Source organism: Salmo salar, chromosome ssa04 (assembly GCF_905237065.1).
Source record: "Salmo salar chromosome ssa04, Ssal_v3.1, whole genome shotgun sequence".
Taxonomy (NCBI): domain Eukaryota; kingdom Metazoa; phylum Chordata; class Actinopteri; order Salmoniformes; family Salmonidae; genus Salmo; species Salmo salar.
The window spans coordinates 85,822,962-86,065,461 of NC_059445.1; the positions used below are offsets into that span (position 1 = coordinate 85,822,962).

Sequence of the window (242,500 nt, forward strand, 5' to 3'; positions counted from 1 at the left end):
TGGCAGCGATTACAGCCTTGAGTCTTCTTGGGTATGATGCTACAAGCTTGGCACACCGGCATTTGGGGAGTTTCTCCCATTCTTCTCTGCAGATCCTCTCAAGCTCTGTCAGGTTGGATGGGGAGCGTTACTGCACAGCTATTTTCATGTCTCTCCAGAGATGTTCGATATTCAGAGACTTGTCCCGACTTGTCTCTCCTGCGTTGTCTTGTCTGTGTGCTTAGGGTTGTTGTCCTGTTGGAAGGTGAACCTTCGCCCCAGTGTGAGGTCCTGAGGTTTTCATCAAGGATCTCTGTACTTTGCTCCTTTCATCTTTGCCTCAATCCTGACTAGTCTCCCAGTCCCTGCCACTGAAAAACATCCCCACAGCAGGATGCTGCCACCACCACGCTTCACCGTAGGGATGGTGCCAGGTTTCCTCCAGATGTTATGCTTGGCATTCAGGCCAAAGATTTCAATCTTGGTTTCATCAGACCAGAGAATCTTGTTTCTCATGGTCTGAGAGTCCTTTAGGTGCCTTTTGGTAAACTCCAAGCGGGCTGTCATGTACCGTTTACTGAGGAGTGGCTTCCGTCTGGCCACTCTACCATAAAGGCCTGATTGGTGGAGTGCTGCAGAGATGGTTGTCCTTCATGATGGTTCTCCGATCTCCACAGAGGACATCTGGAGCTCTGTTAGAGTGACCATTGTCGTGGAAATATTGAATGAAATATTTCTCAGATGCCGGAACTTGTAAATTCAATTAGACTTCACTACAAAAGTAACAGAAGCCAAGCAATTCCATGGAAGAACTGATCTCTCCAGTCTCAGTACTCAGCTTTTATACATTTTCACTCTTGCATAACATACATAGTCACTCCTTTCAATGTAAATGATTAATACCCTTTGGCCTTTCGCCGCCCTTATCTTTCTGTCTCACAGCTGGCTTGTTCACGCCTACATCTGGCTTGTTCACGCCCACATCTGACGTGTTCACGCCCACATCTGGCTTGTTCACGCCCACATCTGACTTGTTCACGCCCACATCTGACTTGTTCACGCCCACATCTGACTTGTTCACGCCCACATCTGGCTTGTTCACGCCCACATCTGACTTGTTCACGCCCACATCTGGCTTGTTCACGCCGACATCTGACTTGTTTATGCTCATTTTAGATTATATTGGTGGCATCACCATAGTATTAATACAAAACATAATAACACATTTATTGCATATATATATATGTTGCTAATATAAGTGCATTTCTAAAAGTACTTGATTATTAATACAACCATGTCTTCCCGGTACATAACATGTCTTCCCGGTAGATAACATGTCTTCCCGGTACGTAACATGTCTTCCCGGTAGATAACATGTCTTCCCGGTACATAACATGTCTTCCCAGTACATAACATGTCTTCCCAGAATGTAACATGTCTTCCCGGTACGTAACATGTCTTCCCGGAATGTAACATGTCTTCCCGGTAGATAACATGTCTTCCCGGTACGTAACATGCTTTCCCGGTACGTAACATGTCTTCCCGGTACGTAACATGTCTTCCCGGTACGTAACATGTCTTCCCGGTACGTAACATGTCTTCCCGGTACGTAACATGTCTTCCCGGTACGTAACATGTCTTCCCGGTACGTAACATGTCTTCCCGGTAGATAACATGTCTTCCCGGTACATAACATGTCCTCCCGGTAGATAACATGTCTTCCCGGTACGTAACATGTCTTCCCGGTACGTAACATGTCCTCCCGGTAGATAACATGTCCTCCCGGTAGATAACATGTCCTCCCGGTAGATAACATGTCTTCCCGGTACGTAACATGTCTTCCCGGTACGTAACATGTCCTCCCGGTACATAACATGTCTTCCCAGAATGTAACATGTCTTCCCGGTACGTAACATGTCTTCCCGGAATGTAACATGTCTTCCCGGTAGATAACATGTCTTCCCGGTACGTAACATGCTTTCCCGGTACGTAACATGTCTTCCCGGTACGTAACATGTCTTCCCGGTACGTAACATGTCTTCCCGGTAGATAACATGTCTTCCCGGTACATAACATGTCCTCCCGGTAGATAACATGTCTTCCCGGTAGATAACATGTCTTCCCGGTACATAACATGTCTTCCCGGTAGATAACATGTCTTCCCGGTACGTAACATGTCTTCCCGGTAGGTAACATGTCTTCCCGTTACGTAACATGTCTTCCCGGTACGTAACATGTCTTCCCGGTAGATAACATGTCTTCCCGGTACATAACATGTCCTCCCGGTAGATAACATGTCTTCCCGGTACGTAACATGTCTTCCCAGTACGTAACATGTCTTCCCGGTAGATAACATGTCCTCCCGGTAGATAACATGTCCTCCCGGTAGATAACATGTCCTCCCGGTAGATAACATGTCTTCCCGGTACGTAACATGTCTTCCCGGTACGTAACATGTCCTCCCGGTAGATAACATGTCTTCCCGGTACATAACATGTCTTCCCGGTACATAACATGTCTTCCCGGTACGTAACATGTCTTCCCGGTACGTAACATGTCTTCCCGGTAGATAACATGTCTTCCCGGTAGATAACATGTCCTCCCGGTAGATAACATGTCCTCCCGGTAGATAACATGTCTTCCCGGTAGATAACATGTCTTCCCGGTAGATAACATGTCTTCCCGGTACGTAACATGTCCTCCCGGTACGTAACATGTCCTCCCGGTACGTAACATGTCTTCCCGGTAGATAACATGTCTTCCCGGTAGATATACAGTACTTGTGGTTCTAGCTTTGATTAACTAAAGTGCATATTCAATGGGCTTCACATGTTCAGGCCTATGTTGCCTATGAATGATTAACCTCTTACATCTAGACGTTCCGCTAGCGGAACACCTGCTCCAATATCCAATGATAGGCGTGGCGCGAATGACAAATTCCTCAAAAATACAAAAACTTCAATTTTTCAAACATATGACTATTTCACAGCATTTTAAAGATAAGACTCTCCTTTATCTAACCACACTGTCCGATTTCAAAAAGGCTTTACAACGAAAGCAAAACATTAGATTATGTCAGCAGAGTACCAAGCCAGAAATAATCAGACACCCATTTTTCAAGCTAGCATATAATGTCACAAAAACCCAGAAGACAGCTAAATGCAGCACTAACCTTTGATGATCTTCATCAGATGACAACCCTAGGACATTATGTTATACAATACATGCATGTTTTGTTCAATCAAGTTCATATTTATATCAAAAACCAGCTTTTTACATTAGCATGTGACGTTCAGAACTAGCATACCCCCCGCAAACTTCTGGCGAATTCACTAAGAATTTACTAAATTACTCACGATAAACGTTCACAAAAAGCATAACAATTATTTTAAGAATTATAGATACAGAACTCCTCTATGCACTCGATATGTCCGATTTTAAAATAGCTTTTTGGTGAAAGCACATTTTGCAATATTCTAAGTACATAGCCCAGGCATCACGGGCTAGCTATTTAGACACCCGGCAAGTTTAGCACTCACCAATATCAGGTTTACTATTATAAAAGTTTGATTACCTTTTGTTGTCTTCGTCAGAATGCACTCCCAGGACTGCTACTTCAATAACAAATGTTGGTTTGGTCCAAAATAATCCATCGTTATATCCGAATAGCGGCGTTTTGTTCGTGCGTCCCAGACACTATCTGAAATGGTAAATCAGGGTCGGCGCGCATGCCGCAATTCGTGACAAAAAAAATCTAAATATTCCATTACCGTACTTCGAAGCATGTCAACCGCTGTTTAAAATCCATTTTTATGCCATTTTTCTCGTAAAAAAGCGATAATATTCTGACCGGGAATCTCCTTTTAGCTAAACAGAGGAAAGTAAACAAAGCTTTCGGTCGACGCGGGCACGAGCCTGAGTCTCACAGTACTGTAACCAGCCACTACCCAAACGCGCTACTTTTTTTCAGCCAGAGCCTGCAAAGCCACGATTCAGCTTTTTACCGCCTTCTGAGACCCTATGGCAGCCGTAGGAAGTGTCACGGGACAGCTAAGATCCTCACTCTTCAATAAACAGAGACAAGAAGAACGACACCTTGTCAGACAGGCCACTTCCTGCCTGAAACCTTGTCAGGTTTTTGCCTGCCAAATGAGTTCTGTTATACTCACAGACACCATTCAAACAGTTTTAGAAACTTTAGGGTGTTTTCTATCCATATGTAATAAGTATATGCATATTCTAGTTACTGGGTAGGAGTGGTAACCAGATTAAATCGGGTACGTTTTTTATCCAGCCGTGAAAATACTGCCCCCTAGCCATAACAGGTTAACCCATATACGTGTCCAGTAGCCTTCGCAAGAGCAGACATGGCCCAGAACGGTCAGGTCAAAGTTGCCTCAACTTGCCACATTCACATAGATTCTGCTTACGTTCTGTTTTTTTTTTTTTACATGTCTAATGGTTTAACTCTATGTTGATCCGACTTTGTACACTTACATGGCCTTCATTCTGCTTTACTCGTGTCTAATAATTAACCCCATATTGATTCTGCTCACTACTTCTGAGAAAACACTATAGGTATTGGAAAATTCCCAAAGTACTGGAAATTCTCCAACACCATCAGGTTCTTGGTCACCTGGTAATCAGGTGTACTACGGTTGTGTCGTCTGCAAACTTGATGATTGATTTGGAGACGTGTTGTGGCCACGCAGTCGTGGGTGAGCAGGGAGTACAGGAAGGGGGCTGAGTACGCACCCTTGTGGGGCCCCTGTGTTGAGGATCAGCGAAGTGGAGGTGTTGTTTCCTACCTTCACCACATGGAGGGGGGCGGCACATCACGGATTCCAGGACCCAGTTGCACAGGGCGCGGTTCAGACCCACGGCCCCGATCTTAATGATGAGCTTGGAGGGTACTATGATGTTGAAGGCTGAGCTATAGTCAATGAACAGCATTCTTACATATGTATTCCTCTTGTCCAGATGGGTTAGGGCAGTGCGATGGTGATTGCGTCGTCTGTGGATCTATTGGGGCTGTACGCAAATTGAAGTGGGTCTAGGGTATCAGTTAGGGTGTAGGTGATATGATCCTTGACTAGTCTCTCAATTTAGTTCAGTTACCTTTTGCTTTCTTGGGTACAGGAATAATGGTGGACATCTTGAAGCAAGTGAGGACAGCCAACTGGGATAGGGAGTGATTGAATATATCCGTAGACACTCCAGCCAGACACATAGATAAAGACACAAAGACACAGACACACAGATAAAGACACATAGATAAAGACACATAGATAAAGACACAGATAAAGACACATAGATAAAGACACACAGATAAAGACACAGATAAAGACACATAGATAAAGACACATAGATAAAGACACAGATAAAGACACAGATAAAGACACACAGATAAAGACACATAGATAAAGACATAGATAAAGACACACAGATAAAGACACAGATAAAGACACAGATAAAGACACATAGATAAAGACACATAGATAAAGACACAGATAAAGACACATAGATAAAGACACATAGATAAAGACACAGATAAAGACACAGATAAAGACACAGATAAAGACACATAGATAAAGACACAGATAAAGACACACAGATAAAGACACATAGATAAAGACACATAGATAAAGACACATAGATAAAGACACAGATAAAGACACAGATAAAGACACACAGATAAAGACACAGATAAAGACACACAGATAAAGACACATAGATAAAGACACATAGATAAAGACACGGATAAAGACACAAAGACACAGATAAAGACACATACAGTATATAAATACACTACGATACAATACACATGTATATATACATTTTACTATTATTTGTATTTTGCATTTATTTACTGTAACCAGGTAAGTCATTGAGAACACATTCTCTTTTACAATAACGATCTGACAATTTATCTGAAAATTATTTATAAAAAAAAAAAAAAAAATGTATTTATTTATTCTGTCATCTGTTTAATAATTACAGGTGGAGGTCCTGCTGTGTCGTTGGCAGAGAAGGTCGACCCTGAAGAAGAACAGGAAGAGCCTGACCTCTACTGTATACATAGAGGACTCACGGAATATATTCAACCAGCCTCCAGCATACCTACCTACTGTACCCCGGATATCACTGACTGATATGGATCCTCGCTATGGGTGAAGGGGGAGGAAGGGCTGAGAGGGAACCCTCGCCATGGGAAAGAGGGAGTGAGAAAGAAGGAGGGAGAGTAGGAATGAGAGAGGAAAAAAAACTGTCGCCCCCATGGCCTATCTACCCAGCATGTCTGATATGGATCCTTCGCTGCCGGTGAGAGAGAACTAGACCGCTGCATATGAATGGCCCGTTAAGACAAGGGCTCTTCTGAAGAGGGCTGTTTCGAGACTAATGGATAGGGTTATTACTACCGCAAATGAAAATGCCCTTTGGCGACATTGACGATTCATTCTCAAAAGCTCCAAGCCCTTCACTGGAGGAAACACCTCTTCCACAGTACAGTACCAATGTCTGTGTCTCAAATACACAGACAAATGTGTAGCCTGTTGGGACCTGTTGGGACCTGGAGGATGAATGGTTGTGTTTTACACATGAACTCTTTGTCAACAAACCTCTCTTTGTTTGTTTGTACATATTCTACTCAATTGTGTGTTGCTTTAACCTTCTAGATCAGTTTATCTCGGTAGTCTTAAAAAAATCTACTTTGAAACAAAAGTATTCGCCTCACACAAATGGTTATGGGCTTTAGAGAAGACAACCCCTGTACCATGTCAGATATAGAGATGAAATGTCTTACATTTTGAGTTTGCATCCCCAGTATTACACTTTATATACATCACAGAAGACTGAAAAAAAAGTATTACACATTTATATACATCACAGAAGACTGAAAAATAACAAAACGGTTTGACATAGAAACATCGGATTTATCGGCGTAAAAAAAAATAATATTTTAATGTTTATTAATTATGCAATTATGAAAAATATTGATAACATTCCACCCATGACGCCACTAGAAGGCGATTTGGTCATTTGACTGCAGGAACTAGTGAACATTCTCCCTTAGCTGCGTACCAAATGGCACCCGGTTTCCTAAGTAGGGCATTACTTTTGACCAGGGCCCACAGTAGTGCACCTTATAGGGAACAGGGTGCTATTCGGGACACGTCCCTGGTTCTCTGTTCCTTTACTGACTCTTACCTGGAATGACCTGTCTGTGTGCTGTACATTTTCAGCTGCAACTCAGCCGTCTATATTGTAACCTTAGCTGACTCTGGGTCGGTGCTGTGTGTGTATTACGTCTCACTTTACATGCGACTGTACATAAGCAGCCTTGTCTGAGGAAGAACGGCTAACAGGTCAGGAGCCTATCCCCTGTTTCTGTAGAGTGAAGCAGCTTCAACGTACATCCTTACAGGAAAATCACATTTACATGTGAAATCATGTGTTTTCGGGAACACTTCACATGATGATATTTCACATTTAGTTTCACGTGGATTTTCAGATAACCTTTCACATGTGGATTAAATTTCTCACATGATATTTCACATGTGGATTACATTTTTTCACGTGAGATTCATAAGCCCTGCAAACAAAGATGAGTCGTTATGATAAACACACAGTGTTTTCAACTTACATATTTGACACATTTTTTCCATGCATGGCTATGTTGTGTATGTTTATTTATACAGTCATTAAAATGTAACATGTCCTCAACTGAGATTTGAACTCACAACCTCTTGGTTCACAGCATTCCAATCTTCCTGCTATGCCACCACGTCTGTGTCAATAACTGATTTCAACTGATTTCAACTGTAATGCTACACTTTGAACTTTAAAGTAAATCTGAGTTCAGTTAACCTCTTACATCTAGACGTTCCGCTAGCGGAACACCTGCTCCAATATCCAATGATAGGCGTGGCGCGAATGACAAATTCCTCAAAAATACAAAACTTCAATTTTTCAAACATATGACTATTTCACAGCATTTTAAAGACAAGACTCTCCTTTATCTAACCACACTGTCCGATTTCAAAAAGGCTTTACAGCGAAAGCAAAACATTAGATTATGTCAGCAGAGTACCCAGCCATAAATAATCAGACACCCATTTTTCAAGCTAGCATATAATGTCACAAAAACCCAGAAGACAGCTAAATGCAGCACTAACCTTTGATGATCTTCATCAGATGACACACCTAGGACATTATGTTATACAATACATGCATGTTTTGTTCAATCAAGTTCATATTTATATAAAAAAACAGCTTTTTACATTAGCATGTGACGTTCACAACTAGCATACCCCTCGCAAACTTCCGGGGAATTTACTAACAATTTACTAAATTACTCACGATAAATGTTCACAAAAAGCATAACAATTATTTTAAGAATTATAGATACAGGACTCCTCTATGCACTCGATATGTCCGATTTTAAAATAGCTTTTTGGTGAAAGCACATATTCTAAGTACATAGCCCAGGCATCACGGGCTAGCTATTTAGACACCCGGCAAGTTTAGCATTCACCATAATCATATTTACTATTACAAAAATGTTATTACCTTTGTTGTCTTCATCAGAATGCACTCCCAGGACTTCTACTTCAATAACAAATGTTGGTTTGGTCCCAAATAATCCATCGTTATATCCGAATAGCGGCGTTTTGTTCGTGCGTTCAAGACACTATCCGAAATGGTAAATCAGGGTCGCACGCATGGCGCAATTCGTGACAAAAAATTTCTAATTATTCCATTACCGTACTTCGAAGCATGTCAACCGCTGTTTAAAATCAATTTTTATGCAATTTATCTCGTAAAAAAGCGATAATATTCCGACCGGGAATCTCCTTTTCGGCAAACAGAGGAAAAATCACAACGACGGGGGTGGCCAGGGCACGTGCCTAAGCCCACAGTCCCTTGATCGGCCACTTGAGAAAGGCGATAATGTGTTTCAGCCTGGGGCTGGGATGACGACATTCTGTTTTTTCCCGGGCTCTGAGAGCCTATGGAAGACGTAGGAAGTGTCACGTTAGAGCAGAGATCCTTTGTAATTGAATGAGATGGCAAAGAAGTTCAAGAAATGGTCAGACAGGCCACTTCCTGTAAAGGAATCTCTCAGGTTTTGATCTGCCATTTGAGTTCTGTTATACTCACAGACACCATTCAAACAGTTTTAGAAACTTTGGAGTGTTTTCTATCCAAAGCCAATAATTATATGCATATTCTAGTTACTGGGCAGGAGTAGTAACCAGATTAAATCGGGTACGTTTTTTATCCAGCCGTGAAAATACTGCCCCCTAGCCATAACAGGTTAATAAAGATCGGTGTCCCGCAAGCGGGACAACTTCCGGTGAAACTGGAATGCGTGCAATTCAAATAAATATTCATAAATATTATGGATTTTAAACATTTATGTACTTATATTGGCTGAAAGCTTAAATTCTTGTTAATCTAACTGCGCTGTCCGATTTACAGTAGCTATTACAGCGAAAACATGCCATGCGATTGTTTGAGGACGGCACCCCACATCAAAATATTTTTCAACCGGCACAGGTTTCATACATTCACATATAACAATAAAATATTCATTTACTTTTTGGAAATCTTCCTCTGATTTGTCATCCAAAAGGTCCAGGCTATAACGTGTAGTGTCGTTTTGTTATATAAGTCTGTTTAGTTGGTGCCATCGATTTGAGTAATCCACTTGTTCAATTTGCAGAGAAAGGATTCTGAAAATCTACCCCTAACCTTTGTTTCAACAAGTCAAAATACATTTCTATTTACTCCTCAGATACCCTAAAATGTAAACAAACTATAATATTTATTTCGGAAAGAAGTATGTTCAATAGGAAACCGATTTTAGCAGGTGCGTAATGTCTTCATGGTGCAAACACGAATTTCCAAGACTGGGTCCCTCTACTAAAACGGTTATTTCTTATTCGTTTTTGAAGTTACAAGCCTGAAACCTTGAACATAGACTGCTGACACCCTGTGGAGGCCATAGGAATTGCATCCAGGGAGCTAATTTTCAATATGACCTTTCTCTTGAATTTCTAAGAGGATGGTCTCGCAAATAAAAAAATTCTGGTTGGTTTTTCTTTGGATTTTCTCCTACCATATCTATTGTGTTATATTCTCCTACCTTATTTTAACATTTCTACAAACGTCAAAAGCGTTTTCTTTCTAATGGTACCAATTATATGCATATCCTGGCTTCATGGCTTGAGCTACAGGCAGTTTACTTTGGGCACATCATTCAGACAAGAAGTGGAGAAAAAAGGGGCCTAGCCCTAAGAAGTTTTAAAAAGTGTATATTCTACAGTCCACATGTCTGTCACTGTATATTCTACAGTCCACATGTCTGTCACTGTATATTCTACAGTCCACATGTCTGTCTGTCTCACTGTATATTCTACAGTCCACATGTCTGTCACTCTATATTCTACAGTCCACATGTCTGTCTGTCTCACTCTATATTCTACAGTCCACATGTCTGTCTGTTACTCTATATTTTACAGTCCACATGTCTGTCTGTCACTGTATATTCCACAGTCCACATGACTGTACAAAATACCCCATAATGACAAAGCAAAAACAGGTTTATTTTTTATTTTGCAAATGTATATATATATATATATGTATTAAAAAAATGAAATATAACATTTACATAAGTATTCAGACCATTTACTCAGTACTTTGTTGAAGCACCTTTGTCAGCGATTACAGCCTTGAGTCTTCTTGGGTATGACACTACAAGCTTAGCACACCGGTATTTGGGGAGTTTCTCCCATTCTTCTCTGCAGATCCTCTCAAGCTCTGTCATGTTGGATGGGGAGCGTTGCTACACAGCTATTTTCAGATCTCTCCAGATATGTTTGATCTCTTTCAAGTCCGGGCTCTGGCTGGGACACTCAAGGACATTTAGCGACTTGTCCCGAAGCCACTCCTGCGTTGCCTTGGAACGTTGTCCTGATGGAAGGTGAACCTTCACCCCAGTCTGAGGTCCTGAGCGCTCTGGAGCAGGTTTTCATCAAGTATCTCTCTGTGCTTTGCTCCGTTCATCTTTCCCTCGATCCTGACTAGTCTCCCTGTCCCTGCTGCAGAAAAACATCCCCACAGCATGATGCTGCCACCACCATGCTTCACCGTAGGCATGGTGCCACGTTTCCTCCAGATGTGACGCTTGGCATTCAGGCCAAAGAGTTCGATCTTGGTTTAATCAGACCAGAGAATCTTGTTTCTCATGGTCTGACAGTCCTTTAGATGCCTTTTGGCAAACTCCAAACGGGCTGTCGTGTGCCTTTTACTGAGGAGTGGCTTCCGTCTGGTGGAGTGCTGCACAGATGGTTGTCCTTCATGATGGTTCTCCCATCCCCACAGAGGAACTCTGGAGCTCTGTCAGAGTGACCATCGGGTTGTTGGTCACCTCCCAAACCAAGGCCCTTCTCCCCCGATTGCTCGATTTAGTTGGGCGGCCAGCTCTAGGAAAAGTCTTGGTGGTTCCAAACTTCTTCCATTAAATAATGACGGAGGCCACTGTGTTCTTTGTGACCTTCAATACTACAGACATGTTTTGGTACCCTTCCCCAGATTTGTGCCTCGACACAATCCTGTCTCGGAGCTCTACGGACAATTCCTTTGACCTCATGGCTTGGTTTTTAGTCTGACATTCGATGTCAAAAGAATTACCTTATATAGACATATGTGTGCCTTTCCAAATAATGTCCAATCACATTACATTTACCACAGGTGGACTCCAAGTTGTAGAAACATTTCAAGGATGATCAATGGAAACAGGATACACCTGAGCTCAATTTCCAGTCTCACAGCAAAGGGTCTGAATACTTATGTAAATAAGAATTTTTATTTTGTATATACACATTTCCCAAATTTCTAAAAAAACCTGTTCTGCTTCATCATTATGGGCTACTGTGTGAACATTGATGAGGAAAAATGTAATTTAATCAATTTTATAATAAAGCTGTAACTTAACAAAATATGGAAAAAGTCAAGGGGTCTGAAAACTTTCTGAATGCTCTGTATTCTACAGTCCACATGACTGTCAGTGTATGTTCTACAGTCTGTTAGGTTCTAAATGACTCTACGGACACTAGAAAAGCTTAACCAAGTTTAATTCTTCCCAGAGGATCAATACAGCTGTATTAGACAACACGTTTCCACCACCACAAGTCGGAAGTTTACATACACTTAGGTTGGAGTCATTAAAACTCGTTTTTCAACCACTCCAAACATTTCTTGTTAACAAACTATAGTTTTGGCAAGTCGGTTAGGACATCTACTTTGTGCCTGACACAAGTCATTTTTCCAACAATTGTTTACAGACAGATTATTTCACTTATAATTCACTGTATCACAATTCCTGTGGGTCAGAAGTTTACATACACTAAGTTGAGCCTTTAAACAGCTTGGAAAATTCCAGAAGATGATGTCATGGCTTTAGAAGCTTCTGGTAGGCTAAATGAATGACAAACTGAGTCAATTGGAGGTGTACCTGTGGATGTATTTCAAGGCCTACCTTCAAACTCAATGCCTCTTTGCTTGACATCATGGGAAAATCAAAAGAAATCAGCCAAGACCTCAGAAAATAAATTGTAGACCTCCACAAGTCTGGTTCATCCTTGGGAGCAATTTCCAAAACGCCTGAAGGTGCCACGTTCATCTGTACAAACAATAGTACGCTAGTATAAACACCATGGGACCACGCAGCCGTCAGAGATGCAGCCTTGTTTAATCTGCTGCCCATGCAGCCTTGTTTAATCAAATCAATCTGTATTTAAAGAGTACATTTCAAACATGGAATGCAACACAATGTCACAGGTGGAAAAATACGAATAAAAAATTATGAAAATGAAAAGTGAAACTACTCGAAAAACATAAAGAGGATGATAAAACAAAATAATAACAATAAAAACTGAACAACTAAAAAGCACCCAGAGGAAAAGCAAAGCTAAAATATGTTTTAAGATCTATTTTAAATATGTCCACAGTTTCAGCCCCATCAGGTTCTCTGGCAGACTATTCCAGAAAATTGGGGCATAGTAACTAAAGGCTGTCTCTCCATGCCTCTTGGTCCCAGGCTGGGGGTATAGTAACTAAAGGCTGTCTCTCAATGCCTCTTGGTCCCAGGCTGGGGGTATAGTAACTAAAGGCTGTCTCTCCATGCCTCTTGGTCCCAGGCTGGGGGCATAGTAACTAAATGCTGTCTCTCCATGCCTCTTGGTCCCAGGCTGGGGGTATAGTAACTAAAGGCTGTCTCTCCATGCCTCTTGGTCCCAGGCTGGGGGTATAGTAACTAAAGGCTGTCTCTCCATGTCTCTTGGTCCCAGGCTGGGGGTATAGTAACTAAAGGCTGTCTCTCCATGCCTCTTGGTCCCAGGCTGGGGGTATAGTAACTAAAGGCTGTCTCTCCATGCCTCTTGGTCCCAGGCTGGGGTTATAGTAACTAAAGGCTGTCTCTCCATGCCTCTTGGTCCCAGGATGATAGATGTAATCTACAGGATGATAGATGTAATCTACGGGATGATAGATGTAATCTACGGGATGATAGATGTAATCTACCGGATGATAGATGTAATCTACCGGATGATAGATGTAATCTACAGGATGATAGATGTAATCTACGGGATGATAGATGTAATGGATGATAGATGTAATCTACAGGATGATAGATGTAATCTACTCCTCCGTTAGGATGTATTATTTAGTTTAACGATGTTCAATCTGAGCGTCATTATTTCTATAATAGCCTACACTTTCTCCTTCTGAACTTCTACCGTGAGTGGCACGGTTGAGGCTTCGTGACAATGATCAAGAGCAGCTTCTCACCGATTTGAAAACTCAGTTTCTCCTCAGACGCCGGCAAAACATCAGAGATGCGGGTGTGAGGCGGCAGGTAGCCTAGGGTGTGAGGCGGCAGGTAGCCTAGGGTGTGTGGCGGCAGGTAACCTAGGGTGTGTGGCGGCAGGTAACCTAGGGTGTGAGGCGGCAGGTAACCTAGGGTGTGAGGCGGCAGGTAACCTAGGGTGTGAGGCGGCAGGTAACCTAGGGTGTGAGGCGGCAGGTAGCCTAGGGTGTGTGGAGGCAGGTAACCTAGGGTGTGAGGCGGCAGTGGGCTAGAGTGTGAGGCGGCAGGTAACCTAGGGTGTGAGGAGGCAGGTAACCTAGGGTGTGAGGCGGCAGGTAACCTAGGGTGTGAGGAGGCAGGTAACCTAGGGTGTAAGGCGGCAGGTAGCCTAGGCGGCAGGTAGACTAGGGTGTGAGGCGGCAGGTAACCTAGGGTGTGAGGAGGCAGGTAACCTAGGGTGTGAGGCGGCAGGTAGCCTAGGCGGCAGGTAGCCTAGGGTGTGAGGCGGCAGGTAACCTAGGGTGTGAGGCCGCAGGTAACCTAGGGTGTGAGGCGGCAGGTAGCCTAGGGTGTGAGGCGGCAGGTAGCCTAGGGTGTATGGCGGCAGGTAGCCTAGGGTGTGAGGCGGCAGGTAGCCTAGGGTGTGTGGAGGCAGGTAACCTAGGGTATGAGGCGGCAGGTAGGCTAGGGTGTGAGGCGGCAGGTAACCTAGGGTATGAGGCGGCAGGTAGGCTAGGGTATGAGGCGGCAGGTAGGCTAGGGTGTGAGGCGGCAGGTAGGCTAGGGTGTGAGGCGGCAGGTAACCTAGGGTATGAGGCGGCAGGTAGGCTAGGGTGTGAGGCGGCAGGTAACCTAGGGTATGAGGCGGCAGGTAGGCTAGGGTGTGAGGCGGCAGGTAACCTAGTGGTTAAGAGCGTCGGGGGAAAAAAACAAAAGGTTGTTGGTTTGAATCTCCGAGCCGACTAGGTTTCAAAATCTGCTAATGTGCCCTTAACTATGGCACTTAAGCCTAATTGCCCCTGTAAGTCTCTCTGTATAAGAGCGTCTGCTAAATGACTAAAATGTGTTGACTATCGCCGGTTAACACTTAGTCTGATTGAATCTCGGCCTTAACCCGAGGAAATTTACCCAAAAGGCTAAGAGGTAATTTAACCCTACAGCACAAATGAGAGAAATTGTCTGATTTTGTTTTGTCAAGAACCCAAGTTCTTTCTTTCTTTTTGAAACGTAACAATAAAAAATATCTAAGGGAAAAGTGGGCACACAACAACGGAGTAGCTAAACACAGAGATGAAGAAAAAACAAGTCCGAAACGGCTTGTTGAAACTTTAGATACTCTTAATCAATACTCTTAAAACGGCTTCAATAAAAGGAAAGAAACTTCTGGAATATCCAAATGGATAGAAAGCGGCTGTACGAAGTAGGAAGAGAGAGATCACCAGTCTCTCTGCGTTTAAACATCCACTTCTGTCTGAACTTGGTGTCATAGAGGACATCTTCATCACAGGCTCATAACCTTCCTTCATCCTCTCGATCCGGTAGCCACGGCGACAAAACCTAAGGAGAGAAAGAAACATAGCGTTATGAAACTCAGTATAAACGTCAGAAACGCAGCGCAGTCACAACGTCAGAAACGCAGTACACACAGGCTCCATACGGACGTAAGGCCACATACAGTGCCTCCACAAAGCACCCACACCCCATTTTGTTGTGTTACAAGGTGGGATTCAAATAGCTTGATAAGTATTCTGATACAGAAAGGCTAGTAGCAGCTACAGGCCTACAGTTCAAAGGGCAAGAACATTTTTTATTTGTTACTGACCTTGAGTCGACGGACCATCTCCTCCTTGGAGATTTTGCTGGAGATCTCCTTGACCCCGGGTGGGTAGGTGATCTTCCCATCGGCCACTCAAAACTTAGAATGAGCCATACTCCCAAGCTCAGTACTCCTACAGAGACAGACACAGAGACAGACAGAGAGACAGACAGACAGACAGAGAGAGAGACAGACAGACAGACAGACAGACAGACAGACAGACAGACAGACAGACAGACAGACAGACAGACAGACAGACAGACAGACAGACAGACAGACAGACAGACAGACAGACAGACAGACAGAAGGAACCATTTTAGGATCCAGCATGGTCTAAAGTAGGAATGGAATGGACATCTTTTCACTATTCTAATAATAATAATATTATTATTATTTTCCCGGATAGTCTTTTATTATAAATAATAATACAATAAAAAAAATGATCGCTCTCTTCATCAATCAGGTTTTAGCATCAAAGAGAAACCTGATTATTATTTTATTCATCTGAACCGATTATGTTACAAAATGGTTTCTGGGGATGACTTTTGCTTTGACCTGTGTCAGTTTTTGTGGAGACGGTTAGGTACACTGTAATTGCTATTTGAAGTGGTGGTGGTGGTGGTGGTGGGGGGGGGGGGTGATAAGAGAATTATCTAATAAAGGTAAATGAATCAATAAACCATTATGAATTATAAGTCATGTAGCATGGTTAATGAATAATCAATGTAAATGAACGATTAGTCCGATTAGTCTCAGAAAGTCTAGTAGAGGCTGAAGAGGGAGAGAAATGTGTGTGAGTATTTAGTGGGCCCACGGGAACAGAGGACAGATGGTAAAGGGAGTAGAAACTTCAAGGGGTTTCTAACCTTGAGGGAAAGGAACAGGCTGAGCTGGATAGTGATAAACAGTGTGGGAAGTCAAAGTGGAGAGGCAGTTCACCAACAGTTTGTGTGTAAATGCATGTGCGTAAGTAACCAAGAAACTATATAATGACTGTTTTATTATCTTGACCGCAGAACGTTCTCATGAATAAAGCCGAATGAACCTTTTGCAGAAAGCTGAGTCCTTGCCTAATTATTTTAACTCATTGTCTTACAAACCATGGGAATTAGTCAAGGCTTATTGATTAAGATATACAATTATTTTAACAGGGGGAAATAGCATACCGATGTCAGGGCAGAACTCAACACACAGACAATATCTACAGGCAATATCTACAGACAATATCTACAGGCAATATCTACAGGCAATATCTACAGACAATATCTACAGACAATATCTACAGGGCCTTCAGAAAGTATTCATACCCCTTGACTTCTTCACACGTTATGTTAAAAAGTGGGATTCAAATTGATTCAATTCTAATTTCTTTGTCAACAATCTACTCAAAATACTCTATAATGTCAAGGTGGAAGAAAAATTTGAACATTTGTTAAAAAATAAACTACTAATATATCTTGATTACATAAGTATACAAATCACTTAAATCAAATTTTATTTGTCACATGCGCCGAATACTACAGGTGTAGACCTTACAGTGAAATGCTTTACTGACGAGCCCTTAACCAACAATGCAGTTTTAAGAAAATACCAACAACAACAAAAAAGTAAGAGATAAGAATAACAAATAATTGAAGAGCAGCACTAAATAACAATGTGGAGGCTATATACAGGGTGTTACGGTACAAAGTCAATGTGGAGGATATATACAGGGTGTTACGGTACAAAGTCAATGTGGAGGATATATACAGGGTGTTACGGTACAGAGTCAATGTGGAGGCTATATACAGGGTGTACCAGTACAGAGTCAATGTGGAGGCTATATACAGGGGGTACCAGTACAGAGTCACTGTGGAGGCTATATACAGGGTGTTACGGTACAGAGTCAATGTGGAGGATATATACAGGGTGTTACGGTACAGAGTCAATGTGGAGGCTATATACAGGGTGTTACGGTACAGAGTCAATGTGGAGGCTATATACAGGGTGTTACGGTACAGAGTCAATGTGGAGGCTATATACAGGGTGTTACGGTACAGAGTCAGTGTGGAGGATATATACAGGGTGTTACGGTACAGAGTCAATGTGGAGGCTATATACAGGGTGTTACGGTACAAAGTCAATGTGGAGGCTATATACAGGGGGTACCGGTACAGAGTCAATGTGGAGGCTATATACAGGGTGTTACGGTACAGAGTCAATGTGGAGGCTATATACAGGGTGTTACGGTACAGAGTCAATGTGGAGGCTATATACAGGGGGGTACCGGTACAGAGTCAATGTGGAGGCTATATACAGGGTGTTACGGTACAGAGTCAATGTGGAGGCTATATACAGGGTGTTACGGTACAGAGTCAATGTGGAGGCTATATACAGGGTGTTACGGTACAGAGTCAATGTGGAGGCTATATACAGGGTGTTACGGTACAGAGTCAATGTGGAGGCTATATACAGGGTGTTACGGTACAGAGTCAATGTGGAGGCTATATACAGGGTGTTACGGTACAGAGTCAATGTGGAGGCTATATACAGGGTGTTACGGTACAGAGTCAATGTGGAGGCTATATACAGGGTGTTACGGTACAGAGTCAATGTGGAGGCTATATACAGGGTGTTACGGTACAGAGTCAATGTGGAGGCTATATACAGGATAATTTTTACATAACAAATTTTTGCTATCATTCTTTTTTTACATCCGTTAATAGACAGTGGCAACGCGGAACACTAATGATTATGAACATGGTCTTTTGCCTGCTAATGCAGTGAAGAAAACGATATGACAACAATAACGTCTAATGTAACTGGGCCCCTCTAACAGTACAACTGGCCCTAGCTTGCCCCCCCCCCCCCTAGTTGAAATGGTCTAGAACCGCCACTGCTTATGGCTTGGGGGATAGAAGCTGTTTAGAAGCCTCTTGGACCTAGACTGTTACGTATTGTGGAGTAACTACAATGTTGTTGACCCATCCTCAGTTTGGTCACTCTGACAGATCTCTAGAGTTCTTCTGTTGAGATGGGAGAACCTTCCAGAAGGACAACCATCTCTGCAGCAATCCACCAATTAGGTCTTTATGGTAGAGTGGCCAGACGGAATCCACTCCACAGTTAAAAGGCACATAACAGCCCGCTTGGAGTTTGCCAAAAGGCACCTAAAGGACTCTCAGACCATGAGAAATAAGGTTCTCTGGTCTGATGAAACCAAGATTTAATGCTTTGGCCTGAATTCCCCTTGTATATTTAAACCTTTTTTCTTTTGACAATGGTACAATTTTTATTTTTATTTTTTTATTATCATCAAGAAAAATGACTTTATCCTCGTCCTGCGATCTGAAAAAGTTGACCTTGCCCGATCTGACTTCCTTGATCCAGGCAGCCCTCTGAAAATGATCAGGTGCCCAATCAGCTTTCTCCTCACCATTTACAGGTCGCTCACCGTTACAACAACTTTGTAATAACAGTTATAACTCATTGTACCTTGGATCCGAGAGCTCCGATGACCGTAGAGTCAAGTAGAGTCACCCAATAGCTACTAACAACTTAACCCACCAGGAAACCAGGAAACCAGGAAACCAGGAAACTCTCCTGTTGCACTAGCGATGATATGATGATGATGATGATGAGAGACAATTTTAAAGCAAATTATTTCAAATTATTTATTGCTGGCAACAAAGCATATTGAAAGCAAAAACACAACATTATAGATGCCAATTTATAGAAAAGTGTAGAAAAAAAAACCTCAAAAAGATTTAAACGTTATTGTTAAAAACGACAAAAATGCAAAAACTTTATGAACGGTCAGAAACGAAGGAACTAACTTTAGACTACTAGGAGTCTGCAGATCTGTTGGACGGTAATAACATAATACGGAAAACATAGTTCTGTACTTCTATCACTTCTGCTTGAATCTAGTAGCCTACAGCACAGTCCTGTTTCTGTAATACTGTATAAAGAAACATATCTCAAGCATACAGTAAAACGATATGTGACCCATGTTGGAATCAAACCCACAACTGTTGTTTCAAGCACCATACAACACGAAAACCATTCGAAAGTGTGACGCCTTGCAATTTATGCGTAGGCTACTGTAGCCTGATCTCAGAGCAGTCTATGCTCTTGCCAACTCCTATGGTCCTACGGTCACACCAATGACCAATAGCAGTTGGCGAGACCGCAACAGATATGGGATCAGGCGATGTAAACATATACATTTGACGTTTAGCAGATGCACTTATCCAGAACGATTTAGGACTCTATTCAATCAGATTTTTTTTTTTTTGTTAAGGTGAAACTGCGTTAGAGCTGTCAAATCCGCAAGTGGCTCCCGAGATTATACCTGAAGTGGACATTGTCATTGGCTGCACAGAGTCACATTGAGACGAAAATCCCATGCAGACTTGTTAACATGTTTGAACACTGGAAATGTGAGATGTAATCTACACCTCGATTAGGATGATAAAAATCCAAAACCCTAATCCTGATATTTTTTTCAATATGAGGACCATTACTTCTATAAATATATATATATATATATATAGCTTACAGTTTCTCGTTCTGAACTTCTAACTCGAGTGGTGCCAAAACAACGATCAACGATATGATATACCAAAAATGCCTCAGACACAACCAAAACAGGCGTCAGTGCAAGAAAGACAAGTACAACAGTAAGGTATGAGTTGTTGTTGGGTTCTAGGGGTTGCTAGGTAACCAATACTCTTTAAAAGTGTAGTTTTGAAAAAAGCTAAAAAAAAAAATATTAAAAACAGTAGTTCACACAAAATGGAGGTACTGGTGTGTCTTCACTAGAGGATCCATTCCTCTCTTTCATACTGCCAGCGGTCTATGGAGGAGCCGTCGTCAAGTACATCCCAGATGTCGTCAGCTTCTTCCCAGTAATTCTCCCAGTACCTGAACTTATGCTTGGGGATCTTACCACGACAGTTTCTGTATAAAGACAACACACCTATTGTTATTGAATTGATTGGTATTTTATTAGGATCCCCATTAGCTGTTGCAAAAGCAGCAGCTACTCTTCCTGGGGTTCCACACAAAACATGACATAACACACAAGAGATTGATAACTGATAGATCTTTTTATAGATAATTAATAATCTACTGATTTAAAAGTGATAAACAAGTATACAGTCCTCCTTTGATGCACATGTACTGTATGTGTTCACTCAAATGTAAGAATGTAGAATATAGAACGTAGGCTGTAGAATTGTCACGTCCTGACCATAGTAAGATGTGATTTTCTATGGTAGATTAGGTCAGGGCTTAACAGGGGGTGTTTTGTGTTTTTCTATGTTTTCTATTTCTATGTCTAAGTTCTATTTGTATTTCTATGTTGTGTTTTGGGTTGATCTCCAATTGGAGGCTGCTGGTCCTCGTTGTCTCTAATTGGAGATCATATTTAAGTAGGGGTTTTCTTCCTGGGTTTTGTGGGTGATTATATTTTGAGCAGTGTTTGTTTCTCTCTGCGTCACGGTTTGTTGTTTTGTTAATTCAGTTATTTGTGTATTGCAAAGTTTCACGGATTTAATAAAATGTGGAACTACAACCACGCTGCACTTTGGTCTGCTCCTTTCGACAGCCGTGACTAGAATGTAGGCTGTAGAATGTAGGCTGTAGAATGTAGGCTGTAGAATATAGAATGTAGGCTGTAGAATGTAGGCTGTAGAATGTAGGCTGTAGAATGTAGGCTGTAGAATGCAGGCTGTAGAATGCAGGCTGTAGAATATAGAATGTAGGCTGTAGAATGTAGGCTGTAGAAAATAGAATGTAGGCTGTAGAATATAGAATGTAGGCTGTAGAATGTAGGCTGTAGAATATAGGCTGTAGAATATAGAATGTAGGCTGTAGAATATAGAATGTAGGCTGTAGAATGTAGGCTGTAGAATGCAGGCTGTAGAATATAGGCTGTCTCCCGAGTGGCACATCTCAGTACTAGAGTAGTGGGCTTGACTACCAACAACGATGAGAGGTGAGGACGCTGGGAGTGTGGTGTCAAGAAAATAACCTCTCACTCAACATTAAAAAAACAACAGAGGGAGCACCCCCTATCCACATCGACGGGACAGCAGTGGAGAAGGTGAAAGTTTTAAGTTCCTATACAATTCTTCTGTATCTTAGTCTACATGTTCTTAATTCCATTGCTTTACTTAGATTTGTGTGCATTGAGTTTATGTTGTGAAATCGTTAGATATTACTTGTTAGATGTTACTGCACTTTTGGAGCTAGAAACACAAGCATTTCGCTACACCAGCAATAACATCTGCTAAACACGTGTATTTGACCAATAACATTTTATTTGAGAGGCGTCACTGCAGACCCTGGTTCGATTCCGGGCTGTATCACAATCGGTCATGATCGGTAGTCCCACAGGGTCGCACACAACTAGCCCAGCGTTGTCAATTATTATTATTTGTTTTAATAATGAGGTTGTCTCCTACCTGAATATAGAATGTAGAATGTCTACGAAGTGGTTGTCTCTTACCTGTACAGCTGGTTGATGGACAAAGCGTTTTTAGGACAACCTTCAGGCAGCTCTATTATAGTGATGTGGTAGTCACGCCAACTCATCCCCTGGGAGGACAAATACTTTTATCAGAGACATAAATTGGTGTTTAAATCCGCCTGCCTCCGCCTGCCTGCCTCCGCCTGCCTGCCTCCGCCTGCCTGCCTCCGCCTGCCTGCCTGCCTCCGCCTGCCTGCCTCCGCCTGCCTGCCTGCCTCCGCCTGCCTGCCTCCGCCTGCCTGCCTGCCTCCGCCTGTCTCCATCCGAAGAAGAGGAAACTCTCCGCCTGGTCTGACTCCACCTCCATGTCACCAACATGTCTGAAGGCGAGCCTACCAGATGAGCTTAATGCCTTTTGTGATCGCTTCGAGGCAAGCAGCACTGAAGCACGCACGAGAGCACCAGCTGTTGTGGATGACTGTGTGATAACGCTCTCGGTAGTCGATGTGAACAAAACCTTTAAACAGGTCAACATTCACAAAGCCGCTGGGCCAGATGGATTACCAGGACGTGTACTGCGAGCATGATCAATAAGCTAAGGACTCTGGGACTAAACACCTCCCTCTGCAACTGGAACCTGGACTTCCTGACGGGCCTCCCCCAGGTGGTAAGGGTAGACAACAACACCTCTGCCACGCTGATCCTTAACACTGGGGTCCCTTGGGTGTGTACTTAGTCCCCTCCTGTACTCCCTGTTCACCCACGACTGCGTGGCCAAACACGACTCCAACACCATCATTAAGTGTGCTGACGACACAACGGTGGTAGGCCTGATCACCGACAACAATGAGACGGTCTATAGGGTGGAGGTCAGAGACCTGGCAGTGTGGTGCCAGGACAACAACCTCTCCCTCAACGTGATCAAGACAAAGGAGCTGATCGTGGACTACAGGAAAAGGCGGGCCAAACAGGCCACCATTAACATCAACGGGACTGCAGTGGAGCAGGTCGAGAGTTTCAAGTTCCTTGGTGTCCACATCACCAACAAACTATCATGGTCCAAACACACCAAGATAGTCGTGAAGAGGGAACGACAAAACCTATTCCCCCTCAGGAGAATTAAATGATTTGGCATGGGTCCCCAGATCCTCAAAAGGTTCTACAGCTGCACCATCGAGAGCATCCTGACCGGTTGCATCACTGCCTGGCACGGCAACTGCTCGGCCTCTGACCGTAAGGCGCTACAGAGGGTAGTGCGTACGGCCCAGTACATCACTGGGGCCAAGCTTCCTGACATCCAGGACCAATATACTAGGTGGTGTCAGAGGAAAGCCCATAAAATTGTCAAAGACTCCAGTCACCCAAGTTATAGGCTGTTTAGGACCAAAAGGCTCCTCAACAGCTTCTACCCCCAAGCCGTTAGACTGCTGAACAATTCATAAAAATCGCCACCGGACAATTTACATTTACCCCCCCACCTTGTACACCGCTGCTACTCGCTGTTTGTTTATTATCTATGCATAGTCACTTCGCCCCCACCTACATGTACAGATTACCTCAACTAGCCTGTACCCCGGTACCGGTGCCCCCTGTATATAGCCTCCACATTGACTCTGTACCGGTACCCCCTGTATATAGCCTCCACATTGACTCTGTACCGTAACACCCTGTATATAGCCTCCACATTGACTCTGTACCGTAACACCCTGTATATAGCCTCCACATTGACTCTGTACCGTAACACCCTGTATATAGCCTCCACATTGACTCTGTACCGGTACCCCCTGTATATAGCCTCCACATTGACTCTGTACCGTAACACCCTGTATATAACCTCCACATTGACTCTGTACCGTAACACCCTGTATATAACCTCCACATTGACTCTGTACCGTAACACCCTGTATATAGCCTCATTTTTGTTATTCTTATTGTGTTGCTTTTTTTATTTTACTCTACTTGGTAAATATTTTCTTCTTCTTGAACTGCGTTGTTGGTTAAGGGCTTGTAAGTAAAGCATTTTTCGGTAAAGTCTACACTTGTTGTATTCGGCGCATGTGACAAATAAAGTTTTGATTTGAACAAGAGGAAAGTATGCGACTGGTCTGACTCCACCTCCACCACCAGCTAGGAAGTGAAACCAGCTTCAACTCAGTCTTGTGGTTTTAGTCAGATGCCAAGTTGTACAAAGGATGTGGCACAAACCCGGTTTCATGAAACTGTTTTTTTTTTTTTAAGTGAGTAAATAAATTGTCGGATAAAATAATGACATGATAAAAATGGTAAACTTTCCACATGTCCACAAAACCAAGATGGGATCTTTTTGTGTCGGTAAAATTAATTATGTGAGAAATTTGGGTGGAAATGCTTTTATGTGCAAATATTGATATAATAACCATCGTATCAAAGTAAACTTGGAGTCACGTGACCCACTACGACTGGGCGGGAAAGCGTGCACTTTATTAGGCTACAGATTAAATCAATTATGTTGAACTTCACAGGTTGAAAGGTCACGCTGATGAACTTGATGCTCTATATAACTATATCACTATGTAACTATGTAACTATATAACTATGTAACTATACAATGCACAATGTTTTGTGAGAAAACCATCTGCAGGGTTGAAAATGCGATGTACCGAATAAGTTAAATTGGTTTTTAGAGGGCATTTAACCGCAAAAGGTATTTTTATGTACACTACGTCAACATTTTATCTACAACAAGTAGATTTGATAGAAAATTATAAAACACACACACACACACACACACACACAGTGGTCCTCACCATGTAGACATAGGGCCACATGTCAGAAAGTAAACAGTGGATGTTGTAAACGATGATCGGATCCACACCTTCCTTCATGGCTCTAAAAACTGTCACACAACAAAAATAAAGCATGTCGGAATACTTTGAAGAATAAAACTGTGTGTGTGTGTGTGTGTGTGTGTGTGTGGTGACACTATAAGCAGAGCAGATATTGTGTCTGTATGCCCGCAGCCACCCAGCAACCCAATACCTACCATCCCGTCTATTCCACTGATGGTTACGTGGGAAGTGGAACTTGTTCCAGTTGAACATAGCATGGTAGTTGGAAGCAGAGTATATCCCTCCAGCCACGTCTGGTCTTCCATATTCATCAAGGAGCTTTCTGGAAAACAGAATAAAATCATTACATCATTGTATCGTTACTGTATATTATTATATAGTATGTATATTATTATATAGTATGTATATTTTTATATAGTATGTGTGTATATATATATAGTATGTGTGTGTGTGTATGTATGTATGTATGTATGTATGTATGTATGTATGTATGTATGTATGTATGTATGTATGTATGTATGTATGTATATATGTATGTATATATATGTATATATATGTATATATATATATTATTATATAGTATATATTATTATATAGTATATATATTATTATATGTGTGTATGTATATATATATAATTACAAATGAAGTGTGTGTATGTATATATGTGTGTGTGTGTGTGTGTGTGTATGTATGTATGTATATATATATATATATATATATATATATATATAAAGTGTGAGTAGATAATCACTTTAGGAAATGAACCACCACCTCAACTCAATACTTGTTTATTCTTGTTATGAATTAATCAAAATCAAATCAAATTTTATGAGTCATATGCGCAGGAATACAACCTTACAGTGAAATGCTTACTTACGAGCCCCTAAACAACAATGCAGTTTAAAAAAAAATAAAAAATACGGATAAGAATAAGAGATATAAGTAACAAGTAATTAAAGAGCAGCAATAATGTACATATAGGTAGAGTTATTAAACGTGACTGCATAGATAGCAGAGAGAGGCAGTAGTGTGGAGAGGGGGGGGGGCAAGGCAAATAGTCTGGGTAGCGTTGTGGAAATATTGAATCAAAATATTTCTCAGATACTGGAACTTGTGAATTCAATTAAGACTTTATTACAAAGTAACAGAGCCGAGCAATTCCATGGAACATCTGACCGTCTTATCACAGAACTGTCTTTATAGTTTTCCTTCCCTTCTATATCTAGTATATATATATATATATTTTTATTTTATATGATTCTATGTGGCTTCCAAGCAGTCTGGTCCATGTTTATCTGACACCACCATGCCTTGATTAGAATCCAGTGCTTCATTCTGTGTTGGACCACTCCTGCACCTCCTAATAATAGTATGGACATTGGAAAATTACCAGGCGACCGAAGACTCTTCAACATGGGTACTTGAAAACCACCAAAGAGCTGGATTTTTCATCCACGGTAGCCATTTGACTAGACTTTCAGGAGTCTTATGGCTTGGGGGGGTAGAAGCTGTTCAGAAGCCTCTTGTACCTGGTCTTGGCGCTCCGGTACCACTTGCCGTGCGGTAGCAGAGAGAACAGTCTATGACTAGGGTGGCTGAGAGACGTTGACATCATGTGTCAACGTTGATGTGAGCCATGACCAGCTTTTCAAAGCACTTCCTGGCTACAGACGTGAGTGCTACGGGGTCGGTAGTCATTTAGGCAGGTTACCTTTTTTAACTGCCATTTTTTTTCCTTCATTATAGACTTACGAAGAAAGTTAGGCAAAGTTGCTATTCCTCAATAAAGTTACTGGAAATGTTCTTTACGTTTTTCCTCAGTTTCTTCTTCCTAAAGAAAAAAGTTAAGAAGAAACGGGATTCTTGAAAATAAATACTTAAGGATTTCTTCTTTGTTAATGTTTTTAACTTGAGGACAACTAAACCCTTGTCTTGAAATGAATGGATATTTTTGTAACCCATTAACGTTTTCTTGCGCCAAGGATAGTTGGCTACCCGGATATTTAAATACAGCAAGAATACAAAATTAAAACACGCATTATTTAGCTAGTTTGTAATTAACAATATATTACAATATTCTAGAAGTGTTAAATAGCTAGCTCTATCTCGTCTATTTGCAGTCGGACCAGTTGTTTTTTCCGGAGTCCCTTGCCATACCCCCGACGGCAGAGACAGACAGGGCCACTACATCCTGTCTTTCTGGTGTCTGCAGTGACCCCGCAGTTATCAGGTCTCCCCAACAGAAACCCTTTTTTCCTGGCTGCTATTTCCTCTACTCTCACTTATAATCTCCTTTCTTGGTTATCCATTTCTGATATAGCCAGTCTGATGGCTATAATATGTGAAAAATAACGGAATAACCAAATCCAATCGTCCCTGTCACATAAACGTATTTATTGGTCACTAATGTCAATGCCATATAAGATATTGACGAAGTTCCTCACAAAACAAGGAATTCCTAAGAACATGTTGAGGAATTGTATTGTTAGGACCCTGGGTTTTATAAGCGCTGATATCGACCCTGCCGTTTCAGTTTGTTTTTGCGGTACAGTCGAAAGCGCGCCGAACTTCGGGCTAGAAGGTCGAGGGTTCGAGACCCGCTCCCTCCCTGTTTCATTACAGTATTTACCAACTTATAAACTTCCTATTTTCTTCCCTTAAGAAACCTCTTACGTTTTTTCGTAAGTAATGTTTTGTGAATCTGACCCCTGATGTCTAGAAGTTATTTTCGGTCATAAGAAATGGTAGCGGCAATATTATGTACAAAATAAGTTACAAACAACGCAAATAAACGAACAAAAAACGTATAACGTCTGCCTGATGTATTTATTTTTATTTTTATTTTTTTGGGGGGGGGATAAAGTATTGGAGTAACCTACCTTGCATGGCTCTTCTTTCCAACTCCGGGCAAACCTCTGATGATGATGAGATTCTTTTTAGGTGGTTTCCGTCCTCTTCCATTCGCCATTTTGTGTTTTGCACCTCCTCACCAACAGCACATCACCAGATGTCCTCTGTGCTTCAGAGAACACGCCCTACCACAGACACCGGGAGAACTATTCTTTTAACTGTCTGGAAAGTCAACTTCTTTTTTTTCTTCTCGGTGCAGCAAATAGTTACTTTAAAGGTGACAAAAAAACGATTTGAATGCAGGTGTCCCCCCCCCCCCCCAAAAAAAAGTACTACTTTTTCTAAACTTTTTGAATACCGATCTCAGAAACTATTGGATTGGCTGCCTTCAAATAATGGCAGGGCTGTAATCTGGTATTGCATGTTGAAGATAGAAATACAATGAATAGAAATACAATGAATAGAAATACAATGAATAGATGATACACAATCTCCTACAGTATTCCAATCCATCTGACAGTCACATTGGATCTACACAATAATGTCTATTTCTATCTGATCATTCAGTTAATATCCATCGTTCCAAGTGTACATCATCAACTCAAACCAATTAACCAATTATATTTTGTGTAGATGATAAGTTTAAATAAAGTTGTGACGGTCAACTACTATATGTCTCTCTACTGTATGTCTCTACTGTATGTCTCTACTGTGTGTCTCTACTGTGTGTCTCTACTGTATGTCTCTCTACTGTATGTCTCTCTACTGTATGTCTCTCTACTGTATGTCTCTACTGTATGTCTCTCTACTGTGCCTCTCTACTGTATGTCTCTACTGTATGTCTCTACTGTATGTCTCTCTACTGTATGTCTCTACTGTATGTCTCTCTACTGTATGTCTCTACTGTGTGTCTCTACTGTATGTCTCTCTACTGTATGTCTCTCTACTGAATGTCTCTCTACTGTATGTCTCTACTGTATGTCTCTACTGTGTGTCTCTACTGTGTGTCTCTCTACTGTATGTCTCTACTGTGTGTCTCTCTACTGTATGTCTCTACTGTATGTCTCTCTACTGTATGTCTCTACTGTCTGTCTCCCTACTGTATGTCTCTACTGTATGTCTCTACTGTATGTCTCTACTGTATGTCTCTACTGTGTGTCTCTCTACTGTATGTCTCTCTACTGTATGTCTCTCTACTGTGTGTCTCTACTGTGTGTCTCTCTACTGTGTGTCTCTACTGTCTGTCTCTCTACTGTATGTCTCTACTGTGTGTCTCTCTACTGTGTGTCTCTACTGTATGTCTCTCTACTGTATGTCTCTACTGTATGCCTCTACTGTATGTCTCTACTGTATGTCTCTACTGTATGTCTCTACTGTATGTCTCTACTGTATGTCTCTACTGTATGTCTCTCTACTGTATGTCTCTACTGTATGTCTCTCTACTGTATGTCTCTACTGTCTGTCTCTACTGTATGTCTCTACTGTGTGTCTCTCTACTGTATGTCTCTACTGTCTGTCTCTACTGTATGTCTCTCTACTGCATGTCTCTCTACTGTATGTCTCTCTACTGTGTGTCTCTACTGTCTGTCTCTACTGTCTGTCTCTCTACTGTGTGTCTCTACTGTATGTCCTTAGTCCCCTCCTGTACTCCCTGTTCACTGACGACTGCGTGGCCAAAAATGACTCCAACACCATCATTAAGTTTGCTGACGACACAACGGTGGTAGGCCTGATCACCGACAACGATGAGACGGTCTATAGGGAGGTCAGAGACCTGGCCGTGTGTTGCCAGGACAACAACCTCTCCCACAATGTGATCAAGACAAAGGAGCTGACCGTTGACTACAGAAAAGGCGGGCCGAACAGGCCCCCATTAACATCAACTGGACTGCAGTGGAGCGGGTTGAGAGTTTCAAGTTCCTTGGTGTCCACATCACCAACAAACTATCATGGTCCAAACACACCAAGACAGTCGTGAAGAGGGCACGACAAAACCTATTCCCTTTCAGGAGACTGAAAAGATTTGGCATGGGTCCTCAGATCCTCAAAAGGTTCTACAGCTGCACCATCGAGAGCATCCTGACGGGTTGCATCACTGCCTGGTATGGCAACTGCTTGGCCTCCGACCGCAAGGCACTACAGAGGGTAGTGCGTACTGCTCAGTACATCACTCGGACCAAGCTTCCTGCCTACCGGAGCGCCAAGTCGAGGTCCAAGAAGCTATAAGACTCCTGAACATCTAATCAAATGCCGCCCCTCTTTTACGCACCTGCTACTCTCGGTTATTATCTATGCATAGTCACTTTAATAACTCTATGTACAAATTACCTCTATTACCTCGACTAACCGGTTCCCCGCACATTGACTCTGTACCGGTACCCCCTGTATATAGCCTCCACATTGACTCTGTACCGTAACACCCTGTATATAGCCTCCATATTGACTCTGTACCGGTACCCCCTGTATATAGCCTCCACATTGACTCTGTACTGGTACCCCCTGTATATAGCCTCCACATTGACTCTGTACCGGTACCCCCTGTATATAGCCTCCACATTTACTCTGTACCGGTACCCCCTGTATATAACCTCCACATTGACTCTGTACCGTAACACCCTGTATATAGCCTCCACATTGACTCTGTACCGGTACCCCCTGTATATAGCCTCCACATTGACTCTGTACCGGTGCCCCCTGTATATAGCCTCCACATTGACTCTGTACCGCTACCCCCTGTATATAGCCTCCACATTGACTCTGTACCGGTACCCCCTGTATATAGCCTCCACATTGACTCTGTACCGGTACCCCCCCTGTATATAGCCTCCACATTGACTCTGTACCGGTACCCCCCCTGTATATAGCCTCCACATTGACTCTGTACCGGTACCCCCTGTATATAGCCTCCACATTGACTCTGTACCGTAACACCCTGTATATAGCCTCCACATTGACTCTGTACCGGTACCCCTTGTATATAGCCTCCACATTGACTCTGTACCATAACACCCTGTATATAGCCTCCACATTGACTCTGTACTGGTACCCCCTGTATATAGCCTCCACATTGACTCTGTACCATAACACCCTGTATATAGCCTCCACATTGACTCTGTACCGTAACACCCTGTATATAGCCTATGCACATGTAGGTAGAGTTAAAGTGACTAATCATGGATAATAAACAGAGAGTAGCAGCAGCGTAAAAATGGGGGTGGGGACAATGCAAGTAGTCAGTCATAGACTGTTCTCTCTACTATTGCATGGCAAGCTGTACCGGAGTGCCAAGTCTTGGACTGTATATAGCCTCTCTACTGTATATAGCCTCTCTACTGTTTATAGCCTCTCTACTGTTTATAGCCTCTCTACTGTTTATAGCCTCTCTACTGTATATAGCCTCTCTACTGTATATAGCCTCTCTACTGTTTATAGCCTCTCTACTGTTTATAGCCTCTCTACTGTTTATAGCCTCTCTACTGTATATAGCCTCACTACTGTATATAGCCTCTCTACTGTATATAGCTTCTCTCCTGTATATAGCCTCTCTACTGTATATAGCCTCACGACTGTATATAGCCTCTCTACTGTATATAACCTCTCTACTGTCTGTAGCCTCTCTACTGTATATAGCCTCTCTACTGTATATAGCCTCTCTACTGTATGTAGCCTCTCTACTGTATATAGCCTCTCTACTGTATATAGCCTCGCTACTGCGTATAGCCTCTCTACTGTATATAGCCTCTCTACTGTATATAGCCTCTCTACTGTATATAGCCTGTCTTTATATGTCATGAGAGTTTTCTATCCCAATGATAATAACTAACAGTCAATAAGCTTTGACTAATCCCCAAGGTTTGTAAGACACTGGGTTAATAATATTTAGGCAAAGACTCAGCTTTCTGCAAAAGGTTCATACAGTTTATTCACGAGAACGTTCTGAAGTCCATTACACAAAGACATTCATTTTATAACTCACTCTCTACTTACGCACATACATACACACGAACAGTAGATATCCTTACGCACATACATACACACGAACAGTAGATATCCTTACGCACATACATACACACGAACAGTAGATATCCTTACGCACATACATACACACGAACAGTAGATATCCTTACGCACATACATACACACAAACAGTAGATATCCTTACGCACATACATACACACGAACAGTAGATATCCTTACGCACATACATACACACAAACAGTAGATATCCTTACGCACATACATACACACGAACAGTAGGTGGGTTGTATCTCTCTCCAGAGTTCTCACCCCTGTATATCACTACCCAGTCGACAGTTCCATTCCCCCTGAGAGATTAGGGAAACCTTGAGGGTTACTCCCTCTCACATGATAAACTCTCAAGAGTTCTAGCTAGACAAACATAGGTCAAACATAGGTTAATGATTCTCTGTGTTTTCTCACACACACACACACACACACACACATTCCTCTCTTATCCTAGTCCAACCTAGTTAGAACTTTATGTTTAACTATTTAAATACTCATTATACATGCTACATAAACTATATCACTAATAGTTAGGTTTCAGGGTAGAATTATTTAATCATTTATCTTTAAACATATAAATACTTTTATCATTATACTGGTGTTTTTATTTCTTTACTTACCTATTGTTCACCTAACACCTTTTTTTGCACTGTTGGTTAGAGCCTGTAAGTAAGCATTTCACTGCAAGGTCTACTACACCTGTTGTATTCAGCATTTCACTGTGAGGTCTACTACACCTGTTGTATTCAGCATTTCACTGTGAGGTCTACTACACCTGTTGTATTCAGCATTTCACTGTGAGGTCTACTACACCTGTTGTATTCAGCATTTCACTGTGAGGTCTACTACACCTGTTGTATTCAGCATTTCACTGTAAGGTCTACTACACCTGTTGTATTCAGCATTTCACTGTGAGGTCTACTACACCTGTTGTATTCAGCATTTCACTGTAAGGTCTACTACACCTGTTGTATTCAGCATTTCACTGTAAGGTCTACTACACCTGTTGTATTCAGCATTTCACTGTAAGGTCTACTACACCTGTTGTATTCAGCATTTCACTGTGAGGTCTACTACACCTGTTGTATTCAGCATTTCACTGTGAGGTCTACACCTGTTGTATTCAGCATTTCACTGTAAGGTCTACTACACCTGTTGTATTCAGCATTTCACTGTAAGGTCTACCTACACCTGTTGTATTCAGCATTTCACTGTGAGGTCTACTACACCTGTTGTATTCAGCATTTCACTGTGAGGTCTACTACACCTGTTGTATTCAGCATTTCACTGTAAGGTCTACTACACCTGTTGTATTCAGCATTTCACTGTAAGGTCTACTACACCTGTTGTATTCAGCATTTCACTGTAAGGTCTACCTACACCTGTTGTATTCAGCATTTCACTGTGAGGTCTACTACACCTGTTGTATTCAGCATTTCACTGTAAGATCTACTACACCTGTTGTATTCAGCATTTCACTGTGAGGTCTACTACACCTGTTGTATTCAGCATTTCACTGTGAGGTCTACTACACCTGTTGTATTCAGCATTTCACTGTGAGGTCTACTACACCTGTTGTATTCAGCATTTCACTGTGAGGTCTACTACACCTGTTGTATTCAGCATTTCACTGTAAGGTCTACTACACCTGTTGTATTCAGCGCAGGTGACAAATAAACTTTGATTTGATTAGCTGTTCAGCAGTCTTATGGCTTGTGGGTGTAGCAGCTGTTCAGAAGCCTTTTGAACCTAGACTTGGCGCTCCAGGTACCGCTTGCCGTGCGGTAGCAGAGAGAACAGTCTAGGGTGGCTGGATTCTTTTGGCAAGTTTTTTGTTTGCTTGGGATTGGCTGGTTGTCCTTTCTGTCAACTCTGTCATTGTGGGTGTACATTGGGCTGTGCACATGCAGTGGTGCAAGGAGCTGTCCTGGCCTGGTGGACGCCGCAGGTGCGAACTGAAACCATCAGACTGACTGTTTGATTTAAACCATCAGACCGTTTGATTTAAAACTAGCATATATAATATATCAACATAGTCCTATCTTGAAATGTGTAGGGTCTACATCATGAAAAGATTGTTCTTGTTTTGTTATAATGTTACATTAAAAGAAAATGCATGAGGATGGGGGAATAAAGACCTCGACCACAAAGTGCTGTACGGAAACTCAGCCTAAAACTCCAAACAGCAAGCAGTGCAGTTGTAGAAGCACGGTGGCTAGGAAAAACTCCCTAGAAAGGCCAGAACCTAGGAAGAAACCTAGAGAGGAACCAGGCTCTGAGGGGTGGCCAGTCCTGAGACATAGATGTTGACCCCCATACTGCGTTCTTCTTTTTGACAGAACCACCTAACTCAACTTTTCACCTGGCCCAGGTGTGTGTTGCTCCAAGCTCAGGGCTTCTGCCTCAGCTTTCACCTGGCCACGGTGTATGTGCCTCCAAGCTCAGGGCTTCTGCCTCAGCTTTCACCTGGCCACGGTGTATGTGCCTCCAAGCTCAGGGCTTCTGCCTCAGCTTTCACCTGGCCCTGGTGTGTGTTGCTCCAAGCTCAGGGCTTCTGCCTCAGCTTTCACCTGGCCCAGGTGTGTGTTGCTCCAAGCTCAGGGCTTCTGCCTCAGCTTTCACCTGGCCACGGTGTATGTGCCTCCAAGCTCAGGGCTTCTGCCTCAGCTTTCACCTGGCCACGGTGTATGTGCCTCCAAGCTCAGGGCTTCTGCCTCAGCTTTCACCTGGCCCTGGTGTGTGTTGCTCCAAGCTCAGGGCTTCTGCCTCAGCTTTCACCTGGCCCTGGTGTGTGTTGCTCCAAGCTCAGGGCTTCTGCCTCAGCTTTCACCTGGCCCTGGTGTGTGTTGCTCCAAGCTCAGGGCTTCTGCCTCAGCTTTTACCTGGCCCAGGTGTGTGTTTCTCCAAGCTCAGGGCTTCTGCCTCAGCTTTTACCTGGCCCAGGTGTGTGTTGCTCCAAGCTCACGGCTTCTGCCTCAGCTTTTACCTGGCCCAGGTGTGTGTTTCTCCAAGCTCAGGGCTTCTGCCTCAGCTTTCACCTGGCCCAGGTGTGTGTTGCTCCAAGCTCAGGGCTTCTGCCTCAGCTTTTACCTGGCCCAGGTGTGTGTTTCTCCAAGCTCAGGGCTTCTGCCTCAGCTTTTACCTGGCCCAGGTGTGTGTTGCTCCAAGCTCACGGCTTCTGCCTCAGCTTTAGTAGCCTGTTTGCTGCAGTCAAATGACCTAGTGGCCCCATGTGTGGAATGTTATTCATCTTTTTCATAATTTCATAATCAGTAAACATTATTTAAAAAAATCCAGTGTTTCTATGTCAAACGGTATTGTTGTATTTCAGTCTTCTGTGATGTATAAAAAGTGTAATATTGGGATGCAAACTCAAAATGGAATACATTTCAACTCTATATGTGACAACAGGGGTCTTCTTGAACATTTACATTTTAGTCATTTAGCAGATGCTCTTATCCAGAGTGACTTACAGTAGTGAATGCATACATTTCATGCCTTATTTATTTATTTATATTTTTTCCTGTATTGGGCCCCCATGGGAATCAAACCCACAACTCTGGCGTTGCACACACCATGCTGGCAGTTGCAAACACCATGCTCTACCAACTGAGCCACAGGGAAGCATGTGTGTGAAGTGGATACTTTTGTTTCAAAGTAGATTTGTTTAAGACTACCAAGAAACACTCTGTGTGACCCTGATTCAGCCCACTGGTCTACTCTGTGTGACCCTGATTCAGCCCACTGGTCTACTCTGTGTGACCCTGATTCAGCCCACTGGTCTACTCTGTGTGACCCTGATTCAGCCCACTGGTCTACTCTGTGGGACCCTGATTCAGCCCACTGGTCTACTCTGTGTGACCCTGATTCAGCCCACTGGTCTACTCTGTGGGACCCTGATTCAGCCCACTGTGGTCTACTCTGTGTGACCCTGATTCAGCCCACTGGTCTACTCTGTGTGACCCTGATTCAGCCCACTGGTCTACTCTGTGTGACCCTGATTCAGCCCACTGGTCTACTCTGTGTGACCCTGATTCAGCCCACTGGTCTACTCTGTGTGACCCTGATTCAGCCCACTGGTCTACTCTGTGTGACCCTGATTCAGCCCACTGGTCTACTCTGTGTGACCCTGATTCAGCCCACTGGTCTACTCTGTGTGACCCTGATTCAGCCCACTGGTCTACTCTGTGTGACCCTGATTCAGCCCACTGGTGTCTGAAGTTTCATTCCTCTCAGCTCCTCTCAGCTTGGCTGATTATTATTGTTGTTAGTTGGCGAGTTGATTGAGATGCAAGAAAAGTCGATTGCCATAATTTGTTTTTAACCGCTGTAACTAATTCGAAATGTGGTTTTCGTTTGGCTTTCGAGTCAGCAAGATGTGTACAAATACAAATGTGTCAATGTAGTTCTTTGCCAAATTGCTAGCTAACTAATATCTTTGCAATCCTCCTTTTGTGAACACACGGCATATTTTGTTGCCCTCCTGAAACCTTTCAAAACTATTTGCTACGGTGTCTTGCTGACACACGACCCTGTTAGGTGTAACAGTCTGTCTCTTTATAATGCATGATGCCTGGCTGCTTCTTCTTCCAGAAAGCTCTGCAGATATCCACATTGACTTCACTCACTTGCGTCAGTAAGTTGCCAACTCTCCCACCTTTCTCAGCCTCTCTTTCGTTCCTATTCTTTCTTTCCAGAATTACAGTTCTTCAACAATATGTACATGTCTTATTTCCTGTCCTGTGTGTGTGTGTGATTTCAAACCTCTCTGCGTGCATACGTGGTAACCGTGGTTACCAGGTTTCAAGGGTCAAATTTCAGCCTTGGTTAGCACTGAGGTGCATGATTGTTTATTCAGTACCGTTTGCTCCTCATAGGAGAAGAGAGAGAGAGAGAGAGACGGAGGGGAGAGGTGGAGAACTTAGATTAAATTAGGATACGGTGCAATAGTGTGCACATCCAACCGGTTTTGTAGCTGCAAGCAAGGTATGTACACTGAACAAAAAAATGTAAACACGACATGTGAAGTTTTGGTCCCATGTTCGGAGAAAAAAAAAAAATCCCAAAAATGTTCCACTTGCACAAAAAGCTTATTTTTCTCTCAACTGTTGTGTACAAATGTGTTTACATCCCTGTTAGTGAGCATTTCTCCTTTGCCAAGATAATTCATCCACCTGACAGGTGTGGCATATCAAGAAGCTGATTAAACAGCATGCTCATTACACAGGTGCACCTTGTGCTTTGGACAATAAAAGCCCACTTTAAAAATGTACAGTTTTGTCACAGAACACAATGTCACATATGTCTCAGGTTTTGAGGGAGCGTGCAATTGGCACGCTGACTGCATGAATGTCCACCAGAGCTGTTGCCAGAGAATTGAATGTTCATTTCTCTACCATAAGCCTCCAACGTCGTTTTTAGAGAATTTGGCCGTACGTCCAACCGGCCTCACAATACATTTGTTGCATGTTGCTTTTTATATTTTTGTTCAGTATATGTTAATACGTTAACTTCATGTCTCTCTATCATAATCCGTTTAAAGGTTATTGGACTTTTCACATTTACATTTAAGTCATTTAGCAGACGCTCTTATCCAGAGCGACTTACAAATTGGTGCATTCACCTTATGATATCCAGTGGAACAACCACTTTACAATAGTGCATCTAAATCTTTTAAGGGGGGGTTAGAAGGATTACTTTATCCTATCCCAGGTATTCCTTAAAGAGGTGGGGTTTCAGGTGTCTCCGGAAGGTGGTGATTGACTCCGCTGTCCTGGCGTCGTGAGGGAGCTTGTTCCACCATTGGGGTGCCAGAGCAGCGAACAGTTTTGACTGGGCTGAGCGGGAATTGTGCTTCCGCAGAGGTAGGGAGGCGAGCAGGCCAGAGGTGGATGAACGCAGTGCCCTTGTTTGGGTGTAGGGCCTGATCAGAGCCTGAAGGTACGGAGGTGCCGTTCCCCTCACAGCTCCGTAGGCAAGCACCATGGTCTTGTAGCAGATGCGAGCTTCAACTGGAAGCCAGTGGAGAGAGCGGAGGAGCGGGGTGACGTGAGAGAACTTGGGAAGGTTGAACACCAGACGGGCTGCGGCGTTCTGGATGATTTGTAGGGGTTTAATGGCACAGGCAGGGAGCCCAGCCAACAGCGAGTTGCAGTAATCCAGACGGGAGATGACAAGTGCCTGGATTAGGACCTGCGCCACTTCCTGTGTGAGGCAGGGTCGTACTCTGCGAATGTTGTAGAGCATGAACCTACAGGATCGGGTCACCGCCTTGATGTTAGTGGAGAACGACAGGGTGTTGTCCAGGACCACGCCAAGGTTCTTAGCACTCTGGGAGGAGGACACAAGGGAGTTGTCAACCGTGATGGCGAGATCATGGAACGGGCAGTCCTTCCCCGGGAGGAAGAGCAGCTCCGTCTTGCCGAGGTTCAGCTTGAGCTGGTGATCCGTCATCCACACTGATATGTCTGACAGACATGCAGAGATGCGATTCGCCGCCTGGTTATCAGAAGGGGGAAAGGAGAAGATTAATTGTGTGTCGTCTGCATAGCAATGATAGGAGAGACCATGTGAGGATATGACAGAGCCAAGTGACTTGGTGTATAGCGAGAATAGGAGAGGGCCTAGAACAGAGCCCTGGGGGACACCAGTGGTGAGAGCGCATGGTGCGGAGACAGATTCTCGCCACGCCACCTGGTAGGAGCGACCTGTCAGGTAGGACGCAATCCAAGCGTGGGCCGCGCCGGAGATGCCCAGCTCGGAGAGGGTGGAGAGGAGGATCTGATGGTTCACAGTATCAAAGGCAGCAGATAGATTTTACCATAGTAGGATGGTCAGAATTAGGGTGACTAAAATCAACAGAGGCCAGAGAAACAAAAAGGGGTCAGAAATCATGAAAATGCCACAACATGGCGTCAGCTAGGCAAGATGCTGTCTGAGAATGGAAGGCTACCTGACAGGATCACTTTTCCCCTTGAACTCATCTTTTCTTTCCAATCCGCAGGACATAAAACCATATAGAAGCAAGATAGATATCGGTTTTGAGACAGTCCAAAAAAGTGAATTTTTTTTTCCTGTGTTTTTTTTTTTTAATATACACTGAGTGTACAAAACTTTAAGAACACTTTCCTAATATTTATGAATTCTTTTTCTATGATTTAAATAATACCCAGCATTCAAGAGTGCTGTTTCTCAACACAAACATAGGGTCTAAAAGTATTGTAAGTGTTTTCCCATAAGCACCGGCTGTCGGCTGAAAAAAAACAATAACAGGCTCATTGTCACCGGGTACATTTTCCACTTCATAAATTAACCCCCCAAGGTGGATGTCCCCCCCGTAGAAATTAAATTACCATAGTGAAAAAATAAATAATAATACGAATACTAATGCATGTACATTTGTGCGTGCTTGATTATCTATGTTCTCAACAACAACAAAAATGAATGGTAGTTAGTTAAATGAAGAAATTGTGTTACAATGTATTGTTAACTAGCTAGCTAATTACAATGTATTGTTAACTAGCTAGCTAATTGCAATGTATTGTTAACTAGCTAGCTAATTACAATGTATTGTTAACTAGCTAGCTAATTACAATGAATTGTTAACTAGCTAGCTAATTACAATGTATTGTTAACTAGCTAGCTAGTATATATAGTACATTCCAGGAGCGTAAAGCTCTTAGAGATATACCCAGAAAGACTCACAGCTGTAGACGCTACCAAAGGTGATTCTAACATGTATTGACTCAGGGGGTTGAATTCTTATCAAGCTAAATTATTGTATTTTTTTAAAATGTTTTTATTTTTCTTCCAATTTCACACTATACAGTATTTTGTGTAGATCATTGACCATAGAAACGACAATTGAATCAATTTGAATCCCACTTTTTAACATAACGTGGAAGAAGTCAAGGGGTATGAATACTTTCTGAAGGCCCTGTAGATATTGTCTGTAGATATTGTCTGTAGATATTGTCTGTAGATATTGTCTGTGTGCTCAGTTCTGGCCTGACATCGGTATGCTATTTCCCCCCCTACTTCAAATAGCAATTACAGCAGCATACCTAACGGTCTACACAAGAACTCACACAGGTCAATGCAAAACTCCGCCCAAAAACATTGTTAACTACCCTAGTCACTGTTACCTACCCTAGTCACTGTTACCTACCCTAGTCACTGTTACCTACCCTAGTCACTGTTACCTACCCCAGTCACTGTTACCTACCCCAGTCACTGTTACCTGCCCTAGTCAATGTTACCTCCCCCTACCCTAGTCACTGTTACCTACCCTAGTCACTGTTACCTATCCCTACCCTAGTCACTGTTACCTACCCCTACCCTAGTCACTGTTACCCTGCCCTACCCTAGTCACTGTTACCTACCCCTACCCTAGTCACTGTTACCTACCCTAGTCACTGTTACCTATCCCTACCCTAGTCACTATTACCTTCTTTAGTCACTGTTACCTACCCCTACCCTAGTCACTGTTACCTACCCTAGTCACTGTTACCTGCCCTAGTCACTGTTACCTACCCTAGTCACTGTTACCTTCCCCTACCCTAGTCACTGTTACCTACCCTAGTCACTGTTACCTACCCCTACCCTAGTCACTGTTACCTACCCCTACCCTAGTCACTGTTACCTACCCCTACCCTAGTCACTGTTACCTACCCCTACCCTAGTCACTATTACCTCCCCCTACCCTAGTCACTGTTACCTACCCTAGTCACTGTTACCTGCCCTAGTCACTGTTACCTGCCCTAGTCACTGTTACCTACCCTAGCCACTATTACCTACCCTAGTCACTGTTACCTACCCTAGTCACTGTTACCTACCCCTACCCTAGTCACTGTTACCTACCCTAGTCACTGTTACCTACCCTAGTCACTGTTACCTACCCTAGTCACTGTTACCTACCCCTGCCCTAGTCACTGTTACCTACCCTAGTCACTGTTACCTACCCCTACCCTAGTCACTGTTACCTACCCCTACCCTAGTCACTGTTACCTACCCCTACCCTAGTCACTGTTACCTACCCCTACCCTAGTCACTGTTACCTACCCCTACCCTAGTCACTGTTACCTACCCCTACCCTAGTCACTGTTACCTACCCCTATCCTAGTCACTGTTACCTACCCTAGTCACTGTTACCTACCCCTACCCTAGTCACTGTTACCTACCCCTACCCTAGTCACTGTTACCTACCCCTACCCTAGTCACTATTACCTACCCCTACCCTAGTCACTGTTACCTACCCCTACCCTAGTCACTGTTACCTACCCTAGTCACTGTTACCTACCCCTACCCTAGTCACTGTTACCTACCCCTACCCTAGTCACTGTTACCTACCCTAGTCACTGTTACCTACCCCTACCCTAGTCACTGTTACCTACCCTAGTCACTGTTACCTACCCCTACCCTAGTCACTGTTATCAGCCCTACTCACTGCCACAGTCATACTCCGGACCTAGGTTTGTCCCTTTGAAAAAATGTTGTGGATCTTAATGTTTTTCCTCTTAATCCTGGACTATCGGACCACCATTTTATTACTTTTGCAATCGCAACAAATAATCTGCTCAGACCCCAACCAAGGATCATCAAAAGCCGTGCTATAAATTCTCAGACAACCCAAAGATTCCTAGATGCCCTTCCAGACTCCCTCCACCTACCCAAGGACGTCAGAGTACAAAATCAGTTAACCACCTAACTGATTAACTCAATTTAACCTTGCGTAATACCCTAGATGCAGTCGCACCCCTAAAAACAATAAACATTTGTCATAAGAAACTAGCTCCCTGGTATACAGAAAATACCCGAGCCCTGAAGCAAGCTTCCAGAAAATTGGATCGGAAATGGCGCCACACCAATCTGGAAGTCTTCTGACTAGCTTGGAAAGACAGTACCGTGCAGTATCGAAGAGCCCTCACTGCTGCTCGATCATCCTATTTTTCCAACTTAATTGAGGAAAATAAGAACAATCCAAATGTTATTTTTGATACTGTCGCAAAGCAAACTAAAAAGCGGCATTCCCCAAGAGAGGATGGCTTTCACTTCAGCAGTGATAAATTCATGAGCTTCTTTGAGGAAAAGATCATGATCATTAGAAAGCAAATTATGGACTCCTCTTTAAATCTGCGTATTCCTCCAAAGCTCAGTTGTCCTGAGTCTGCACAACTCTGCCAGGACCTAGGATCAAGGGAGACACTCAAGTTCTTTAAAACTATATCTCTTGACACATTGGTGAAAATAATCATGGCCTCTAAACCTTCAAGCTGCATACTGGACCCTATTCCAACTAAACTACTGAAAGAGCTGCTTCCTGTGCTTGGCCCTCCTATGTTGAACATAATAAATGCCTCCCTACCCACCGGATGTGTACCAAACTCACTAAAAGCGGCAGTAATAAAGCCTCTCTTGAAAAAGCCAAACCTTGACCCAGAAAATATAAAAAAACTATTGCCCTTTATCGAATCTCCCATTCCACTCAAAGAATTTTGAAAAAGCTGTTGCACAGCAACTCACTGCCTTACTGAAGACAAACAATGTCTAGTGGCAGTAATAAAGCCTCTCTTGAAAAAGCCAAACCTTGACCCAGACAATATAAAAAACTATCGGCCTATATCAAATCTCCAATTCCTCTCCAAAAAATGTTTAAAAGCTGTTGTGCAGCAACTCACAGCCTTCCTGAAGACAATGTAAACAAAATGCTTCAGTTTGGTTTTAGACCCCATCATAGCACTGAGACTGCACTTGTGAAGGTGGTAAATGACCTTTTAATGGAGTCAGACCGAGGCTCTGCATCTGTCCTCGTGCTCCTTGACCTTAGTGTTGCTTTTCATACCATCGATCACCACATTCTTTTGGAGAGATTGGAAACCGAAATTGGTCTACACGGACAAGTTCTGGCCTGGTTTAGATCTTATCTGTCGGAAAGATATCAGTTTGTCTCTGTGGATGGTTTGTCCTCTGACAAATCAACTGTACATTTCGGTGTTCCTCAAGGCTCCGTTTTAGGACCACTATTGTTTTCACTATATATTTTACCTCTTGGGGATGTCATTCGAAAACATAATGTTAAATTTCACTGCTATGCGGACGACACACAGCTGTACATTTCAATGAAACATGGTGAAGCCCCAAAATTGCCCTTCCTGGAAGCCTGTGTTTCAGACATAAGGAAGTGGATGGAGGCAAATGTTCTACTTTTAAACTTGGACAAAACAGAGATGCTAGTTCTAGGTCCCAAGAAACAAAGAGATCTTCTGTTGAATCTGACAATTAATCTTGATGGTTGTACAGTCGTCTCAAATAAAACTGTGAAGGACCTCTGCGTTACTCTGGACCCTGATCTCTCTTTTGAAGAACATATCAAGACTGTTTCAAGGACAGCTTTTTTCCATCTACGTAACATTTCAAAAATCTGAAACTTTCTGTCCAAAAATGCAGAAAAATTAATCCATGCTTTTGTCACTTCTAGATTAGACTACTGCAATGCTCTACTTTTCGGCTACCCGGATAAAGCAGTAAATAAACTTCAGTTAGTGCTAAACACGGCTGCTAGAATCTTGATTATAAACAAAAAAATGTAATGTAGTCAGTGTGATGCAGCAGTCCTCTATAATCTAGTGAATAGTTAGTATGTGATGTAGTCAGTGTGATACAGAAGCCTCTCCTCCCTGCTCCATGAATGACTGGTTAGTAAATCAACCTGCTAGTATCTGAATGGTTTCTTCATGTCTGTCTCCTCTCTTCCCTGCTCCCCCCAGTGTTCTGCTGTCTGTACTGCAGACCAAAGCTAAGAGAGAACCCCCTTGGCAGAGGCCAAGTATCAACTGTATCCATGTTCATGTTCTCACACGGAGACACACACTTGGCTCAGATCTTGGAGGTGAGCACCAGTCTGTTATCTTACGGGCTGTTATCTTTTTCCTGTGATTCTTTTTTCACTTTTGTTTTGATTTCTGTTGTCATTTATAAAATATATATATATTTTTTATGCATCTCACTAACTTAACTCTTGACAAGCCCATGTGGATTTTTCCATGTCTAGCAGTGACTGATTTAAAACTGAATGTCCTGTGTAAATTCATCAACTAAAGCTAGATGGCTATATAAACCAGAACTAAATGCTTCTCTCTCTCTCTCTCTCTCTCTCGTGTGTGTCTCTCTCCATTTGTCTGTCTTTCTCTCTCATCGCTCCCTATATCTCCGCTGTGTGTGTTAATTCCCTTCTCTCTCTCCCTCCCAGCTGCTGATAACTCCTCTCACCACTCTGGGTCACCTGGCTCTGCTGGCCCCAGAATAGTTTTCTGCTCCGCTCAAATCACTGGTGGCCGACGTCATAGTCAAGGACCTGCTCATGAACGAAAGGGTGGATAGTGTTGCAAGCAGACAGACAGACAGGCAGACAGACAGGCAGGCAGGCAGACAGACAGGCAGGCAGACAGGCAGACAGACAGGCAGGCAGACAGACAGGCAGGCAGACAGACAGACAGACAGACAGACAGACAGACAGACAGACAGACAGACAGACAGACAGACAGACAGACAGACAGACAGACAGAAGGATGTGCTTGTACACTGAGTGTACAAAACATTAAGAACAACTGCTCTTTCTATGACATGGACTGACCAGGTGAATCCAGGTTAAAGCCATGATCCCTTATTGATGTCACTTGTTAAATCCACTGCAATCAGTGTAGATGAAGGGGAGGAGACAGGTTAAAGAAGGATTTTTAAACTTTCAGACAATTGAGACATGGATTGTGTATGTGTGCCGTTCAGAGGGTGAATGGGCAAGACAAAACATTTAAGTTCCTTTGAACGGGGTATGGTAGTAGGTGCCAGGCACACCGGTTTGTTTCAAGAACTGCAACGCTGCTGGGGTTTCCTGCTCAACAGTTTCCTGTGTGTATCAAGAATGGTCCACCACCCAAAGGACATCCAGACAACTTAACACAACTGTGGGAAGCTTTGTAGTCAACATGGGCCAGTATCCCTGTGAAACGCTTTCAACACCTTGTAGTCCGTGACCTGACTGTTCTTCGAGCAAAAGGGGTGTAACTCAACATTAGGAAGGTGTTCTCTCCTTTTGTATAATGTTTAACTGTCAGTTTCTAGACAGTTTCAAATGGGATGAGGTATGACGTGGTTTCCTGTGTAGATCCCAGGATCAGAAGACCACCAAGCTATGGGTTCCTGATGAGGAGGTGTCTTCTGAAACCCTGGCTAAGGTTGGTACACAACTTCCCAGACCTTAACCTCTCCTCACTTATTCCATCCTCTCTGTACAACTTCCCAGAACTTAACCTCTCCTCACTTATTACATCCTCTCTGTACAACTTCCCAGAACTTAACCTCTCCTCACTTATTACATCCTCTCTGTACAACTTCCCAGAACTTAACCTCTCCTCACTTATTACATCCTCTCTGTACAACTTCCCAGACCTTAACCTCTCCTCACTTATTACATCCTCTCTGTCTCTGTACAACTTCCCAGACCTTAACCTCTCCTCACTTATTACATCCTCTCTGTACAACTTCCCAGACCTTAACCTCTCCTCACTTATTACATCCTCTCTGTACAACTTCCCAGAACTTAACCTCTCCTCACTTATTACATCCTCTCTGTACAACTTCCCAGACCTTAACCTCTCCTCACTTATTACATCCTCTCTGTACAACTTCCCAGACCTTAACCTCTCCTCACTTATTACGTCCTCTCTGTCTCTGTACAACTTCCCAGACCTTAACCTCTCCTCACTGTGAGCGGAACAAGTATTTTGCTCTAAAGCAGAAAAGTGGATAAACGAGTCAGGAGTAGGTTTTCTTAACTGAACAAAGTTCTCGATTGGAGGTAATTCTTTCTTCTCAAAACACTCCAACACAATCTAGGATGATCTCCCAAGGAAAACACAAATCTTCTTCTTCACAAGAATAAGGAACACAAGGTGAGTAGATTTAAACTATGACATAAATCACGGGTGTGTCACCACCTTTAACGGTCCGTTCCTTTAGAGAAGCAAACTCTCTTTTCTTTCTCCCCCTCTCTGCCGGTTCCCTCCTCTCTCTTGTAGGGGAAAGAGATTAGAGCTCGTTAGTACCGTCAGCTGTGCTTAATTTCCTCTGATCACCTTGACTCACATGCTGGGCTGGGATAGCCTGCCCTCTGGTGGTCCTTCCACATTACTTATTACCCTCTCTCTCTCTCTCTCTCTCTCTCTCTCTCTCTCTCTCTCTCTCTCTCTCTCTCTCTCCTATTCAATTCAATTCATTGGCATGACGTAACAATGTACATATTGCCAAAGCTTATTTTGGATATTTACAATATAAAAATGAGAATCAAAATTCTTCCACATTATTCCACATTACTTATTACCCCCTCTCTGTCTCCCTACAACTTCCCAGACCTTAAGCCTCTCCTTACTTATTACCTTCTCTCTCTCTCTCTCTCTCTCTCTCTCTCTCTCCTATTCAATTCAATTCATTGGCATAACGTAACAATGTACATATTGCCAAACGCTTATTTTGGATATTTACAATATAAAAATGAGAATGAAAATTTGTCAACGGGACAACAATAACCAAGGGTCAAAATAACCATACATTCAACAATAACAATAGCCATACTGTAGAGTACATGTAGTCTCTCTCTCTCTCTCTCTCTAGATCCAGGGTATCAAGTTGATGGTGAGGTGGTTGTTGGGAGTGAAGAACACCCTGTCTAAGTCTGGTAACTCCACTCTGAGGATGCTGACTGCTATATGACACAGTGGAGACCTGACAGAGCAGTGCAAGACGGGGGTAACACACCACACACAGAGAAACGTGAAGCTGGCATAGGAACCCTGCTACCATGAGATCATCACCCTAGAGCAGTACCAACTCTATGCCCTGGTAATCAACGTAAGTACACACACACACACACACACACTTGATCAGAGCAGCTAACCGATCGCTGCAGCTGTAACACAGCCCATCTGTAAATAGCCCATCCAACTATCTACCTCATCCCCAAATTGTTTTTACTTACTTTTCTGCTCTTTTGCACACCAGTATTTCTACTTGCACATTATCATCTGCTCATCATCATCTGCTCATCTATAACTCAAGTGTTAATTTGCTAAATTGTAATTACTTCGCTACTATGGCCTATTTATTGCCTTACCTCCTCATGCCATTTTCACACACTGTATATAGACTTTAAAAAAACTATTGTGTTATTGACTGTACGCTTGTTTATTCTAGGGCATGTTGTTTGTGTCACACTGCTTTGCTTTATCTTGGCCAGGTCGCAGTTGTAAATGAGAACTTGTTCTCAACTAGCCTACCCTGGTTAAATAAAGGTGAAATAAAATAAACAATAAAAACACACTCTCTCTCTGTCTCTCTCTCTCTCTCTCTCTGTCTCTCTCTCTCTCTCTGTCATTCTCTGTCTCTCTGTCATTCTCTCTCTCTCTCTCTCTCTCTCTGTATCTCTCTCTCTGTCTCTCTCTCTCTCTTTGTCATTCTCTGTCTCTCTCTCTTTCTGTCTCTCTCTGTCTCTCTCACTCAATCACTCTCTCTCTCTGTCTCTCTGTCTCTCTCTCTCTCGCTCTCTGATATAGGATAAGTGTTACCAGGTGCGCCAGGGCTTTGCCCAGAAGCTCCATAACGGTCTGCTTGTCATCAGTACATAAAAAAAACATTATTTTTCTAGAGTACTGTCTTCATCCTCTTGTGTTAATCAGGGCTAACCATGGTCCTGTGACGACTATAGTCATAACGTGTTAATCAGGGTGTCACGTCTGCTCCCGCTCTTCCCTTCCCCTGGCGCTTGAGGGCGCCAGACTACCCTGCGTCACACGCTCCTGCCATCCCTCGTCACTCGCATCAGCGTTATTGGACTCACCTGGACTCACTTATCACCTGTTATTTCCTCCCCTATAGTTGTCAGTTCCCTAGCTCTGTTCCCTGCTGCTTCATTGATTGTCTTTGGTCTTTGTATTTGTTTCTGACGCTGTGTCAGTTGTTTTTTAAATGTTTACTCCCCGTACCTGCATCGTCCCTCCAGCGTAATTCCGCGTGACACAGGGCTAACCATGGTCCTGGGATGCTATAGTCATAACATCAGGGCTAACCATGATCCTGTGATGCTATAGTCATAACGTCAGGGCTAACCATGGTCCTGTGACGACTATAGTCATAACATCAGGGCTAACCATGGTCCTGTGATGCTATAGTCATAACATCAGGGCTAACCATGATCCTGTGATGCTATAGTCATAACGTCAGGGCTAACCATGGTCCTGTGATGCTATAGTCATAACGTCAGGGCTAACCATGGTCCTGTGATGCTATAGTCATAACATCAGGGCTAACCATGGTCCTGGGATGCTATAGTCATAACATCAGGGCTAACCATGGTCCTGTGATGCTATAGTCATAACGTGTTAATCAGGGCTAACCATGGTGCTGTGATGCTATAGTCATAACGTGTTAATCAAGGCTAACCATGGTCCTGTGATGCTATAGTCATAACGTCAGGGCTAACCATGGTCCTGTGATGCTATAGTTATAACATCAGGGCTAACCATGGTCCTGTGATGTCTAGGGTCATAACATCAGGGCTAACCATGGTCCTGTGATGCCAAACTGAGCCAAACTGAGCAATCGGGGGAGAAGGGCCTTGGTCAGGGAGGTGACCAAGAACCTGATGGTCACTGACAGAGCTCCAGAGTTCCTCTGTGGAGATGGGAGAACCTTCCAGAAGGACAACCATCTCTGCAGCAATCCACCAATCAGGCCTTTATGGTAGAGTGGCTAGACAGAAGCCACTCCTCAGTAAAAGCACATCACAGCCCGCTTGGAGTTTGTCAAAAGGCACCTAAAGGACTCCCAGACCATGAGAAACAAGATTCGCTGGCCTGAATGCCAAGCGTCGCAGCGATCACAGAGGTCATAGGTCACTTGTTGTTTTGTTATTTGTTTGTTGTGCTCTTCATAAATTATGTCTTTTCCTAATGAATCCAATCTGCTTCTGTTCTGTTAGACATTTATTCCATTTTTTTAGTCATCTGTTTATTATTTCAAATAGACACACATTAACTGCAATGTTGAAAGAGTCTTAAATTCAGAGAGACATTTATTGTCAACAATAGTAATAATGAATACAATGTAAATCATGTCTGGCGGGTCTGAGTACACCCCAGTGAAGAAGAGAGGACGGCCAGCCAAGGCAGCAAGTGTGCCTGCCAAGTGTGTGTGTGTGTCATGTGTGTCTGAATCCCTCTCTCCTCTAGGCGTGGTAGCAGCTAAAGACGAGGAGATAAAGCCCGAGGACGAAGAGGAGGAGGAACAGATCGCCCCTAAAGTATGGGAACTTCAACTGATCCTTAACCTTTACCCTAACCCACCCCCCCAACCCTTTATACTCTGAATAGCATATGCAGAAACTCAACCCTTTGGTTTCTTACCAGATTTATTCATAATTTTCCCAAAATGTTTCATAAATAAAATGTAAAAAAATATAGAAACTTGCTGCTGGTTATAATTTATATATATATATATATATATGATATCATGTAAGATAGATTCCAGGAGAGTTTAAAGGTGACAGACACGAGTCCTAACCAACAGTAACTCACTGACTGGATGTGGTTCCACAGTAACTCACTGACTGACTGGATGTGGTTCCACAGTAACTCACTGACTGGATGTGGTTCCACAGTAACTCACTGACTGACTGGATGTGGTTCCACAGTAACTCACTGACTGACTGGATGTGGTTCCACAGTAACTCACTGACTGGATGTGGTTCCACAGTAACTCACTGACTGACTGGATGTGGTTCCACAGTAACTCACTGACTGTCTGACTGGATGTGGTTCCACAGTAACTCACTGACTGACTGGATGTGGTTCCACAGTAACTCACTGACTGTCTGACTGGATGTGGTTCCACAGTAACTCACTGTCTGACTGGATGTGGTTCCACAGTAACTCACTGACTGACTGACTGGATGTGGTTCCACAGTAACTCACTGTCTGACTGGATGTGGTTCCACAGTAACTCACTGACTGACTGGATGTGGTTCCACAGTAACTCACTGACTGGATGTGGTTCCACAGTAACTCACTGACTGACTGGATGTGGTTCCACAGTAACTCACTGACTGACTGGATGTGGTTCCACAGTAACTCACTGACTGACTGGATGTGGTTCCACAGTAACTCACTGACTGACTGGATGTGGTTCCACATTAACTCACTGACTGACTGGATGTGGTTCCACAGTAACTCACTGACTGACTGACTGGATGTGGTTCCACAGTAACTCACTGACTGACTGACTGGATGTGGTTCCACAGTAACTCACTGACTGACTGGATGTGGTTCCACAGTAACTCACTGACTGACTGGATGTGGTTCCACAGTAACTCACTGACTGACTGACTGGATGTGGTTCCACAGTAACTCACTGACTGACTGACTGGATGTGGTTCCACAGTAACTCACTGACTGACTGGATGTGGTTCCACAGTAACTCACTGTCTGACTGGATGTGGTTCCACAGTAACTCACTGACTGGCTGGATGTGGTTCCACAGTAACTGACTGTCTGACTGGATGTGGTTCCACAGTAACTCACTGTCTGACTGGATGTGGTTCCACAGTAACTCACTGACTGTCTGACTGGATGTGGTTCCACAGTAACTCACTGACTGACTGACTGGATGTGGTTCCACAGTAACTCACTGACTGACTGGATGTGGTTCCACAGTAACTCACTGACTGTCTGACTGGATGTGGTTCCACAGTAACTCACTCACTGACTGGATGTGGTTCCACAGTAACTCACTGACTGACTGACTGGATGTGGTTCCACAGTAACTCACTGACTGACTGACTGGATGTGGTTCCACAGTAACTCACTGTCTGACTGGATGTGGTTCCACAGTAACTCACTGTCTGACTGGATGTGGTTCCACAGTAACTCACTGATTGACTGACTGGATGTGGTTCCACAGTAACTCACTCACTGTCTGACTGGATGTGGTTCCACAGTAACTCACTGACTGACTGACTGGATGTGGTTCCACAGTAACTCACTCACTGTCTGACTGGATGTGGTTCCACAGTAACTCACTCACTGTCTGACTGGATGTGGTTCCACAGTAACTCACTGACTGACTGGATGTGGTTCCACAGTAACTCACTGTCTGACTGGATGTGGTTCCACAGTAACTCACTGACTGACTGGATGTGGTTCCACAGTAACTCACTGTCTGACTGGATGTGGTTCCACAGTAACTCACTGACTGACTGGATGTGGTTCCACAGTAACTCACTGACTGACTGACTGGATGTGGTTCCACAGTAACTCACTGTCTGACTGGATGTGGTTCCACAGTAACTCACTGACTGTCTGACTGGATGTGGTTCCACAGTAACTCACTGACTGACTGGATGTGGTTCCACAGTAACTGATTGACTGACTGGATGTGGTTCCACAGTAACTCACTGTCTGACTGACTGGATGTGGTTCCACAGTAACTCACTGACTGACTGGACGTGGTTCCACAGTAACTCACTGACTGACTGACTGGATGTGGTTCCACAGTAACTCACTGACTGACTGACTGGATGTGGTTCCACAGTAACTCACTGACTGACTGGATGTGGTTCCACAGTAACTCACTGACTGACTGGATGTGGTTCCACAGTAACTCACTGACTGACTGACTGGATGTGGTTCCACAGTAACTCACTCACTGACTGACTGGATGTGATTCCACAGTAACTCACTGTCTGACTGGATGTGGTTCCACAGTAACTCACTGACTGACTGGATGTGGTTCCCCAGTAACTCACTGACTGACTGACTGGATGTGGTTCCACAGTAACTCACTGACTGTCTGACTGGATGTGGTTCCACAGTAACTCACTGACTGACTGGATGTGGTTCCACAGTAACTGACTGACTGACTGGATGTGGTTCCACAGTAACTCACTGTCTGACTGACTGGATGTGGTTCCACACTAACTCACTGACTGACTGGACGTGGTTCCACAGTAACTCACTGACTGACTGACTGGATGTGGTTCCACAGTAACTCACTGACTGACTGACTGGATGTGGTTCCACAGTAACTCACTGACTGACTGGATGTGGTTCCACAGTAACTCACTGACTGACTGGATGTGGTTCCACAGTAACTCACTGACTGACTGACTGGATGTGGTTCCACAGTAACTCACTGACTGACTGACTGGATGTGGTTCCACAGTAACTCACTGACTGACTGACTGGATGTGGTTCCACAGTAACTCACTGACTGACTGGATGTGGTTCCACAGTAACTCACTGACTGACTGACTGGATGTGGTTCCACAGTAACTCACTGACTGACTGACTGACTGGATGTGGTTCCACAGTAACTCACTCACTGACTGGATGTGGTTCCACAGTAACTGACTCACTGACTGGATGTGGTTCCACAGTAACTCACTGTCTGACTGGATGTGGTTCCACAGTAACTCACTGACTGACTGGATGTGGTTCCACAGTAACTCACTGTCTGACTGGATGTGGTTCCACAGTAACTCACTGACTGACTGGATGTGGTTCCACAGTAACTCACTGACTGACTGACTGGATGTGGTTCCACAGTAACTCACTGTCTGACTGGATGTGGTTCCACAGTAACTCACTGACTGTCTGACTGGATGTGGTTCCACAGTAACTCACTGACTGACTGGATGTGGTTCCACAGTAACTGATTGACTGACTGGATGTGGTTCCACAGTAACTCACTGTCTGACTGACTGGATGTGGTTCCACAGTAACTCACTGACTGACTGGACGTGGTTCCACAGTAACTCACTGACTGACTGACTGGATGTGGTTCCACAGTAACTCACTGACTGACTGACTGGATGTGGTTCCACAGTAACTCACTGACTGACTGGATGTGGTTCCACAGTAACTCACTGACTGACTGGATGTGGTTCCACAGTAACTCACTGACTGACTGACTGGATGTGGTTCCACAGTAACTCACTCACTGACTGACTGGATGTGATTCCACAGTAACTCACTGTCTGACTGGATGTGGTTCCACAGTAACTCACTGACTGACTGGATGTGGTTCCCCAGTAACTCACTGACTGACTGACTGGATGTGGTTCCACAGTAACTCACTGACTGTCTGACTGGATGTGGTTCCACAGTAACTCACTGACTGACTGGATGTGGTTCCACAGTAACTGACTGACTGACTGGATGTGGTTCCACAGTAACTCACTGTCTGACTGACTGGATGTGGTTCCACACTAACTCACTGACTGACTGGACGTGGTTCCACAGTAACTCACTGACTGACTGACTGGATGTGGTTCCACAGTAACTCACTGACTGACTGACTGGATGTGGTTCCACAGTAACTCACTGACTGACTGGATGTGGTTCCACAGTAACTCACTGACTGACTGGATGTGGTTCCACAGTAACTCACTGACTGACTGACTGGATGTGGTTCCACAGTAACTCACTGACTGACTGACTGGATGTGGTTACACAGTAACTCACTCACTGACTGACTGGACGTGGTTCCACAGTAACTCACTGACTGACTGGATGTGGTTCCACAGTAACTCACTGACTGACTGACTGGATGTGGTTCCACAGTAACTCACTGACTGACTGACTGGATGTGGTTCCACAGTAACTCACTGACTGACTGGATGTGGTTCCACAGTAACTGACTCACTGACTGACTGGATGTGGTTCCACAGTAACTCACTGACTGACTGACTGGATGTGGTTCCACAGTAACTCACTGACTGACTGGATGTGGTTCCACAGTAACTCACTGACTGACTGACTGGATGTGGTTCCACAGTAACTCACTGACTGACTGGATGTGGTTCCACAGTAACTCACTGACTGACTGACTGGATGTGGTTCCACAGTAACTCACTGACTGACTGGATGTGGTTCCACAGTAACTCACTGACTGACTGGATGTGGTTCAACAGTAACTCACTGACTGACTGACTGGATGTGGTTCCACAGTAACTCACTGACTGACTGGATGTGGTTCCACAGTAACTCACTGACTGACTGGATGTGGTTCCACAGTAACTCACTGACTGACTGGATGTGGTTCCACAGTAACTCACTGACTGACTGGATGTGGTTCCACAGTAACTCACTGACTGACTGACTGGATGTGGTTCCACAGTAACTCACTCACTGACTGACTGGATGTGATTCCACAGTAACTCACTGTCTGACTGGATGTGGTTCCACAGTAACTCACTGACTGACTGGATGTGGTTCCCCAGTAACTCACTGACTGACTGACTGGATGTGGTTCCACAGTAACTCACTGACTGTCTGACTGGATGTGGTTCCACAGTAACTCACTGACTGACTGGATGTGGTTCCACAGTAACTGACTGACTGACTGGATGTGGTTCCACAGTAACTCACTGTCTGACTGACTGGATGTGGTTCCACACTAACTCACTGACTGACTGGACGTGGTTCCACAGTAACTCACTGACTGACTGACTGGATGTGGTTCCACAGTAACTCACTGACTGACTGACTGGATGTGGTTCCACAGTAACTCACTGACTGACTGGATGTGGTTCCACAGTAACTCACTGACTGACTGGATGTGGTTCCACAGTAACTCACTGACTGACTGACTGGATGTGGTTCCACAGTAACTCACTGACTGACTGACTGGATGTGGTTCCACAGTAACTCACTGACTGACTGACTGGATGTGGTTCCACAGTAACTCACTGACTGACTGGATGTGGTTCCACAGTAACTCACTGACTGACTGACTGGATGTGGTTCCACAGTAACTCACTGACTGACTGACTGGATGTGGTTCCACAGTAACTCACTGACTGACTGGATGTGGTTCCACAGTAACTGACTCACTGACTGACTGGATGTGGTTCCACAGTAACTGACTGACTGACTGACTGACTGGATGTGGTTCCACAGTAACTCACTGACTGACTGGATGTGGTTCCACAGTAACTCACTGACTGACTGACTGGATGTGGTTCCACAGTAACTCACTGACTGACTGGATGTGGTTCCACAGTAACTCACTGACTGACTGACTGGATGTGGTTCCACAGTAACTCACTGACTGACTGGATGTGGTTCCACAGTAACTCACTGACTGACTGGATGTGGTTCAACAGTAACTCACTGACTGACTGACTGGATGTGGTTCCACAGTAACTCACTGACTGACTGGATGTGGTTCCACAGTAACTCACTGACTGACTGGATGTGGTTCCACAGTAACTCACTGACTGACTGGATGTGGTTCCACAGTAACTCACTGACTGACTGGATGTGGTTCCACAGTAACTGACTGAATGACTGGATGTGATTCCACAGTAACTCACTGACTGACTGGATGTGGTTCCACAGTAACTGACTGACTGACTGACTGGATGTGGTTCCACAGTAACTCACTGACTGACTGGATGTGGTTCCACAGTAACTCACTGACTGACTGACTGGATGTGGTTCCACAGTAACTCACTGACTGACTGACTGGATGTGGTTCCACAGTAACTCACTGACTGACTGACTGGATGTGGTTACACAGTAACTCACTCACTGACTGACTGGACGTGGTTCCACAGTAACTCACTGACTGACTGGATGTGGTTCCACAGTAACTCACTCACTGACTGGATGTGGTTCCACAGTAACTCACTGACTGACTGACTGGATGTGGTTCCACAGTAACTCACTGACTGACTGGATGTGGTTCCACAGTAACTCACTCACTGACTGGATGTGGTTCCACAGTAACTCACTGACTGACTGACTGGATGTGGTTCCACAGTAACTCACTGACTGACTGACTGGATGTGGTTCCACAGTAACTCACTGACTGACTGGATGTGGTTCCACAGTAACTCACTGACTGACTGGATGTGGTTCCACAGTAACTCACTGACTGACTGGATGTGGTTCCACAGTAACTCACTGACTGACTGGATGTGGTTCCACAGTAACTGACTGACTGACTGGATGTGATTCCACAGTAACTCACTGACTGACTGGATGTGGTTCCACAGTAACTCACTGACTGACTGACTGGATGTGGTTCCACAGTAACTCACTGACTGACTGGATGTGGTTCCACAGTAACTCACTGACTGACTGACTGGATGTGGTTCCACAGTAACTCACTGACTGGATGTGGTTCCACAGTAACTCACTGACTGACTGGATGTGGTTCCACAGTAACTCACTGACTGACTGGATGTGGTTCCACAGTAACTCAACTGACTGGATGTGGTTCCACAGTAACTCACTGACTGACTGGATGTGGTTCCACAGTAACTCACTGACTGTCTGACTGGATGTGGTTCCACAGTAACTCACTGACTGACTGGATGTGGTTCCACAGTAACTCACTGACTGTCTGACTGGATGTGGTTCCACAGTAACTCACTGACTGACTGGATGTGGTTCCACAGTAACTCACTGACTGACTGACTGGATGTGGTTCCACAGTAACTCACTGACTGACTGACTGGATGTGGTTCCACAGTAACTCACTGACTGACTGGATGTGGTTCCACAGTAACTCACTGACTGACTGGATGTGGTTCCACAGTAACTCACTGACTGACTGGATGTGGTTCCACAGTAACTCACTGACTGACTGGATGTGGTTCCACAGTAACTGACTGACTGACTGGATGTGATTCCACAGTAACTCACTGACTGACTGGATGTGGTTCCACAGTAACTGACTGACTGACTGACTGGATGTGGTTCCACAGTAACTCACTGACTGACTGGATGTGGTTCCACAGTAACTCACTGACTGACTGACTGGATGTGGTTCCACAGTAACTCACTGACTGACTGACTGGATGTGGTTCCACAGTAACTCACTGACTGACTGACTGGATGTGGTTCCACAGTAACTCACTCACTGACTGACTGGAGGTGGTTCCACAGTAACTCACTGACTGACTGGATGTGGTTCCACAGTAACTCACTGACTGACTGGATGTGGTTCCACAGTAACTCACTGACTGACTGACTGGATGTGGTTCCACAGTAACTCACTGACTGACTGACTGGATGTGGTTCCACAGTAACTCACTGACTGACTGGATGTGGTTCCACAGTAACTCACTCACTGACTGGATGTGGTTCCACAGTAACTCACTGACTGACTGACTGGATGTGGTTCCACAGTAACTCACTGACTGACTGACTGGATGTGGTTCCACAGTAACTCACTGACTGACTGGATGTGGTTCCACAGTAACTCACTGACTGACTGGATGTGGTTCCACAGTAACTCACTGACTGACTGGATGTGGTTCCACAGTAACTCACTGACTGACTGGATGTGGTTCCACAGTAACTCGACTGACTGACTGGATGTGGTTCCACAGTAACTCACTGACTGACTGGATGTGGTTCCACAGTAACTCACTGACTGACTGACTGGATGTGGTTCCACAGTAACTCACTGACTGACTGGATGTGGTTCCACAGTAACTCACTGACTGACTGACTGGATGTGGTTCCACAGTAACTCACACTGACTGGATGTGGTTCCACAGTAACTCACTGACTGACTGGATGTGGTTCCACAGTAACTCACTGACTGACTGGATGTGGTTCCACAGTAACTCACTGACTGGATGTGGTTCCACAGTAACTCACTGACTGACTGGATGTGGTTCCACAGTAACTCACTGACTGTCTGACTGGATGTGGTTCCACAGTAACTCACTGACTGACTGGATGTGGTTCCACAGTAACTCACTGACTGTCTGACTGGATGTGGTTCCACAGTAACTCACTGTCTGACTGGATGTGGTTCCACAGTAACTCACTGACTGACTGACTGGATGTGGTTCCACAGTAACTCACTGTCTGACTGGATGTGGTTCCACAGTAACTCACTGACTGACTGGATGTGGTTCCACAGTAACTCACTGACTGGATGTGGTTCCACAGTAACTCACTGACTGACTGGATGTGGTTCCACAGTAACTCACTGACTGACTGGATGTGGTTCCACAGTAACTCACTGACTGACTGGATGTGGTTCCACAGTAACTCACTGACTGACTGGATGTGGTTCCACATTAACTCACTGACTGACTGGATGTGGTTCCACAGTAACTCACTGACTGACTGACTGGATGTGGTTCCACAGTAACTCACTGACTGACTGACTGGATGTGGTTCCACAGTAACTCACTGACTGACTGGATGTGGTTCCACAGTAACTCACTGACTGACTGGATGTGGTTCCACAGTAACTCACTGACTGACTGACTGGATGTGGTTCCACAGTAACTCACTGACTGACTGACTGGATGTGGTTCCACAGTAACTCACTGACTGGATGTGGTTCCACAGTAACTCACTGACTGACTGGATGTGGTTCCACAGTAACTCACTGTCTGACTGGATGTGGTTCCACAGTAACTCACTGACTGGCTGGATGTGGTTCCACAGTAACTGACTGTCTGACTGGATGTGGTTCCACAGTAACTCACTGTCTGACTGGATGTGGTTCCACAGTAACTCACTGACTGTCTGACTGGATGTGGTTCCACAGTAACTCACTGACTGACTGACTGGATGTGGTTCCACAGTAACTCACTGACTGACTGGATGTGGTTCCACAGTAACTCACTGACTGACTGACTGGATGTGGTTCCACAGTAACTCACTCACTGACTGGATGTGGTTCCACAGTAACTCACTGACTGACTGACTGGATGTGGTTCCACAGTAACTCACTGACTGACTGACTGGATGTGGTTCCACAGTAACTCACTGTCTGACTGGATGTGGTTCCACAGTAACTCACTGTCTGACTGGATGTGGTTCCACAGTAACTCACTGACTGACTGACTGGATGTGGTTCCACAGTAACTCACTCACTGTCTGACTGGATGTGGTTCCACAGTAACTCACTGACTGACTGACTGGATGTGGTTCCACAGTAACTCACTCACTGTCTGACTGGATGTGGTTCCACAGTAACTCACTGACTGCTGACTGGATGTGGTTCCACAGTAACTCACTGACTGACTGGATGTGGTTCCACAGTAACTCACTGTCTGACTGGATGTGGTTCCACAGTAACTCACTGACTGACTGGATGTGGTTCCACAGTAACTCACTGTCTGACTGGATGTGGTTCCACAGTAACTCACTGACTGACTGGATGTGGTTCCACAGTAACTCACTGACTGACTGACTGGATGTGGTTCCACAGTAACTCACTGTCTGACTGGATGTGGTTCCACAGTAACTCACTGACTGTCTGACTGGATGTGGTTCCACAGTAACTCACTGACTGACTGGATGTGGTTCCACAGTAACTGATTGACTGACTGGATGTGGTTCCACAGTAACTCACTGTCTGACTGACTGGATGTGGTTCCACAGTAACTCACTGACTGACTGGACGTGGTTCCACAGTAACTCACTGACTGACTGACTGGATGTGGTTCCACAGTAACTCACTGACTGACTGACTGGATGTGGTTCCACAGTAACTCACTGACTGACTGGATGTGGTTCCACAGTAACTCACTGACTGACTGGATGTGGTTCCACAGTAACTCACTGACTGACTGACTGGATGTGGTTCCACAGTAACTCACTCACTGACTGACTGGATGTGATTCCACAGTAACTCACTGTCTGACTGGATGTGGTTCCACAGTAACTCACTGACTGACTGGATGTGGTTCCCCAGTAACTCACTGACTGACTGACTGGATGTGGTTCCACAGTAACTCACTGACTGTCTGACTGGATGTGGTTCCACAGTAACTCACTGACTGACTGGATGTGGTTCCACAGTAACTGACTGACTGACTGGATGTGGTTCCACAGTAACTCACTGTCTGACTGACTGGATGTGGTTCCACACTAACTCACTGACTGACTGGACGTGGTTCCACAGTAACTCACTGACTGACTGACTGGATGTGGTTCCACAGTAACTCACTGACTGACTGACTGGATGTGGTTCCACAGTAACTCACTGACTGACTGGATGTGGTTCCACAGTAACTCACTGACAGACTGGATGTGGTTCCACAGTAACTCACTGACTGACTGGATGTGGTTCCACAGTAACTCACTGACTGACTGACTGGATGTGGTTCCACAGTAACTCACTGACTGACTGACTGGATGTGGTTCCACAGTAACTCACTCACTGACTGGATGTGGTTCCACAGTAACTGACTCACTGACTGGATGTGGTTCCACAGTAACTCACTGTCTGACTGGATGTGGTTCCACAGTAACTCACTGACTGACTGGATGTGGTTCCACAGTAACTCACTGTCTGACTGGATGTGGTTCCACAGTAACTCACTGACTGACTGGATGTGGTTCCACAGTAACTCACTGACTGACTGACTGGATGTGGTTCCACAGTAACTCACTGTCTGACTGGATGTGGTTCCACAGTAACTCACTGACTGTCTGACTGGATGTGGTTCCACAGTAACTCACTGACTGACTGGATGTGGTTCCACAGTAACTGATTGACTGACTGGATGTGGTTCCACAGTAACTCACTGTCTGACTGACTGGATGTGGTTCCACAGTAACTCACTGACTGACTGGATGTGGTTCCACAGTAACTCACTGACTGACTGACTGGATGTGGTTCCACAGTAACTCACTGACTGACTGACTGGATGTGGTTCCACAGTAACTCACTGACTGACTGGATGTGGTTCCACAGTAACTCACTGACTGACTGGATGTGGTTCCACAGTAACTCACTGACTGACTGACTGGATGTGGTTCCACAGTAACTCACTCACTGACTGACTGGATGTGATTCCACAGTAACTCACTGTCTGACTGGATGTGGTTCCACAGTAACTCACTGACTGACTGGATGTGGTTCCCCAGTAACTCACTGACTGACTGACTGGATGTGGTTCCACAGTAACTCACTGACTGACTGGATGTGGTTCCACAGTAACTGACTCACTGACTGACTGGATGTGGTTCCACAGTAACTGACTGACTGACTGACTGACTGGATGTGGTTCCACAGTAACTCACTGACTGACTGGATGTGGTTCCACAGTAACTCACTGACTGACTGACTGGATGTGGTTCCACAGTAACTCACTGACTGACTGGATGTGGTTCCACAGTAACTCACTGACTGACTGACTGGATGTGGTTCCACAGTAACTCACTGACTGACTGGATGTGGTTCCACAGTAACTCACTGACTGACTGGATGTGGTTCAACAGTAACTCACTGACTGACTGACTGGATGTGGTTCCACAGTAACTCACTGACTGACTGGATGTGGTTCCACAGTAACTCACTGACTGACTGGATGTGGTTCCACAGTAACTCACTGACTGACTGGATGTGGTTCCACAGTAACTCACTGACTGACTGGATGTGGTTCCACAGTAACTCACTGACTGACTGACTGGATGTGATTCCACAGTAACTCACTGTCTGACTGGATGTGGTTCCACAGTAACTCACTGACTGACTGGATGTGGTTCCGCAGTAACTCACTGACTGACTGACTGGATGTGGTTCCACAGTAACTCACTGACTGTCTGACTGGATGTGGTTCCACAGTAACTCACTGACTGACTGGATGTGGTTCCACAGTAACTGACTGACTGACTGGATGTGGTTCCACAGTAACTCACTGTCTGACTGACTGGATGTGGTTCCACACTAACTCACTGACTGACTGGACGTGGTTCCACAGTAACTCACTGACTGACTGACTGGATGTGGTTCCACAGTAACTCACTGACTGACTGACTGGATGTGGTTCCACAGTAACTCACTGACTGACTGGATGTGGTTCCACAGTAACTCACTGACTGACTGGATGTGGTTCCACAGTAACTCACTGACTGACTGACTGGATGTGGTTCCACAGTAACTCACTGACTGACTGACTGGATGTGGTTCCACAGTAACTCACTGACTGACTGACTGGATGTGGTTCCACAGTAACTCACTGACTGACTGGATGTGGTTCCACAGTAACTCACTGACTGACTGACTGGATGTGGTTCCACAGTAACTCACTGACTGACTGACTGGATGTGGTTCCACAGTAACTCACTGACTGACTGGATGTGGTTCCACAGTAACTGACTCACTGACTGACTGGATGTGGTTCCACAGTAACTACACTGACTGACTGACTGGATGTGGTTCCACAGTAACTCACTGACTGACTGGATGTGGTTCCACAGTAACTCACTGACTGACTGACTGGATGTGGTTCCACAGTAACTCACTGACTGACTGGATGTGGTTCCACAGTAACTCACTGACTGACTGACTGGATGTGGTTCCACAGTAACTCACTGACTGACTGGATGTGGTTCCACAGTAACTCACTGACTGACTGGATGTGGTTCAACAGTAACTCACTGACTGACTGACTGGATGTGGTTCCACAGTAACTCACTGACTGACTGGATGTGGTTCCACAGTAACTCACTGACTGACTGGATGTGGTTCCACAGTAACTCACTGACTGACTGGATGTGGTTCCACAGTAACTCACTGACTGACTGGATGTGGTTCCACAGTAACTGACTGACTGACTGGATGTGATTCCACAGTAACTCACTGACTGACTGGATGTGGTTCCACAGTAACTGACGACTGACTGACTGGATGTGGTTCCACAGTAACTCACTGACTGACTGGATGTGGTTCCACAGTAACTCACTGACTGACTGACTGGATGTGGTTCCACAGTAACTCACTGACTGACTGACTGGATGTGGTTCCACAGTAACTCACTGACTGACTGACTGGATGTGGTTACACAGTAACTCACTCACTGACTGACTGGACGTGGTTCCACAGTAACTCACTGACTGACTGGATGTGGTTCCACAGTAACTCACTGACTGACTGGATGTGGTTCCACAGTAACTCACTGACTGACTGACTGGATGTGGTTCCACAGTAACTCACTGACTGACTGGATGTGGTTCCACAGTAACTCACTCACTGACTGGATGTGGTTCCACAGTAACTCACTGACTGACTGACTGGATGTGGTTCCACAGTAACTCACTGACTGACTGACTGGATGTGGTTCCACAGTAACTCACTGACTGACTGGATGTGGTTCCACAGTAACTCACTGACTGACTGGATGTGGTTCCACAGTAACTCACTGACTGACTGGATGTGGTTCCACAGTAACTCACTGACTGACTGGATGTGGTTCCACAGTAACTGACTGACTGACTGGATGTGGTTCCACAGTAACTCACTGACTGACTGGATGTGGTTCCACAGTAACTCACTGACTGACTGACTGGATGTGGTTCCACAGTAACTCACTGACTGACTGGATGTGGTTCCACAGTAACTCACTGACTGACTGACTGGATGTGGTTCCACAGTAACTCACTGACTGACTGGATGTGGTTCCACAGTAACTCACTGACTGACTGGATGTGGTTCCACAGTAACTCACTGACTGACTGGATGTGGTTCCACAGTAACTCACTGACTGACTGGATGTGGTTCCACAGTAACTCACTGACTGACTGGATGTGGTTCCACAGTAACTCACTGACTGTCTGACTGGATGTGGTTCCACAGTAACTCACTGACTGACTGGATGTGGTTCCACAGTAACTCACTGACTGTCTGACTGGATGTGGTTCCACAGTAACTCACTGTCTGACTGGATGTGGTTCCACAGTAACTCACTGACTGACTGACTGGATGTGGTTCCACAGTAACTCACTGTCTGACTGGATGTGGTTCCACAGTAACTCACTGACTGACTGGATGTGGTTCCACAGTAACTCACTGACTGGATGTGGTTCCACAGTAACTCACTGACTGACTGGATGTGGTTCCACAGTAACTGACTCACTGACTGACTGGATGTGGTTCCACAGTAACTTGACTGACTGACTGACTGGATGTGGTTCCACAGTAACTCACTGACTGACTGGATGTGGTTCCACAGTAACTCACTGACTGACTGACTGGATGTGGTTCCACAGTAACTCACTGACTGACTGGATGTGGTTCCACAGTAACTCACTGACTGACTGACTGGATGTGGTTCCACAGTAACTCACTGACTGACTGGATGTGGTTCCACAGTAACTCACTGACTGACTGGATGTGGTTCAACAGTAACTCACTGACTGACTGACTGGATGTGGTTCCACAGTAACTCACTGACTGACTGGATGTGGTTCCACAGTAACTCACTGACTGACTGGATGTGGTTCCACAGTAACTCACTGACTGACTGGATGTGGTTCCACAGTAACTCACTGACTGACTGGATGTGGTTCCACAGTAACTGACTGACTGACTGGATGTGGTTCCACAGTAACTCACTGACTGACTGGATGTGGTTCCACAGTAACTCACTGACTGACTGGATGTGGTTCCACAGTAACTCGACTGACTGACTGGATGTGGTTCCACAGTAACTCACTGACTGACTGACTGGATGTGGTTCCACAGTAACTCACTGACTGACTGACTGGATGTGGTTCCACAGTAACTCACTGACTGACTGACTGGATGTGGTTCCACAGTAACTCACTGACTGACTGGATGTGGTTCCACAGTAACTCACTCACTGACTGGATGTGGTTCCACAGTAACTCACTGACTGACTGACTGGATGTGGTTCCACAGTAACTCACTGACTGACTGACTGGATGTGGTTCCACAGTAACTCACTGACTGACTGGATGTGGTTCCACAGTAACTCACTCACTGACTGGATGTGGTTCCACAGTAACTCACTGACTGACTGACTGGATGTGGTTCCACAGTAACTCACTGACTGACTGACTGGATGTGGTTCCACAGTAACTCACTGACTGACTGGATGTGGTTCCACAGTAACTCACTGACTGACTGGATGTGGTTCCACAGTAACTCACTGACTGACTGGATGTGGTTCCACAGTAACTCACTGACTGACTGGATGTGGTTCCACAGTAACTGACTGACTGACTGGATGTGATTCCACAGTAACTCACTGACTGACTGGATGTGGTTCCACAGTAACTCACTGACTGACTGACTGGATGTGGTTCCACAGTAACTCACTGACTGACTGGATGTGGTTCCACAGTAACTCACTGACTGACTGACTGGATGTGGTTCCACAGTAACTCACTGACTGGATGTGGTTCCACAGTAACTCACTGACTGACTGGATGTGGTTCCACAGTAACTCACTGACTGACTGGATGTGGTTCCACAGTAACTCACTGACTGGATGTGGTTCCACAGTAACTCACTGACTGACTGGATGTGGTTCCACAGTAACTCACTGACTGTCTGACTGGATGTGGTTCCACAGTAACTCACTGACTGACTGGATGTGGTTCCACAGTAACTCACTGACTGTCTGACTGGATGTGGTTCCACAGTAACTCACTGTCTGACTGGATGTGGTTCCACAGTAACTCACTGACTGACTGACTGGATGTGGTTCCACAGTAACTCACTGTCTGACTGGATGTGGTTCCACAGTAACTCACTGACTGACTGGATGTGGTTCCACAGTAACTCACTGACTGGATGTGGTTCCACAGTAACTCACTGACTGACTGGATGTGGTTCCACAGTAACTCACTGACTGACTGGATGTGGTTCCACAGTAACTCACTGACTGACTGACTGGATGTGGTTCCACAGTAACTCACTGACTGACTGACTGGATGTGGTTCCACAGTAACTCACTGACTGACTGGATGTGGTTCCACAGTAACTCACTGACTGACTGGATGTGGTTCCACAGTAACTCACTGACTGACTGACTGGATGTGGTTCCACAGTAACTCACTGACTGACTGACTGGATGTGGTTCCACAGTAACTCACTGACTGACTGACTGGATGTGGTTCCACAGTAACTCACTGACTGACTGGATGTGGTTCCACAGTAACTCACTGACTGACTGGATGTGGTTCCACAGTAACTCACTGTCTGACTGGATGTGGTTCCACAGTAACTCACTCACTGACTGACTGGATGTGGTTCCACAGTAACTCACTGTCTGACTGGATGTGGTTCCACAGTAACTCACTGACTGACTGGATGTGGTTCCACAGTAACTCACTGTCTGACTGGATGTGGTTCCACAGTAACTCACTGACTGACTGGATGTGGTTCCACAGTAACTGACTGTCTGACTGGATGTGGTTCCACAGTAACTCACTGTCTGACTGGATGTGGTTCCACAGTAACTCACTGACTGTCTGACTGGATGTGGTTCCACAGTAACTCACTGACTGACTGACTGGATGTGGTTCCACAGTAACTCACTGACTGGATGTGGTTCCACAGTAACTCACTGACTGACTGGATGTGGTTCCACAGTAACTCACTGACTGACTGACTGGATGTGGTTCCACAGTAACTCACTGACTGACTGGATGTGGTTCCACAGTAACTCACTGACTGCTGACTGGATGTGGTTCCACAGTAACTCACTGAGCTGACTGGATGTGGTTCCACAGTAACTCACTGACTGTCTGACTGGATGTGGTTCCACAGTAACTCACTGACTGTCTGACTGGATGTGGTTCCACAGTAACTCACTGACTGACTGGATGTGGTTCCACAGTAACTCAGACTGACTGACTGGATGTGGTTCCACAGTAACTCACTGACTGACTGGATGTGGTTCCACAGTAACTCACTGACTGACGGATGTGGTTCCACAGTAACTCACTGACTGACTGGATGTGGTTCCACAGTAACTCACTGACTGACTGGATGTGGTTCCACAGTAACTCACTGACTGACTGGATGTGGTTCCACAGTAACTCACACTGACTGACTGGATGTGGTTCCACAGTAACTCACTGACTGACTGGATGTGGTTCCACAGTAACTCACTGACTGACTGACTGGATGTGGTTCCACAGTAACTCACTGACTGACTGACTGGATGTGGTTCCACAGTAACTCACTGACTGACTGGATGTGGTTCCACAGTAACTCACTGACTGACTGGATGTGGTTCCACAGTAACTCACTGACTGACTGACTGGATGTGGTTCCACAGTAACTCACTGACTGACTGACTGGATGTGGTTCCACAGTAACTCACTGACTGACTGACTGGATGTGGTTCCACAGTAACTCACTGACTGACTGGATGTGGTTCCACAGTAACTCACTGACTGACTGGATGTGGTTCCACAGTAACTCACTGACTGACTGGATGTGGTTCCACAGTAACTCACTCACTGACTGACTGGATGTGGTTCCACAGTAACTCACTGTCTGACTGGATGTGGTTCCACAGTAACTCACTGACTGACTGGATGTGGTTCCACAGTAACTCACTGTCTGACTGGATGTGGTTCCACAGTAACTCACTGACTGACTGGATGTGGTTCCACAGTAACTGACTGACTGACTGGATGTGGTTCCACAGTAACTCACTGTCTGACTGGATGTGGTTCCACAGTAACTCACTGACTGTCTGACTGGATGTGGTTCCACAGTAACTCACTGACTGACTGACTGGATGTGGTTCCACAGTAACTCACTGACTGACTGGATGTGGTTCCACAGTAACTCACTGACTGTCTGACTGGATGTGGTTCCACAGTAACTCACTGACTGACTGGATGTGGTTCCACAGTAACTCACTGACTGACTGACTGGATGTGGTTCCACAGTAACTCACTGACTGACTGACTGGATGTGGTTCCACAGTAACTCACTGACTGACTGGATGTGGTTCCACAGTAACTCACTGTCTGACTGGATGTGGTTCCACAGTAACTCACTGACTGACTGACTGGATGTGGTTCCACAGTAACTCACTCACTGTCTGACTGGATGTGGTTCCACAGTAACTCACTGACTGACTGACTGGATGTGGTTCCACAGTAACTCACTCACTGTCTGACTGGATGTGGTTCCACAGTAACTCACTCACTGTCTGACTGGATGTGGTTCCACAGTAACTCACTGACTGACTGGATGTGGTTCCACAGTAACTCACTGACTGACTGGATGTGGTTCCACAGTAACTCACTGTCTGACTGGATGTGGTTCCACAGTAACTCACTGACTGACTGGATGTGGTTCCACAGTAACTCACTGACTGACTGACTGGATGTGGTTCCACAGTAACTCACTGTCTGACTGGATGTGGTTCCACAGTAACTCACTGACTGTCTGACTGGATGTGGTTCCACAGTAACTCACTGACTGACTGGATGTGGTTCCACAGTAACTGACTGACTGACTGGATGTGGTTCCACAGTAACTCACTGTCTGACTGACTGGATGTGGTTCCACAGTAACTCACTGACTGACTGGACGTGGTTCCACAGTAACTCACTGACTGACTGACTGGATGTGGTTCCACAGTAACTCACTGACTGACTGACTGGATGTGGTTCCACAGTAACTCACTGACTGACTGGATGTGGTTCCACAGTAACTCACTGACTGACTGACTGGATGTGGTTCCACAGTAACTCACTGACTGACTGGATGTGGTTCCACAGTAACTCACTGACTGACTGGATGTGGTTCCACAGTAACTCACTGACTGACTGGATGTGGTTCCACAGTAACTCACTGACTGACTGGATGTGGTTCCACAGTAACTCACTGACTGACTGGATGTGGTTCCACAGTAACTCACTGACTGACTGGATGTGGTTCCACAGTAACTCACTGACTGACTGACTGGATGTGGTTCCACAGTAACTCACTGACTGACTGGATGTGGTTCCACAGTAACTCACTGACTGACTGACTGGATGTGGTTCCACAGTAACTCACTGACTGACTGACTGGATGTGGTTCCACAGTAACTCACTGACTGACTGACTGGATGTGGTTCCACAGTAACTCACTGACTGACTGGATGTGGTTCCACAGTAACTCACTGACTGACTGGATGTGGTTCCACAGTAACTCACCTGACTGACTGGATGTGGTTCCACAGTAACTCACTGACTGACTGGATGTGGTTCCACAGTAACTCACTGACTGACTGACTGGATGTGGTTCCACAGTAACTCACTGACTGACTGGATGTGGTTCCACAGTAACTCACTGACTGACTGACTGGATGTGGTTCCACAGTAACTCACTGACTGACTGGATGTGGTTCCACAGTAACTCACTGACTGACTGACTGGATGTGGTTCCACAGTAACTCACTGACTGACTGACTGGATGTGGTTCCACAGTAACTCACTGACTGACTGACTGGATGTGGTTCCACAGTAACTCACTGACTGACTGACTGGATGTGGTTCCACAGTAACTCACTGACTGACTGGATGTGGTTCCACAGTAACTCACTGACTGACTGACTGGATGTGGTTCCACAGTAACTCACTGACTGACTGACTGGATGTGGTTCCACAGTAACTCACTGACTGACTGGATGTGGTTCCACAGTAACTCACTGACTGACTGGATGTGGTTCCACAGTAACTCACTGACTGACTGGATGTGGTTCCACAGTAACTCACTGACTGACTGACTGGATGTGGTTCCACAGTAACTCACTGACTGACTGACTGGATGTGGTTCCACAGTAACTCACTGACTGACTGGATGTGGTTCCACAGTAACTCACTGACTGACTGGATGTGGTTCCACAGTAACTCACTGACTGACTGGATGTGGTTCCACAGTAACTCACTGACTGACTGACTGGATGTGGTTCCACAGTAACTCACTGACTGACTGGATGTGGTTCCACAGTAACTCACTGACTGACTGGATGTGGTTCCACAGTAACTCACTGACTGACTGGATGTGGTTCCACAGTAACTCACTGACTGACTGGATGTGGTTCCACAGTAACTCACTGACTGACTGACTGGATGTGGTTCCACAGTAACTCACTGACTGACTGGATGTGGTTCCACAGTAACTCACTGACTGACTGGATGTGGTTCCACAGTAACTCACTGACTGACTGACTGGATGTGGTTCCACAGTAACTCACTGACTGACTGGATGTGGTTCCACAGTAACTCACTGACTGACTGGATGTGGTTCCACAGTAACTCACTGACTGACTGGATGTGGTTCCACAGTAACTCACTGACTGACTGGATGTGGTTCCACAGTAACTCACTGACTGACTGGATGTGGTTCCACAGTAACTCACTGACTGACTGGATGTGGTTCCACAGTAACTCACTGACTGACTGGATGTGGTTCCACAGTAACTCACTGACTGACTGACTGGATGTGGTTCCACAGTAACTCACTGACTGACTGGATGTGGTTCCACAGTAACTCACTGACTGACTGACTGGATGTGGTTCCACAGTAACTCACTGACTGACTGGATGTGGTTCCACAGTAACTCACTGACTGACTGGATGTGGTTCCACAGTAACTCACTGACTGACTGGATGTGGTTCCACAGTAACTCACTGACTGACTGGATGTGGTTCCACAGTAACTCACTGACTGACTGACTGGATGTGGTTCCACAGTAACTCACTGACTGACTGGATGTGGTTCCACAGTAACTCACTGACTGACTGGATGTGGTTCCACAGTAACTCACTGACTGACTGGATGTGGTTCCACAGTAACTCACTGACTGACTGACTGGATGTGGTTCCACAGTAACTCACTGACTGACTGACTGGATGTGGTTCCACAGTAACTCACTGACTGACTGGATGTGGTTCCACAGTAACTCACTGACTGACTGGATGTGGTTCCACAGTAACTCACTGACTGACTGACTGGATGTGGTTCCACAGTAACTCACTGACTGACTGACTGGATGTGGTTCCACAGTAACTCACTGACTGACTGACTGGATGTGGTTCCACAGTAACTCACTGACTGACTGGATGTGGTTCCACAGTAACTCACTGACTGACTGGATGTGGTTCCACAGTAACTCGACTGACTGACTGGATGTGGTTCCACAGTAACTCACTGACTGACTGACTGGATGTGGTTCCACAGTAACTCACTGACTGACTGGATGTGGTTCCACAGTAACTCACTGACTGACTGGATGTGGTTCCACAGTAACTCACTGACTGACTGGATGTGGTTCCACAGTAACTCACTGACTGACTGGATGTGGTTCCACAGTAACTCACTGACTGACTGACTGGATGTGGTTCCACAGTAACTCACTGACTGACTGGATGTGGTTCCACAGTAACTCACTGACTGACTGACTGGATGTGGTTCCACAGTAACTCACTGACTGACTGACTGGATGTGGTTCCACAGTAACTCACTGACTGACTGGATGTGGTTCCACAGTAACTCACTGACTGACTGACTGGATGTGGTTCCACAGTAACTCACTGACTGACTGGATGTGGTTCCACAGTAACTCACTGACTGACTGACTGGATGTGGTTCCACAGTAACTCACCGACTGACTGACTGGATGTGGTTCCACAGTAACTCACTGTCTGACTGGATGTGGTTCCACAGTAACTCACTGACTGACTGGATGTGGTTCCACAGTAACTCACTGACTGACTGACTGGATGTGGTTCCACAGTAACTCACTGACTGACTGGATGTGGTTCCACAGTAACTCACTGACTGACTGACTGGATGTGGTTCCACAGTAACTCACTGACTGACTGACTGGATGTGGTTCCACAGTAACTCACTGACTGACTGACTGGATGTGGTTCCACAGTAACTCACTGACTGACTGGATGTGGTTCCACAGTAACTCACTGTCTGACTGGATGTGGTTCCACAGTAACTCACTGACTGACTGGATGTGGTTCCACAGTAACTCACTGACTGACTGGATGTGGTTCCACAGTAACTCACTGACTGACTGGATGTGGTTCCACAGTAACTCACTGACTGACTGACTGGATGTGGTTCCACAGTAACTCACTGACTGACTGGATGTGGTTCCACAGTAACTCACTGACTGACTGACTGGATGTGGTTCCACAGTAACTCACTGACTGACTGGATGTGGTTCCACAGTAACTCACTGACTGACTGGATGTGGTTCCACAGTAACTCACTGACTGACTGGATGTGGTTCCACAGTAACTCACTGACTGACTGGATGTGGTTCCACAGTAACTCACTGACTGACTGACTGGATGTGGTTCCACAGTAACTCACTGACTGACTGGATGTGGTTCCACAGTAACTCACTGACTGACGACTGGATGTGGTTCCACAGTAACTCACTGACTGACTGACTGGATGTGGTTCCACAGTAACTCACTGACTGACTGGATGTGGTTCCACAGTAACTCACTGACTGACTGACTGGATGTGGTTCCACAGTAACTCACTGACTGACTGACTGGATGTGGTTCCACAGTAACTCACTGACTGACTGGATGTGGTTCCACAGTAACTCACTGACTGACTGGATGTGGTTCCACAGTAACTCACTGACTGACTGACTGGATGTGGTTCCACAGTAACTCACTGACTGACTGGATGTGGTTCCACAGTAACTCACTGACTGACTGACTGGATGTGGTTCCACAGTAACTCACTGACTGACTGACTGGATGTGGTTCCACAGTAACTCACTGACTGACTGACTGGATGTGGTTCCACAGTAACTCACTGACTGACTGGATGTGGTTCCACAGTAACTCACTGACTGACTGGATGTGGTTCCACAGTAACTCACTGACTGACTGACTGGATGTGGTTCCACAGTAACTCACTGACTGACTGACTGGATGTGGTTCCACAGTAACTCACTGACTGACTGGATGTGGTTCCACAGTAACTCACTGACTGACTGGATGTGGTTCCACAGTAACTCACTGACTGACTGACTGGATGTGGTTCCACAGTAACTCACTGACTGACTGACTGGATGTGGTTCCACAGTAACTCACTGACTGACTGACTGGATGTGGTTCCACAGTAACTCACTGACTGACTGACTGGATGTGGTTCCACAGTAACTCACTGACTGACTGGATGTGGTTCCACAGTAACTCACTGACTGACTGACTGGATGTGGTTCCACAGTAACTCACTGACTGACTGGATGTGGTTCCACAGTAACTCACTGACTGACTGGATGTGGTTCCACAGTAACTCACTGACTGACTGGATGTGGTTCCACAGTAACTCACTGACTGACTGGATGTGGTTCCACAGTAACTCACTGACTGACTGACTGGATGTGGTTCCACAGTAACTCTGACTGACTGACTGGATGTGGTTCCACAGTAACTCACTGACTGACTGGATGTGGTTCCACAGTAACTCACTGACTGACTGGATGTGGTTCCACAGTAACTCACTGACTGACTGGATGTGGTTCCACAGTAACTCCTGACTGACTGACTGGATGTGGTTCCACAGTAACTCACTGACTGACTGGATGTGGTTCCACAGTAACTCACCGACTGACTGACTGGATGTGGTTCCACAGTAACTCACTGACTGACTGGATGTGGTTCCACAGTAACTCACTGACTGACTGACTGGATGTGGTTCCACAGTAACTCACTGACTGACTGACTGGATGTGGTTCCACAGTAACTCACTGACTGACTGACTGGATGTGGTTCCACAGTAACTCACTGACTGACTGGATGTGGTTCCACAGTAACTCACTGACTGACTGGATGTGGTTCCACAGTAACTCACTGACTGACTGGATGTGGTTCCACAGTAACTCACTGACTGACTGACTGGATGTGGTTCCACAGTAACTCACTGACTGACTGACTGGATGTGGTTCCACAGTAACTCACTGACTGACTGGATGTGGTTCCACAGTAACTCACTGACTGACTGGATGTGGTTCCACAGTAACTCACTGACTGACTGACTGGATGTGGTTCCACAGTAACTCACTGACTGACTGACTGGATGTGGTTCCACAGTAACTCGACTGACTGACTGGATGTGGTTCCACAGTAACTCACTGACTGACTGGATGTGGTTCCACAGTAACTCACTGACTGACTGACTGGATGTGGTTCCACAGTAACTCACTGACTGACTGGACGTGGTTCCACAGTAACTCACTGACTGACTGACTGGATGTGGTTCCACAGTAACTCACTGACTGACTGGATGTGGTTCCACAGTAACTCACTGACTGACTGGATGTGGTTCCACAGTAACTCACTGACTGACTGACTGGATGTGGTTCCACAGTAACTCACTGACTGACTGGATGTGGTTCCACAGTAACTCACTGACTGACTGGATGTGGTTCCACAGTAACTCACTGACTGACTGGATGTGGTTCCACAGTAACTCACTGACTGACTGGATGTGGTTCCACAGTAACTCACTGACTGACTGACTGGATGTGGTTCCACAGTAACTCACTGACTGACTGGATGTGGTTCCACAGTAACTCACTGACTGACTGACTGGATGTGGTTCCACAGTAACTCACTGACTGACTGGATGTGGTTCCACAGTAACTCACTGACTGACTGGATGTGGTTCCACAGTAACTCACTGACTGACTGACTGGATGTGGTTCCACAGTAACTCACTGACTGACTGACTGGATGTGGTTCCACAGTAACTCACTGACTGACTGGATGTGGTTCCACAGTAACTCACTGACTGACTGGATGTGGTTCCACAGTAACTCACTGACTGACTGACTGGATGTGGTTCCACAGTAACTCACTGACTGACTGACTGGATGTGGTTCCACAGTAACTCACTGACTGACTGGATGTGGTTCCACAGTAACTCACTGACTGACTGACTGGATGTGGTTCCACAGTAACTCACTGACTGACTGACTGGATGTGGTTCCACAGTAACTCACTGACTGACTGACTGGATGTGGTTCCACAGTAACTCACTCACTGACTGACTGGATGTGGTTCCACAGTAACTCACTGACTGACTGGATGTGGTTCCACAGTAACTCACTGACTGACTGGATGTGGTTCCACAGTAACTCACTGACTGACTGACTGGATGTGGTTCCACAGTAACTCACTGACTGACTGACTGGATGTGGTTCCACAGTAACTCACTGACTGACTGGATGTGGTTCCACAGTAACTCACTGACTGACTGGATGTGGTTCCACAGTAACTCACTGACTGACTGACTGGATGTGGTTCCACAGTAACTCACTGACTGACTGACTGGATGTGGTTCCACAGTAACTCACTGACTGACTGGATGTGGTTCCACAGTAACTCACTGACTGACTGACTGGATGTGGTTCCACAGTAACTCACTGACTGACTGGATGTGGTTCCACAGTAACTCACTGACTGACTGACTGGATGTGGTTCCACAGTAACTCACTGACTGACTGGATGTGGTTCCACAGTAACTCACTGACTGACTGACTGGATGTGGTTCCACAGTAACTCACTGACTGACTGGATGTGGTTCCACAGTAACTCGACTGACTGACTGGATGTGGTTCCACAGTAACTCACTGACTGACTGACTGGATGTGGTTCCACAGTAACTCGACTGACTGACTGGATGTGGTTCCACAGTAACTCACTGACTGACTGGATGTGGTTCCACAGTAACTCACTGACTGACTGGATGTGGTTCCACAGTAACTCACTGACTGACTGGATGTGGTTCCACAGTAACTCACTGACTGACTGACTGGATGTGGTTCCACAGTAACTCACTGACTGACTGGATGTGGTTCCACAGTAACTCACTGACTGACTGACTGGATGTGGTTCCACAGTAACTCACTGACTGACTGGATGTGGTTCCACAGTAACTCACTGACTGACTGACTGGATGTGGTTCCACAGTAACTCACTGACTGACTGACTGGATGTGGTTCCACAGTAACTCACTGACTGACTGACTGGATGTGGTTCCACAGTAACTCACTGACTGACTGGATGTGGTTCCACAGTAACTCACTGACTGACTGGATGTGGTTCCACAGTAACTCACTGACTGACTGGATGTGGTTCCACAGTAACTCACTGACTGACTGACTGGATGTGGTTCCACAGTAACTCACTGACTGACTGGATGTGGTTCCACAGTAACTCACTGACTGACTGGATGTGGTTCCACAGTAACTCACTCGACTGACTGGATGTGGTTCCACAGTAACTCACTGACTGACTGACTGGATGTGGTTCCACAGTAACTCACTGACTGACTGACTGGATGTGGTTCCACAGTAACTCACTGACTGACTGGATGTGGTTCCACAGTAACTCGACTGACTGACTGGATGTGGTTCCACAGTAACTCACTGACTGACTGGATGTGGTTCCACAGTAACTCACTGACTGACTGACTGGATGTGGTTCCACAGTAACTCACTGACTGACTGGATGTGGTTCCACAGTAACTCACTGACTGACTGACTGGATGTGGTTCCACAGTAACTCACTGACTGACTGGATGTGGTTCCACAGTAACTCACTGACTGACTGGATGTGGTTCCACAGTAACTCACTGACTGACTGACTGGATGTGGTTCCACAGTAACTCACTGACTGACTGGATGTGGTTCCACAGTAACTCACTGACTGACTGGATGTGGTTCCACAGTAACTCACTGACTGACTGGATGTGGTTCCACAGTAACTCACTGACTGACTGGATGTGGTTCCACAGTAACTCACTGACTGACTGGATGTGGTTCCACAGTAACTCACTGACTGACTGGATGTGGTTCCACAGTAACTCACTGACTGACTGACTGGATGTGGTTCCACAGTAACTCACTGACTGACTGGATGTGGTTCCACAGTAACTCACTGACTGACTGACTGGATGTGGTTCCACAGTAACTCACGACTGACTGACTGGATGTGGTTCCACAGTAACTCACTGACTGACTGACTGGATGTGGTTCCACAGTAACTACTCACTGACTGACTGGATGTGGTTCCACAGTAACTCACTGACTGACTGGATGTGGTTCCACAGTAACTCACTGACTGACTGGATGTGGTTCCACAGTAACTCACTGACTGACTGGATGTGGTTCCACAGTAACTCACTGACTGACTGACTGGATGTGGTTCCACAGTAACTCACTGACTGACTGGATGTGGTTCCACAGTAACTCACTGACTGACTGGATGTGGTTCCACAGTAACTCACTGACTGACTGACTGGATGTGGTTCCACAGTAACTCACTGACTGACTGACTGGATGTGGTTCCACAGTAACTCACTGACTGACTGGATGTGGTTCCACAGTAACTCACTGACTGACTGGATGTGGTTCCACAGTAACTCACTGTCTGACTGACTGGATGTGGTTCCACAGTAACTCACTGACTGACTGACTGGATGTGGTTCCACAGTAACTCACTGACTGACTGACTGGATGTGGTTCCACAGTAACTCACTGACTGACTGACTGGATGTGGTTCCACAGTAACTCACTGACTGACTGGATGTGGTTCCACAGTAACTCACTGACTGACTGACTGGATGTGGTTCCACAGTAACTCACTGACTGACTGGATGTGGTTCCACAGTAACTCACTGACTGACTGGATGTGGTTCCACAGTAACTCACTGACTGACTGGATGTGGTTCCACAGTAACTCACTGACTGACTGGATGTGGTTCCACAGTAACTGACTGACTGACTGGATGTGGTTCCACAGTAACTCACTGACTGACTGACTGGATGTGGTTCCACAGTAACTCACTGACTGACTGACTGGATGTGGTTCCACAGTAACTCACTGACTGACTGGATGTGGTTCCACAGTAACTCACTGACTGACTGACTGGATGTGGTTCCACAGTAACTCACTGACTGACTGACTGGATGTGGTTCCACAGTAACTCACTGACTGACTGACTGGATGTGGTTCCACAGTAACTCACTGACTGACTGGACGTGGTTCCACAGTAACTCCGACTGACTGACTGGATGTGGTTCCACAGTAACTCACTGACTGACTGGATGTGGTTCCACAGTAACTCACTGACTGACTGACTGGATGTGGTTCCACAGTAACTCACTGACTGACTGGATGTGGTTCCACAGTAACTCACTGACTGACTGACTGGATGTGGTTCCACAGTAACTCACTGACTGACTGACTGGATGTGGTTCCACAGTAACTCACTGACTGACTGACTGGATGTGGTTCCACAGTAACTCACTCACTGACTGACTGGACGTGGTTCCACAGTAACTCACTGACTGACTGGATGTGGTTCCACAGTAACTCACTCGACTGACTGGATGTGGTTCCACAGTAACTCACTGACTGACTGACTGGATGTGGTTCCACAGTAACTCACTGACTGACTGACTGGATGTGGTTCCACAGTAACTCACTGACTGACTGGATGTGGTTCCACAGTAACTCACTCGACTGACTGGATGTGGTTCCACAGTAACTCACTGACTGACTGACTGGATGTGGTTCCACAGTAACTCACTGACTGACTGACTGGATGTGGTTCCACAGTAACTCACTGACTGACTGACTGGATGTGGTTCCACAGTAACTCTGACTGACTGACTGACTGGATGTGGTTCCACAGTAACTCACTGACTGACTGGATGTGGTTCCACAGTAACTCACTGACTGACTGACTGGATGTGGTTCCACAGTAACTCACTGACTGACTGGATGTGGTTCCACAGTAACTCACTGACTGACTGACTGGATGTGGTTCCACAGTAACTCACTGACTGACTGGATGTGGTTCCACAGTAACTCACTGACTGACTGGATGTGGTTCCACAGTAACTCACTGACTGACTGACTGGATGTGGTTCCACAGTAACTCACTGACTGACTGGATGTGGTTCCACAGTAACTCACTGACTGACTGGATGTGGTTCCACAGTAACTCACACTGACTGACTGGATGTGGTTCCACAGTAACTCACTGACTGACTGGATGTGGTTCCACAGTAACTCACTGACTGACTGGATGTGGTTCCACAGTAACTCACTGACTGACTGGATGTGGTTCCACAGTAACTCACTGACTGACTGACTGGATGTGGTTCCACAGTAACTCACTGACTGACTGGATGTGGTTCCACAGTAACTCACTGACTGACTGACTGGATGTGGTTCCACAGTAACTCACTGACTGACTGACTGGATGTGGTTCCACAGTAACTCACTGACTGACTGACTGGATGTGGTTCCACAGTAACTCACTGACTGACTGACTGGACGTGGTTCCACAGTAACTCACTGACTGACTGGATGTGGTTCCACAGTAACTCACTGACTGACTGGATGTGGTTCCACAGTAACTCACTGACTGACTGACTGGATGTGGTTCCACAGTAACTCACTGACTGACTGACTGGATGTGGTTCCACAGTAACTCACTGACTGACTGGATGTGGTTCCACAGTAACTCACTCGACTGACTGGATGTGGTTCCACAGTAACTCACTGACTGACTGACTGGATGTGGTTCCACAGTAACTCACTGACTGACTGACTGGATGTGGTTCCACAGTAACTCACTGACTGACTGACTGGATGTGGTTCCACAGTAACTCACTGACTGACTGGATGTGGTTCCACAGTAACTCACTGACTGACTGGATGTGGTTCCACAGTAACTCACTGACTGACTGGATGTGGTTCCACAGTAACTCACTGACTGACTGACTGGATGTGGTTCCACAGTAACTCACTGACTGACTGGATGTGGTTCCACAGTAACTCACTGACTGACTGACTGGATGTGGTTCCACAGTAACTCGACTGACTGACTGGATGTGGTTCCACAGTAACTCACTGACTGACTGGATGTGGTTCCACAGTAACTCACTGACTGACTGCTGGATGTGGTTCCACAGTAACTCGACTGACTGACTGGATGTGGTTCCACAGTAACTCACTGACTGACTGACTGGATGTGGTTCCACAGTAACTCACTGACTGACTGGATGTGGTTCCACAGTAACTCACCGACTGACTGACTGGATGTGGTTCCACAGTAACTCACTGACTGACTGGATGTGGTTCCACAGTAACTCACTGACTGACTGACTGGATGTGGTTCCACAGTAACTCACTGACTGACTGACTGGATGTGGTTCCACAGTAACTCACTGACTGACTGGATGTGGTTCCACAGTAACTCACTGACTGACTGGATGTGGTTCCACAGTAACTCACTGACTGACTGACTGGATGTGGTTCCACAGTAACTCACTGAGACTGACTGGATGTGGTTCCACAGTAACTCGACTGACTGACTGGATGTGGTTCCACAGTAACTCACTGACTGACTGGATGTGGTTCCACAGTAACTCACTGACTGACTGACTGGATGTGGTTCCACAGTAACTCACTGACTGACTGGATGTGGTTCCACAGTAACTCACTGACTGACTGACTGGATGTGGTTCCACAGTAACTCACTGACTGACTGGATGTGGTTCCACAGTAACTCACTGACTGACTGACTGGATGTGGTTCCACAGTAACTCACTGACTGACTGACTGGATGTGGTTCCACAGTAACTCACTGACTGACTGGATGTGGTTCCACAGTAACTCACTGACTGACTGGATGTGGTTCCACAGTAACTCACTGACTGACTGGATGTGGTTCCACAGTAACTCACTGACTGACTGGATGTGGTTCCACAGTAACTCACTGACTGACTGGATGTGGTTCCACAGTAACTCACTGACTGACTGGATGTGGTTCCACAGTAACTGACTGACTGACTGACTGGATGTGGTTCCACAGTAACTCACTGACTGACTGGATGTGGTTCCACAGTAACTGACTGACTGACTGACTGGATGTGGTTCCACAGTAACTCACTGACTGACTGGATGTGGTTCCACAGTAACTCACTGACTGACTGGATGTGGTTCCACAGTAAATCACTGACTGACTGACTGGATGTGGTTCCACAGTAACTCACTGACTGACTGACTGGATGTGGTTCCACAGTAACTCACTGACTGACTGACTGGACGTGGTTCCACAGTAACTCACTGACTGACTGGATGTGGTTCCACAGTAACTCACTCACTGACTGGATGTGGTTCCACAGTAACTCACTGACTGACTGACTGGATGTGGTTCCACAGTAACTCACTGACTGACTGACTGGATGTGGTTCCACAGTAACTCACTGACTGACTGGATGTGGTTCCACAGTAACTCACTGACTGACTGACTGGATGTGGTTCCACAGTAACTCACTGACTGACTGACTGGATGTGGTTCCACAGTAACTCACTGACTGACTGGATGTGGTTCCACAGTAACTGACTGACTGACTGGATGTGGTTCCACAGTAACTCACTGTCTGACTGACTGGATGTGGTTCCACAGTAACTCACTGACTGACTGGACGTGGTTCCACAGTAACTCACTGACTGACTGACTGGATGTGGTTCCACAGTAACTCACTGACTGACTGGATGTGGTTCCACAGTAACTCACTGACTGACTGGATGTGGTTCCACAGTAACTCACTGACTGACTGACTGGATGTGGTTCCACAGTAACTCACTGACTGACTGGATGTGGTTCCACAGTAACTCACTGACTGACTGGATGTGGTTCCACAGTAACTCACTGACTGACTGGATGTGGTTCCACAGTAACTCACTGACTGACTGGATGTGGTTCCACAGTAACCACTGACTGACTGACTGGATGTGGTTCCACAGTAACTCACTGACTGACTGGATGTGGTTCCACAGTAACTCACTGACTGACTGACTGGATGTGGTTCCACAGTAACTCACTGACTGACTGGATGTGGTTCCACAGTAACTCACTGACTGACTGACTGGATGTGGTTCCACAGTAACTCCTGACTGACTGACTGGATGTGGTTCCACAGTAACTCACTGACTGACTGACTGGATGTGGTTCCACAGTAACTCACTCACTGACTGACTGGACGTGGTTCCACAGTAACTCACTGACTGACTGGATGTGGTTCCACAGTAACTCACTGACTGACTGACTGGATGTGGTTCCACAGTAACTCACTGACTGACTGACTGGATGTGGTTCCACAGTAACTCTACTGACTGACTGGATGTGGTTCCACAGTAACTCACTGACTGACTGGATGTGGGTCCACAGTAACTCACTGACTGACTGACTGGATGTGGTTCCACAGTAACTCACTGACTGACTGACTGGATGTGGTTCCACAGTAACTCACTGACTGACTGACTGGATGTGGTTCCACAGTAACTCACTGACTGACTGGATGTGGTTCCACAGTAACTCACTGACTGACTGACTGGATGTGGTTCCACAGTAACTCACTGACTGACTGGATGTGGTTCCACAGTAACTCACTGACTGACTGACTGGATGTGGTTCCACAGTAACTCACTGACTGACTGGATGTGGTTCCACAGTAACTCACTGACTGACTGGATGTGGTTCCACAGTAACTCACTGACTGACTGACTGGATGTGGTTCCACAGTAACTCACTGACTGACTGGATGTGGTTCCACAGTAACTCACTGACTGACTGGATGTGGTTCCACAGTAACTCACTGACTGACTGGATGTGGTTCCACAGTAACTCACTGACTGACTGGATGTGGTTCCACAGTAACTGACTGACTGACTGGATGTGGTTCCACAGTAACTCACTGACTGACTGGATGTGGTTCCACAGTAACTGACTGACTGACTGACTGGATGTGGTTCCACAGTAACTCACTGACTGACTGGATGTGGTTCCACAGTAACTCACTGACTGACTGACTGGATGTGGTTCCACAGTAACTCACTGACTGACTGACTGGATGTGGTTCCACAGTAACTCACTGACTGACTGACTGGATGTGGTTACACAGTAACTCACTCACTGACTGACTGGACGTGGTTCCACAGTAACTCACTGACTGACTGGATGTGGTTCCACAGTAACTCACTCGACTGACTGGATGTGGTTCCACAGTAACTCACTGACTGACTGACTGGATGTGGTTCCACAGTAACTCACTGACTGACTGACTGGATGTGGTTCCACAGTAACTCACTGACTGACTGGATGTGGTTCCACAGTAAGTCACTCACTGACTGGATGTGGTTCCACAGTAACTCACTGACTGACTGACTGGATGTGGTTCCACAGTAACTCACTGACTGACTGACTGGATGTGGTTCCACAGTAACTCACTGACTGACTGACTGGATGTGGTTCCACAGTAACTCACTGACTGACTGGATGTGGTTCCACAGTAACTCACTGACTGACTGGATGTGGTTCCACAGTAACTCACTGACTGACTGGATGTGGTTCCACAGTAACTCACTGACTGACTGGATGTGGTTCCACAGTAACTGACTGACTGACTGGATGTGATTCCACAGTAACTCACTGACTGACTGGATGTGGTTCCACAGTAACTCACTGACTGACTGACTGGATGTGGTTCCACAGTAACTCACTGACTGACTGGATGTGGTTCCACAGTAACTCACTGACTGACTGACTGGATGTGGTTCCACAGTAACTCACTGACTGACTGACTGGATGTGGTTCCACAGTAACTCACTGACTGACTGACTGGATGTGGTTACACAGTAACTCACTCACTGACTGACTGGACGTGGTTCCACAGTAACTGACTGACTGACTGGATGTGGTTCCACAGTAACTCACTCACTGACTGGATGTGGTTCCACAGTAACTCACTGACTGACTGACTGGATGTGGTTCCACAGTAACTCACTGACTGACTGACTGGATGTGGTTCCACAGTAACTCACTGACTGACTTGATGTGGTTCCACAGTAACTCACTCACTGACTGGATGTGGTTCCACAGTAACTCACTGACTGACTGACTGGATGTGGTTCCACAGTAACTCACTGACTGACTGACTGGATGTGGTTCCACAGTAACTGACTCACTGACTGACTGGATGTGGTTCCACAGTAACTGACTGACTGACTGACTGACTGGATGTGGTTCCACAGTAACTCACTGACTGACTGGATGTGGTTCCACAGTAACTCACTGACTGACTGACTGGATGTGGTTCCACAGTAACTCACTGACTGACTGGATGTGGTTCCACAGTAACTCACTGACTGACTGACTGGATGTGGTTCCACAGTAACTCACTGACTGACTGGATGTGGTTCCACAGTAACTCACTGACTGACTGGATGTGGTTCCACAGTAACTCACTGACTGACTGACTGGATGTGGTTCCACAGTAACTCACTGACTGACTGGATGTGGTTCCACAGTAACTCACTGACTGACTGGATGTGGTTCCACAGTAACTCACTGACTGACTGGATGTGGTTCCACAGTAACTCACTGACTGACTGGATGTGGTTCCACAGTAACTGACTGACTGACTGGATGTGATTCCACAGTAACTCACTGACTGACTGGATGTGGTTCCACAGTAACTGACTGACTGACTGACTGGATGTGGTTCCACAGTAACTCACTGACTGACTGGATGTGGTTCCACAGTAACTCACTGACTGACTGACTGGATGTGGTTCCACAGTAACTCACTGACTGACTGACTGGATGTGGTTCCACAGTAACTCACTGACTGACTGACTGGATGTGGTTACACAGTAACTCACTCACTGACTGACTGGACGTGGTTCCACAGTAACTCACTGACTGACTGGATGTGGTTCCACAGTAACTCACTCACTGACTGGATGTGGTTCCACAGTAACTCACTGACTGACTGACTGGATGTGGTTCCACAGTAACTCACTGACTGACTGACTGGATGTGGTTCCACAGTAACTCACTGACTGACTGGATGTGGTTCCACAGTAACTCACTCACTGACTGGATGTGGTTCCACAGTAACTCACTGACTGACTGACTGGATGTGGTTCCACAGTAACTCACTGACTGACTGACTGGATGTGGTTCCACAGTAACTCACTGACTGACTGACTGGATGTGGTTCCACAGTAACTCACTGACTGACTGGATGTGGTTCCACAGTAACTCACTGACTGACTGGATGTGGTTCCACAGTAACTCACTGACTGACTGGATGTGGTTCCACAGTAACTCACTGACTGACTGGATGTGGTTCCACAGTAACTGACTGACTGACTGGATGTGATTCCACAGTAACTCACTGACTGACTGGATGTGGTTCCACAGTAACTCACTGACTGACTGACTGGATGTGGTTCCACAGTAACTCACTGACTGACTGGATGTGGTTCCACAGTAACTCACTGACTGACTGACTGGATGTGGTTCCACAGTAACTCACTGACTGACTGACTGGATGTGGTTCCACAGTAACTCACTGACTGACTGACTGGATGTGGTTACACAGTAACTCACTCACTGACTGACTGGACGTGGTTCCACAGTAACTGACTGACTGACTGGATGTGGTTCCACAGTAACTCACTCACTGACTGGATGTGGTTCCACAGTAACTCACTGACTGACTGACTGGATGTGGTTCCACAGTAACTCACTGACTGACTGACTGGATGTGGTTCCACAGTAACTCACTGACTGACTGGATGTGGTTCCACAGTAACTCACTCACTGACTGGATGTGGTTCCACAGTAACTCACTGACTGACTGACTGGATGTGGTTCCACAGTAACTCACTGACTGACTGACTGGATGTGGTTCCACAGTAACTCACTGACTGACTGGATGTGGTTCCACAGTAACTCACTGACTGACTGGATGTGGTTCCACAGTAACTGGACAGTTGTTTTTCCTTCTCTGAAGAGGAGAGAGGAAGCAAAGGATGGATGGAGAGAGGGAGCGAAGGATGGATGGAGAGAGGGAGCGAAGGATGGATGGAGAGAGGGAGCGAAGGATGGATGGAGAAACGGTAATATGGAGAGATGAACTGTCATTCAGTATGCCTATCAATATATGTTCTACCACCCAGCCAGTCAGAATCAACAAAAACAACCAATAACAAAATAACACAGACATGATATAACTTCTACCTCCTGGATGAGTTCCAAATGGCCCTATGGTCCCTGGTCTGAAGTAGTGCACTGCATAGGGAATAGGGAGCCCTATGGTCCCTGGTCTGAAGTAGTGCACTGCATAGGGAATAGGGAGCCCTATGGTCCCTGGTCTGAAGTAGTGCACTACATAGGTAACAGCTCTATGTGTTTTCCCATCAAAATGAAATCTTGACTTTCAGCAACACTGTCTCGTCATGTTCCCCTCCCTCTGTGTCCACATCGACTGAATCAGATTAACCTTACATTAGATTAGATTATCATCAAATACATCAGATTAACTTTACAGTACATTAGATTATCATCAAATACATCAGATTAACCTTACAGTACATTAGATTATCATCAAATACATCAGATTAACCTTACATTAGATTAGATTATCATCAAATACATCAGATTAATTTTCCATTAGATTATCATCAAGTACATCAGATTAACTTTACATTAGATTATCATCAAGTACATCAGACTAACTTTACATTAGATTATCATCAAGTACATCAGATTAATTTTACATTAGATTATCATCAAATACCTCAGATTAACTACATTAGATTATCATCAAGTACATCAGATTAACTTTACATTAGATTATCAAGTACATCAGATTAATTTTACATTAGATTATCATCAAGTACATCAGATTAACTTTACATTAGATGATCATCAAGTACATCAGATTAACTTTACATTAGATTATCATCAAGTACATCAGATTAATTTTACATTAGATTATCATCAAATACCACAGATTAACCTAACAGTACATTAGATTATCATCAAATACCTCAGATTAACCTAACAGTACATTAGATTATCATCAAATATATACATTTTTTTCTGTTTTACACTTTCGTGAACTGAATCATGTAATTTTTCTTTGTTGTTCTTTTGTAATGAAACAGTGAATGACTGTTCACAGCCTTGTATGTTCTACACCTTGTTGTTGTTATTATTCTGTGTTTTAAAAGCCTTCCCTGTAGCTCAGTTGGTAGAGCATGGTGTTTGCAACACCAGGGTTGTGGGTTCGATTCCCACGGGGGGCCAGCACAGAAAAAAAAAATGTATGAAATTGTATGAAATGTATGCATTCACTACTGTAAGTCGCTCTGGATAAGAGTGTCTGCTAAATGACTAAAATGTAAAAAAATGTAAAAGACATCTGAGAGAAAATACCAGAAAACCTGTTGGAATGTGGAATAAAAAAAAAACCAAATCTGTAGTTACATTTGTTTGGCATCTCCTGCTGTGATCAGATGTGGTTTTAGTCTGGATAACACTGGATTAGTGACATGAGTGTCGTATGAATTGGACCAAAACGCAGCGGGAATGTGAATACTCATCTTCTTTAATGAAGGAAACCGTAAACACTTAACAAAACAACAAACATCGACGAGAAACAGTCCTGTCAGGTGCAACAAACACTAAACAGGAAACAACTACCCACAAATCCCATAGAAAAAACAACACCGCTACTAAATAGGACCTTCAATTAGAGGCAACGAGGAACAGCTGCCTCCAATTGAAGGTCAAAACAATAAACTAGACATAGAAATAGAAAAACTAGAAAATAGAACATAGAAATACAAAACATAGAACACAACCCAAAAACCCCGACAACACAAAACAAACGTCCACGTCCTGACCAAACTACAATAACAAATAACCTCTTTTACCGGTCAGGACGTGACAATGGGGCCGCGTCCCAAACGGAACCGTATTTCCTGAATTAGTGACATGGGGCCGCGTCCCAAACGGAACCGTATTACCTGAATTAGTGTCATGGGGCTGCGTCCCAAACGGAACCGTATTACCTGAATTAGTGACATGGGGCCGCGTCCCAAACGGAACCGTGTTACCTGAATTAGTGTCATGGGGCCGCGTCCCAAACGGAACCGTATTACCTGAATTAGTGTCATGGGGCCGCGTCCCAAACGGAACCGTATTACCTGAATTAGTGACATGGGGCCGCGTCCCAAACGGAACCGTATTACCTGAATTAGTGACATGGGGCCGCGTCCCAAACGGAACCGTATTACCTGAATTAGTGACATGGGGCCGCGTCCCAAACGGAACCGTATTACCTGAATTAGTGACATGGGGTCGCGTCCCAAACGGAACCGTATTACCTGAATTAGTGTCATGGGGCCGCGTCCCAAACGGAACCGTATTACCTGAATTAGTGACATGGGGGCCGCGTCCCAAACGGAACCGTATTACCTGAATTAGTGACATGGGGCCGCGTCCCAAACGGAACCGTATTACCTGAATTAGTGACATGGGGCCGCGTCCCAAACGGAACCGTATTACCTGAATTAGTGACATGGGGGCCTCGTCCCAAACGGAACCGTATTACCTGAATTAGTGACATGGGGGCCTCGTCCCAAACGGAATCGTGGAGGGGGGAGGGGGAGATCTCTTGTATTCTACCTCTAGAATGGGAGGGGAGGGGGAGATCTCTTGTATTCTACCTCTAGAATGGGAGGGGGAGATCTCTTGTACTCGCCCTCTAGAATGGGAGGGGAGGGGGAGATCTCTTGTATTCTACCTCTAGAATGGGAGGGGGAGATCTCTTGTATTCTACCTCTAGAATGGGAGGGGGAGGGGGAGATCTCTTGTATTCTACCTCTAGAATGGGAGGGGGAGGGGGAGATCTCTTGTATTCTACCTCTAGAATGGGAGGGGAGATCTCTTGTATTCTACCTCTAGAATGGGAGGGGGAGATCTCTTGTATTCTACCTCTAGAATGGGAGGGGGAGGGGGAGATCTCTTGTATTCTACCTCTAGAATGGGAGGGGGAGATCTCTTGTATTCTACCTCTAGAATGGGAGGGGGAGATCTCTTGTATTCCACCTCTAGAATGGGAGGGGAGGGGGAGATCTCTTGTTTTCTACCTCTAGAATGGGAGGGGAGGGGGGAGATCTCTTGTATTCTACCTCTAGAATGGGAGGGGAGGGGGAGATCTCTTGTATTCTACCTCTAGAATGGGAGGGGGAGGGGGAGATCTCTTGTATTCTACCTCTAGAATGGGAGGGAGGAGATCTCTTATATTCTACCTCTAGAATGGGAGGGGGAGATCTCTTGTATTCTACCTCCAGAATGGGAGGGGAGGGGGGAGATCTCTTGTATTCTACCTCTAGAATGGGAGGGGGAGGGGGGAGATCTCTTGTATTCTACCTCTAGAATGGGAGGGGGAGATCTCTTGTATTCTACCTCTAGAATGGGAGGGGGAGATCTCTTGTATTCTACCTCTAGAATGGGAGGGGGAGATCTATTGTATTCTACCTCTAGAATGGGAGGGGAGGGGGAGATCTCTTGTATTCTACCTCTAGAATGGGAGGGGGAGATCTCTTGTTTTCTACCTCTAGAATGGGAGGGGAGGGGGGAAATCTCTTGTATTCTACCTCTAGAATGGGAGGGGGAGGGGGAGATCTCTTGTACTCTACCTCTAGAATGGGAGGAGGGAGATCTCTTGTATTCTACCTCTAGAATGGGAGGGGGAGGGGGAGATCTCTTGTATTCTACCTCTAGAATGGGAGGGGGAGGGGGAGATCTCTTGTATTCTACCTCTAGAATGGGAGGAGGGAGATCTCTTGTATTCTACCTCTAGAATGGGAGGGGGAGGGGGGAGATCTCTTGTATTCTACCTCTAGAATGGGAGGAGGGAGATCTCTTGTACTCTACCTCTAGAATGGGAGGGGGAGGGGGAGATCTCTTGTATTCTACCTCTAGAATGGGAGGGAGGAGATCTCTTGTATTCTACCTCTAGAATGGGAGGGGAGGGGGAGATCTCTTGTATTCTACCTCTAGAATGGGAGGGGAGATCTCTTGTATTCTACCTCTAGAATGGGAGGGGAGGGGGGAGATCTCTTGTATTCTACCTCTAGAATGGGAGGGGGGAGATCTCTTGTATTCTACCTCTAGAATGGGAGGGGGGAGATCTCTTGTATTCTACCTCTAGAATGGGAGGGGAGGGGGAGATCTCTTGTATTCTACCTCTAGAATGGGAGGGGGAGATCTCTTGTATTCTACCTCTAGAATGGGAGGGGGAGGGGGAGATCTCTTGTATTCTACCTCTAGAATGGGAGGGAGGAGATCTCTTGTATTCTACCTCTAGAATGGGAGGGGGGAGATCTCTTGTATTCTACCTCCAGAATGGGTTGGGGGAGGGGGAGATCTCTTGTATTCTACCTCTAGAATGGGAGGGGGAGATCTCTTGTATTCTATCTCTAGAATGGGAAGGGGAGATCTATTGTATTCTACCTCTAGAATGGGAGGGGAGGGGGGAGATCTATTGTATTCTACCTCTAGAATGGGAGGGGGAGATCTCTTGTTTTCTACCTCTAGAATGGGAGGGGGAGGGGGGAAATCTCTTGTATTCTACCTCTAGAATGGGAGGGGGAGGGGGAGATCTCTTGTACTCTACCTCTAGAATGGGAGGAGGGAGATCTCTTGTATTCTACCTCTAGAATGGGAGGGGGAGGGGGAGATCTCTTGTATTCTACCTCTAGAATGGGAGGGGGGAGATCTCTTGTATTCTACCTCTAGAATGGGAGGGGGAGGGGGAGATCTCTTGTATTCTACCTCTAGAATGGGAGGAGGGAGATCTCTTGTATTCTACCTCTAGAATGGGAGGGGGAGGGGGATATCTCTTGTATTCTACCTCTATAATGGGAGGAGGGAGATCTCTTGTATTCTACCTCTAGAATGGGAGGGGAGGGGGGAGATCTCTTGTATTCTACCTCTAGAATGGGAGGGGAGGGGGAGATCTCTTGTATTCCACCTCTAGAATGGGAGGGGGAGATCTCTTGTATTCCACCTCTAGAATGGGAGGGGGAGGGGGGAGATCTCTTGTATTCTACCTCTAGAATGGGAGGGGGAGGGGGGAGATCTCTTGTATTCTACTTCTAGAATGGGAGGGGGAGGGGGAGATCTCTTGTATTCTACCTCTAGAATGGGAGGGGGAGGGGGGAGATCTCTTGTATTCTACCTCTAGAATGGGAGGGGGAGGGGGGAGATCTCTTGTATTCTACCTCTAGAATGGGAGGGGGGAGAAAATGTTTTGAAATCCTGTTTGCTGATATATTTGTAGAATAATGTTTTCTGGATCATTGCACTCTGTTTTGGCTGATGGCACCTGGTGTTGACTCTAGGCCATTGACCTGATTGGGTTACAATGGACGTGTGGAAGGGCTAGACAAGAACAGGGAGAAATTCACAACGTTACAGATTGACTGTAGCGATTTGGTTCGGGGAAAACAATTGAACTGTTTATATGTGACCTAATATGCTAAATAATCGGAGACTGGCTAAGAAAGTCTTCCACACAGACAGAAGTAACAGCCCCAACACACACACACACACACACACCTAAACCAAGGACAATTTTCCAGCCATTCCTGATCAAGGTGAAAAATCCCTACGCTCCACTGCTCATAATCACATGATCACATGACCTGCCGCCACCATCCATCACAGGAGACTGTTTACCTCTCTAACCACCCCCCCCCACCTCTCCCCGCCCCTCAACTACAGTCTGACTCAGGTAGACCCCCTCCCTCTGTGTCCTTATCTCCAGGCTGTACGTTATGTTTCATTTTACTATAAAAAAAAAGAAGCCATTTTTTTTAATGATTATACAGATAACACAGACAGAACAGGTAGAGGTCAGAACACACATCGATCCCCTACCAAATCAAACACAACCCCCCCCCCCATTCTCTAACAGAGTCCCACCCCAAAAACCAGACTTAAAGCAGGCATGATATACAATTAGTAATATAATCAAATAGTAACAAAAAAAAATACAAAGATATTATAAGACAAACAGTAGAATTTGGTTTGGTTTATGGAGTTGTGAATTTAGCTGGATCCATGTCTTCTAAAAAAGGATAAAAAAGTTTGGTTTATTTAAAAAAAAAATGTATGTCACTTAGTGGGTAGCCTAGTGGTTAGAGTTTTGGGCTAGCAACCGAAAGGTTGCAAGTTTGAATCCCTGAGCTGACAAGGTACAAATCTGTCGTTCTGCCCCTGAACAAGGCAGTTAACCCACTGTTCCTAAGCCATCATTGTGTGTGATGCCACTCCTATAGAACTGTTTAGAGGGGCCTCCTGTGATGCCACTCCTATAGAACTGTTTAGAGGGGCCTCCTGTGGTGCCACTCCATAGAACTGTTTAGAGGGGCCTCCTGTGATGCCACTCCTATAGAACTGTTTAGAGGGGCCTCCTGTGATGCCACTCCTATAGAACTGTTTAGAGGGGCCTCCTGTGATGCCACTCCATAGCCCCCTCTTCTAATGCCTTTGATAGTGGTGTTATTACGTACTGCTATGGCTAAAGGCTCAATTGCAATGGCAAACAGCTGAGGGGATAGAGTACAACCCTGTCTTGTCCCACGTTGGAAATAGGATGAAAGGTTATTACTTATGCGCATTGCAGCCACAGGGGAGGAGTATAAAGGACTTTGATCCAGGACATAAAATTGGCACCGAATCCAAATTGTTTGAGAGTATAAAATAAATAATCCCACTCCATTCGATCAAACGCCTTCTCAGCATCAAGTGATAACAATATCTCTGGAGTGTCAGATGAAGAGAGATTATAAAGTGTATTATAAAGATGTCTGATGATGAAAAAGATAATGACGATTTTTAATAACACCAGTTTGATCTGTAAATATAATGTAAGGAAAGGTTTCTTCTGATAGCAGTAGTGAGTTAGGACACCAAGGGTTTCTTCTGATAGCAGTAGTGAGTTAACCCTTGTTTGGGTCTGTGGGCCCCATTTTCAATGTTTACTAAAAGAAAAATGATACAACAAATTATTTTTTCAACCTGAGACTCATTGGCCTTGGCTCATTTTCTGTGAAGAACATGTAAAATAACACATTTCCATTGAGTGCACACTGTGTTCCCCCCTACACATTTATATTACATATGTGGTGTTCGAGAACACTGGATCCGAGGGTAATAAAAGTGTGTGTGTAGGTGAAAACAAGTAAAAATTAAATAAAATTTGTTGTGTGCCTTCACTCTGTCTTCCTCCTCCCTGGACCTGCTGTTTCAACATAGCACCAAGAACCTTTCTGTCTCCCTGCCTGTCTGCCTGTCTAACGCTTTTCTCGCACTCTTTACCCTTTGTAGTGTGTGAAACTACAAAATGTCTTGCGTGGACCTGCACAATGTTATTACAATACATTATTTCTATACATTATTCGATACATTGTAAAAAATGCAGTATTTTCCCACACTCTACCACAGCCAGGAGCAAATTGGAGGGAGGGACACAACAAATAAATATCTTTGCATATGTGGCTCTTTACCACAATCAATCAGTATGGCAAAAGTAATCTCTGCTCAGAGGGCCTTAGAAAAAAAAAATTGTAGAGAGAGAAGCTAGTATAGAAGGAGCGTCTAGGAGCATCTGACAGAGACATGATCCTCATATTCAGAAAATTATTCATCCACCAAAGTGGAATTGTCTCTGTCAATTCGGAGTCTGACAGTGAGATGGAAGAAGAGGATGAGATTGACCCTCAGCCAGCCCCAGGTCCAGCCCATCAGCAGCCAGCCCCAGGACCAGCCCGTCAGACAGCCAACCCCAGGACCAGCCCGTCAGCAACCAGCCCATCAGCAACCAGCCCCAGGACCAGCCCGTCAGCAACCAGCTCATCAGCCACTTGCAGTAGGAGAAATATGGATATAAAATTTTTTGAAATTTAATGGTCATCTTGCCCAAGGAATGAGCCTCCCAGCATGGCTGCCAATGTGATAAGAATGCAATCAGGGCTGACTCATGCAACCAGGGTTACTCATGTGCAGGACATAAAGTCTTCTTTTCAACTGTTCATCCCAGACACCATCCAGAAAATCATTCTGGACTGAACTAATTTGTAGGGAAGGTGTGTTTTTGGAGAGAGATGGAAGGAGATGGGCCAAACTCATACTTTGGGGTTCTTATCCTTGCTGGTGTTTTCAGATCCAATGGGGAATCCACAGAATCCCTGTGTGATTCAGAAACTGGCAGAAAACTTTTCAGTGCAACAATGTCTCTGGAAAACTTCCACATTATTTCCAGGATTATCCGCTTCGATAAACGAGACACCAGAACAGCTCGGCGGCAGAGAGACGAGCTAGCTGCAATAAGATCCGTGTGGGACAAGTGAGTGGGCCTCCTTCCCCTGTTTTACAACCCTGGTCCCAACGTTACTGTTGATGAACAGCTTATGCCATTTAGGGGCCGCTGCCCCTTCAGGCAGTACATACAGTCTAAACCCACAAAATATGGAATCAAGATCTGGGCTGCCTGTGATGCTGCTTCATCATATGCGTGGAACTTGCAAGTGTATATGGGGAAGTCAGACGGAGAAGCCCCTGAGAAGAACCAAAGGAGGCGGTTTGTCCTGGACGTGACACAGGGACTCCGTTGCCACAACATCCCATTCAATAACTTTTTTACTTCGCACAAGCTGGGACAGGGGCTTCTCAAGAGGATGATGATGATGATGCAAAACACCACACACCATCACACTTCCTCCTCCAAGCTTCACGGTGGGAACCACACTTCATCCGTTCACCTACTCTGCGTCTCACAAAGACACGGCGGTTGGAACCAAAAAATCTCATATTTGGAATCATCAGACCAAAGGACAGATTTACACCGGTCTAATATCCATTGCTTGTGATTTTTGGCCCAAACAAGTCTCTTCTTCTTATTGGTTTCCTTTAGTAGTGGTTTCTTTGCAGCAAATCGACCATGAAGTCCTGATTCACTCACTCTCCTCTGAACAGTTGATGTTTCTGTTACTTGAACTCTGAAGCATTTATTTGCGCTGCAATCTGAGGTGCAGTTAACTCTAATGAACTTATCCTCTGCAGCAGAGATAACTCTGGGTCTTCCTTTCCTGTGGCGGTCCTCTTGAGAGAGAGCTTCATCATAGCGCTTGATGTTTTTTGCGACTGCACTTGAAGAAACTTTCAAAGTTCTTTACATTTTCCTGATTGACTGACCTTCATGTCTTAAAGTAATGATGGACTGTCATTTCTCTTTGCTTATTTGAGCTGTTCTTGCCATAATATAGGACTTGGTCTTTTACCAAATAGGGTTATCTTCTGTATACCACCCCTACCTTGTCACAACACAACTGATTGACTCAAACACATTAAGAAGGAAAGAAATTCCACAAATTCACTTTTAACAAGGCACACCTGTTAATTGAAATGCATTCCAGGTGACTACCTCATGAAGCTGGTTGAGAGAATGCCAAGAGCATGCAAAGCTGTCATCAAGGCAAAGAGCGGCTACTTTGAAGATTCACAAATATAAAATATACTTTGGTTTTTGTAAAAAGAAATGTGGTTATATGATTCCATATGTGTTATTTCATAGGTTTGATTTCTTCACTATTATTCTACAATGCATAAAAATAGTAAAAATTAAGTAAAATCCTGGAATGAGTAGGTGTGTCCAAACTTTTAACTGGTACCATATAAATAACGTAAAGAAAAATGTCTAAAAACCTGTTTTCGGTTTATCATTATTGTGTGTAGATTGATAAAGATCCTTTATTTATTTAATCCATTTTAGAATAAGGCTGTAAGGGGTCTGAATACTTTCCGAAAGCACTGTATATAATACAAATCGAGGACGTTGGAAATGCTTTTCCCGGTTGATTTTATTCTATACTGTGTGCTCTTTTCCCGGTTGGCTGATGGAGAATTGATGATAAAAAGATTATGGGGGGGCCTGTTTTGTTAGACTTCAGTGCGCGGCTTTTGACATTATTGATCGTAGTCTGCTGCTGGAATAAACATACGTGTTATGGCTTTATACCCCCTGCTATAATTGTGGATAAAGAGTTACCTGTCTAACAGAACACAGAGGGTGTTCTTTAACAGTACTTGTACATGTGAGAGATTTTAACATGTTGAAAGCACCGAAAGCACAACTATCTAGCACACAGCACGGACACCCATGCGTACCCCACAAGACATGTCACCGGACGTCTCTTAATTAACATGTCACCTCCTGACCATAGAGAGCTCTTATTTTCTATGGTAGAGTAGATCATGGCGTGACTGGGGGGGGTTATCTAGTTTATTTAGTTCTATGTTTTGGTTCTAGTTTCTGTTTTCTATGTTGGGATTTTGGGATGATCCCCAATTAGAGGGAGCTGGCTTTCGTTGTCTCTAATTGGGGATCATATTTAAGTCGTTGTTTTTTCCCACCTGTGTTTGTGGGAGATTATTTAGAGTTGGTTCATGTTGCACCTCTTTCGTCACGGTTTGTTGTTTGTTTATAGTTTAGTGTTTGTTTGGCTAAGATTCACTTTCTAATAAAAAGATGTGGAACGATATTCACGCTGCGCTTTGGTCCGTTTCATTTACATCATTTAGCAGACGCTCTTATCCAGAGCGACTTACAGTAGTGAATGCAGACATTTCATTTCATGCATTATTTTGTTTTGTTTGTACTGTTAGTCTGTTAGTTTGTACTGTTTCTACACACAGTCGTGACATAACAGTCCCCAAGTCCAGAAGAGACTATGGGGGGAAGACACACAGTACTACGGGTTCCCTTCCATGTCCCTCGGTTCAATACAATATGTTTATTTAGCTGATACCTGTGGATGTATATTTAGTGTCCTGGGCTTTCAGCCACCCAATAAGACAGACTGACGGATGAGTGTTTCCAGGCAACCTGAAAGCAGGAAGAAGAGAGTAATATGATCACTCAGGAACATTGTGTTATCTCCCTCTGTTTGCATATCATTCCCTTCATCTCTCCTTCCCTCCATTCCTCCTTCCCTTCATCCCTCCTTCCCTTCATCCCTCCTTCCCTTCATCCCTCCTTCCCTCCATCCTAAACCTGTGGGATCATCTATAAAATAGACTTTTTTTTTATTTTTTACAAAATTTCAGTAAGGACTCAGGATCCACATCGGTAACATGAAGGCTAAATCACATATTCAGCATTATATTCAGGTTGTCTAGGCAGGAGAGATGACATTATATTCAGCATTATATTCAGGTTGTCTAGGCAGGAGAGATGACATTATATTCAGGTTGTCTTGGCAGGAGAGGTGGCATTATAATCAGGTTGTCTAGGCAGGAGAGGTGACATTATAATCAGCATTATATTCAGGTTGTCTAGGCAGGAGAGATGACATTATATTCAGGTTGTCTAGGCAGGAGAGGTGACATTATAATCAGCATTATAATCAGGTTGTCTAGGCAGGAGAGATGACATTATATTCAGGTTGTCTTGGCAGGAGAGGTGACATTATATTCAGCATTATATTCAGATTGTCTAGGCAGGATAGATGACATTATATTCAGGTTGTCTTGGCAGGAGAGGTGACATTATAATCAGCATTATAATCAGGTTGTCTAGGCAGGAGAGATGACATTATATTCAGGTTGTCTTGGCAGGAGAGGTGACATTATATTCAGGTTGTCTAGGCAGGAGAGGTGACATTATAATCAGCATTATAATCAGGTTGTCTAGGCAGGAGAGGTGACATTATAATCAGCATTATATTCAGGTTGTCTAGGCAGGAGAGATGACATTATATTCAGGTTGTCTTGGCAGGAGAGGTGACATTATAATCAGCATTATAATCAGGTTGTCTAGGCAGGAGAGATGACATTATATTCAGGTTGTCTTGGCAGGAGAGGTGACATTATATTCAGGTTGTCTAGGCAGGAGAGGTGACATTATAATCAGCATTATAATCAGGTTGTCTAGGCAGGAGAGATGACATTATATTCAGGTTGTCTTGGCAGGAGAGGTGACATTATATTCAGGTTGTCTAGGCAGGAGAGGTGACATTATAATCAGGTTGTCTAGGCAGGAGAGATGACATTATATTCAGGTTGTCTTGGCAGGAGAGATGACATTATAATCAGGTTGTCTTGGCAGGAGAGAAGACATTATAATCAGCATTATATTCAGGTTGTCTTGGCAGGAGAGATGACATTATATTCAGGTTGTCTTGGCAGGAGAGGTGACATTGATAAACTGTCCATTATGTCTTTGCTACCATTCATCTCAGGTCAAGATGTATCATGGGTAATATTTTGTATTGTGGGTCATTTGATTATGTATCCCCTGGCAGCTGGGACCATATAATGATGTCATCATGTTGATGACAACAAGACATAGGTGTGTGTGTGTGTGTGTGTGTGTGTGTGTGTGTGTGTGTGTGTGTGTGTGTGTGTGTGTGTGTGTGTTTGTTTTATGCATTTCGTACAGATGTGATATTCCTAAATAATACATTTGCAGCATGGGTGAACACGATTATCTAGTGACACTACAAACAGAAGATTACACACACACACACACACACACACACACACACACACACACACACACACACACACACACACACACACACACACACACACACACACACACACACACACACACACACACACACACCTATGTCTTCATATGGTCCCATTGTAAATATTCTGTAGGCAGAATGAATAGAACAGAAGATTACTGCATTGCATTGTAAACATTCTGTAAACATTCTGTAAACATTCTGTAAACATTCTTTGGTAAATATTATATTAAAATGCATTCCTTGGCAACTACAGACCTACTGTCACTTCCCAAATAACATCCTATTTCCTATATAGTGTACTACTTTTGACCAGAGCCGTAAGGGAGACTGGTCAATAGTGCATTTGAAAGGGAATAGGTTACCATTTAGGACTTAAAGAGATTCATATTGGCCTCTTCCTCTCATGCTGTATAAACAGTGTCATCTGTCTTTCCTGTGCTAATGGCCCTGCCTGGAGAGATATTGGTCATTATTGCCCGGTAACATTGACCGGCTCCGGGAGACCGTCAGTTACGCGTGGAGGGGTTTTTGACTAATCATTGATATATCTGCTGTTGACTGGCGGCCCCGGGGGAAGAGGGAGGGGAAGAGGTGCTGGAGTTGTCGCATCCATTTGCGTTTATAGGCTAGCTAGTAACCGGCTGTTTGCGCTTCAGAGAACACAACAAGTAGGGACAGTATGCCTACTAAAGTAGCCTAGCTACTGGTTTTATGGATTATATAGGATATCGATTTGTATAATTAAGTCTATAATGGTTTATATTACGGTAAATGACCTCACTCAATTTAACGCAGTCGGCGCGATGCAACTCCCTCGTTTCATGACGTTTGTTCTGGTCATTTCTTGTGAGTTGTACCGGGCGGTCGCGGGTCCAGGCGCTGGGTTGAAGACGTGGGAGAGATTTAGTAAATTGGACTATCCCGGTGACAAGGCTTTCCTCTACGACACCTTTCCTGACAACTTTATGTGGGCGGTTGGAACGGCAGCTTACCAGGTGGAGGGTGCGTTTGAGAAAGACGGGAAGGGCCTGTCCATTTGGGACACTTTTACGCGCGGCGGGAACCGGATCGCTACCGGGGACGTTGGCAGCGACAGCTACCATAACATCCAAAGCGACGTCCGCGCATTGAAACAGCTCGGGGTCAGTCATTACCGCTTCTCACTCTCGTGGTCGCGGATATTTCCAAACGGCAGCCGCGGTAGTTACAACGAGATCGGTACCAACTACTACCGGACGTTAATTCGGAAGTTGAAGGAGATCAACGTGCAGCCGGTGATCACGTTATATCACTGGGATTTACCTGACAACCTGCAGAGAACGTTCGGCGGGTGGAGCGACCCAGCGCTCGTGGAGCTTTTCCGTGATTATGCAGATTTCTGTTTCCAAACATTCGGTGATGATGTGAAGTATTGGATCACGATAGACAACCCGTTCCTGGTGGCGTGGAACGGGTACGGGACTGGGAAGGTGGCTCCGGGAATCAAGAATGACCCGGACCTGCCGTTTAGAGTGGGACACAACCTCCTCAAGGTGAGAGAGAGCACTAAATCACAAATTCCGTTCAAAAATAGCACACTATTCCCTATATAGTGCAATGCTTTTGACCAGGTTCAAAATAGTGCACTATGAAGGGAATGTGGATGTAATTTAGGACGTAAACAGACTGCACCTGATCAACTCTGCGTCAGATTCTATTTACTGGAATGCCACTGTATGACATTATAGCTGTCGTCATTAGAGGACCACAATGTAAAAATACTGTCATTTGTTTACAAATATGTTGTGTTAAATATTCTCCATGATTTAAAATTCATTGTGTTGCTTGAATTGAGGTTCAAAATTGTCAAATACATCAAATTAAATCACGGAAAAGTAGAATAATCTCATATGAAATAAATTGTTTTGAATGTAAAAACAAATATGTATTTCCATCCCTCTGTCTCTTTCTCTCCTCTCCTCCTCTCCCCTCCTCTCTCCTCCTCTCTCCTCCTTTCCCCCCCTCTCCTCTCCTCTCCTCCCTCCTCCTCTTTCCTCCTCTCCCCTCCTCTCTCCTCCTCTCTCCTCCTCTCTCCTCCTCTCCCCTCCTCCCTCCTCCTCTCCCCTCCTCTCTCCTCCTCTCTCCTCCTCTCCCCTCCTCTCTCATCCTCTCTCCTCTCTCCTCCTCTCCCCTCCTCCCTCCTCCTCCCTCCTCCTCTCTCCTCCTCTCCCCTCCTCTCTCCTCCTCTCTCCTCTTCTCCCCTCCTCTCCCCTCCTCTCTCCTCCTCTCCCCTCCTCTCTCCTCCTCTCTCCTCCTCTCCCCTCCTCTCCCTCCTCTCCCCTCCTCTCTCCTCCTCTCCCCTCCTCTCCCCTCCTCCCTCCTCCTCTCTCCTCCTCTCTCCTCCTCTCTCTTCCTCTCCTCCCCCCTCTCCCCTCCTCCCCCCTCTCCTCCTCTCCCCTCCTCCTTTCCCCTCCTCCCCCCCTCTCCCCTCCCCTCTCTCCTCCTTTCCCCTCCTCTCCCCTCCTCCCCTCTCCCCTCCTCCCCCTCCTCCCCCTCTCCCCTCCTCCCCCTCTCTCCTCCTCTCCCCTCCTCCCCCCCAGGCTCATGCTGCAGCGTGGCACCTCTACGACCGCCACTACCGGCCCCAGCAGCAAGGGAAAGTTTCAATGGCGCTGGCCTCCCATTGGATCAAGCCCAGCAGGACGCGACGTGAGAGCCTGCAGGCGTGCCAGTGGTCCCTGGACTTCGTGTTGGGCTGGTTCGCCAGACCCCTCTTCACTGATGGAGATTACCCCCCCAGCATGAAGCACAACCTGTCCCACCGTCTGCCCTCCTTCACACAGGCACGTTAGCCCGGGGTTAGCCTAGACCTGAATACTAGTATAGAGACTAGCCCCACTCTACCACCGCCTGCCCTCCTTCACACAGGCACGTTAGCCCGGGGTTAGCCTAGACCTGAATACTAGTATAGAGACTAGCCCCACTCTACCACCGCCTGCCCTCCTTCACACAGGCACGTTAGCCCGGGGTTAGCCTAGACCTGAATACTAGTATAGAGACTAGCCCCACTCTACCACCGCCTGCCCTCCTTCACACAGGCACGTTAGCCTGGGGTTAGCCTAGACCTGAATACTAGTATAGAGACTAGCCCCACTCTACCACCGCCTGCCCTCCTTCACACAGGCACGTTAGCCCGGGGTTAGCCTAGACCTGAATACTAGTATAGAGACTAGCCCCACTCTACCACCGCCTGCCCTCCTTCACACAGGCACGTTAGCCCGGGGTTAGCCTAGACCTGAATACTAGTATAGAGACTAGCCCCACTCTACCACCGCCTGCCCTCCTTCACACAGGCACGTTAGCCCGGGGTTAGCCTAGACCTGAATACTAGTATAGAGACTAGCCCCACTCTACCACCGCCTGCCCTCCTTCACACAGGCACGTTAGCCCGGGGTTAGCCTAGACCTGAATACTAGTATAGAGACTAGCCCCACTCTACCACCGCCTGCCCTCCTTCACACAGGCACGTTAGCCCGGGGTTAGCCTAGACCTGAATACTAGTATAGAGACTAGCCCCACTCTACCACCGCCTGCCCTCCTTCACACAGGCACGTAGAATAGAATAGGCCCTTACTCTCTGTCCCAAATGGCACGCTATTCCCTCTAAAAGTGCACTTGTTTTGATCAGGACCCTGTTCCCTTTAGAAAGTTATATTGTTATTATATTTTGCAACAGATTGAAAGTTATTCTCCTCTCCTCTCATCCCCTCTCCTCTCATCTCATCTCCTCTCCTCTCATCCCCTCTCATCCCCTCTCTTCTCATCTCCTCTCATTCCCTCTCCTTCCCTCTCCTCTCATCTCCTCTCCTCTCCTCTCACATCCTCCCATCTCCTCCCATCTCCTCCCATATCCTCCCATCTCCTCTCATCTCCTTCCATCTCCATCCCCTCCCATCTCCTCTCATCCCCTCCCATCTCCTCCCATCCCCTCCCATCTCCTCTCCTTTCCTCTATCCAGGCAGAGAGGGATGAAGTGAGGGGGACCGCAGACTTCTTTGCTCTGTCCCATGGTCCTTCTCTGAGCTACCAGCTGATCGACGCCAGTCTCAAATTTGGCCAGATTGAAGTTCTGGATCTGAGGATGCTGCTATACTGGATTAGAGCAGAGTACGACAACCCACCCATCTACATAGTAGAGAGTGGCTGGTAGGTTACTGTCGTGCATCGCGTTGTGTCGTGTTATGGAAATATACCACAACTCAGGCTGTGATATGAATGAGAAGCAGCTATGTTATATTATGATATGAACTGTAGTCTATGTTATGTCGTGTTATAATATGTTATGAACTGTACTAATAACTGTTACTACTACATAATGACACAGGGTTGTCCAGGGAGATATCAAGACAGAGGACGTAGAGCTCGCCAGCTTGTAATCCTCTGAAACGGAAATGAGTTGCCTCTGGTTCGTTCAGCCATTCATACGGGGGAAATTAATGGGGAAAGAATGGGGTTTTGGGATTAACGCAAATAAGGTCTGAGGTTAATACAGGTTTAGGATATTTTATAGTTTTTTTTCTATGAGGTAATATCAGTCTGTTGACATGACCTTTAAGAATTATGAAACTATTGTGTGCTTTAAGTGCTTGTTTTGGAAAGTATTCAGACCCCTTGACTTTTTCCACATTTTGTTACGTTTCATCCATTCTAAAAAAAAAAAATCCTCATCAATCTACTGTAACAGTCGTGGCCAAACGTTTTGAGAATGCAAGGAAATACGTGCCGTCATCATTGCTTTGCACAAAAAGGGCTTCACAGGCAAGGATATTGCTGCCAGTAAGATTGCACCTAAATCAACCATTTATCGGATCATCAAGAACTTCAAGGAGAGCGGTTCAATTGTTGTGAAGAAGGCTTCAGGGCGCCCAAGAAAGTCCAGCAAGCGCCAAGACCGTCTCCTAAAGTTGATTCAGCTGCGGGATCGGGGCACCACCAGTACAGAGCTTGCTCAGGAATGGCAGCAGGCAGGTGTGAGTGCATCTGCACGCACAGTGAGGTGAAGATTTTTGGAGGATGGCCTGGTGTCAAGAAGGGCAGCAAAGAAGCCACTTCTCTCCAGGAAAAACATCAGGGACAGACTGATATTCTGCAAAAGGTACAGGGATTGGACTGCTGAGGACTGGGGTAAAGTCATTTTCTCTGATGAATCCCCTTTCCGATTGTTTGGCGCATCCGGAAAAAAGCTTGTCCGGAGAAGACAAGGTGAGCGCTACCATCAGTCCTGTGTCATGCGAACAGTAAAGCATCCTGAGACCATTCATGTGTGGGGTTGCTTCTCAGCCAAGGGAGTGGGCTCACTCACAATTTTGCCTAAGTACACAGCTATGGATAAAGAAATGGTACCAACACATCCTCTGAGAGCAACTTCTCCCAACCATCTAGGAACAGTTTGGTGATGAACAATGCCTTTTCCAGCATGATGGAGCACCTTGCCATTAGGCAAAAGTGATAACTAAGTGGCTCGGGGAACAAAACATCGATATTTTGAGTCCATGGCCAGGAAACTCCCCAGACCTTAATCCCATTGAGAATTTGTGGTCAATCCTCAAGAGGCGGGTGGACAAACAAAAACCCACAAATTCTGACAAACTTCAAGCATTGATTATGCAAGAATGGGCTGCCATCAGTCAGGATGTGGCCCAGAAGTTAATTGACAGCATGCCAGGGCGGATTGCAGAGGTCTTGAAAAAAAAGTGTCAACACTGCAAATATTGACTCTTAGCGTCAACTTCATGTAGTTGTCAATAAAAGCCTTTGACACTTATGAAATGCTTGTAATTATACTTCAGTATTCCACAGTAACATCTGCCAAAAATATCTAAAGACACTGAAGCAGCAAACTTTGTGGAAATTAATATTTGTGTCATTCTCAAAACCTTTGGCCACGACTGTACAATTCAACATAATGACAGAGTGAAAACAGGTTTTTAGAATTTTGTTATTAAAATTAAAACTGAAATATCTTATTTATGTAGGTATTCAGACCCTTTGCTATGAGACTCAAAATTGAGCTCAGGAATCACGGCACAAGTCAAGACCCAGATGCAGACACAGGAGGCAGATGTTTGGAGTCTCACAATGTTTATTAATCCAAAGGGGTAGGCAAGAGAATGGTCGAAAAGGTCAAAACCAGTTCAGAGTCCAATAGGTACTAAAGGGAAGGCAGGATGATCAGGCAGGTGGGAAAGTAGTCCATAGTCAGGCAGTGGTCAAAACAGGGAAGACTAGCAAAATAAAATAGAAAAGGAGTACGGGTAAAAAAAATACATGCTGGTTGACTTGACTAAACATACAAGACGAACTGGCACAGAGAGACAGGAAACACAGGGATAAATACACTGGGGCAGAGAGACAGGAAACACAGGGATAAATACACTGGGGAAAATAAGCTACACCTGGAGGGGGTGGAGACAATAACGAGGAAACTGATCAGGGTGTGACACTCAGATGCATCCTGTTTCCATTGATCATCCTTTTAAAAAAAAAAAAACATTTTTACCTTTAATAACTAGGCAAGTTAGGAACACATTCTTATTTACAATGACGGCCTAGGAACAGTGGGTTAACTGCCTTGTTCAGGGTCAGAACGACAGATTTTTATCTTATCAGCTCGGGGATTTGATCTTGCAACCTTTCAGTTGACAGTTACTAGTCCAACGCTCTAACCACTAGGCTACCTGCCACCTAGTGGTTATGCGGCAGGTATCCTTGACATCCTTGAGATGTTTTACAAGTTGATTGGAGTCCACCTGTGGTACATGGAATTAATTGGACATGATTTGGAAAGGAACACACCTGTCTATATAAGGTCTCACAGTTGACAGTGCATATCAGAGCAAAAACCAAGCCATGAGGTTGAAGGAATTGTCCGTTGAGCTCCGAGACAGGATTGTCTCGAGGCACAGATCTGGGGAAGGGTACCAAAACATTTCTGCAGCATCGAAGGTCCCCAAGAACACGGTGGCCTCCATCAGTCTTAAATGGAAGAAGTTTGGAACCACCAAGACTTCCTAAAGCTGGCCGCCCGGCCAAACTGACCAATCAGGGGAGAAGGGCCTTGGTCAGGGAGGTGACCAAGAACCTGATGGTCACTCTGACAGAGTTTCAGAGTTCCTCTGTGGAGATGGGACAACCTTCCAGAAGGACAACCATCTCTGCAGCATTCCACCAAATCAGGCCTTTATGGTAGAGTGGCCAGACCGGAAGCCACTCCTCAATAAAAGGCACATGACAGCCCGCTTGGAGTTTGCCAAAAGGCACCTAAAGACTCTCAGACCATGAGAAACAAGATTCTCTGGTTTGATGAAACTAAGATTAAACTATTTGGCCTGAATGCCAAGCGTCAAGTCTGGAAGAAACCTGGCACCATCCCTACGGTGAATCATGGTGGTGGCAGCATCATGCTGTGGGGATGTTTTTCAGCGGCAGGGACTGGGAGACTAGTCAGGATCAAGGGAAAGATGAACGGAGCAAAGTACAGAGAGATCCTTAATGAAAACCTGCTCCAGAGCGCTCAGGACCTCAGATTAGGGCGAAGGTTCACCTTCCAACAGGACAACGACCCTAAGCACAGAGCCAAGACAACGCAGGAGTGGCTTCGGGACAAGTTGCTAAATGTCCTTGAGTGACCCAGTCAGAGCCCGGACTTGAACCCGATTGAACATCTCTGGAGAGACCTGAAAATAGCTGTGCAGCGACGCTCTCCATCCAACCTGACAGAGTTTGAGAGGATCTGCAGAGAAGAATGGGAGCAACTCCCCAAATACAGGTGTGCCAAGCTTGTAGTGTCATACCCAAGAAGACTGGAGGCTGTAATGGCTGCCAACGGTGCTTCACCAAAGTACTGAGTAAACGGTCTGAATACTTAAATGTGACATTTCATTATTTATATATATATTTATCTGTATCTGCGAACATTTCTAAAAAACTGTTTTTGCTTGTCATTATGGGCTGTTGTGTGTATATTGATGAGGGAAAGAAAGTATTTAATACATTTTAGAATAAGGTTGTAAACGTAACAAAATATGGAAAAAGTCAAGGGGTCCGAATACTTTCTGAATGCAGTGACGTTAGCTGATGGATATTATAAGATATCCTTAGCCTGTGTTTACCACAAACCTTATTTTCAGCGTTTATCCAAAACCCCTACAAAAACCCCATTCATTTCGCCATAGACTTTGGCCAACAAGCCATGGCAGAGTTAATGCCTACTGAAAGATTATTAGTCTCTATTATGTTATGCTATGCTGTTAATATGCTGTTATTATGCTGTTACTATGCTGTTCATATGCTGTTATTATCCTGTTAATATGCTGTTATTATGCTGTTCATATGCTGTTATTACGCTGTTATTATGCTGTTATTAAGCTGTTCATATGCTGTTATTATTACAGTGCATTCAGAAAGTATTCAGACCTATTGACTGCCTTCATGACTCGTGACTGCCAGTGTGGTGGTAATACAGTCAACGCAACAGCCCTAGTCTATGTTATGAACTGTAGTCTATGTTATGAACTGTAGTCTATGTTATGAACTGTAGTCTGTTATGAACTGTAGTCTGTTATGAACTGTAGTCTGTTATGAACTGTAGTCTATGTTATGAACTGTAGTCTATGTTATGAACTGTAGTCTGTTATGAACTGTAGTCTGTTATGAACTGTAGTCTATGTTATGAACTGTAGTCTGTTATGAACTGTAGTCTATGTTATGAACTGTAGTCTATGTTATGAACTGTAGTCTATGTTATGAACTGAAGTCTGTTATGAACTGTAGTCTGTTATGAACTGTAGTCTGTTATGAACTGTAGTCTATGTTATGAACTGTAGTCTGTTATGAACTGTAGTCTGTTATGAACTGTAGTCTGTTATGAACTGTAGTCTATGTTATGAACTGTAGTCTGTTATGAACTGTAGTCTGTTATGAACTGTAGTCTATGTTATGAACTGTAGTCTATTTATGAACTGTAGTCTGTTATGAAACTGTAGTCTATGTTATGAACTGTAGTCTATGTTATGAACTGTAGTCTGTTATGAACTGTAGTCTGTTATGAACTGTAGTCTATGTTATGAACTGTAGTCTGTTATGAACTGTAGTCTGTTATGAACTGTAGTCTATGTTATGAACTGTAGTCTATTATGAACTGTAGTCTGTTATGAACTGTAGTCTGTTATGAACTGTAGTCTGTTATGAACTGTAGTCTATGTTATGAACTGTAGTCTGTTATGAACTGTAGTCTATGTTATGAACTGTAGTCTATGTTATGAACTGTAGTCTGTTATGAACTGTAGTCTGTTATGAACTGTAGTCTATGTTATGAACTGTAGTCTGTTATGAACTGTAGTCTATGTTATGAACTGTAGTCTATGTTATGAACTGTAGTCTGTTATGAACTGTAGTCTGTTATGAACTGTAGTCTATGTTATGAACTGTAGTCTATGTTATGAACTGTAGTCTGTTATGAACTGTAGTCTATGTTATGAACTGTAGTCTATGTTATGAACTGTAGTCTGTTATGAACTGTAGTCTATGTTATGAACTGTAGTCTATGTTATGAACTGTAGTCTGTTATGAACTGTAGTCTGTTATGAACTGTAGTCTATGTTATGAACTGTAGTCTGTTATGAACTGTAGTCTGTTATGAACTGTAGTCTATGTTATGAACTGTAGTCTATGTTATGAACTGTAGTCTGTTATGAACTGTAGTCTGTTATGAACTGTAGTCTATGTTATGAACTGTAGTCTTGTTATGAACTGTAGTCTGTTATGAACTGTAGTCTATGTTATGAACTGTAGTCTATGTTATGAACTGTAGTCTATGTTATGAACTGTAGTCTGTTATGAACTGTAGTCTGTTATGAACTGTAGTCTATGTTATGAACTGTAGTCTATGTTATGAACTGTAGTCTGTTATGAACTGTAGTCTGTTATGAACTGAAGTCTGTTATGAACTGTAGTCTGTTATGAACTGTAGTCTGTTATGAACTGTAGTCTATTATGAACTGTAGTCTGTTATGAACTGTAGTCTATTATGAACTGTAGTCTATGTTATGAACTGTAGTCTGTTATGAACTGTAGTCTATGTTATGAACTGTAGTCTGTTATGAACTGTAGTCTATGTTATGAGCTGTAGTCTGTTATGAACTGTAGTCTGTTATGAACTGTAGTCTGTTATGAACTGTAGTCTATGTTATGAACTGTAGTCTATGTTATGAACTGTAGTCTGTTATGAACTGTAGTCTATGTTATGAACTGTAGTCTATGTTATGAACTGTAGTCTATGTTATGAACTGTAGTCTATGTTATGAACTGAAGTCTGTTATGAACTGTAGTCTGTTATGAACTGTAGTCTGTTATGAACTGTAGTCTATGTTATGAACTGTAGTCTGTTATGAACTGTAGTCTGATATGAACTGTAGTCTGTTATGAACTGTAGTCTATGTTATGAACTGTAGTCTGTTATGAACTGTAGTCTGTTATGAACTGTAGTCTATGTTATGAACTGTAGTCTATTTTGATGCTGTAGTCTGGTTTGAAAATGTAGTCTGTTATGAACTGTAGTCTATGTTATGAACTGTAGTCTATGTTATGAACTGTAGTCTGTTATGAACTGTAGTCTGTTATGAACTGTAGTCTGTTATGAACTGTAGTCTATGTTATGAACTGTAGTCTGTTATGAACTGTAGTCTGTTATGAACTGTAGTCTGTTATGAACTGTAGTCTATGTTATGAACTGTAGTCTATTATGAACTGTAGTCTGTTATGAACTGTAGTCTGTTATGAACTGTAGTCTATGTTATGAACTGTAGTCTATGTTATGAACTGTAGTCTGTTATGAACTGTAGTCTATGTTATGAACTGTAGTCTATGTTATGAACTGTAGTCTGTTATGAACTGTAGTCTATGTTATGAACTGTAGTCTATGTTATGAACTGTAGTCTGTTATGAACTGTAGTCTGTTATGAACTGTAGTCTATGTTATGAACTGTAGTCTATGTTATGAACTGTAGTCTGTTATGAACTGTAGTCTGTTATGAACTGTAGTCTATGTTATGAACTGTAGTCTGTTATGAACTGTAGTCTGTTATGAACTGTAGTCTATGTTATGAACTGTAGTCTATGTTATGAACTGTAGTCTGTTATGAACTGTAGTCTATGTTATGAACTGTAGTCTATGTTATGAACTGTAGTCTGTTATGAACTGTAGTCTATGTTATGAACTGTAGTCTATGTTATGAACTGTAGTCTGTTATGAACTGTAGTCTATGTTATGAACTGTAGTCTATGTTATGAACTGTAGTCTGTTATGAACTGTAGTCTGTTATGAACTGTAGTCTGTTATGAACTGTAGTCTATTATGAACTGTAGTCTGTTATGAACTGTAGTCTATTATGAACTGTAGTCTATGTTATGAACTGTAGTCTGTTATGAACTGTAGTCTATGTTATGAACTGTAGTCTGTTATGAACTGTAGTCTATGTTATGAGCTGTAGTCTGTTATGAACTGTAGTCTGTTATGAACTGTAGTCTATGTTCTGAACTGTAGTCTGTTATGAACTGTAGTCTGTTATGAACTGTAGTCTATGTTATGAACTGTAGTCTGTTATGAACTGTAGTCTATGTTATGAACTGTTGTCTGTTATGAACTGTAGTCTGTTATGAACTGTAGTCTATGTTATGAACTGTAGTCTGTTATGAACTGTAGTCTATGTTATGAACTGTAGTCTATGTTATGAACTGTAGTCTATGTTATGAACTGTAGTCTGTTGTGAACTGTAGTCTGTTATGAACTGTAGTCTATGGAATTTACTGTAGTCTAAGTTATGAACTGTAGTCTGTTATGAACTGTAGTCTATGTTATGAACTGTAGTCTATGTTATGAGCTGTAGTCTGTTATGAACTGTAGTCTGTTATGAACTGTAGTCTATGTTATGAACTGTAGTCTGTTGTGAACTGTAGTCTGTTATGAACTGTAGTCTATGGAATTTACTGTAGTCTAAGTTATGAACTGTAGTCTGTTATTAACTGTAGTCTGTTATGAACTGTAGTCTATGTTATGAACTGTAGTCTATGTTATGAGCTGTAGTCTGTTATGAACTGTAGTCATTATGAACTGTAGTCTGTTATGAACTGTAGTCTATGTTATGAACTGTAGTCTAAGTTATGAACTGTAGTCATTATGAACTGTAGTCTGTTATGAACTGTAGTCTATTATATGAACTGTAGTCTATGTTATGAACTGTAGTCTAAGTTATGAACTGTAGTCATTATGAACTGTAGTCTGTTTTGAACTGTAGTCTATGTTATGAACTGTAGTCTGTTATGAACTGTAGTCTGTTATGAACTGTAGTCTGTTATGAACTGTAGTCTAAGTTATGAACTGTAGTCATTATGAACTGTAGTCTGTTATGAACTGTAGTCTGTCATGAACTGTAGTCTATGTTATGAACTGTAGTCATTATGAACTGTAGTCTGTTATGAACTGTAGTCTGTTATGAACTGTAGTCTATGTTATGAACTGTAGTCTGTTATTAACTGTAGTCTGTTATGAACTGTAGTCTATGTTATGAACTGTAGTCTATGTTATGAGCTGTAGTCTGTTATGAACTGTAGTCTGTTATGAACTGTAGTCTATGTTATGAACTGTAGTCTGTTATGAACTGTAGTCTGTTATGAACTGTAGTCTATGTTATGAACTGTAGTCTATGTTATGAGTTGTAGTCTATGTTATGAACTGTAGTCTATTATGAACTGTAGTCTATGTTATGAACTGTAGTCTAAGTTATGAACTGTAGTCATTATGAACTGTAGTCTGTTATGAACTGTAGTCTGTTATGAACTGTAGTCTATGTTATGAACTGTAGTCATTATGAACTGTAGTCTGTTATGAACTGTAGTCTGTTATGAACTGTAGTCTATTATGAACTGTAGTCTATGTTATGAACTGTAGTCTAAGTTATGAACTGTAGTCATTATGAACTGTAGTCTGTTATGAACTGTAGTCTATGTTATGAACTGTAGTCTAAGTTATGAACTGTAGTCATTATGAACTGTAGTCTGTTATGAACTGTAGTCTATGTTATGAACTGTAGTCTATGTTATGAACTGTAGTCTATGTTATGAACTGTAGTCTAAGTTATGAACTGTAGTCATTATGAACTGTAGTCTGTTATGAACTGTAGTCTATGTTATGAACTGTAGTCTGTTATGAACTGTAGTCTGTTATGAACTGTAGTCTGTTATGAACTGTAGTCTAAGTTATGAACTGTAGTCATTATGAACTGTAGTCTGTTATGAACCGTAATTTATCATGAACTGTATTCTATGTTATGAACTGTAGTCATTATGAACTGTAGTCTGTTATGAACTGTAGTCTGTTATGAACCTTAGTCTATGTTATGAACTGTAGTCATTATGAACTGTAGTCTGTTATGAACTGTAGTCTGTTATGAGCTGTAGTCTAAGTTATGAACTGTAGTCATTATGAACTGTAGTCTGTTATGAACTGTAGTCTATGTTATGAACTGTAGTCTATGTTATGAACTGTAGTCATTATGAACTGTAGTCTGTTATGAACTGTAGTCTATGTTATGAACTGTAGTCTATGTTATGAACTGTAGTCTAAGTTATGAACTGTAGTCATTATGAACTGTAGTCTGTTATGAACTGTAGTCTATGTTATGAAATGTAGTGTGTTATGAACTGTAGTCTGTTATGAACTGTAGTCTGTTATGAACTGTAGTCTAAGTTATGAACTGTAGTCATTATGAACTGTAGTCTAAGTTATGAACTGTAGTCATTATGAACTGTAGTCTGTTATGAACTGTAGTCTGTTATGAACTGTAGTCTGTTATGAACTGTAGTCTGTTATGAACTGTAGTCTGTTATGAACTGTAGTCTATGTTATGAACTGTAGTCTGTTATGAACTGTAGTCTGTTATGAACTGTAGTCTGTTATGAACTGTAGTCTATGTTATGAACTGTAGTCTATGTTATGAACTGTAGTCTGTTATGAACTGTAGTCTGTTATGAACTGTAGTCTATGTTATGAACTGTAGTCTATGTTATGAACTGTAGTCTATGTTATGAACTGTAGTCTGTTATGAACTGTAGTCATTATGAACTGTAGTGTGTTATGAACTGTAGTCATTATGAACTGTAGTCTGTTATGAACTGTAGTCATTATGAACTGTAGTGTGTTATGAACTGTAGTCATTATGAACTGTAGTGTGTTATGAACTGTAGTCATTATGAACTGTAGTCTATGTTATGAACTGTAGTCTGTTATGAACTGTAGTCATTATGAACTGTAATGTGTTATGAACTGTAGTCATTATGAACTGTAGTCTGTTATGAACTGTAGTAAGAGCTGTAATTCCTACATGTCATCAGGTTTGTCCAGGGAGACATCAAGACAGAGGACTCTAAGAACATGTACTACCTCAAGAGGTTCATCATGGAGACGCTGAAATGTGAGTAGTCATGGTTATTAACACACACACTGTACCTTTTAGATGATTAACACTGTGGTCAGTCTTTATAGTGCACTACTTTAGACCAGGATCCACTCCTTCTCTGCCTCTCTATATCCCACTACTTTAGACCAGGATCCACTCCTTCTCTGCCTCTCTATATCCCACTACTTTAGACCAGGATCCACTCCTTCTCTGCCTCTCTATATCCCACTACTTTAGACCAGGGTCCTCTCCTTCTCTGCCTCTCTATATCCACCCACTACTTTAGACCAGGGTCCTCTCCTTCTCTGCCTCTCTATATCCACCCACTACTTTAGACCAGGGTCTTCTCCTTCTCTGTCCCACTACTTTAGACCAGGGTCCTCTCCTTCTCTGTCCCACTACTTTAGACCAGGGTCCTTCTCCTTCTCTGTCCCACTACTTTAGACCAGGGTCCTCTCCTTCTCTGTCCCACTACTTTAGACCAGGGTCCTCTCCTTCTCTGTCCCACTACTTTAGACCAGGGTCTTCTCCTTCTCTGCCTCTCTATATTCACCCACTACTTTAGACCAGGGTTCACTCGTTCTCTGCCTCTCTATATCCCACTACTTTAGACCAGGGTTCTCTCCTTCTCTGCCTCTCTATATCCACCCACTACTTTAGACCAGGGTTCACTCGTTCTCCTTCTCTGTCCCACTACTTTAGACCAGGGTCCACTCGTTCAGCTTCTCTGCCTTTCTATATCCACCCATCCCTTTCCTCCTCCCCCACCCCCTCTCTCTGAACCCAAACGTTTAACCCCAAAATAACCCCCTTTCTAGATTGTCTAGATCAGTGGTTCTCATATATCTCCTCGGTGACCCCCAGACGTTTCACAATTTAGCCCTGAACTAGCTCACCTAGTTAAGGGCTTGATTGAATACCTGACGAAGTTGAATCAGTCGTTTTAGCTCTGGGGCCGTACCCACAAGGCATCTCAGTGTTGAATCTTGGTCATAAGTGTTGAGAATAGAGACGTTTACTACTCCTACTCTGATGGTAAAAAAAGAAGCTATTCAAGAAACTTCTTTAGTCATAAAAGTACTACCTAACGGGGCGTGTAGGGGCGGTAGTCTAGTGGTTAGAGTGGAGGGGGGGTAGTCTAGTGGTTAGAGTGTAGGGGGGTAGTCTAGTGCTTAGAGTGGAGGGGCGGCAGGTAGCCTAGTGGTTAGAGTGGAGGGGTGGCAGGTAGCCTAGTGGTTAGAGTGTAGGGGGTAGGTAGCCTAGTGGTTAGAGTGTAGGGGGGGGCGGTAGTCTAGTGGTTAGAGTGTAGGGGCGGCAGGTAGTCTAGTGGTTAGAGTGTAGGGGGGTAGGTAGCCTAGTGGTTAGAGTGTAGGGGCGGTAGTCTAGTGGTTAGAGTGTAGGGGCGGCAGGTAGTCTAGTGGTTAGAGTGTAGGGGCGGCAGGTAGTCTAGTGGTTAGAGTGTAGGGGGGGGGGGCGGTAGTCTAGTGGTTAGAGTGTAGGGGCGGCAGGTAGTCTAGTGGTTAGAGTGTAGGGGGGTAGGTAGCCTAGTGGTTAGAGTGTAGGGGCGGCAGGTAGCCTAGTGGTTAGAGTGTAGGGGCGGCAGGTAGTCTAGTGGTTAGAGTGTAGGGGCGGCAGGTAGCCTAGTGGTTAGAGTGTAGGGGGCAGGTAGCCTAGTGGTTAGAGTGTAGGGGCGGCAGGTAGCCTACTGGTTAGAGTGTAGGGGCGGCAGGTAGTCTAGTGGTTAGAGTGTAGGGGGGTAGGTAGTCTAGTGGTTAGAGTGTAGGGGCGGCAGGTAGCCTAGTGGTTAGAGTGTAGGGGCGGCAGGTAGCCTAGTGGTTAGAGTGGAGGGGCGGCAGGTAGTCTAGTGGTTAGAGTGTAGGGGGGGTAGGTAGTCTAGTGGTTAGAGTGTAGGGGCGGCAGGTAGCCTAGTGGTTAGAGTGTAGGGGCGGCAGGTAGCCTAGTGGTTAGAGTGTAGGGGGGCAGGTAGCCTAGTGGTTAGAGTGTAGGGGGGCAGGTAGCCTAGTGGTTAGAGTGTAGGGGCGGCAGGTAGCCTAGTGGTTAGAGTGTAGGGGCGGCAGGTAGCCTAGTGGTTAGAGTGTAGGGGCGGCAGGTAGCCTAGTGGTTAGAGTGTAGGGGCGGCAGGTAGCCTAGTGGTTAGAGTGTAGGGGCGGCAGGTAGCCTAGTGGTTAGAGTGTAGGGGCGGCAGGTAGTCTAGTGGTTAGAGTGTAGGGGCGGCAGGTAGCCTAGTGGTTAGAGTGTAGGGGCGGCAGGTAGCCTAGTGGTTAGTGTGTAGGGGCGGCAGGTAGTCTAGTGGTTAGAGTGTAGGGGGGCAGGTAGTCTAGTGGTTAGAGTGTAGGGGCGGCAGGTAGCCTAGTGGTTAGAGTGTAGGGGGCGGCAGGTAGCCTAGTGGTTAGAGTGTAGGGCGGCAGGTAGCCTAGTGGTTAGAGTGTAGGGGCGGCAGGTAGCCTAGTGGTTAGAGTGTAGGGGCGGCAGGTAGTCTAGTGGTTAGAGTGTAGGGGGGCAGGTAGTCTAGTGGTTAGAGTGTAGGGGGGGTAGGTAGTCTAGTGGTTAGAGTATAGGGGGGCAGGTAGCCTAGTGGTTAGAGTGTAGGGGGGTGGCAGGTAGTCTAGTGGTTAGAGTGTAGGGGGGGCAGGTAGTCTAGTGGTTAGAGTGTAGGGGGGGTAGGTAGTCTAGTGGTTAGAGTGTAGGGGGGTAGGTAGTCTAGTGGTTAGAGTGTAGGGGGGGCAGGTAGTCTAGTGGTTAGAGTGTAGGGGAGGTAGTCTAGTGGTTAGAGTGGAGGGGCGGCAGGTAGCCTAGTGGTCATTTTTACCCATCCCTGCTAGTGACGACCATATACCAGTCAAAGGTTTAGACACACCTACTCATTCAAGGGTTTTTCTTTATTTTTTTTAAACTATTTTCTACATTGTAGAATAATAGTGAAGACATCAAAACTATGAAATAACACATATGGAATTATATAGTAACCAAAAAAAGTGCTAAACAAATCAAAATATATTTTATATTTGAGGTTCTTCAAAGTAGATACCCTTTGCCTTGATGACAGCTTTGCACACTCTTGGCATTTCTCTCAACCAGCTTCATGAGGCAGTCACCGTGCTCACATTCATGAGGAATGCTTTTCCATCAGTCTTGAAGGAGTTCCCACATATGCTGAGCACTTTTTATACTTTTTTGGGGTGGGGGGGGGGTGTTATATATATATATAGGTTAAAGCCTAGTGAATGTATTTCAAATTTACTGATTCTCTCATATGAACTGTAACTCAGTAAAATCTTTGAAATTGTCGCATATTGCGTTTTTTGTTATATATTTTTTTTTGTTCAGTACAATTAACTAGCATCTCATTTCATACTGTTATACGATGATATTTTCTAAACTTGAACTTGTCGCCGTAGCGATCAAGTACGACGGGGTGAACGTGATTGGCTACACCCACTGGTCTCTGCTGGACGGGTTTGAATGGCACAGAGAGTATGATATTCGCAGAGGCCTGTACTACGTCGACTTCAACACACACAACCTCAAGAGGAGGCCCAAGACCTCGGCCAACTTCTACAAGTCAGTTTTGTATTGATCTATTTTTTGTTGTTGTTGTTGTATTGATTGGTTATGACGATGTTGGTGGTGATGATGATGATGATGATGATGGTGCCTATAATGATGATGGTTACAGGAAGTTGATCCAGAAGAATGGTTTTCCCCAGCTGCCTGAGAACAGACCAGCTCAGGGAGTTTTCCCCTGTGACTTCGCCTGGGGGGTATCCGCCAACTCCATACAGGTCTGTGTGCGTGTGCATGAATACATGAGTGCATATGTGTGTTTGTGTGTGTGTGTGTGTGTGTGTGTGTGTGTGTGTGTGTGTGTGTGTGTGTGTGTGTGTGTGTGTGTGTGTGTGTGTGTGTGTGTGCATGAATACATGAGTGCATGTGTGTGTTTGTGTGTGTGTGCGTGTGCATGAATACATGAGTGCATGTTTGTGTGAGTGTGTGTGTGTGTGTTTGTGTGTGTGTGTGTGTGTGTGTGTGTGTGTGTGTGTGTGTGTGTGTGTGTGTGTGTGTGTGTGTGTGTGTGTGTGTGTGTAGGTTTGTTGGGGGGCCAGGGTAGAAAATGCAAAAGTTAGGTTCACCAAGCACCAGTCTAAAGTCCCAAGGTGGAATGTACATGGAGTATTATAATGACAGTAATGAGGGTTGGGGTATTATAATGAGGGTTGGGGTATTATAATGAGGGTTGGGGTATTATAATGAGGGTTGGGGTATTATAATGACAGTACTGAGGGTTGGGGTATTATAATGAGGGTTGGGGTATTATAATGAGGGTTGGGGTATTATAATGAGGGTTGGGGTATTATAATGACAGTACTGAGGGTTGGGGTATTATAATGAGGGTTGGGGTATTATAATGAGGGTTGGGGTATTATAATGAGGGTTGGGGTATTATAATGAGGGTTGGGGTATTATAATGAGGGTTGGGGTATTATAATGAGGGTTGGGGTATTATAATGAGGGTTGGGGTATTATAATGATAGTACTGAGGGTTGGGGTATTATAATGAGGGTTGGGGTATTATAATGAGGGTTGGGGTATTATAATGAGGGTTGGGGTATTATAATGAGGGTTGGGGTATTATAATGACAGTACTGAGTGTTGGGGTATTATAATGAGGGTTGGGGTATTATAATGAGGGTTGGGGTATTATAATGACAGTACTGAGGGTTGGAGTATTATAATGAGGGTTGGGGTATTATAATGAGGGTTGGGGTATTATAATGAGGGTTGGGGTATTATAATGACAGTACTGAGGGTTGGGGTATTATAATGAGGGTTGGGGTATTATAATGAGGGTTGGGGTATTATAATGACAGTACTGAGTTGTTGGGGTATTATAATGAGGGTTGGGGTATTATAATGAGGGTTGGGGTATTATAATGACAGTACTGAGGGTTGGAGTATTATAATGAGGGTTGGGGTATTATAATGAGGGTTGGGGTATTATAATGAGGGTTGGGGTATTATAATGAGGGTTGGGGTATTATAACGACAGTACTGAGTTGTTGGGGTATTTTATAACGACGGTACTCAGGGTTGCATCAGTCTGGGGCGGCAGTACAGCAAACAGCAGCAGACTGTTCCTGGTAAACCTTTAGCTACATATCAACCTCACTGAAGACACGTTCAAGTTCATCCTGGAGTTAATGTTTGCTCAAATAACTAGTTAAATAACTAGTTAAATATGTAGTTAAATATCTATTTATAAAGGGAAACATTGGGGGGGGTTTTTTTATGCTTGCTCATCGCATCTTTTACACATTGAACTTTCTGTTTTAGAAAAACCATGTAACTGTAAAGGTCTGTATGTAAACCTCTCTGCGAATGTAGGCATGACCGGTACATTGCTTTGGAAACATGGTTATTATTAAACATATCAAACATTATTATATTTATTATTATTATATTATATTTAAACACTGGTGATGTTCTACAAATTGTCCATGGTCGTAAGGGGGATTTGAACCTGCGACCCTGTGTTTTATATTTCATCTCTGACCCCACTACCTGCCTAAGGTCAGCAGCGTGGGTGAAAGTAGATGTCATTTCTAACCTCCTGTGTGGACCTCCTGTGTGTAACGTTTATCACCAAACATTTGTACGAGCCTAAAATCATTAGAATTGCAAAATATAAATCCCTATTAAATCAATTGAATCTCTGTGGGTTTAGTTGTAAAAAAAATATTTAAAAAATGTGTCATTTCACTTTTTACACTGTATGACTTTTTATTGTGGTATAATCACAACCGGTCGCGATGTTTTCATCTGACTGTCTCACTTCAAAGGTCTCTTTTACTAGGCTACACCCGTGCACGTATTTCCGTCTTCCAAACAACAGTGAGTTGTAAATAGAAAGAGATATTTTTTTTACACAAGTCTAAGGACATTTGGCCATTGTCATTAGGTCAGAATTTATGCGTCCGATCATCTCTGCCTTGCAAAATGTGTTCTCGTTGAACCACATCGCATTTCACAGCGTGTTTTCAAGTCCATTCGTACATTTTTTTTTTTTTCATGCCTCTGGCATGCGGTAATGATAAATAATGGCGATTAGCCTACAGTTTTCATGACATTTTTGTTTTTTAATTATTGTGATTGGCTCATGTTTTTACCAGTACGAAGTACCCCAACTATTTACTATACCAAGACACCATGCCGGACCATACCACCTTACATTCAACCCTGGTCAGCAGAAGAATACACATAGTATATACACATAATATAATATATCTTAATGATAAATATATAATATAATATATCTTAATAATAAATATATAATATCTTAATAATAAATATATAATATATCTTAATAATAAATATATAATATAATATATCTTAATAATAAATATATAATATATCTTAATAATAAATATATAATATATCTTAATAATAAATATATAATATATCTTAATAATAAATATATAATATATCTTAATAATAAATATATAATATAATATATCTTAATAATAAATATATAAATAATATATCTTAATAATAAATATATAATATAAATCTTAATAATAAATATATAATATAATATATCTTAATAATAAATATATAATATATCTTAATAATAAATATATAATATAATATACTTAATAATAAATATATAATATATCTTAATAATAAATATATAATATAATATATCTTAATAATAAATATATAAAATATATCTTAATAATAAATATATATAATATATCTTAATAATAAATATATAATATATCTTAATAATAAATAAATATAATATATCTTAATAATAAATATATAATATATCTTAATAATAAATATATAATATAATATATCTTAATAATAAATATATAATATATCTTAATAATAAATATATAATAATATATCTTAATAATAAATATATAATATATCTTAATAATAAATATATAATATATATAAATATATCTTAATAATAAATATATAATATATCTTAATAATAAATATATAATATATCTTAATAATAAATATATAATATATCTTAATAATAAATATATAATATATCTTAATAATAAATATATATTAATATATCTTAATAATAAATATATAATATATCTTAATAATAAATATATAATATATCTTAATAATAAATATATAATATATCTTAATAATAAATATATAATATAATATATCTTAATAATAAATATATAATATATCTTAATAATAAATATATAATATATCTTAATAATAAATATATAATATATCTTAATAATAAATATATAATATATCTTAATAATAAATATATAATATATCTTAATAATAAATATATAATATATCTTAATAATAAATATATAATATATCTTAATAATAAAGAGAAAGAGCCACGTGGACACACAGCCTTTGCTCACTAAAGAAAATAACCCCCATCACTACCCATTATTTGTTTTCCCCATTGGCCTCCTCTTGCGTGCTGCTGCTGCTGCTGGTGTGTGACACAGAAGTCACACAGAGTCACAGTTTATATTTGCTTACACACTGATGCAGGGGTAGATGCCAGCTGGGAGTTACCGTGGTGACAGGGTAACCTTTGCCCTTAAGAAAGAACAGATCAGGATGAACCTGGCCAACCGCAGTGTGTGTGTGTGTGTGTGTGTGTGTGTGTGTGTGTGTGTGTGTGTGTGTGTGTGTGTGTGTGTGTGTGTGTGTGTGTGTGTGTGTGTGTGTGTGTGTGTGTGTGTGTGTGTGTGTGTGTGTGTGTGTGTGTGTGAGTGTGTGTGTGTGTGTGTGTGTGTGTGTGTGTGTGTGTGTGTGTGTGTGTGTGTGTGTGTGTGTGTGTGTGTGTGTGTGTGTGTGTGTGTGAGTGTGTGTGTGTGTGTGTGTGTGTGTGTGTGTGTGTGTGTGTGTCCAGGTGGAGAACTCCAACAGTTTGTAGATCCAGTGTGTGTGTGTGTGTGTGTGTGTGTGTGTGTGTGTGTGTGTGTGTGTGGAGACCACCCCCAGTGTGTGTGTGTGTGTGTGTGTGTGTGTGTGTGTGTGTGTGTCCAGGTGGAGACCACCCCCACCCAGTTTGTAGATCCCAGTGTGTACGTGTGGAACATCACAGGCAACGGGGAGCTGAGGAGGTTAGAAGGGTTTCAGGCCCCGCCGCTCCGCAGGCCACAGCACTGTGCCGACTACGCCACCATCCGCCAACAGGTCGGAGATCTTCTCTACGTTTATACACATAAACAAATGACAACGATATGGCGTGAGGGTAATCTCCCCCTCCCCTCCCACTCAGGTGGAAGAGATTCGTCGTGTGGGAGTCAACCACTTCCACTTCTCTCTCAACTGGTCCTCCCTGGTGCCCAGCGGTAACGTGACCCAGCCAAACACCACCTTACTAGGGTACTGGAGTCAGCTTTCCTCTCCTCTGGACCTCTAGCCATTCCATTTATTTGATAATATTACAGAACTGTACTGAACAAAAAAAAATATATATATATATAAATGCAACAAAGTTACAGTTCAATAAAAGGAAATCAGTAATTTGAAATAAATTCATTTAGGTACTAATCTATGGATTACATTACATGACTTGACAGGGACGCAATCAGAATTCGTTTTTTTCACCACAAAAGGGCTTCATTACAGACGTTTCATCAGCTGTCCGGGGGGGGGTCTCAGATGATCCCGCAGGTGAAGAGGCCGGATGTGGAGGTCCTGGGCTGACGTGGTTACATGGTGCTGCCAAATTCCCTAAAACGATGTTGGAGGTGGTTTATGGTAGTTGTCTGCCAACAGCTCTGGTGGGCGTTCCTGCAGTCAGCGTGACAAATGGCACGCTCCCTCTAATCTTGAGACATCTGTGGCATTGTGTTGTGTGACAAAACTGCACATTTTAGAGTGGCCTTTTATTGGCCCCCCGAGCACAAGGTGCACCTGTGTAATGATCCTGCTGTTTAATCAGCTTCTTGATATGCCACACCTGTCAGGTGGATGGATTATCTTGGTAAAGGAGAAATGCTCACTAACAGGGATGTAAACACATTTGTGCACAAACATTTGAGAGAAATAAGCTTAATGTGTTTATGGAACATTTCTGGGATATTTTTTTATTTCAGTTCATGAAACACGGGACCAACACTTTACATGTTGCGTTTATATTTTTGTTCAGTGTAGGATATCTGATTCAACTTGTTAACTAATTATTAAACCTGTAACTAGATTAATCAGGTGTGTTAGTTCAGGATCTAAATTGTAAAATGTCTGTAGGAGAGGTTTGAAAAAGGTCTGATTGATTATTAAACATAACTAAACTGGATGAATTACTGCCTGCCTGGCCTCCATCATTCCAGGTACTGGTGCATGAGTAAAAACCTGGAGTTCTGAGTGTATCGGTTAACAGTGTGATGAGAACGCGGACTGGACTAACAGTAATGTTCACTATGTTCCAGGTACTACCGCTGCTTTACGAGCCAGCTGCACCAGGCTAACATCACGTCCATGGTCACCCTGTGGCACCACACACGCCAACGCTCCAGCCTGCCAGCCCCGATGGAGGCAGCGGGAGGCTGGTTCAACAGGTTGGTACCACACACACACACACACACACACACACACACACACACACACACACACACACACACACACACACACACACACACACCACACCCACACACACACACACACCCCACACACACACACACACACACACACACACACGCCACACACACACCCGCACACACACACACACACCACACACCCGCACACACACACACACACACACACCCCACACACACCACCCCACACACACACACACACACACACACACACACACACACACACACACACACACACACACACACACACACACACACGCCACACACACACCCGCACACACCCCCACACACACACACACACACACACACACACACACACACACACACACACACACACACACACACACACACACACACACACGCCACACACACACACACACACACACACACACACACACACACACACACACACACACACACACACACACACACACGCCACACACACACACACACACACACACACACACACACACACACACACACACACACACACACACACACACACACACACACACACACACACACACACGCCAGCGCTCCAGCCTCCCAGCCCCCTGTGGAGGTTGGTACTACCAGAACCAAATCTCGAGTGAGATGTTAAGCTAGTGGAGGAAACGCGACGGAGCCTCTTTTGTAGCAGACAAGTCGTCATCGTCGTGGATCCAAACTTTGGGTTCTACTCAATCAGATCTGCTTTAGTGGAGGTGGGACTGAATTAGAGCCGTCAAATCTACAAGGTGACTCCCGGCATTATACATTGACTCTCACGGAGTCACATTGAGAGAATTCCCATGCAGCGTTTTTAGTTTGAACACTTGAATGTGGGATGTAATCTACACCTCAATCAGGCTGATAGAAACACTCATTATGTAGTGAAATTATTTTCTATAATAGCTGGAACACTCTTAGAAAAAAAGATGCTCTCTAGAACCTTAAAGGGTTCTTCGGCTGTCCACCAGAGAACCCTTTGAAGAACCCTTTTAGGTTCCAGGTAGAATCCTTTTGGGTTCCATGTAAACCCCCCAAAAAAAGGGTTCTATCTGGAGCCTATGGGGACAACCGAAGAACCCTTTTGGAACCCTTTGAAGAGTGTACACTTCCTCGTTCTGACATTTCTAACTCGACCTGGTGTTGCATTGTGACAATGATCAAGAGCAGCTGCTCAACGATTTGACGGGCTCCAATGCAATTATACCTCCGATACCGCCAAAACATCAGCAATACGTGTAGTAACTTGGTATCCTGATCGTTAGCTCTATAGCCACTTCAGACCGGGGACAAGGGGGTAAAACATTAGCAATACGTGTAGTAACTTGGTATCCAAATCGTTAGTTCTATAGCCACTTCAGACCGGGGACAAGGGGGTAACCACACAGATTCCATAGAAAACAGTTACATATTCTATATATTTCCATTCCCCTTAGTCTACTACACTGTTTAGTGATGATTGCGTTGGGTCCAACAGGTGCGGATAGCGTAGCTGAACACGATGTACAATTAAGTGGATGCGGCCTTACTGAATTACCTCAATGACTTTCAACGTGGTACCCGTCATAGGGTGCCACCTTTCCAACAAGTCAGTTCGTCACATTTTTGTTGCCCTGCTAGAGCTGCCCTGTTGTTGCTCCTGGAAACGTCTAGGAGCAACAACGGCTCAGCCGCGAAGTGGTAGGCCACACAAGCTCAGAGAATGGGATCGCCGAGCGCTGAAGCGATGCGGTCCTTGGTTGCAACACTCACACTGTCGAGTTCCAAACTGTCTCTGGAAGCAACGTCAGCACAAGAAGTGTTCGTCGGGAGCTTCATGAAATGGGTTTCCGTGGCAGAGCAGCCGCACACAAGCCTAAGATCACCATGCGCAATGCCAAGCGTTGGCTGGAGTGGTGTAAAACTCGATGTCATTGGACTCTGGAGCAGTGGAAACGTGTTCTCTGGAGTGATAAATCATGCTTCACCATCTGATGCCAGCAGAACGCTGCCTGCCTTAATGCATTGTGCCAACTGTAAAGTTTGGTGGAGGAGGAATAATGGTCTGGGGCTGTTTTTCATGGTTTGGGCTAGGACCCTTAGCTCCAGTGAAGGGAAATCCTAACGCTACAGCATACAATAACATTCTAGACGATTCTGTGCTTCAGAATTTGTGGCAATTTGAGGAAAGCCCTTTCCTGTTTCAGCAAGACAATTCCCCCGTGCACCCATCAAACACCTTTGGGATGAATTGGAACGCCGACTGCGAGCCAGGACTAATCGACCAAGATCGTGTTCCGACCTCACTAATGCTCTTGTGGCTGAATGGAAGCAAGTCCCCACAGCAATGTTCCAACATCTAGTGGAAAGGCTTCCCAGAAGAGTGGAGGCTGTTATAGCAGCAAAGGGGGGGGATCAACTCCATATTAACACCCTTGATTTTTGGAATGAGATGTTCGACGAGCAGGTGTCCACATACTGTCGGTCTTGTATTGTGTGTGTGTGTGTGTGTGTGTGTGTGTGTGTGTGTGTGTGTGTGTGTGTGTGTGTGTGTGTGTGTGTGTGTGTGTGTGTGTGTGTGTGTGTGTATATATATTTCGTACAAACCAAAATCATATGAAGCTCCAATACATCCAAAATAAATAAAGTGGACCTTAACAAAATGCTTTAAGAATTTAAACATGAATCAAAAGAGTCTGAAAATAAAAAGCGTGATTCCAAAACAAAACGGCCTTCGTTAACAGTATAGTTATCACATCACTCTTACTGTAAAACATGTAGTACCCCATCACTCTTACTGTAAAACATGTAGTACCCCATCACTCTTACTGTATAACACGTAGTACCCCATCACTCTTACTGTATAACATGTAGTACCCCATCACTCTTACTGTATAACATGTAGTACCCCATCACTCTTACTGTATAACACGTAGTACCCCATCACTCTTACTGTATAACATGTAGTACCCCATCACTCTTACTGTATAACATGTAGTACCCCATCACTCTTACTGTATAACATGTAGTACCCCATCACTCTTACTGTATAACATGTAGTACCCATCACTCTTACTGTATAACATGTAGTACCCATCACTCTTACTGTATAACATGTAGTACCCCATCACTCTTACTGTATAACATGTAGTACCCATCACTCTTACTGTATAACATGTAGTACCCATCACTCTTACTGTATAACATGTAGTACCCCATCACTCTTACTGTATAACATGTAGTACCCCATCACTCTTACTGTATAACATGTAGTACCCATCACTCTTACTGTATAACATGTAGTACCCATCACTCTTACTGTATAACATGTAGTACCCCATCACTCTTACTGTATAACATGTAGTACCCCATCACTCTTACTGTATAACATGTAGTACCCCATCACTCTTACTGTATAACATGTAGTACCCCATCACTCTTACTGTATAACATGTAGTACCCATCACTCTTACTGTATAACATGTAGTACCCCATCACTCTTACTGTATAACATGTAGTACCCATCACTCTTACTGTATAACATGTAGTACCCCATCACTCTTACTGTATAACATGTAGTACCCCATCACTCTTACTGTATAACATGTAGTACCCCATCACTCTTACTGTATAACATGTAGTACCCATCACTCTTACTGTATAACATGTAGTACCCCATCACTCTTACTGTATAACATGTAGTACCCATCACTCTTACTGTATAACATGTAGTACCCCATCACTCTTACTGTATAACATGTAGTACCCCATCACTCTTACTGTATAACATGTAGTACCCATCACTCTTACTGTATAACATGTAGTACCCCATCACTCTTACTGTATAACATGTAGTACCCCATCACTCTTACTGTATAACATGTAGTACCCATCACTCTTACTGTATAACATGTAGTACCCCATCACTCTTACTGTATAACATGTAGTACCCCATCACTCTTACTGTATAACATGTAGTACCCCATCACTCTTACTGTATAACATGTAGTACCCCATCACTCTTACTGTATAACATGTAGTACCCCATCACTCTTACTGTATAACATGTAGTACCCCATCACTCTTACTGTATAACATGTAGTACCCCATCACTCTTACTGTATAACATGTAGTACCCATCACTCTTACTGTATAACATGTAGTACCCCATCACTCTTACTGTATAACATGTAGTACCCCATCACTCTTACTGTATAACATGTAGTACCCCATCACTCTTACTGTATAACATGTAGTACCCATCACTCTTACTGTATAACATGTAGTACCCCATCACTCTTACTGTATAACATGTAGTACCCATCACTCTTACTGTATAACATGTAGTACCCCATCACTCTTACTGTATAACATGTAGTACCCCATCACTCTTACTGTATAACATGTAGTACCCATCACTCTTACTGTATAACATGTAGTACCCCATCACTCTTACTGTATAACATGTAGTACCCCATCACTCTTACTGTATAACATGTAGTACCCCATCACTCTTACTGTATAACATGTAGTACCCATCACTCTTACTGTATAACATGTAGTACCCCATCACTCTTACTGTATAACATGTAGTACCCCATCACTCTTACTGTATAACATGTAGTACCCCATCACTCTTACTGTATAACATGTAGTACCCCATCACTCTTACTGTATAACATGTAGTACCCCATCACTCTTACTGTATAACATGTAGTACCCATCACTCTTACTGTATAACATGTAGTACCCCATCACTCTTACTGTATAACATGTAGTACCCCATCACTCTTACTGTATAACATGTAGTACCCATCACTCTTACTGTATAACATGTAGTACCCCATCACTCTTACTGTATAACATGTAGTACCCCATCACTCTTACTGTATAACATGTAGTACCCCATCACTCTTACTGTATAACATGTAGTACCCATCACTCTTACTGTATAACATGTAGTACCCCATCACTCTTACTGTATAACATGTAGTACCCCATCACTCTTACTGTATAACATGTAGTACCCCATCACTCTTACTGTATAACATGTAGTACCCCATCACTCTTACTGTATAACATGTAGTACCCCATCACTCTTACTGTATAACATGTAGTACCCCATCACTCTTACTGTATAACATGTAGTACCCCATCACTCTTACTGTATAACATGTAGTACCCCATCACTCTTACTGTATAACATGTAGTACCCCATCACTCTTACTGTATAACATGTAGTACCCCATCACTCTTACTGTATAACATGTAGTACCCCATCACTCTTACTGTATAACATGTAGTACCCCATCACTCTTACTGTATAACATGTAGTACCCCATCACTCTTACTGTATAACATGTAGTACCCCATCACTCTTACTGTATAACATGTAGTACCCCATCACTCTTACTGTATAACATGTAGTACCCCATCACTCTTACTGTATAACATGTAGTACCCCATCACTCTTACTGTATAACATGTAGTACCCCATCACTCTTACTGTATAACATGTAGTACCCCATCACTCTTACTGTATAACATGTAGTACCCCATCACTCTTACTGTATAACATGTAGTACCCCATCACTCTTACTGTATAACATGTAGTACCCCATCACTCTTACTGTATAACATGTAGTACCCCATCACTCTTACTGTATAACATGTAGTACCCCATCACTCTTACTGTATAACATGTAGTACCCCATCACTCTTACTGTATAACATGTAGTACCCCATCACTCTTACTGTATAACATGTAGTACCCCATCACTCTTACTGTATAACATGTAGTACCCATCACTCTTACTGTATAACATGTAGTACCCCATCACTCTTACTGTATAACATGTGGTACCCCATCACTCTTACTGTATAACATGTAGTACCCCATCACTCTTACTGTATAACATGTAGTACCCCATCACTCTTACTGTATAACATGTAGTACCCCATCACTCTTACTGTATAACATGTAGTACCCCATCACTCTTACTGTATAACATGTAGTACCCCATCACTCTTACTGTATAACATGTAGTACCCCATCACTCTTACTGTATAACATGTAGTACCCCATCACTCTTACTGTATAACATGTAGTACCCCATCACTCTTACTGTATAACATGTAGTACCCCATCACTCTTACTGTATAACATGTAGTACCCCATCACTCTTACTGTATAACATGTAGTACCCCATCACTCTTACTGTATAACATGTAGTACCCCATCACTCTTACTGTATAACATGTAGTACCCCATCACTCTTACTGTATAACATGTAGTACCCCATCACTCTTACTGTATAACATGTAGTACCCCATCACTCTTACTGTATAACATGTAGTACCCCATCACTCTTACTGTATAACATGTAGTACCCCATCACTCTTACTGTATAACATGTAGTACCCCATCACTCTTACTGTATAACATGTAGTACCCCATCACTCTTACTGTATAACATGTAGTACCCCATCACTCTTACTGTATAACATGTAGTACCCCATCACTCTTACTGTATAACATGTAGTACCCCATCACTCTTACTGTATAACATGTAGTACCCCATCACTCTTACTGTATAACATGTAGTACCCCATCACTCTTACTGTATAACATGTAGTACCCCATCACTCTTACTGTATAACATGTAGTACCCCATCACTCTTACTGTATAACATGTAGTACCCCATCACTCTTACTGTATAACATGTAGTACCCCATCACTCTTACTGTATAACATGTAGTACCCCATCACTCTTACTGTATAACATGTAGTACCCCATCACTCTTACTGTATAACATGTAGTACCCCATCACTCTTACTGTATAACATGTAGTACCCCATCACTCTTACTGTATAACATGTGGTACCCCATCACTCTTACTGTATAACATGTAGTACCCCATCACTCTTACTGTATAACATGTAGTACCCCATCACTCTTACTGTATAACATGTAGTACCCCATCACTCTTACTGTATAACATGTAGTACCCCATCACTCTTACTGTATAACATGTAGTACCCCATCACTCTTACTGTATAACATGTAGTACCCCATCACTCTTACTGTATAACATGTAGTACCCCATCACTCTTACTGTATAACATGTAGTACCCCATCACTCTTACTGTATAACATGTAGTACCCCATCACTCTTACTGTATAACATGTAGTACCCCATCACTCTTACTGTATAACATGTAGTACCCCATCACTCTTACTGTATAACATGTAGTACCCCATCACTCTTACTGTATAACATGTAGTACCCCATCACTCTTACTGTATAACATGTAGTACCCCATCACTCTTACTGTATAACATGTAGTACCCCATCACTCTTACTGTATAACATGTAGTACCCCATCACTCTTACTGTATAACATGTAGTACCCCATCACTCTTACTGTATAACATGTAGTACCCCATCACTCTTACTGTATAACATGTAGTACCCCATCACTCTTACTGTATAACATGTAGTACCCCATCACTCTTACTGTATAACATGTAGTACCCCATCACTCTTACTGTATAACATGTAGTACCCCATCACTCTTACTGTATAACATGTAGTACCCCATCACTCTTACTGTATAACATGTAGTACCCCATCACTCTTACTGTATAACATGTAGTACCCCATCACTCTTACTGTATAACATGTAGTACCCCATCACTCTTACTGTATAACATGTAGTACCCCATCACTCTTACTGTATAACATGTAGTACCCCATCACTCTTACTGTATAACATGTAGTACCCCATCACTCTTACTGTATAACATGTAGTACCCCATCACTCTTACTGTATAACATGTAGTACCCCATCACTCTTACTGTATAACATGTAGTACCCCATCACTCTTACTGTATAACATGTAGTACCCCATCACTCTTACTGTATAACATGTAGTACCCCATCACTCTTACTGTATAACATGTAGTACCCCATCACTCTTACTGTATAACATGTAGTACCCCATCACTCTTACTGTATAACATGTAGTACCCCATCACTCTTACTGTATAACATGTAGTACCCCATCACTCTTACTGTATAACATGTAGTACCCCATCACTCTTACTGTATAACATGTAGTACCCCATCACTCTTACTGTATAACATGTAGTACCCCATCACTCTTACTGTATAACATGTAGTACCCCATCACTCTTACTGTATAACATGTAGTACCCCATCACTCTTACTGTATAACATGTAGTACCCCATCACTCTTACTGTATAACATGTAGTACCCCATCACTCTTACTGTATAACATGTGGTACCCCATCACTCTTACTGTATAACATGTAGTACCCCATCACTCTTACTGTATAACATGTAGTACCCCATCACTCTTACTGTATAACATGTAGTACCCCATCACTCTTACTGTATAACATGTAGTACCCCATCACTCTTACTGTATAACATGTAGTACCCCATCACTCTTACTGTATAACATGTAGTACCCCATCACTCTTACTGTATAACATGTAGTACCCCATCACTCTTACTGTATAACATGTAGTACCCCATCACTCTTACTGTATAACATGTAGTACCCCATCACTCTTACTGTATAACATGTAGTACCCCATCACTCTTACTGTATAACATGTAGTACCCCATCACTCTTACTGTATAACATGTAGTACCCCATCACTCTTACTGTATAACATGTAGTACCCCATCACTCTTACTGTATAACATGTAGTACCCCATCACTCTTACTGTATAACATGTAGTACCCCATCACTCTTACTGTATAACATGTAGTACCCCATCACTCTTACTGTATAACATGTAGTACCCCATCACTCTTACTGTATAACATGTAGTACCCCATCACTCTTACTGTATAACATGTAGTACCCCATCACTCTTACTGTATAACATGTAGTACCCCATCACTCTTACTGTATAACATGTAGTACCCCATCACTCTTACTGTATAACATGTAGTACCCCATCACTCTTACTGTATAACATGTAGTACCCCATCACTCTTACTGTATAACATGTGGTACCCCATCACTCTTACTGTATAACATGTAGTACCCCATCACTCTTACTGTATAACATGTAGTACCCCATCACTCTTACTGTATAACATGTAGTACCCCATCACTCTTACTGTATAACATGTAGTACCCCATCACTCTTACTGTATAACATGTAGTACCCCATCACTCTTACTGTATAACATGTAGTACCCCATCACTCTTACTGTATAACATGTAGTACCCCATCACTCTTACTGTATAACATGTAGTACCCCATCACTCTTACTGTATAACATGTAGTACCCCATCACTCTTACTGTATAACATGTAGTACCCCATCACTCTTACTGTATAACATGTAGTACCCCATCACTCTTACTGTATAACATGTAGTACCCCATCACTCTTACTGTATAACATGTAGTACCCCATCACTCTTACTGTATAACATGTAGTACCCCATCACTCTTACTGTATAACATGTAGTACCCCATCACTCTTACTGTATAACATGTGGTACCCCATCACTCTTACTGTATAACATGTAGTACCCCATCACTCTTGCTGTATAACATGTAGTACCCCATCACTCTTACTGTATAACATGTAGTACCCCATCACTCTTACTGTATAACATGTAGTACCCCATCACTCTTACTGTATAACATGTAGTACCCCATCACTCTTACTGTATAACATGTAGTACCCCATCACTCTTACTGTATAACATGTAGTACCCCATCACTCTTACTGTATAACATGTAGTACCCCATCACTCTTACTGTATAACATGTAGTACCCCATCACTCTTACTGTATAACATGTAGTACCCCATCACTCTTACTGTATAACATGTAGTACCCCATCACTCTTACTGTATAACATGTAGTACCCCATCACTCTTACTGTATAACATGTAGTACCCCATCACTCTTACTGTATAACATGTAGTACCCCATCACTCTTACTGTATAACATGTAGTACCCCATCACTCTTACTGTATAACATGTAGTACCCCATCACTCTTACTGTATAACATGTAGTACCCCATCACTCTTACTGTATAACATGTAGTACCCCATCACTCTTACTGTATAACATGTAGTACCCCATCACTCTTACTGTATAACATGTGGTACCCCATCACTCTTACTGTATAACATGTAGTACCCCATCACTCTTACTGTATAACATGTAGTACCCCATCACTCTTACTGTATAACATGTAGTACCCCATCACTCTTACTGTATAACATGTAGTACCCCATCACTCTTACTGTATAACATGTAGTACCCCATCACTCTTACTGTATAACATGTAGTACCCCATCACTCTTACTGTATAACATGTAGTACCCCATCACTCTTACTGTATAACATGTAGTACCCCATCACTCTTACTGTATAACATGTAGTACCCCATCACTCTTACTGTATAACATGTAGTGCCCCATCACTCTTACTGTATAACATGTAGTGCCCCATCACTCTTACTGTATAACATGTAGTACCCCATCACTCTTACTGTATAACATGTAGTACCCCATCACTCTTACTGTATAACATGTAGTACCCCATCACTCTTACTGTATAACATGTAGTACCCCATCACTCTTACTGTATAACATGTAGTGCCCCATCACTCTTACTGTATAACATGTAGTACCCCATCACTCTTGCTGTATAACATGTAGTACCCCATCACTCTTACTGTATAACATGTAGTACCCCATCACTCTTACTGTATAACATGTAGTACCCCATCACTCTTACTGTATAACATGTAGTACCCCATCACTCTTACTGTATAACATGTAGTGCCCCATCACTCTTACTGTATAACATGTAGTGCCCCATCACTCTTACTGTATAACATGTAGTACCCCATCACTCTTACTGTATAACATGTAGTACCCCATCACTCTTACTGTATAACATGTGGTACCCCATCACTCTTACTGTATAACATGTAGTACCCCATCACTCTTACTGTATAACATGTAGTACCCCATCACTCTTACTGTATAACATGTGGTACCCCATCACTCTTACTGTATAACATGTAGTACCCCATCACTCTTACTGTATAACATGTAGTACCCCATCACTCTTACTGTATAACATGTAGTGCCCCATCACTCTTACTGTATAACATGTAGTACCCCATCACTCTTACTGTATAACATGTAGTGCCCCATCACTCTTACTGTATAACATGTGGTGCCCCATCACTCTTACTGTATAACATGTAGTACCCCATCACTCTTACTGTATAACATGTAGTACCCCATCACTCTTACTGTATAACATGTAGTACCCCATCACTCTTACTGTATAACATGTGGTGCCCCATCACTCTTACTGTATAACATGTAGTACCCCATCACTCTTACTGTATAACATGTAGTACCCCATCACTCTTACTGTATAACATGTAGTACCCCATCACTCTTACTGTATAACATGTGGTGCCCCATCACTCTTACTGTATAACATGTAGTGCCCCATCACTCTTACTGTATAACATGTGGTACCCCATCACTCTTACTGTATAACATGTAGTGCCCCATCACTCTTACTGTATAACATGTAGTACCCCATCACTCTTACTGTATAACATGTAGTACCCCATCACTCTTACTGTATAACATGTAGTACCCCATCACTCTTACTGTATAACATGTGGTACCCCATCACTCTTACTGTATAACATGTAGTGCCCCATCACTCTTACTGTATAACATGTAGTACCCCATCACTCTTACTGTATAACATGTGGTGCCCCATCACTCTTACTGTATAACATGTAGTACCCCATCACTCTTACTGTATAACATGTAGTACCCCATCACTCTTACTGTATAACATGTAGTGCCCCATCACTCTTACTGTATAACATGTGGTACCCCATCACTCTTACTGTATAACATGTGGTACCCCATCACTCTTACTGTATAACATGTAGTACCCCATCACTCTTACTGTATAACATGTGGTACCCCATCACTCTTACTGTATAACATGTGGTACCCCATCACTCTTACTGTATAACATGTAGTGCCCCATCACTCTTACTGTGTAACATGTGGTGCCCCATCACTCTTACTGTATAACATGTAGTACCCCATCACTCTTGCTGTATAACATGTAGTGCCCCATCACTCTTACTGTATAACATGTAGTACCCCATCACTCTTACTGTATAACATGTGGTACCCCATCACTCTTGCTGTATGACATGTAGTGCCCCATCACTCTTACTGTATAACATGTAGTGCCCCATCACTCTTACTGTATAACATGTGGTGCCCCATCACTCTTACTGTATAACATGTGGTGCCCCATCACTCTTACTGTATAACATGTAGTGCCCCATCACTCTTGCTGTATAACATGTAGTGCCCCATCACTCTTACTGTATAACATGTAGTACCCCATCACTCTTGCTGTATAACATGTAGTGCCCCATCACTCTTACTGTATAACATGTAGTGCCCCATCACTCTTACTGTATAACGTGTGGTGCCCCATCACTCTTACTGTATAACATGTGGTACCCCATCACTCTTGCTGTATAACATGTAGTGCCCCATCACTCTTGCTGTATAACATGTAGTGCCCCATCACTCTTACTGTATAACATGTGGTGCCCCATCACTCTTACTGTATAACATGTGGTGCCCATCACTCTTACTGTATAACATGTGGTGCCCCATCACTCTTACTGTATAACATGTAGTGCCCCATCACTCTTACTGTATAACATGTAGTGCCCCATCACTCTTACTGTATAACATGTAGTGCCCCATCACTCTTACTGTATAACATGTAGTACCCCATCACTCTTACTGTATAACATGTAGTGCCCCATCACTCTTACTGTATAACATGTGGTGCCCCATCACTCTTACTGTATAACATGTAGTACCCCATCACTCTTACTGTATAACATGTGGTGCCCCATCACTCTTACTGTATAACATGTGGTGCCCATCACTCTTACTGTATAACATGTAGTGCCCCATCACTCTTACTGTATAACATGTGGTGCCCCATCACTCTTACTGTATAACATGTAGTGCCCCATCACTCTTACTGTATAACATGTAGTGCCCCATCACTCTTGCTGTATAACATGTAGTGCCCCATCACTCTTGCTGTATAACATGTAGTGCCCCATCACTCTTACTGTATAACGTGTGGTGCCCCATCACTCTTGCTGTATGACGTGTAGTGCCCCATCACTCTTACTGTATAACATGTGGTGCCCCATCACTCTTACTGTATAACATGTAGTGCCCCATCACTCTTGCTGTATAACATGTAGTGCCCCATCACTCTTGCTGTATAACATGTGGTGCCCCATCACTCTTGCTGTATAACATGTAGTGCCCCATCACTCTTACTGTATAACATGTGGTGCCCCATCACTCTTACTGTGTAACATGTGGTGCCCCATCACTCTTGCTGTATGACATGTGGTGCCCCATCATCTTGCTGTATAACATGTGGTGCCCCATCACTCTTACTGTATAACATGTGGTGCCCCATCACTCTTGCTGTATAACATGTGGTGCCCCATCATCTTGCTGTATAACATGTGGTGCCCCATCACTCTTGCTGTATAACATGTGGTGCCCCATCACTCTTGCTGTATAACATGTAGTGCCCCATCACTCTTGCTGTATAACATGTAGTGCCCCATCACTCTTGCTGTATAACATGTGGTGCCCCATCACTCTTGCTGTATAACATGTGGTGCCCCATCACTCTTGCTGTATAACATGTGGTGCCCCATCACTCTTGCTGTATAACATGTGGTGCCCCATCACTCTTACTGTATAACATGTGGTGCCCCATCACTCTTGCTGTATAACATGTAGTGCCCCATCACTCTTACTGTATAACATGTAGTGCCCCATCACTCTTACTGTATAACATGTGGTGCCCCATCACTCTTACTGTATAACATGTGGTGCCCCATCACTCTTACTGTATAACATGTGGTGCCCCATCACTCTTGCTGTATAACATGTGGTGCCCCATCACTCTTGCTGTATAACATGTGGTGCCCCATCACTCTTACTGTATAACATGTGGTGCCCCATCACTCTTACTGTATAACATGTGGTGCCCCATCACTCTTACTGTATAACATGTGGTGCCCCATCACTCTTACTGTATAGCATGTGGTGCCCCATCACTCTTGCTGTATAACATGTGGTGCCCCATCACTCTTGCTGTATAACATGTAGTGCCCCATCACTCTTGCTGTATAACATGTGGTGCCCCATCACTCTTACTGTATAACGTGTGGTGCCCCCGTCACTCTTGCTGTATGACATGTGGTGCCCCATCACTCTTGCTGTATAACATGTGGTGCCCAATCACTCTTGCTGTATAACATGTGGTGCCCCATCACTCTTGCTGTATAACATGTGGTGCCCCATCACTCTTGCTGTGTAACATGTGGTGCCCCATCACTCTTGCTGTATAGCGTGTGGTGCCCCATCACTCTTGCTGTATAGCGTGTGGTGCCCCATCACTCTTGCTGTATAACATGTAGTGCCCCATCACTCTTGCTGTATAACGTGTGGTGCCCCATCACTCTTGCTGTATGACGTGTGGTGCCCCATCACTCTTGCTGTATAACATGTAGTGCCCCATCACTCTTGCTGTGTAACATGTGGTGCCCCATCACTCTTACTGTATAACATGTGGTGCCCCATCACTCTTGCTGTATAACATGTAGTGCCCCATCACTCTTGCTGTATAACATGTGGTGCCCCATCACTCTTGCTGTATAACATGTAGTGCCCCATCACTCTTACTGTATAACATGTGGTGCCCCATCACTCTTGCTGTATAACATGTGGTGCCCCATCACTCTTACTGTATAACATGTGGTGCCCCATCACTCTTACTGTATAACATGTAGTGCCCCATCACTCTTACTGTATAACGTGTGGTGCCCCATCACTCTTGCTGTATAACATGTGGTGCCCCATCACTCTTACTGTATAACGTGTAGTGCCCCATCACTCTTACTGTATAACGTGTAGTGCCCCATCACTCTTACTGTATAACATGTGGTGCCCCATCACTCTTACTGTATAACATGTAGTGCCCCATCACTCTTGCTGTATAACGTGTAGTGCCCCATCACTCTTACTGTATAACGTGTGGTGCCCCATCACTCTTACTGTATAACATGTGGTGCCCCATCACTCTTACTGTGTAACATGTAGTGCCCCATCACTCTTACTGTATAACGTGTGGTGCCCCATCACTCTTGCTGTATAACATGTAGTGCCCCATCACTCTTGCTGTATAACATGTGGTGCCCCATCACTCTTGCTGTATAACATGTGGTGCCCCATCACTCTTACTGTATAACGTGTGGTGCCCCATCACTCTTGCTGTATAACGTGTGGTGCCCCATCATCTTGCTGTATAACGTGTGGTGCCCCATCACTCTTACTGTATAACATGTGGTGCCCCATCACTCTTGCTGTATAACATGTAGTGCCCCATCACTCTTGCTGTATAACATGTGGTGCCCCATCACTCTTGCTGTATAACATGTGGTGCCCCATCACTCTTGCTGTATAACATGTGGTGCCCCATCACTCTTGCTGTATAACGTGTGGTGCCCCATCACTCTTGCTGTGTAACATGTGGTGCCCCATCACTCTTGCTGTATAACATGTGGTGCCCCATCACTCTTGCTGTATAACGTGTGGTGCCCCATCACTCTTGCTGTATAACATGTGGTGCCCCATCACTCTTGCTGTATAACATGTGGTGCCCCATCACTCTTACTGTATAGCGTGTGGTGCCCCATCACTCTTGCTGTATAACATGTGGTGCCCCATCACTCTTGCTGTATAACGTGTGGTGCCCCATCACTCTTACTGTATAACATGTGGTGCCCCATCACTCTTACTGTATAACATGTGGTGCCCCATCACTCTTGCTGTATAACATGTGGTGCCCCATCACTCTTACTGTATAACATGTGGTGCCCCATCACTCTTGCTGTATAACATGTGGTGCCCCATCACTCTTGCTGTATAACGTGTAGTGCCCCATCACTCTTGCTGTATAACATGTGGTGCCCCATCACTCTTACTGTATAACATGTGGTGCCCCATCACTCTTACTGTATAACGTGTGGTGCCCCATCACTCTTGCTGTATAACATGTGGTGCCCCATCACTCTTGCTGTATAACATGTGGTGCCCCATCACTCTTGCTGTATAACATGTGGTGCCCCATCACTCTTACTGTATAACATGTGGTGCCCCATCACTCTTGCTGTATAACATGTGGTGCCCCATCACTCTTACTGTATAACATGTGGTGCCCCATCACTCTTGCTGTATAACATGTGGTGCCCCATCACTCTTGCTGTATAACGTGTGGTGCCCCATCACTCTTGCTGTATAACGTGTGGTGCCCCATCACTCTTGCTGTATAACGTGTGGTGCCCCATCACTCTTACTGTATAACATGTGGTGCCCCATCACTCTTACTGTATAACGTGTGGTGCCCCATCACTCTTGCTGTATAACATGTGGTGCCCCATCACTCTTGCTGTATAACATGTGGTGCCCCATCACTCTTGCTGTATAACATGTGGTGCCCCATCACTCTTGCTGTATAACATGTGGTGCCCCATCACTCTTGCTGTATAACATGTGGTGCCCCATCACTCTTGCTGTATAACGTGTGGTGCCCCATCACTCTTGCTGTATAACATGTGGTGCCCCATCACTCTTGCTGTATAACATGTGGTGCCCCATCACTCTTGCTGTATAACATGTGGTGCCCCATCACTCTTACTGTATAACATGTGGTGCCCCATCACTCTTGCTGTATAACATGTAGTGCCCCATCACTCTTACTGTATAACATGTAGTGCCCCATCACTCTTGCTGTATAACATGTGGTGCCCCATCACTCTTGCTGTATAACATGTGGTGCCCCATCACTCTTACTGTATAACATGTGGTGCCCCATCACTCTTGCTGTATAACATGTAGTGCCCCATCACTCTTACTGTATAACATGTGGTGCCCCATCACTCTTACTGTATAACATGTGGTGCCCCATCACTCTTGCTGTATAACATGTGGTGCCCCATCACTCTTACTGTATAACATGTGGTGCCCCATCACTCTTGCTGTATAACATGTGGTGCCCCATCACTCTTGCTGTATAACATGTGGTGCCCCATCACTCTTGCTGTATAACATGTGGTGCCCCATCACTCTTGCTGTATAACATGTGGTGCCCCATCACTCTTGCTGTGTAACATGTGGTGCCCCGTCACTCTTGCTGTATAACGTGTGGTGCCCCATCACTCTTACTGTATAACGTGTGGTGCCCCATCACTCTTGCTGTATAACGTGTGGTGCCCCGTCACTCTTGCTGTATAACATGTGGTGCCCCATCACTCTTGCTGTATAACATGTGGTGCCCCATCACTCTTGCTGTATAACGTGTGGTGCCCCATCACTCTTGCTGTATAACGTGTGGTGCCCCATCACTCTTGCTGTATAACATGTGGTGCCCCATCACTCTTGCTGTATAACATGTGGTGCCCATCACTCTTGCTGTGTAACATGTGGTGCCCCATCACTCTTGCTGTATAACGTGTGGTGCCCCATCACTCTTGCTGTATAACATGTGGTGCCCCATCACTCTTGCTGTATAACATGTGGTGCCCCATCACTCTTGCTGTATAACATGTGGTGCCCCATCACTCTTGCTGTATAACATGTGGTGCCCCATCACTCTTACTGTATAACATGTGGTGCCCCATCACTCTTGCTGTATAACGTGTAGTGCCCCATCACTCTTGCTGTATAACGTGTGGTGCCCCATCACTCTTGCTGTATAACATGTGGTGCCCCATCACTCTTACTGTATAACGTGTGGTGCCCCATCACTCTTACTGTATAACGTGTGGTGCCCCATCACTCTTGCTGTATAACGTGTGGTGCCCCATCACTCTTGCTGTATAACATGTGGTGCCCCATCACTCTTACTGTATAACATGTGGTGCCCCATCACTCTTACTGTATAACATGTGGTGCCCCATCACTCTTACTGTGTAACATGTGGTGCCCCATCACTCTTGCTGTATAACATGTGGTGCCCCATCACTCTTGCTGTATAACATGTGGTGCCCCATCACTCTTGCTGTATAACATGTGGTGCCCCATCACTCTTGCTGTATAACATGTGGTGCCCCATCACTCTTGCTGTATAACATGTGGTGCCCCATCACTCTTGCTGTATGACATGTAGTGCCCCATCATCTTGCTGTATAACATGTGGTGCCCCATCACTCTTGCTGTATAACGTGTGGTGCCCCATCACTCTTACTGTATAACATGTGGTGCCCCATCACTCTTACTGTGTAACGTGTGGTGCCCCATCACTCTTGCTGTATAACATGTGGTGCCCCATCACTCTTGCTGTATAACATGTGGTGCCCCATCACTCTTGCTGTATAACATGTGGTGCCCCATCACTCTTGCTGTATGACGTGTGGTGCCCCATCACTCTTGCTGTATAACATGTGGTGCCCCATCACTCTTGCTGTATAACATGTGGTGCCCATCACTCTTGCTGTATAACATGTAGTGCCCCATCACTCTTACTGTATAACATGTGGTGCCCCATCACTCTTGCTGTATAACGTGTGGTGCCCCATCACTCTTGCTGTTATGACATGTGGTGCCCCATCACTCTTGCTGTGTAACGTGTGGTGCCCCATCACTCTTGCTGTATAACGTGTGGTGCCCCATCACTCTTGCTGTATAGCGTGTGGTGCCCCATCACTCTTGCTGTATAACATGTGGTGCCCCATCACTCTTGCTGTGTAACGTGTGGTGCCCCATCACTCTTGCTGTATAACATGTGGTGCCCCATCACTCTTGCTGTGTAACGTGTGGTGCCCCATCACTCTTGCTGTATGACGTGTGGTGCCCCATCACTCTTGCTGTATAACATGTGGTGCCCATCACTCTTACTGTATAACGTGTGGTGCCCCATCATCTTACTGTATAACGTGTAGTGCCCCATCACTCTTGCTGTATAACATGTGGTGCCCCATCACTCTTGCTGTGTAACGTGTGGTGCCCCATCACTCTTGCTGTATAACGTGTGGTGCCCCATCACTCTTGCTGTATAACATGTGGTGCCCATCACTCTTGCTGTATAACGTGTGGTGCCCCATCATCTTGCTGTATGACGTGTGTGCGCCATCATCTTGCTGTGTGACGTGTGGTGCCCCATCACTCTTGCTGTGTAACGTGTGGTGCCCATCACTCTTGCTGTATGACGTGTGGTGCCCCATCACTCTTGCTGTGTGACGTGTGGTGCCCCATCACTCTTGCTGTATAACGTGTGGTGCCCCATCACTCTTGCTGTATGACATGTGGTGCCCCATCACTCTTGCTGTATGACGTGTGGTGCCCCATCACTCTTGCTGTGTGACATGTGGTGCCCCATCATCTTGCTGTATGACGTGTGGTGCCCCATCACTCTTGCTGTATGGCGTGTGGTGCCCCATCACTCTTGCTGTAACGTGGTGCCCCATCACTCTTGCTGTGTGACGTGTGGTGCCCCATCACTCTTGCTGTATAACATGTGGTGCCCCATCACTCTTGCTGTGTAACATGTAGTGCCCCATCACTCTTACTGTATAACATGTAGTGCCCATCACTCTTGCTGTATAACATGTGGTGCCCCATCACTCTTGCTGTATAACATGTGGTGCCCCATCACTCTTGCTGTGTAACATGTGGTGCCCCATCACTCTTACTGTATAACATGTGGTGCCCCATCACTCTTGCTGTATAACATGTGGTGCCCCATCACTCTTGCTGTATAACATGTGGTGCCCCATCACTCTTGCTGTATAACATGTGGTGCCCCATCACTCTTGCTGTGTAACGTGTGGTGCCCCATCACTCTTGCTGTATAACATGTAGTGCCCCATCACTCTTGCTGTATAACGTGTGGTGCCCCATCACTCTTGCTGTATGACGTGTGGTGCCCCATCACTCTTGCTGTATAACATGTGGTGCCCCATCACTCTTGCTGTATAACATGTGGTGCCCCATCACTCTTGCTGTATAACATGTGGTGCCCCATCACTCTTGCTGTATAACGTGTAGTGCCCCATCACTCTTGCTGTATAACATGTGGTGCCCCATCACTCTTGCTGTGTAACATGTGGTGCCCCATCACTCTTGCTGTATAACATGTGGTGCCCCATCACTCTTGCTGTATAACGTGTGGTGCCCCATCACTCTTGCTGTGTAACATGTGGTGCCCCATCACTCTTGCTGTATAACGTGTGGTGCCCCATCACTCTTGCTGTATGACATGTGGTGCCCCATCACTCTTGCTGTGTAACGTGTGGTGCCCCATCACTCTTGCTGTATAACATGTGGTGCCCCATCACTCTTGCTGTATAACATGTGGTGCCCCATCACTCTTGCTGTATAACGTGTGGTGCCCCATCACTCTTGCTGTATAACATGTGGTGCCCCATCACTCTTGCTGTATAACGTGTGGTGCCCCATCACTCTTGCTGTGTAACATGTGGTGCCCCATCACTCTTGCTGTATAACATGTGGTGCCCCATCACTCTTGCTGTATAACATGTGGTGCCCCATCACTCTTGCTGTATGGCGTGTGGTGCCCCATCACTCTTGCTGTGTAACGTGTGGTGCCCCATCACTCTTGCTGTATAACATGTGGTGCCCCATCACTCTTGCTGTATAACGTGTGGTGCCCCATCACTCTTGCTGTATGACGTGTGGTGCCCCATCACTCTTGCTGTATGGCGTGTGGTGCCCCATCACTCTTACTGTATAACATGTGGTGCCCCATCACTCTTGCTGTATAACGTGTGGTGCCCCATCACTCTTGCTGTATGACGTGTGGTGCCCCATCACTCTTGCTGTATAACATGTGGTGCCCCATCACTCTTGCTGTATAACATGTGGTGCCCCATCATCTTGCTGTATAGCGTGTGGTGCCCCATCACTCTTGCTGTATAGCATGTGGTGCCCCATCACTCTTGCTGTGTAACATGTGGTGCCCCATCACTCTTACTGTATAGCATGTGGTGCCCCATCACTCTTGCTGTATAACATGTGGTGCCCCATCACTCTTGCTGTATAACATGTGGTGCCCCATCACTCTTGCTGTGTAACATGTGGTGCCCCATCACTCTTGCTGTATAACGTGTGGTGCCCCATCACTCTTACTGTGTAACATGTGGTGCCCCATCACTCTTGCTGTGTAACGTGTGGTGCCCCATCACTCTTGCTGTATAACATGTGGTGCCCCATCACTCTTGCTGTATGACATGTGGTGCCCCATCACTCTTGCTGTATAAGCATGTGGTGCCCCATCACTCTTGCTGTATAACATGTAGTGCCCCATCACTCTTGCTGTATAACATGTGGTGCCCCATCACTCTTGCTGTATAACGTGTGGTGCCCCATCACTCTTGCTGTATAACGTGTGGTGCCCCATCACTCTTGCTGTATAACATGTGGTGCCCCATCACTCTTACTGTATAACATGTGGTGCCCCATCACTCTTGCTGTGTAACGTGTGGTGCCCCATCACTCTTGCTGTATGACATGTGGTGCCCCATCACTCTTGCTGTATAACGTGTGGTGCCCCATCACTCTTGCTGTATAACATGTGGTGCCCCATCACTCTTGCTGTATAACATGTGGTGCCCCATCACTCTTGCTGTATAACGTGTGGTGCCCCATCACTCTTGCTGTATAACGTGTGGTGCCCCATCACTCTTACTGTATAACATGTAGTGCCCCATCACTCTTACTGTATAACATGTGGTGCCCCATCACTCTTGCTGTATAACATGTAGTGCCCCATCACTCTTGCTGTATAACATGTGGTGCCCCATCACTCTTGCTGTATAACATGTGGTGCCCCATCACTCTTGCTGTATAACGTGTGGTGCCCCATCACTCTTGCTGTGTGACGTGTGGTGCCCCATCACTCTTGCTGTATAACTGTGGTGCCCCGTCACTCTTGCTGTATAACATGTGGTGCCCCATCACTCTTGCTGTATAACATGTGGTGCCCCATCACTCTTGCTGTGTAACGTGTGGTGCCCCATCACTCTTGCTGTATGACATGTGGTGCCCCATCACTCTTGCTGTATAACATGTGGTGCCCCATCATCTTGCTGTATAACATGTGGTGCCCCATCACTCTTACTGTATAACGTGTGGTGCCCCATCACTCTTGCTGTATAACATGTGGTGCCCCATCACTCTTGCTGTATAACATGTGGTGCCCCATCACTCTTACTGTATGACGTGTGGTGCCCCATCACTCTTGCTGTATAACATGTGGTGCCCCATCACTCTTGCTGTATAACATGTGGTGCCCCATCACTCTTGCTGTATAACATGTGGTGCCCCATCACTCTTGCTGTATGACATGTGGTGCCCATCACTCTTGCTGTGTGGCGTGTGGTGCCCCATCATCTTGCTGTATAACGTGTGGTGCCCCATCACTCTTGCTGTATGACGTGTGGTGCCCCATCATCTTGCTGTGTAACATGTGGTGCCCCATCACTCTTGCTGTATGACGTGTGGTGCCCCATCACTCTTGCTGTATGACGTGTGGTGCCCCATCACTCTTGCTGTATGACGTGTGGTGCCCCATCACTCTTGCTGTATAGCGTGTGGTGCCCCATCATCTTGCTGTATGGCATGTGGTGCCCCATCATCTTGCTGTATGGCGTGTGGTGCCCCGTCACTCTTGCTGTATGACGTGTGGTGCCCCATCACTCTTGCTGTATAACATGTGGTGCCCCATCACTCTTGCTGTATAACATGTGGTGCCCCATCACTCTTGCTGTATAACATGTGGTGCCCCATCACTCTTGCTGTATAACGTGTAGTGCCCCATCATCTTGCTGTATAACGTGTGGTGCCCCATCACTCTTGCTGTATAACATGTGGTGCCCCATCACTCTTACTGTGTAACATGTGGTGCCCCATCACTCTTGCTGTATAACATGTGGTGCCCCATCACTCTTGCTGTATAACATGTGGTGCCCCATCATCTTGCTGTGTAACGTGTGGTGCCCCATCACTCTTGCTGTATAACATGTGGTGCCCCATCACTCTTGCTGTATAACATGTGGTGCCCCATCACTCTTACTGTATAACGTGTGGTGCCCCATCACTCTTGCTGTGTAACGTGTGGTGCCCCATCACTCTTGCTGTATAACATGTGGTGCCCCATCACTCTTGCTGTATAACGTGTGGTGCCCCATCACTCTTGCTGTATAACGTGTGGTGCCCCATCACTCTTGCTGTATAACGTGTGGTGCCCCATCATCTTGCTGTATGACATGTGGTGCCCCATCACTCTTGCTGTATAACGTGTGGTGCCCCATCACTCTTGCTGTGTAAGCATGTAGTGCCCCATCACTCTTGCTGTATAACATGTGGGTGCCCCATCACTCTTGCTGTATAACGTGTGGTGCCCCATCACTCTTGCTGTGTAACGTGTGGTGCCCCATCACTCTTACTGTATAACATGTGGTGCCCCATCACTCTTGCTGTATAACGTGTGGTGCCCCATCACTCTTGCTGTGTAACATGTGGTGCCCCATCACTCTTGCTGTATAACATGTGGTGCCCCATCACTCTTGCTGTATAACGTGTGGTGCCCCATCACTCTTGCTGTATAACATGTGGTGCCCCATCACTCTTGCTGTATAACGTGTGGTGCCCCATCACTCTTGCTGTATAACATGTGGTGCCCCATCACTCTTGCTGTATAACATGTAGTGCCCCATCACTCTTGCTGTATAACATGTGGTGCCCCATCACTCTTGCTGTATAACATGTGGTGCCCCATCACTCTTGCTGTATAACGTGTGGTGCCCCATCATCTTGCTGTATAACATGTGGTGCCCCATCACTCTTGCTGTATGACATGTGGTGCCCCATCACTCTTGCTGTATAACATGTGGTGCCCCATCACTCTTGCTGTATAACGTGTGGTGCCCCATCACTCTTGCTGTATAACATGTAGTGCCCCATCACTCTTGCTGTATAACATGTGGTGCCCCATCACTCTTGCTGTATAACGTGTGGTGCCCCATCACTCTTGCTGTATAACGTGTGGTGCCCCATCACTCTTGCTGTATGGCGTGTGGTGCCCCATCACTCTTGCTGTATAACATGTGGTGCCCCATCACTCTTGCTGTATAACATGTGGTGCCCCATCACTCTTGCTGTATAACATGTGGTGCCCCATCACTCTTGCTGTGTAACATGTGGTGCCCCATCACTCTTGCTGTATAACATGTAGTGCCCCATCACTCTTACTGTATAACATGTGGTGCCCCATCACTCTTACTGTATAACGTGTGGTGCCCCATCACTCTTGCTGTATAACGTGTGGTGCCCCATCACTCTTGCTGTATAACGTGTGGTGCCCCATCACTCTTGCTGTATAACATGTGGTGCCCCATCACTCTTGCTGTATAACGTGTGGTGCCCCGTCACTCTTGCTGTATGACGTGTGGTGCCCCATCACTCTTGCTGTATGGCGTGTGGTGCCCCATCACTCTTGCTGTATGCTCATATTAACGTGTAGTGCCCCATCACTCTTGCTGTATAACGTGTGGTGCCCCATCACTCTTGCTGTATAACATGTGGTGCCCCATCACTCTTACTGTATAACATGTGGTGCCCCATCACTCTTACTGTATGAACATGTAGTGCCCCATCACTCTTGCTGTATAACATGTGGTGCCCCATCATCTTACTGTATAACGTGTGGTGCCCCATCACTCTTACTGTATAACATGTGGTGCCCCATCACTCTTACTGTATAACATGTGGTGCCCCATCACTCTTGCTGTATAACATGTGGTGCCCCATCACTCTTGCTGTATAACATGTGGTGCCCCATCACTCTTGCTGTATAGCGTGTGGTGCCCCATCACTCTTACTGTATAACATGTAGTGCCCCATCACTCTTGCTGTATAACATGTAGTGCCCCATCACTCTTGCTGTATAACATGTGGTGCCCCATCACTCTTGCTGTATAACATGTGGTGCCCCATCATCTTGCTGTATAACATGTAGTGCCCCATCACTCTTACTGTATAACATGTGGTGCCCCATCACTCTTACTGTATAACATGTAGTGCCCCATCACTCTTGCTGTATGACATGTGGTGCCCCTCACTCTTGCTGTATAACATGTGGTGCCCCATCACTCTTGCTGTATAACATGTGGTGCCCCATCACTCTTGCTGTATAACGTGTGGTGCCCCATCACTCTTGCTGTATAACATGTGGTGCCCCATCACTCTTGCTGTATGACGTGTGGTGCCCCATCACTCTTGCTGTATAACGTGTGGTGCCCCATCACTCTTGCTGTATAACGTGTGGTGCCCCATCACTCTTACTGTATAACATGTGGTGCCCCATCACTCTTGCTGTATAACATGTAGTGCCCCATCACTCTTGCTGTATGACATGTGGTGCCCCATCACTCTTGCTGTATAACGTGTGGTGCCCCATCACTCTTGCTGTATAACATGTAGTGCCCCATCACTCTTGCTGTATGACGTGTGGTGCCCCATCACTCTTGCTGTATAACATGTGGTGCCCCATCACTCTTGCTGTATAACATGTGGTGCCCCATCACTCTTGCTGTATAACATGTGGTGCCCCATCACTCTTACTGTGTAACATGTGGTGCCCCATCACTCTTGCTGTATAACGTGTGGTGCCCCATCACTCTTGCTGTATAACATGTGGTGCCCCATCACTCTTGCTGTATAACATGTGGTGCCCCATCACTCTTGCTGTATAACATGTGGTGCCCCATCACTCTTACTGTATAACATGTGGTGCCCCATCACTCTTGCTGTATAACATGTGGTGCCCCATCACTCTTGCTGTATAACATGTGGTGCCCCATCACTCTTACTGTATAACATGTGGTGCCCCATCACTCTTACTGTATAACGTGTGGTGCCCCGTCATCTTGCTGTATAACATGTGGTGCCCCATCACTCTTGCTGTATAACGTGTGGTGCCCCATCACTCTTGCTGTATAACATGTGGTCCCCATCACTCTTGCTGTATAACATGTAGTGCCCCATCACTCTTGCTGTATAACATGTAGTGCCCCATCACTCTTGCTGTATAACATGTGGTGCCCCATCACTCTTGCTGTGTATCATGTGGTGCCCCATCACTCTTACTGTATGTAACATGTGGTGCCCCATCACTCTTGCTGTATAACGTGTGGTGCCCCATCACTCTTACTGTATAACGTGTGGTGCCCCATCACTCTTGCTGTATAACATGTGGTGCCCCATCACTCTTGCTGTATGGCATGTGGTGCCCCATCACTCTTGCTGTATAACATGTGGTGCCCCATCACTCTTGCTGTGTAACATGTAGTGCCCCATCACTCTTGCTGTATGACGTGTGGTGCCCCATCACTCTTGCTGTATGACATGTAGTGCCCATCACTCTTACTGTATAACATGTGGTGCCCATCACTCTTACTGTATAACATGTAGTGCCCCATCACTCTTGCTGTATAACATGTAGTGCCCCATCACTCTTACTGTATAACATGTGGTGCCCCATCACTCTTACTGTATAACGTGTGGTGCCCCATCACTCTTGCTGTATAACATGTGGTGCCCCATCACTCTTGCTGTATGAACGTGTGGTGCCCCATCACTCTTGCTGTATAACATGTGGTGCCCCATCACTCTTGCTGTATAACATGTGGTGCCCATCATCTTGCTGTATAACATGTAGTGCCCCATCACTCTTACTGTATAACATGTGGTGCCCCATCACTCTTACTGTATAACATGTGGTGCCCCATCATCTTGCTGTATAACATGTGGTGCCCCATCACTCTTGCTGTATAACATGTGGTGCCCCATCACTCTTGCTGTATAACATGTGGTGCCCCATCACTCTTGCTGTATAACATGTGGTGCCCCATCACTCTTGCTGTATGACGTGTGGTGCCCCATCACTCTTGCTGTATAACATGTGGTGCCCCATCACTCTTGCTGTATAACATGTAGTGCCCCATCACTCTTGCTGTGTGACATGTGGTGCCCCATCACTCTTGCTGTATAACGTGTGGTGCCCCATCACTCTTGCTGTATAACGTGTGGTGCCCCATCACTCTTACTGTATAACATGTGGTGCCCCATCACTCTTGCTGTATAACATGTGGTGCCCCATCACTCTTGCTGTATAACATGTGGTGCCCCATCACTCTTGCTGTATAACATGTGGTGCCCCATCACTCTTACTGTATAACATGTGGTGCCCCATCATCTTGCTGTATAACATGTGGTCCCCCATCACTCTTACTGTATAACATGTAGTGCCCCATCACTCTTGCTGTATAACATGTGGTGCCCCATCACTCTTACTGTATAAGACATGTGGTGCCCCATCACTCTTGCTGTATAACGTGTGGTGCCCCATCACTCTTGCTGTATAACATGTAGTGCCCCATCACTCTTGCTGTATAGCGTGTGGTGCCCCATCACTCTTGCTGTATAACATGTGGTGCCCCATCACTCTTGCTGTATAACATGTGGTGCCCCATCACTCTTGCTGTGTAACGTGTGGTGCCCCATCACTCTTGCTGTATAACATGTGGTGCCCCATCACTCTTGCTGTATAACATGTGGTGCCCCATCACTCTTGCTGTATAACGTGTGGTGCCCCATCACTCTTGCTGTATAACATGTGGTGCCCCATCACTCTTGCTGTATAACATGTGGTGCCCCATCACTCTTGCTGTATAACGTGTGGTGCCCCATCACTCTTGCTGTATAACATGTGGTGCCCCATCACTCTTGCTGTATGACGTGTAGTGCCCCATCACTCTTGCTGTATAACGTGTGGTGCCCCATCACTCTTGCTGTGTAACATGTGGTGCCCCATCACTCTTGCTGTATAACGTGTGGTGCCCCATCACTCTTGCTGTATAACATGTGGTGCCCCATCACTCTTGCTGTATGACGTGTGGTGCCCCATCACTCTTGCTGTATGACATGTGGTGCCCCATCACTCTTGCTGTATAGCATGTGGTGCCCCATCACTCTTACTGTATAACATGTAGTGCCCCATCACTCTTGCTGTATAACGTGTGGTGCCCCATCACTCTTGCTGTATAACATGTGGTGCCCCATCACTCTTGCTGTATGACATGTGGTGCCCCATCACTCTTGCTGTATAACGTGTGGTGCCCCATCACTCTTGCTGTATAACATGTGGTGCCCCATCACTCTTGCTGTATAACGTGTGGTGCCCCATCACTCTTGCTGTATAACGTGTGGTGCCCCATCACTCTTGCTGTATAACATGTGGTGCCCCATCACTCTTGCTGTGTGACGTGTGGTGCCCCATCACTCTTGCTGTATAGCGTGTGGTGCCCCATCATCTTGCTGTATGACGTGTGGTGCCCATCACTCTTGCTGTGTAACGTGTGGTGCCCCATCACTCTTGCTGTATAACGTGTGGTGCCCCATCACTCTTGCTGTATGACATGTGGTGCCCCATCACTCTTGCTGTGTGACGTGTGGTGCCCCATCACTCTTGCTGTATGACGTGTGGTGCCCATCACTCTTGCTGTGTAACGTGTGGTGCCCCATCACTCTTGCTGTATAACATGTGGTGCCCCATCACTCTTGCTGTTATGGCGTGTGGTGCCCCATCATCTTGCTGTATGACGTGTGGTGCCCCATCACTCTTGCTGTATAACGTGTGGTGCCCCGTCACTCTTGCTGTATGACGTGTGGTGCCCCATCACTCTTGCTGTGTAACGTGTGGTGCCCCATCATCTTGCTGTATAACATGTGGTGCCCCATCACTCTTGCTGTATGACGTGTGGTGCCCCATCACTCTTGCTGTATAACGTGTGGTGCCCCATCACTCTTGCTGTGTGACATGTGGTGCCCCATCATCTTGCTGTATGACGTGTGGTGCCCCATCACTCTTGCTGTATGACGTGTGGTGCCCCATCACTCTTGCTGTATAACGTGTGGTGCCCCATCACTCTTGCTGTATAACGTGTGGTGCCCCATCACTCTTGCTGTATAACGTGTGGTGCCCCATCACTCTTGCTGTATGACGTGTGGTGCCCCATCACTCTTGCTGTATGACGTGTGGTGCCCCATCACTCTTGCTGTGTAACGTGTGGTGCCCCATCACTTTGCTGTATGGCGTGTGGTGCCCCATCACTCTTGCTGTATGACATGTGGTGCCCCATCACTCTTGCTGTATGACGTGTGGTGCCCCATCACTCTTGCTGTGTGACATGTGGTGCCCCATCACTCTTGCTGTATAACGTGTGGTGCCCCATCACTCTTGCTGTATGACGTGTGGTGCCCCATCACTCTTGCTGTATGACGTGTGGTGCCCCATCACTCTTGCTGTATGGCGTGTGGTGCCCCGTCACTCTTGCTGTATGACGTGTGGTGCCCCATCACTCTTGCTGTATAACGTGTGGTGCCCCATCACTCTTGCTGTGTAACGTGTGGTGCCCCATCACTCTTGCTGTATGACATGTGGTGCCCCATCACTCTTGCTGTATGGCGTGTGGTGCCCCATCACTCTTGCTGTATAACGTGTGGTGCCCCATCACTCTTGCTGTATGACATGTGGTGCCCCATCACTCTTGCTGTATAACGTGTGGTGCCCCATCATCTTGCTGTGTAACATGTGGTGCCCCATCACTCTTGCTGTATAACGTGTGGTGCCCCATCACTCTTGCTGTATAACGTGTGGTGCCCCGTCACTCTTGCTGTATAGCGTGTGGTGCCCCATCACTCTTGCTGTGTGACATGTGGTGCCCCGTCACTCTTGCTGTATGCATGTGGTGCCCCATCACTCTTGCTGTGTAACGTGTGGTGCCCCATCACTCTTGCTGTATAACATGTGGTGCCCCATCACTCTTGCTGTGTGACGTGTGGTGCCCCATCACTCTTGCTGTATAACGTGTGGTGCCCCATCACTCTTGCTGTACGTGTGGTGCCCCATCACTCTTGCTGTGTAACGTGTGGTGCCCCATCACTCTTGCTGTGTGACGTGTGGTGCCCCATCACTCTTGCTGTATAACGTGTGGTGCCCATCATCTTGCTGTATGACGTGTGGTGCCCCATCACTCTTGCTGTGTAACGTGTGGTGCCCCATCACTCTTGCTGTATAACATGTGGTGCCCCATCACTCTTGCTGTATAACGTGTGGTGCCCCATCATCTTGCTGTATGACGTGTGGTGCCCCATCACTCTTGCTGTGTAACATGTGGTGCCCCATCACTCTTGCTGTGTAACGTGTGGTGCCCCATCACTCTTGCTGTGTAACGTGTGGTGCCCCATCACTCTTGCTGTGTAACGTGTGGTGCCCCATCACTCTTGCTGTGTAACGTGTGGTGCCCCATACTCTTGCTGTATGACGTGTGGTGCCCCATCACTCTTGCTGTATGCATGTGGTGCCCCATCACTCTTGCTGTGTAACGTGTGGTGCCCCATCACTCTTGCTGTATGACATGTGGTGCCCCGTCACTCTTGCTGTATGACGTGTGGTGCCCCATCACTCTTGCTGTATGAGCATGTGGTGCCCCATCACTCTTGCTGTATGACGTGTGGTGCCCCATCACTCTTGCTGTGTGACGTGTGGTGCCCATCACTCTTGCTGTATGACATGTGGTGCCCCATCACTCTTGCTGTATGACGTGTGGTGCCCCATCACTCTTGCTGTGTAGCGTGTGGTGCCCATCACTCTTGCTGTATGGCGTGTGGTGCCCCATCATCTTGCTGTATACGTGTGGTGCCCATCACTCTTGCTGTATGGCGTGTGGTGCCCCATCACTCTTGCTGTGTGACGTGTGGTGCCCCATCACTCTTGCTGTATGACGTGTGGTGCCCATCCACTCTTGCTGTGTAACGTGTGGTGCCCCATCACTCTTGCTGTATGACATGTGGTGCCCCATCACTCTTGCTGTGTAACGTGTGGTGCCCCATCACTCTTGCTGTATAACATGTGGTGCCCCATCACTCTTGCTGTATAACATGTGGTGCCCCATCACTCTTGCTGTATGGCGTGTGGTGCCCCATCACTCTTGCTGTATAACATGTGGTGCCCCATCACTCTTGCTGTGTAACATGTGGTGCCCCATCACTCTTGCTGTGTGCGTGTGGTGCCCCATCACTCTTGCTGTATAACGTGTGGTGCCCCATCACTCTTGCTGTATAACATGTGGTGCCCCATCACTCTTGCTGTATAACATGTGGTGCCCCATCACTCTTGCTGTATAACATGTGGTGCCCCATCACTCTTGCTGTATAACATGTGGTGCCCCATCACTCTTGCTGTATAACGTGTGGTGCCCCATCACTCTTGCTGTATAACGTGTGGTGCCCCATCACTCTTGCTGTATAACATGTGGTGCCCCATCACTCTTGCTGTATAACGTGTGGTGCCCCATCACTCTTGCTGTATAACATGTGGTGCCCATCACTCTTGCTGTATAACATGTGGTGCCCCATCACTCTTGCTGTATAACATGTGGTGCCCCATCACTCTTGCTGTATGAGCATGTGGTGCCCCATCACTCTTGCTGTATGACGTGTGGTGCCCCATCACTCTTGCTGTGTAACGTGTGGTGCCCCATCACTCTTGCTGTATAACATGTGGTGCCCCATCACTCTTGCTGTGTAACGTGTGGTGCCCCATCACTCTTGCTGTGTAACATGTGGTACCCCATCACTCTTGCTGTATAACATGTGGTGCCCCATCACTCTTACTGTATAACATGTGGTGCCCCATCACTCTTGCTGTATAACATGTGGTGCCCCGTCACTCTTGCTGTATAACATGTGGTGCCCCATCACTCTTGCTGTATAACATGTGGTGCCCCATCACTCTTGCTGTATAACATGTGGTGCCCCATCACTCTTGCTGTGTAACATGTGGTGCCCCATCACTCTTGCTGTATAACATGTGGTGCCCCATCACTCTTGCTGTATAACATGTGGTGCCCCATCACTCTTGCTGTATAACATGTGGTGCCCCATCACTCTTGCTGTATAACGTGTGGTGCCCCATCACTCTTGCTGTATAACATGTGGTGCCCCATCACTCTTGCTGTGTAACGTGTGGTGCCCCGTCACTCTTGCTGTGTAACATGTGGTACCCCATCACTCTTGCTGTATAACGTGTGGTGCCCCATCACTCTTGCTGTATGAGTGTGGTGCCCCATCACTCTTGCTGTGTAACGTGTGGTGCCCCATCACTCTTGCTGTATAACATGTGGTGCCCCATCACTCTTGCTGTATAACATGTGGTGCCCCATCACTCTTACTGTATAACATGTGGTACCCCATCACTCTTGCTGTATAACATGTGGTGCCCCATCACTCTTACTGTATAACATGTGGTGCCCCATCACTCTTACTGTATAACATGTGGTGCCCCATCACTCTTACTGTATAACATGTAGTACCCCATCACTCTTACTGTATAACATGTGGTGCCCCATCACTCTTACTGTATAACATGTAGTGCCCCATCACTCTTACTGTATAACATGTAGTGCCCCATCACTCTTACTGTATAACATGTGGTGCCCCATCACTCTTACTGTATAACATGTAGTGCCCCATCACTCTTACTGTATAACATGTAGTACCCCATCACTCTTACTGTATAACATGTAGTACCCCATCACTCTTACTGTATAACATGTAGTACCCCATCACTCTTACTGTATAACATGTAGTGCCCCATCACTCTTACTGTATAACATGTAGTGCCCCATCACTCTTACTGTATAACATGTGGTACCCCATCACTCTTACTGTATAACATGTGGTGCCCCATCACTCTTACTGTATAACATGTAGTACCCCATCACTCTTGCTGTATAACATGTGGTGCCCCATCACTCTTACTGTATAACATGTGGTGCCCCATCACTCTTACTGTATAACGTGTAGTACCCCATCACTCTTACTGTATAACATGTAGTGCCCCATCACTCTTGCTGTATAACATGTAGTCCCCATCACTCTTACTGTATAACATGTAGTGCCCCATCACTCTTGCTGTATAACATGTGGTGCCCCATCACTCTTACTGTATAAACATGTAGTGCCCCATCACTCTTACTGTATAACATGTAGTACCCCATCACTCTTGCTGTATAACATGTGGTGCCCATCACTCTTGCTGTATAACATGTGGTGCCCCATCACTCTTGCTGTATAACATGTAGTGCCCCATCACTCTTGCTGTATAACATGTAGTGCCCCATCACTCTTACTGTATAACATGTAGTACCCCATCACTCTTACTGTATAACATGTGGTGCCCCATCACTCTTACTGTATAACATGTGGTGCCCCATCACTCTTACTGTATAACATGTAGTGCCCCATCACTCTTACTGTATAACATGTAGTGCCCCATCACTCTTACTGTATAACATGTAGTGCCCCATCACTCTTACTGTATAACATGTAGTACCCCATCACTCTTACTGTATAACATGTAGTGCCCCATCACTCTTACTGTATAACATGTAGTGCCCCATCACTCTTACTGTATAACATGTAGTACCCCATACTCTTACTGTATAACATGTAGTACCCCATCACTCTTACTGTATAACATGTAGTACCCCATCACTCTTGCTGTATAACATGTAGTACCCCATCACTCTTACTGTATAACATGTAGTGCCCCATCACTCTTACTGTATAACATGTAGTGCCCCATCACTCTTACTGTATAACCATGTAGTACCCCATCACTCTTACTGTATAACATGTGGTACCCCATCACTCTTACTGTATAACATGTAGTGCCCCATCACTCTTGCTGTATAACATGTAGTACCCCATCACTCTTACTGTATAACATGTAGTGCCCCATCACTCTTACTGTATAACATGTAGTACCCCATCACTCTTACTGTATAACATGTAGTACCCCATCACTCTTACTGTATAACATGTAGTGCCCCATCACTCTTACTGTATAACATGTAGTGCCCCATCACTCTTACTGTATAACATGTAGTACCCCATCACTCTTGCTGTATAACATGTAGTGCCCCATCACTCTTACTGTATAACATGTGGTGCCCCATCACTCTTACTGTTATAACATGTGGTACCCCATCACTCTTACTGTATAACATGTAGTGCCCCATCACTCTTACTGTATAACATGTAGTGCCCCATCACTCTTACTGTATAACATGTAGTGCCCCATCACTCTTGCTGTATAACATGTAGTGCCCCATCACTCTTACTGTATAACATGTGGTACCCCATCACTCTTACTGTATAACATGTAGTACCCCATCACTCTTACTGTATAACATGTGGTCCCCCATCACTCTTACTGTATAACATGTAGTACCCCATCACTCTTACTGTATAACATGTGGTACCCCATCACTCTTACTGTATAACATGTGGTACCCCATCACTCTTGCTGTATAACATGTAGTACCCCATCACTCTTACTGTATAACATGTAGTACCCCATCACTCTTACTGTATAACATGTAGTGCCCCATCACTCTTACTGTATAACATGTAGTGCCCCATCACTCTTACTGTATAACATGTAGTACCCCATCACTCTTACTGTATAACATGTAGTACCCCATCACTCTTACTGTATAACATGTGGTACCCCATCACTCTTACTGTATAACATGTAGTACCCCATCACTCTTACTGTATAACATGTAGTTACCCCATCACTCTTACTGTATAACATGTAGTGCCCCATCACTCTTACTGTATAACATGTAGTACCCCATCACTCTTACTGTATAACATGTGGTGCCCCATCACTCTTGCTGTGTAACATGTAGTACCCCATCACTCTTACTGTATAACATGTAGTACCCCATCACTCTTACTGTATAACATGTAGTGCCCCATCACTCTTACTGTATAACATGTAGTACCCCATCACTCTTACTGTATAACATGTAGTACCCCATCACTCTTACTGTATAACATGTAGTACCCCATCACTCTTACTGTGTAACATGTAGTGCCCCATCACTCTTACTGTATAACATGTAGTGCCCCATCACTCTTACTGTATAACATGTAGTACCCCATCACTCTTACTGTATAACATGTAGTACCCCATCACTCTTACTGTATAACATGTAGTACCCCATCACTCTTACTGTATAACATGTAGTACCCCATCACTCTTACTGTATAACATGTAGTACCCATCACTCTTACTGTATAACATGTAGTACCCCATCACTCTTACTGTATAACATGTAGTGCCCCATCACTCTTACTGTATAACATGTAGTACCCCATCACTCTTACTGTATAACATGTAGTACCCCATCACTCTTACTGTATAACATGTAGTACCCCATCACTCTTACTGTATAACATGTGGTGCCCCATCACTCTTACTGTATAACATGTGGTACCCATCACTCTTACTGTATAACATGTAGTACCCATCACTCTTACTGTATAACATGTAGTACCCCATCACTCTTACTGTATAACATGTAGTACCCCATCACTCTTACTGTATAACATGTAGTACCCCATCACTCTTACTGTATAACATGTGGTACCCATCACTCTTACTGTATAACATGTAGTCCCCATCACTCTTACTGTATAACATGTAGTACCCCATCACTCTTACTGTATAACATGTAGTACCCCATCACTCTTACTGTATAACATGTAGTACCCCATCACTCTTACTGTATAACATGTAGTACCCCATCACTCTTACTGTATAACATGTAGTACCCCATCACTCTTACTGTATAACATGTAGTCCCCCATCACTCTTACTGTATAACATGTAGTACCCCATCACTCTTACTGTATAACATGTAGTACCCATCACTCTTACTGTATAACATGTAGTACCCCATCACTCTTACTGTATAACATGTGGTGCCCCATCACTCTTACTGTATAACATGTAGTACCCCATCACTCTTACTGTATAACATGTAGTACCCCATCACTCTTACTGTATAACATGTAGTACCCCATCACTCTTACTGTATAACATGTAGTACCCCATCACTCTTACTGTATAACATGTAGTACCCCATCACTCTTACTGTATAACATGTAGTACCCCATCACTCTTACTGTATAACATGTAGTACCCCATCACTCTTACTGTATAACATGTAGTACCCCATCACTCTTACTGTATAACATGTAGTACCCCATCACTCTTACTGTATAACATGTAGTACCCCATCACTCTTACTGTATAACATGTAGTACCCCATCACTCTTACTGTATAACATGTAGTGCCCCATCACTCTTACTGTATAACATGTAGTACCCCATCACTCTTACTGTATAACATGTAGTACCCCATCACTCTTACTGTATAACATGTAGTGCCCCATCACTCTTACTGTATAACATGTGGTGCCCCATCACTCTTACTGTATAACATGTGGTGCCCCATCACTCTTACTGTATAACATGTAGTACCCCATCACTCTTACTGTATAACATGTGGTACCCCATCACTCTTACTGTATAACATGTGGTACCCCATCACTCTTACTGTATAACATGTAGTACCCCATCACTCTTACTGTATAACATGTAGTGCCCCATCACTCTTACTGTATAACATGTAGTACCCCATCACTCTTACTGTATAACATGTAGTACCCCATCACTCTTACTGTATAACATGTAGTACCCATCACTCTTACTGTATAACATGTAGTACCCCATCACTCTTACTGTATAACATGTAGTACCCCATCACTCTTACTGTATAACATGTAGTACCCCATCACTCTTACTGTATAACATGTAGTACCCCATCACTCTTACTGTATAACATGTAGTACCCCATCACTCTTACTGTATAACATGTAGTACCCCATCACTCTTACTGTATAACATGTAGTACCCATCACTCTTACTGTATAACATGTAGTGCCCCATCACTCTTACTGTATAACATGTGGTGCCCCATCACTCTTACTGTATAAACATGTAGTACCCCATCACTCTTACTGTATAACATGTGGTACCCCATCACTCTTACTGTATAACATGTAGTACCCCATCACTCTTACTGTATAACATGTAGTACCCCATCACTCTTACTGTATAACATGTAGTACCCCATCACTCTTACTGTATAACATGTAGTACCCCATCACTCTTACTGTATAACATGTAGTGCCCCATCACTCTTACTGTATAACATGTAGTACCCCATCACTCTTACTGTATAACATGTAGTACCCCATCACTCTTACTGTATAACATGTAGTACCCCATCACTCTTACTGTATAACATGTGGTGCCCCATCACTCTTACTGTATAACATGTAGTACCCCATCACTCTTACTGTGTAACATGTAGTACCCCATCACTCTTACTGTATAACATGTAGTACCCCATCACTCTTACTGTATAACATGTAGTGCCCCATCACTCTTACTGTATAACATGTAGTACCCCATCACTCTTACTGTATAACATGTAGTACCCCATCACTCTTACTGTATAACATGTAGTACCCCATCACTCTTACTGTATAACATGTAGTACCCCATCACTCTTACTGTATAACATGTAGTACCCCATCACTCTTACTGTATAACATGTAGTACCCCATCACTCTTGCTGTATAACATGTAGTACCCATCACTCTTACTGTATAACATGTAGTGCCCCATCACTCTTACTGTATAACATGTAGTACCCCATCACTCTTACTGTATAACATGTAGTACCCCATCACTCTTACTGTATAACATGTAGTACCCCATCACTCTTACTGTATAACATGTAGTACCCCATCACTCTTACTGTATAACATGTAGTACCCCATCACTCTTACTGTATAACATGTAGTACCCCATCACTCTTACTGTATAACATGTAGTACCCATCACTCTTACTGTATAACATGTAGTACCCCATCACTCTTACTGTATAACATGTAGTACCCCATCACTCTTACTGTATAACATGTAGTACCCCATCACTCTTACTGTATAACATGTAGTGCCCCATCACTCTTACTGTATAACATGTAGTACCCCATCACTCTTACTGTATAACATGTAGTACCCATCACTCTTACTGTGTAACATGTAGTACCCCATCACTCTTACTGTATAACATGTAGTACCCCATCACTCTTACTGTGTAACATGTAGTACCCCATCACTCTTACTGTATAACATGTAGTACCCCATCACTCTTACTGTATAACATGTAGTACCCCATCACTCTTACTGTATAACATGTAGTACCCCATCACTCTTACTGTATAACATGTAGTACCCCATCACTCTTACTGTATAACATGTAGTACCCATCACTCTTACTGTATAACATGTAGTACCCCATCACTCTTACTGTATAACATGTAGTACCCCATCACTCTTACTGTATAACATGTAGTACCCCATCACTCTTACTGTATAACATGTAGTACCCCATCACTCTTACTGTATAACATGTAGTACCCCATCACTCTTACTGTATAACATGTAGTACCCCATCACTCTTACTGTATAACATGTAGTACCCCATCACTCTTACTGTATAACATGTAGTACCCCATCACTCTTACTGTATAACATGTAGTACCCATCACTCTTACTGTATAACATGTAGTACCCCATCACTCTTACTGTATAACATGTAGTACCCCATCACTCTTACTGTATAACATGTAGTACCCCATCACTCTTACTGTATAACATGTGGTACCCCATCACTCTTACTGTATAACATGTAGTACCCATCACTCTTACTGTATAACATGTAGTACCCCATCACTCTTACTGTATAACATGTAGTGCCCCATCACTCTTGCTGTATAACATGTAGTACCCCATCACTCTTACTGTATAACATGTAGTACCCCATCACTCTTACTGTATAACATGTAGTACCCCATCACTCTTACTGTATAACATGTAGTACCCCATCACTCTTACTGTATAACATGTAGTACCCCATCACTCTTACTGTTATAACATGTAGTACCCCATCACTCTTACTGTATAACATGTAGTACCCCATCACTCTTACTGTATAACATGTAGTACCCCATCACTCTTACTGTATAACATGTAGTACCCCATCACTCTTACTGTATAACATGTAGTACCCCATCACTCTTACTGTATAACATGTGGTACCCCATCACTCTTACTGTATAACATGTAGTACCCCATCACTCTTACTGTATAACATGTAGTACCCCATCACTCTTACTGTATAACATGTAGTACCCCATCACTCTTACTGTATAACATGTAGTACCCCATCACTCTTACTGTATAACATGTAGTACCCCATCACTCTTACTGTATAACATGTAGTACCCATCACTCTTACTGTATAACATGTAGTACCCCATCACTCTTACTGTATAACATGTAGTACCCCATCACTCTTACTGTATAACATGTAGTACCCCATCACTCTTACTGTATAACATGTAGTACCCCATCACTCTTACTGTATAACATGTAGTACCCCATCACTCTTACTGTATAACATGTAGTACCCCATCACTCTTACTGTATAACATGTGGTACCCCATCACTCTTACTGTATAACATGTAGTACCCATCACTCTTACTGTATAACATGTAGTACCCCATCACTCTTACTGTATAACATGTAGTACCCCATCACTCTTACTGTATAACATGTGGTGCCCCATCACTCTTACTGTATAACATGTAGTACCCCATCACTCTTACTGTATAACATGTAGTACCCCATCACTCTTACTGTATAACATGTAGTACCCATCACTCTTACTGTATAACATGTAGTACCCCATCACTCTTACTGTATAACATGTGGTACCCCATCACTCTTACTGTATAACATGTAGTACCCCATCACTCTTACTGTATAACATGTGGTACCCCATCACTCTTACTGTATAACATGTAGTACCCCATCACTCTTACTGTATAACATGTAGTACCCCATCACTCTTACTGTATAACATGTGGTACCCCATCACTCTTACTGTATAACATGTAGTACCCCATCACTCTTACTGTATAACATGTAGTACCCCATCACTCTTACTGTATAACATGTAGTACCCCATCACTCTTACTGTATAACATGTAGTACCCCATCACTCTTACTGTATAACATGTAGTACCCATCACTCTTACTGTATAACATGTAGTACCCCATCACTCTTACTGTATAACATGTAGTACCCCATCACTCTTACTGTATAACATGTAGTACCCCATCACTCTTACTGTATAACATGTAGTACCCCATCACTCTTACTGTATAACATGTGGTACCCATCACTCTTACTGTATAACATGTAGTACCCCATCACTCTTACTGTATAACATGTAGTACCCCATCACTCTTACTGTATAACATGTAGTACCCCATCACTCTTACTGTATAACATGTAGTACCCCATCACTCTTACTGTATAACATGTAGTACCCCATCACTCTTACTGTATAACATGTAGTACCCCATCACTCTTACTGTATAACATGTAGTACCCCATCACTCTTACTGTATAACATGTAGTACCCCATCACTCTTACTGTATAACATGTAGTACCCCATCACTCTTACTGTATAACATGTAGTACCCCATCACTCTTACTGTATAACATGTAGTACCCATCACTCTTACTGTATAACATGTAGTACCCCATCACTCTTACTGTATAACATGTAGTACCCCATCACTCTTACTGTATAACATGTAGTACCCCATCACTCTTACTGTATAACATGTAGTACCCCATCACTCTTACTGTATAACATGTAGTACCCCATCACTCTTACTGTATAAACATGTAGTACCCCATCACTCTTACTGTATAACATGTAGTACCCCATCACTCTTACTGTATAACATGTAGTACCCCATCACTCTTACTGTATAACATGTAGTACCCATCACTCTTACTGTATAACATGTAGTACCCCATCACTCTTACTGTATAACATGTAGTACCCCATCACTCTTACTGTATAACATGTAGTACCCCATCACTCTTACTGTATAACATGTAGTACCCCATCACTCTTACTGTATAACATGTAGTACCCCATCACTCTTACTGTATAACATGTGGTACCCCATCACTCTTACTGTATAACATGTAGTACCCCATCACTCTTACTGTATAACATGTAGTACCCCATCACTCTTACTGTATAACATGTAGTACCCCATCACTCTTACTGTATAACATGTAGTACCCCATCACTCTTACTGTATAACATGTAGTACCCCATCACTCTTACTGTATAACATGTAGTACCCCATCACTCTTACTGTATAACATGTAGTACCCCATCACTCTTACTGTATAACATGTAGTACCCCATCACTCTTACTGTATAACATGTAGTACCCATCACTCTTACTGTATAACATGTAGTACCCCATCACTCTTACTGTATAACATGTAGTACCCCATCACTCTTACTGTATAACATGTAGTACCCCATCACTCTTACTGTATAACATGTAGTACCCCATCACTCTTACTGTATAACATGTAGTACCCCATCACTCTTACTGTATAACATGTAGTACCCCATCACTCTTACTGTATAACATGTAGTACCCCATCACTCTTACTGTATAACATGTAGTACCCCATCACTCTTACTGTATAACATGTAGTACCCCATCACTCTTACTGTATAACATGTAGTACCCATCACTCTTACTGTATAACATGTAGTACCCCATCACTCTTACTGTATAAACATGTAGTACCCCATCACTCTTACTGTATAACATGTAGTACCCCATCACTCTTACTGTATAACATGTAGTACCCCATCACTCTTACTGTATAACATGTAGTACCCCATCACTCTTACTGTATAACATGTAGTACCCATCACTCTTACTGTATAACATGTAGTACCCCATCACTCTTACTGTATAACATGTAGTACCCCATCACTCTTACTGTATAACATGTAGTACCCCATCACTCTTACTGTATAACATGTAGTACCCCATCACTCTTACTGTATAAACATGTAGTACCCCATCACTCTTACTGTATAACATGTAGTACCCATCACTCTTACTGTATAACATGTAGTACCCCATCACTCTTACTGTATAACATGTAGTACCCATCACTCTTACTGTATAACATGTAGTACCCCATCACTCTTACTGTATAACATGTAGTACCCCATCACTCTTACTGTATAACATGTAGTACCCCATCACTCTTACTGTATAACATGTAGTACCCCATCACTCTTACTGTATAACATGTAGTACCCATCACTCTTACTGTATAACATGTAGTACCCCATCACTCTTACTGTATAACATGTAGTACCCCATCACTCTTACTGTATAACATGTAGTACCCATCACTCTTACTGTATAACATGTAGTACCCCATCACTCTTACTGTATAACATGTAGTACCCATCACTCTTACTGTATAACATGTAGTACCCCATCACTCTTACTGTATAACATGTAGTACCCCATCACTCTTACTGTATAACATGTAGTACCCCATCACTCTTACTGTATAACATGTAGTGCCCCATCACTCTTACTGTATAACATGTAGTACCCCATCACTCTTACTGTATAACATGTGGTACCCCATCACTCTTACTGTATAACATGTAGTACCCATCACTCTTACTGTATAACATGTAGTACCCCATCACTCTTACTGTATAACATGTAGTACCCCATCACTCTTACTGTATAACATGTAGTACCCATCACTCTTACTGTATAACATGTAGTACCCCATCACTCTTACTGTATAACATGTAGTACCCCATCACTCTTACTGTATAACATGTAGTACCCCATCACTCTTACTGTATAACATGTAGTACCCCATCACTCTTACTGTATAACATGTAGTACCCCATCACTCTTACTGTATAACATGTAGTACCCCATCACTCTTACTGTATAACATGTAGTACCCCATCACTCTTACTGTATAACATGTAGTACCCCATCACTCTTACTGTATAACATGTAGTACCCCATCACTCTTACTGTATAACATGTAGTACCCCATCACTCTTACTGTATAACATGTAGTACCCCATCACTCTTACTGTATAACATGTAGTACCCCATCACTCTTACTGTATAACATGTAGTACCCCATCACTCTTACTGTATAACATGTAGTACCCCATCACTCTTACTGTATAACATGTAGTACCCCATCACTCTTACTGTATAACATGTAGTACCCCATCACTCTTACTGTATAACATGTAGTACCCCATCACTCTTACTGTATAACATGTAGTACCCCATCACTCTTACTGTATAACATGTAGTACCCCATCACTCTTACTGTATAACATGTAGTACCCCATCACTCTTACTGTATAACATGTAGTACCCCATCACTCTTACTGTATAACATGTAGTACCCCATCACTCTTACTGTATAACATGTAGTACCCCATCACTCTTACTGTATAACATGTAGTACCCCATCACTCTTACTGTATAACATGTAGTACCCCATCACTCTTACTGTATAACATGTAGTACCCCATCACTCTTACTGTATAACATGTAGTACCCCATCACTCTTACTGTATAACATGTAGTACCCCATCACTCTTACTGTATAACATGTAGTACCCCATCACTCTTACTGTATAACATGTAGTACCCCATCACTCTTACTGTATAACATGTAGTACCCATCACTCTTACTGTATAACATGTAGTACCCCATCACTCTTACTGTATAACATGTAGTACCCCATCACTCTTACTGTATAACATGTGGTACCCCATCACTCTTACTGTATAACATGTAGTACCCCATCACTCTTACTGTATAACATGTAGTACCCCATCACTCTTACTGTATAACATGTAGTACCCCATCACTCTTACTGTATAACATGTAGTACCCCATCACTCTTACTGTATAACATGTAGTACCCCATCACTCTTACTGTATAACATGTAGTACCCCATCACTCTTACTGTATAACATGTAGTACCCCATCACTCTTACTGTATAACATGTAGTACCCCATCACTCTTACTGTATAACATGTAGTACCCCATCACTCTTACTGTATAACATGTAGTACCCCATCACTCTTACTGTATAACATGTAGTACCCCATCACTCTTACTGTATAACATGTAGTACCCCATCACTCTTACTGTATAACATGTAGTACCCCATCACTCTTACTGTATAACATGTAGTACCCCATCACTCTTACTGTATAACATGTAGTACCCCATCACTCTTACTGTATAACATGTAGTACCCCATCACTCTTACTGTATAACATGTAGTACCCCATCACTCTTACTGTATAACATGTGGTACCCCATCACTCTTACTGTATAACATGTAGTACCCCATCACTCTTACTGTATAACATGTAGTACCCCATCACTCTTACTGTATAACATGTAGTACCCCATCACTCTTACTGTATAACATGTAGTACCCCATCACTCTTACTGTATAACATGTAGTACCCCATCACTCTTACTGTATAACATGTAGTACCCCATCACTCTTACTGTATAACATGTAGTACCCCATCACTCTTACTGTATAACATGTAGTACCCATCACTCTTACTGTATAACATGTAGTACCCCATCACTCTTACTGTATAACATGTAGTACCCCATCACTCTTACTGTATAACATGTAGTACCCCATCACTCTTACTGTATAACATGTAGTACCCCATCACTCTTACTGTATAACATGTAGTACCCCATCACTCTTACTGTATAACATGTAGTACCCCATCACTCTTACTGTATAACATGTAGTACCCCATCACTCTTACTGTATAACATGTAGTACCCCATCACTCTTACTGTATAACATGTAGTACCCCATCACTCTTACTGTATAACATGTAGTACCCCATCACTCTTACTGTATAACATGTAGTACCCCATCACTCTTACTGTATAACATGTAGTACCCCATCACTCTTACTGTATAACATGTAGTACCCCATCACTCTTACTGTATAACATGTAGTACCCCATCACTCTTACTGTATAACATGTAGTACCCCATCACTCTTACTGTATAACATGTAGTACCCCATCACTCTTACTGTATAACATGTAGTACCCCATCACTCTTACTGTATAACATGTAGTACCCCATCACTCTTACTGTATAACATGTAGTACCCCATCACTCTTACTGTATAACATGTAGTACCCATCACTCTTACTGTATAACATGTAGTACCCCATCACTCTTACTGTATAAACATGTAGTACCCCATCACTCTTACTGTATAACATGTAGTACCCCATCACTCTTACTGTATAACATGTAGTACCCCATCACTCTTACTGTATAACATGTAGTACCCCATCACTCTTACTGTATAACATGTAGTACCCCATCACTCTTACTGTATAACATGTAGTACCCCATCACTCTTACTGTATAACATGTAGTACCCCATCACTCTTACTGTATAACATGTAGTACCCCATCACTCTTACTGTATAACATGTAGTACCCATCACTCTTACTGTATAACATGTAGTACCCCATCACTCTTACTGTATAACATGTAGTACCCCATCACTCTTACTGTATAACATGTAGTACCCCATCACTCTTACTGTATAACATGTAGTACCCCATCACTCTTACTGTATAACATGTAGTACCCCATCACTCTTACTGTATAACATGTAGTACCCCATCACTCTTACTGTATAACATGTAGTACCCCATCACTCTTACTGTATAACATGTAGTACCCCATCACTCTTACTGTATAACATGTAGTACCCCATCACTCTTACTGTATAACATGTAGTACCCCATCACTCTTACTGTATAACATGTAGTACCCCATCACTCTTACTGTATAACATGTAGTACCCCATCACTCTTACTGTATAACATGTAGTACCCCATCACTCTTACTGTATAACATGTAGTACCCCATCACTCTTACTGTATAACATGTAGTACCCCATCACTCTTACTGTATAACATGTAGTACCCCATCACTCTTACTGTATAACATGTAGTACCCCATCACTCTTACTGTATAACATGTAGTACCCCATCACTCTTACTGTATAACATGTAGTACCCCATCACTCTTACTGTATAACATGTAGTACCCCATCACTCTTACTGTATAACATGTAGTACCCCATCACTCTTACTGTATAACATGTAGTACCCCATCACTCTTACTGTATAACATGTAGTACCCCATCACTCTTACTGTATAACATGTAGTACCCCATCACTCTTACTGTATAACATGTAGTACCCCATCACTCTTACTGTATAACATGTAGTACCCCATCACTCTTACTGTATAACATGTAGTACCCCATCACTCTTACTGTATAACATGTAGTACCCCATCACTCTTACTGTATAACATGTAGTACCCCATCACTCTTACTGTATAACATGTAGTACCCCATCACTCTTACTGTATAACATGTAGTACCCCATCACTCTTACTGTATAACATGTAGTACCCCATCACTCTTACTGTATAACATGTAGTACCCCATCACTCTTACTGTATAACATGTAGTACCCCATCACTCTTACTGTATAACATGTAGTACCCCATCACTCTTACTGTATAACATGTAGTACCCCATCACTCTTACTGTATAACATGTAGTACCCCATCACTCTTACTGTATAACATGTAGTACCCCATCACTCTTACTGTATAACATGTAGTACCCATCACTCTTACTGTATAACATGTAGTACCCCATCACTCTTACTGTATAACATGTAGTACCCCATCACTCTTACTGTATAACATGTAGTACCCCATCACTCTTACTGTATAACATGTAGTACCCCATCACTCTTACTGTATAACATGTAGTACCCCATCACTCTTACTGTATAACATGTAGTACCCCATCACTCTTACTGTATAACATGTAGTACCCCATCACTCTTACTGTATAACATGTAGTACCCCATCACTCTTACTGTATAACATGTAGTACCCCATCACTCTTACTGTATAACATGTAGTACCCCATCACTCTTACTGTATAACATGTAGTACCCCATCACTCTTACTGTATAACATGTAGTACCCCATCACTCTTACTGTATAACATGTAGTACCCCATCACTCTTACTGTATAACATGTAGTACCCCATCACTCTTACTGTATAACATGTAGTACCCATCACTCTTACTGTATAACATGTAGTACCCCATCACTCTTACTGTATAACATGTAGTACCCCATCACTCTTACTGTATAACATGTAGTACCCCATCACTCTTACTGTATAACATGTAGTACCCCATCACTCTTACTGTATAACATGTAGTACCCCATCACTCTTACTGTATAACATGTAGTACCCCATCACTCTTACTGTATAACATGTAGTACCCCATCACTCTTACTGTATAACATGTAGTACCCCATCACTCTTACTGTATAACATGTAGTACCCATCACTCTTACTGTATAACATGTAGTACCCCATCACTCTTACTGTATAACATGTAGTACCCCATCACTCTTACTGTATAACATGTAGTACCCCATCACTCTTACTGTATAACATGTAGTACCCCATCACTCTTACTGTATAACATGTAGTACCCCATCACTCTTACTGTATAACATGTAGTACCCCATCACTCTTACTGTATAACATGTAGTACCCCATCACTCTTACTGTATAACATGTAGTACCCATCACTCTTACTGTATAACATGTAGTACCCCATCACTCTTACTGTATAACATGTAGTACCCCATCACTCTTACTGTATAACATGTAGTACCCCATCACTCTTACTGTATAACATGTAGTACCCCATCACTCTTACTGTATAACATGTAGTACCCCATCACTCTTACTGTATAACATGTAGTACCCCATCACTCTTACTGTATAACATGTAGTACCCCATCACTCTTACTGTATAACATGTAGTACCCCATCACTCTTACTGTATAACATGTAGTACCCCATCACTCTTACTGTATAACATGTAGTACCCCATCACTCTTACTGTATAACATGTAGTACCCCATCACTCTTACTGTATAACATGTAGTACCCCATCACTCTTACTGTATAACATGTAGTACCCCATCACTCTTACTGTATAACATGTAGTACCCCATCACTCTTACTGTATAACATGTAGTACCCCATCACTCTTACTGTATAACATGTAGTACCCCATCACTCTTACTGTATAACATGTAGTACCCCATCACTCTTACTGTATAACATGTAGTACCCCATCACTCTTACTGTATAACATGTAGTACCCCATCACTCTTACTGTATAACATGTAGTACCCCATCACTCTTACTGTATAACATGTAGTACCCCATCACTCTTACTGTATAACATGTAGTACCCCATCACTCTTACTGTATAACATGTAGTACCCCATCACTCTTACTGTATAACATGTAGTACCCCATCACTCTTACTGTATAACATGTAGTACCCCATCACTCTTACTGTATAACATGTAGTACCCCATCACTCTTACTGTATAACATGTAGTACCCCATCACTCTTACTGTATAACATGTAGTACCCCATCACTCTTACTGTATAACATGTAGTACCCCATCACTCTTACTGTATAACATGTAGTACCCCATCACTCTTACTGTATAACATGTAGTACCCCATCACTCTTACTGTATAACATGTAGTACCCCATCACTCTTACTGTATAACATGTAGTACCCCATCACTCTTACTGTATAACATGTAGTACCCCATCACTCTTACTGTATAACATGTAGTACCCCATCACTCTTACTGTATAACATGTAGTACCCCATCACTCTTACTGTATAACATGTAGTACCCCATCACTCTTACTGTATAACATGTAGTACCCCATCACTCTTACTGTATAACATGTAGTACCCATCACTCTTACTGTATAACATGTAGTACCCCATCACTCTTACTGTATAACATGTAGTACCCCATCACTCTTACTGTATAACATGTAGTACCCCATCACTCTTACTGTATAACATGTAGTACCCCATCACTCTTACTGTATAACATGTAGTACCCCATCACTCTTACTGTATAACATGTAGTACCCCATCACTCTTACTGTATAACATGTAGTACCCCATCACTCTTACTGTATAACATGTAGTACCCCATCACTCTTACTGTATAACATGTAGTACCCCATCACTCTTACTGTATAACATGTAGTACCCCATCACTCTTACTGTATAACATGTAGTACCCCATCACTCTTACTGTATAACATGTAGTACCCCATCACTCTTACTGTATAACATGTAGTACCCCATCACTCTTACTGTATAACATGTAGTACCCCATCACTCTTACTGTATAACATGTAGTACCCCATCACTCTTACTGTATAACATGTAGTACCCCATCACTCTTACTGTATAACATGTAGTACCCATCACTCTTACTGTATAACATGTAGTACCCCATCACTCTTACTGTATAACATGTAGTACCCCATCACTCTTACTGTATAACATGTAGTACCCCATCACTCTTACTGTATAAACATGTAGTACCCCATCACTCTTACTGTATAACATGTAGTACCCATCACTCTTACTGTATAACATGTAGTACCCCATCACTCTTACTGTATAACATGTAGTACCCCATCACTCTTACTGTATAACATGTAGTACCCCATCACTCTTACTGTATAACATGTAGTACCCCATCACTCTTACTGTATAACATGTAGTACCCATCACTCTTACTGTATAACATGTAGTACCCATCACTCTTACTGTATAACATGTAGTACCCCATCACTCTTACTGTATAACATGTAGTACCCCATCACTCTTACTGTATAACATGTAGTACCCCATCACTCTTACTGTATAACATGTAGTACCCATCACTCTTACTGTATAACATGTAGTACCCCATCACTCTTACTGTATAACATGTAGTACCCCATCACTCTTACTGTATAACATGTAGTACCCCATCACTCTTACTGTATAACATGTAGTACCCCATCACTCTTACTGTATAACATGTAGTACCCCATCACTCTTACTGTATAACATGTAGTACCCATCACTCTTACTGTATAACATGTAGTACCCCATCACTCTTACTGTATAACATGTAGTACCCCATCACTCTTACTGTATAACATGTAGTACCCATCACTCTTACTGTATAACATGTAGTACCCCATCACTCTTACTGTATAACATGTAGTACCCATCACTCTTACTGTATAACATGTAGTACCCCATCACTCTTACTGTATAACATGTAGTACCCATCACTCTTACTGTATAACATGTAGTACCCCATCACTCTTACTGTATAACATGTAGTACCCCATCACTCTTACTGTATAACATGTAGTACCCATCACTCTTACTGTATAACATGTAGTACCCATCACTCTTACTGTATAACATGTAGTACCCCATCACTCTTACTGTATAACATGTAGTACCCCATCACTCTTACTGTATAACATGTAGTACCCCATCACTCTTACTGTATAACATGTAGTACCCCATCACTCTTACTGTATAACATGTAGTACCCCATCACTCTTACTGTATAACATGTAGTACCCATCACTCTTACTGTATAACATGTAGTACCCCATCACTCTTACTGTATAACATGTAGTACCCATCACTCTTACTGTATAACATGTAGTACCCCATCACTCTTACTGTATAACATGTAGTACCCCATCACTCTTACTGTATAACATGTAGTACCCCATCACTCTTACTGTATAACATGTAGTACCCCATCACTCTTACTGTATAACATGTAGTACCCATCACTCTTACTGTATAACATGTAGTACCCCATCACTCTTACTGTATAACATGTAGTACCCATCACTCTTACTGTATAACATGTAGTACCCATCACTCTTACTGTATAACATGTAGTACCCCATCACTCTTACTGTATAACATGTAGTACCCCATCACTCTTACTGTATAACATGTAGTACCCCATCACTCTTACTGTATAACATGTAGTACCCATCACTCTTACTGTATAACATGTAGTACCCATCACTCTTACTGTATAACATGTAGTACCCCATCACTCTTACTGTATAACATGTAGTACCCCATCACTCTTACTGTATAACATGTAGTACCCATCACTCTTACTGTATAACATGTAGTACCCCATCACTCTTACTGTATAACATGTAGTACCCCATCACTCTTACTGTATAACATGTAGTACCCCATCACTCTTACTGTATAACATGTAGTACCCATCACTCTTACTGTATAACATGTAGTACCCCATCACTCTTACTGTATAACATGTAGTACCCCATCACTCTTACTGTATAACATGTAGTACCCATCACTCTTACTGTATAACATGTAGTACCCCATCACTCTTACTGTATAACATGTAGTACCCCATCACTCTTACTGTATAACATGTAGTACCCCATCACTCTTACTGTATAACATGTAGTACCCCATCACTCTTACTGTATAACATGTAGTACCCATCACTCTTACTGTATAACATGTAGTACCCATCACTCTTACTGTATAACATGTAGTACCCATCACTCTTACTGTATAACATGTAGTACCCCATCACTCTTACTGTATAACATGTAGTACCCCATCACTCTTACTGTATAACATGTAGTACCCATCACTCTTACTGTATAACATGTAGTACCCATCACTCTTACTGTATAACATGTAGTACCCCATCACTCTTACTGTATAACATGTAGTACCCATCACTCTTACTGTATAACATGTAGTACCCCATCACTCTTACTGTATAACATGTAGTACCCCATCACTCTTACTGTATAACATGTAGTACCCATCACTCTTACTGTATAACATGTAGTACCCCATCACTCTTACTGTATAACATGTAGTACCCCATCACTCTTACTGTATAACATGTAGTACCCCATCACTCTTACTGTATAACATGTAGTACCCCATCACTCTTACTGTATAACATGTAGTACCCCATCACTCTTACTGTATAACATGTAGTACCCATCACTCTTACTGTATAACATGTAGTACCCCATCACTCTTACTGTATAACATGTAGTACCCATCACTCTTACTGTATAACATGTAGTACCCCATCACTCTTACTGTATAACATGTAGTACCCATCACTCTTACTGTATAACATGTAGTACCCCATCACTCTTACTGTATAACATGTAGTACCCCATCACTCTTACTGTATAACATGTAGTACCCCATCACTCTTACTGTATAACATGTAGTACCCCATCACTCTTACTGTATAACATGTAGTACCCATCACTCTTACTGTATAACATGTAGTACCCATCACTCTTACTGTATAACATGTAGTACCCATCACTCTTACTGTATAACATGTAGTACCCCATCACTCTTACTGTATAACATGTAGTACCCCATCACTCTTACTGTATAACATGTAGTACCCCATCACTCTTACTGTATAACATGTAGTACCCATCACTCTTACTGTATAACATGTAGTACCCCATCACTCTTACTGTATAACATGTAGTACCCCATCACTCTTACTGTATAACATGTAGTACCCCATCACTCTTACTGTATAACATGTAGTACCCCATCACTCTTACTGTATAACATGTAGTACCCCATCACTCTTACTGTATAACATGTAGTACCCCATCACTCTTACTGTATAACATGTAGTACCCCATCACTCTTACTGTATAACATGTAGTACCCCATCACTCTTACTGTATAACATGTAGTACCCCATCACTCTTACTGTATAACATGTAGTACCCATCACTCTTACTGTATAACATGTAGTACCCATCACTCTTACTGTATAACATGTAGTACCCCATCACTCTTACTGTATAACATGTAGTACCCATCACTCTTACTGTATAACATGTAGTACCCCATCACTCTTACTGTATAACATGTAGTACCCATCACTCTTACTGTATAACATGTAGTACCCATCACTCTTACTGTATAACATGTAGTACCCCATCACTCTTACTGTATAACATGTAGTACCCCATCACTCTTACTGTATAACATGTAGTACCCCATCACTCTTACTGTATAACATGTAGTACCCCATCACTCTTACTGTATAACATGTAGTACCCATCACTCTTACTGTATAACATGTAGTACCCCATCACTCTTACTGTATAACATGTAGTACCCCATCACTCTTACTGTATAACATGTAGTACCCCATCACTCTTACTGTATAACATGTAGTACCCCATCACTCTTACTGTATAACATGTAGTACCCCATCACTCTTACTGTATAACATGTAGTACCCCATCACTCTTACTGTATAACATGTAGTACCCCATCACTCTTACTGTGTAACATGTAGTACCCCATCACTCTTACTGTATAACATGTAGTACCCCATCACTCTTACTGTATAACATGTAGTACCCCATCACTCTTACTGTATAACATGTAGTACCCATCACTCTTACTGTATAACATGTAGTACCCCATCACTCTTACTGTATAACATGTAGTACCCCATCACTCTTACTGTATAACATGTAGTACCCCATCACTCTTACTGTATAACATGTAGTACCCCATCACTCTTACTGTATAACATGTAGTACCCCATCACTCTTACTGTATAACATGTAGTACCCATCACTCTTACTGTATAACATGTAGTACCCATCACTCTTACTGTATAACATGTAGTACCCATCACTCGTACTGTATAACATGTAGTACCCCATCACTCTTACTGTATAACATGTAGTACCCCATCACTCTTACTGTATAACATGTAGTACCCATCACTCTTACTGTATAACATATAGTACCCATCACTCTTACTGTATAACATGTAGTACCCCATCACTCTTACTGTATAACATGTAGTACCCATCACTCTTACTGTATAACATGTAGTACCCCATCACTCTTACTGTATAACATGTAGTACCCATCACTCTTACTGTATAACATGTAGTACCCATCACTCTTACTGTATAACATGTAGTACCCATCACTCTTACTGTATAACATGTAGTACCCATCACTCTTACTGTATAACATGTAGTACCCCATCACTCTTACTGTATAACATGTAGTACCCCATCACTCTTACTGTATAACATGTAGTACCCCATCACTCTTACTGTATAACATGTAGTACCCATCACTCTTACTGTATAACACGTAAGTCACTTAACAGGGATATCAACATGTTCTACAACACACCTTCTTAATAACAATATTTTCTTTAAAAAAATGAAGGTAAATATTTTTATTTTATTTTAAACATATTATGTTTCTATCAAAATAGTGAACATGGAGCCGTTTATGAAAGAGTCTAACAATGCAGGTTTTGGGCTTTCGCCAGTTATGTCACGGTTGTCAAAAGGAGAAGCGGACCAAAGTGCAGCGTGTGTGTCGTTCCACATTTGATTTAATCTGTGAAACTATGCAATACATAAATAAACGGAATACACAAAACAACAAACCGTGACACGGAGGTGAAACAAACACTACTCAAAAATAATCTCCCACAAACCCAGATGGAAAAAAAAAAAAACTACTTAAGTATGATCTCCAATTAGAGACAACGATGACCAGCTGCCTCTAATTGGAGATCATCCCAAACAAAACCCCAACATAGAAATACAAAAACTAGAACCTAAGAACATAGAAATAGAAAACATAGAACAAACCCCCCTGTCACGCCCTGACCTGCTCTACCATAGAAAATAACAGCTTACCATGGTCAGGATGTGACAAGTTAACACTTGTTCTCATTGATAATGTATTATATGAATACTTCCTATGAATAATGATATTTGTTTGACAGGGACACAGTGGTGGCGTTTGCGGACTACGCTAGGCTGTGCTACAGAGAGCTGGGTCCCCATGTGAAGATGTGGATCACCTTGAACGAGCCCAACGACGAAGAGGACGTGTCTCCGATGGAGGGCCACCAGCTGCTGAGGGCACACGCCCTGGCGTGGCACGCCTACGACCAGGAGTACAGACACACACAGGGGGGACAGGTCAGTGGTAACACACACACACACACACACACACACACACACACACACACACACACACACACACACACACACACACACACACACACACACACATATACACACACACACACACACACACACACACACACACACACACACACACACACACACATACAAACACTTACACACATATCCACACACACACACACACACACACACACACACACACACACACACACACACACACACACACACACACACACATATACACACACACACACACACACACACACACACACACACACACACACACACACACACACACACACACACACACACACACAGGGGGGACAGGTCAGTGGGATCACACACACACACACACACACACACACACACACACACACACACACACACACACACACACACACACACACACACACACACACACACACAGGGGGGATAGGTCAGTGGGATCACACACTTACACACACATATACACGCTTACACACATATACACAAACTTGCACACACATATGCACATACACACACACACACACACACATACACACAGATACACATACACACAGGGAGACACATGCTCACTCACACACACACACACACACACACACACACACACACACACACACACACACACACACACACACACACACACACACACACACACAGGGAGACACACACACACAAGGAGATACACACACACACAGGGAGACACACACACACACACACACACATACACACAGGGAGACACACACACATGCACGCGCAGAGAAAAAACTCACTTGTCGTACTGCGTTGCAGGTTTCCTTGGCTCTGCACATGGACTGGGTGGAACCGGCGTTCTCCTTCAGCCGCGAGGACGTGGAACCAGCCAACAGGGTTCTAGACTGTCGTGTGGGCTGGTTCTCAGAACCCATCTTTGGCAGTGGAGATTACCCGCCTCGCATGAGGAACTGGTTCCACCAAAGACACTCCCTGGACCTGTTCCAGTAAGCAGGAGCTCTCTTTATTTAGTTTGCAAGTAGAGTTCAAAGTTCAAAAATCTATGGTCCCATTTTTTAATTAGGTCGAACAAAGACAAAAAAACGCATGGATGACAAAAAGAGTTAGGCCAGGATTCAATCCGATCTGCGTAAACAGCCTGATTGAGTCGACATCTGCAGCGTTTATGCAATCTCCTGCGATCGCCGGAGAAAATGCCTGTACAGGATCGGTGTCCCGTCCTCGGGACGGTTGAGCTAACGTAGGCTAATGTGATTAGCATGAGATTGTAAGACACAAAAACAATTCCCAGGACATAGACATATCTGATATGAGCAGAAAGCTTAAATTCTTGTTAAGCTAACTGCACTGTCTGATTTACAGTAGCTATTACAGTGAAAGAATACCATGCTATTGTTTGAGGAGAGTGCACAGTTATGAACTTGAAAATTTATGGATAAACCAAGTAGGCACATTTGGGCAGTCTTGATACAACATTTTGAATAGAAATGCAATAGTTCATTGGATCAGTCTAAAACTTTGCACATACTCTGCCGCCATCTAGTGGCCAACGTCTAAATTGCACCTGGGCAAGAATAATTCATTATGGCCTTTATCTTGCATTTCAAAGATGATGGTACAAAAAAAATACAAAAAAAACGCATGTTTTTTTCTTTGTATTATCTTTTACCAGATCTATTGTGTTATATTCTCCTACATTCATTTCACATTTCCACAAACTTCAAAGTGTTTCCTTTCAAATTGCACTAAAAATATACATATCCTTGCTTCAGGGCCTGAGCTACAGGCAGTCAGATTTGGGTATGTCATTTAAGGTGAAAATTGAAAAAACGGGCGGGTCCTTGCGAGGTTTTAAAAGCTACATTGTCAGGTCCAGAGGGATTGAATCCTGGCCTCAGCTCAAGTACATACTGATCTGTCAAGTAAAATAGTGATGTTGTTGTTTCCATAGTTACCACCTGCCGTTGTTCAGTGATGAGGACAGACAGCTTGTGAGGGGGACGTACGACTTCTTCGCCATCAGTCATTTCAGCACTCAGCTAGTGACCCCCACCATTGAAGAGTAAGACTAATACGACTTTTCTTACTACTAAACTATAGCTACTACAACAACTACTACTATTACTACTGCTACTACTACTACTACTATTACTACTGCTACTACTACTACTACTATTACTACTGCTACTACTACTACTACTATTACTACTGTTACTACTACTGCTACTACTGTTACCACTGCTGCTACTATTACTACTACTATTACTACTATTACTACTACTACTGTTACTACTGTTACTACTACTACTACTGTTACTACTGCTACTACTACTATTACTACTGCTACTACTGTTACTACTGTTACTACTACTACTACTATTACTACTGTTACTACTACTACTACTATTACTACTGTTACTACTGTTACTACCACTACTACTATTACTACTGTTACTACTACTACTACTATTACTACTGTTACTACTGTTACTACTACTACTTCTATTACTACTATTACTATTACTACTGCTACTACTGTTACTACTGTTACTACTACTACTACTACTACTATTACTACTGCTACTACTGTTACTACTGTTACTACTACTACTACTATTACTACTGTTACTACTACAACTACTACCACTACTATAGCTACTACTACTGCTGCTACTATTACTGTTACTATTACTATTACTACTGTTACTACTACTACTATTACTACTACTGCTACTACTACTGCTACTACCACTACTACAGTTATTACTACTATTACTACTGTTACTACTACAACTACTACTAATATTACTACTACTGCTACTACTACTGTTACTACTACTATTACTACTGTTACTACTACAAATACTACTATTACTACTGCTACTACCACTACTATAGCTACTACTACTACTACTACTACTACTACTACTGCTACTACTACTACTACTGCTGCTACTATTACTGTTACTATTACTATTACTACTGTTACTACTACTACTATTACTACTACTATTACTACTGTTACTACTACAACTACTACCACTACTATAGCTACTACTACTGCTGCTACTATTACTGTTACTATTACTATTACTACTGTTACTACTACTACTATTACTACTACTGCTACTACTACTGCTACTACCACTACTACAGTTATTACTACTATTACTACTGTTACTACTACAACTACTACTAATATTACTACTACTGCTACTACTACTGTTACTACTACTATTACTACTGTTACTACTACAAATACTACTATTACTACTGCTACTACCACTACTATAGCTACTACTACTACTACTACTACTACTACTACTGCTACTACTACTACTACTGCTACTACTACTACTACTACTACTACTACTACTACTGCTACTACTAAAACTGTTACTACTACTGTTACTACTGTTACTACTGTTACTACTACTACTACTACTATTACTACTAATACTACTACTGTTACTACTACTACTACTAGTACTACTAATACTACTACTGTTACTACTACTATTACTACTAATACTACTACTGTTACTACTACTATTACTACTAGTACTACTCTTACTACTACTACTACTATTACTACTACAACAACTACTACCACTACTATAGCTACTACTACTGCTGCTACTATTACTGTTACTACTACTATTACTACTACTGCTACTACTATTGCTACTACCACTACTACAGTTATTACTACTATTACTATCACTACTACTCTTACTACTGTTACTACTACTACTACTACTACCACTACTACTGTTACTACTGTTACTACTGTTGCTACTACTACTGTTACTACTGCTACTACTATTACTACTACAGCTATTACTACTGTTACTACTACTACTACTACTGCTACTGCTACTGCTACTACCACTGTTACTACTGTTACTACTGTTACTACTGTTGCTACTACTACTGTTACTACTGCTACTACTACCACTACTACAGTTATTACTACTATTACTATCACTACTACTCTTACTACTGTTACTACTACTACTACTACTACCACTACTACTGTTACTACTGTTACTACTGTTGCTACTACTACTGTTACTACTGTTACTACTGTTGCTACTACTACTGTTACTACTGCTACTACTATTACTACTACAGCTATTACTACTGTTACTACTACTACTACTACTACTACTGCTACTGCTACTACCACTGTTACTACTGTTACTACTACTGAGGTGAATTTTGGAGGAGTGGGTGACCTGGGTGGGAGGGGTCGTAGATGAGTTGTGTAGGACCTTGATGGAGGGCAGGTGGCAGCCGATGACCCTCTCTGGGGTAAACACAGACCCAAACCAGACGGCGATGGAGGAGGTGAGGATGGACTCAACGATTGGTGCGTAAAACCGGATCAAGATGGACTGCCTCAAGTAGTACCTTCACTGGTGCCTTCTGGGTGAACGCTGGGAGCATCACTGATGCTACTATTGCTATGACCACATCTTACAGTAAGCTCTGCTCTGTCTCCACAGAAACAAACTGCCCTCCAGGTTGGGGGTGCAGTACATGGGAGACATCACCTGGATCATGTCCCCTCGGCCCAACGCCCCCGTAGTGCCCTGGGGCCTCAGGAAGGCCCTCAACTGGGTGAGGTGGCACTTTATTGACCCAGAGAGAGAGAGAGAGAGAGAGAGATTTATTTACCCAGAGAGAGAGAGAGATTTATTTACCCAGAGAGAGAGAGAGATTTATTTACACAGAGAGAGAGAGAGATAGATTTATTTGCCCAGAGAGAGAGAGAGATTTATTTACCCAGAGAGAGAGAGATTTATTTACCCAGAGAGAGAGAGATTTATTTACCCAGAGAGAGAGAGATTTATTTACCCAGAGAGAGAGAGAGATTTATTTACCCAGAGAGAGAGAGAGATTTATTTACCCAGAGAGAGAGAGAGATTTATTTACACAGAGAGAGAGAGAGATAGATTTATTTGCCCAGAGAGAGAGAGAGATTTATTTACCCAGAGAGAGAGAGATTTATTTACCCAGAGAGAGAGAGATTTATTTACCCAGAGAGAGAGAGATTTATTTACCCAGAGAGAGAGAGATTTATTTACCCAGAGAGAGAGAGAGATTTATTTACCCAGAGAGAGAGAGAGAGATTTATTTACCCAGAGAGAGAGAGAGAGATTTATTTACCCAGAGAGAGAGAGAGATGTATTTACCCAGAGAGAGAGAGAGATTTATTTACCCAGAGAGAGAGATTTATTTACACACAGAGAGAGAGATTTATTTACCCAGAGAGAGAGAGAGAGATTTATTTGCCCAGAGAGAGAGAGAGATTTATTTACCCAGAGAGAGAGAGATTTATTTACTCAGAGAGAGAGAGAGAGTGTATTTACCCAGAGAGAGAGAGAGAGAGATTTATTTACCCAGAGAGAGAGAGATTTTTTTACCCAGAGAGAGAGAGATTTATTTACCCAGAGAGAGAGAGAGATTTATTTACCCAGAGAGAGAGAGAGATTTATTTACCCAGAGAGAGAGAGAGAGAGGTGTATTTACCCAGAGAGAGAGAGAGAGAGATTGATTTACCCAGAGAGAGAGATATTTTTTTACCCAGAGAGAGAGATGTATTTACCCAGAGAGAGAGAGAGATTTATTTACCCAGAGAGAGAGAGAGATGTATTTACCTAGAGAGAGAGAGAGAGATTTATTTACCCAGAGAGAGAGAGAGAGATTTATTTACCCAGAGAGAGAGAGAGATTTATTTACCCAGAGAGAGAGAGATTTATTTACCCAGAGAGAGAGAGAGATTTATTTACCCAGAGAGAGAGAGAGTGTATTTACCCAGAGAGAGAGAGAGATTTATTTACCCAGAGAGAGAGAGAGATTTATTTACCCAGAGAGAGAGAGAGATTTATTTACCCAGAGAGAGAGAGATTTATTTACCCAGAGAGAGAGAGAGAGATTTATTTACCCAGAGAGAGAGAGAGATTTATTTACCCAGAGAGAGAGAGAGAGAGATTTATTTACCCAGAGAGAGAGAGAGACCGATGGACGTAGAAAGAAAGACATACAGACAGACAGACAGAATGACTGGTTGATTGACTGGTTCATTGATTGGTTGATTGATCGAATGATTGACTGACTGGTGCACTGATATATTGATAACTCTCCACCTCCATTTTTACAGGTGGAGGAGCGCTACAGGGGCGTGGCAGTCTATGTGGTAGCCAATGGGGTGCAGGAAGACCCGGCCCGCTTCGACGACAGTCTGAGAGTCTACTACCTGTACAGCTACATCAACGAAGCTCTCAAAGGTTGGTCTGGACACACACACACACACACACACACACACACACACACATGCACGCACGCACGCACGCACGCACGCACGCACGCACACACACAAACAAACAAACGCACACACAAACACACACACACACAGACACACAAACGCACACACACACACACACACAAATGCACACACACACACACACAGACACACAAACGCACACACACACACACACAAATGCACACACACACACACACACACACACACAGACACACAAATGCACACACACACACATGCACACGTGCAATGGCCCTGATGAGAGGTGAGTCCAGAGCTACTTCAATGAGCCTCTGAATAAAGGGAGGGTCTGTAATATAACAGAGGATTAAACACAAACACAATGGCCCCAATTTAAAGGGAGGGTCTGTAATATAGCAGATTAAACACAACGCCCCAACTTAAAGGGAGGGTCTGTAATATAACAGAGGATTAAACACAAACACAATGGCCCCAACTTAAAGGGAGGGTCTGTAATATAGCAGATTAAACACAACGCCCCAACTTAAAGGGAGGGTCTGTAATATAGCAGATTAAACACAACGCCCCAACTTAAAGGGAGGGTCTGTAATATAGCAGAGGATTAAACACACACACAATGGCCCCAACTTAAAGGGAGGGTCTGTAATATAGCAGAGGATTAAACACACACACAATGCCCCCAACTTAAAGGGAGGGTCTGTAATATAGCAGAGGATTAAACACAAACACAATGGCCCCAATTTAAAGGGAGGGTCTGTAATATAACAGAGGATTAAACACAACGCCCCAACTTAAAGGGAGGGTCTGTAATATAGCAGAGGATTAAACACAACGCCCCAACTTAAAGGGAGGGTCTGTAATATAACAGAGGATTAAACACACACTCAACGCCCCCAACTTAAAGGGAGGGTCTGTAATATGAGTGGTGCAGTGGTCTAAGGCACTGCATCTCAGTGCAAGAGGCGTCACTACAGTCCCTGGTTCGAATCCAGGCTGAATCACATCCGGCCGTGATTGGGAGTCCCATAGGACGGCGCACAACTGGCCCCGCATCGTCCAGATTTGGCCAGGGTAGGCTGACATTGTAAATGAGAATTTGTTCTTAACTGACTTTCCTAGTTAAATAAAGGTTCAAATAAAATATAGTGCAGGATTAAACACACACACACACACACAATGCCCCCAATTTAGTCAGAGTCCCACTCGGCCCCAGACGGAATTTCCTCTTGGTCTAATGGTTAGAGACGTTGGTTTGCCCAGTGAGACCAGCACAGTATGACTCTGACCAGTTAGACAGAACAGACCAGCACAGTATGACTCTGACCAGTTAGACAGAACAGACCAGCACAGTATGACTCTGACCAGTTAGACAGAACAGACCAGCACAGTATGACTCTGACCAGTTAGACAGAACAGACCAGCACAGTATGACTCTGACCAGTTAGACAGAACAGACCAGCACAGTATGACTCTGACCAGTTAGACAGAACAGACCAGCACAGTATGACTCTGACCAGTTACATGACACCTGTTATGGTATTGATTATAATGTTACCGTTATATACAGTAGGAAGTATTTAGTTAAATGTTACCGTTATATACAGCAGGAAGTATTGATGTAGTTAAATGTTACCGTTATATACAGCAGGAAGTATTGATGTAGTTAAATGTTACCGTTATATACAGCAGGAAGTATTGATGTAGTTAAATGTTACCGTTATATACAGCAGGAAGTATTGATGTAGTTAAATGTTACCGTTATATACAGTAGGACGTGTTGATGTAGTTAAATGTTACCGTTATATACAGTAGACCTTATGACGTATTTAAGTCAAATGTTACCAAAGTTTGTCTGCCTTTCATTTCACTTTGTGTACCTCCAGTTCGAGAATGTTATTTCGGTACTTTGAGTTTAATCATTAGACAAACATACCGCTCACTGACCCTAGAGGACAACGACCAGCTGACTGAACACACAGACACACACACACACACACACACACACACACACAGACACAGACACACACACACACACACACACACACACACACACAGACACACACACACACACACACACACACACACACACACACACACACACACACACACACACACACACACACACACACACACACACACACACACACACACACACACACACACACACACACACAGACACACACACACACACTACACTCACACTACACTCACACTTGTCTTTGTGTTACATGTGCTGCATCTTTGTCATTCTCCATATTATTCTATTCCAGTAGATGGCAATAGAGAACCTTCAAACACTTTCTTTTTTTTGTCTCAGAGAAACATCGTGACCTTCAGACTAGATTCTAACATGTACTTTACATTAGAATTTAAGTGTTAAAAACATTATAATACTCTTGTTGGAGACAAATTTGTAATTTCTTTATTTGTGCTATATTTATTTAAGCAATAAGTCCCAAGGGGGGTGCGGCATCAAATCAAACTTAATATGCTACGTAATGTGCTTTACAGGAGAGAAGAAAAAAAATAATTGAAACAATGAAAATAAAAGCTGAGATATTTACTACACAATAAACATAAGATAAAAGACAAACAAATTACAAACTGAACGACTAAAAAGCACCCAGAGGAAAAGCAAAGCTAAAAAGTAGTGTTTTAAGATCTATTTTAAATATGTCCACAGTTTCAGCCTCCATCAGGTTCTCTGGCAGGTTCTCTGGCATAGTAACTAAAGGCTGTCTCTCCATGCCTCTTGGTCCCAGGCTGGGGGTATAGTAACTAAAGGCTGTCTCTCCATGCCTCTTGGTCCCAGGCTGGGGGTATAGTAACTAAAGGCTGTCTCTCCATGCCTCTTGGTCCCAGGCTGGGGGTATAGTAACTAAAGGCTGTCTCTCCATGCCTCTTGGTCCCAGGCTGGGGGTATAGTAACTAAAGGCTGTCTCTCCATGCCTCTTGGTCCCAGGCTGGGGGTATAGTAACTAAAGGCTGTCTCTCCATGCCTCTTGGTCCCAGGCTGGTGGTATAGTAACTAAAGGCTGTCTCTCCATGTCTCTTGGTCCCAGGCTGGGGTATAGTAACTAAAGGCTGTCTCTCCATGCCTCTTGGTCCCAGGCTGGGGGTATAGTAACTATAGGCTGTCTCTCCATGCCTCTTGGTCCCAGGCTGGGGGTATAGTAACTAAAGGCTGTCTCTCCATGCCTCTTGGTCCCAGGCTGGGGTATAGTAACTAAAGGCTGTCTCTCCATGCATCTTGGTCCCAGGCTGGGGGTATAGTAACTAAAGGCTGTCTCTCCATGCCTCTTGGTCCCAGGCTGGGGGTATAGTAACTAAAGGCTGTCTCTCCATGTCTCTTGGTCCCAGGCTGGGGTATAGTAACTAAAGGCTGTCTCTCCATGCCTCTTGGTCCCAGGCTGGGGGTATAGTAACTAAAGGCTGTCTCTCCATGCCTCTTGGTCCCAGGCTGGGGGTATAGTAACTAAAGGCTGTCTCTCCATGCCTCTTGGTCCCAGGCTGGGGGTATAGTAACTAAAGGCTGTCTCTCCATGTCTCTTGGTCCCAGGCTGGGGGTATAGTAACTAAAGGCTGTCTCTCCATGCATCTTGGTCCCAGGCTGGGGGTATAGTAACTAAAGGCTGTCTCTCCATGCCTCTTGGTCCCAGGCTGGGGGTATAGTAACTAAAGGCTGTCTCTCCATGTCTCTTGGTCCCAGGCTGGGGTATAGTAACTAAATGCTGTCTCTCCATGCCTCTTGGTCCCAGGCTGGGGGTATAGTAACTAAAGGCTGTCTCTCCATGCCTCTTGGTCCCAGGCTGGGGGTATAGTAACTAAAGGCTGTCTCTCCATGCCTCTTGGTCCCAGGCTGGGGGTATAGTAACTAAAGGCTGTCTCTCCATGCCTCTTGGTCCCAGGCTGGGGGTATAGTAACTAAAGGCTGTCTCTCCATGCCTCTTGGTCCCAGGCTGGTGGTATAGTAACTAAAGGCTGTCTCTCCATGCCTCTTGGTCCCAGGCTGGGGGTATAGTAACTAAAGGCTGTCTCTCCATGCCTCTTGGTCCCAGGCTGGGGGTATAGTAACTAAAGGCTGTCTCTCCATGCCTCTTGGTCCCAGGCTGGGGGTATAGTAACTAAAGGCTGTCTCTCCATGCCTCTTGGTCCCAGGCTGGGGGTAGAGTAACTAAAGGCTGTCTCTCCATGCCTCTTGGTCCCAGGCTGGGGGTATAGTAACTAAAGGCTGTCTCTCCATGCCTCTTGGTCCCAGGCTGGGGTATAGTAACTAAAGGCTGTCTCTCCATGCCTCTTGGTCCCAGGCTGGGGGTATAGTAACTAAAGGCTGTCTCTCCATGCCTCTTGGTCCCAGGCTGGGGGTATAGTAACTAAAGGCTGTCTCTCCATGCCTCTTGGTCCCAGGCTGGGGGTATAGTAACTAAAGGCTGTCTCTCCATGCCTCTTGGTCCCAGGCTGGGGGTATAGTAACTAAAGGCTGTCTCTCCATGCCTCTTGGTCCCAGGCTGGGGGTATAGTAACTAAAGGCTGTCTCTCCATGCCTCTTGGTCCCAGGCTGGGGTATAGTAACTAAAGGCTGTCTCTCCATGCCTCTTGGTCCCAGGCTGGGGTATAGTAACTAAAGGCTGTCTCTCCATGCCTCTTGGTCCCAGGCTGGGGGTATAGTAACTAAAGGCTGTCTCTCCATGCCTCTTGGTCCCAGGCTGGGGTATAGTAACTAAAGGCTGTCTCTCCATGCCTCTTGGTCCCAGGCTGGGGGTATAGTAACTAAAGGCTGTCTCTCCATGCCTCTTGGTCCCAGGCTGGGGTATAGTAACTAAAGGCTGTCTCTCCATGCCTCTTGGTCCCAGGCTGGGGGTATAGTAACTAAAGGCTGTCTCTCCATGCCTCTTGGTCCCAGGCTGGGGTATAGTAACTAAAGGCTGTCTCTCCATGCCTCTTGGTCCCAGGCTGGGGGTATAGTAACTAAAGGCTGTCTCTCCATGTCTCTTGGTCCCAGGCTGGGGGTATAGTAACTAAAGGCTGTCTCTCCATGCCTCTTGGTCCCAGGCTGGGGGTATAGTAACTAAAGGCTGTCTCTCCATGCCTCTTGGTCCCAGGCTGGGGGTATAGTAACTAAAGGCTGTCTCTCCATGCCTCTTGGTCCCAGGCTGGGGGTATAGTAACTAAAGGCTGTCTCTCCATGCATCTTGGTCCCAGGCTGGGGTATAGTAACTAAAGGCTGTCTCTCCATGCCTCTTGGTCCCAGGCTGGGGGTATAGTAACTAAAGGCTGTCTCTCCATGCCTCTTGGTCCCAGGCTGGTGGTATAGTAACTAAAGGCTGTCTCTCCATGCCTCTTGGTCCCAGGCTGGGGGTATAGTAACTAAAGGCTGTCTCTCCATGTCTCTTGGTCCCAGGCTGGGGGTATAGTAACTAAAGGCTGTCTCTCCATGCCTCTTGGTCCCAGGCTGGGGTATAGTAACTAAAGGCTGTCTCTCCATGCCTCTTGGTCCCAGGCTGGGGGTATAGTAACTAAAGGCTGTCTCTCCATGCCTCTTGGTCCCAGGCTGGGGGTATAGTAACTAAAGGCTGTCTCTCCATGCCTCTTGGTCCCAGGCTGGGGGTATAGTAACTAAAGGCTGTCTCTCCATGCCTCTTGGTCCCAGGCTGGGGGTATAGTAACTAAAGGCTGTCTCTCCATGCCTCTTGGTCCCAGGCTGGGGGTATAGTAACTAAAGGCTGTCTCTCCATGCCTCTTGGTCCCAGGCTGGGGGTTTAGTAACTAAAGGCTGTCTCTCCATGCCTCTTGGTCCCAGGCTGGGGGTATAGTAACTAAAGGCTGTCTCTCCATGCCTCTTGGTCCCAGGCTGGGGGTAGAGTAACTAAAGGCTGTCTCTCCATGCCTCTTGGTCCCAGGCTGGGGGTAGAGTAACTAAAGGCTGTCTCTCCATGCCTCTTGGTCCCAGGCTGGGGGTATAGTAACTAAAGGCTGTCTCTCCATGCCTCTTGGTCCCAGGCTAGGGGCATAGTAACTAAATGCTGTCTCTCCATGCCTCTTGGTCCCAGGCTGGGGGTATAGTAACTAAAGGCTGTCTCTCCATGCCTCTTGGTCCCAGGCTGGGGGTATAGTAACTAAAGGCTGTCTCTCCATGCCTCTTGGTCCCAGGCTGGGGGTATAGTAACTAAAGGCTGTCTCTCCATGCCTCTTGGTCCCAGGCTGGGGGTATAGTAACTAAAGGCTGTCTCTCCATGTCTCTTGGTCCCAGGCTGGGGGTATAGTAACTAAAGGCTGTCTCTCCATGCCTCTTGGTCCCAGGCTGGGGTATAGTAACTAAAGGCTGTCTCTCCATGCCTCTTGGTCCCAGGCTGGGGGCATAGTAACTAAAGGCTGTCTCTCCATGCCTCTTGGTCCCAGGCTGGGGGTATAGTAACTAAAGGCTGTCTCTCCATGCCTCTTGGTCCCAGGCTGGGGGTATAGTAACTAAAGGCTGTCTCTCCATGCCTCTTGGTCCCAGGCTGGGGGTATAGTAACTAAAGGCTGTCTCTCCATGCCTCTTGGTCCCAGGCTGGGGGTATAGTAACTAAAGGCTGTCTCTCCATGCCTCTTGGTCCCAGGCTGGGGTATAGTAACTAAAGGCTGTCTCTCCATGCCTCTTGGTCCCAGGCTGGGGGTATAGTAACTAAAGGCTGTCTCTCCATGCCTCTTGGTCCCAGGCTGGGGGTATAGTAACTAAAGGCTGTCTCTCCATGCCTCTTGGTCCCAGGCTGGGGGTAGAGTAACTAAAGGCTGTCTCTCCATGCCTCTTGGTCCTGGGCTTTAGGATAGTTATAAGGCCAGAGAACATGAGGGACCTACTGGGTACATAACTTAAAAGCATGTATGATATGTATTGCGGTGAACAATGATGGATTGATTTAAAAACCAATAGAAGAATCTTCAAAATTAATTCTAAAACTCACAGGCAGCCGGTGCAGAGACCTCAAAACCGGTGTAATGTGTTCTCTCCGTCTGGTCATGGTCAGTACCTGTGCTGCAGCATTCTGTATGTTTTGCAGTTGACCAATGGCTTTCTTGGATAGACCAGACAGGAGAGCATTACAGTAGTCAAGCCTGCTTGTAATAAAAGCATGGATGAGTCTCTCTGTACCAGCCTGAGAGAGAAACGGCCACACCTGGGCAATGTTCCTCAGGTGGGTAAAAAGCTCTTTTGGTCACATTCCTAATGTGTGATTCTAAATTTAGTTCCTAATCTAAAATAACACCTAGATGGTTTTTTTTTACCTGGTGTTTTATCTTTATTGCCTGTGAATTAAAATGTGCGGCTAGATTCTCTGCGGCTAGATTCTCTCTCTGTTCTTTGGCTCCAACAATAAGTACCTCTTGTCTTGTTTTGACTTAACTGGAGGAAGTTGTGAGCCATCCAAGTATTTACATTTAAATATAGCCAATATATCATTATGAAATATGTTATTATTGATCAATGTGATTATTGATCATGTGATTATGAATGTATTATGAAAGAAAGGAATGATGGACTTGAATTATTTATTGTTATGTGTTGAATTAGCAATATGCACCAGGCACCCTTTCCCTGTGTCATATAGAGGGTTGGCAATATGGGCATGGTAAACACTAGTTACGGCGGACAAACAGTTTTTTGACCGCACCCGTTGTTTGCGCTTTTGTTATCCGATTGTTTTGTTTTTCTGGACTTCATAACCATAAGAGAACATGTCAATCACAGTTTCATTCCCCCCCCCCCCACCCCCCCCACACCCAAAAAAATAAGAATTGATCCGATTTTTTTGTTTGTTGAACAAGCAGAGCTTCAGATTCATTTTGTTGATGCATGCTGAACCGGGAAAGTGTTTAAAACACGTATTTTACCGTGGGCTAAAAGGGTAACTTCGGATTTTGTTAACCGGAACGGATAGGTCTTACAATTGTAATGAAACTTTGCTTCTCTCTCCACTCTCTCCTGCCAGCTTACATCCTAGACGGGGTGAATCTGAAGGGTTACTTCGCCTACTCCCTGAACGACCAGAGAGACCCAGGCTTCGGTCTGTACGGCCATGTCCAGGATGAGGAAATCCTCAAGGCCTCTCTGTCCCAGTACCAGAACATTATCCGTCACAACGGCTTCCCTCTCCAAGGGACCCCTACCTCGGCCCTGCAGTGCCCCAGTCAGCCTCTACCCTGCCCGGGGTGTCTGGTCCTGACCAAGAGGCCTGTGGTGGGGTTCCTGTCTCTGGTGGGGTCAGCGGTCCTGGTCACCCTTGGGCTGATTATATACTACGCTGCCAAGAGACACATAGACAGAGGCCGAGACACAAATGGCACCATATTCTCTAAAATATAGGGCCCTGGTCAAAAGTAGTGTACTCTATAGGGAACAGAGTGCCATAGGGCTCTGGTCAAAAGTAGTGAACTATGTAGGGAATAGGGTGCCATTTGGGATCACGTGGTGATGATTAAGTTTATTTATGAAGCGTAAGTTAAAGGTAGTCCTCCAGGTTCGAGTCACGTGACCTTAACCCTTCAATGTCTGCTGATCTGAAGGAATCAGGAAAAAAGGTCGAAGTAATATGTCAGAATATCCCACCATGTCATCCCTACAATTCTGACACCTATCCAATTCCTTGAGATCTGTGAAAACAAAGTCGTGGGCTAGGGCCAAGGGTTTATTGTAGCACGCCCCCCTCCCCCCTCCACTACCTCCTATTGATATAGACCCATGTGGGCCACATACCTGCTAGTCATTTAGACAGTTACGACACTGTGTCGAGAACATATCAATGATTTAGTTGATGTGGTGTGTCTTTGTGTTCATAGAACTGTATGTCAGGTTTATTTCCACGTCGTTTTATGAAACTCGACCAGCAGGTGTTTGTTTCATGTATTTCAGTCTGAAGATAATTGTATTGTCTTAAAAACAATTGAGATAAATCTGTAACTTGTTTTGATGTGGTATCATAACGAATGATCTCGCGTAGATAATTTTTTCATACGGACTCTTAAATTAATATATTCTCTCCCTTTGTATTAAACTGTGTGTTATTACTAAGTCACACTGTACCAGATAACCTATTGTACCTTGATGTTTACTAGGCAAAACAAAACAAACCAAAAAACTGTCTAGTGAAAGCAAGTCTCCCCATGACCAATAACTCTTAGTCCTCTTTGACCAATACTTTTACTACCACAGGGCCTGTTGTGAAGTAGGTAAAGGATTTGTCCCAAATGGCACCCTATTCCCTATATTGTGCTCTATAGGACTGGGACGATACCAGTATCGTCATTAGTAACTTGGCAAGGAAACAAAACATGAAGCTGATTTAACTTAGCTAACTAGCATGTTATCCAGAGGCACATTTATTAATTTAACAAAACAGTCGGTTTTTAAAGGAACAAATTGTTTGGACTGCTTCATGTTTACATTTATTTTTATATTTTTTGGAAAATATATTGTGATACTGGTATCATCCAGGCCTTAAGAATCACTACTTTTAACCAGAGCCCGCTTGACCTCTCAGTCATATCTCCCAAATCAGCACATGAAGGAGTGGTGGATAGATCATTCATTTATTGCCAAAATGCAATGAAGGGACACAGTATAGATGAATATGGATATTTAACGGTACTCCAACTAACAATTCTTCATAGATCTTCTGTTTAATATTATACTAAGAAAAGACAATCTAAGGGTGTGTTCGTAAATTGCATTTAATTTTTGTCGGAGTAAACTCTGTGCCGTTTGTACCTCACAACGGCAGTCAAGCTGATTGGCTAATTACTTCCAGACACAAATGAGAGACCTCATGTTATTTAGAACGTTAGTGACTAACTGTAGCTGCTGGCAACAATGTAAATGTACATTTAATCGTTTAAATTTTTTACGGACATTTACTGACACCGGCCATATTGAACGGATGTTTCCTGTTTGTAAATGAATCAGTTATTCTGAGCTCTGGCATACAGACGAGGGTGCACTGAAATTGGAGTAGATAGCCAGAATGAATTTACAAATGCACCCTAAATGTCTATATATATATATATATATATATATATATATATTTAAAAAAAAGGTTATTGTGATCATATAGTGGATAAACAATTTTGTAATAATTCCTAAATTCTAATAATAAAAAATAAATACAGTGTTTTGAAAATGTAATCTCATGTCTACAACATAAAATAAATTACAATGATCGATTTTAGTATTCAAAATATATTAACTGAACTTGAAAAGTGACACAATCAGTGTTTCTCAAAATGGATGCTACTGGTACTCCAAGGACTCCAAGGACCAAATACGTGAAATGGAACCTGGGAGGGCACTGACGGAAATGCTTACCCAGTTTGTACATATTTTGAAGAATACATAGATGGAACTACTGGGAGATGGAGACCAGCACACTGTCAACAAAAAAAGGGATTTATTCCAAAACTGACAAACACCTGTCTCTACCTATGTACTGTATGTGGGCACATGGATGAAATACCTAAACCGAGCGGTTCCTCCCACTCAAAATAATCTGTGGCCCAACCTCTTCCAGGTCATAATAATATATTATATAATAATAATAATAATAATATGTTAATTTTGTGCTAAAAGAGAATTAGCATTAGTAACAAGGAAATCCTAAAGTCCAGTTTCCACAGCAACAGGGAACCAGAGAGACATGGAGTTAACCAAACGCCTCTACTTTATTAAAATATTGAAATATAAACTGTGAGTTTATTCTCAATTTCAACATAAATGTCGAGTTTATATATTGCCTCTTTTAAAAAAAAAAGAAGAAAGTATTATCGTAATAAATAAATAAATACCAATAGACAGTTTAGTGGTTGAAGCGTTGCTCTGCAAAGCAGACAAGTAGCCAGTGGCTACAGCTACGTATGGACAATGTTTGAGAATTTGTGTGCAGTGTCACGATCACTGTCTTCACGACTCCCTGTCATAAATGAGCCAAGGCGCAACGTGCATGTAATTCCACATCCTTTAATGGAAGTGAAACCTTTCACAAAAAAACCCAGGTAAACAGAAATCAAACGTAACATGACGCAACTGTGGCGTACACACAAACACTCACAGAAAATAAATAATTACCCACAAACACATGTGGGGAAAAAGGGCTGCCTAAGTATGATCCCCAATCAGAGACAACGATAAACAGCTGCCTCTGATTGGGAACCATACTAGGCCAACAAAGAAATAGAAACATAGATATGCCCACCCAAGTCACACCCTGACCTAACCAAAATAGAGAATAAAACAGACTCTCTAAGGTCAGGGCGTGACAATAGGCCTATATTATGTTCGAGGAAAAGCCAATGGCAAAACAGATTAGGTCCTATTAAATTCAAAACGGTCTGTTTACAGGTCCACATCAATTTGCAATATCTTCAGAAACCTTTTCTATCAGATAGCCTACAGCAAATGTCAATGCAAAAGTTGAACATTCTGTCATCACCTCCAAAAGACATTGGAACAAGTTCGCCACGCTATCTGCTTTGAACTGCCTTGGCCTAATTCTAATACTTACAAAGTATACAGCAAATAAGGGCTTTATTGTCACCATAGAAGTTGATTATGGGTGTTTTTCAGGCGGAGTATAACGCTGGGTTGCAGGCATTGGGTCACTGCTGGGATACTGGGTTATTGATGCTGGGTTATTGATGCTGGGTTATTGACGCTGGGTTATTGATGCTGGGTTATTGGTACTGGGTTATTGGTACTGGGTTATTGGTACTGGGTTATTGATGCTTGATGCTGGGTTATTGATGCTGGGTGATGGATGCTGGGTTATTGATGCTGGGTTATTGATGCTGGGTTATTGATGCTGGGTTATTGGTGCTGGGTTATTGGTGCTGGGTTATTGATGCTGGGTTATTGGTGCTGGGTTATTGATGCTGGGTTATTGATGCTGGGTTATTGGTGCTGGGTTATTGATGCTGGGTTATTGATGCTGGGTTATTGGTGCTGGGTTATTGGTGCTGGGTTATTGATGCTGGGTTATGGATGCTGGGTTATGGATGCTGGGTTATTGATGCTGGGTTATTGATGCTTGATGCTGGGTTATTGATGGTGGGTTATTGATGCTGGGTTATTGATGCTGGGTTATTGATGCTGGGTTATGGATGCTGGGTTATTGATGCTGGGTTATTGGTGCTGGGTTATTGATGCAGGGTTATTGATACTGGGTTATGGATGCTGGGTTATTCATGCTGGGTTATTGAGATATGACCCAGTGGGGCAGATCAGAAGACTGGAGGCGTGGCTAAATAGGGGCTTAGGCTTTCATACAGATATTTTTTGGCCACCCGTGGGAGTAGATGTCTTGTCCTGTTTATCTGTTATGTTGTATAGTTATCTCAAGTTAAGATAGGGCACTTTTATAGCATTAATGAGGCTTACACCAGTGTATGAGTTCCTCAAGAGCCTATGCACATCCCTGAAACCTGAAAATGAAAAAGGACCCAGCTACTGGGTCAACCCAATTGATGGTTAAATTAACCCATGTTTTGGGTAATCCCAACATGTTGGGTTATTCACACAACCCAACTGGCTAGGTCAAAAATAATAAAATAAAAAATTGAGTGCAGTTTCAGGACGAGTCTTCGGACGAGTTTCAGGACGAGTCATCACTATCTTTGTTAAAATCGCTACGGCACCGAGGTCACTGGGTCAGTTCATCACCTGGATAAGTGGGCTCTGGAGTCTTTCCAACAATGCATTGATGGCAGTTCACATGATTCACAATGTCACCCTCCAATCCCAGTCTGAAATAATCGTCGTCTTGCTAAGGATAGTGTTCTAGAGCGCCCCTTGGTGACCAGCTGTATCACGGAGTCCATGGAGAACTTGCCGCTTCAGAGAATCAGGTACAACTTATTGGAAGAGCTTTTTGTTCACGTCTCTCTTGTCCTTGTACAGTATTCCATCTGGAATGGTGAGCTTGTTCAGGTGTTTCAGTAGTTTGATCACACTGCAGGGCTCTGATTGGTTGGTCTTTGATGTTGTTGTTGCAGTCGCCCTTTAAATCTTATCATTAATAAAAAAAAATTAAAAAAAATTGTTTTTAAATGACCCTCGAATTGAGTTAAGTTTTCCCTGTTTCCAGTCAAAAGCACTTTCGTTGGTTGAAATCATCTCATTGTAAAAAAAACAGATACACAAAACAATCTGAAGCACTCTACCACTTACAATATCTGCAGCCAGAAGTAAAAATGAAGTTGTACTTCCTGGGGTTACGGCTGTAAGGGGGGGGCAGGCTACATAGTATGCCTGTATTGTTTCTGAGAGGTCAGCCATATATCATTGCATCGTCAATTTCTGTACATTGACAAAATCTTCTGAAAAGACACACATTAGATTTTGATCTTAAGGATACTGTTTCCGTTCCCCTCAGTTGTGTTTTTTGGCGGAGCTTCCTGTATTCTGTAGTCCAAGTCCATGCAGACGTTGTAAAAATGAAAGTGTTGCTACGCATGACTGTGGACAGAGATGCACGAGAGGTCGTTTCTGATAATCTCATTAACACGGTACCTCCGGTCCAGTTCCCGTGAGTCCTGGTGATCTCATTAACACGGTACCTCCGGTCCAGTTCCCGTGAGTCCTGGTGATCTCATTAACACGGTACCTCCGGTCCAGTTCCCGTGAGTCCTGGTGATCTCATTAACACGGTACCTCCGGTCCAGTTCCCGTGAGTCCTGGTGATCTCATTAACACGGTACCTCCGGTCCAGTTCCCGTGAGTCCTGGTGATCTCATTAACACGGTACCTCCGGTCCAGTTCCAGTGAGTCCTGGTGATCTCATTAACACGGTACCTCCGGTCCAGTTCCCGTGAGTCCTGGTGATCTCATTAACAAGGTACCTCCGGTCCAGTTCCCGTGAGTCCTGGTGATCTCATTAACAAGGTACCTCCGGTCCAGTTCCAGTGAGTCCTGTGTGATGTTAATGGTGAAGGGGGAAAACCTAGTCAGTTGTCCAACTGAATGTATTCAACTGAAATGTATCTTCCGCATTTACCCCAACCCCTCTGAATCAGAGAGGTGGGGGGGGCTGCCTTAATCGACGTCCATGTCTTCAGCGCCCGGGGAACAGTGGGTTAACTGCCTTGCTCAAGAGGCAGAATGACAGATTTTTACCTTGTCAGCTCGGGGATTCGATCTAGCAACCTTCCGGTTACTAGTCCAACAATCTAACCACTCGGCTACCTGACCCCCTACACTCTAACCACTAGGCTACCTGCCCCCCTACACTCTAACCTCTAGGCTACCTGCCGCCCTACACTCTAACCACTAGGCTACCTACCCCCCCTACACTCTAACCACTAGGCTACCTGCCGCCCCCCCTACACTCTAACCACTAGGCTACCTACCCCCCTACACTCTAACCACTAGGCTACCTACCCCACTACACTCTAAGCACTAGGCTACCTGCCCCCCCTACACTAACCACTAGTCTACCTGCCCCCCCTACACTCTAACCACTAGGCTACCTGCCACCCCTCCACTCTAACCACTAGGCTACCTGCCCCCCCTACACTCTAACCACTAGACTACCTGCCACCCCTACACTCTAACCACTAGGCTACCTGCCCCCCTACACTCTAACCACTAGGCTACCTACCCCCCCCTACACTCTAACCACTAGGCTACCTGCCCCCCCTACACTCTAACCACTAGGCTACCTACCCCCCCTACACTCTAACCACTAGGCTACCCTGCCTCCAGAGTGGGGCTTGACGAGCTGCTGCCTTTCACTGGCATTTTGGGAAGCTGTTGGGTCACTGAAGGGCTGGGGAGCCGCCACTGAAGGGCTGGGGAGCTGTCAGGCAGTGGGTGGGGGAGAACGGGGTCTCCAGGCCGCTGGTACCAGGGGTGGAGGGCTCCAAGCCTGGGGAGGACGAGACACTACTGGGTGGGTAGAGGACAGATTGTGGCTGGTAGAGCCCAGGAGTCTCCTGGATGATGGAGACTGGGATGGACCTAAATGACAGGCACTTGGAGAAGGGTGTGGGTATAGGGTCATGCAGTTTGGGACTGGTGCTGGGGGAGGATGAGGACAGTGAGGAAGGCTTCCCTCTCAGTCTCTGTTGGCAGGCAGAGTAGGTGCCCCCCCCACCGACGACCGTAGTTCTGTGGGTATAATGGAGGTCATGACCTGTGGGTATGGCAGGGCTTGGGGTGTAGCGCTAACCCAGGGGCCCACTGGGGTCATGACCTGTGGGTATGGCAGGGCTTGGGGTGTAGCGCTAACCCAGGGGCCCACTGGGGTCATGACCTGTGGGGTGGAGCGCCAGGTACGAGGCATGGGTCCCAGGAGGTGCACAACAAATTCAAAACGGGCCATTGGCTGCCCCATTGAGACAGACGGAAAACAGACAATATGGAGGTGGTGGTGGTGGTGGTATCTACCAGGTAATATCAATCAATAGACAGTTTACTTTAAGACATTTTGTACGAAAGTCAACTTTATTTTACAGCATGGGTTCAATAAGACGGTACATAAGAGATGTTTCACTATCCAAATTAATCAATTATTGATATCAACCAAAGACTGGGCCTCTGAACCCCTCATATATTACAAGGTATATATATATATGAGAGAGAGTTAGATAAACATCAAGGCATCCAGAAGGATGTTGAAGATGAAGGATGATGAAGAGGGGGGAGAAAGAGCAAGTCGAGTTAGATCAGAACGTCATGGAGACAGGAAAGAGAGATTTAGAGATGAGGAGAGAGATGAGGAGAGAGATGAGAACGACATGGAGACAGGAAAGAGAGATTTAGAGATGAGGAGAGAGATGAGGAGAGAGATGAGGAGAGCGATGAGGAGAGCGATGAGGAGAGCGATGAGGAGAGCGATGAGGAGAGCGATGAGGAGAGCGATGAGAACGACATGGAGACAGGAAAGAGAGATTTAGAGATGAGGAGAAAGCCAGATAAGAACGACATGGAGACAGGAAAGAGAGATTTAGAGATGAGGAGAGAGATGAGGAGGAGAGAGATGAGGAGGAGAGAGATGAGGAGGAGAGAGATGAGGAGGAGAGAGATGAGGAGGAGAGAGATGAGGAGGAGAGAGATGAGGAGGAGAGCGATGAGGAGGAGAGCGATGAGGAGGAGAGCGATGAGGAGGAGAGCGATGAGGAGGAGAGCGATGAGGAGGAGAGCGATGAGGAGGAGAGCGATGAGGAGGAGAGCGATGAGGAGGAGAGAGATGAGGAGAGAGATGAGGAGAGCGATGAGGAGAGCGATGAGGAGAGCGATGAGGAGAGCGATGAGGAGAGCGATGAGGAGAGCGATGAGGAGAGCGATGAGGAGAGAGATGAGGAGAGCGATGAGGAGGAGAGAGATGAGGAGGAGAGAGATGAGGAGGAGAGAGATGAGGAGAGAGATGAGGAGAGCGATGAGGAGAGAGATGAGGAGAGCGATGAGGAGAGAGATGAGGAGAGAGCCAGATCAGAACGACATGGCGTCCAGCCCGTCCTCCATGAACTTCTTGTAGATGGCCATGAACCTGGCGGTGAATGCCTCTAGATGGTAGACGGCCTTATTGCCCTGCTGCAGTCGGTGTTCGTAGTGGGCTGCCATGTGAGTCACCTCTGCCTTCAGCTGTCCGTCACAGTTACCTAGCAGCTCTGTTACCAGGCCCTACACAGACAGACACAGCACCTTAACACGCCACAGAGTTAACAGCATGCACACACACACACACACCCCTCCCCATAGTCGGTGCTCAGTGTTTGTGAGGCGTACCTTCATGATGATCTCAGGAGGAATACAGTGAGTCAGCAACTCATACAGTCTCCCCCTCACCTCTAACAACCTGGGAGAGAGAGAGGGAGGTAGGGGAGAGAGAGAGGGAGGTAGGGGAGAGAGAGAGGGAGGTAGGGGAGAGAGAGAGAAAAACCTTTTAGTTCAGAAACCATTTTAATAGGGATGTTTGTTCAATGTTTTTTTTTTATTCCAGTCCTTCTCACTCCCCTCTCACCTCTGAGGACTCTGCTGACTGACGATGGCATTGGCCGTCTCTCTCAGGTAAACCTCCCAGTCGGTCTCCGGGATGTCCTGGTCTGCTGAGAACGGGTACCTGGAGAACAGGGGTCAAAGGTTATCAAACGGCAACAAGACTTACCCGTCGCAGCATCTCACACAGCGACAAGACTTACTGTTGCACTCTGCACGCCTCACACATCAGCAGTGCTTTGCGGAGGTTGCGTCCAGACTTCTCCGAGATCCGTTTGGACAACTCAGTGGGGAGAAGCAGACCCTCCTTCCTACACACTGTAGACAGAACATTACACACCTGAGAGAGAGAGAAAGAGGAGAGAGAGAGAGAGAGAAAGAAAGAGAGAGAGAGAGAGAAAGAAAGAGAGAAAGAGAGAAAGAAAGAGAGAGAGAGAGAGAAAGAAAGAGAGAAAGAGAGAAAGAGAGAGAGAGGGAAAGAGAGAGGGAAAGAGAGAGGGAAAGAGAGAGGGAAAGAGAGAGGGAAAGAGAGAGGGAAAGAGAGAGGGAAAGAGAGAGGGAAAGAGAGAGGGAAAGAGAGAGGGAAAGAGAGAGGGAAAGAGAGAGGGAAAGAGAGAGGGAAAGAGAGAGGGAAAGAGAGAGGGAAAGAGAGAGGGCGAGAGAGGGAAAGAGAGGGAAAGAGAGGAGAGAGAAGAGAGAAAGAGAAGAGAGAAAGAGAGAGAGAGAAGAGAGAAAGAGAGAGAGAGAAGAGAGAAAGAGAGGAGAGAGAAGAGAGAAAGAGAGAGAGAGAAGAGAGAAAGAGAGAGAAGAGAGAGAGAGAAAGAAAGAGAGAAAGAGAGAAGAGAGAAGAGAGGAGAGAGAAAAGAGATGACAGAAGGTGAGAATTCAAAGAGTCACATTTGATGGTAGTTGAAATAATCTACCTTGCACTCACTAAACATCCTTCCCTCTCCATCCCATAACGCCCTACCTCCTCTGTACTGGGCAGGGGCACCCTGATGGCCAGACACCTGCTCCTGATTGGTCCAATGACTTTGGAGGTGGAGTTACAGCAGAGGATGATCCGGCAGGTGGACATGTACTTCTCCATGGTACGACGCAATGCATGCTGGGCATCCTTAGTGAGGCGGTCCACCTCTGTCAACAGGACCACTAGGTGTGAGAGAGAGTGTGAGAGAGAGGTTGTTTTATTAAAATGGTGTCAGAACGTGAACATCCTAACAGAACAGTACGCAGCGCGTGTGTTTGTGTGTGCGTGTGAGTGTCTGACCTTTGAACTCCCTCTGGGTGCTGGTCTGGATCTGTTGAGCCTGGGCCATAGTCTTGATCAGCTCCTGGATGACCACACGGTCACTGTTACCAGCATCACTGTTAAAATCAGAGAGATGTTCAATATGACCACACGGCCACTGTTACCAGCATCACTGTTACCAGCATCACTGTTACCAGCATCACTGTTACCAGCATCACTGTTAAAATCAGAGAGATGTTCAATATGACCACACTGTTACCAGCATCACTGACCAGCACTCACAGTTACAAAACAGAGATGTACACTGTTAGCAGCAACACTGTTAAAATCAGAGAGAGCAATATGACCAACTCGGCTCACTGATTACCAGGCATCACTGTTGAGAGATGTTCAATACTACGTCACTGTTTACCTGGGACATCACTGAGTTACTAGCTATGGTGTTGATGTGTACCAGTACTACTGTTTACCTGGATCACTCGTGTAGATACTGGCTATGGTGGATGTTCAATACTACTACCTGTTTACCTAGCGTACTGACCACACACACGGTCCTTACAAAACACACTGTCACTGTTAGCAGCAACACTCTGATGAGGAAAATCTCTCCAACTCAGATCGTTGAGTCCCAGGCTATGGTGTTGATGTGTACCAATACTACTTCCTGTTTACCTTGGGTTGACCTCCACGTGGTAGTTACTGGCTATGGTGTTGATGTGTACCAATACTACTTCCTGTTTACCTTGGGTTGACCTCCAGGTGGTAGTTACTGGCTATGGTGTTGATGTGTACCAATACTACTTCCTGTTTACCTTGGGTTGACCTCCAGGTGGTAGTTACTGGCTATGGTGTTGATGTGTACCAATACTACTTCCTGTTTACCTTGGGTTGACCTCCAGGTGGTAGTTACTGGCTATGGTGTTGATGTGTACCAATACTACTTCCTGTTTACCTTGGGTTGACCTCCAGGTGGTAGTTACTGGCTATGGTGTTGATGTGTACCAATACTACTTCCTGTTTACCTTGGGTTGACCTCCAGGTGGTAGTTACTGGCTATGGTGTTGATGTGTACCAATACTACTTCCTGTTTACCTTGGGTTGACCTCCAGGTGGTAGTTACTGGCTATGGTGTTGATGTGTACCAATACTACTTCCTGTTTACCTTGGGTTGACCTCCAGGTGGTAGTTACTGGCTATGGTGTTGATGTTACCAATACTACTTCCTGTTTACCTTGGGTTGACCTCCAGGTGGTAGTTACTGGCTATGGTGTTGATGTGTACCAATACTACTTCCTGTTTACCTTGGGTTGACCTCCAGGTGGTAGTTACTGGCTATGGTGTTGATGTGTACCAATACTACTTCCTGTTTACCTTGGGTTGACCTCCAGGTGGTAGTTACTGGCTATGGTGTTGATGTGTACCAATACTACTTCCTGTTTACCTTGGGTTGACCTCCAGGTGGTAGTTACTGGCTATGGTGTTGATGTGTACCAATACTACTTCCTGTTTACCTTGGGTTGACCTCCAGGTGGTAGTTACTGGCTATGGTGTTGATGTTACCAATACTACTTCCTGTTTACCTTGGGTTGACCTCCAGGTGGTAGTTACTGGCTATGGTGTTGATCTCAATCTTCTTCTTAGAAGGAGCCTGAACAGAGAAGAGGACACGTACGCAGAATGAATCAGATGGTAGTATTGAGATGTGTCTGTGTAGTTTCTCCACCTCGGATCTGTGCAGTGTGTGTGTGTGTGTGTGTGTGTGTAGTGTGTGTGTGCAGTGTGTTAGGGTTGGGCGATATTACGATAGCATCGTCTAGCGACAATGATTGACTGACACCCCCCCAATAAATACAACTTTTGTGGGGAGGTGATATGGGGGGAAAAAAGTGATCAATATTTTTCTAAATAAGAATAAAATGGCAATGAGCAAAAAAATATATTTCCATGGATAGTTACTTTATGTTAGCAGCAGCAGGGCTCTAGTCAGTCAAATGAGATGATCCATCTATCTAACCTGGCCAGGGACTGACTGGTCAGTGAGCTGTATCTATCTAACATGGCCAGGGACTGACTGGTCAGTGAGCTGTATCTAACACGGCCAGGGACTGACTGGTCAGTGAGCTGTATCTATCTAACACGGCCAGGGACTGACTGGTCAGTGAGCTGTATCTATCTAACACGGCCAGGGACTGACTGGTCAGTGAGCTGTATCTATCTAACACGGCCAGGGACTGACTGGTCAGTGAGCTGTATCTATCTAACACGGCCAGGGACTGACTGGTCAGTGAGCTGTATCTATCTAACATGGCCAGGGACTGACTGGTCAGTGAGCTGTATCTATCTAACATGGCCAGGGACTGACTGGTCAGTGAGCTGTTATCTAACACGGCCAGGGACTGACTGGTCAGTGAGCTGTATCTATCTAACACGGCCAGGGACTGACTGGTCAGTGAGCTGTATCTATCTAACATGGCCAGGGACTGACTGGTCAGTGAGCTGTATCTATCTAACATGGCCAGGGACTGACTGGTCAGTGAGCTGTATCTATCTAACACGGCCAGGGACTGACTGGTCAGTGAGCTGTATCTATCTAACATGGCCAGGGACTGACTGGTCAGTGAGCTGTATCTATCTAACATGGCCAGGGACTGACTGGTCAGTGAGCTGTATCTATCTAACATGGCCAGGGACTGACTGGTCAGTGAGCTGTATCTATCTAACACGGCCAGGGACTGACTGGTCAGTGAGCTGTATCTATCTAACATGGCCAGGGACTGACTGGTCAGTGAGCTGTATCTATCTAACATGGCCAGGGACTGACTGGTCAGTGAGCTGTATCTATCTAACATGGCCAGGGACTGACTGGTCAGTGAGCTGTATCTATCTAACATGGCCAGGGACTGACTGGTCAGTGAGCTGTATCTATCTAACACGGCCAGGGACTGACTGGTCAGTGAGCTGTATCTATCTAACACGGCCAGGGACTGACTGGTCAGTGAGCTGTATCTATCTAACATGGCCAGGGACTGACTGGTCAGTGAGCTGTATCTATCTAACACGGCCAGGGACTGACTGGTCAGTGAGCTGTATCTATCTAACACGGCCAGGGACTGACTGGTCAGTGAGCTGTATCTATCTAACACGGCCAGGGACTGACTGGTCAGTGAGCTGTATCTATCTAACATGGCCAGGGACTGACTGGTCAGTGAGCTGTATCTATCTAACACGGCCAGGGACTGACTGGTCAGTGAGCTGTATCTATCTAACACGGCCAGGGACTGACTGGTCAGTGAGCTGTATCTATCTAACATGGCCAGGGACTGACTGGTCAGTGAGCTGTATCTATCTAACATGGCCAGGGACTGACTGGTCAGTGAGCTGTATCTATCTAACATGGCCAGGGACTGACTGGTCAGTGAGCTGTATCTATCTAACATGGCCAGGGACTGACTGGTCAGTGAGCTGTATCTATCTAACATGGCCAGGGACTGACTGGTCAGTGAGCTGTATCTATCTAACACGGCCAGGGACTGACTGGTCAGTGAGCTGTATCTATCTAACACGGCCAGGGACTGACTGGTCAGTGAGCTGTATCTATCTAACATGGCCAGGGACTGACTGGTCAGTGAGCTGTATCTATCTAACATGGCCAGGGACTGACTGGTCAGTGAGCTGTATCTATCTAACATGGCCAGGGACTGACTGGTCAGTGAGCTGTATCTATCTAACATGGCCAGGGACTGACTGGTCAGTGAGCTGTATCTATCTAACACGGCCAGGGACTGACTGGTCAGTGAGCTGTATCTATCTAACATGGCCAGGGACTGACTGGTCAGTGAGCTGTATCTATCTAACATGGCCAGGGACTGACTGGTCAGTGAGCTGTATCTATCTAACATGGCCAGGGACTGACTGGTCAGTGAGCTGTATCTATCTAACATGGCCAGGGACTGACTGGTCAGTGAGCTGTATCTATCTAACATGGCCAGGGACTGACTGGTCAGTGAGCTGTATCTATCTAACATGGCCAGGGACTGACTGGTCAGTGAGCTGTATCTATCTAACATGGCCAGGGACTGACTGGTCAGTGAGCTGTATCTATCTAACATGGCCAGGGACTGACTGGTCAGTGAGCTGTATCTATCTAACACGGCCAGGGACTGACTGGTCAGTGAGCTGTATCTATCTAACATGGCCAGGGACTGACTGGTCAGTGAGCTGTATCTATCTAACATGGCCAGGGAATGCATGAGTGATATTTTGATGTGCAGCCTGTCAAAAGAATCCAAAATTATAACATTTATTTATTTTTCGGCTCTTCGGAGTATTTGCCGACATATGTGCATATTGGACTACATACTCAAAACATGATATCGCTAAATGTAGGCCAATTGATTCATGTAGCTCTAAATGTAGGGCAATTGATTCATGTAGCTCTAAATGTAGGCCAATTGATTCATGTAGCGCTAAATGTAGGCCAATTGATTCATGTAGCGCTAAATGGAGGCCAATTGATTCATGTAGCTCTAAATGGAGGCCAATTGATTCATGTAGCTCTAAATGGAGGCCAATTGATTCATGTAGCTCTAAATGGAGGCCAATTGATTCATGTAGCTCTAAATGGAGGCCAATTGATTCATGTAGCTCTAAATGGAGGCCAATTGATTCATGTAGCTCTAAATGGAGGCCAATTGATTCATGTAGCTCTAAATGGAGGCCAATTGATTCATGTAGCTCTAAATGTAGGCTAATTGATGTAGGCTAATTGATTAATGTAGCGCTAAATGTAGGCTAACATCCTATATAAACTTCCCAGTGCTAGGCTTAAGCTACTTGCTATACAACAAGAGCTCACGGTTTGATGTGAGATTAACGCTTAGACAAACACACTTCAAAGTGTTTGACACCCTGGATCGTCTTATGGCCAATAGGGGGCGATACCATCATATATCCCTCTCCTCACCGTGATGTGTGTGTGTGTGTGTGTGTGTGTGTGTGTGTGTGTGTGTGTGGTTAACCCTTTCCTCACCGTGATGGGGAGAGTATGTGTGACGTTAACCTTCTACTCATCGTTATGGTGTGTGTAACCCTCTCCTCACCGTAACGGTCTGGTGTTCTATGCGTAGTTTCTCCACCCCAGCTCCGTACAGTTCTCTCAGCAGACACATGATACGGGTCTTCTTCCCTGCTCCGGACGGCCCGTACACCAACAGATGAGGGAAGTCCCCACATTGGACCTGGAGAACACACAGGTTATAGAAGACAGCCCCGTACACCAACAGATGAGGAAGCAGCCGAGCGGTCAGGAGCCGTCGGACCAGTAGCCTAAAGGCCGCTGGTTCAAATCCCAAAGCCGACAAGGTGGAAAAAAACCCGATTGATTTGCCCTTGAGCAAAGTACTTAATCCTAATTTATCCAGGGTAGCAATCAATAATGGCTGATCCCTGGCTCAGAGCCGACTCTCGGGGGAAGTAACAAATATCCAATTTACACATGCGCATGTGTGAAATAGGACAAAATGTAAGCACCCACCTGATTATCTTACTACTATCTAAGTCGCCACACTGGATGTGGAACAGGAAGTTGTTCATTAGGCACTAGACACGGAGGGAGGAACTACCTGGAGTTGTCCAGTAAGAAATGCCTGTTTAAGTTTACTGCAGAAAAACGTTTTGCTACGATGAGCCCTAATCAAACTAGCCAGCAGATCTGACCCGCTTGCCTACAGCTACATTAGGGTTGGACATGCTTCCTGTCTGTGTATATTAAAGACACCGTGGAGTTAGCGAGAGATATGGGTCGGGAAAGCGTACCTCACTTAATGCAGGGATGATTAATGCGTTGTACTCCGAATTATCCCCCGAATTGTCCCATTATCCAAAACTGTTACACCGAGAACACTGAACGACTTTAATAAAAACCGACCCGAGGTTAAACCCCGCAGTGTTCCTGTCCTGGAGACTCACAAGGTGTGCACTGTGCAGGGTTTTGTTCCAGCGCGGCAGTGATTCATGCACAGCCTGTACAGTCATTTAGCTACCCTACTACAGGGTTATGGTTACACTGATACGTGTTATGTCAAAGTAACGTCAAAAGTTGTATGTTTGGGGATAACTTACGTTAAATTTTAGCTAACGTTAAGACGTACTTAACCCTCACTACAGAACAGAGCCATGTTGATATGTGGCTAGTAGATTACTGTATCTGGCTAGCAACACTCTACTGGAAACCTTCTAGCTAATGTTAGCTGACTAGCTGACAAAGTACGACAAAACTACTGCAATAGTTAGCTGGCTAAGTTAGTTAGCAAGCTGTTACCATACCAAAGACATACCAATAGTTAGCTAAGTTAGTTAGGAAGCTGCTACCTTACCAAAGACATACCAATAGTTAGCAAGCTGCTACCATACCAGACATACCAATAGTTAGCTGGCTAAGTTAGTTAGCAAGCTGCTACCATAAAGACATACCAATAGTTAGCTGGCTAAGTTAGTTAGGAAGCTGCTACCTTACCAAAGACATACCAATAGTTAGCAAGCTGCTACCATACCAAAGACATACCAATAGTTAGCTGGCTAAGTTAGTTAGCAAGCTGCTACCATAAAGACATACCAATAGTTAGCTGGCTAAGTTAGTTACCAAGCTGCTACCATACCAGACATACCAATAGTTAGCTGGCTAAGTTAGTTAGCAAACTGCTACCATACCAAAGACATACCAATAGTTAGCTGGCTAAGTTAGTTAGCAAGTTGCTACCATACCAAAGACACTGTGATAATACGCTCCCTAAACAGAGAATCTAGCTAGCTAACGTTAGCCGGCCATGTTGATAAACTGGTTTAAATCTTACCAGGTTTTTCAGTTGATTAGCTTGCTCTTTGTGGTAGTCCAATTTCCCCAGAGAGGTAGGTCTGTATTTGTCCACCCACAAACTCATTTTTTTTTTTTGTAATGTTATTTCACAGTCTTCTATTCACTGTTTTTGTTTGAGCTGCTTCGTGTCGATTCTTCTGATTTTAATTCCCGCGAATTATTATTATTTTTTTTTTAAGGCGCGCTGTCAAATGTCTCTACAGAGAGTCATGAGGGACAAACCTCCTAGTTGGCGTTTTGGAAAATACAGCCGCCGCTGCTGCCACCAGGTGGTGACTTGAGGTCATTTCTGGACTGAGTTTTGACAAAAACTTGCTTAGATGTAGCAAAGATCCTAAACCAAGGGGTCTCCAACAGCTAACTCGCAAAGTCATTTTAAAAGTACATGGATTTTTTGTTGTTGTTGTTGTTGTTGATTTTTTTTCTCCATCACAAACTGTCATAAACAGGTTACGAGCCAAATCAACGCCACAGTGATCACGTTTACATGCACGCAGCTCAAATTCCGTTTTATTAGTTCTTGTTCGGGGATAAACTGTTTACATGCACCTTGGACATCCCGTTCACGAATATTCCTGTATCCATAAATAAACAGAATATTCCTTATTTAAGTTCCTATGGGTTAAATGGAATAGCAACTGAAATATGGACAGTGACTGTAGGCCTATAAACTCTCACATGTAGCGTAATATAATATTAACTCCTGCAGAATTATGCATTTCTTGCAATAAAATTATACAACAATAAACTTTGATTTGATTTTCAATTGAGGAAATGAATTAAAGTGCACTTAGACTAGACTACTCATAACGGAGGGAGGGGGGGGGTGTTGTTTAAATTGGGAGTAACAGGAATTATCCGTTTTGGGAGGAAAAAACAGCCTTTTGTGATGTTATAGCAATACCTTTTTCCCTGTTTGAAAAACTTAGACAATACTCGCGTCTTTCACGCGGGTCGTACTGTAACTCCGTTCGGTGCAGTGTCTGATACAGATCCAGGTTTGAAGACGAGGCCATTGCTCATCTTGAGCCGCTGGCAAATCAAATTTAACGAACGGTGAATTTAAATTTAACACATTTTCTCCCCTCATCTGCAATGGCATTTCCAACTATTCTCGAGTAAAACCCTGTTTTGAAGTTTTATGTAAAGTTTTGATTAGATAGTCATTTGAAGAAGAAAAAAAGTGGGTAAGAGATGGTGAGTGGACCTACCTTGGCTCAAACCACCACGGGACCTGGATGAGGTGGACCTGGACCATAGGCCTACTGCCCCCTCCCTCCCTGTGTGCTGTGATCCAGACCCCACCGAGAGTGGACCGATTCTGGGTGAGACCTGGGACATGTGCCCTGAGACATCCAGGCACGTGGATGAGGTACACATGGAGCAGATCTCCTCTGTGAGCTGTACTACTGAGGTGGAGACATTATACAGAGTCTGGTGTTGTCTCAGGTGTGAAGGAACACTCTGGCCAACAGCATCCTGTTAGAGTAGATGAGGCAGAGAGACCTAGGGATCCCATCTCTACCCTCCTCCTTCTACACCTCTCTCTTCTCCCCTCTCACTACCCCTCTCTCTTCTCCCCTCTCACTACCCCTCTCTCTTCTCCCCTCTCACTACCCCTCTCTTCTCCCCTTTTTTCAGTCCTCTCTCCAGTCATCTCTCCAGTCATCTCTCCAGTCATCTCTCCAGTCCTCTCTCCAGTCATCTCTCCTCCAGTCCTCTCTCCTCCAGTCCTCTCTTCCAGTCCTCTCTCCAGTCATCTCTCCTCCAGTCCTCTCTCCAGTCCTCTCTCCAGTCATCTCTCCTCCAGTCCTCTCTCCAGTCATCTCTCCAGTCATCTCTCCTCCAGTCCTCTCTCCAGTCCTCTCTCCATCCCTCTTTCCAAGCCAGACTGGGCCTTATTGCCTTTGATACCCCCCAGTCTGTAGGCGCCCCAGGGCCAGGTGATGGTAGTCCAATTGACCTGCTCCGTATCATAAAAAACAAACATAGCGTTATATTCTTCAATGACAATGTCAGCCCACCTAGAGCCTCCGTCACCCAGAGCTCCAATGGTGAGGAGTCTTCCTCAGCCGATGAGGAAGAGGGACACAGTGAGGATGAGGAGGAGCAGGTCTCAGATCTGCCGCAGTATAAGGAGTTCCAGGTCAGCAGTCGCCGTAGAAAACTGAGCAGGAACAGGAAGGGGCTGAGGAAAAGACAGGAAGTCCCACCCACCGGCTCTATGATTGGCCTAAGTGCCACCAATAAGACCAGCCCAAAGGCCAAGAAGGATGAGGATGAGGATGAGGATGAAGAGGACAAAAGGTAACAGGTGAGGAAGATTTGATGTACTACACCATGTGCGCCACTAGAGTGCGCCATTGTTGCATTTGTTTTGCTCAGACTGTGACAATCCTGTGACAATACTGTGACAAATTTTCCCCAGATCTCCAACTCTGACTGAAATAACTGTCTTTCTAGATTTCCACAAGTCTGAACTGATTTAATCATTTCACAATTTTCATTCAACTGATTTGAATGACTTTAAACGTGTGTGTGTGTGTATGTGTGCATGTGTGTGTGTGTGTGTGTGTGTGTGTGTGTGTGTGTGTGTGTGTGTGTGTGTGTGTGTGTGTGTGTGTGTGTGTGTGTGAGTGAGTGAGAGAGGTTTGGCAGGCATGCTCGAATTCCGTTCATTTTTCTCTGGTCGGCCCTGGCATCCCAAGCTCCCAGCATGCATTGTACCGTGAGCGTGCTCCTGACCACATTCTCACACCTGTCAGCGAGGCCCGGCCAGTGGTTCCTGGCACATTCCCCTAACGTTCCACTGGAAGGTTCTCCTGAAACGGTTTTCTTCTGGCCCGTCAAACAGGGTTATTTAGTTCTATGGTGTGTATGGTATAGTAGAGCAGAAGGCTAGAGGTCTCTGTGTGGGTATAGTAGAGCAGAAGGCTAGAGGTCTCTGTGTGGGTATAGTAGAGCAGAAGGCTGGAGGTCTCTGTGTGGGTATAGTAGAGCAGAAGGCTGGAGGTCTCTGTGTGGGTATAGTAGAGCAGAAGGCTGGAGGTCTCTGTGTGGGTATAGTAGAGCAGAAGGCTGGAGGTCTCTGTGTGGGTATAGTAGAGCAGAAGGCTGGAGGTCTCTGTGTGGGTATAGTAGAGCAGAAGGCTAGAGGTCTCTGTGTGGGTATAGTAGAGCAGAAGGCTGGAGGTCTCTGTGTGGGTATAGTAGAGCAGAAGGCTGGAGGTCTCTGTGTGGGTATAGTAGAGCAGAAGGCTGGAGGTCTCTGGGTAGTGGGTATAGTAGAGCAGAAGGCTACAGGTCTCTGTGTGGGTATAGTAGAGCAGAAGGCTAGAGGTCTCTGTGTGGGTATAGTAGAGCAGAAGGCTGGAGGTCTCTGTGTGGGTATAGTAGAGCAGAAGGCTAGAGGTCTCTGTGTGGGTATAGTAGAGCAGAAGGCTGGAGGTCTCTGTGTGGGTATAGTAGAGCAGAAGGCTAGAGGTCTCTGTGTGGGTATAGTAGAGCAGAAGGCTGGAGGACTCTGTGTGGGTATAGTAGAGCAGAAGGCTGGAGGTCTCTGTGTGGGTATAGTAGAGCAGAAGGCTGGAGGTCTCTGGGTAGTGGGTATAGTAGAGCAGAAGGCTAGAGGTCTCTGTGTGGGTATAGTAGAGCAGAAGGCTAGAGGTCTCTGTGTGGGTATAGTAGAGCAGAAGGCTAGAGGTCTCTGTGTGGGTATAGTAGAGCAGAAGGCTGGAGGTCTCTGTGTGGGTATAGTAGAGCAGAAGGCTGGAGGTCTCTGTGTGGGTATAGTAGAGCAGAAGGCTGGAGGTCTCTGTGTGGGTATAGTAAAGCAGAAGGCTGGAGGTCTCTGTGTGGGTATAGTAGAGCAGAAGGCTAGAGGTCTCTGTGTGGGTATAGTAGAGCAGAAGGCTAGAGGTCTCTGTGTGGGTATAGTAGAGCAGAAGGCTAGAGGTCTCTGTGTGGGTATAGTAGAGCAGAAGGCTAGAGGTCTCTGTGTGGGTATAGTAGAGCAGAAGGCTGGAGGTCTCTGTGTGGGTATAGTAGAGCAGAAGGCTAGAGGTCTCTGTGTGGGTATAGTAGAGCAGAAGGCTAGAGGTCTCTGTGTGGGTATAGTAGAGCAGAAGGCTGGAGGACTCTGTGTGGGTATAGTAGAGCAGAAGGCTAGAGGTCTCTGTGTGGGTATAGTAGAGCAGAAGGCTGGAGGTCTCTGTGTGGGTATAGTAGAGCAGAAGGCTGGAGGTCTCTGTGTGGGTATAGTAGAGCAGAAGGCTAGAGGTCTCTGTGTGGGTATAGTAGAGCAGAAGGCTGGAGGACTCTGTGTGGGTATAGTAGAGCAGAAGGCTGGAGGTCTCTGTGTGGGTATAGTAGAGCAGAAGGCTGGAGGTCTCTGGGTAGTGGGTATAGTAGAGCAGAAGGCTAGAGGTCTCTGTGTGGGTATAGTAGAGCAGAAGGCTAGAGGTCTCTGTGTGGGTATAGTAGAGCAGAAGGCTAGAGGTCTCTGTGTGGGTATAGTAGAGCAGAAGGCTGGAGGTCTCTGTGTGGGTATAGTAGAGCAGAAGGCTGGAGGTCTCTGTGTGGGTATAGTAGAGCAGAAGGCTAGAGGTCTCTGTGTGGGTATAGTAGAGCAGAAGGCTGGAGGTCTCTGTGTGGGTATAGTAGAGCAGAAGGCTACAGGTCTCTGTGTGGGTATAGTAGAGCAGAAGGCTAGAGGTCTCTGTGTGGGTATAGTAGAGCAGAAGGCTGGAGGTCTCTGTGTGGGTATAGTAGAGCAGAAGGCTACAGGTCTCTGTGTGGGTATAGTAGAGCAGAAGGCTGGAGGTCTCTGTGTGGGTATAGTAGAGCAGAAGGCTGGAGGTCTCTGTGTGGGTATAGTAGAGCAGAAGGCTAGAGGTCTCTGTGTGGGTATAGTAGAGCAGAAGGCTAGAGGTCTCCGTGTGGGTATAGTAGAGCAGAAGGCTAGAGGTCTCTGTGTGGGTATAGTAGAGCAGAAGGCTGGACAACTGATCTAACAGTCAATCTGGATATTGTCTTGTTTCCCCCTCAGTCCCCCTCTCCCTCCCTCCCTTCCCTCTCTCTCTCCCTTTCTTTCCCTCACTCCCTCTCCTTCCCTCATCCCCTTTCCCCCTCCCTCTCTCTCCCCTCCCTCTTTCCCTCACTCCCACTCCCCTCCCTCTCTTTCCCTCACCCCCCCTCCCCCTCCCTCCCTCTCCCTCTCTCCCTCTCCCTCCTCTCCCCCTCCCTCTCCCTCTCTCCCTCTCCCTCTCTCTCCCTCACTCCCTCTCCCCTCCCTCTCCTTCCCTCACCCCCTTTCCCCCTCCTCCTCCTTCTCTCTCCCTCTCCAGGAGAAGTAAACAGGACTAGTTCTCGACATTTAGAGTGTTATTTGCCCCCAGGGGTCAGTGACACAACATTTCCACTCTCTGAAAGTTTGTAGGACCCCCTTTCCCCACACCTCGTGTTTCCTCCTTCCCCGCCTCCCAACGTTCTCTAGTCACCCCCTAGCTACAACCAATGTCCCCTCCCGGTGCTCAAGACCCCTAGCAGCAGAGCCAGGGGACATTGTGTACCCTTCTGAGGCAGAGGGTGAAGGGGACAAGCCCGGAATGGGAGGATTGTGGGAGGGAAAGAGAGAGGTCTTTCATGTGGTGTAGAGGAACAGAGAGAGAAAGAGAGGAACAGAGACAGAGAGAGAGACAGAGACAGAGAGAGAGACAGAGACAGAGAGAGAGACAGAGAGAGAGACAGAGAGAGACAGAGAGAGAGACAGAGAGAGAGAGACAGAGAGAGACAGAGAGAGAGACAGAGAGAGAGAGACAGAGAGAGACAGAGAGAGACAGAGAGAGACAGAGAGAGAGAGACAGAGAGAGACAGAGAGAGACAGAGAGAGAGAGTGAGAGACAGAGAGAGAGAGAGATTTTAGCCCAACATTATTACCTTTTGAACAGTGATGTGGATGATTTGATTTGTTCTGATCTCTCTCTCTCTCTCTCAATTCAATTCAATTCAAGGGGCTTTATAAGCATGGAAAACATGTGTTAACATCGCCAAAGCAAGTGAAATAGATAATATACAAAAATGAAATAAACAATAAAAATTAACAGTAAACATTTAACATACAGAAGTTTCAAAAGAATAATGACATTACAAATGTCATACAGTGTTGTAACGATGTACAAATGGTTAATGTATCTCACTCTCTGTCTCTCTGTAAGGTTTAACTGGCGGCAGAGAAGTCAGACGCAGGAGAGCAATAACTGTGTTTCCAACGGCACAGTTTATTAACAAAACCCACCGGAAAACAGAATAATAAAATCAATGGGTACATAACCCAACGCACACCAGGACAGACGTGCACAAGCACTTACAATAAATAAAATGATCACCGACAAGGACATGGGGGGGAAGCAGAGGGTTAAATACACAACATGTAATTGATGGGATTGGAACCAGGTGTGAAGGAAGACAAGACAAAACCAAAGGAACATTTACATTTACATTTTAGTCATTTAGCAGACGCTCTTATCCAGAGCGACTTACAAATTGGTGCATTCACCTTATAATATCCAGTGGAACAACCACTTTACAATAGTACATCTATATATTTTTTTTGGGGGGGGGGGGTAGAATGATTACTTTATCCTATCCTAGGTATTCCTTAAAGAGGTGGGGTTTCAGGTGTCTCCGGAAGGTGGTGATTGACTCCGCTGTCCTGGCGTCGTGAGGGAGCTTGTTCCACCATTGGGGTGCCAGAGCAGCGAACAGAGCAGCGATGGCTAGAAGGTTGGTGACTTCGACCGCCGAATGAACAAGGAGAGGGACCGACTTCGGAGGAAGTCATGACACTCTCAGTCTCTCTCTCAGTCTCTCAGTCTCTCCATCTCTCTCTGTCTCAGTCTCTCCGTCTCTCCATCTCTCTCTCTCTCCCTCAGTCTCAGTCTCTCCATCTCTCCATCTCTCATCTCTCCATCTCTCCCTCAGTCTCTCCATCTCTCCGTCTCTCTCTCTGTCTCTCCATCTCTCTCTCAGTCTCTTCATCTCTCCCTCAATCTCCCTCAGTCTCTCCATCTCTCTCTCAGTCTCTCCATCTCTCCCTCAATCTCCCTCAGTCTCTCTGTCTCTCCATCTCTCTCTCAGTCTCTCCATCTCTCCCTCAGTCTCTCCATCTCTCTCTCTGTCTCTGTCTCTCCATGTCTCTCTGTCTCTGTCTCTCCATGTCTCTCCCTCTCTGTCTCTCTCTCCTCTTCCTCTCCTCTTCCTCTCTCTCTCTCTCCTCTTCCTCTCCTCTTCCTCTCTCTCTCTCCTCTTCCTCTCTCTCTAGGAAGTGAACAAACTGCTTTGTTTTAATCCCAGAGTTCTAAGGGAGTAGATAGCAGCACATAGGGTCTCTTTGAGGAGCTGGTACACACATAGTCCCCCACACCATTACCCTCTACCTTCATCCCTACTCTGTGAAATATCTTCATTTATGGTTTGGCAGTCAAGCGACTTCCTGTGAGCTTACAACCCCAGATCTCCAGATTCCTACAGAGACAAAGAAGACTGGCTGTGCACCCTAGCCTGGAAGCTATTTATAACCTGCTAAGGGGGAGGGTGGGGGAGGGAGGGAGGGAGAGAGAGAGAATGTGTGTGGGAGAGGAAGGGAGGGAGGGTGAGAGGGAGAAGGAGAGAGAAGAGAGAGGTTGAGGGAGAGAGGGGAGAAGACGAGTAGGGGAATTTCATTGGCTATGAATGGCAACAAACACACACACACACACACACACAGAACACACACACACACACACACACACACACACACACACACACACACACACACACACACACACACACACACACACACACACAGTACTGCTCTTTCATGGTTTATGAAATGTTCATGTGTGCTCCTCCAACCTCAGTTTATCCACAGAGGGCTCTATGTACATCAGTGTGTTTCAACTGCAGTTTATCCACAGAGGGCTCTGCCAGTCTCCTCTACCAGCCTCCTCTACCAGCCTCCACTACCAGCCTCCTCTGCCAGCCTCCTCTGCCAGCCTCCTCTGCCAGCCTCCTCTGCCAGCCTCCTCTGCCAGCCTCCTCTACCAGCCTCCTCTACCAGCCTCCTCTATCAGCCTCCTCTGCCAGCCTCCTCTGCCAGCCTCCTCTACCAGCCTCCTCTGCCAGCCTCCTCTGCCAGCCTCCTCTGCCAGCCTCCTCTTTTTACATTTGTAGGTCCCGCTTGTGTTTGTGTGGGCAATGAGTGCCAGGCAAGTGGCAGTCTTTTTTGGGGTGTCTAATCCCATCACATTATAACGTGTGTGCCTGTGTGTGTATAACCTGTGTGTCCGTCCCAGTCCCCGTGGCGTGACTCAGCTGATGAGGAAGTCGGATCAGCTCAACCTGGACATTCAGGTAGCACTCAGTGCCGATAGCTCCTCCCACTCTGACACGCCCCCCCCCGACAACAACCAAGAACAACCACATCACCTACGACAACCACAACCACAACAGCCTGAATCCCAACCGGTAAATCAGATTGACTGTAAACATACAAGTGGCGGTAGAATTTCATAGAATGGCCAAATCTGAAGAGAAAATGGCACACATCTGGAGAAGTGCAGTTGGTATAGGGATGTTGTGGGGGAGAGTCCAACAATGGGGCTATGAGTCAGAGGATATTTCACTATGGAAGCTAGTTTTATAATGTAACAGGAGACAAACGGCGGAGAGACGTGGGTTTAACTCTGGACACATGAAAGGCGAGGATGTATACGAAGGGTACGAGGCAACAGAAGACGAACAGCAGAGGGGCTACTGGCTTTGGAGAAAACGGGAAACGGGCCGATAAACCCGTAAGAGAGTTTGCGGGATTCCACCCAGAGGGGCGGATCCTGGGTGGACAGCCATACCTTCTGACCTAGCCGATACCGGAGATACCGGTGGCAATCTGCTTGTCGTCGATACTTGGAGGTGGTCTTGAGGAAGGTCGACCGGGCTCTCCTCCAGGCACGAAAACAGAGGCGGATAAACATCTGGGCAGAAGGTATGCCGACCTCATCTTCCTGCTCAGGGAAGAGCAGGGGCTGATACCCCAGGGAACACTCAAAAGGTGATAGGTCCGTGGCCGAGCAGGGAAGGGTGTTGCGGGCGTATTCGACCCACAAAAGCTGCTGGCTCCAGGTGGTGGGGTTTGCGGAGACCAGGCAGTGCAGAGTAGTCTCAAGGTCCTGGTTGGCTCGCTCCGACTGGCCGTTGGACTGGGGGTGGAACCCGGAGGAAAGGCTGGCCGACAACCCAATGAGGGTACAGAACGCCTTCCAGAACTGGGATGAGAGCTGAGGACCCCGGTCGGAGACCATGTCTACTGGTAGACCATGGATCTGGAAGAAGTGCTGCACTATGAGCTGGGCCATCTCTTTGGCAGAGGCTAGTTTGGGGAGAGGAATGAAGTGGGTGGCTTTGAAAAACTGATCCACCACGGTCAGGTTGGCAGTGTTGCCATCAGACGAGGGAAAGACCCGTGACAAGGTCCAGGGAGATTTGAGACCAGGGCTGGTGAGGGACAGGCAAAGGTTGGAGGAGACCAGCCAGAGTCTTGATATGTGCACAAACCGTGCAAGCGGTGACGAATGCGGACATGGTAGGCCAAAAAAAGTGTTGTCGCACAAAAGCCAGGGTCCGACCGGAGCCCGGAGGAGTGGGCCAAATATCCGAGTGGTCAGTAATCCAGATAGGTGGGGTAAAGGTACAGAACAGCAGGCAGTCTCAGGGTCAGGGCAGGCAGAAGTAATCCAGAAGGGGGAAGGACAGAACAGCAGGCATAGTAGGGCAGGCAGAGGCTGGCGCAGAATGGTCAACACCGGGAAGACTAGGAATACTAGGAAAAAGGAACAATCGAGAGACAGGAGCAGAGGGAAAACCGCTGGTAGGCTTGACGAAACAAAACGAACTGGCAACAGACAAACAGAGAACACGGGTATAAATACACTGGGGATAATGGGGAAGATGGGCAACACCTGGAGGGAGGTGGAGACAATCACAAAGACAGGTGAAACAGATCAGGGTTGGACAATGAGAGAATATTTCACTATGGAAGCTAGTGTTATTTAATGTACAGTAATGGGGTTCAGAGTGAGAGAATATTTCACTATGGAAGCTTGTGTTATTTACTGTACAGTAATGGGGTTCAGAGTGAGAGAATATTTCACTATGGAAGCTAGTGTTATTTAATGTACAGTAATGGGGTTCAGAGTGAGAGTATATTTCACTATGGAAGCTAGTGTTATTTAATGTACAGTAATGGGGTTCAGAGTGAGAGAATATTTCACTATGGAAGCTAGTGTTATAATCTACAGTAATGGGGTTCAGAGTGAGAGTATATTTCACTATGGAAGCTAGTGTTATTTAATGAACAGTAATGGGGTTCAGAGTGAGAGAATATTTCACTATGGAAGCTAGTGTTATTTAATGTACAGTAATGGGGTTCAGAGTGAGAGTATATTTCACTATGGAAGCTAGTGTTATTTAATGTACAGTAATGGGGTTCAGAGTGAGAGAATATTTCACTATGGAAGCTAGTGTTATTTAATGTACAGTAATGGGGTTCAGAGTGAGAGTATATTTCACTATGGAAGCTAGTGTTATTTAATGAACAGTAATGGGGTTCAGAGTGAGAGTATATTTCACTATGGAAGCTTGTGTTATTTAATGTACAGTAATGGGGTTCAGAGTGAGAGAATATTTCACTATGGAAGCTAGTGTTATTTAATGTACAGTAATGGGGTTCAGAGTGAGAGAATATTTCACTATGGAAGCTTGTGTTATTTACTGTACAGTAATGGGGTTCAGAGTGAGAGAATATTTCACTATGGAAGCTAGTGTTATTTAATGTACAGTAATGGGGTTCAGAGTGAGAGTATATTTCACTATGGAAGCTAGTGTTATTTAATGAACAGTAATGGGGTTCAGAGTGAGAGTATATTTCACTATGGAAGCTAGTGTTATTTAATGTACAGTAATGGGGTTCAGAGTGAGAGTATATTTCACTATGGAAGCTAGTGTTATTTAATGTACAGTAATGGGGTTCAGAGTGAGAGAATATTTCACTATGGAAGCTAGTGTTATTTAATGTACAGTAATGGGGTTCAGAGTGAGAGAATATTTCACTATGGAAGCTTGTGTTATTTACTGTAGAGTAATGGGGTTCAGAGTGAGAGAATATTTCACTATGGAAGCTAGTGTTATAATGTACAGTAATGGGGTTCAGAGTGAGAGAATATTTCACTATGGAAGCTAGTGTTATAATGTACAGTATGTCAACACAGGATGTTAGGTATTGGGCGATGGCCACTGTTTTGTAATCCCCCCCCACACACACTGTTCTGTTGACACACGCACACACACACACAGACAGACAGACAGACAAACAGACAGACAGACAGACAGACAGACAGACAGACAGACAGACAGACAGACAGACAGACAGACAGACAGACAGACAGACAGACAGACAGACAGACAGACAGACAGACAGACAGACAGACAGACAGACAGACAGACAGACAGACAGACAGGCCTCAGCCACCCAGCAGTTATAACGTGTTGCCATGTGTGCAGACATCTATTTAATCTGGGGTTGAATTAATGAACAGTAATTGTTTTGGATCAAACCCAAACCTGTTGTTTTTCCATCATTAAATATTTGTATAAATCAGGCTGTGTGGTGGTGGTGGTGGCGGTAGGGACAAGGAGGTATTCAGTGTGTGTGTGTTCTGCTTTCGACTGGTATACAGCTGTAAGCATTAATCCCTTAAAGAGAGGAACTCCTAACTCGCACCCTCATGCAATCTGGCAACCCTGTCCAGTACAGTCCCAGCCTACAGTTATTGTAACACTAAAACCTAGTTTGACATCACATTTAGGGTAGATAACACTAGGGCTTCACGAGCGGCTCAGTGGTCTAAGGTACTGCATCTCAGTGCTAGCTGTGCCACTAGAGATTCTGGGTTCGAGTCCAGGCTCTGTTGCAGCCGGCCGCGACCGGGAGACCCATTGGGCGGTGCACAATTGGCCCAGCGTCGTCCGGGTTAGGGGAGGGTTTGGCCGGCAGGGATGTCCTTGTCCCATGGCGCACTAGCGATTCCTGTGGCGGGCCGGGCGCAGTGCAGGCTGACACGGTCGCCAGGTGTACGGTGTTTCCTCTGACACATTGGTGCGGCTGGCTTCCCGGGTTAAGCAGGGCATTGTGTCAAGAAGCAGTGCGGCTTGGCTGAGTTGTGTTTCAGAGGACGCACGGCTCTCTCGACCTTCGCCTCTCCCGAGTCTGTATGGGAGTTGCAGCGATGAGGCAAGACTGTAACTACCAATTGGATAGAAAAAGGGGTAAAAGTAAAATTTTTTTTATTGTTATAAAAAATAAAAGGATAGTTAACACTGACTAAACAAGATGGCTCCTGTCCTGTGATGTTTAGGCTCTGTGTTTTTACTTGTCCTTTAAAACCTGTTGGGGCTACAGGTTAGCAATGAACCCCGAGTCGGGATTGCTAACAAGGCTGGAAATTCAAAACATCAAAAATCTAATAATTTCAATTTCTCAAACAATCAACTATTTTACACAATTTAAAAGATAAACATCTCCTTAATCTAACCACATTGTTCGATTTTCAAAGAGGCTTTACGGCAAAAGCATAAAGTTAGATTATGTTAGGACAGTACATAGCCACAAAAGTACAAACATCCATTTTCAATTCAAGGTCAGGCGTCACCAAAAGCAGAAACCAGCTAGAATTATGCACTAACCTTTGTCAATCTCCATCAGATGACACTCCTAGGACATTATGTTATACAATACATGCATTTTTTGTTCCATCAAGTTCATATTTATATCCAAAAACAGCATTTTACAGTAGCGTGAAATTCAGATTTTTTTCTTCTCTGAAATGCTTCCGGTGAACATAACATAATTACTATTCGAAAACATTGGTAAATTATAATATTGTCATTCAAAGAATAATATATTATCATCTCGTAATTGCTACCGAATGGCCAGATCTCAAAATAACTTTACTGGGAAATCACATTTCGCAATAAACGGGGTGCTATGCTAAGAACAATAAGCTATACAGTTAGCATCATCTAATATCGATAATAACATTGTAAATATCCCCTTACCTTTGATTATCTCCATCAGAAGACAGGCATCCCAGGTCCGGAAGGCATCCCAGGTCCGGAACAAATGTGGTTTCTTTTGACAAAGTTCATAATTTATGTCCAAATAACACCAAGTAGTTAGCGTTCATTATGCTCCCACAAAACGTGGTGGGGGGGGGGTGTAAAATCACGCCGAAAAGCTAAAAAAACCTAGTAAATAATCTATTTACGTTCGTTCAAACATGTCAAACGTTGTTTAGCATTAATCTTTTGGTCCATTTTTAACGTTAAACATCAGTAATATTTTCACACAACCTATCCTATGTCTAGATAAACAATTATGACAAACTCACGCTTCTCAGATTTATGCGCAGGCGCAAAAAAATGAAGTGACGACATGTCAACTTCCTTGCATTCTAATTTGCTCTCTGTTTATCATAGACGCTTCAAACAACTTTATAAAGATCGTTGACATCTAGTGGAAGCCGTAGGAGTTGCGAAATGAATCCTTTCTCACTATGGTATCTATAAAACAATGACACTAAATAGTACAGTCACAAAATTCAATTTTTTTTGGATCTATTTTTCACAGGTTTTTGCCTGCAATATGAGTTTTGTTATACTTACAGACACCATTCAAACTGTTTTAGAAAATTCAGAGTGTTTTCTATCCGAATGTGTTAATAATATGCATATCCTAGCTTCTGAGTTGGTGTAGGAGGCAGTTAAAAATGGGCACATATTTTTTTCAAAATTTCTCAATACTGCCCCCTAGCCCCAACAGGTTAAAGCTAATACCAGCAACCTCTTAACCTTTAATTTCCCTTAGTTCCAATCTGGCAACCGGAGTTAACCCACCAATCAATAGTAACCAGTCTCTGACATCGTTAATTCTTATTGGGTGACAGGATCACCTCTAAAATGAACCAATCTTTATCAAGTGCCAATCTGGGAACTCGGCACCCTAGCAACAATGCAAATCAGGAATCCTGAGTATTGTATTTCCGGTTCTCCCTTAATAAATACACTCATCCGTAAAGATGGCCAACCTGGCAACCTGTCTGGCAGACAGGCACTAGATAAACCTTAGAAATACTCAACTGTGTCTGCTTTGCTTTTGGCAGGTTAGATTTACTGAAGTTAATCAATTATTTGAAATTGATTAGTTTAACACTTTATACAAATGCATTTTTTTTCTCAAGGTGGCCAGAGCCAACCCCCCCCTCCCCCATTGAGTTAACAGAGGTCATGCTATAGCATAGCCCCCCCCCCTGAACCTCTTCATCCAAGTCTTCATCAGTATTACATAGAGATCTGTGTCCTCTACCCTCCTCACAAAGGACAGTCCTGTCAGCTATCTAATACAGATCTCTCTCTTATTTATAAATCTATATATATATATATGGAATGAACAGGAGTCCTCTGAAAGCGTTTTTCCCTAAAGTCAGGCTTTTCCCAGCACTCTTCCTGATTCTAATCAGGGTTGTAATGAAGAGTTATGATAATGGTTTAACTGAAGTACTGAAGTGGGACGCTGTCTGTCTGTCCTCATTTACTTGTGGTGAATAGGTGTGTCTCTCTCTCTGTCTGTGGGTGTGTGTGTGTGTGTGTGTGTGTGTGTGTGTGTGTGTGTGTGTGTGTGTGTGTGTGTGTGTGTGTGTATATGTCTTAATGTGCCCCAACTATAATCTGCCCCAACTATAATATGCTCCAACTATAATCTGCTCCAACTATATAATCTGCTCCAACTATAATCTGCCCCAACTATAATCTGCCCCAACTATAATCTGCTCCAACTATAATCTGCTCCAACTGTAACCTGAGAGAGTAACTATAATCTGCCCCAACTATAATCTGCCCCAACTATAATCTGCTCCAACTATAATCTGCCCCAACTATAATGTGCCCCAACTATAATCTGCTCCAACTATAATCTGCCCCAACTGTAATCTGCCCCAACTATAATCTGCCCCAACTATAATCTGAGAGAGTAACTATAATCTGCTATGGACTCAGTGATGCCTCTATCCTATCTGGGCATGCCCAGTGGTGGAGGTTCCAGCAGAGAACATTCCTTCAGGATGGAAGGACGGAGTCCTGGAGACAGATGGCTATTGTGAGGATGGGTGAGGAGGGATGATGAGGGGCATGGTCTGGTAGTGGGCCAGGGGCCTTAGGGTCATCAAGACTGGAAAACATGCTGTTTACTGGAATCACTGCCACTCCTTCCATTGACACACAGTGCATCATAAGGTCAATGAATGGCCTGGGGGGGAGGGGGGAGTGGGAACAACACATGAACAGTCAAGTGACGCAGGGGGTTATACAGTGATGGACTTTCCACTAGCATCACTGAGGAGAAGGAAGGAAGGAAAGAGAGAGAGACAGAGAGAGAGAGAGAGAGAGAGAGAGAGAGAGAGAGAGAGGCGGAGAGAGCGAGAGCAAGAGAGAGAGAGAGAGGCGGAGAGAGAGAGAGAGAGAGAGAGAGAGAGAGAGAGGCGGAGAGAGCGAGAGCGAGAGAGAGAGAGAGAGAGAGAGAGAGAGAGAGAGAGGCGGAGAGAGCGAGAGCAAGAGAGAGAGAGAGAGAGAGAGAGAGAGAGAGAGAGAGAGAGAGAGAGAGAGAGGCGGAGAGAGCGAGAGCAAGAGAGAGAGAGAGAGAGAGCGAGAGAGAGATAAAGAGAGGAAGAGACAGAGAAGGAGGGAAAGGGAGACCAATGATGGTTTCCATTTAGCTGGATACCATACACTTTAAACTCTACAGCAGCAACTCATTCATCTACACTTTAAACTCTACAGTAGCAACAGAAGCCAGTCAGATAGAGGTACAGTATGGCGATCTGCTATAAAGAGACTGGAGAGAGGGAGAGATAGTGATGGAGGACAGAGGGAGAGAGATGAGACTGATGGAGGACAGAGAGAGAGAGATGAGACTGATGGAGGACAGAGGGAGAGAGATGAGAGACTGATGGAGGACAGAGGGAGAGAGATGAGAGACTGATGGAGGACAGAGAGAGAGAGATGAGACTGATGGAGGACAGAGGGAGAGAGATGAGATACTGATGGAGGACAGAGGGAGAGAGGGAGAGATACTGATGGAGGACAGAGGGAGAGAGATGAGAGACTGGTGGATTACAGAGGGAGAGAGATGAGAGACTGGTGGAGGACAGAGAGAGAGATGAGAGACTGATGGAGGACAGAGGGAGAGAGATGAGAGACTGATGGAGGACAGAGGGAGAGAGATGAGAGACTGATGGAGGACAGAGGGAGAGAGATGAGACTGGTGGAGGACAGAGGGAGAGAGATGAGAGACTGATGGAGGACAGAGGGAGAGAGATGAGAGACTGATGGAGGACAGAGAGAGAGAGATGAGAGACTGATGGAGGACAGAGGGAGAGAGATGAGACTGATGGAGGACAGAGATGAGACTGATGGAGGACAGAGGGAGAGAGATGAGAGACTGATGGAGGACAGAGGGAGAGAGATGAGAGACTGGTGGAGGACAGAGGGAGAGAGATGAGATACTGATGGAGGACAGAGAGAGAGAGATGAGAGACTGATGGAGGACAGAGGGAGAGAGATGAGACTGATGGAGGACAGAGATGAGACTGATGGAGGACAGAGGGAGAGAGATGAGACTGATGGAGGACAGAGATGAGACTGGTGGAGGACAGAGATGAGACTGGTGGAGGGAGAGATGAAGAGAGGAGAGAGACTGATGGTGGAGAGAGGCAGAGGAGGGAGACTGATGGAGGGAGAGAGAGTGGAGGAGGGAGACTGATGGAGGAAGAGAGGCAGAGATGGACCCTGAATGTCAAACAAATAAGGGGCAGGATTTAGAGTTTTTGAACTTGTTTATTTTGAGTGTTCTTATGGTACATCCTCCATGGACGTACCCCCCGTCTCACGTCTCTCCCTGCCCCCACAGAGTGCTCCTGTCGTGGGAAGGATGGCGAGCAGAGGCTTGGTGCAGGACCACAGTACCTCCAGACCTCCAGACAGACTGCCAAAGATCACACTGTCCAGGCCCAGACAACAATCTCACCCCCTGTTCGGCAGCGGACCCCTTACCCACTCTTCCCTCCACACCCCTACACACCTCAGCTACAGACGGAGCAAGGTAAGACATGATACTCTGTTAAACTGTGTGTGTGTGAGAGAGATGTTTGTGATGCCAGTGGGTTTTCCCTGATCAATGCCACCAGCTCTATGCCTGATATGAGAGAGAGAGAGAGAGAGAGAGAGAGAGAGAGAGAGAGAGAGAGAGAGAGAGAGAGAGAGAGAGAGAGAGAGAGAGAGAGAGAGAGAGAGAGAGAGAGAGAGAGAGAGAGAGAGAGAGAGAGAGAGAGAGAGAGACAGAGAGAGAGAGAGAGAGAGAGAGAGAGAGAGAGAGAGAGAGAGAGAGAGAGAGAGAGAGAGGATCTCTTTAGTAGCTAAACATAGTCAGGGGCCCAGTGAGAGCGTCTACCTTGCTTCCTCTGATCGTGTGTGTGTTCATGTGTACAGCATGTGGGTTGATGGTTCCGTCCAGCTCCAGTTTTCAACAAGAGCTCACAGTGTCCATGCAGTATTAGACGTTCCTCCTCTTTCTCCAAATGTCCAATTTCGAAGTTTTTTGTTGTTGTTGCTCCTGATGCTCTGTATCGTTCCATTTCGTCAAATTTTCGAGAGTTAAGGGTAAAGTTTAGGCACTCACTCTGAATGGTTAAAGTAAAAGGTTTAAAGGTTTGGGATAGAGATAAAACCCCAATTATAAAACCATTATCCACAACTGAGATCCAGCACACAACCATCTGATCCAGAGTCATGGGATTACAGCCATCCACCACCCCCTGTCCACAACACCCTACCTAAACCCAAGACTACTTGAACTTTCGGTTATCAGTGCGACGGTAACTCACCCGCATTTCGATTAGAGAAAACATTCCGTAGCTGCAGGCGGGTCATTTAGATTAGAGAAAACATTCCGTAGCTGCAGGCGGGTCATTTAGATTAGAGAAAACATTCTGTAGCTGCAGGCGGGTCATTTAGATTAGAGAAAACATTCCGTAGCTGCAGGCGGGTCATTTAGATTAGAGAAAACATTCCGTAGCTGCAGGCGGGTCATTTAGATTAGAGAAAACATTCAGTAGCTGCAGGCGGGTCATTTAGATTAGAGAAAACATTCAGTAGCTGCAGGCGGGTCATTTAGATTAGAGAAAACATTCAGTAGCTGCAGGCGGGTCATTTAGATTAGAGAAAACATTCCGTAGCTGCAGGCGGGTCATTTAGATTAGAGAAAACATTCAGTAGCTGCAGGCGGGTCATTTAGATTAGAGAAAACATTCCACAGCTGCAAGTGGCATCAAACCGCCAACCTTGGCTTTTATACTTATTCAAACAACACCCTCCAGGTGGCAGTATGCCCCCCTCCCTCAGGTTGTTTACCAACTCATACAGGTAGTAGAAGAAGAAAATGCACCAGGCCATGCTCTCACAGACACCGTAATGGGACAGATACTAAGTTGAGTATTCTATCCAAGTCTATGATGTAGATGAGCGATGAGGTTCGGGTGCCAGGGGTCGTGGGATCACACTGATGTCTTAGAGCGGGTTTATTTTCCGCCAACAATGACTGATACACCACAGCTGTCTAAACCACACACACTTCTTCTTCCCAAGGGTTGTGTATAAACATAGGTTCTTAAATTAGGTTTAGTAAATCTAGCAGAGAATCTCAGAGTCCCTGGATTCCCTCACTGTCTTTCTCTCTCTGTCTCTCTCTCTCTCTCTCTCTCTCTCTCTCTCTGTCTCTCTCTCTGTCTCTCTCTCTCTGTCTCTCTCTCTGTCTCTCTCTCTGTCTCTCTCTCTCTCTCTCTCTCTCTCTCTCTCTCGTCCTCTCTCGTCCTCTCCTATTCAACATCTATCTATCATCACCACTGCCTCAGCCGCTCGTGTCCTCCTTTTCTACATTTCTCCTCTCCTCTCCTCTCCTCTCCTCTCCTCTCCTCTCCTCTCCTCTCCTCTCTCCTCTGATCTTGAAACCAGTTCATTCAGAGGAGTGTGGAGGCAGAGAGCTAGGACACACACACACACACACACACACACACACACACACACACACACACACACACACACACACATACACAGCCAGCCCCTCCACAAGCACAAGCAGCCAAGAGCAACGTCCAGTATTTTCCCCAGTGTTTATGCAGTATAATCCCACTGTAATAGTGGTTGGTTTGTTTGACTATGAACATGGGAGACACTCAAACATCACACTGGAGGAGTCAACTGTTTATCTAAACGGCTGTTGACTGCAGGGGCCGAGTAGCGAATTAAGGAAATAGGACGAAGACAACTTTACATTCCTGATGATATTCAGTACAGTTCTCAGTCAGCTAAGGGCAACCATCTCAAAATAGGCCAAAGTAGCGAATTTTTTGAGGAATTTATATTTTATTTATAATGCTAAAATATGATACACATACTGAGAGTTAATTCACAATCACACTGGGTCGTACTGGGTCGCACTGGGTCACACTGGGTCGTACTGGGTTACACTGGGTCGTACTGGGTCGTACTGGGTCGCACTGGCTCACACTGGGTCGTACTGGCTCGCACTGGGTCGCACTGGGTTGTACTAGATCACACTGGGTCACACTGGGTCGTACTGGGTCGCACTGGGTCGTACTGGGTTGTACTGGCTCACACTGGGTTGTACTGGGTCACACTGGGCCGTACTGGGTCGTACTGGGTCGCACTGGGTCGTACTGGGTCGCACTGGGTCGTACTGGGTCACACTGGGTCGCACTGAGTCGTACTGGGTCGTACTGGGTCGCACTGGGTCAGACTGGGTCAGACTGGGTCACACTGGGTCACACTGGGTCGTACTGGGTCACACTGGGTCGTACTGGGTCACACTGGGTCGCACTTTGTCGCACTGGGTCACACTGGGTCGCACTGGGTCATACTGGGTCGTACTGGGTTACACTGGGCCGTACTGGGTCACACTGGGTCGTACTGGGTCAAACTGGGTCGTACTGGGTTACACTGGGTCGTACTGGGTCGTACTGGGTCAGACTGGGTCAGACTGGGTCAGACTGGGTCGTACTGGGTCACACTGGGTCGTACTGGGTCAGACTGGGTCATACTGGGTCACACTGGGCCGTACTGGGTCACACTGGGCCGTACTGGGTCACACTGGGTCGTACTGGGTTACACTGGGTCGTACTGGGTCGTACTGGGTCACACTGGGTCACACTGTGTCGTACTGGGTCGTACTAGGTCACACTGGGTCAGACTGGGTCACACTGGGTCACACTGGGTCGTACTGGGTCACACTGGGTCGTACTGGGTCACACTGGGTCACACTGGGTCGTACTGGGTCACACTGGGTCGTACTGGGTCGTACTGGGTCAGACTGGGTCAGACTGGGTCAGACTGGGTCACACTGGGTCAGACTAGGTCACACTGGGTTATTGAAGAACCAAGTCCCATACTACTCATACATGTGTCTGTGTATCTCTGTGTGTCTCTGTGTGTGTGTGTGTTGTGCGTGTGTCTCAGTGTGTGTGTGTGTGTGTGTGTGTGTGTGTGTGTGTCTCTGTGTGTGTGTGTGTGTGTGTGTGTGTGTGTGTGTGTGTGTGTGTGTGTGTGTGTGTGTGTGTGTGTGTGTGTGTGCGCACGTGTGCATATATGTGTGTATGATATTCTTTGTCTCTGTTTCTTGTCAGGGTGGACCCAGAATGACCAGCGCATCAACAGGTAAGATTACCTTTATCTGATGGTGTTTATCTGGGGTAAAACTGGGCTCACACACACACACACACACACACACACACACACACACACACACACACACACACACACACACACACACACACACACAGAGTGTTTGTGTATCGACCCGTCTCAATAGCAAGAAGGGTCACTCCACATGTAAATTTAGCAGAAGAGCTTTGATATTGCTTGTACATACAGTGAGTAGGATTTTGTCCCCAAAATTTGCATTTAAAAAGTGATCAGTTTGTTACAAATCAGGTTCAATTATAAGTTGGTACTGTTTTTAGTTCTTGCTCTCTAAAAGCACTGATTTATATATTTAATAACAGACAAATTGTAATCCAAAAAAGTGAATTGATAAATCAACCCCAGATAGTTGTACTCAATGACGACATCTAATATGTCAGGATCACAGTAGAAAGTAAAAAGTGTTCCTCTGCTGCGTTGCCCGGGTAACGTACTACCTTAGGTTGGTCTACATCGCTATTCAGTTTCACACCAGTTAGAAAGGAATACAACGCATACCGTTTACAGGAAACTCACGCAAACATCTTCAGATGAAGTTGAGTGGGGGAAAAAAAAGGAATGGGGCGGTGAAATACATTTTTTTTGTCATAGATAGAAAAAGGAACTCATGAATGTTGATTTGAATGTGCAAAACAGTCAGGAATGATCTGCAAGGAAGGTGAACCCTTTTGAATATAAAATGAAAAACTGATTTGGCTCATTATTGTATATGGTCCAAATCAGAATGATCCACACTTCTTCGGAAATATTTATACCAATCTATTTAAACTTACAGGCAACAAACGATCAAATCATTATGGTAGGAGACTATAAAAAAAAGTGTTAAGTAACTCAATGGACCGTAAAGGAATTCACTCTACAAACTATCATCACCGTGCCCTTAAGGACATCACAAATATTATGGACACATGAAATAGTGGATATTTGGAGACTAAAAACAGTGAGATATACATGGAGGACGACTTGCTTGTCTCTTTTCTCTCTTTCGCATCAAAGGTTTAAAAAAGTTTTCATACGAAACAGAATGAGTTCTTAACTAAGACAAAATAATTTATAAAACAGATTTTTTTCCAGTACCATATTGGTTCAGCAAAATCCCATTATTGTTCAGGATACCTTTAAATGTACATTCAGAGGTCATTCAATATACATGTAGACGGGGATATTGGACATTTAATCAAAGTCTACTGGAGGACAATTTGTTCTTAACTAAGACAAAATAATTTATAAAACAGATTTTTTTTCCAGTACAATATTGGTTCAGCAAAATCCTATTATTGTTCAGGATACCTTTAAAATGTACATTCAGAGGTCATTCAATATACATCAGTAAAGAAAAAGCAGTTTCTGTCTAAAGAGACAAGACTAACAAGGGAAATACAGGAACTAACTGTACAGGTAGATAGCAATAGAAATTGTAATACAGAACAAATGCAGATACAAAACAAGTTAGAGATAAAACAAAAAGAACTGGAGGAACTTATTCCAGAATAATCTAAAGTAATCTATTACAAAAATATAAAGCAAACTGGGATGGAATATGGAGAAAAATGCACCAGATCAGACAGGTTTTTGCATGAACGATACGTTGGAGACAATATACGACGACTACTAGAAAGAATATAACATGACACATCATCTAAGAAAGGGATTTGAAGTAAGACTGGATTTTATATATCAATGCCTGAATTTTCTCAATTTCGGAGAGTCTCTTATTCAATGGATAAAAGTAATGTATAACAAACCCAAGTGTAAAATAGTAAATAGTAGCAAGGAGTTAAACAAGGGTGTGCACTGTCACCATATTAATTCATTATGGCCATTGAAAAAGGCTAGCTATTAAAATCTGATCAAATAACAGAGGATTAGAAATCCAAGTTTCCCAAACAAATGTGTCCATGTATAAAGGATCAAAACTGGCATAAATAGGAAATTATACAAGTTTAATTTGAGGACCAGGTTATTGGCCACTGTGCCATACAGATGGCAAAATAGCTGGGAAGAGATTTTTGATCTACCGATTCCATGGCACAGTGTGTATGAGCTGATATATAAAATTCCTTTTCAGCTAAAATGTTTGTACAGAATTCTTGCCACCAACAAAATGTGGAATATGTCGGGCACACAACCATCGCAACTCTGCAGATTATGTTGTGAGGATACAGAATCAATAAACCATTTCTTCTGGTATTGCCCTCAGGTAGCCTGTTTCTGTTCTCAGGTTCAGAAATGACTGAAAAAACATAACAATCTAAAATTGACTCTAGATTGTTGGGAGATTTGGAGAGACCTGGTCAGTCAGTCAATTACTAATATTCTTAGTAAAGGTATTTATATTCAACTCTCAATTTGTGGAATCTAGTCAATTAAAAATAGATTCAAATTGAACAGTTGTACTCGGAAGTTAACATACACTTAGGTTGGAGTCATTAAAACTCCACAAATTTCTTGTTAACAAACTATAGTTTTGGCAAGTCAGTTAGGACATCTACTTTGTGCATGACACAAGTTATTTTTCCAACAATTGTTTACAGACAGATTATTTCACTGTATCACAATTCCAGTGGGTCAGAAGTTTACATACACTAAGTTGACTGTGCCTTCAAACAGCTTGGAAAATTCCAGAAAATGGATGTCATGGCTTTAGAAGCTTCTGATAGGCCAATTGACATCATTTGAGCCAATTGGAGGTGTACCTGTGGATGTATTTCAAGGCCTACCTTCAAACTCAGTGCCTCTTTGCTTGACATCATGGGAAAATCAAAAGAAATCAGCCAAGACCTCCACAAGTCTGGTTCATCCTTGGGAGCAAATTCCAAACGCCTGAAGGTACCACGTTCAGCTGTACAAACAATAGTACGCAAGTATAAACACCATGGGACCACGTAGCCGTTATACCGCTCAGGAAGGAGAAGCGTTCTGTCTCCTAGAGATGAACGTACTTTGGTGTGAAAAGTGCAAATCAATCCCAGAACAACAGCAAAGGACCTTGAAGATGCTGGAGGAAACAGGTACAACAGTATCTATATCCACAGTAAGACAAGTCTTATATCAACATAACCTGAAAGGCCATTCAGCAAGGAAGAAGCCACTGCTCCAAAACCACCATAAAAAAGCCAGACTACAGTTTGCAACTGCACATGGGGACAAAGATGGTACTTTTTGGAGAAATGTCCTCTGGTCTGATGAAACAAAAATAGAACTGTTTGGCCATAATGACCATCGTTATGTTTGGAGGAAAAAGGGACGCTTGCAAGCCGAAGAACACCATCCCAACCGTGAAGCACGGGGGTGGCAGCATCATGTTGTGGGGGTGCTTTGCTGCAGGAGGGACTGGTGCACTTCACAAAATAGATGGCATCATGAGGGCAGAAAATTATGTGGATATATTGAAGTAACATCTCAAGACATCAGTCAGGAAGTTAAAGCTTGGTCGCAAATGAGTCTTCGAAATGGACAATGACCCCAAGCATACTTCCAAAGTTGTGGCAAAATGGCTTAAGGGCAACAAAGTCAAGGTATTGGAGTGGCCATCACAAAGCCCTGACCTCAATCCTATAGAACATTTGTGGGCAGAACTGAAAAAGCAAGTTTGAGCAAGGAGGCCTACAAACCTGACTCAGTTACACCAGCTCTGTCAGGAGGAATGGGCCAAAATTCACCCAGCTTATTGTGGGAAGCTTGTGGAAGGCTACCTGAAACGTTTCACCCAAGTTAAACAATTTAAAGGCAATGCTACCAAATATAAATTGAGTGTATGTAAACTTCTGACCCACTGGGAATGTGATGAAAGAAATAAAAGCTGAAAGCTATCATTCTCTCTACTATTATTCTGACATTTCACATTCTTAAAATAAAGTGGTGATCCTAAACTGACCTATATAGGGAATTTTTACTGGGATTAATGTCAAGAATTGTGAAAAACTGAGTTTAAATGTATTTGGCTAAGGTGTATGTAAACTTCCGACTTCAAATGTATGTTAAACATCACAGCATAGTTAAAAGATGTGTGTAGAAATCTGAAGAGGATGGCCAGCAGAGATAGGTGGGGTGGGCTGAGGGAAGCTGATGGTTGGGATGTGGAACTGGAGACAAGTGGGAGTGACGTTGCTGGAATTACGGTCACAGATAAAAGTTTTAAAAAATACAGTCCAAATAAACAAAAATAAGTTTGACTAAGAAAGAACGTTGTTACATTCAATGCCTGTTTTGCCTGAGGCTGATGCCACGCAAGTGATTGTAAGTGCGTACACATGCATACACACACACACACACATGTAAATAGTGACAGATGCACTGAAACGTTTCCAGCTGTTTTGTTCTCCTCTTGATGTCTTTTGTTGTTTTTCCTCTTTCTCCATTGTTCTTTTTTGTTGTTGGTTGTTGATGCATTGGGTGGTTTTGGTTGGCTTGGTTTGGTTTGGGGGCGGGTAGTGGAGGGGGAGTTTTTCGGAGGGGGTGGGGGGTTTGGAAGGGGCAGAATCTTGGAATGTTGGTGGCCTGGCCGGTTCGGGAGCTTTGGCCGGTGGCCGAGACGTCGCTGGTTTGGGTCCCCAATTCGACTGGGTGGGGGGGGGGCCCTTGACCCTGGTTACTCCTGCTCTGGATGGGAGTCTGTTAGATGACTGAATGTAGAGCGGCTTTACTGCAGGACGCTTTTTTAATTATAAAGAAATACATCTTGGACGTTGTTCACATTTTGGAAATGTGTCCGTTCTGATTGACAGGCACATGCGTCATGGCGACCACGGGGAGTTGTCGTGGCGACGGGGTGTCATTCTGTGTGTTTTTACTGAACCGAAGTGTTTACATGTGTCTGTGCGTTCAGGGTGGCACCACCAGCCTAGACCCGGGTCACGTTACTGTCGCTGATAGTCCAGCAGGAAGAGAGTGCAGTCTGGTTAATGACGCCCCAGAGGCTGCTGGGAGGTTATGGGTCATGCTACCACTGACATCTCAGGAGAAAGTGTGTGTGTGTGTGTTCATGCCATTATCGACCACTCAGGAGACAGTGTGTTTGTGTGTCCGTTTATGCCGCTCTCGGGCTCAGCTTGCACTCACACATGAACCGACAAAAGTGTGTGTGTGTGTGTGTGTGTACAAAACGTATTAAAACAGTTTTGCAGTAGCCTCTAGGGTAGCAACATGGTGTAGCCGGAGGACAGCTAGTTTCTGTCTTCCTCTGGGTACATTGTCTTCAATACAAAACCTTAAGAGGCTCATGGTTTTCACCCCATTCCATAGACTTACACAGCAATTATGACAACTTCCGGAGGACGTCCTCCAGCCTATCAGAGCTCATACATCATGAACTGACATGTCGTCCATCCAATCAAAGGGTCAGATAAAGAATCTACTACTGAAAGCATAAGCTACAGCTAGTTTGCACTCTAAAAGAGAGAAAGACAAGTTGAACAGTTTTGATACAAATACAAAAACAATAGGAGAAGCAGAAGAGACACACAGACAGAGAGACATAATTTCGTTGTATTTTCTCACTATTTTATCTTTCACCTACTTAACTAGCTAATGCAGCTAAGTTATCCTACTTATGTTAGTTAGCTGGCTAAGGCTATCCAACACTGCAACTCTTCGAAGTCAAGGTAAGCTTTCGGTTTATAAATCTATTGCCATCGGGGCCCGCCGGTGTAAGTGCTAAACTGCTTGCTGTACACTGTACTGCGTGATTGTACACACAGATTGGATTTGTGGGTTTACTAACGCGTAGTTCTAGTAGCTATGTTGATTATGACATTAGCTTATACGGTAAAAACAATGTAGGCTGCGTAGCGGTTATGATAGAAAAGGTTTGGCTTGGAGTTTCTTTCGGCTGGTCACAGACAGCTGTTGTGTTGAGCACTGAAGTCCATAAGCGAATGGAAAAGGTGAATTGACGAGAGCGCGTAGATTAGGGCTGGGCGATGTGGCCAAAATATCACATCACGTTATTTTTCTAATTTTGGATGGTATGACGATATTTTATGTTTTTAAATAGTGAAAGTTCTATTTTTTCTTTATGGGTAGTCCGTGAAGGTGGTAACACATACATTCTAAGTGATTTCAATGGGTTTTTCTCCATTCTGATTGTTTCATACTGTTCATTTAAAGAATCGGCCTTCCGTCAACTGGACAGTTGTAAATCATCTTGCTCTGATTTATCATCCAAAGGGTCCCAGAGATAACATGAAGTGTCGTTTTGTTGGATAAAATCCTTTTTCATATCCTAAAAAGATCCATATAGCATGCACGATCGATTTTGTATTTCCACTCGTTCAATTTGCAAAGAAAGGAATCTGTGAAAATCTCACACTAAACATTGTTTCAACGAGTCAAATCACGTTCTTATCTATTCCTCAGAGATCCTAGAAGGTAACAAGACTTAACTATATCATTAGGGGTGTAGTATATCCTATAGGACACCATATTTGGTCAGAAAGCACCAATCGGGATCAAACAAAGCTAGCTAGATAGCTGGAAACCATGTATATGTCGTAAAATGTAGCTACTAACCTTGTATGACAGCATTCCTTTTCATTTTGGACAAAAAATTATAAGGATATTCAGAGTTATGAAAACGTTTTTTTTGGCAAATATTGAACTTATAATATGGCTACTAATACTTGGAAAGCTAAATCAAAGTCCAAGTATAAAGATTTGACGATATTCTTGCAGAAAAAATTAATATGAATGCGAATGGCTCCTTCACAATTCGCCCAAAGTGTACCTGGGTGACTTCACACTAAAAGTCTTGATGTTCACTCATTTTTGCACATACACTGCTGCCATCTTGTGGACACTATCGGAATTACAACCAGAGTGACAGCTATAACTATGACCTTTCTCTTGCATTTCAAAGTTGGTGGTAGAAAAAGACCGGTTGTTTTTTTTTGTTTTTTTTTCTACCAGATCTATTGTTTTATATTCTCCTACATTCAATTCACATTTCCACAAACTTCAAAGTGTTTCCTTTAAAATGGTACCAAGAATATGCATATCCTTGCTTCAGGTCCTGAGCTACTGGCAGTTAGATTTGGGTATGTCATTTAGACAAAAATTGAAAAAAAGGGGGCTATCCCTAAGAATCACTTTCACACTGCCACGTAGGGCTGCAGGATATGGGCAAACAAGCTAGGCTTTATTTTAAACAAAATGTTGCAATTGCTATATGACTTCTAGATCAAAACACTTGGGTGAACTGTTGGAATCATGGAAATAGAATGATTGTTCTAATTCCGTAGTTAGAATATAAATAATAACACTTTGAATACAGTGTTGGACATGACAACGAATGGAAATGTCATGGAGTTATTGTAACATGGTAGGAACCAAAGTGTTGGTCAGTGTTTCCTAGGGGACCCTATGATCTTTGGCTACATTAAACATTTTTCTTAGCTACTTCATGTAGCTAACATATTCATGCTTCTCCTATTCCTCTTTGATTTAGAAGATACTGTTGCACAAACAATATGCTGATTTAGGACTACACCATCACTAGTATCAGGCAGTATAGCTAGCCAAGTTTGCTCTGACTTATTAGCCTAGCCAACAGAAATTTGCAGCGGTCCAGATGGGAGATGACAAGTGCCTGGATTAGGACCTGTGCCACTTCCTGTGTGAGGTAGGGTCGTACTCTATGGATGTTGTAGAGCATAAACCTGCAGGAGCGAGTCACTGCTTTGATGTTTGCAGAGAACGATAGGGTGTTGTCCAGGGTCATGCCAAGGGTCTTTACACTCTGGGAGGGAGACACTGGAGTTTTCAACCTTGATGGAGAGGTCTTGGAGCGGGCAGGTCTTCCCTGGGAGGAAGAGCAGCTCTGTCTTGTTGAGGTTGAGCTTGAGGTGGTGGGCCGACATCTAAACTGATATATATACCAGGCACGCAGAGGTGTGTGTCGCCACCTGGGTGTCAGAAGAGGGAAAGTAGAAAGGAGTGAGTGTCAGCCGCATAACAAAACAATGATAGGAGAGACCATGTGAGGATATGACAGAGCTGAGTGACTTGGTCTATAGATGGAGCTGAGTGACTTGGTCTATAGACAGAAGAGGAGAGGTCCATCCTAATAGCAGTGATAGGAGAGACCATGTGAGGATATGACAGAGCTGAGTGACTTGGTGTATAGAGAGAAGAGGAGAGGGCCTAGAACCGAGCCCTGGGGGACACCAGTGGTGAGAGTACATGGTGCAGACACAGATCCGCTCCATGACATCTGGTAGGAGCGACCTGCCAGATAGGCTCTGCAAACTCTTGGATTGCATCCTGAGACACCCAGCCCCAAGAGGGTGGAGAGGAGGATCTGATAGAGCTTGAGACACCCAGCCCTGAGAGGAGGATCTGATAGAGCCTGAGACACCCAGCCCTGAGAGGAGGATCTGATGGTTCATGGTGTAGAAGGCAGCAGATAGATCTAGAAGGATGAGAACAGAGGAGAGAGAGAGTCAGCTTTGGCAGTGCAGAGAGACTCTGTGGCACAGAGGAAAGCAGTCTTGGTTGAATGACCCATCTTGAAGCCTGACTGGTTAGGGTCCAGGAGATGGTTCTGAGAGTGATAGCGAGAGAGTTGATCAGAGACATAACGCTCAAGTGTTTTAGAAAGGAAAGGAAAGAAGGGATACAGGTCTGTAGTTTGATGTCAGAGGAGTCGAGTGTTTTGTTTCTTAATGACAGGATCAAGGACGAGTTTATGAGAGAAGTGAGGACTGGGAGAAGGTTGTTTTCGGGTGGCTAGATCACTAGTCGCAGGATTTCATCTGGAGAGAGAGAGAGAGAGAGAAGAGAGAATGAGGTCAAGGCATAGGGTTGGGTTGTCCTGTGCGAGTGGGACCAGTGGACTCAATAGGCTGAGTGACCAGTGGACTCAATAGGCTGAGTGACCAGTGGACTCAATAGGCTGAGTGACCAGTGGACTCAATAGGCTGAGTGACCAGTGGACTCAATAGGCTGAGTGACCAGTGGACTCAATAGGCTGAGTGAATGAGGAGCGGATGTCGTCAACCATCTTTTCAAAGTGGTTCACAAAGTTGTCCTCAGAGAGGGAGGAAGGAAGGGGCGGAGGATTAGGGTGGAAGAAGGTGGAAATAGTTTCCTAGTGTTCAAGGCAGAAGCATTACATTTTAGAGTGATAGAAAGTGGCTTTAGCAGCGTATACAGAGGAAGAGAAGGCAGAGGAAGGAGTGAAAGGATGATAGATCCTCCGGAAGTTTAGTTTTCCTCCATTTTTGCTCAGCTGCCGGCAGCCCTGTTCTTTGAGCATGCAGTGAGTCACTCAGCCACTCACGCAGTAAGTCATTCAGGAAAGGGAGCAGTTCGAGTCATAGGGTGCGGAAAGGGAGGAGAGTAGGGTCGAAGAGACAGAATCAGGAGACAGGAGGGAGAAGGATTAAGTAGAAGGGAAAGATGATAGGAAAGAAGGGGAGAGAGTAGTGGGAGAGAGAGAGAGAGAACGAAGATTGCGATGGTGCATGACCATCTGGGTAGGGGCTGAGGGGTTAGGGTTGGAGGAGAGGGAAACAGAAAATGATCAGAGCCCTGGAGGGGGGTTACAGTGAGATTAGTAGGAGAACAAGACCTGGAGGGGGGTTACAGTGAGATTAGTAGGAGAACAGACCTGGAGGGGGGTTACAGTGAGATTAGTAGGAGAACAGAGACCTGGAGGGGGGTTGCAGTGAGATTGGTAGGAGAACAGAGACCTGGAGGGGGGTTGCAGTGAGATTGGTAGGAGAACAGAGACCTGGAGGGGGGTTACAGTGAGATTAGTAGGAGAACAGAGATCTGGAGGGGGGGTTGCAGTGAGATTAGTAGGAGAACAGAGATCTGGAGGGGGGGTTACAGTGAGATTAGTAGGAGAACAGAGACCTGGAGGGGGGTTACAGTGAGATTAGTAGGAGAACAGAGACCTGGAGGGGGGTTACAGTGAGATTAGTAGGAGAACAGGGACCTGGAGGGGGGTTACAGTGAGATTAGTAGGAGAACAGAGACCTGAGGGGGTTACAGTGAGATTAGTAGGAGAACAGGGACCTGGAGGGGGGTTACAGTGAGATTAGTAGGAGAACAGAGACCTGGAGGGGGGGTTACAGTGAGATTAGTAGGAGAACAGAGACCTGGAGGGGGTTACAGTGAGATTAGTAGGAGAACAGAGACCTGGAGGGGGGGTTACAGTGAGATTAGTAGGAGAACAGACCTGGAGGGGGGTTACAGTGAGATTAGTAGGAGAACAGAGACCTGGAGGGGGTTACAGTGAGATTAGTAGGAGAACAGACCTGGAGGGGGTTACAGTGAGATTAGTAGGAGAACAGAGACCTGGAGGGGGGTTACAGTGAGATTAGTAGGAGAACAGACCTGGAGGGGGTTACAGTGAGATTAGTAGGAGAACAGAGACCTGGAGGGGGGTTACAGTGAGATTAGTAGGAGAACAGAGACCTGGAGGGGGGTTACAGTGAGATTAGTAGGAGAACAGAGATCTGGAGGGGGGTTACAGTGAGATTAGTAGGAGAACAGGGACCTGGAGGGGGGGTTACAGTGAGATTAGTAGGAGAACAGACCTGGAGGGGGGTTACAGTGAGATTAGTAGGAGAACAGAGATCTGGAGGGGGGTTACAGTGAGATTAGTAGGAGAACAGACCTGGAGGGGGGTTACAGTGAGATTAGTAGGAGAACAGAGTCTTGGAGGGGGGGTTACAGTGAGATTAGTAGGAGAACAGGGACCTGGAGGGGGGGTTACAGTGAGATTAGTAGGAGAACAGAGACCTGGAGGGGGGTTACAGTGAGATTAGTAGGAGAACAGAGACCTGGAGGGGGGTTACAGTGAGATTAGTAGGAGAACAGAGACCTGGAGGGGGGTTACAGTGAGATTAGTAGGAGAACAGACCTGGAGGGGGGGTTCCAGTGAGATTAGTAGGAGAACAGAGACCTGGAGGGGGGGTTACAGTGAGATTAGTAGGAGAACAGAGACCTGGAGGGGGGTTACAGTGAGATTAGTAGGAGAACAGAACTGGAGGGGGGTTACAGTGAGATTAGTAGGAGAACAGAGACCTGGAGGGGGGTTACAGTGAGATTAGTAGGAGAACAGAGACCTGGAGGGGGGTTACAGTGAGATTAGTAGGAGAACAGAGACCTGGAGGGGGGTTACAGTGAGATTAGTAGGAGAACAGAGACCTGGAGGGGGGTTACAGTGAGATTAGTAGGAGAACAGAGACCTGGAGGGGGGTTACAGTGAGATTAGTAGGAGAACAGAGGCCTGGAGGGGGGTTACAGTGAGATTAGTAGGGGAACAGACACCTGGAGGGGGGTTACAGTGAGATTAATAGGAGAACAGAGACCTGGAGGGGGTTACAGTGAGATTAGTAGGAGAACAGAGACCTGGAGGGGGGGTTACAGTGAGATTAGTAGGAGAACAGAGATCTGGAGGGGGGTTACAGTGAGATTAGTAGGAGAACAGAGACCTGGAGGGGGGTTACAGTGAGATTAGTAAGAAAAGAGACCTGGAGGGGGGGTTACAGTGAGATTAGTAGGAGAACAGAGGCCTGGAGGGGGGGTTACAGTGAGATTAGTAGGAGAACAGACCTGGAGGGGGTTACAGTGAGATTAGTAGGAGAACAGAGACCTGGAGGGGGGGTTACAGTGAGATTAGTAGGAGAACAGAGACCTGGAGGGGGGGTTACAGTGAGATTAGTAGGAGAACAGACCTGGAGGGGGGTTACAGTGAGATTAGTAGGAGAACAGAGACCTGGAGGGGGGTTACAGTGAGATTAGTAGGAGAACAGAGACCTGGAGGGGGTTACAGTGAGATTAGTAGGAGAACAGACCTGGAGGGGGGTTACAGTGAGATTAGTAGGAGAACAGAGATCTGGAGGGGGGTTACAGTGAGATTAGTAGGAGAACAGAGTCTTGGAGGGGGGGTTACAGTGAGATTAGTAAGAAAAGAGACCTGGAGGGGGGTTACAGTGAGATTAGTAGGAGAACAGAGTCTTGGAGGAGGGGGTTACAGTGAGATTAGTAGGAGAACAGACCTGGAGGGGGGTTACAGTGAGATTAGTAGGAGAACAGAGACCTGGAGGGGGGTTACAGTGAGATTAGTAGGAGAACAGAGATCTGGAGGGGGGGTTACAGTGAGATTAGTAGGAGAACAGAGTCTTGGAGGGGGTTACAGTGAGATTAGTAAGAAAAGAGACCTGGAGGGGGGGTTACAGTGAGATTAGTAGGAGAACAGAGGCCTGGAGGGGGTTACAGTGAGATTAGTAGGAGAACAGACCTGGAGGGGGGGTTACAGTGAGATTAGTAGGAGAACAGAGACCTGGAGGGGGGTTACAGTGAGATTAGTAGGAGAACAGAGACCTGGAGGGGGGGTTACAGTGAGATTAGTAGGAGAACAGAGACCTGGAGGGGGGTTACAGTGAGATTAGTAGGAGAACAGAGACCTGGAGGGGGGTTACAGTGAGATTAGTAGGAGAACAGACCTGGAGGGGGGGTTACAGTGAGATTAGTAGGAGAACAGAGGCCTGGAGGGGGGGTTACAGTGAGATTAGTAGGAGAACAGACCTGGAGGGGGGGTTACAGTGAGATTAGTAGGAGAACAGAGACCTGGAGGGGGGTTACAGTGAGATTAGTAGGAGAACAGAGACCTGGAGGGGGGGTTACAGTGAGATTAGTAGGAGAACAGAGACCTGGAGGGGGGTTACAGTGAGATTAGTAGGAGAACAGAGAC

At 44.5% G+C, this 242,500-nt stretch overlaps 4 protein-coding genes and 1 long non-coding RNA gene across 6 annotated transcripts in view; 3 read left to right on the top strand and 2 right to left on the bottom strand.

The window, feature by feature from the left end:
* Positions 1-7,916, top strand: part of rxfp2a (relaxin family peptide receptor 2a) — a 148,204-nt gene extending 140,288 nt beyond the window's left edge. Inside the window, exon 22 of the mRNA XM_045717434.1 lies at positions 5,980-7,916. Coding sequence (XP_045573390.1) covers positions 5,980-6,153 — 174 coding nt within the window. The 3' untranslated portion in view covers positions 6,154-7,916. The remainder of the gene's footprint in view (positions 1-5,979) is intronic.
* Positions 7,917-19,307: 11,391 nt separating this feature from the next.
* Positions 19,308-28,124, bottom strand: LOC106592051 (NEDD4-binding protein 2-like 1). The gene is made up of 5 exons (XM_014183353.2): positions 27,831-28,124; positions 25,145-25,272; positions 24,909-24,997; positions 22,162-22,250; positions 19,308-20,609 (listed from the first exon to the last, which is right to left on the bottom strand). The coding sequence occupies exons 1-5, from the start codon at positions 27,917-27,919 to the stop codon at positions 20,468-20,470; spliced, it is 537 nt and encodes a 178-aa protein (XP_014038828.2). The 5' UTR covers positions 27,920-28,124; the 3' UTR covers positions 19,308-20,467.
* Positions 28,125-98,716: 70,592 nt separating this feature from the next.
* kl (klotho) lies at positions 98,717-193,843 on the top strand. The gene is made up of 15 exons (XM_045717435.1): positions 98,717-99,670; positions 100,718-100,960; positions 102,136-102,323; positions 112,566-112,645; positions 116,050-116,212; positions 116,328-116,433; positions 120,692-120,841; positions 120,927-121,033; positions 122,083-122,211; positions 177,290-177,488; positions 178,287-178,474; positions 179,440-179,550; positions 181,997-182,111; positions 183,655-183,781; positions 191,766-193,843. The coding sequence occupies exons 1-15, from the start codon at positions 98,891-98,893 to the stop codon at positions 192,137-192,139; spliced, it is 3,060 nt and encodes a 1,019-aa protein (XP_045573391.1). The 5' UTR covers positions 98,717-98,890; the 3' UTR covers positions 192,140-193,843.
* Positions 193,844-200,102: 6,259 nt separating this feature from the next.
* On the bottom strand, positions 200,103-209,107 carry rfc3 (replication factor C (activator 1) 3). Of its 2 annotated transcripts, none has more exons than XM_045717436.1 (9): positions 208,859-209,107; positions 207,107-207,244; positions 203,588-203,655; positions 202,026-202,123; positions 201,726-201,907; positions 200,959-201,095; positions 200,781-200,879; positions 200,546-200,615; positions 200,103-200,440 (listed from the first exon to the last, which is right to left on the bottom strand). In XM_045717436.1, exons 1-9 carry the CDS (start codon positions 208,943-208,945, stop codon positions 200,249-200,251), a joined length of 1,071 nt encoding a protein of 356 aa, XP_045573392.1. In that variant the 5' UTR covers positions 208,946-209,107; the 3' UTR covers positions 200,103-200,248. The 2 variants fall into 2 exon arrangements, with proteins under 2 accessions (XP_045573392.1, XP_045573393.1); XM_045717437.1 differs by having other exon boundaries at positions 200,219-200,461.
* Positions 209,108-224,681: 15,574 nt separating this feature from the next.
* LOC106604023 (uncharacterized) lies at positions 224,682-229,767 on the top strand. Its single transcript, XR_001328565.2, has 3 exons — positions 224,682-224,831; positions 225,935-226,126; positions 229,722-229,767. It is a non-coding gene; the product is annotated as an uncharacterized lncRNA (long non-coding RNA).
* The last annotated feature ends 12,733 nt before the right edge of the window (positions 229,768-242,500 follow it).

Bases quoted from the DNA above. Each gene is read 5' to 3' on its own strand.
- rfc3 (XM_045717436.1), bottom strand. From the start codon at position 208,945: ATGAGTTTGTGGGTGGACAAATACAGACCTACCTCTCTGGGGAAATTG. The intron at 207,245-208,858 runs GTAAGATTTAAA...TGTGTTCTCCAG, and splicing joins CTAATCAACTGAAAAACCTG to GTCCAATGTGGGGACTTCCC. The intron at 200,441-200,545 runs GTACGCCTCACA...CTGTCTGTGTAG, and splicing joins CTCCTGAGATCATCATGAAG to GGCCTGGTAACAGAGCTGCT.
- kl (XM_045717435.1), top strand. From the start codon at position 98,891: ATGGTTTATATTACGGTAAATGACCTCACTCAATTTAACGCAGTCGGC. The intron at 100,961-102,135 runs GCACGTTAGCCC...TCCTCTATCCAG, and splicing joins GTCTGCCCTCCTTCACACAG to GCAGAGAGGGATGAAGTGAG. The intron at 120,842-120,926 runs GTCGGAGATCTT...CCTCCCACTCAG, and splicing joins ACGCCACCATCCGCCAACAG to GTGGAAGAGATTCGTCGTGT.
- LOC106592051 (XM_014183353.2), bottom strand. From the start codon at position 27,919: ATGGCGAATGGAAGAGGACGGAAACCACCTAAAAAGAATCTCATCATC. The intron at 25,273-27,830 runs GTAGGTTACTCC...TCTGTTTTCCAG, and splicing joins GGAAAGAAGAGCCATGCAAG to AAAGCTCCTTGATGAATATG. The intron at 20,610-22,161 runs GTAAGAGACAAC...GTCTTTATACAG, and splicing joins TCCATCAACCAGCTGTACAG to AAACTGTCGTGGTAAGATCC.